This window comes from Vulpes vulpes, chromosome 2 (genome assembly GCF_048418805.1).
Source record: "Vulpes vulpes isolate BD-2025 chromosome 2, VulVul3, whole genome shotgun sequence".
NCBI classification, from domain to species: domain Eukaryota; kingdom Metazoa; phylum Chordata; class Mammalia; order Carnivora; family Canidae; genus Vulpes; species Vulpes vulpes.
This window is the reverse complement of record NC_132781.1, coordinates 3,157,604-3,366,956: the sequence shown is the minus strand read 5'-3', so window position 1 is coordinate 3,366,956 and position 209,353 is coordinate 3,157,604. Positions and strand designations below refer to the sequence as shown.

General features: G+C 54.4%; 4 protein-coding genes, 1 long non-coding RNA gene and 1 other non-coding gene across 16 annotated transcripts; 1 reads left to right on the top strand and 5 right to left on the bottom strand.

The window, feature by feature from the left end:
• Positions 1–20,945: 20,945 nt before the first annotated feature.
• CYTH1 (cytohesin 1) lies at positions 20,946–98,751 on the bottom strand. Of its 10 annotated transcripts, none has more exons than XM_072746497.1 (14): positions 98,609–98,743; positions 40,123–40,205; positions 38,972–39,037; positions 38,711–38,775; positions 37,063–37,129; positions 36,603–36,721; positions 36,247–36,327; positions 35,003–35,115; positions 33,692–33,840; positions 33,178–33,290; positions 28,037–28,115; positions 25,095–25,166; positions 24,320–24,474; positions 20,946–21,484 (listed from the first exon to the last, which is right to left on the bottom strand). In XM_072746497.1, exons 1-14 carry the CDS (start codon positions 98,628–98,630, stop codon positions 21,406–21,408), a joined length of 1,263 nt encoding a protein of 420 aa, XP_072602598.1. In that variant the 5' UTR covers positions 98,631–98,743; the 3' UTR covers positions 20,946–21,405. The 10 variants fall into 10 exon arrangements, with proteins under 10 accessions (XP_072602598.1, XP_025855650.1, XP_072602603.1 ...); XM_025999865.2 differs by lacking the exon at positions 98,609–98,743 and adding an exon at positions 61,446–61,590 and having other exon boundaries at positions 28,037–28,113; positions 33,179–33,290; XM_072746502.1 differs by lacking the exon at positions 98,609–98,743 and adding an exon at positions 50,371–50,513.
• LOC112920943 (U6 spliceosomal RNA) lies at positions 31,753–31,856 on the bottom strand. The gene has a single exon (XR_003235160.1). It is a non-coding gene; the product is annotated as a U6 spliceosomal RNA (small nuclear RNA).
• Positions 98,752–110,163: 11,412 nt separating the features above from the next.
• On the bottom strand, positions 110,164–149,206 carry USP36 (ubiquitin specific peptidase 36). Of its 2 annotated transcripts, none has more exons than XM_072746494.1 (22): positions 149,066–149,206; positions 145,893–146,052; positions 143,815–143,901; positions 142,751–143,012; positions 141,957–142,178; positions 134,133–134,243; positions 133,360–133,462; positions 127,901–127,968; positions 127,356–127,426; positions 126,871–126,953; positions 125,963–126,074; positions 123,551–123,691; positions 122,579–122,679; positions 121,693–121,831; positions 119,351–120,034; positions 118,593–118,720; positions 116,153–116,728; positions 115,504–115,715; positions 113,486–113,587; positions 112,923–113,038; positions 112,388–112,539; positions 110,164–112,125 (listed from the first exon to the last, which is right to left on the bottom strand). In XM_072746494.1, the coding sequence occupies exons 4-21, from the start codon at positions 143,001–143,003 to the stop codon at positions 112,408–112,410; spliced, it is 3,354 nt and encodes a 1,117-aa protein (XP_072602595.1). In that variant the 5' UTR covers positions 143,004–143,012; positions 143,815–143,901; positions 145,893–146,052; positions 149,066–149,206; the 3' UTR covers positions 110,164–112,125; positions 112,388–112,407. The 2 variants fall into 2 exon arrangements, with proteins under 2 accessions (XP_072602595.1, XP_072602597.1); XM_072746496.1 differs by having other exon boundaries at positions 116,153–116,707.
• Positions 149,207–149,417: 211 nt separating this feature from the next.
• Positions 149,418–152,908, top strand: LOC112920617 (uncharacterized). The gene is made up of 3 exons (XR_011999483.1): positions 149,418–149,486; positions 150,602–152,306; positions 152,409–152,908. It is a non-coding gene; the product is annotated as an uncharacterized lncRNA (long non-coding RNA).
• Positions 152,909–159,161: 6,253 nt separating this feature from the next.
• On the bottom strand, positions 159,162–207,509 carry TIMP2 (TIMP metallopeptidase inhibitor 2). The gene is made up of 5 exons (XM_072746531.1): positions 207,205–207,509; positions 173,770–173,870; positions 171,703–171,811; positions 163,528–163,652; positions 159,162–162,088 (listed from the first exon to the last, which is right to left on the bottom strand). Exons 1-5 carry the CDS (start codon positions 207,332–207,334, stop codon positions 161,891–161,893), a joined length of 663 nt encoding a protein of 220 aa, XP_072602632.1. The 5' UTR covers positions 207,335–207,509; the 3' UTR covers positions 159,162–161,890.
• Positions 185,508–187,394, bottom strand: CEP295NL (CEP295 N-terminal like). The gene has a single exon (XM_025999873.2). It carries the CDS (start codon positions 187,290–187,292, stop codon positions 185,574–185,576), a length of 1,719 nt encoding a protein of 572 aa, XP_025855658.2. The 5' UTR covers positions 187,293–187,394; the 3' UTR covers positions 185,508–185,573.
• Positions 207,510–209,353: the final 1,844 nt, after the last annotated feature.

Below are 209,353 nucleotides of genomic sequence, written 5' to 3'. Positions count from 1 at the left end.
GGCCTGCCCACACTCCTCCTCCAATGTCACCTGCCCCAAACACGTCCCTGCCTGTGTCAACACGGGTCTCGACTGTCATCCTGGCACCTGTTAGTTTGAGAATAAGAATGTCCCTGTGAGGGGCACCTGCGTGGCTCCCGTGGGTGAGGTGTCCAACTCGTGATTGGGCTCAGGTGCTGATCTCAGGGTCACGCCATCAAGCCCCGCGTCCGGCTCCACGGTGGGCGTGGAGTCTGCTTGGGATTCCCTCTCTCCCCCTCCCTCTCCCTCTGCACCTTTCTCCCTCTCTAAAAGTAAATAAATAAAAACAAAACCCACAAATGTATGAACTGATAAGGACAGCCGCGCGCATCCTTCTATGGATGGTTTATTTCATCGGTTTTCACCAGGACTCCCCTGTTTAAAACTGCGATCGCCCCCCCCCCCCCCCGGGGATACCCAGCGCACTCAGCTCTCCCACCCCCCGCCCTGCCTCAGCGTTCCCGCAGGACGCATCCCCTTCTAACACATCGCTGCACCTATTATGGTTATTTATTGCTTGTCTTCCAGCATTAAAAGTAAAGCTCCATAAGCAGAAACGGTGCCCGGTGAGTGGGACCGGGGACACTCACAGGGCTAACCGCTTAGCCGCCTGGCATGCACCGTCCACGCGCAGCGACGGGCTGAGCCCTGACTGTTCTGAGCCCACGCTGAGCCCGGGGCTGAGAGCCAGCGCTTGCAAACTCTGATAAGCTCGTGACCTTCCCAAGGAGCTAAGGGCACGGTCCTTTTTCTGACAGTTTACTCTTCTTGTATTTTATAAAAGACCTGTCTGCCCTGTGTGCTTTGGATTCTGGGGAAAAACAAAAAAATCCCAGTCCTTTAGGTTTGAGGGAACATGGGTGGGTTTTCTGTGGCCAATCGTCCAGAAAGACAGGCCACCCCGGAGGGAACGAGCCCGTGTCCAAGAGGTAAGGCCACACCCTTCCGTGGGTTTGATGGCCTGGGTCCCCGTCTGGGTCCTGGCTCACTGCTGGCCGCAGGCTCGCAGCCTGGGGTTCAAATGGAGTCTTTAGGGTCGGCATCCAAATTCCCGTCTGCCAACACGTCACAGCAGAATGGTGAAGTCTGTTGTTTTTGTGGCTCGACTCTGAGGGGACTAAGCAAACCCCAGTTTCAAGGACTGGCCCGTATAAAGGGGCTCATTCTGCAGGGCCAGTGTGCACGGAGGTCGGCCTTCTGCGTGTGCAGGGAAGCCACAGTCCCCACTGAACCCACGCAAACCCTGACCTAGGTGCTGCTGGGAAGGCTGTTGTAGCGGCGATAAAAGCCCATAACCAGCCGGCGCTGGGTGGGGAGATTATGCTGGGCCATCTGGGTGGGCCCCACCTAACCGGCTGAAAGTCTTGAGAGCACAGCTGAGGTTTTCCTGCAGAAGAAAGAATTCCACCTGTGGCCGGCAGCTTTGGCCAGTGCCCTACGGGGCCAGCCTGCCCCCCCTAGCAGCCATTCCTACCGCCTCAGACTTGCCTGGCCGGCCCCCGCGGTCACGGCAGCCTCTGCTTACAACAAATCGCAAGACACACGCACGTGCACGCCTGGTTCTGTTTCTCTGGTTGAACCCTGATGGACACAGAGTGTTAGGAACCAGGGCCAAGCTTTGGTGTGGTCAGAGGACCAGAACCTTCCCCCAAACCTCAAGCTTCCATTTATCCACAGGCACCTGCCAACAGAACTGCCGCCGTGAGGAGCAAGGGGCCGACTCCCTAGTTTCTCACTCCTTGGCCTCCCGGCACGGTCATGGGTTTGTACCCAGACCCTATCTTCCCACAGTGTGTAGCCCCTGGCATCACAGTCTCTCCCGGGCCCAGCAAAGCTGATGCCAGCAGCTCTACTGGGGCCCCCACGCGGGCCATGGACCCTGCAACGGGACACGAGGCCGTTTCTCAACAACCTGGTGAGAAGAGATTCCAAGACGCAAGAAAATCAGAAAGAGAATCTGTGACTTTTCTTTCCCTCTCAACACCCGCCCCCCGACGTGGGGGAGGAGATGCAGCAGACCCCGGCACCAGCCTGGCACGGCGGGACCAGCCCCGCACAGGTCCGCTCAGTGCCCTTGGGACAGGTGCCCCACTATTGGGTGCCTCGGTTTCCCCGTTTATAAAATAAACTAACTGGGTGGGTGACCTCTATGATGCCCCTACCTCTGGCATCTGTGGTTCAATCTGTGAGACACCAAACTGGCCAGGGCATCTCACGTGCATTTTGTGAGCCTCATTCTTGCTCTGGAATCACTGAACAATGTTTAAGAGCCTTGGTTTTTTTTTTTTTTTTTTTTGCTTTTTCTTTAAAAAGATTTTCTTTATTTATTCATGAGAGACACACAGAGAGAGGCAGAGACACAGGCAGAGGGAGAAGCAGGCTCCATGCAGGGAGCCTGACATGGGACTCCATCCCGGGTCTCCAGGATCAGGCCCTGGGCTGAAGACAGCGCTGAACCACTGAGCTGCTGAGCCACCCGGGCTGCCCAAGAGCCTTGAGTTTTAAAAGGCCTCGAGGAGGGATCCCTGGGTGGCTCAGCCGTTTAGCGCCTGCCTTTGGCCCAGGGCGCGATCCTGGAGTCCCGGTATCGAGTCCCGCGTCAGGTTCCTAGCATGGAGCCTGCTTCTCCCTCCTCCTGTGTCTCTGCTTCTCTCTATGTCTATCATAAATAAATACATTAATTAAAAAAAAAAAAAGAGGCCTCGAGGAAGCTTCAAGCCTCAGCCGAGAGCAGGGGTCTCGGCAGCCTGGGCACGATGCTGCAGCCCCAGCGTGTTCCCGGGCCTTCCAGGTGCCGGGGCGGCCCCGCCGCTGGGGCTGGCATCCGGGCTACTTCCTCACTGCTCCGTCTTAGCTCATCAGCGCTTACCCCGGGGTTGTCCGTCTTAGGCACGAAGGCACAAACGTTTGGCTCTGACCTCGGCATCTGGCACTTCACCTGTGTCTCTGTCAGGGACACGCTGGGAGACGTCTGCCCCGTCAGAAGGCTCATCAAGCTGCTCATCACCAGAAGGGCTTCTTTCACACAGAAATCGGAAATCGGATGCCTGCCTGGCTCGGGAGACAGCTCTGGAAAAGCCCCCACGTGCCCTCCCAGGACCCGAGTCCCCCCTCCCTGAACCTGGTCCACCTGCCGGGGGTGGAGGGTGCCCGGCGCTCCTGTCTCCACCAGCGTCTCTCAGGAGCCTGGGAAGGGGCCGCGGCTTCTCTCGAGTGACTTAGGGAAACAGCCACGACCCCCAAGAGCTTGGTAATTCAAGTCACGTCAAGGAATATGACAATCGTCCAAGCTGTCCGTTTGCTGTCAATGGGCTCAGATATTTGATATAAATCATGAAATGCAGAGGAAACCTCCGAGTTGCCAAACCTAAGGCATGACACTCAGCGAAGGGACACCAGCCCGGCCACGTGCGCTGTCTGCGGGGAGCTGGCTGGGGCGGGACTTGGGTTTCCAGACAGCGCGGGAATTCTCTGTGGGACCTGGAGATTTTCCCAGATTTGTGTTTATGTGTGCAAGCCGTTGTCACGGGAGGGAGAGCACGGGTGTCGGTAAAACTACAGGGGAGAGAACAGTGCAAACGCCAGACCAGCAGGGCCTCCAGGATGAAAATGGGTTTTCTACCCAGAACGTGGCCACACTTTAGGCAAGGAATCAGGGGAACCTTGAGTCCACGGAAGTGTGAATTCCGCCGTTGGGCTTCGCCTGGCCTGGTCTTTTTTTTTTTTTTATTAATTAATTAATTAACTAATTAATTAATTAAACTTGGAGTTCAATTTGCCAACATATAGCATAACACCCAGTGCTCATCCCGCCAAGTGCCCCCCTCAGGGCCCGTCACCCAGTCCCCCCGTCCCCTCGCCCACCTCCCCTTCCACTCTCCCTAGTTCATTTCCCAGAGTTAGGGGTCCCTCATGTTTTGTCACCCTCACTGATATTTTCACTCATTTTCTCTCCTTTCCCCTTCACTCCCTTTCACTAATTTTTACATTCCCCAAACGAATGAGACCATATAATGTTTGTCCTTTTCCCATGGACTCATTTCACTCAGCATAATACCCTCCAGGTCCCTCCACGTCGAAGCACATGGTGGGGATTTCTTTTGTAGTGACTGTGCTTTCAGGGTGGCTCCTGTGAGTCTCCCCAACCCCCCCACCCCATTGCGGAGGGAAGCGATTTTGGGGAGAGTGAAATAGGAAACACCTACATCTCTTCTTTCACAACCAGGGCGACAGGGGGCCTCTGGGCTCCAGAGCAGTAATTACAGCGGGTCAAACCCGGGCGTGAGGGCATCGTGGGAACCAGGACGTCAGAACCACCAATGAGACACCACTTTGCACAAGGAGGACCAGAAGCACGACAGATAACGGCAGATGCTAACGAGGATGCGGAGGAGCTGGAGCCCTGGTGCGCTCCGGGGGGGACATAAAACAGTGAGTCACCGTGGAAAATAGTTCGGTGGCTCCTCAAAAAGCTAAACATAATGTCACCATGTGACCCAGCAATTCCACTCCTAGGTACATGCCCCAGAAGATCTGAAAACAGACGCTGGAACAAATATACGTGCAAAGACGTTCACAGGAGCATCATTCCCAATGGCCCAAGGTGAGAAGGGACACCCAACTGCGGTCAAGGCAGACCACGGAGCAGTGTCCGGCCACAAGAAGGACGGACCCGTGAACCTTACGCTAAGGGAGAGAAGCCAGACACAAGGCACCATGTATGACTGGATTCCATTTCTGGCATAAAATACCCAAAAGAGGCCAATCCATAGACACAAAGCAGGTGGTCGTCAAAGGGGGAGGGCGGGGGGCAGAACAGGAAGCCGCTGCTTCCAGAGTCCCGGCTTTCCTTCCGGGTAATGGCAACGTTTGGAACCACGGAGAGGTCTGGTTGCACAACAGGTGAACCACGGATTGCCACGGAGTTGTTTAAAATGTTTGCTTTATGTGATCTGAATGTCACCTCAATATTTACAAAGAAAAGGATCTGTAAGTCCGCTTTCACCCCTTCAGGTTCTGCGTGCGTTAGCAGGGAAGCGTCATGTTCGAACCCGAGACGCCGCCTGCACACCCGTCTGACACGGCTAAAATCCGGAGGGATGGGGCGCCCGGGTGGCTCAGCGGTTGAGCGTCTGCCCTCGGCTCCGGGCGTGATCCTGGGGTCCCGGGATCGAGTCCTGCATCGGGCTCCTTGCAGGGAGCCTGCTTCTCCCTCTGCCTCTCTCTGTGTCTCTCATGAATAAGTAAATAAAATCTTTTTTTTTTTAATTTAAATAAATAAAATCAGGAGGGATGAGTGCACAGTCACCAAAGTCCTTCATGTCACTGGCACGGGGCACCGAGGGTCACAGGAGCCCTGCAGGCCCCGCACCACACAGGATGGGCCCCTTTCAGCGAGAGAAAGCCGACAGCGATTCCGTACCACCTCTCACATTCCCGTAGAAAAAGGATCTGGAGTGGGTGAGGGGCCCCTACAGGTTTTCCACTATAGACTGAGACCAGAAAGCACCAGACAGAGGGAGAAAGTTCTGGAAGTCTCTCCTAAGGGAGGATTAGCAGGATTAGCAAGGTCCTAAGACCACATCCTGGCCTGAGAAACACCCATAGCTGTGATGAGCTGCGGACATGACAGCTGCCCCCGGACCCAGCCTGTGTCAGCAGAGGCACCTACAGGTCCCGAGACAGTGACAGCTTCAGCACGCATGCCGATTCCCACCCCGGACTGGGCTACAGTGTCCTCCAAAGACATCCCCCCGGAACCTGCGAGGGAGACCTTGTTTGGAAACAGGGTCTCTGCAGGTGTGATTAGTGTGGATGAGATCCTTCTGGGTGGGGTGGGCCCTAGCCCAGAGAGTGGGCTTGTAAGAAAGCAGGGACACAGGGGAGAGGGCCACACGACACGGGGACAGGGATGGACAGATACAGCTGCACACCTGGGACACGGGGACCGGCCGGCACAGCCAAGAGCTGTGAGAGACCGGAAGGATCCTTCCCCAGAGCCTTCAGAGGGAGGGGGCCCTGCAACACCCTGATTTCAGACTTCCAGCCCCCAGACTGCACAAGAATTTTTTTATTTGTTTGCGTTAAGCTGTCACTTTGTGGTTCTTTGCTCATCAAAATGGGATTTCTGTGTTGAGCCAGTAGTCTCGAGGCCCAGGCTTTTCTGAAAGAACAAAAGTCGCACCTTGATCCCCCTCATCCTGGACAGCTGCCACTTCTGTTTCACACGGTCCCAGGCAACTGGTTGGCAGCGTGACTCCCCACCGAGGACCAGAAGGGAGGCGAGAAAAAGGCTTTGAGGCGAGAAGCTGCCCCATGACGCCCCTTCCTTTCCCTGAGCACGTGCCCTAGAGGGGATGCAGATGCCTGTGCTCCAGGGGAGACAGAAGCTGTGGGAGAGAAGAGCACACTCGCATTCCACAACGAAGGTCCCGGCAGGGACTGGTGACATAACGCCACTTCCTCTCCCTCCCAGGCCAGCCCCCTCCAGAGATGGTCAAGGGTGACGGGGGCAGCAAGGGAAACCGTGTGTGTATGTCAGGGGTGTGTGTGTAAGAAGTGCCCCCGGCCCCACCATTAGCTATGACATCATCCCCCCTGAAGTCTGGAGGACCCTGAGCTTCGGCAGAGGCACCTCCTCTGCGAGGTTAGCTGAGAAGCAGAACCTGCAGGAATGGGGTGAAGGGCAGCTTGGCAGGTGGGTTCACCTGGCCGAGGCAGCTCCCACCACCCCCGCCCTTCTCTGAGATGGGATGGGATTCCTCAGGTTCCTCTGGACCCAGAGAGGCCACAGAAGTTACTGGAAGACCAGCTACACCACTCTGCCACCAAGGGGGTGCCCAGTAGAAGGTGCGTTGGGCAGCGCATCTGTTTCACACATCCAGGTGTGTGGATGGGTCCCCAAACTGGGAGGATGGTCCCCAAAGACCATCAGATGCACCCCAGCCAGCTGTCTCTAGGGAACCTCAGAATCGGACAAGAAGCCTCCAGCGCCCCCCAACGTGCAGCCAGACGCTGGCACAGACATCTCTGGGCAATACCCCCACCCTGGCCGGCTCCCCAGGTGGGCGGCAGGGGTGCGTGCAGGGGCAGAGAGCGGCCACAGCCTCCCCCCTGCAGCTGGCCACCATGGTTTGGAGAGGAGCCTGGGCCAGGTGCAGGCTGCGGCGCCCACACCTGTGTTTACCTGAGAGACACGAAGCTCTAAACCAGGCGATGTTAGGGGAAACTGCCCAACAGAACTGTTTACCAGGTTAGGTTGAGTTAAATTTAGTTTTCTTGTCGCCAAGCAGGGATGGGCCTGTCAGAGGCACGTCTGGGCAGGGATGGAAATAGAACCGCACGTTTGCACTCGGTGGGTTGATAGCAGTCGGTTCACACCGAGACCAAAAAGCTGCACAACACACGAGCGGAGCAGTGAACCCGAACTACCGGGATGAAGGAGGAAGGGTTAATAGAGGTGCAAGCATCATCGCAGCAGCTCTTCCCGCCCCCTCACTCCAGACCTGATTGAGAAGATGGACAAGCCAAGCCACGGTCGGGCACGATTAATCCACACGGGGAATGGGAACGTAGTTACAACCACAAATAGGGAGATTAAAAGCCTCGATTTGCAGGTACCATTGGATGCCAATGACTTGAAATTCTAGAGTAACGTTTCTCGGAACATGGCCTCCTGACCACACTATGGTCCTGTGGCAAAGGAGAGCCCACGGCGGGCAGGAAGCCCACGGCGGTCCACAACAGGCGTGACCCACCCCCAGAGCTTCCACACGGGCGGGTGGCAGGGGCGCCGCGCCCCCTGGCTCCCGTGAGTTACCATCCTTCTCTGCAGTTCCTCACTCGGTCCCCCGCCTGACACCCCATTCCCTGCCCTTCCGAACAACACCTGATCCCATAGGGGCGCTGGCAGAGAGGTAGCGGGCACACAGACCGTGAGGTGTGGCCTCAGCCTGCCCCCCGGAGCCCCCTGCACACCCCTTCCCCACCACCCGCCTTCCCACCCCCCTGCTCCTTCTGGTCACAAGACTGCAGAGTCTGGAGGCTCCGAGGCCTTATTTCCCGAGTGCAAGTGTGCCTCCGACTGGCCCCTCAGCTCACTCACCTGACGTCCCCTGTGGCAGCTCACACGTTCTAGTACGATAGACCCTTCTGATCAACACTGGCCATTGGATGATGACTTTGTAATGCATATTTCAGAAAAGACCATTCTCTCCCAGATTCTTAAAATTAGATTCTTAATTAGAAAAGAACCCATGAAAAACAGGAGCTGAGCTTTGGGGTGGGAGGGGGATGCACGTGCATGTGTTATGGGGGAGGGGAGTTTAAAGAATAAAAAGGAGACAGAACGAGTTACCCACAATTTATCCAACGCCACTATGTGCCAGCTGGAGTCCTTGCTTTCTAAACGCACCTTCCTTCCTTCTGATCCAGACATTCTCTGTGTCAGAAATTCTGAGCCACCACAATGGTACGGTGACCACTCTGGTCTAAAGCGCAGGGACCATCCTCATTTCTGATGCCCGAGCAGGTGAGCTCAGGCGAGAGAGGCCGAGAGCTCTGGCCCCAGCGCCAGGGATCTGGAACACGCCCCGATGCACAGGCCGCGTGGGAAGAGCGCCACTCACCACGTCCTTCGCCAAGGCAGTCTCCTACCAGATGAGACCAAAAACCAAATATGGAGATGCACGGCTGAGTTCGGGGCCCAGCCAGGGCACTGGCTTCTCTCTCCCACTTGCCACTTGCTCTCGTTCCCAGGGAGTCACTCTCGAGGGACACTGGGTGTATGTCCAAGCTGGGACAGCTTGGGAGAGCCTCTTACTGTCCACTCGCTTCGGGGGGGGGCCGTAGTCAGGTAGTAAAAGGTGAAGGCACGGTCCCCCAGGGTGGGATGGCCAAGTTCTGTGCGGCAGCAGTAAGGGTCGAAGTGGCAATGTCGTCCAGGGACGTGAGGGCCACGGTCAGCCCTGCTGGAAGGCAGGAGGCCGGGAGAAGCCCCCAGCAGGAGAGCACGGCCCTATGGCTGGCACAGGCAAGGAGGCAGAGGTGAAGATTCACTCAGGTAAACCCTCTGGCAGGCACAGCTTATTCTTCTTGGAAAGTTTAGGAAAAGATGAGCTTTCTGGGCTTCGTGCAGTTGCCAGTTCTGGCCAGTAGTTGCCCCAGCCTCTGAGCACCCCTGCCCCACAGTTCACGGGCTGCCACCCTGGTTCTAGCAGGGGCGACCTGGAGGGGAGTCCAGTGTCCAGTCCTGCCTGGGGACAGCACCTGGCTCCCAGCTCTGTGGAACGAAGGAGTGAAGGAAGAGGTTTTGGGGGGAGTGCTCCGGACCACCAGGCTTCACACCCCCAGTTCTGCAGTTTCCTGAGAGGAATTTCCTGGGACACAGCAGGTGCTACAGAGGGGGTGCCGGAGGAGAGGCGGCCAGGCGCAGGCGGACCTATGTCCTCCACTTAGAACATTGTCCTGAATATAAGGATTCCATTTGCTAATGGAACGTTTCTGCTCTGTGGGAAATGGAAAGTCCTGGAGATTCAACCCCAGAACCCAAAACCTTTTTGTCTCTGACTCTTCACTACCCCGTCCCCCAGAAGAACTGGTTTCTGCAGATGCTAACCTGGCGGCCCTGTGCTAGGTGCTGTATGAAATGAACGGCGTGTAACCACAGCCCTCTGACGGGCCATGTTATTCTAAAACAGGCCCCATGCGTGTGAACAAATGCACACCAGGCCTGCTGACACCCCAGAAGAGCATCTGCCCAGAAGCAAAAGCCAATGGGAATCATGGCCAGAGAGCAAGCGCAGCCCTCATCAGGCCCAAAAAACCCAAAAAGTTTCTTGTATAGAAACAGAGCATTTGTACAGAAAGCACAAGTGCGTGACTCAGTGTGTTTCCAGGATTCACAGCACAGGAAGCTGGCATCACAGGTGTAGGGCCTGGCCTGGTCCCAGGGATATGATGGAAAATGCATTCCTTCGGGAGCTATTTCAACAACAAACAGGTGTTGCTGAGTTGAGACAAGGTGTGCTGGACACTGGAAGTGGCTCTGAAAACCATTCAGATCAAAACAGACAGGCGGCTTTGGGCGGGTACACCTGAGTCGGGCTGTGCTCCCAGACGGTGTCCCCCGGGCCGCCCATCTGTGGTGAGCTCTCCGTAAGCGTGGCTTTAAAAAAGTGTTCGTTGTCCGAATACCTTTGGGAAATGCCACAAAGCGCAGGCCTGGCCTGGAGACCCAAGGCCAACCCAGGCCTTTGCTCAACCCAGCCCTGCCGGGCTGCATGTGACAGCAGGACCCACCCGTCACGTAACACCTATTAACATCCTGCCCGCACAACTGCTTCCCGGACTGCAGCTGGGAAAGAATGGGAAAGATCAAGGGGAGACACAAGTTCAGAATGTCTGGGGACAATCCTAACCTCTCTATACATCCTGCCTCCTAAAAGCATAATATGGACCAGCAGTGAGAACGGGAATGTGCCTTCTGGATTATTGGGAGATGCAGGGAAAACCAAGCCTCAAAGTACCTACACATACAAAATGTCACCCTCTAATGGCGCTCTGGCTGTCACGCCCCTGGGATCGTCAAGAGTGTGGCTGGGGCGTGTTGCGGATTCGGGGTGAAGATGAAACACAGATGGAATCATCCCCAGATAAAGGAAAGTCCACCATGAAGTCCGGAGACACGTGAGGCTGGTCCCGCACCTGATCATTCTGAGCGCTGCCACGATACTGTGAATTATAAGAAATACACATATTTGGTCTTTGCCTGAAGTTCCTGGCTCACAGCTCCCAAAGCCCTTGGGATTTCCCGAGTGATAAGAGCAACGGCAGCATCTTTTGTCTTATTTGACCTATTTTCCTCAGTTACCAAAATGCTTCATTCAGATCCATGACGGTGAAGCAGATGTCTTGTTATTCATAACCAGCCCCTTTCTATCTACAACTGGGCTTATGTTAATGAGGTGACTTAGGGAGAACACCTAAGGATGGGGGCTGGTTGCCAGAGGAACCATGAACAGAGGGTTGAAACTTCAGCCCCACCCCCTGACCTCCAGGACAGGTGAGGTCTAGAGGTTTAATCAAGCCTGCCCCTGTAATGAAGCCTTCGTAAAACCCCAAAAGGACAGGGTTCAGAGAGCTTCTAGGCTGGTGGCATGTGCAGGTACTGGGAGAGTGGTGAACCTGGAGACAGCATGGAAGCTCTGCACCCTTTCCGCACACCTCGCCCTAAGTTTCACTGCATCTGGCTGTTGACTTGCAGTCCTTATCTTATCCTTTAATAAACCAGTAAACATATAAGTGTTTCCCTGAGTTCTGTGAGCTGCTCTTGCAAATTAATCAAACCTAAGGAGGGGGTCATTGGGACCTCCAATCTGTAGCCAATGTGCAGCTGTGTTTATGACTAGCATCTGAAGTGGGGGTGAAGGACAGTCTTGTAGGATCAGACTCATAACCTTGTGGAATCTGATGCTATCTTTGGGTAGAGAGTGTCAGAATTGGGTTGAACTAAATTGAATTGCTGGTGTGCAAGAATTGCATGTGTGGGAACACCTCCTTATTAGAACTGGATTCAGGAACATTAAAAGATCAGGGCACTCTTGAATTAGGAACCCCATCCAAAAAAAAAAAGGAACCCCATCCACTGAAAGATCTGGGAACAGAAAAACTCAAGAGAAACTCTATACAAAGCTACTCTAAGAAGAAAATAGAAAATTTGAAACAAAGCTTTTCTGTTGATGGAAATTCTCTCTCCCAAATGAACCATGAGGCAGAAGAAAGCTTTAATTTAGCCCTCCAGACTAAACAGCATCAAAGACTTAGAAATACACGAAAAAGAAACAGGTATAATGAGAAATCTAAAACCTAAGAACAGAAAAAAAACTAATGAAATGTATCAAAATATTTAAAAATTGGGAGATGGGGAAAGGTGTATGGGAATTCTCTGTACCATTCTAGCAACTTTCCTGCAAGTTTGAAAATATCTGGAAATAAAAAGTTTCAAGAGCGCTGAGGATGTTTTCATGGCTGTCTCAGTGGGCTGAGTGGGAAACCGCCCTGCTGACCTGTAATGGAGCTGCAGAGAGAGGGTAGTCGTGTGGGACCACAGAACACAAGTCATTGGAGTGCCCGGTGCAGGGTGACAATGGGAACTGGACCTTGAATGTGGTGTTAACTCTCGGGAGAAGGCCAATGCTAGAATCACAGTCTACAGCCTCAGGGTTTGGTTGCTCCAGGGAAGACTGGCATTGACCAGAGAAAGGGATGCAGAGCCTGGCTACACTGTGTGCTGACTGGAGGCCCTTGGCACTCAGCTCACCCCGGTGTCCTATGCTAATATCTGCCACCAAGGAGCATCAGAGGTTGACCTCAAGAAACAATCTACTTATTGTCATAGTAGGAAGTTAGTAGATAAAAATCCTGATCTCTTATAAGAAATGACAAACGAAAGGCCCTATACATAGCAGAGCGACATCCACGTGGTATTTACCCAATAAATGGCCCGTGATTATGATCATGGTGGTGGTATGGGCATGGACGTTGACTTTTACAGTCCCTCTGTAATCAGAGAAGAAGCTGCCCAGCCTTCAGTGTGTTTGGACAGTGTCCAAAGATGACGTAATCGTACCTGGATCCACCAAGTGTTTAAGGGAGAGTTTGCAGCTGTCTAGAGCAAGCGTAGGAAAGAGAGTTCAGTGGGCAGGTAGCCTGCTGTCAGGTGGAAGGAAATGGGTCAAGGATAAGAGGGGAGGGGTGGTACCCCCAGCAACAGGCTCCTTCTGCTCCTCCCTACGGTTCTTCTCCCTCCTACGGTTCGGAGCACCTCCATCCTCGCAAGTTCAGACTACCTTAAGAGTCAGAACAACTTTCCTGACACATTAACACAGCTGAATCACATTCTCCTGGCTGACAGGAAACAAGTTCTGATAAACTATTCACATGTTCCTGTCTGGCATAAGGCGACCTGCGGTTTGTTGTCATACATTTATTTATTCAACAGACATGTCCCAAGGGCCCTTCCTGCGCCAGGCACCGTCTAGGAGCTGGGAACCTGGAGATGACCTGAAGATATAGACTCACTGCTGTCACAGAGCTGTCAATCTGGTGTGATGGCTCAGATGATCACATCACCATATCCCTCGTGAATGCAGATGCAAAAAATCCTTAACAAAATCTTAGCAAATTGAGGGGGCACCCGGGTGGCTCAGTCAGTGAAGCATCTGCCTTCAGCTCAGGTCATGATCTCCAGATCCCGGGATCGAGGCCCGCACGGGGCTCCCTTCTCAGCACCGAGTCTGCTTCTCCCTCTGCTCCCCTTCCTCGTGGTCTCTCTCACTTTCTCAAATAAAAAAAATAAATAAGATACTAAAATATTAACAAATTTGATCCAGTAATATGTTTTTTTTTTTTTTTAAATTTATGATAGTCACAGAGAGAGAGAGAGAGAGGCAGAGACACAGGCAGAGGGAGAAGCAGGCTCCATGCACCGGGAGCCCGATGTGGGATTCGATCCCGGGTCTCCAGGATCGTGCCCTGGGCCAAAGGCAGGCGCCAAACCACTGCACCACCCAGGGATCCCTGGTAATATGTTTTTAAAAGCCCATGATCAGGTGGGTTTTACCCGAGGGATGCAAAGTTGACTCACCACTAGAAATGTTATTCAGCGTAATCACCAGATTAATGCACTAAAAGAGAAAACACACATGAGCGACTGTATGTGCAAAAAAGTCATTTGACAAAATTTAACACTCATTCATGGTTAAAACTCTCAGCAAACTAGGAAAACGTGTAAATACCTTCAATTCGATGAAGAACGTCCCTGAAAAATCCACAGCTATCAATCCACCTAAGGATGAAAAACAACAGTGCTCTTCTCCCAAGATCAGGAACAGGACAAAGCTGCTCACTTTAGCCCTTACCTCATCCCACATATAGAAATTAACTCGAAATGGATCAGACCTAAATGTAAGAGTTGAACCTTCTCTGGGATGGGGGCTGGTCACCAGAGACACCAAGCCATGACCACTCTTGGGACTTTCAGTCCACTCCCATCCTCCCGGGAGAGGAGAGGGGCTGGAAATGGATCAATGACCGATCATGCCCATGAGGAAGCCCCTCCATAAAATCCCCAAAACATGGGGTTCAGGAAGCTTCTGAGTTAGTGAACATATCCACGAGTACTGGGAGGGTAACCCACCCCAGCTCCATGGGGACAGAAGTTCCTGCACCTGAGACCCCCCACCCCAGACCTCGCCCTATGTATCTCTTCCTTTGGCTGTTCATCTGTGGCTTTTATCATATCGTCTAATAAACTGGTAAAAATAAGTGTTTCCCTGGGTTCTGTGAGCCCCTCTAGCAAATTAATCAAACCCAAGGAGGGGGATCATGGGAAACACCAACATGTTGCCAAATTGGACAGAAGCAGTGGGGGGGGGGGGGTTACCTGGGGACACTGTACTTGCATCTGAAGTGCAGGGTGGTCTCATGGAGCTGAGGCCTTGATCTGGGGTGGGGGGGGGGGGTCTGTCTCCAGGTAGATGGTGTAGAAATGAGTTAAAGGGCAGCCCGGGTGGCTCAGCAGTTTAGCGCCGCCTTCAGCCCAGGGCATGATCCTGGAGACCCGGGATCGAGTCCCACGTCGGGCTCCCTGCATGGAGCCTGCTTCTCCCTCTGCCTGTGTCTCTGCTCCCCGCCCTCCGTCTCTGTCTCTCATGAATAAATAAATAAACTCTTAAAAAAAAAAAAGAACTGAGTTAAAGTGTGGGGCACCCAGCTGGTGTCACTGAGAATCGCCTGGTGTGTGTGTGTGAGAAACCCGGAAGTGTCAGAAGTGAAGTGCTCTGTGTGAAGGTAAAGGGGAGACACACAGGAGGTAGAAAACCGCCTCCACCACAGCATCTACATACTACCCTTCTGTCTGTGGACATTTCCAGTCCCGACCTTTGAATCACAAGCTAAAGGTGAAGTCATAAGCACCGGGAAGTTTACCACAACACATGCACCAACAAATACCAATGTTTGCACGTAGGCAGATCCTTGTTTGCTCAGAATCTGCGCTTCCCTATGAACATGCAAAGGCTGTTTGTTTGCGGTTTGGGCTCTGCTCCCTGGGAACTGACTGCTTGCCTCCGAGAAATACGGAGTGACTTGCGCCAACTCCTCACTTGCCTCTCTTTTGACCCGGGGTCAACAAAATGTCACCTGGTCTCCTCGGCACACAACCCTAACTTCCAGGTCAATAGGCTCTCTGGAGTCTGCGTCCACGGCGCACCTGGAGTCCGGTGAGGTGGCTTCTTGAGTCTCCACTGACACCCTGTGGGGCCTGCACAGCACCCGGTTGGGCATGCTGTGCCATCACGGAGGATGCTCCGCGTGCACGGAGAGCTGACCGATGGCCCATCTTCCTGCAGCAACACCACAAGAGGGTGGCGTGCAGAGCTCAGAAACAGGTGTCGGTGGAGTCGGCACGGGGCAGTAGCATCAAGCAGCTGCCGGGGAGAGGGGATGCCGTCTGCGGGGCTCCCGAGAGCGCTCCAGGTTAACCCAGCGGGTGAAAGGAGCCACGGTCCAGCTCTGCTCCTACACATTTGTCAAGACTCATTCCGGCGCTGCCCCCTCAGGGTCACTCGCTTGTGATGTCTTTCTGCCGTCTGTTCGGGTCAGGGCTCTCCGGGGAAACACAGGGCAGGCCCGCGAGCCTGCTTCCTCCCACTCCCTCGGTCCACCCGTCCTGGAGGACACAGCCGGAGGCAGGAGGCCTCCCCGGGGACCTTGCTCTCAGACCTCCCGGCCCTCAGAAGCCAGAGGAACGCGCGCCTGTGGTGTAAGCCGCCCGCTGCGTGGCGATGTTGTGACACTAGGTCCTGGCAGCCTAAGGCCCACAGGGAGCAGCCCCAGAGCCAGCTGCGGTCTTCACGCGGGCGGGAACGCGGCGCCTCCCGGTCTCCCGTCCCGTCAGGGCCGCAGGAGTCACCTGGGGGCAGCCTGAAGAGGAGCTGGCCCGGCGGGGCCCCTGCGGCGCCTCCTGAGGAGGCCACCGGTCGCCGCGGGTACCGCGCGGGGCCTGCGGCCCACAGACAATTAGAACCGCTTCCCTGGAGGTCCCTGGGCGACGACCTCCCTGTGCCCCCGGCGGAGGGCCGGTTCCCAAGATCAGGGCTCTCGGCAGGGAGCGGGGCCTCTGCCCCACTCGGGGAATAAAGCGTTTCCGCTTGGTGCGTGGGAGACGCGGTGATTAGGCCGCCAGCCTGGCGCGAGCAGGGAAGAGAAAGAGGATGCAACGTCGCGGCTCTGAGGGGCTGGGGACGCTGTCGCTGGTGGCGCCACAGCCCCGACGAGCCCCGAGACGCTGTGGGGTCCACGCGGCCGGGAAGGCAGGGCCCCACTCCCGAGGCCCCACCGCGGGAGGCGGGGTGCACACCCCACTGGGCCTGCAGGCCACGCAGGCGGCCAGGCCCTCGCCAGCTGGAGGCCGCCCCGTGTCCGTGGCCCCGGGAGCAGCCCTGGCCCCGCGGGGCACGCCCGGGAGAGCAGGTCCCCAGCCCCAAGCCACGGCCCTGTCCGTGGATGGCTCTCGGCGCCCTCGGCCTTGGGTCCTCACTGTAAGGACGGCGAGGAAAACTGTCGTCCTCGCTCCACATCGTCCGTAACCATTCCAGACCACTCTGGCAGGTGCCCAGGGCCCCAGAGGATGCCCGCCCCAACCACGGGGTGGCCTGCACAATCTGAGAAGGCGGAGGGGACAGACACTGGCGTTGCCATGACCGCTCCCAGGGTACCGCGGACAAGGACAAGGATTATTCGGCCCCGTGGGGTCGTCTCAGGAAGCTACACCCACCAGGGGAGAGCTGGACGGTCAGGTCTAGGTCCCCAGGCTCCCGCTCTGGTCCTTGCGAGAGGCTGACGAGCTCCTCCGGCCGCCACACTCCACACCTCACCCCAGGACGCCGCCCTGCACCCCTCCAACCCCGGGGACTCTCACTACACTGTTCCTCTCCCCTTTCAGAAGAATCACGAAGAAAAAGATTACAGAACTCCTCAAAACACAAAAGCTAGCGTCGTCTGGTAGGCTCAGTACTGGACCAGTGATCTGGGCAGTGTCTTTGGGTTTTGTCTGAATTTTATTCATGAATTTCCTCTTTAAAAAAAAAAAAGGTAGGGATCCCTGGGTGGCGCAGCGGTTTGGCGCCTGCCTTTGGCCCAGGGCGCGATCCTGGAGACCCGGGATCGAATCCCACGTCAGGCTCCCGGTGTATGGAGCCTGCTTCTCCCTCTGCCTGTGTCTCTGCCTCTCTCTCTCTCTGTGACTATCATAAATAAATAAAAATTTAAAAAAAAAAAAATATTAAAAAAAAAAAAGGTGAAGAAGAGGGGCACCTGGGTGCCTCGGTAGTTGAGCATCTGCCTTTGGCTCAGGGCGTGACCCCGGGGTCCCAGGATCAAGTCCCGCATCGGGCTCCCTGCGTGGAGCCTGCTTCTCCCTCTGCCTGTGTCTCTGCCTCTCTCTCTCTCTCTCTCTCTCTCTCTCTGGGTGTCTCTCATGAATAAATAAAATCTTTAAAAAACTAAAAAATATAAATTTTCAAAAAGGCAAATGAGTTTATAAATTCAGATTTGTATTATGGTAATAACAAAATAGGATAAAGGGGGGCACCTGGGTGGCTCAGTCCGTTGAGTGTCCAATGCTTGATTGCGGGTCGGGTCATGATCTCGGGGTGGTGAGATCGAGCCCCACATAGGGCTTCATGCTGGATGTGGAGCCTGCTTAAGATTCTCCGTCTCCCTCTGCCCTCCCCCCGACTCCCAGGCACTCGTGTTCTCTCAAAAAAAAAAAAAAAAAAAAAAGGCCAAAATGCAATTAAAAGGGAAAGCACAGGCTACGTATGATTCCAACTGGGTGACGTTCTAGGGTAGGAAGAGGTGTGGAGACAATAGGAGATCGCAGCTGCTGGGGGCAGTGGGGAGGGGGGCATGGGGATGAACAGGTGCAGCATGAAGGGTGTTCGGGGCTGTGAAACTCTTCTGCAGGGCGCTGTGATGAGGGATACAAGTCATCCCATTTGTCTAAACCCACAGAACATACAACGCCAAGCGAACCCGAGTGCACGCTGTTGGGACTCTGGGTGACGCCGACGTGTCAGTGCGGGTGCATGAGTTGTAACACGTGGACCCTCTGGCAGGGAGGCTGCATAGATGCGGGGGCAGGAGGCAAATGGACAATCTCTGTACCTTCCCCCTCCATATTACTGCAATCCTAAAAGTGCTCTAAAAGATAAAAGTCTATTAATAAAAATAAAAGCAAAAAGCAGGACAAGTAAAAAAGCAGGATTGAGTCACGTGAGGAAGCGTGTCTGACTCTGAGCTTCCTGGCAGCCAAGATGAAGAGGACAACAGGCAACGGGTCCCAGAGGTTGTGGGTTCCCTCAGGCCCTCCCCTGAATCCCACAGGACAGGGGCAAGCGTGGCGAGCGGTCCTGGCGGCTTTTCAGAGCACAACACTCTGGCCTTGGTGGCCTCGGGATGTTTTCGCTCCCCTGGGAGGGTGCTGGGTCACGACTTGTGCTCCCTGGCCCTCGGTGCCCTGTCCTGCAGGCCTAGGGGATGGACGGCCCCAGGTAAGGCCAGTGTTGGAGAAACCCCCTCCACAGGGGCCCCGGTGCGGGGCTCTGAGCACACCTGGCTCCCTGGAGGCCCAAGCCCAAGCCCCTCCCCCCTCCCCCCTTCGGTTCACGAGCGTGAGAACCGCTCCTGTGGGCTTTGCCTGCGCTGAGACAAGCCACTGTAAAATTCAAATTTCCGTGTGATTTTGTGGGACTCGGCAGGCTGTACAGCAAAGAGTGTTACTTTCTAAAAAGAAGAGGAAACTCAGTGTGGTGGGGATGGTGACAGGGAGTCCGGGGGTGCTGGCAGGGAACGTGGGGTGAGGGTCAAGAAACCCCCCGGGGGTGGGATGTCTGCGCCGGGATCTCGGGGATGAGGAGGACAGCCAGGGACCGGGCGGGAGGCTCCCACGCGGAAGGGAAGGTGACCGAGGGGCGGCCGGGCCGGAGACAGATGGCCCACAGAAGGCCCTGGAGGAACCGAGGAAGGCGAGGGGGGCCGGGCTGTGAGCAAGCAGACGGACTGGACGGCAAAGGGCAGCGCTGGCCCCAAGTGCGCAAAGGAACGCGGGCTCGTCCGAGATGCTGCTCGCAGAGGACCGCGGCACGGCGGCTCCGGAGGGGCGACACGTTCCCGACACTTGCGCAAATCCAGAAGGACACACGGGCGAGCGACCCGGGCCCAAGCAGCCAGGACGGCAACAGGCCAGGGCTCGTCCCGCCCCTGTAGGGCTGCCTCACCGCGACCCTCACGACACGGCGCAGCCCCCTCTGGAGACCGAGGTCCTCGATCTTCACTCAAAGCTGGGGGTTTGTCAGCTGGACTCTTCTTCCCGCACAGGGGGCAACGGGCGAGCTTCTTCCTGCCTCGCTCTCCTGAGGAAGAGGACGGAAGCTCCTCCGGCTCCCCGTCCACACTGGCTCCCCGTCCACACTGGCTCCCCGTCCACACTCTTGCCGCCTGCAGAGACGGGAGCCACTGGGCCTCCCTGCTCCGAGGTCGCCTGGCGGGGGGGGGGGGGGTAAAGGAGGCCACAGACAGACAGCAGGGGTGCTTTGGGCAGATCTGGAGTTTATTTGCTGCAGTTCCTTGGCGCTAGTTTACAATGCAAAAAAAAAACAACAAACAAAAGAACAATTGGAATAATTATAATTTTTTTAAAACCCTGTCAACAACTTTCAGTCATTTCTTTATATTTTATATTTTGACAAAACTTTTTTTAAACAAATACAAAATAATCTAAAAGGAGAAAAACTATACATGGATTATTTACAGCTCTGATAAATAGACTAATACTGATCCAGGTGCCTCCGTGTAGGAGCGGCGAGAGCCAGCGCGGGGGACGCGGCTGGCGGGGGCCCGGGGCCCGGCCCTGCTCCCGACCCCCTCGCGAGCTGGGGCTCCGGCAGGAACACGCCCGTGGCCGCTCCAGGCAGGACCTTGTGTGAAGGGGGCCCCGGAGAGCACCCCGGCCGGCACCCCCAGTCACGCCCTTTCACGAAAGTCCTCTGCAGAGAGCCAGGCGGCCCTGAGGCGGCGGAGGGGCCGGGGTCACGGTGCCCGAGAGGACCGGCCGCCCTTCGCCTTCGCAGGCCCCGCCTGGCCCCGGGCGGCACGGGGGCGCCGGGATGGCCCGGGCCGGGCCCCCTCTGCCCGCACCGGCGCGCGGCCTGGACGGTGGCAGGAGCGGCCCCGAGAGTCCCTGAGAGAACGGCAGGAGGACGCCGCGTGTCGTGGCTCCCTTCACACCGCAAGGTAGGGGCGTGAGGGCAGCCCGCACACGGGCCTTGGCGGGAGGGAGGGACACGAGGCGGCCGTGCCCTTCCCGTCTGGCCCCCGGCCCAGCGCGCCCACAGCGGTCCAGGTCAGGGCCAGTTTTGAGGCAGAAAAAGCTGAAGACCTAAGGTGATAAGGCCTGCTCCTTCCTCTAAAACGAGGACTGTAGCTCTGGGGGGAGGAACCGAGCAGGAGACCGTCCCGCCGCGGCTGGGGCCGCCTGCCTCACAGTTTTGGTTACTGGGTATTTAAGCTCAAGGGGAAATGCTGACTTTGCGTCTTAAAGCCCGACAAGAAGGAACTCGGAAAGGAAAAGACAGTCGGGTGCCCAGCGCAGGGAGCGGGGAGCCGGAGCCGCCCGCCCGCCTGTGCCCGCCGTGCCCGCCCGTGCCCGCGCCTCTCCCGCGGCCCGGCCGGCCCTCCAGCTGCTGGGAAGCGGCTCCCGCCAGCGGCCCGGGGGCGGGGGGGACCCCAGCGGCTGCCCAGAGAGCCCCCACCCCGGACCAGGCAGGATGCCTCCGAACGGCTCTACTTTATCTTTTTCTCTCTTTAAAAAACAAAAATATATCTTTATAGTACGTGGCTTCTCTTCCATTCCACTTCTTTCTTAACATAGAGTAATAATATATTGATACACGTATTTATGGTGCAGGGTTGAAGGCTTCTTCACAGGGAAATAACCAAGAGGTAAACAGTCGGCTTCGGGCTCTGCTATCAGACCTGCTGAGCGAGAGACTTGCAGGAAGGAGGCTGATGTGCTGACAGGGCTCTGATCATTTTAGAGAGAGGCTCGCCTGACGGGCGTCAGAGCCCTCTCCCCGGCGCTAACTGCCTACCCTTCTCCCACTTAAAATGAAGAGCAAAGCTGAAGCCAGTCTCTAGGAATTCAGGGTGACGCCCAGCAGGTGACACCCCTGCTCGGCAGCCCGCCCCCCCATCCGTGGGGGGACAGGGAAGGAACCCAGGGCCTCTCACGCCTTGCACGCTGGCACCGCTCGCTGTGCAGACTCAGTGTCTTTTCGTGGAGGAGACCTTCTTCTTCCGCGCCGCTAGCATCTCGTAGAAAGGGTCCCTGCTGATGGCTGCTCTGGACACAGAGGAGAGAACAAACAGGCTGAGGAACAGGCCCGGAGGGCTTGCACCCCCACCCCCCGACTGTCACTGCAAAGGCCAAGTCAGTGGCGCCAACCGTCACCGTGTCCTCACAATGACTTAAGGGACAAGCTCTGGAAGAGACACATGGTCCGTGTGCCAAGACAGTTCTGTACTGTCTACTGCCTGTTTCTACCTAACCCCGGGGTGGGTTTATGAACAGAGTGTTACAGACTCTAGTATTCCGGGCCAGAAAGGCAAACGTGGGACCTCAGTTCTACGTGACTGCGAGCGCCACACGATCCGTGGCCCGTGGCGGTCTGGCGCGTGCTGCTCAACGGCCGCCCCACTCTGGACCACGCAGCTTCTGAGTCCCGCACACACCGACCGACTCGATAACCAAGACCACAGGTGGGCAGTCCGCAGTGTCACGGGCCCTTAGGGGGCAGCCGGCCAGGCCCGGCGGGGAGGGAGCCTGCGTGTGCCTGGGCACTGCCCCAGACACCCCAGCGCAGGACGGTGACAGCAAGGTCACCCCGGTGCACTCGTCAATCCCAACTGTCCAGCACGTTGTGCCGCGGGTGCTCAAGGGCTTTTCCAGAGCTGCTACACTCTAAGTGCCCACGAGTCTCCACGCTTGCCCACGAGCCCAGCTGCCCACTGGCTCTGCACCCGACCAGTTAGACAACAGGGGTCTGTTCACCAGAGATGACGCGTCCCCAAGTGCATCTGCACAGCTCCTTGGGGCGCAAAAATCAGCAGTCCCTGGCATGTGTCCCAAGGGGACCTTGTCACAAAGGTCTCAGTTGAAGTGTCAAGAGCCAAGGGCGCCGAAGCCGAGGGCTGCCTGGCGGTCAGGAGTGCGGCTTCTTGAGTCACAGGCTCAGGCCTGAAGACCAGCACCATCTCTGTGGCTCTGGACGATTTTATTCACTGTGTTGTGCCTCAGTGTCCTCACCTGTAGAATGGGGACAACCGTGCTTCCCCGGCTGCGGCAAAGAGTGAGGAGACGGTACCCGGAGGGCATTGCACAGTGTGCGAATCCTGCACCACCGGCCAGGTGGTGCTGGGGCCCAGCCAGGAACTGAGCTTCCCAGGGAGGGCCTGTGTGTGCCCTCCCACCCTCACTAAAGGACTGAACGATTCCAAATGTGTCTATAAAGGGGCTCAGCATTTCTGGCTGTAGGAGTACAGGCCACGGAACAGAGTAGGAGCGGCTGTGCACTGCCAGCGGGCCGCTCCAGTGATCACACGACGGGGCACACGGGGCACAGAGGGTAACCCATGCACACGCAAGCGCTTGGGACAACTGCAGAGTGTGCTTCAGGTTGGTCAAGCAGGTATCGGGGCAACAGTTACTTGCCCGACGAAGTTATATCCTTTACTTCAAACCATATACTAGGCATAAATTTCGTAAGGACTAAAGATTTAAATGTTTTTTAAAAAGCACATGGTAAAAACAGCACAGGATGCGTGGATGAGGATCACTCACTGGCCGGGACGCCCAGGGCACGGCCTCTCCTCCGCCCAGACCTCCGTGGGGGGCTTCAGTTTTTATTTAAATTCCAGTGAGTTACCACGCACTGTCATGTTACTTTCCGTGTATGACAGAGTAAGTCAGCACTTCCACGCATCACCTGGGGCCCGCCACACGGGGGGTGCTTTGGGGTCTCATTTACTGGTACAGACTCCAGGGAGCCTCGCCCACTGGATGGAGGAGAGGAGCCACCAGGGTCACATGACCAGTCCCACCCCAAAACGTCCCGGGAGTCCTCCCCATCACACCAGAGGGGCGGGAGGCGTGCCAGTCACCAGGCAGCCCGCCATTCACGTCTGTGCTCAGGAGGCCGAGGGCTGGCAGGAGGGCAGGCGGCGTGCCTGAGTCAGAGGGCCTGGCCCATCTCTTCCACCATAGGACTTCTGGGTGGGCTCCGGTGGAGTCCATCGTGGGTCTGTCTCGGGTCATCTGTTTGCTGTTTAACCCCGGCCAGATCCTGCACCAGCTTCAGCAGCGATACCAAAACACACCCCATACTAGCACGCTCCCCCTCAGGAGCAGGCTGTGGCCAGGACAGGAGAGCGCCCATCACAGCGGCAGTGTAGGGCCGCAGAGCCTCAGATTACCCGGTCAGGGCGGCCTCCCCGGCCTCCGGGGAACTCACAAGGCCCAGGAATGGGTCGACTGAGGGAACAGCTGGTAACGTCTGATGGGGAGAACCAGGACCCTCCCTCGGACACGCTGCCACCAAGACAAGCAGCCATGCCACACCCGTGGGGCGAGATGGCCATCTGGACAGGCTTCATGGAGGTCCTGGGGGGAATGGGGGCAGCCCTAACCCGCACTCCGCCTCGCACTGTGCAGCTAGCTCAGCAGGAGCCAAGCCCTGGGTCTGCCACTCTGTCCACACCCAGGCAAGCCTGAGAACCCTTGCCCCTGGTTCAGAGCCTCCGCCTCCCCGCAGCACAGGGGTGAATGGTGCGGGCCTAGCCTGTGACCCTGAAGCACGGCCACACGCCTGCAGGCAGTTTCTTCACCTGTAAGTGGGACAAGTCTCCCCGGAAATGATAAAACGTTACAATTACTATCTCCACTGCGCTGCCATCCTGACCACGAGGCCGAGGAGCCCTCTGGGAAGCCTAGACTCAAGCTGCTGTCTTGGTCAAGCACCCAGGGACCCACTGACAAACAGTCTGGGACTCCAGTCAGACTCTCCCCTGAAGATCTAACCCAGGAGCCCAGGCGAGGGGCGGGCGGCACGCTGGGCAGCAGACGTGTGCGAGGAGAGAGCCCTCGTCTGGTGAAAGCACCGCGACGCCTCAGGTCACCTACTTGATGCACTTAATCCACTCCTCCTTCTCTTCGGGCGTTGGGGCCGAGATCCGGTACACCGTGTGGTTTCCTTCCACCACCCGCCCGTCAGCCTCCGTCTTGCAGGCCTTGATGACTTGGTCTTTGTTGTCAGGGATGTAAAGCTCAAAGCAGTTCTGAGAATCAGAAAAGAGAGGGAGACAAAGACCTGAGAAAGCTACCGATCAAGACCAAAAAATATTTATTTCTCAATAGACCCTTCGTTCTGAGTCCCATGAAACACAGGCAACGTGTGCTTTCCTGCGGCGAAGAGGAGCCCAGCAGTGAACGCCGGAGAACGTCGGCTGCCTGCCCGTCAGCCCGGCTCGCGAAGACACAGGCACACACGTCCGCTGCGCTCCCAACAGACCAGCATCGCGGCGAACAGCGGTAGGTACGCAGGTGCCAAGAGCCCGGCCCGCAGCGCCGGCACATTCCAGGTACCGGGGGCGTCGGGAAGGCGCCCGAAGGTCCTGACACGGGCAGCCCGGTTGTGGGCGCTTCCTGCCACCTTTTAAGGAAGGACAATCCCACCGCTCGTGGACAGGCCACAGGGACGCAGAGGCAGGGGGGCAGAGGTCAGCCACAGCCTCGTCTCCGGCCTGAACGTGAGGTGACTTTGAGTTGGGCTGAATCAGAGGCACGACACTCCTTTTCAGTTTTAGGTAAATCTTTGCACTTTCAGCCTTGTTCTAAGAACTGTTACCTTCTCTTTTGGCCCCCCCACCCCTACCCCATCCCCCCAGGAGATACTCACTGGTTTTTTGGAGTCCTCCACCTCCCGGATACTCAGATTCTCTAAAGGGATAATTCCACGGGGCTCCTTATCCTGTGGAACAGTGGCAGACACAGAGACCTCACGCTGGGTCATGAGCTCGCGTCCCCCCACGTCCCTCACTCACAAGTTGCCGGGGCTCTGCTCTTTTTTTTTTTTTTTTTTCTGCTCTTCTCCCATAACCCTGAGCTCACAAATCAGCTCTGGGGCCCACACCCTATGTTCTAAAATCAGGAAGGGGCCAGGAAGCGTGTGGGTATAGGAGTCCCTGTGGCCGGCGGCCTCTGCGGGGTGAGTGCCCAGGGGAGGCTCAGCGCGTGTCCGGGAAGAGCCCACGGGAGGCTCTCCAGCAGGGAGCACGCCAGCCTCTCACCGAAACCACGTGGCTCCTCCGCCCGGCTCCCGCACACACGCCTTCAGCCTCTGTTCTAGTGTCGGCAACCCCAGAAAGCCCTGGTCTTGCTCTAGGTGCCCGGCTCGCTGCCTCGAACGCTGGGGACAGTGAAGTGCGTTTACGTACACTCACGACCCCCTGCCCTAGCTTTCCCCTCGCCAGACCGTAGGATCTTCAAAGAGAAACTGCCTCCCTGACGACTCCAGGTAGGTCTGCAAAGGCACCTCCAGGCCTGTCCAGAGCAGAGCCAGGACACCCCTGCCAGGCCCCTGCCCCCGGGGGCCCTCTCAACAAAGGCCACTATGCACATGCACTCTGCACCCGCCGGACGGCTAATGCCAACCTTCGCACTCCCTCTCCTGGGCATCCGGCCACCCCGCAGCCCACGACTTCACTCCAAGTTCACCACGTAGCTGGGCTAAGCCTTGGCATCAAGCTCCCTACGACAAATGCTCCTGAGACACTGTGCACTCCCCATTTGCAGATTCAGGTTCCTTTCCCTTTTGGAGGGATAATCTCGGAACAGATGGGATCTGTGTACGCGCGGGTGCCGACGCTCCAGCATTGGGGTCACCTTTCCTGTCCTCCGTAACTGCTTACCTCTTCCCTGTCTTCACACTCGTCTTTTCCAGACACAATCTGTGACTGTCTCCAATCTTTCTTCTGTAATGGTGATTTTATTCTCGGCTAGTCTGTTCCACTCCTTATAGTTTTTACTTCTTACTACCTAACTTCTAGATCTGTGATTACACAGATCACCTGTTCTTCAGGCTGCACCTTGCGGGGGGTGGGGGTGGTCAGCTTGTGTTCTGGCCCCTTCCACAGTCTCACGACAGAGCCGTGAGCAGAGGGCAGGCCCACCTGACACCCGCCGCGCTCCAGCTCTTCTCTGGGACCGCCGCTGTCCTGCTTGGGGGCGGCGACGCTGCTCACGGGCACACTCCCTGTGACAGAGCTCCCACTGAGCTCCCAGCCCAGGGCCCACACCAACGTTGCAGGAAGTGAGGCCCACCTTCTCACTTTCCTGTTTCACCCATTCCTACCCAGCTGCAGACTTTATTGCTTGCTGATCGGAAGAGGGAAGAAGCCCTACTCTTTGCTTCTCCTGGACTCAGGGCAAGGGGGAGGCAGCGGGGCTGTGTGGGGAAAGGTCCCTCCGCCCAGCCCCCAGGCCACTGCCTCTGCCCCTGCTCTTGGTCCCTGAGCTGTACTGAAGCAGCTGTCACTCCTTCCCCTAGATTCCCTGCACGGTGTTGGGCGATTCTGTGTGGAAGTTCTCCCTACCACCTTAACTCTGAGGGCCCCCACCCCCGTATCTGCAGAAACACACTCCCTGACGTCCTGTGGCCCCATGCAACGCCGGCACGCTGCTGGATGGAGTGTGGGATCAGGCGATGCCACCACAGTTGGCATCATGAGGAGCCACAGCATCCTGCAATCTCGCGGAGCCCGCTCCCGAACTCAGGGCATACTGCTTAGGTGTCTGTGTAGGTTTCATTTTAACCCAAAGAATAGCGGGGAAAAACCCAAACAAGACTTTAAAGATACCACTAGTCTAGGTATCTTTGAGAAAAAAGGCCAGCTCTGGGCCAGGCTGGGGGGTGTTGGGGGGGGGAGGGCAGAAAGGAATGTTCTGAGCTGTTCGCAGCGGTGCTCTGGGGGCGGGAACAACAGGAAACTAACTGGATGTCCCAACGTGCGGCCCTCGGCGGTGAGTGATGCCGCATCACAGGCTGATGCCCACTCCCCACTGAGCGTCACAGAGGACAGCCACCTCACCAGGCAGGTGCCAGGGTCCTGGCTCCTACTGAGGCTACATCCCTGACTTTCCTTCATCACTGAGGTCCTACCTTCTTCACTGTCTTGGCAGGATCCGTGACCTTTACTCAGTGAAAACCTGGTTGCAGAACCAGCACCAACTGCCCTGATTAATCTCAAGACACAAGTCCCACACTGCCAAGAACAGAGGCGTGAGAAGGGACCAAGAGGCAGGTGGGCAGCCAGTCCGAGCCCGGCCAGCCAGGCTTTCTGGGCGCCACAGCAGAGGGAGCTTCAAAAAAGGTTTTATTTTCTCATTTTTATTCTCACAGGTTCTTATGAAAGAGACTTGCGTGTAACACAAAGCTGTGCTGTGATTCTGTTCCCGCTGAAAACCAACAGAACCTCCACGGTTTGAGAAAACTTCAAACTCCAGTAACTCCCAACTTCCCTCATTTCATTTTGCTTCTCTTCTATTCTTTCAACCCCCGGGGCTGCTTCTCCTGCATCCAGAAAATCGGAATTCTCCACATTGTGATTTTCATGCACCTTTCAAGGGCCATAAACCCTTTCTTGGCAAGCGACCCAGGCTGGCTGTTCCCAGCCCGGCTCCAAACCCCGCCTCTAACGCCCTGTGCCATGCAGGGCTTCCACCTCCACCCACATCACCTGCAGGGCCCCCCGATTCTGGGACCTCCCCGCCCCTGACTGGAGTCAGACAGAAACACAGGCCTGGCCCACGCCTAGTCCCGCAGTAGACCCAGAGGCTCACCGTCGTATATTCAAAGTAGTAAAGGCAGTTGTCAGTGAGAATAAACCAGCGTCTTTTCCAAGTCTTGACCCTGCCACCTACGGAGCAAAAAGAGATACGGGTCGGACAGGAGCCAAGCAGCCCGGAGCAGGCTCCGTAACATGACCCCCCCCTCAAAGAGCTCGAGGGCGGGGGAAGCGAGGGGCAGGGGTACCAGAACATTGAGACCATGGCAAAGTTTACATCAGTAACAAGACACAGAGCCAAAACAGAAGCACCTTTCACAGAGTGAAAGTCTGTGGGTACAAGCAGAGCAAGCAAGTCAGGTGGCACCTGGAGATGAACTCAGGAGAGTGGGATGAGAGCATGGCTGGGGAGGGAACCCGGGCGATGAGGACACGCGATGTAAATCTGACTGGGCTGGAGATGCGCCCATGGAAGCCCATCGGTGTGGTGGAAATGGGCCAACAGAAGAAAGAGCAGGGAGAGGGGCCCGGGCCCGGCTACACTGCTGGGTACAGAAGGAGGGCTTCATCAGAAGGGGGCAGGAGTGAGGAAAGGGGAACTACGATGTGCCAACCCTTCACAATCACCTCTACGGCTTTCCTTTCCTGGGGAGTGGAACCCAAATTCCTACCCCAACCTTCCTGATTATAGTGAAATTCTATACTGGCTTTCAGGCCCCGGGCCGGTGTCCTGCAAATGAAATTTCCCCAGAGTCCTGGGTGAGACAAGGGGGAGTCCCTGCACCAGGAGGAGCCGACCGGTGCACAGGGGCAGTGCTCGGGAGCCTTTCCAAGCCTGGACTCCTCACGTGGAGCTCTGAACACAATGAGCGAGAGGAGGGGCCGCAGACCAGAGGGACGGTGGCGGCCGTGAGTGCCGAAGGGGCCCCTCTGTCATCCTCAGCGTCTCAGTGAGAGGACCACGCTGGGGCCGTGAAGCTCTGCTCAGGACAGCACTGGGGAGGGCGGCTTAGCTGCGGGCTGTCTTAGTGAGGCTGCATCCCGCACCTTCCACGGCCCTGAGCTGGACCTGGTCCTGCTCTGCTTACGCCGGGGCAAGGGGCAGCTTCCTGAACCATGTGAAGGCCTCCCCGTGTTATGACACGCATGCCATTCTGTCCGCACTTCTGCCCTGACAATATATGCTCTTCTGCCTAAAATGTGACCTCCAGAGGATATCACTTCTCTCACCTTCCCAAAAGACAAGGCCCGTGGGGTGCAAAGCTGGTATGACCCGAGTCATGCTTCCTCTCTTGTCCCTCACCACAGGGAGCTGAGCCAAGGGCAGGGTGCTTTTCAAGGGTGTGCTGCCAGGGGCCGGGCCGTGCCGGGCCGTGCCTACATGCTCACACCGGGCTTCCTGAGAGGACGTTACGGAGATGGCGGGGTGTAAAGTCTCGGGGAGGTTAAGTGATTGATCATGAATTGCCACGGTTCTAAACAGACCCAGGTTGTGGAGGGCTTTGCTATCAGCACACGCACAGTGTCCACCTGCCGGGGGGCCCTATGCTAGCATCAAGCCAGGACTGGCCCTCCAGCAGCAATTTGCCAGTTTATGGGAGCATGTGCCTCTGGTCCCTAAGGCCCTAGGGCATGAACCAAGAAAAAAAAAACCACAGATGGAAATATGACATGCATGTGGAAAACGGGAAAGGCTGGGCAGGATCAAAACAAACGAGGAAAAGAAAGAAGACAAGGAATATATTTAGAACTAGAGCCAATATGTTATAAAAAGGCACCCCCGCCCCCACTTCAGAGCCTGGGAAACCGGCTCTTCTACCTCTTGGGCCTTCATCTCCACACAGGGCTCGGTACACAGGACACCTCAACCCATGCTGACTCCCATGCGCTCCCCCCACGGGACCACCCAGGGGCCCTCGGGGCTTAGGAGGTCATGGAGGAGGGGTCAGATGCGAAAAGGAAGAAGGTGGAAGGAAATCTAGAAGGAAAAGCGAAGCTGGAAAGATCCCCTCCCTGATTACAAAACCTTGATGATTTCCCCTGACGACCTGCTGCGTCACAGAGACCTCTGCCGTGAGGGGCATCACGGCGGTCCCGGGGCGGGATTTCCATGTTGAAAGAAACAGACATGAAACAAGCAGACAGACCAATGCGCGCACCTAGGACAGTCCCTGTGGAACTCACAGGACACCTCCCACCCCCGGTGCAAAGGCCAGGCGCCGTCTTCCCTAGCGCTGACGGGTACCCAGAACGTGCTAACGACTGTGTTGAGCGTTGGGGCTGTTCTCTGCGTGCTGGAGCACACACCTGAGGAGCTGCTCCTCTAGGAAAAACCTAACCCCCAAATCAGCAAGTGGAGGGAGGTCCCAACGGCATAACTAAGAGGCCAATTTGGGGTTTTTAACAGTATTCATTGAAAAAGAGGAGGGAGAAAAACAAAACAGAACATGAAATACAGAGTCGAGGTCATTCGCCCTCCTCTAATACCCAGGACTTCCGGGGGGGAGGGGGCTCTGGGTGTCTTTTTTTTTTTTTTTTTTCCAAACTTGGCATCCTTTGAGTTTAGGAGATGCCATTTCCCTGTTTCATGCATAGGCAAATGTCCCAAGCTGTCTCATTTACTTCTCGTCCTGGCGTGCTCTCTGATCAGAGTGTATCAGGAGCACGTGTCGCTGAGAAGTCAAACCTCCCTTCTCCTCCTCCTCCTCCTCTGGAGAAATTACTGGAATTCACAGGTGTCAATTTGAATGTAACACAGATAGACTATGCCTGGCCAATCATTCCAAGAGAAAATTCAGTGAGTACTTTCTCTGCTTTTCTAAACCCACTCTTAGTATGTTTTCTCACATCACGGCAGTCGGTAATGTTTATCCCACGGCCTGGTACCTAGCTGTCTGATGCACTGTGTACTAGCCCTGAAAGGGAAACCATGAACCCCTGATCCTGACCAGTTCCCTAGGGACTGTACAGTAAGTTAGAAGCAGCATTAACACTACCACCAGCAATTAAAAAACAAAATAACCAAAAATAACAAAATAAGAAAAACGCTGCAGCAAGTACAGTGGCCTTGGCAGAGCGAGCGAGCAGGTTGGGGGGATTACATACCTCCTGGAGTTTGGGGCAAGGAAAAGGAGAGCCAAAATCATGGAAACATACAAATGAGGGAGAAAAGAAAATTAAAACAAAGAAATTAAACCAAACTCCTTAATCTCAAAGTGCACTGTATTAGTCATTCACATCTGTCCTGGGGGAGCCAAACATGAAATCACTAGCGGGGCGAATGCCACTGTCTGGCGTGTGAATGGGGGAGCTTGTTTCATCCGCCACGCACCACCTGGCGAAGGCGGGATCTGCAGCACTACCGAAAACCTGGCCCCAAATATGCCGCAGATCCATTCTCACAAAGTGAATGTTTATTAGTACATCCAGAATCCGGGGCTAAGAGGGGAAAATTTAGTGTCTCTCTGCAGACGGCTATCACTTTTTAAGGTGTGTGTAAGAATGCACACACATATCCCCATGAATACATACGTACACATGTGTGCACACAAGAATACACATTCTTACGGCCATATGCATACATGGACATACACACACAACTGCAGATGGCTGGGAGCCCCGCCTTCTGCAGCACGTAAGTACACGGGGGGTGATCCTAAGTGGCTACAATGAAAACACAATATGAAGACTTAGGGCTTTGGAGGAGCTTTAGAAAAGGTAATGCAATGACCTCAAAACAAATCCCACATTTCGTTAATTTTTTTTCCTTTTAAAACTATGGGATGCCTCATGAATTTACATGTCATCCTGGTACAAGAGCCAAGATAATCTCTGCACTGTTCTAATTTTAGCATCTGGGCTGTCAAAGCTAACACTCAGCATTAGCATTTAAACAAATTTCACTGGAGGGGAAGTAAATCCAAACTTGGATGTACTTTTTAGATTTCCAGTGGGTTTCCTTTTAGCTCGGTCCACTTGGCAGGAAAGGCGTGGAGCAGGACGGCTGTCTCTGGGGTTGGCCATTTTAGAACCTTCGCTTCAAAGATTCTACTGGCTTAGAGACGTGAGAAATGTCAGCCAACTCAAGAGATGGCCAAAACCCCGATTGGAGAAGTGGTGCTTTCAGGAGAATTTATGAAATAATTATATAGAAACCCAAGGTCTTGGGCTACGCTCTTTAAAGGAATTATGAATCCTACTGCTACCTGAACTGGTCAGAAATTTAAGATTCCATTTCAGCACTTCTCAGGGGTGTCAGTCACAGCCAAGAGAGTAACGACCAATTTCACCAGGACTAGTCGCTGAAATGGTAGAGGGGGAGCACCTCCTGGTAATTAGGGAACCCATGCATCAAAAGGCCAAGGCAGAAGAAAAGAGGAACGTATTCTCCCCCCAGGGCCAAAAAAGTGCCGATTATGTCCAGGGGCTCTCTGTGTTTTGGAATAATTAATGAAATAATCACACATGGGCACAAACGTTCCTTTTGGTTATTCTATCACCTCCATATAAGGCATGATTACAAATTTCAGCAACATAAGCTCACTTTTGGCCGAGGGAAGAGGAATATATATATATATATATATATGTTTTTTTTTTTTCTGAATGAACAAAATCATCAAAGTGGCTGATTCGGATTGGAAAGGAGGTTGGGGGTGGGGTGGGGAACCACTGCCCGAGAATGAGTAAGAGCGCTGTGGGTCGCATTGCAGCCAAGGGCTCAGGTTTGCCATGCATACTGCCTGTGGGGAGCCAGATGCAGAAGGAAGTGATGATGCACTGGGGTGGGGGGGCGGGAGCGCCAGATATAAATCTGTGTGATGGGAAGTAGAGAGATGGACACGGCTGGCCACCCTCCCAGGGACGAAGAGGGCAGAGAAAGGACCAGGACCAGGTTCTCGGGGAACCGCCTTGAAATGAAACCTGGCTAATCAACTGCAGAGTAAAAATGTGGAGTGTGAACCCATGGGAGCAGTGTTTATGCAGAGTGAGTCTGCACCCAGCAGTATCTGTATATGCCGCGGGGCACTAACTGTGGAGGTGGATCTCACCAGAACACTAGCAGTTCATCCCAGAGTCTCTCCATAGTGCCTCCTGTCACCAACCCCACTTTCCCACAGCGCATGGATGTGCGAGTGCACGCACGCATCCTTTCTTTCTGTTTCTGCATCAGGAGCCCTGACCAGAGTGCGTTACTTACCGAGTTTCAATAGCCAGCCTTCCCGGTCTGGATTGAAGAAAGTGTGAGTGAGGTCATTCCCATCATCTTCTGGGATTTTAAAGGGTTCGTTTTTTATGCTCTCATACAGATTCTGGGATAAAAGACGACATTGCATGTCTCTGGTTCTAGAAACATCTCTTCTCCCTCCCCTTTCTCTTCATTCATTCAGTAAGCACAGGTTATGTGCCATGATTTGTCAGGCACTGCGAACAGAAGAACAGGACCAGTTCTGCCTTCGGGCAGCTCGCAGAGACAAAATGAATAAGATGCCTAATGGATAATTAAGAAAGAAAAGAAAGCAGCCTGACTTCCTCTCACACTTTGTTTCAGACTTATAAACCACTTTCCCCTCCTGATTCCCTTGCTGGGCCTCATGACTACTTTCTTAATGGACTTTATATAATTAAAGAAATTTTATGAGCAGACCATGGGTGGGCCATATGTCTCACTCTTGTCCCATGTTCACCACCACCTGGGCTAGAGTGCGCTCACCCGGAGCAGCTCCTCGGGCAGGTCCCCCCCATCATTGATGCCACGATTCATGGCGATGAACCTTTCCACAGTGGGCTTATCCTTGACATTGGGGTTGTGCAGGCTGGTGTTCAACATGATGATGGCAAATGAGAGGACGTAACAAGTGTCTAAAGAGAAAAGCAAAAAGAGGATCAGAAACATCTGGCCAGAAGGACCAAGAAATGTCCCATGAAATCAAACTAAAAGCCATGCTCTCAAAAGGATGAGACAAATCCACGCATCGGGATGCCTTCTCAATGCACACTACTGACTGCTGCTGACTAAAGAGGTCCAGGCACAAATAAGTGCATCAAGTATTCAAGACTTAAAGGTGATTATTTTTCAGATTGCAAAAGGAGAACGCAGCAGGCAACCTGGAGAACGACACAATGTGTAAAAAAGAACATACCAAATACCTATGATCCCTCTACCTGCTAATGACTTATTTTGTTTCCTTACACAAATGTGCCCAGTGCAGCACATCACAAATGCATCTCACAGATGCACACTCTAACAAAACTGGAATCAAAGCAGAAACATAGTTTTGATCCTGCTTTTTTGCTAACCTTATCAGCATTTTCCTCATGTCAATAAAGCCTCCTCTTAAATACAAATTTTTTGTTTTATAAATTCTTTATTTTATTATTTTTTAAGATTTTATTTATTTATTCATGAGAGACAGAGAGATAGAGAGAGAGAGACAGAGACAGAGACACAGGCAGAGAGAGAAGCAGGCTCCATGCAGGGAGCCCGACGTGGGACTCGATCCCAGGTCCCCAGGATCAGGCCCTGGGCTGAAGGCGGCACCAAATCGCTGAGCCACCTGGGCTGCCCGAAATTCTTTTTTAAATTCAAGTATGGTAGACACACAACATGACGTTAGTTTCAGGTGTATACATGTTGCCTCAACCACCTCGTACATTACTCCGTGCTCACCACCATAAATGAGCCCACCACCCATCACCACTCGGCGTTACTACAGTATCACCGACTGTACCTCCTATGTTGTACTTTTCAGAATTCTAGTTGTAAAACGAGTAAGCCACAGAGATGAAGGACAGGATTTTTAATAGTTGCACATTGCCTAACAGCTACTACAACTTACATTCCCACCCCCTTATTCCTACTCCCTGGACTTCTGGATCATTCCCAACATTTTACTATTATAACTACCACTTAAATCACTGTTCTTGGCATGAACCCAGGCCCTGTTGTTCTGGAAACTATCTAGCGCCGAGAGAGACTTTCGTGGGAAATGCTGGCCATCAGTGGGGCACACGGCTGCCCTACCTGTGGACTGGAACACCCCATTATTACACTGGCAGTAGCGCTGTGCAAATGCCTCCATCATCCGGTCAATCTTCTGGGCCTCTCCCGGTAGCCGGAAGCTCCACAGGAACTGCCTGAGTGGTGAGGACAGGTATGTTACTGGGCTGGGGCTCAGGGACACCACTCCCTTCTCCAGGAATGGTTGTTACATTTCCCATGGATTTTAATACGCAAGTGCAAAAGGGGGACCCACTGGCATTGGGCTTCTGCTCCCGCAGCTCTTAGCGGGTGCAAACTACAGCTCTACATCACTGTTCTCTTAGTCGAAGGTAAAGTGCTTAAGGGAAAGTGAAAAATTAAGATTTTCCTGTATAACAGAATGATTCTCCTCTTCAGATTAATATACAAGACTGAAATAGAAATAATGCTCACGTTCATGAGCTCTCATCTCTGGAAAATAAGATGAGGTGGTGGAAAAAGAAGATTTTCTATCAAAGCATTCACAATTGATCCCTTTAAGTCAAAGAGGGACCATGGCCAATAGGTCTCATTGTGCATTATTTTCACCTACCCAAATAGCAACACAAAAGATGGTGCTGTTGACACCCCCCAGCAGCCAGGACACTGGAGGACAATGTCTCCAAAGATTTTGTAAAAATGGGGGCACATGGATGGCTCAGTTGGTTGGATCTGACTCTTGGTTTTGGCTGATGTGTCATGAGATCGAGCCCTGCCTATGGCTCCATGCTAAGTGTGGAGTCTGCTTGGGACTCTCATTTCCTCTGCCTCTGCCCCTCACCTGCCTTTGCATGTGTGTGTGCCTGCACTCTCAAATAAATAAATCTTAAAAAAAAAAGAAAAAAGATTTAGTAAAAAATGTAAATTTACTTTCCTAAAATGAAGTGAACAGCTACTGAATTCCTATTCTAGGGCAGAGGATTAAAGGGTTTTCTACACTGAAAACTAGAAAAAATTTCCAAATTTAAACATACACCAATTTCCCAATGAAATTTCCTATTAAAAGACATGAGGAAGAGTTTTGTGAAATTTGCCTTCAGGATGGGGGTTGTTATTCAGTTCTCGTTAACCATCCAGTCCTCTCGGGCACAGGCTCTTAGGCCACTTTCCTTCAACATACAACATACTTAAGGATGCTCAACACGGGCCCCCAGAGACATCCCTTCACCAAAACGCCACATAGGACAGACCTGGCACAGAGATGTGCCTCTCCCACCTCCCAGGGCACCATCCCCAAACACACTCACCGTAGTGCCTGGACAAGGTTAAGGTCAGTGAACTCATGTAACTCCACAAATGCATGAAGAACCTGGATATTAAACTCGTCTCTAGCAAGAAAAACAAAGATGGGGGTGGGGGTGGAAGTCAGAAACTGAGCCTGAGAATCCAAGCTTCCAGCCCCAGCCAGGCACTCTCCAAGCCGAGTCCCGCAGCCCCACACACTCCATACACGGCGAGGTCCCCACCAGGCACCGTTTGCCAGTACAGCCCCCCTCAGCACCAACTGAGGACAGAACCCAGCTGCCCGAGGACAGCGCTCTCTTTGGGGACTTGGAGCACACCGGAACTCCTGACAACCCGCTCCTTTCTCCTGAGGCCTTACCTCTCCCCAAGGTAGTCACCAATGGCGGTTTTGTTGAGGCCTTCCCCTTTGTACAAGAACTGGGCGATGTCTTCACAGGTATTCTTCAGCAGGTCATTCTCTATTAAGAATTGGATCCCCTAGAAGAGACATCAAGGTTGCCGATGACACTCACACCCTAGAAACCTCTAGAAAGGAGGGGAAAGGGCAGAGGAAGGACACACAGCAAGTATCTAATAAATACTCGGCAATGGACATGAAGGGTTAGGGGAGTCCCAGCTGAGGAGCCAGGGCAGAGGACGTGACACTGGGACGTGTGCTCCACAGAAGGGCAGGAAGCTGTGACGGGCACTACTGGGCTCCATCTGAGCGTTGCAGACGTCCCATCTTAAAGCCTGAATACTCTGGTTTCTCTTCAGATCGTATAAATCTTTCACCTTATTTAAAGCCCGAGGCCCCCAGTAGCACCCTCTCCACTCACCTTTTTAGGGTCCATGTTAAATTTTTTCCTGCCCATGGCTACCTGTTTGTTCCTCTGCATGTTTTTCCTGTAAAACAACCACCACAGCCATGTTAGTACTCCAGGCAGTCAGGAAGCTGTGAAAGCCTAGTATCATTCCCGCTTGCACCCACGGACTTGTAGAGATTTTTGAAAGTGCTATCAGGGAAGCACAGGTGTACTTAGGTCTAAGTGTGGAAGGTCAGCTGAAAGCCTGATCCCCTCCCCAGGTTTGTTTGTTCCTTTTACTCCGTGCTTCTCTTTTAACATGATTAAAAAAAAAAAAACTTTATTAAGGTATCACGTACATATCATAACAATATGCCCATCTTAATTGTATACTTGAACGATTTTAATAAGCTTATGGAGTTATGCAGCTATCACCACAACCAGATGCAGAACGTTTTTACCACCCAGCAAGGATGTGCTGTGTGAGTGACATGTGAGTGACCGGCCTGTGACCTCGACCAGCCCGGCCCGTGCCCACCGGCTGGCATTCCAGCCGCCTACAGCTGGGGCGGGGAGAAGTGAGAATGCCATAAGCACCACTGCACATTCTTTCCCTGGGCGTGCTTTCATCTCTCCCAAGTGAACACCTGGGCACAGAACTGCTGGCCATGGCACGGGCGCGTGTGTCACATGACAAGAAAGTGCCGCTCCCGAGCGCCGGCACTCACCGACACCAGGGACCCTGGGCCCACTCTCAGTCTGGGCCTTATCACTGAGTCACATGTGTTCTGGATGCAAGTCCTTTTTCAGACACACTATTGCAAATGTTTCTCCTTGTCTGTGGCTTACCTGTTTCTTTTCATAGTATCTTTAAGCACAGAAGCTTTAAAGTTTGATTAAACTCCAATGTTTTCACTGTTTTAAAGCTACAATTTTTAAAAATGTAAGGTAAAAAGGCTGTAATCCCAAACTGACAATACGGAGCCCGGCAGTGATGAGCTGGCCATTCTCCGCAGACCGCCTGGCTTCACTAAGCCCTAAAGGCACCGCCCATACCCGCTTAAAATAACAAACTCAAATGGTCTTAGGAAGCCAGACAGGGGACTTAGGCTTACAAAAATACAGACATGTAGTGAGTTAGAAACAGCCCAGTTAGTGCATTAAGTACTTAGAAAACGGTCTGGGAACCCCATTCAAAACTAAACTCTGGAGGTCACTGACGTTCATGCCATTAACCTGCAAGCACTTCTCGCAGTGTTGCACTAGAATGCCATGTCCAAGCTCTGCTCCCAAGCTCAGGGGAGGCACAGGCGAGCCCCCTATGGCATCCGCACCCAAAAACACTGGGCGCTCCGGCCTTCAGAAATGGTGCGAGCAGCATTAAGCTTTTGACATTAAGGACAAGCACAAACTCTAAAATGCAAACACAGTGGACAGCAAAGGGAAGAAACACCAGGTCACACAGTCGTTTAAGGGCTGTTCCAGGCTCTGGGGGCCTTCAGTTTTCTGCTTTGATGTCTGCAATGATATGAAAGAGGGGAGGACAGGAAACACAGAGCCATGCGTGCTTGCTAGGGACTGAGGGCAGAAAGCACACTTCCCTGGCCACATGCTGCAAGCACAGGCCAGGAGCTCGGGAGGCCCCAGCCACAATACGCAGCCGGCAGCTGGGTGAACTCACCTTTCTTCTGTGGACCCGAGGTTTTCAATTTCATTAGCTACCTCTGCTATCTCATCCTTGAGCCTCTACAAAACAGATAATCCAGAATTACCAGGGGGGCCGATGCAAGCGAGAGGAGCCCCTCTAACAGCTCACAGAACTCCCTCCAAGCAAAAACAAGATAAAGCAAAGCAAAACGAAACAAAATAAGGCAAACCAGAAAAAAAGTCTTTAACATTCCAGAAAATTCATCTGTTTAACAAATATTTGTTGAGGTCCTACCGGATAGTAAACATTCCGAGGAATACACAGGTGAGAAAGATAGCTCCTGACCTCAAGGATCACAGTCTAGGGAAGAAACTTATAATCATACACACCATGTAAAATACGTATTTTTTTACTGAGATGGCTGCGCTGCGACAGTGGATCGGAGCATCCCTGTAGCTCGCTAAGCCAGTGTGAGAAGGCTCAGGAGGAAGGACACACGCCCAGCCTGCCCGGCCGCGGTGCCTGGGCTGGGCCGGGCCAACAGTGCCGCCAAGCGGCTGGCAAGGGGAATGGTCAACCCGAGCTCCTGCCTCTCCTCAGCCCCTTTCGTGGGTAAGGCCGACCCTCAGAATGGAGGGTCACGGTCACGGCGGAGGGGGCCTGGGGTGAAGAACTGCTAAGATTTCCAAAGAGGAATCAAAGGATTAGGGCAAGTGATCAAATTATACTGAAGTCAACAGCACAGTAAGTCTTTCCTTTCCACTCTCTGCAGCTTTGGGGTCCCAGAGTAGGTCCCTGCCCTCCTCTCCCCAGCCCCGAGCTCCCAAATGTTTTACAAAGAATTCTACAAGAATAACATCGGCTGCCCTAAGGGCTAAAATAATCCAACCAATGGCTTCTATGACTTCTGTCCTACAAAGCTTCACAGCTCCACAAAGGATCTCAGAAACACTGATGAAACAGCGCCTGCTGCTTAAATATCTCACAGGGACGAGCAGAGACGCTAAGTCCTGTAGGAACAGGGCCTCATTTACCCCTGATGCCATCAACCCATCAACAGGTGCTTTCACTCGTCATCTTACAGCTGAAGGAACTGATGTTCAAAGGACCCGATTCCTTTTATCTGAGATCGCTCCTCCAGCAAGGGGCTGAGAGCCAGGACGGACGTGGGTCCAGCTTCACCCGAAGTCCGTGTTCCAAGCCCCTGAGCCCTCACCCACACCCCACTCGGTAGTGAGAACCCCGCCTGGGAGTCAGAGGGCCCGGGTCACCTAGTTGTGACAACTGACCAGCTAGGGGAGGGTTCACGACCACCCGACCTAGGATTCCATCTTCTCACCGGTGAGACCCGCATGACTCCACTGTCCTCAGAGCTGGGGCGGGGTCAGCTCAGAAGGCGCCTCTCTGTAAAGGACAGGGCGGGCGTCCCTGCTGTGACCTCCTACCTGAATGTCGGCCAGCAGCTCCTGCTTTCTCCGCCGGATATTCTCCAGTTCCTGACGCTCCTCTGCCGTCAGGTCACTGGGAACTGCAAGAAAGGAGGGAAATGTTACTAAGAAAGCTTTCTCTCACCAGAAATAAACAGACTCCGGAGACCACAAAAGGACAAGGACACCACGGAAGAAACTAGAAGCCCATTTTGGAAATGGGGACAGCTCTGGCTCCTGTTCTCCATCAGCTTCACCAAAGGAAGCAAGCGCCCTGCTCTCAGAGAAAAGCTCTGCTGAAGGCGCACTTGCCATGGAAACAAGAGAGAAAAGGCAGCCTGAGGTCAAATGAGGTTGGCCAGGGATAAAAGGGGACTGTCAGCCGAGCCTGGCCATCCTCAGCCCTTGCGGCGGGGACACTGGAGGCCCCCGCACTGGGCCCACCCCGATCCACAACCACGTCCACGATACCCGTAAGTGGGGAGGGGACAGACTACACACGCGCAGGGGGGCAAGTCCAGAAGGAGACGCCCCACCTGAGCGCTTAACTCTGAGGACTAACTCTGAGGACGGGTGACGGAGACATCCCCCAGGCTTTGCACGCCTCCCGCTGTGTTTTCCTGCACTCTCCTCCTCAGAGTCACTGAGTTCCCAGTTCTCCCCACGCAACACTTCCTCCCCCGACACGCACAGGGGCTTGGACAGAAGCCCCCTCGCAGGGCCCTTCCGAATGTGCTGGGGAAAGGCAGGGGGTCGGGAAAACCGGGGTTCGAATCCTGGCTCCAACCCACCAGGAGCAAGCAGGGGCGCCCTGCCCCAGGCAGCCCCTCGGCCCAAGGCTCCACGCGCTCCGCAGGCCGCCGTAAGGACAGAGTCCAGCGGGGAACGCGGGAGCCGCAGAGCCTTGGCTCCTGTTTCCTGCGGGGCAAGAGCAAAAGGCACCCACGTGGCCTGATGGAGGGGGCAACACAGGGATGCTTCTCCACCCGGGTGGCGCCTGGACAAGTTAGAACCGCACCTCACGGCACAGGCCACAGGTGGCTACTAAGCACCTGAGATGTGACTAGACCAGTTCGAGATGGACTATGTGTGTAAAATACCCGCCAGACTCTACATGAAAAGGTAACATAGCTCCTGAATATTTTATACTGATCACACATTAAACTCATTACTTGATAAATAAAATATCCTATCTCAGCTGATGTCACTTGGGCCATGGGAAGTAACGCTGCATTTTGTGACTCTTACTATATTTCTTTCTTTTTTTAAAAAAAAAAAACATATATTTATTCATGAGAGACACAGAGAGAGGCAGGGACACAGGCAGAGGGAGAAGCAGGCTCCCTGCAGGGAGCCCGATGCAGGACTCGATGCCAGGACCCCGGGATCACACCCTGGGCAGAAGGCAGAGGCTCAACCGCTGAGCCACCCGGCCCCCTCTTACTATATTTCTACTGGACAGCACGGAGCTGGAACAACAACAGCTCTGCCTACAAGCTTGGACCCGTGGCTCCCTTTCTCACTGAGACTTTATTGCACTTGGAGACTTTCCCCAAGTATTTCATAAAAATCATGGAAGACAATAAAAGAGGGTAGAAACAACTGACAACAGTGATGTCTACAGCACAGGTGAATTACCTCCCTTAGGTAACCTGGCTTTTTTTTTTTTTTTTTTAAGTAGGCTGCACACCCAGCATGGAGCTGGACGTGGGGCCTGAACCCACAACCCTGAGATCAAGATCTGAGCTGAGACCAAGAGTTGGACACTCAACTGACTGAGCCACCCAAGTGCCCCAATGTTCCCCCCCAATCTTCTCTCGAAAAGTGTCTTAAACTTCTCCAAGACACACTACAGAACGCATTTGCTACCTCGACCCGATCTTCTCCATACACAACAGTACCAGAAACGCACCTTCTTTGTGTGACATCCACTGACATTTTCAATCTTACCCTTCATGTTCTTCACAATGGCTGTGATGTCACAGCCTAACTAATTCACTGAGTCCTACAGTAAGGAAGCACCCATGTCAGAGGCTGGGGGATTCCAGTCCAGGTCACCTTCCAGGAGTGACCTCACCGCATCCCGGGGAACTCTGAGGGAACAGTCACCAGTGCTGGACTGGGGACAAATCAGCTCAGTTAGAGTGAACACCACCCTGAGAAACAACACAGACTCTCCCAATGCAGACTCCATTCTCAAGAAAAGCACACCTGAAGGAATTAATTCTGGTTTTTCTGGATTTCACAGAGAAGAATTTCTAGTCCATGAAGACTAGAAGATCTCTTTAAGAAATAATTTCCTGAGGTTCTAGAAGACAAATGTTCATTCTAATATAACACGGTGTTGAAAATTTGAGGCAATAGTTCATTTTTAATAGCTGTTCCATAGGGGAGAATAATCAGGCTTTGGTTTTGAAGCCACAGAGTCGGCTTAATCAGATCAACGGGTCCCTAATCGAGCAGAGGTAAGATTAAGGCCCTCGGAATGAGGCTGATGAAAAACAGACCCAGCATGTAGAAAATTTACATCTCTAGATTGCTGTGTGCCCCGGGAAGCCAATGTTTCTCATTCCAGATTGGAAAATCTCTGTGGTTGCTTTCTTGCGAGAACCTCAGCACCCAACCAGTCTGGGATCACAATCACACACGGCCATTTGTCTAGAGGGTCACAATCTATAGTTTCTGTGTTACAAACTCAGAATGTGCTGCCGATCCTCTACCTTCCAAGATACTATTGTAGAAACAGTAGAGGAATTTTTAAAAAAGCTATCAACCTACCATGTCAAGTACAGGAAGCAGGGCCGCTGGCAAAAATGATTTCAACAAACTTCTGGGGCAGAGAAGCAGAGTGCCAACTCCTCCTCCTGGAAGGCAAACTCCACGGCAGTGGGGGCCTCGTGCACCTATCACTGCCACGTCTGCAGTGCCCAGCACAGTGCCTGACACACCAAAGGCTCTGAATGTGTATTTACCTGAGGCCAAACAAAAGAACTGAGCAGAGCAGCTAGGCTGGGAGACCTGGGACTGCCCTACAGCGAAGCAGGTTCAGTCCAGCCAGGCTAAAGCACAGCCTCGCTGCACACACGCCCCCACCCCACCCCACCCCACGGAGCTCCCATTTAACCTGTCCACCGCGCCTTTCTTACACCCACAGAGATGGCCGAGCCTACAGACCAAATGAGAAGCAGCAAGGCAGGGAACAGAAAACCCGTGGAGCAGAACAAAGGAAAACTTCAAAAGAACAGAAAACTCTGGAAAAGGGACAATTAAACAATACACTCCTGGAAATTAAACATATTTTTGTCCTCCAGCCTCTGCGCCCCCCCCCCCCCCCGCCAAGTCAAAAACAGATGAAAAGATAAAGGTGAGGCACTCCTGCAGAATAAAGAGCAACAAGACTTAAGATAGAAGCAGAAGTGGACTCACTCAGAGGCACATTCACTGTAAAAATTCAGAAGTTGGAGGATTCCAGCTGATCCTACAACCTCCATGAGAGCAGGAAGAGAAAGGAGGTGGCAGGTGTAACAGCAGACACTGTGAGACGGGGGAGGGGCTTTCGAGGTCTAAATAAACATGATTTTGACCCTAGAATTCATTCTCAATGTGGAGGACAAGACGGAATCATTTCAGCCACAGGACTCAGTTTATCTCCCGTGCTCGTTCAGGAGGAGGAAGCCGTGCACACGGGGGCGAGGGTGGTGCAGCCCCGGGAGCCCACGGAGGACACGCGCTCTGCTCTCGTGCGTGGACAGAAAACCCAGATCAGAGCAGGAAGCCCACCGACAGGCTGCAAACAGTTCATCCCAGAGGAGGACTGGCAAGGCAGCTGAGAAGTATTTCCAGTGTGTGAAGGCACCACAGGGCTTCCTCTCAACAGAACAGAAAGCATCACTGGAAATAGAGAAACAAACACTAAAAGGAATCAGGAGCCAGCCGGGCGGGCAGCCCTCAGCGGAAGGCAAGAAAGCAGAGTCCCCTGGACCTTAGTGCTGGGAGCAGCTCCCGGGAGAGGCTCCCAGCTGAGCAGCAAGCACATCCTTGTAATGGTGCTGTGTAGTGGTCAACTTTTCCAGTCAATCTGTGAACAAAGCATGAAGGCTACTTTAAATCATGCGTCATCGATGGCGAAGGCCAGAGGGACGGGGGTCCCTACGGCACCCGCTTACAAAAAAGCAGGGACAGAGAGAACAGATCAATGAACACGAAAATGATGTTGTAAATATGTGTATGGAAGTTCCTAAAATGAAAACGAAGCAAAAACTGGTAAGCCATCAAAAGTGGACAGGGAGAGAGTGAAAAGGAGGAAAATGTGAAGTGGAAGTGGTCAAGAGACCATCTCTTTGATAAAATCATCAGTGGGATGAGAACATTAATATGCACTTGGCAGCACCTACCAGAAGATAAAAGCCAGAAAAAGTTAATTATTAGCGGCTGCTTCTGGGGAGTGGGTGGGGAACAGAGAGATGGGGCCTATGAACTCCTGAATACTTGCTTTAAAAAAAAATACATGAAGGTACTATTGCATTCTTTTTAAAGATTTTATTTATTTGAAAGACAGTGGAGGCACATGAGAGCATGAAGGGCGGGGAGCGGGGGGCAGAAGGAAAAGCAGACTCCCCACTAGGCAGGGATCCCAGGATCATGACCTGAGCCACCCAGATGCCCCCCATACTTCTGCACTTTTCTTAAGATTTTATTTATTCATGAGAGACACAGAGAGAGAGGCAGAGACACAGGCAGAGGGAGAAGCAGGCTCCTTGCGGGGACTCCATCCCAGGACCCCGGGATCCCGCCCCGAGCCGAAGGCAGACGCTCAACCACTAAACCACCCAGGTGTCCCATTACTGCACTTTTAAAATGAAAAACAAAGGGGCGCCTGGGTGACTCAGTTGGTTGAGCATCTGCCTTCAGCTTGAGTCATGATCCCAGGGTCCTGGGATCGAGACCCCATGTCAGGTTCCCTGCTCAGCGGGGAGCCTGCTTCTCCCTCTCTCTGCTGTTCCCCCTGCTTGTGTGCACATTCTCTGTCAAACAAATAAACAAAATCTTTTAAGAAATGAAAAATAAAAATGCTAATCCTAGAAAAGACGGGCCTTCTACATCCTGGTGGTCAGAAGGAAGCGGCGTGTGGGTAATTTGCAGCAGGAATAAACAAGACATTTATTCACATGTGCTTTGATGCTGCCTCCTGACATCACCCACAGGATCTCTAAACCTCTCTGTGTTCCACCTTAAATCACGGCGCTGTTTGACTTATGGTTCAGCAAATCATCTGAGAACTTCTCCTTTTAAAGAAGGGCAGGTTTACATCTCATCTGTCTAGTGGGATTCTTCCCTGAGTCCAGGAAAAATCTAGCACCCTAACACACGTACCTCTTGCACTTAGATGCATCAGGTAAGGTCACCTCCCCACTTCAAGCCCTCGCTCGCACACTGCCCAGGAGGAAAATAAATGCCGTGGAGAAAATGCTTCATTTCACTTAAGGGCAAAGAGAAATCAAAACCGTGGCTGGGGAGGGAGCGGGGTGAGCGACCCCCAGGATGGGGCAGGCCGCAGCCGGGGCAGGAAAGGAAGACACAATCGTGGGCACCTGGCACCCCGCGTGGCTGGATAAACAGCAGGGCCCCCAGGAAGGGCCCGGCCCAGGGCCGAGGCTTTCCCTCCTCTCCTCGAAGCCATGAGGGTTAAACTGTAAGAGATAGGCTGACGGGCCAGATGGCAGAGAAACAAACAGCTCCTCCCTCCCCCGACTGCCACGTGCTGCAGCCCCACGTCTGTGCCAGGAGGGCGGCTAAGCCCCCTTCTCCTGAAAAGAATGGCAACCAGGGCGGCAGCAGCCCGAGCACAAAGGGCCCAGAGGCCTCGGGAATTCACTCCTGCAAAGGTTAATTTACAAGGTGTCCCCCTGCCAGCCAGGCGGCCAGGCCGGGATGGGCCCCCCCACTCCCTCGCGGGGTTCCAATTCAGCGAAGGATTAAAGTGCGTGCAACAACAAGGGACCATTGTGTTCAGCTGTGAATAGAAAAGCCACACGAGGGAAGCTTCCATTTATTTCTTTATTTAAATGTTGCTCTGCAGATTTTACCAGTGCAGAGCCCCAGAGCTGAAATGTGCTCCATCCAGCACATACAAAGGAGGACTGTCTTAAAGGCGCAGCTCCCATAAACAAGCACATGGCGGCAAGGACGCTCCGCGCTCCCCCGCAGCCCGGAGCAGGTGCCCAGCGATCCGCCATGAAGTTCAATCGAGAAAGCAGTTCTGAGAGCAGTTTGTGCTCAGCGGGAGCACAGGCAGCCGCCTGCCACAACGCACACTCTGTCCTACATCCGCGGGAGCGTTAAAGATGTGCTTTAGGACCAAGACATCGCTCTCCGGGGTCACCCCCCTATACCAGGTCCTGCTGGTCCTGCTGCCTCGCTTTAAAACACACCCCTTGCCTTGTTTTTCCAACCATAATCATCAACCATCGCCCTTCTTTTTTTTTTAATTTTTATTTATTTATGATAATCACACAGAGATAGAGAAAGAGAGAGGCAGAGACATAGGCAGAGGGAGAAGCAGGCTCCATGCACCGGGAGCCCGACGTGGGATTCGATCCCGGGTCTCCAGGATCGCGCCCTGGGCCAAAGGCAGGCGCTGAACCGCTGCACCACCCAGGGATCCCCAACCATCGCCCTTCTTATATATAGCCTCTGCCTTTCAGTGGGTAAGAGGGGTCCAAATTTAAACCAACACAGCAGGGAAATGTTCTTAAGAAGTGAGGCCAAGAATCTAGAAAGGTCCTTCCTTTTCCCCACATGTGCAGAAGGTAAACAGACAGGAGAGAACATCCTGGGCCACGTTCCCACCCAGGCCAGGGGGTGCATCCGAGTGTCCGGATGTGCTCCTGGGCCTGCAGAGCACTGGTGCCAGAAGTACCCCTGCTAATAATAATAAGCAAGGCCAAACCCTTTACAGACCTGTAAGTTTTATGAAACTGAAAGCACACAACCTGCAAAAGCTAACTGCAAGCCCCAGCTAAAACAGGAGCAGCAGCGGCAAAGTGGAGGACCAAGCTTTCTCATGCCTCTCTAGAAACTGCTACCAGCTCTGGAGAGAATACAGCTATTTACAGCTTTGGGGTTCCAGAGTGCAAATCTGGGAAACTGTCCAAGGGAGTGAAGGCAGTTTCCTTCCCTTCCACGGACTTAAAAGGTCAAAGGGCCTGCATTTACCAACCTCATACCTGTGCAGATCCTACCGGTTAGATGTCTCATGCTGCCCCACCCTATGGGGGTGAGTCATCTGGTCTCCCAGGAAATCCCAGTGACTTACAATGTGAAAGATTCAGAACAGAAAGAACTCAGGTGTTGGAAACCAACATTTAGCAAACGTTCACAAAACTCAATTCCAAGCTGATAAGATCTGGGGTCAGATCTTTACAACAGGTATAAGGACGCAACCAACATCCACTGCATCTCTCAGGTAAAGGGCAATACAGAGAGAAGGAAAATAAACAGCTGTAATGACTCAGGAATTTCATTGAAAGCCTCAAATTTACAGACAGGCCAGGCCTCAGGACAGCTGGCATGACCAGAGGGCAAGAGAGGGTAGACGGTCGGAGCATGTGGATATGACCCAAGCCCGAAACTTGGTGGCATCCATGAGCCAACAGCGCATATGTTCATGTCATACCTTTACAGAAAGTCTGCCGACTTTAGAAAACCAGTTACTTTTCCTTCCAACTAAGTCAAACCATGGGCAATCCAGTATCAGTCATTCTACCTCAAAAAGGAAGGAAATCCTGATGCCTGCTACAACATGGATGAACCTTGAGGACACCGTGCTCGGTGAAATCAGCCACAGGCTATAGGATTCCACTTCTGTGAGGTGCCCAGAGCAGCCAAACCCAGAGACAGAGTAGGATGGAGGCTGCCAGGCGCTGGGGCTGGGGAGGTGGTGCTGACTGGGGACGGAGTTCCTGTTTCACAAGATGGAAACTTCTGAAGCACGGTTGTACAGCAATGTGAATATGCATAACGCTACTGGACCCGTACACTAAAAATGATAAATTTTATTTTGTGTGTACTTTACTATAATTAAAAGTAAACCAAACATACAAAAAAGCCAGCAGCAGTTATCTTGATTTCCTGATTTCTGCTTACTGTACTCCTCTTCCATGACTGACTTACGAAGTGTTTCACCACCAGTTTATGGCCTAGGAGATTTTGGTTCTTTTTTAAAGATTGATTGACTGATTGATGTTTAGAGAGTGAGGGAGCAAGGGGAGCAGCAGAGGGAGCGAGAATTGCAAGCACTCTGTGCTGAGCGCGGAGTCCAATGCGAGGCTCAATCTCATGACACTGAGGTCATGACCTGAGCCAAAACCAAGAGTCAGACGACGCTCAACCTACTGAGCCACCCAGGCAGCCCCGCCTAGATTTTAAAGGAATTTGTGTACACAGCGTGGACCAGAAAGAGTTAAATTAGCATGAGGCCAGCATAACTGATACTCAACACAGAGGCCAGAGGCTCCTTCTAGCAAACTGCCAACGCGAACATTTACTCTTCCAGTTTAAATTCTTTCCCCCACAAAAGTCACCCAGTCTCCTACCTAGGACGAAGGACAGATACATTAACTATTTTATTACCATTTTTTTGCATCTTTAAGACAAACTCTGTCCCCACCGCTGTCTTGCAGCTGGCTCATCTAACACCTGCCCGGATGACTCAAGCCTCCTCAGTCCAGAGGAGAGGCTAACTGGGGTTGGGGTGGGAGGGGACACCTGCTGGGGGCTTTCCCTGCCGAGGTAGTTCTGTGACCTTGGGCTAACCACCACCTCATCCAGCCCCAACCGGAATGGGTCTGTCATCATCACAGCCCTTCTCAAATGAAAGAACATGTATGAAACAGCCACAAAGACGCCTGGCTGGCTCAGTCGGTGGAGCGTGCAACTCATGATCTCAGGGTTGTGAGTTCAAGCCCCATATTTGGTACAGAGATTACTTAAAAATAAAAGCTTTATTTAAAAAAACCCCAAACAGTCCCATAAACTGTCTTAGAAAAAAACAAGGTATTTTATCTTCTTACCTTACACACAGAAGGGAACAGACACATTTTATCTAACAAATCCTAGAACTCCGGCACTAACCAGCCAACCAAAGGGAAATGAGGTCAAATTTAAAGGTAGTTAAAGGGATGAAGTCATAAAATTGTATCCTAAAAGTTTGGTTTAGAAAAACAAAGTTAACATCTGCTTTCAATAAAAGGTAAAAACTAGGAAATAATCATTTTAAAACCTCTCCACCTTTTCTAAAGCCTGGCAGTGGTAAGATCCGATCCAGCTGGAGTTTTGCAGCAGGATTCCTTCTGGCGTTCAGACTTCCAATCTGTGTCTGCAAAGCTGTTTTTGAAAGGATCACAGGAATGGAAAGCAGGGCTGGACCAGCCCAACAGGGAGAACCATTTTCTCGCGCTGGCCTCCTTGAGACAGAGGAGAGTGCTCAGCTCTCGGGGAAAGCCTGGGAATCCCCTCCCCAGCAGACAGACCCAGTCATCTGTGCTTGCCCCTCTCTCCCGAGGGAAGGGGCTCCAGAAACGCCCCGTGCCAGCTGCCGTCTCCCACTGCACAGCTGTGCCGCCACACCCCTTTCAGTCCAGAACTGGGGCTCAGTGGGGGCTTTAACAAGTCAGTTCTCACTTAACCTGTTCCTGAAACCAATCTATGCCAGCTCTTCGTAAAGCCCTTAATTTTTTGGCACACTGAAACGCTCTCGGTCGGCCTAATCGCTGGAATGGACCCCTAGGATCAAATGAAACGTGCGATTCCAACTCCTTTTCTGGACATATTGTTGGAAGGAGGGCTAACACCCCCCCCCCCCCAAGGAATGGTTCCAAAGTATTCAAAGAGTCCAACAGAAACTCATGGGGTGGGTCCAGAGGAGAGAGAATCACCCTGAACCTGTCCCCCTGCTTCCCGCTGTCCTATTCGTCACCTCACCGAAGCAGGGCCACCAAAATTGGCCATCGGCTTGTTCCTAAATCTCAGGCCTAGAAGAAAGCCCCCTGAACATCTGAACATCTACCCCGAGGAGCCAGTGGAAAAACCCTAGGAGGAGAGAGCAGAATGCAAAACCACAAGGCGGTCATGCAGAGACGCTGCCGCACGCATCACATCGGCCCTGCCGCGGGGTGGGAGAGGCTGGCAGCAAAGCATAATAGAGCGGGATCCGCATACTCTGCGTGGTACTGTACGACCAGCGCGCGCCATCCACCGGCCTCTTACCCAAGGCGAGTCCCCTCTCCTGCAGCCCCAGCGTCCCGGCAGCCCCCGTCAAAGCCTGGGCAGCTGGCAGCTCTCCGCTTCAGAGGCCATGGTGGGCCGCCGCCGCCGCCCCGCCGTCCCCGGCTCCCGGGTGCTCCCGCGGCCCCAGGGGGGCGGAGGGGCGCAGCCAGCACGGCATGTGGGCCGGCACAGCCGGGCACGGGAGGCAGCGAGGAAACAAAGGCCAAGTGGGAACCGAGGGTGGAGAGAGCGCCGGTCCTGGAGGGGAAGGCTGCCGGGCAGAGCCGGCGGAGCAGGAGCGGGCGGAGCGGAGCGGAGCGGCCGCCGGCTGACACTTGGCGAGCGAGCTGCCTGCCGTGCTCGGTGCTCGCCTGCTCCGTGCTCGCCGCCGTGCTCGCCCTGCGCTCCCGGCGCCGCAGGCAGGCGGATTTCCATGAATGCGATTCCAGCGGCCCCTCCTCCTGCCCCCACGCACGCGGCCTCCGGGGGAGGGCTGCACCGCTCCTGGCAGGCTGCGCTCGCTTTTCTTCCCCCCAGAAGCAGAGGCTGAGGGCTGCCTCGCCGGGCTGTTAACCCTTCCTTTAGCCGCCCTCTCCCCTTCCTTTAGACGCCCTCTCCCCTTCCTTTAGACGCCCTCTCGCCTTCCTTTAGACGCCCTCTCCCTACCGACCCAGAAACGACAGGGAGGCCCGCGGGGTCCCTGCAGCCCCTCCTCCTGCTCCCGCGGGGGGGGGGGGGGGGGGCAGGCAGCGACGCCGGCCAGGCTGCCCCGGGCCCCACACAGGTGTGCTCCGGCCTCTCTAGCAGAGGGCTTGCCTTCCACTCGGTCACCAGAGGTGGCAACGTCCCATTCCAGGGCACGCTGGTTAGGAGGAGTTCAAAGGCTGACCTCGCTGGGCTGGGGGACAATACTCTCAGTGGGCGGGTGACAAGGAACATCCCTGCAACCGGAGAGCAGCGGCTCTGAAACTTCAGGGGCATCATCAAACACCCAGGCTTGGAGCCTCGGACCCCAAGATGTGGCTCCCACGTGAGGGTGGACCAGAAGATGACTCGAGGCCGCTGTCTGCAGGCCACTCGGGGGAACACCGCCTTTGACTACTGAGGGAAGAGACGTAAGGTTTTAAAAACAAATGCCAAACAAGCAGGGAGGCAAAAGAGAAGCCATGACACCAGATCAGGGCTCTGTGACCTCGGTGCTGCTGACCTTCTGGTGGCTCAGTCTCCCTCAAGGGGGTGTCCTGGACAATGCAGGAGGTTGAGCTGCTGACGCCAGGGCGCCCCCATCACCTCACCTCCAGATGTACAACCACAGCGTCTCCAGACACTGCCAAATGTCCCCTGGAAGGCAAAACTGCCCAGCCTGGAAACCACTGCTCCACATAAACAACAAAGGGGAAAACAAAACCAAAACATCCCAGGCCCTCCCCTGCCTTCCAGTCTGCTGTCCTTAGGAAAGTGCCGAGAGGAGGCACCCCCGGCAGGCCTGTCCCCTCCGTGCCCCTCGCCACACTAATGTGGGCTCCATGCTCTGGGGATTCCTTGTCACCAGGACAGGGTCTCCAGACCCAACCCAAATAGCCCAACTCTGCAGCCCAGCCTACGTGTTTTAAGAAACAGCCATAATATGAACAACTTTATTTTTGTACCAAAATGGCAGTTCTCATCTATAAGAATCCTATCAAGTCTATGAGAAATAAGCCCTAAAATTATTTACGAATTCTTTGTCTTAGGCTGCAAATGGAAACCAGCTTTCAACAAAGGTGTAGACTGAGAACCGCACCCCACTCCTGCCATCTGCTAGGGCACCCACCTCTCGCCCGCGGTGGAAGATCCTCCTCCTCCTGGCTCCACCAGAGCTCTCACTCCCAGCATCTCTTCACCTCCTTCTTGTTTTTAGGGGCTCTTCCTCACCATTCCTCAAGAGTTGCTGCTCACAGGGAAAACTCTGGGGTCACGGTGGCCAGGCTCCCCTCTCAGTTTACACCTGCTGGTCATCACCTAACATCTCCCCCCACGCCACTTCTCTCTGTGTCTGTATCATGCAGTTTACCGCCTGCCAATGCAGTCCTGCTACCAGGGGTTTCATCTGCCCAGTAAGAGCTCATACTCTAAGTGTATAACCAGGGCTATACACTTAGCCCCTTTTTGAGGCAACATTCCTAGTTTTTTTTTTTTTTTAAGATTTTTAATTTATTAGAGAAAGACAGAGAGAGGCAGAGGGAGAAGTAGGCTTCATGCCGGGAGCCCGACGTGGGACTCGATCCCGGGTCTCCAGGATCACACCCTGGGCCAAAGGCAGCGCTAAACCGCTGAGCCAGGGCAGCCCCAGATGGCTCAGCGGTTTAGCACCGCCTTCGGCCCAGGAGGTGATCCTGGAGACCCGGGATTAAGTCCCACGTCGGGCTCCCTGCATGGAGCCTGCTTCTCCCTCTGCCTGTGTCTCTGCCTCTCTCTGTGTCTCTCATGAATAAATAAATAAAATCTTTTAAAAATAAATAAACAAACCGCTGAGCCACCGGGGCTGCCCACATTCCTAGTTTTTACACAAATACAGCAGAGATTTACAAATCCCAGCAGGTGACTGCTGACCTCTCACCTCCTGTGCCAGCCCAGGTCATAACACACCAGGCTCACATACCGCACCTGCTACAACAGAGTGACCAGAGGATCTGCAGCTGGGCCCGACCTGCAGCGTGTGACGCTGGGCAAAGGGTCAGCTGGAATCTGGGCCACAGGCAGCTGGGAGCAAAGCCCACAATAGTCAATTCTCAGCACGGACAGTACGACCCAAGATGTGAGCAGACAAGAAGCTCAAGGAAAAACTACCAACAGAAAGTCTGCAGCGTCCCTCCTCATGTATAAAGAAGACGGATGCGAAAACAAACAGCCCCATCATCAAGTTCATGAACTCACAGTGATCAAAGATAAAGACCATTCACAGGTGAGCTAGTCATCTCTGGAAATCCACAGAGAGAAAATAAAAGTTTTTCAAAATGATTTTGAGACTGTTAATTCAACAATCTTAAAAAAAAAAAAAAAGAAAAGAAAAGAAAGAAAAGAAAAGTGTACCACCCATGAATAAGGCACCCTGTTAGCTAGTGTAGAAGGTACAGAGATCGTTACTATTCCCTTTGAAAGAAGAGAGTCGGGCAGGTACGTGCAAAGGAACTGTGGCAACAGATGCTGGGGGTGGGACACCGTGACCACGGCGGCCACGCTGCCAGAAGGCTCCACGCAGGACCTGAGGCTGGAGCCTAGTCTGAAGGTTGGAGCCAGGAAGGAGGGGCCCCTCCAGACTGGGGAGAGTGACGGTCATAGGGTGGAAAGGGGAGAACGTGCTGGAAACGTGGGGGAAGCTGGGGTCACACTGGGTCCCCCTGACACGAAGCCTCTGGAGTCTATGCTGGGGTTGAGTGGCTGGAGAAGCACAGGAGCACCCCAGGAAGAGCAGGGAGTGGCTGCGAGGGGCCTGAGAAAGAACAAGGACTGGAGGCTTTTCGGGGGTCACCAAGGAACAGTGACGGGGACACTCGGCACCTGTCCAATGCAGCAGAACTGGGGTTCAGAAGTCGGGGCACAGACACGAGTGTCTTTTGCCTCTGCCAGCGCTCCCAGCCCAACCACAGCTCACATCCTGCCTCCCACCATGAGGCCTCAGCCCACGGGACCAGCCCCGGAGACCCTCCACCACGCACGCAGGGGCATCTGCACAACCTCGGAGGTGGAGCTGAATTCCAATCTTGCCATTCATCAAGGGCCCAAGCGTGAGGCCCTGCCAGACCCCGGCTAACCCAGGCAGAGAGCCTGACTCAATCTCCGCTCTGCGTCATGCGACAACCGAGAGACACGGAGCTTTAATAGCTGTAATCCATTCCTGATACTTAAAAAGTACTTAATTTTTCTTCAGTAAAAGCTAGACGCGTAAATACTTCTCACAAGAGGCAAAGACACCTGTTCCCACGGAGTAGGGCTGGAGATCTCGAGAGAGAGCCGTCGTTTCTACTCTAACCCCAAAGCAGAAAACCCCGGCTCCCAGAACCGGACACTGGCCCTTACCAGAGCCGCATGGGGTCCCGGGAAGGGTTTCTGAAGTCTGACAAAGGGCTGGAGGCACCAGCCTGGGCGCCCGCCTTCTGCATCACAGCAGGTCTCAGTGGCCACTCCCGGGCAGGGCAACACCAAGATGGGGCCTCCTCACGGCGCCTGGCAGGCCAGGGCCGTATGCATTCTGCTTGGAGAGGTTGCTCTCAGAGTCCTCTACCTCCGGCTCTTCGCAGAGGGCAAGGCTGAGCAGGGGGGCGGTGCAGCAGGGAGGACAGTCAGGAGGTGGTGGCAGGAAGCAGACAAAGCTTAGTTCCACGTTCCTTCAAGCCCTGGGGTGGCACTTCTCCCTCTGCAACATGAGCTCAGGAGGTGAGTGACCCACAAGAGGGTGGGGGCTTGGCTATAAATTCCTGACACCAGGAAGGTTTCCGGTGGCCTCCCTCCAGTACAAACTGATCCTCACCTCTCGGCTGTTATCCTGAAGAGCATGATGCGATTGGTTTCCCTGGACAAATTCCCTTCCACCCCAAGCCCCCAAAGCCAGCGTGGCCACTGTGACAGGGCCTCTTCGTTCGGGCAGGAGAGTCACCAGGAAAAGAAAAGGAGACGTGGGCAGAGGTTGGAAGACCCAAACTGGGCAAGGTCTCTCCTTGGTGTGTATGTCCCAGTTTCTAAAAATACTATGTACATCACCAACAAGATTTTTACAGAAATGATATAAGTAATATTAAAGCTCTTAGGAGGGACACCCAGGTGGCTCAGCAGCTGAGCATCTACCTTTGACTCAGGGCGTGATCCTGCAGTCCCAAGATCGAGTCCCACCCCAGGCTCCCTGCATGGAGCCTGCTTCTCCCTCTGCCTGTGTCTCTCTCTGTGTCTCTCATGAATAAATAAATAAAAATTTTTAAAAAGCTCTTAGGAAAAAAAAATGTATATATGGTTAGTCCAGAAAAGTATGAAGGAGGAAAAAGGTGACGTGAGGGAGTCACCCCTGGAGATGGACGTGTGTGAAGCTTGCTGATGGGGACACTTGAGAGATGCCAACACACCTGCTGGTACTTCAGGTCACAGGGTCTCAGGAAGAGAAGACACACAAATATAAAGAAAGGTGGGATTTCCAGCCCATGGTGGTGGTGCAAGAAAGCCAGTCAGCCGTCGGGGAGAAGACTAAGCGGAGTTGCCCACCTTATTTATATCAAGATAAATTCTAGCTGCATAACAGATTTTAATGTAGAGAAAGAAACCATAAACACTCCAGAATAAAGCATGGATTAACATGGTCGTGATCTTTGGAAAGTGTGTTTCCCGGATTAAAATGAAAAGCTGCTGAGGGGGAAATGAAGCCCTAGCAGCTAAAGGTAAGCAGCCAGGACAACAAATATGCAAAGCACGGGCCAAGGGTTAACTTCTTTAATTCACAAGGAGAGCAGCACGAAGCCCAGCAGGACAAAGACAAACACAACTGGCAAAGGACACGAAGGCAGATACAAGAGAAAAACACACGTGGCCAGACGTGGAAAGATGCTTGAACTCTCCAAAAACAAAAAAATCTAAAACATACCAATTAAAACACGAACACCATACAGCCCTCCCAACAGTCCAGCAGAAATTACGTGTCTGATGACGGAGGAGACCCCGACGAGGGCGTGGGGACACACAGGTGGCCGGGGGCGTGGAACCCCGCGCAGCCTCTCTGCCATACCAAGCCTAAAAGCCACGTTCCCTTCCATTCAGCACTCCCATTTAAGAATTTACCCAACCCACATCCTCCAGAAATTGCAGTTTTTGTTTTTGTTTTTTTTTTTTCAGAAATTGCAAAATTTAAAAACTACTTAAACACGATGTGGTCACAAGAAAGGAGGAGATGATTTGTGAGTGCTCATCTAGAAAATTCTCGAAGACCTGCTCTGTACAGTGGCAACCAAGGAACAGCAGGTGCGGGCGAGAGGGACGCGCGAGCGTCCTCAGAGGCCGGGGGCCTGGACAGCTCACGTCCGACCTCTCCGGTATCTGGATCCACAACTACAGCAACGTTCACGTCAACGTTTCTATACACACAAAATACAGAAACACCAGCAGTCGTTTACCCCAAAATATCTGCTCAGGTTGATGCCTAAATATTTCTTTTGCGGAAAATGCACACTTGGACTCCGCTCTCCTGCCTTCCCAGCGCCCGCCGTGCCCACAGCACCCTGCCGCCCTTTCCCACGTGGCCGCGGCTCGAGTCTATGCACCAGCGTCCCGAACGCTCAACGGAAGGTACGAGGGGAGAGAAACTTAGGACGCCGGAGAGAAAGGAGACGCAGAAGAGCCACGGACTCGGAAAAGAAATTCACCGACTCGTCCTCAGGTCAGCAGGTGACCTGGAGGGACTGCCCTGTGCAGGAAGGCCAAGGCTCCTTTCTTTCTTTTTTCTTTTTTTAAAGATTTTATTTATTGAGCAGCCCTGGTGGCTCGGTGGTTTGGCCCCACCTTCAGCCCAGGGCATGATCCTGGAGTCCCGGGATCGAGTCCCACATTGGGCTCCCTGCACGGGGCCTGCTTCTCCCTCTGCCTGTGTGTCTGCCTCTCTCTCTCTCTCTCTCTCTGTCTCTCATGAATAAATAAAATCTATAAAAAATATTTTTAAAAAAAGATATTTATTTACTAATGAGAGATACAGAGACAGAGAGGCAGAGACACAGGAGGCAGAGAGAGAGGCAGAGGGAGAAGCAGGCCCCGTGCAGGGAGCCCGACGTGGGACTTGATCCCGGATCTCCAGGATCACGCCCTGGGCCGAAGGCAGCACTAAACCGCTGAGCCACCCAGGTGTCCCCAGAGGTTCCTTTCTTAAGGAAGAGGGGGCGTTGGGGTGGGTGCCGACCCCCAGCAGAGCTGCCCTGCCGGTCTCCGCATCCCCCAGCGTGTCACCCGCAGCCACGGAGCCGGGCACAGCACGTCCTCGGGGGGCACATGCGGGTGGTCAGAGATCGCCAGGCCCCAGCATTGCTCTTGAACATGAGCTCCCAGCTGAGCCTGATGTCCCTCGACAATGATGCCTGGTGGCAGAGCCGACGGTGCTAGCCCGGTCCCTGCGGGGGCTGTCCGAGTCCGAGACCACACTGTGTTTAGCGACCATCCCAGCTGCGGCTCCTCGGAGGGCAAACAGGAGAGGCCGGCAGCTGCAAGAGTCTGTTTCCAACAAGGAAATCTCAGAAGAGCAGCAGGGGCGAGAAGGATGCGACATGAGTCACACTGCCCCGTGAGGGGAAAGTGAGAACCGGACACCTTAAAACATTTCCGGAAGGTCTAGCCCTCCATCCCTCAACCAGCAGCAAAGTGCATGCAGGTTCTACAGCCCCCTCCACAAACATACTCCGGTGAAGCTTCCAGAACCACAGAGAGGGCGAGAGGGCTGTGGACAACTGGAATGTCTCCTGTTTCCTAGGCCTTGCCCTCGCCTCCCCTGACCAGTCTGTATACTGACGAGGGCTCGTAAGGCCCAGACCTGGGCACACCAAGACCCATAATCTGTGCCTTTTCTTTCTACCAATGCTGGCTCCTGAGATGATCCCACCCGCCTGCTGGACCCGGGGCCTGACCGCTTCCGTACTCTGTAACGAGGGAACTCAGGAAGCTGCGGAAAGTCTCAGGCAACAGATAAAGGTCCTCTTTTTCAGAGGAGCAGAACCCACACCTTGTTTCTGCTCACCTTCTTTAAAAAAAAAAAAAAAAAAAAGGAAAGAGCAGTTCTGATCCTCTTATGACGACAGTGTGAGCATTTGTCGCTGGGGTGCTCACAGGGGGGCCTACGAAATTCAGACCAGAGCGAGTCCCCTTCAACACCTGTCCCGGCAGATGGTGGTGATGCAGGTCCAGGGGAAGCCCTCCTGCCTAAAATAACAACGTAACCATTTTGATTTTGCAAAACACAAACTCAATTCATGAGGAAGGGAGGGAGAAACATCTGTGGGAATATTAATTTCTAGTTATGGCACGTTAGCGTCGCCTCTGCCTGGGCGCCTCATGCTGAGCAGTCTTGGCCAACGCGAGGCTGGCACGGTCACAGGAAAGAGGAGGGGATCAGGGGTAGTGTTCTAGACGCCACCTGCGAACCCAACATCCTAGCGGAGGGGCACGCTACTTAATTCTATCCCACACATCTTCCTAGAAATAACAGAATTTTACACTCACATAGAATCTCACAGTTTAAAATGTTTCTTTTTCATTTCCCTTTTTTCTTGGACTAGACAACAAAATCCAGCTATGAACCCTGTGTGTTTCCTGACCATGAACCGGGCACTGTTACCTCCAGTTTTACAGACGACGTAGGACTCAGTATAAACCCTCTACCAACAGACCCCATTCAAACTCGCGGAGTCCTTGGCTCTTTATTTTTTCTTACTGGAATAACCAAATTCACTTCAGCTCAGCATGTATTGAGCATCTGCATGTGCCCATCCTGTGCTCGGAGCTCAGACTAAAATAGCTCCGGCCCTGCCCGGCACAGAACATGAAGGCCAGAGGGGGAGGTGCGGGGCCTGCGCTCAGCACCTGCAGCCACAGTGGCCATGCACACTCGGACGACACCCAGGGACACCAAGAGGCTCTGAGAGGCCAAGTGTCTGAACTAGGACTTGGGAAGGCAAATGGAGTCCCCAAGTGGAGAAGCCAAAACCCAGGTGGACGCACATACCAAGCAGGGCAAGAAGGCCGGGAACTGGCTGGGTGCCAGGGGCAGGGCGCACACCTGGGGTCGGGGCACCCGACAGGCCTGGGCTGGCACCGGGAGAGGGCCCGGCATTGGCTTGCAAGGGCCTCGTGTTCCACAGGCCACCAGGGCAAATCAAGGGGATCTAAGCATTGAAAAGGTCAGACGAAGTCGCTGGAAGCCAACCTCAGGCAGTGAAGACACTGCTGGCTTCTCACACTCGCCTCCAGACCGCTGAACGGAAACCGAGGAGCGCCGGCCCCACGTACGGACAGGGGCAAAACGCGTTTTTAATTTCCAGGTTTGGATTTGAGGAGTGCAGCAGGCAAAGATCTCACTTCTTAGAGGCATTTTCAAAACCCCCACAGACCCCTGAATAGGTGTGCTCTTTGGGTCCTAGGAGCCTAGTAAAGGCGGCTCTGTGAGGAGCACAGGCTGCCACTCACCTCTCCCCTCCCTCCGGGATCTTGGGGACCTGCCAGAGTCAAGTCCCCGTGCTCCCTTCACTTTTATGTCTGCCCGAACGCCACTTCTACATCTCATCCTGATCCCTACAGGACCTGTTCTAGCAGCAGTTAAAGGGCAATGCTGGCCTCCCTGGTCCCAAACAGACGACAGGACAAAGTGCTCCAGGGAGGGGTGAGGGAAACAAGCGCAGCAGTTCCTGATGGTGACTCATTCCAAGCAAAGGGCTCTCAGCACAGAGACTCCCAGCCCTAAATGATGCCCCACTCTCCCCGCACAGTGAGCGGTCCACGTTGGATGTTAGGGCCTCCAGGACAGCTGGAGGCCAATGGCAGGGGACCCTCTGAGTCAGCCTCTTGACAACTATTCAACGGGGCCTCCTCAGAGGTCTGAGGCCAGGCTCCCCAGGGAGGACCAGCAGCACGTGAGGATGAAAACACAGCACGGTGACTGGCAGTCACTGGCCAGGCCAGGCTCACAGCCACTGTCCCAAATCCTCACTAAAGTGTCCTCTTCCTCTTTCAAAACAAGAAACCTAGGCTACTGTGGACTCACCTTCCAGATACAACAGTTCCCCTGTGTGTGGGGGGTTCAACGCTAAGCTAGAACTTGCCTCTCTTTACCGTCCCCCCTCAAATGCAGAAGTGTTATTACCAACAGCTCTATGCCCCTCTCTCCCAAAGTCCTTCACCGTGTACAGCTTTCCAAGTCACCCCGTGGATACGGTCCAAGACCACCTGCACTTAGAGGTGGAACTCGAAAATGTATTTCATAGTGAATCGAAAAGGAAAAGCAGAGAAAGCCCCCCAAAACTTGTTTTAACTCTCCCAAAATCTACTTTGAAATATAGCATCATATTTATTTCAAAATTATTCCTATAATTCATTACTAACTACAAAGCGCATACATTTTCCTGCTTCGTCTTACGGCATAAAACCATGGCCATCTAGTGTGGGCATCACAAAAACTACGCATATCCACGCACAAAACTCCCGTGACTTCGGAGCGTCTGAAAGCCCTGGCTCACGGGGCTCTCATACAGCTTTTACAGGATCCTTAGGGATTCAAAAGCCACCAAGTTTCTTATCCCTTCCTTCGAGCTTCCCTGTTTACAGTGTGGGTGTGGAGAGGATGAAGGAAGTTTACAGACCCCGCAGGGCCTCCCCCGGTCTACCAACACCGAAAGAGGAAGATCAAATTAACTCTGTATATTCCCTTTGATTCTTTTCGCTTAATGAAGCCGGATGCCTCACTGGTACTGCCAACCTGGGCTCTAATGCCCACATATTCTCATGGTCACACTCATTCTGGGTACGTGCAGCCCCCACCCCCCACCCTGAGCTCCCGGCGGACTATTACTCAGAGTCAGGAAACACAGACAGTCCCTCTGCGGAGAAGAACCCAGGGTGGATCTTTACTGAGAAGGACAGACTGTGGCGAGGGGAGCGCGAGTCTTTGGTTGAAAAACGCACCGAGTTGGGACACCTGGGTGGCTCAGTGGTTGAGTGTCTGCCTTCGGCTCGGGTCCTGATCCTGGGGTCCTGGGATCGAGTCCCACATCGGGCTCCCCGCATGGAGCCTGCTTCTCCCTCTCCCTGTGTCTCTGCTTCTCTCTCTGTGTGTCTCATGAATAAATAAAATCTTTTATAAAAAATTTAAAAAATACACACGGAGTTACACGCGCGCCAAGCCTCAGCTCCCCGACCACTAACACTGGCCCTCTCCAGTTCTCCTGAAAACACGGGGAGAAGCCAGAGTGGGCGCTGCTGCTGCTCCTCCCCGAAAGGCGGTAAAACTGCCATCACGGGACGTCACCGAGCGAGCAAGGGCCGTAACGGCCCCCCTCGGGGCACCCAGGCGGGACTGGACTCACCAGGCTCCTCTGCGGTTTTAAGGACCATCTTCGCCCGACACAGCAGGCCCCTGACGTGGCTGGAGGTTGCTGGAGGTTGTTCTAGAAGAGCCAAGAACCGCCGGAGCAAAGTTTCCCCGGCAGGAGGGCTGGGTGGGGCCGGGAACCCCTGCGGCGGCTCAGCACCCCTCCCCTGGGCTCCCCAACCAATGAGCCTCCAGCCCCAGAGCGGCAGGGCCGCCACCCAGTTCACCCAGTTCCTGAAGTCAAGCCCGAGCAGCTCCCAGGGTTAACCGGCCCCTCCCTGGAAGCGCGCGGCCAGGCCCTCGGCTTCCAGGGCTTCCAGGGCTTCCACGGCGGAGCAGCAGAGCCAGCCGCCGCTCCTCCCCGCTCGGGGGCACTTGCTGAGAATAGAGTCGCGCGGAGCCCGGAGCTCTCCCGGCAGCGAACAGCACATTTCCGAAGAGAATGACTAAGAGATCACGATCGTCACCGAGTGCTGTGAGGTCACAGGCTAAAAGGGGAAGGCAGATTTCCGAGGGGAAAAAGAATTCCAAGGGCAACACTTCCAACAGAAGTTCAATTTTATCTCCGTTCTGTTTTCTACTGCGCCCTACCACACTGTTCGTTTCCGCATACTCTTATTACACGTGATTTTTTAAAAAAGATTTTATTTATTTATTCATGAGAGACACGGAGAGAGAGAGAGAGGCAGAGACACAGGCAGAGGGAGAAGCAGGCTCCATGCAGGGAGCCCGACGTGGGACCCGATCCCGGGACCCCAGGATCACGCCCTGGGGTGAAGGTGGCGCTAAACCGCTGAGCCACCCGGGGATCCCCCACATACTCTTATTACAGTCCCGAATCACATGTGTTGGTGACATCAGATTGACAGTAACCAGGGGGAGAGCCTTAATCCCATCACCCAGGGATAACCACTGAGGAAATTCTGGTATATTTTATATTCTTCCAGATTTTTGCTCTGGGCACTGCGCTATCCTTCGGCCTCGGCCCTCACCCCATCCCTGTGTGTACACCATATACAAGTATACCTTTGTCTCTCCGTGTATCTCACATATATTCAATACTTCTAACACTCATGTCGTGTAAAATATAAAAGTACTTATCTCTCTCAAGAGGCATTTATATTATCTCAAGAGGTAAATATATATAGAGAAATAACGAATATCTATAAAGAAATAATATACAGAGAAACAAAAATTAAATAGTTTACATGCTGTTTTATAACCAGCCATTTTTCACTTATAACAAACATTTCTCCATGACCGTAAATGGAGATTTATTACATTTTTTATTATCCATGATACAGAGTATTTAACCAATTGCCTCCTATAAGACTTTTAAGTGGTTTCAAATTCTCCCGCCAATCTCAACAGCCATATGCACACACTCTGGCACATCTTTGATCATCCCGTGAGCAAACATTCTCAGAGCAGAGCTGCCGGATCTAGATACAGGCTCCGTGTGTTCACAGGAGGGACTACAAGGTCCCTGCCTGTTATTTCTACTTACATGTGACCAATACAACAATGGGTGCCTAGGGCATCATCACTACAGGTACCATTTCCTGGGTGCTCACCTTGTGCCCATGGCTGACTCATCTAATCCCGAGAGCACCCTTGAGGGGTTCTCTTCAGCCCCAATTCGTGGAAGGGGACACGGAGGCCCAGAGGCGTCACACGGCTTGCCCAAAGTCTGAAACCTGACACTGCACCAAGGTGTCTGGCAGCAGGGCCCAGGCTCTGGCTGGCTCCAGCGCCAGACCCCCGAGCCCCTCCTCCCACTAGTCCTGGTGGTGAGGGCGCCAGCAGGTGCACAGGAGGCCTGGACCGGCTGTCCTGAGGCTGGGCTCGCACACGTCTACAGCAAGACACCAGAGTGCGGCTTCCGGTCACACTCTGGATGTGGCCACAGGTGCCTCATGGGCAGCGGCCTCGGCCCACAGTTTCCCTTCTTGCCTAATAAAAAATAAATATAGACACGTATATTTTTAAAAACCACCTTGTTTTGCAGAGGCAACTGACAGAAACCCAACTTCTTTAGTTCAGTATGTCAAATCAGAGTTCGTGCTTTCTCCTTTGTGTCCCCGTCGGCAACAGGTGCCAGGTCAAGTCCTGTCCAGGCCCATTTCAAAACCTCAGTTTAGGAATCCCTGGGTGGCTCAGAGGTTTGGCGCCTGCCTTCGGCCCAGGGAGTGATACTGGGGTCCTGGGATTGAGACCTGCGTCGGGCTCCCTGCATGGGGCCTGCTTCTCCCTCTGCCTGTGTCTGACTCTGCCTCTGCCTCTCTCTCTCTCTCTCTCTGCCTCTCATTAATGAATAAATAAAATCTTAAAAAAAAACCTTCAGTTTATTCCCAAATCTGCATGTCTACCCCCTGGTGCCAGGGCCGATCTCTGATGCCAATCCCAACTTTTAAGGGGACAGGTCACTTCTACTTTCCACCCACTGCCAAGCAGTGGAGCGCCTCTCCGGAACAGAGGGCGCTGGGCACAGGCACGTACTGCCTTCACAGGCCCTGCCCACATCTGCCTCTTCCCTGACAGGACAAACTCCATTTCTGCAAGTCTGAGCAGCGAGAAACAGCTTCTCAGTGACTGGAGCAGACACCGACCTGATGACTAGTGGTGGGGATGATCTTTTCAAATTTGCGGTATTTCTTCTTCTTTGAACTGCTTCTTCATATCTTTTACCCATTTTCCTATTGGTTATCCTTCCTTACTGGTTTGTAGATTACAAATTCTTTGTAGTAAATGTTGCAACCTTTTTTCACAACCCATCACTTGTTTTGCCAGCAGTTGCGGCATCTTTGCCTTCCAGAAGCTTCTACGTGTTACAAGCAGGTCTGTGATCTCTTCCTCCATCGGCTTCTCTCAGCATTCACCGAGCACCAGAGTGCTGGGCACCGCAGAGTGCCGGGTACCGGAGGTGCACCAGACGACCGCAGCACCTTCCCTCACGACGCTTACACTCCACTGGGAGCTGGGAAGGGCAGGGCATCAAGGAGCAAAATACACGTACATTGGAAGACACATGCTACGTGGGGCTGGTATATTTTACCGTGATGGGGTCACGGATGGCTGCTCCTGGCCGGGGCAGCTGGGGTAGAGCCAACGGCGCCGGGAGGGGAAGGCAAGGCAGGAGGGGTAGGGAGGTGGGGGAGGGCTGTCGAGGGCCTCGTGGGCTATTTTAAGGACTGGTTTCCACTGTGGATAAGACAAGGAGCCAATGCCAGGAGCTGGAACAAAGTGGAGGACCTGATTTCCTTCGTGATGATAGCACTCCGATAGCCCACCCAGGCAAGAGATGATCACGGCTTACACAGAAAGTGATAGGATTCCTGTTCTATTCACTTCTAAGGCAGAGCCAAGGACTCGCCAATGGATTCCACGTGGGTATGAAAGAAGTCCAGGATGGCCCGAGCCCTCTGGCCTGGGCAGGTAGAAGAAGGCAGATGCCACCTCCCAGGTGGCAGGCTGCCAACAGGGCCCCCGCCCCATGGCACAGGGCATGCCTCAGCCTCCCCACCCATCCTGCCCTGCTGCTCTGGACCTCATGATCTTCCGCTCTGCCTCACTCCCTGCTAGGCTGCCCAGTTCATGTCTCAAAAGAGGGATTCTAAATGGCTCACACAGTATCCACCATCCCCGTGTGGAGAGAGTGAGCCATCCAGGTCAGGTTCTTGTCCCAGTTCTGGAAGGCTGTCCATGGGGAGCATGGCCGGGCACACCCAGCAGGGCAGCACACCACCTTCTGTGTGATCATCCCTCCTCCAAAGCTAGTGCAACAAATAACACTGTTAAAAAAAAGGAAGCAGTGAATGAAGAGGCATGTCTCCTGTTCCTTAAAATAGAAGTTTAACTACTAAAGCACCAAATTATATGACTGACTCACTCATAAGGAAAGTGACTTCATAACGCATCATCCAGGTCTTGGGACATTTCTCACATTGCAAGTGGGTGCTACTTATCACGTCAGCCAATCGGCATAAAACCGGGCCTTCCTGGGCAAACAGAAACAAATTACCGCCCTACTCAACCAGGCACAGCTCCAGCACCAATCCCAAAGAGAATAAGATTGTAACAAAGCTCTTTAAACGGAAGCTGTGCCCAAGTTCAAAGGACACTGTGATACCCTAGAACAATGGCACACTACAAAAGCAGGACACTGACCCAGGCCTCGAGCCATCTGAGTGATGAGATGGGAGAAGGAGGAACTGGCCCAGGCCCCCCAATCAGCATTAAATCAACAAAGTGAACCACCAGCTACTCATATTAAAATCCTACATAAGGGCGGTTAGATTGCAAGTGTTTTGACTCAAGACATTTTATATTTCCAATTAATAAAATACCTTAGATTGCCTTAATCCTTCACCCCAGCCTCATCTTTGGTGACAGGTAAGAATGTGCAAACGTGTAATGGTTTAAAATGACCCAGGGGAAAATGTACATGAATATTCATGTAACATTCGGGGAGGTTTTTTCCTTAGCACGATACCCACACATCACCATAGTCCCGAGGAGACAGGGCACACTCAAAGGGGGAGTGTGGACAGTTACTGAGAGACTGTCCACAAAGGTAAGGGCGGAGTCCGGGGAGGCTCTCAAGCCTCAGTGAAGCACCCCAGGGTGACCAGGACTGAGCGCCCTACCCACCTGCGGTCTGCAGGAGGCAGCGGCCGGCTGCAGGGGCTACGGGATAGGCCCTGGGACAGGGCCCGGCTAACCCTCAGCCACCGTTCAGGGAGAAGACCCCCTGACCTCATTCTCCTTGGACTCTCCAGCCTCCTGGACAGATCCAGTGGAGGCCAGCAGGCAGGGCAGCCTCCACAACAGCAGGACGGAGAGGGCCGACGGCACCGGCGGGGGGCTGCACGCCAAGGCACGCGCTGCCAGGAGCCGCTCAGCAGGGTAAGGACATCTGCGATGGCCCCCTCCGCTGCCTCGAGGTCTCAGCTCCTCATCATAGTTCCAAGACCCTCCTGGATGCGACCCCGCTGCCCCCCAGGTTTTTCTTGCCCCTCATGTCTAGTGTTTCCTCTTTAACCAAAATAACGTGCACACATCACATAAAAAAACAAACAGTACCTATGGCTTAAAACAGCAACCCACAGTTTCCTGCCCAACTGCAGCCCCCACGCTCGCGTCCTGCTCCGTGGAGGTAGGCCCCTTAGCTCTCTCTTCTGCTGATGACCTCCCTGCTTCCACACATCACAGGCACACTATCTGCTCCCGAGTCTTCAATTCTGGGCAGCAACGCTGCCCGCCACGGAAGAGGAAGACTCAGCTCTGACCCCCACCCTCCCCGCCCTGACACACGCTCGATACAGTTACACGTGAAGTTTGGGTTAAATCAGTGTTTATTACTTCCATAAACACTGCTCTCAGCTTAGCTACACAACGTACTAGGATTGAAATTACCACGCAGTGGCGTCAAGTGTCTCCTTTGTGTCTGTGTGCTTAGCTCTCTGCCTTACAGATGGAAAGCCAAGCTCTCCACCAGGTATGACGCTGTCACCAGGAGCAACCCGGTTCTGGGTCGGCCCTCCAAAAACCTCCACGCTCCTCCCGGCCCAGCCTTGCTTTCAGAGCAGCACCCTGGCAATTCCCTCCGCCTCTTCCAAACGCCGCCTCCCGTTTCTCTCATTCCGTGTTTCCCTCCTGGATCCCTTCTTTTGCTAGAGCATATCCTCTAATAAGGACACGAGGGATGGGTTTCCATCGCCGCTGTGGATTTTGCATGTCCAGAAATACCCCTGTCCTCCTCCCACACTCGACTGGCACTCGGGCTGGATTCAGGGCTGCAAGTTAAAATCGCTCCCTCACGAAGGCGAAGGCATTCCCCCACCGCCTGCTGCTCCCACAGCGCTGTTAGTGACCGTGCCATTCCAACCCCGGAATTTGCTATGGGACCATCTTCCTGCTCTGAAGGCTTTCAGGGTCTTCACCCTCGGCGCTGTGTGGCTTTGTAACACAGTGTCCAGGTGTGGGTCCGTTTGCACACACCGTGCTAGCCCCTAGGCAGACCCCAACTCTCAAGTCTCATAATCTTTGATGATGTCCTACCCTTTTTCCTCAGCTCTCACCGTTTAGAGTTTCTGTTAGACGCTGGACCTCCACTGTGAATCCTTTAATGTTTACCTTTTCACTCCTACTTTTCATCTCCTTGTGGAACCACTTTCTAGGAAGTATTCTTGCAAGGCACTCAATGTTGGCGTTTACCCCCGATCTGCGTGCTGAAACCCTAACGTGATGGCATTTGGGAGGCGATCGGGCCGTGAGGAAGGAGCACACATGTGTGGGATTGGCGGCCGTCCAGGAAGAGGCCAGTGGGGCCAGCTGGCTCTCCTTGTACCTCATACCTCGAGAGCACACAGCAGGATGACAGGCCCCTGGGGGCCAGGAAGAGAGCGGGGAGCAAGAAGCACCGATGCAGGCCCTGCTCATACTCCCCGCCTTGCACCCACAGCACTCACACCCGAGAGTGCTGCAGACGCCATCCAGTGCGTGGTGCTGTCACAGCCTGCCCTGGGGCAGCTCTCTACTTCATCTCCCAGTCTCTGGATTGTTTTCTTTTGGCTGTTTTTAACTCGCATGAACCCACTCTTAATCTCCGAATATTCCTTTCGGATAGCATCCTATTCTTGTTTTATTAATACATCACATCTAAGACTCTTAGGTATGTGGCTTTTAAAATGCTCTGCTACGATCTGTTTCCTCAAACATCTTTTCAAATGCTGGCGCATTGGCGAGGACAGGCACACACTAGCAGATGTGAAGATGTGGGCTGTCCCTCCACATCTAAGGGCCAGCACCAGCAGCCTGGTGAGAAGGCGTGTGGTGGGTGCGGCCTGTGGAGCGCTGGGTCTGCCTTAAAGCAGGAAAGCGGTAACACACGGACCACAAGGGGCTCTGTGGGTTCTCTCTCCCATCAGCCTGAAGAGCCATCCTCCGACCTCCTTCCTGGGCTGTGTGGGCTACAAACCTGGGCAGAGCAGCCGGGCCGCCAGGTGGAGGGAGAAAGGGTGGGATGGCCACAACGAAGGACACACACCTTTGCTCACTCTCCCTGTGCCACCACAGCGCTCTCCAGAAATCAAACCTTTGTGTCCCACCAAAAGTGGAGGAGACATTGCCTTGCTGCAGGATGTGGGGAGGGGACCTGAGAGCCTTCGTGCCTGCCATGAACACCTTCCACCCTCATCCAATCCCTACCCTCACCCCTTGTCTCCACTCACAGAGGCCCACGGAGCCCTGCAGCCTTTCTGGGATGTGAGGGTAAGTGGTTTTGCTTCCTGATGGACCTCTCCTCTGCAGCTGAGATCTTTCCTGACAAGCAGCCAGGGCGAGAGTAGCATGGGGCATAGAACCATGCGAGTGTCCTAAGACTCCCAGAAGAGCAGCTGTGCGCTGGGCTGGAGGGTGACCAAGACAAAGACATCAATCCTCTGCAGAAGAAAATCCACAGGCACCTGGCAATACTGCAAACTCTTTGGGAAGTTACTTCTGCTTGGGTTACCTGAAAAATACAGATTTGTACTGTTTTTCCTCACAAACAGGAATGTAACTTGCCAAAAAAAAAATAATAATAATATAACTGAAAATTTTTTTAAAAGGCTGAGGACAAAGAAAATACATATGTGTTACAAAAAATTCAAATGAAGGGGTCACCCAGGTGGCTCAGCAGTTGAGCGTCTGCCTTGGGCTCAGGTCATGATCCCGGGCTCCTGGGATCGAGTCCTGCATCAGGCTCCCTGCTTGGCGGGGAGCCTGCTTCTCCCTCTCCCTCTGCTTCTCTCCCTGCTTGTTTTCTCTCCTATCAAATTAATAAATAAAATCTTACAAAAAAAAAGAAAAGAAAAAGACAAACTATACAGAAAGTAGTTGGCATGGTAGTTTTAGATGCCTTTTAAAATAAGTAAAAAATACAGGATGCGGTCAATGCCGTCTGTGCTGCCCTCTGCTGGCTACACGAGGAGGCTGTTTAAAGGTTTACAATTGGCCATTTTTGCCAGTAAATTCAATTACCTTTTGAACATATATGGGGAGAGAAGAGGGAAATTCATGATCTACACAGGGTGGGCCATGCTCTGCTGATACCTGCCAATACTTCTTTCTTATTTTCTGAGATGGTTTTCTTAATACTAGAACTGGTTTGACCTTTGTCCCTACGCCGGCGCATCGTGGGAACTGGCACGGGGCGGACGAGGACGGTTAAGGACGCAGCGGCTGGAAGGCAGCGTGGCGGGGTTAGGGCAGCACCATGCGAAGCATCAGGGTGGGGGTCCCCGCCGGCATCACCAAGGAGACAGAATGAGCCCCAGTGACAAGCCGCCCGGCACGAAGACCGGGGGCAGGCCGGTCCTTCCGCGGCTCTGGGACACGGAGGGCACTGGCGGTCCCCTCTGCAGTCCTCGCCGTGAACGCCGGTGAGAGGATTTGGTGCCCACGGCCGCTGCTCCGGGAAGAGACTGAACTCGGGGCCCCGGGTGGCCCCTCCCCGGGCCTCCTCACCCCGAAACCTGAGACAGCCCACCCGCCCCCCGTTTTCTAGCGACCGGTCACACACACCACCCCCCGCCCCCCCGCTCAGATGTCCTAATAAAGGTAGTGCTGAGTACGCTGCCTTCATCCAAAAGGCTGGAGTCCTCCCGGGGTGTTCAACTCAAGCTAACGCCTGCTGAACGTGCTGCGGGCTGGGGCCTGGAGGTGAGGACACCTGCCTCCCTGGTCACACCACGGCCCCGGGGTCCCAAGGGGCGGCAGGAGTCACACGTACGTCACCATGTGGCAAGCGGAGGACTGGAGCACGGAGGGAGCGTGGGCAGTCCAAAGAAGTGGTGTGGCCTTCCAGAAAATCCTAGTGGCGTTCTCTGGCGCTCAGGCCTGGGGAGGGCCCACCACCACCCTGGGCCTCACGTTGAAGGACAGGGACACTGGCCATCGGGTGAGGGGGCGCTCTCTGGGACAAGAAGGGCGCGTTCAGACGGAGGCCCTTGGATGCCTGGCGCTCCGGGCTCTCCCCCGACCGCGAGAAGACCATGTCCGGAGGCCGGCCTGCCTGCGTCTCTGCACTGGCACAACGCTGGCCCCCAGACAAACCCTCCTCCGCTGAACAGATCCTCAGTCCGGGTATACTTCAACTCTTTTTTGAAACTGATTTTATACCCAAAGTCACAGAACAGAGAGCTGGGGTGGCTGGGCTGCACCCGTTCCCTTCCCAGCCAGGAAGCCTACCTGGGAAAGAAGTTTACAGGAGAAAGAGACCCAGCAGACACAGGTTCAGGTTCAAAGTAAAAAGATGGGAAGGCCCAAAGAGCAAAGAGGCTCACGGAGCCAGCAGGGCCTGGGGAGGTCTGTCACCGTTAGCTAAAGGGATACAGGCCAATGCACAATCATCAATCAGGGCATTTTCAAAAGTATGCATCAGTTTACAGAGAAACACGGACACTTTCACAGAAATACTCTCTTTTAAGCACGAAAGTAACCCTGGAGCAGAGCGGGCGACCACTCCTACCACCAGCATCCCCATCATCCCCGGGTCATTATGAGGCAAGCTGAGGCCACAGGAAGGGTCAGGAGCCACGCGGACTCTGGCCACCACCAAGCCCCACGGGGGTCTTCCTATGACCGACGTGTCCTCCGTGTGCTCACCCACCCCGTGCGACGCCTGCTGTCCACAGCAACCAGACAGAATGTGCAGCCTGGAAGCCAAGCGTGATTCCCCTCAGCTCTCACATTGCCTAAATGACAGCACCGGTCCTGACACAACTGCAAGAACCACAAAGGTAAACCAATCGGCACATCTTCCCAAAGGCTAAGTTCCAGTCTCCTTGTTTTTATCAAAGCAAACTACTTGTGGAAGAAAGCAAGACATGAAACGACCATCCTGAGTATTTTTAACAAAAAGGATTCCCTCAATGAAGGCAGAATAACTTACATTTTTCTTGTCTTTATTTTTATTATCTTTTTAAGATTTTTATTTCTAAAGAAGCTCTACACCAATGTGGGGCTTGAACTCACAACCCTGAGATCAGGAGTCACATGCTCCACCGACTGAGCCAGCCGGATGCTCTTCTTCTTATTTTTAGGGACGAAATACATGATTACTGTGCTCCTGGTAGAGGCCTAGGGGACAGGATATAAAATATAAAATATGCAAGCCCTTGTTTATGGCCTACATAACACAAGTTAAATACATGTTTTTCTAGAAGTTACTTTTTACCATTAATAGGTCTTAGAAATTTTCCCATGCCAGAGCATACAGACCTGTCTCAATTTTTAAAAACTGGTACATCCCACAGTTAAGTTTGTACCACACTTTGATTCCCGCCTGGTGATGTTGAAATTGCTTCCAATACTCTGCTGTCACGAGCTGAGCTACAATCACCAATCTTCCACATCGGGCTTCCTGCACTTGGCCAAGTGTGTCTGAGGAAGATGCTCAAGAAAGCTGAATTAGAGTCGGCTGGTACTTAACTGGAACTTAACTTTGTATTTTGAATCATTTTAGACGTGCAGAGAAATAGCAACGACATGGAGTCCTGTGTCCCCTTCACCCACTTCCCCTAGAGTCACCACCTCCGTCTTGTGTAACCACAGCGGAGTTACTGCGACACGGAAGTCAACAGTGACATGGTGCTGACAGCAAGGCCAGCAATCCCAGGGACGCCACCGGGGCCTCTCGCTGCTGTCCTTTCTTCCAGCCCAGGATCCAATCCAAGAGTCCTACTGCTTGTCGTGTGTCCTCGATCCCCAATCTGTGACAGTTTCCTGGTCCTTGTGCATCATGGGCTTGACCCCTGGCAGAGAACTGGTCACTTATTTTGTAGAACGTTCACTGGTTTGGATTCGTTGAGGGTTTCTGCTGATTTCACGGAGGTTGTCACTTCTGGCAAGAATGGCATAAAGAGCAAGGTTGTGCTCTTCTCAGAACATCGTGTCAGACGCCCATGACACTGCTGAGTCTGTTTCCTGGTGATGCTAACCTGGACCATGTGGTGAAGGTGAGCAGCAAGTTTCTCTAAGTGATGTCCCTTGGTAACTGGTGAGTGTCGTGCGGGAGGATGAATTCGGTCATCACCAGATTCTCCAGGCAGGCTCACCTAGTATTTTCCCTGCCCCAGCCCTGGAATCGAGCACTCTCCCAACGATCCCTGGCTCCTTGTAATGGAGGGTGGTACTGGAAAACCAAGATCTCAGTACGGGTGGTACAACCACTGGCCAGACTACCCAACTGCCTCCTGAAGCTCCACGCCACACACAAGAATGCCTGCGTCCCCACAGCTTTGCAGGGCTCTCTTCCACTTGGCCAACCTGATGGCTGGTGTAATCTGCACCTCCCTACTTCATAGGAGCACTGAACACTTAGGTTTATCGGCGACCTACACTTCTATGAACTGTTCGTATCTTTTGTCCTATTTTCTACTGTCTTCTTACTAATTTGTAGGTACTCTCCCTAAGGTATGGATAGTAATCCTTCACTTGTAGGTGTTGCAGATATCTTCTCCAACTATAGTGGCTGTCTTAACTTTTTTTTTAAGACTTTGCTTATTCATGAGAGACACACAGAGAGGCAGAGACACAGGCAGAGGGAGAAGCAGGCTCCATACAGGGAGCCCGATGTGGGACTCGATCCCAGGACCCCAGGATCACGCACTGCGCCAAAGGTGGTGCTAAACCGCTGCGCCACCGGGGCTGCCCGCTAAGTTCATTTATATGAAGTCAAAGCTGTCAATTATTTTTTCTTTTATGATCTGGGCTTCTGTGACCTGTTTAGGAAGTGGTGTTCCTTCCCAATGAAATTGTAAAAAATGTTCACTTTAAAATTTATATCCAGGTGTTTATATAATGTATATTTTGTGTATATTTACATATTTGTCATTCTATACTTTGAAAAACAAACCTTCAAATCAATTACAGCATATATAATCCTGAGGCAACTGGGTGGCTCCATCAGCTCAGTGTCCAACTCTTGAATTCAGCTCAGGTCATGATCTCAGGGTCCTGGGATCAAGCCCTGTGTTGGGCTCTGCACTCAGAGGGGAGTCTGCTTGTTCCTCTCCCTCTGCTCCTCCGCTGCTCTCTCTCTCCCTCCCTCTCAAATAAAAATAAAAATGTTTGAAATATATATAATACATATGTACACATAGAAACATGTACATAAACCTTATATTAATGTATACATACTTTGATCTATAACCCATCTGGAGTTTTTGGTTTGTTCTTTTTTTTAAATCTTTATTTATTTATGATAGTCACACAGAGAGAGAGAGAGATGCAGAGACACAGGCAGAGGGAGAAGCAGGCTCCATGCACGGGGAGCCCGACGTGGGACTCGATCCCGGGTCTCCAGGATCGCGCCCTGGGCCAAAGGCAGGTGCTAAACCGCTGCGCCACCCAGGGATCCCTGTTCTTTTAAGTGTAGAATGACAAAGGGAATCTAAGTTTTTCCTGAACGGATGGTCAAGTGTCATCACCATTTACCGAAGAGCACATCCTTTCCCCACTGATGTGAGATGTTAGCATGGGCGGGACAGGTGGTGACTAAAAGCCCAAGAGCCAACTGCCTGGGGGGGCCCTCCTCACAGTTTCACCTGCGAGCCAGGTCAGCTACTTCCTCTTTCCATGTGAGTTTGCTTATCGAGGAAATGGAGAAAATCTCCCCACTTCACAGGGGACGTCTGTGCTTAGAACAGTGCAGACATCCAGGAAACACTCAATACCTGACAGCTGTTATTGTCACAAACCAAGTCTGCACACAAGCACTGGTCTATCTAGCCAGTGTTATACAAAGAAATATATAATTTGAGCCAAATATGTAATTTAAAATTTTCTAGTATCCACATCAAAACACTAAAAGAACACTGGGCCGCCTGGGTGGGTCAGTGGTTGAGCATCTTGCCTTTGGCTCAGGGCATGATCCTGGAATCCTGGGGCTGAGTGTCGCATCAGGCTCCTTCCATGGAGCGTGCTTCTCCTGTGTCTGCCTCTCTCTCTGCCTTTCTGTGTCTCTCATGAATAAGTAAAATCTTAAAAAAAAAAATTAAAAAACTAAAGAACAGGTAAAATTAACTTTAAATCATAAAATTTAATCCAATATATCTAATAACATCATTTCAGCATATAATCAATATAATAAATTATAAGACATTTTGCATTATTTTTTTCGAACTAAGGTTTCAGAATGTGGTGCATGTTTTACACTGGAGCACACTTCACGTTTTCAACTACGGCTGGTTAGCAAAGGGGTCAGGACAGGGCTGGGCTGGTCCTCTGATGTGATCATATATTCTTATAACAATATCACACACACGTGTGCAAAAGTACTGTAAGGACTAAACATCTACTTGACTGAAAAAGACTCTCTTGGCAAACTAGAAAAAGGAATCTTTTTTTTTAACATGATGAAAGTATCCACAAACAATTTATAGTACATGTTACACTTTGTAGGGAAAAGGTGAAAGTTTCTCCATGAAGACAAAAGAAATGAAGGATGTCCACTCTCTGCAACCCCCTTGGTACTGGGCTAGAGGATCTTCTAGCCTGATCTTTCTCAACCAAAGAGCACAGGAGAAATCAGGCCCTGATCCCCTGAACAGTTAAATAGGGAAGAAAAAAAGACATAAGGACTGGAAAGAGGGAAGAAAAGAAAAATGAAACCATTAATTTCACAGTAGGTTTAAGTGTCCACATAGAAAAGGTAAAAGAGGGGCACCTGGGCGGCTCAGGTCATGATCCCAGGGTCCTGGGATCGAGCCCTATGTCATTGGGCTCCCTGCTCAGGAGGGAATCTGCTTTTTTCTCTCCCCCTGATTTCGTTCATTCTCTCTCAAATACATAAATCAATTCTTTAAAAAAGAAAAGAAAAAGGTAAAAGAACCTAAGGGTAAACTGCTAAAATCATTACCAGGGTTTAACAAGGCTGCTGGTCACCACAAAATCGATACATAAAGCACAAAAGCACTTCAGTGTATTAGAGACAGACAGAAGTTGATACTTAGTAACAGATCTATCAACAACGGGCAAAAAAGAGTTTTGTGGAAAGAAATCCTAATATGCTATTGAAAAACTTAAATGAAGACCTAAATAAATGGAGTTTAGGGAAACTACTCAGGGCTCATATGCTAAAGATGTCAGGTTTTTTTCCAGATGATCTACCGATTCGATGCCACTACAAACTGCAACCCCAGCAGGTCTTAAACATCCCACAGAGCTGGCCACAGAGCTCAGGGGGGGAAAACCCCCCACACTGATTTTTCTATAAACACTGCTGGGGATATACCCGTCCCCCAAATACCAGGAAACGTGAGTAGGAAAGGTCAGAGCGGCGTTTGCAATAACGCAGAACTGGAAACTACCTAAGTATCCGTCAGAAGTGGAACGGATTTTTAACATTTGTATTATATTCAAATAATGAAATATTAAACATTGGTAAAAATGAAGAAACGAGCTCCATGAAACAAAGTGGTAAATCTCATGAACATAACGGTTAAGCAAAACAAGCCATCAAAATGACAAGAAAACTTTACTGAAAGAATTTTACAGCAAATCTAAAACCAAAAAGTGTGAAGGACACATCAAGACATTTTCTAATATGCAAACTCAGGATGCTACTCCCATGTAGCCCTTCTTAGGAATCTTCTAAAAAATATGCTTCTGCAGACTTAGGATAAATCACAAACTTAAGACAGGGGACCTAAGAAAAGGTGTTCCACAAGAGAGGGAACCCCAGGATGACTCGTAGCGAAGTCGAAACAGAGGCCACATGGTCCACCGAGAGCCCCTACTCTGGACGGGAGCAGAAGGCCGGGCTCGGGCCAGGCGGCGACCCTGACTGCCGTGCAAAGCAGACGGAAGGCATCGGGGAGCAGCTCAGGGCAGAGGCGCAGTATGGTAGAAAGGAACCGATAACTTCAGAGAAAACTAGGCGAAGGGCAAACTGGAGCAAAGAACAGCTCCGGGAAAAAGAGCCTCGCACAGGAAAGGCCGCGAGGCTGCCGGAGAGCGCAGGCTCGGCAGAGTCCACCGAGGTCTGGGCGGTCCGAGGGCACTGCTGGGGTCGGAGATAAATGGTGTGACAAACCGCCAAACAAAATGCAGGGTGGCTGCCCAGGGAAGCTCAAGGCGGGAGGGCAACCGCTGGTTGTCACCAGTCAGTCCTATGACCTGCTTTTCTCCAAGATGGCAAATGTTTGTGTTCGCTGAACAAGGAGGCCGAAATCAATGCAGAGCTTCCCCATCTGGAAGGTCAAACAGACCCTGTGTGGGTTACCTCGTGGGTTACCTCGTGGGTTACCTCGTGGGTTCCACTATTTATGTGAAGACTTAACAATACTTGAAAAGGATTACTTTAACCTGAAAATGGTATCTACACACTGAATTTCCTGAAGGTAGAATTTTTAGAAATTAAGACATAATTCACAAATCATAAAATTCACTTTTTCAAAGTGTACCAGTCAGTGGTCTTAGGGCATTCACAAAGCCCTGTGACTACTACCACTATCTAATTCTAGGGCATTTTTAGCAAACCCCCCCCAAAAAAATTCCATTCCCATTAGCAGTCCCTCACTCCCTGCTGCCCGCACCCCCCGTCCCTGGTAACCAGTAACCTCTCTGTGTCAGGTGTCTGCCCCTGAGTGTTTTCCAGACCCAGTCATGCCGTGGCATGGATCAGCATTCATCCCTTTTGGGGGCTGAATTCTATTCCACCTTACTTGGCTGCTCTCTTCTACAGCTGCGGAACAGAAGCAGACTGTTACTGACAATGCTCTTACAAGCATTCATGTAAACGTTTGTGTGGTCTGTGATCTTTTAAACCATGTATGTGTGTCACTGTGATAAAAATAAATTTTGTAATATTATCTAGTTTTCCATCCGAATCCTACCTGTTCTTCCAAGTACAGTCACACAGCCTCCTCCCAAGGCTCTCTCCCGTCACCCACCAGGCCCCATACAGGAAGGTGCTGACCTGGATTTATAAGTTTCACCTCTGAATATGTTTTTTAGATTTTATTTATTTATTCATGAGAGACACAGGCAGAGGGAGAAGCAGGCTCTATCCAGGGAGCCCGGTGTGAGACTCGATCCCGGAACCACGATCACACCCTGAGCCGAAGGCAGACGGCCAACCACTGAGCCACCCAGGCGTCCCACACCTCTGAATATTTAATGATTCTATGAACTAAGATTCCTATTCTCAAAGATGAAAAGTGTCTGCTGAACCAGCTTTACATGCTTTTAAGTAATCCCAAGGTAATCGTGTTAGGTATTCCATTAGCTCGGTATAAACACTCATCATCCCGCCACAGAAGGAATGGACGGTTCACACTGTCCTGCGTCAAAAGGAAAATGTGTAAAAATCAAACAAACCTAACAGTTTTGTACGAGGGCAATGTTGACCAGGCTACCTAGCAAGTTCATTCTCTAACTTGATTAAAGGATTGCATTACAAGCACCAACCATTTTTGATGAATTCATTTGATATTTCCAAAAGTGATCTTTCTGGCGTTCTTACTACTTGAGGGAATACAAAATTAATGTCAGGGAGCAGAGATGATCAAATTAATTCATCGGGTTTTCCGTGCACCTCTAAACCAAATTCAATTAGTGAACTTAGGAAAAAAAAATGCCCAGCCTTCCCAAAGTACGCAAACAATTAATTTCATGGTGTGAACTTCCAGCTGTTCTCTGAGAAGTCAGAGTGGTAGAGATGAAGGTGGGGACTGCGGGTGTTGCCCTGCTCGCTCTTTTCTGCTTTGGACCCCCACCCCACCGCGTGAGCACTATGCATCCCCTTCCTGTTTCCTCTGCTCCCATTCAGCCTTGCTAATTATACATCACCCCTTTCTCTGTAAAACCACAAGACCAATGTTACAAAATCCCTGCACTCCACCCATCCTCTCACTCAGCTGACAGAGAACAAACTGAACTGATGGAAACGAAGCCATCCCATGACAGAGGAGCTGGCTAGGCAGACAGTCCATGATTATGTCGTGGGGCAGAGCAATGAAGGCACAGGGTAGGACCATAAAAGTCAGCCAGTCCAAACAACTTAATATCCGTTACTGATTTTAAAACAAACTGAGCAGAAACCACTGTTTTGTCTAAAATCTAGTCTCCCCCGGGGTCGAGTCCCACATCAGGCTCCCTGCATGGAGCCTGCTCCTTCCTCTGCCTGTGTCTCTGCCCCTCTCTCTCTCTCTCTCTGTCTCTCAAGAATAAATAAATAAAATCTAAAAAAATAAAATAAAATCTAGTCTCCTTCAGAAGGTAGACGGCTTCAGGAAGGCACAAAACAAGAAAATTCTAACAATCTGTATTTTCAAGATTTCTTCAAGCTCTTACACAAACTATTGTTTAGATGTTTATTTTTCTCTTAAAAAATCCCTTAGTCTCAAAAATATTCTTACTAGGTTTAGAGGCAGTTCTCAGTTTGCAAAAACTACCATCACCCAAAGAAACACCAAGTATCGCTGCACAAAGTATCTCTCAGCCTGTTTCCTCTGGGTCTGAGCAGGGCCGCCAACCAAGTGCATGGCTCACGCGCGCAGAAAGGCGAGAGCACAACCTGAGCACACAGCGATGTCTATCACAGGAAGCCAAGGTCCCACCCCGGACAGCAGTGCCGGTGGCTTCCTCCTACTTGGCAACAGTAGAGATGAAGACAAGCAGATTGCTTTAGAACATATCGTAGAGGCAGAATGAACTGGAAAATGAGAGAAAGGAGGGGGTCAGGGCTGATTTCCGACATCTGACGCACACACCTATGTGGACAGACATGCTATTTCCTGGGGTGGGGAGAGCTATGTCACCCTGGGTGAGACCCCTTTGGACATCCCAGGGGGGATGACAACTGAGGCAGGGAGCCACCAGCGCCCGGAAGCTCAGAGGGAGGGGGAGAGCTGAGATAGAGCCGGTTGTGGTGATCTGGGTAGCTGCATCCTAGAAAGCTGTTGCTAAACCTGAACAGCCAGATGCTTAAACCAGAGTTCCCAGGGCAAGTACAGGGCTAGGTTCCTGCGAGCCCCTGATCACACAGTCTCACCAATACATAAGCTACCCCTAAGTGTGTTTCTCTTCAAGGACACCTTATCTAACCTGTTGTTGGTTCGCGGACACTGTACTCAGGCTTGAAGGAAGCTCACCTAACGCATCTTCGCATCTTCGTGGTGGGCACGTTACAGCCTTCTTCCACTTGCAGACACTGGACAGCACATCGGGACTGCGCTTGGGGCCACTTTCAGCAGTGAAATCACCAACAAAAAGGGCGTAGACGTGCCACTCAACAGGCTGCATAAGCACCTTGGTTCACAGCGTGAGAGCCGGGCCGGAAGGCAGAGCGTCCCCTTGTTCCCCGCACCGAGAAGCCTGCAGTGGGTGCCTGGCATCACCCACTTCCCTGCATATGTTCATGAACAACTGCTAGAGCTCCGTTTTCATACTGACTTGAAGTTGCAAATAAATTGTAGTGAGTGGACAGATTCCCAAATATGGAACCCACAAAGAATGAGGCTGGGCCTCATGAATGGAGGAGGCATCAGAAGGAAGAGGGGACCAGACAGGACCAGGACCTGGTCATGTCAAACGGTAACTCCAGAGGTTCAAGAGAGCCAACCACCGGGGAAGAAACAAGGAGAAAGGTGACCTACTTTACAAATTTGCCACCCTTTCCCAGGTGTTTCCAGTTAGGCGACTCCCCCAACCCTCTCACCAGTGACAGGTGGTCTGCACTTTCCCTATTCCCAGTAGTTCAGAACTTGGAAGGAAAAGCAAGGAATCTTACCTACTGCTGTCTCTCACTGTAAAGGAAAGAGCTTTATCATATGTATTTCATGGTGATTTTCATAGAAATTGCCTTTTTTAAAGTATCAAACTCAAGTACAATCTCTATCATCAATTACCTGGTTTCAGAGTCATCTGGATAGATGGTTATTAAGACGACAGCTGGCAACTTCATACGCACATTGATTAGTCTGTAATTTTGGTCAAGTCAATGCAAATGATGCCACAAACCTCACATCACAAAGTGACTACACAGATTAAATTTACTCCTGAAAATGTAAAATGCCTAATTAAATTCAAAGCTATAGGTAGTACAGAACATGAAACTTGTGTGTTTAGTCCAACACGGTCCTGCCAAAAAGTCACCTACCTACAGTACTGGTTGTGAAACAAGGCATCCAAGAACATAACAAGGAAAGAAAGATGCTCCCCAAGGTACCCAGCGTCCCCCAAAGATTTACCCTTCCTTTCCTAAAGTCTTCAGGCACGTGCTCAAGTGACCTAAGTGACTATGGAGTGGACACCCAGGAGCGGGAGGACACCGAGGCCCAGTTTCTCAACCCACCCAAGGGCTGACAGACAGTAAATAAAGGATCCAACGATTGCTGGCTCCCCCTTGTTAACCACACGGGTCTTATGCACTGTCCTTAGGGAGTCTTAGAGGAGATCACAAACATTTAATTAAACAGTACTAACAATTAGGATGGAAAACAGCACGTAATAAGGTACTAAGTAGACTAAATAGGTGATTTACCATACTGCAATTATGAAAAGATCTATCTCCCCAACTTTAAATTACTTTTAACTCCTGCCATCTAACCTGTGTAGGGACAGAAATCGCTGATTCTTTAGACTAACCTTCAATTAACACCTTAACTCCAAAGTAGATCACCTACCTGGTCGTTCAAACACCCCAAACCCCTAAACAACAGAACTATTCTACAAAGATTCTATATAAAAATCCCTTTTAAAGGAGACACTAACATACCGTCGTTCCCCTGCCTCCCCATTTTTAAAGATTTATCACTCTGAGTGGTGCTGGTGTCATGCCATGGGTGGAAAAGCCCTGGCTTGGCTGACGACACCAGGGGGGCCTCTCCCCTAGCTACAGTCAGTGGTCGTCAGAGGCTCTTCCATGTCGTTTGTCTCATAAATGTCATGGACAAAAGCCATGAAACGAACCACAGAGGAGAAGCTCACCCAGACACACAGGGAAACTCTGAAGAGGAAAAGCAGAAGAGAAGCAGATGATGCTGGCGGAACCTTCCAGAGGGCCTCTCCACTGCCTCCCTGACTTGCATAATGCTCTCAGGAAGATCTGCCCACCCACAACAATCTATATTCATAAATTTTGGTGAGGCTTTCTCCCCAATTTTAATTACAAAATTGTGATTTTTTTACTGCAAGAACGGAAAAAGAATGTTTTCATTTACTATCACTGTTTAAAGTTTCGCGTCACTTTTTTTTTTTTGTAAATCCAGATTTATTTGATGCAAAGTAACATGTTAAAACATTCTTTAATATATTAAAACAATGCTTTAACAATGTAAGCATTAAAAAAAAGCTTTTCTAATGCTTATTTCAAAACTAGTCACATACTGTTTGTACATACCATTCCTTATCATCTGTTACATTTTACATAAAATAAAACATCTTTAAGGGAAAAGAAAAGCACTGCCATATAATAACCCGGCCATTCCATTCACAGGTGTTGACCCAAGAGAAATAAAAACCTGTCTACACAAAGACTTGTACGTGAATGCTCACAGCAGCTTAATTCATTAGTGGCCCCAAACTGGAAATAATCCACATGTTCGTGACAGGTAAATGGATAAATAAAATGTGGTCTATGCAGATACTGGAAATAAAACAACTCAGCAATAAAAAGGAAAGGCTGACACTCCCAACAATGATCTCAAACACTTCATGCTGAGTGAGAGCCGGGCACAAGAGAATACACTGTATGATTCCATTAATATAAAATTCTGGGAAATGCAGGCTCATCTGTAGTGACAAAAGGCAGATCAGTGGGAGGGAGGGAGGGCAGGCTGGGCTGCAAACAGACCTGAAGAGTCTTCCCAGGGCAATGAAGTGTTCTGGGTTTTGGCTCTAATGGTGGCTTCACTGGTGTAAAAAAAAAAAAAAAAAGAAAATCTGTCATATACATCTCATCAAACTGTGCACTTTAAATGGATACAGTTTACCATATGCAAGCATACTTTAATAAAGTTAATTTTTTTAGGGGCACCTGGGTGGCTCAGTCCATTGAGCACCTGACTCTTGTTGGTTTCGGCTCAGGTCATGACCTCAGGGTACTGGGATGGAGCCCAACATTGGGCTCCAAGCTCAGCACGGACTGTTTGGGATTCTCTCCCTCTCCCTCTGTGCCTCTTCCCTGCTCGTACATACCTTTAAAAGAATAATTAAAAAAAAAAAAAACTACAAGAGGAGGAACCTAAAAAGTTTACTGAAACAGGTAAGTGGAAATTAATGCATTCATTACAACTAAAGATGTTTAAATGTCATCTTTGGCATGTTAGATTGCTGTGGAGGCCCCGCGAAGCCCCGGAGAGTGTCTGCTGGTGACAGCTATTGGTGCTGACACTCCCCAGGCACCTGCTGCATGCCACCCCCCAACCGACGTACATGGAGCACCTCACCAGATCCTTCGTCAGAGCCTACCAGAGAGGCAGGTATGATTGAGTCCCTACCCCAACTCAGTGGTCCTTGGAGAAGACAGATAATTTTCTCAAGGCACAAGATGGCCAGAGTTTTAAACGTTAAGGCTGACTGCTGAAGGATCTGTAAGAATGCATTCTGGAAAGAGTATTAAAGACAAAGTAATCAAGCAAAGTTCAAGTTCCTTTCAAACAAGGAGTCCCTGAATGGGGACTGTCTTCTCCCTCCTAACATAAAAGAATTTTAAAACCTCTGTTCACAACTGAATCATGGTTTGTGTGAACTCACTTTCAAAAGCCTTTAACACATTTTGGGAACACGTATGTCTGTAAAAGTAGCGATGAGCTGCAAGGGGACACTAAGTTTATCTACAGTCCCATGTCCAATAAACATGGAGAAGATGAAGACTGTGACAATCCACATAGTGGAACGCAGACGGGTTCCCCCCTTAACTTTATTCCTAAGCAGCCTGCATCTGACCTCAATGGAGAAATGGAACTGGATGAAACATGCACTCTCCACAGAAACCAGCTGCTTCTCCCCATGTGAGGTCCCTGAGGAGCCTCCTCATGCTTAAATCCCAAAGCCTATGGAACACCCAGAGCCTGGGACGCCTGGGTGGCTCAGCAACTGAGCGCCTGCCATTGACTCAGGGCGTGATCCTGGGGTCCTGGGATCGAGTCCCGCATCGGGCTCCCTGCGAGGAGCCTGCTTCTCCCTCTGCTTCTGTCTCTGCCTCTCTCTGTGTCTCTCATGAATAAATAAAACAAAAAGAACACCCAGCGCCTAGTAGGTGTTCAATAAATACCTGTTGAATGAATTAATTAAAAACGACATGGGGAAGAGGCTGCTACAATCCTCCCATTCTGATATAGACACTAGACAAGATCTTAGAACAAGTGAACCTCACTCCACCGACACTGAGAAGAGAGAGAAAAATATTTAAACGTTCTATCAAAAAGCCAGTGAGTAAAAAATTCAATGGGGACGCCTGGGTGGCTCAGCGGTTGAGCCTTTGGCTCAGGGCCTGATCCAGGGTCTGGGGATCGAGTCCCGCATCGGGTTCCCTACAAAGAGCCTGCTTCTCCCTCTTCCTGTGTCTCTCATGAAAAAATAAATAAAATCTTAAAAAAAAAATTCAGTGGGGGCACCCGGCTGGCACTGTTGGTGAAGCATGTGACTCTTGATCTTGGGGAGGCAAGTTCGAGCCCCACCTTGGATGTAGAGCCTACTTAAAAAACATACAAGAAACGAAAAAAAAAAGGGCAGGCCGGGTGGCTCAGCGGTTTAGCGCTGCCTTCAGCCCAGGGTGTGATCCTGGAGAACCAGGATCCAGTCCCACGTCGGGCTCCCTGCATGGAGCCTGCTTCTCCCTCTGCCTGTGTCTCTGCCTCTCTCTCTCTCTCTCATGAATGAATAAATTAAATCTTTAAAAAAAAATTCAATGTTGGGAAGAGTAAACAAATATAATCATACACTAGTGAGATGTCAATGTAAATGTGACAGTTTTCTGGAAAGCCATCTGACAGTACCTATCAGGACACAGTGATCTGACTCACTGGAATCTAGCCTAAGAAAATCATCAGAAACGTGGGTGAAGTTTTACCAGCAATGACGTTACAGACACATATTGTAAGGACAAAGCGGAAACTTCTACATAACCAACAAGAAAGGATAATTAATTAAAGGGTGGTACATCCACACATGCTGTGTTTGGCAGAGGCAGGTCACCATGGGGCCTGAGCAACCCTGCACGTCTTTCTATCACACTTGGTTGGTCAAGACCACAGCACAACTTGCTGGCTCCCAGGGGACGGGACCTGGCTTGTCTGCTGCTTGCTATAAAAGGTGCCTGGTCCTTGGCTCCTCAGCTGCAGACTGACCCAATGCAAGAGTGGCCATCAACTGGGCCCACCACGTCACCCCGTGGGACACGGGTCAGGGAGGCTGAGATCCTGCTGTCTACTGCGCTACGTGTAATCAACTGTCTCGCTACCTGCTTCCAGCCCCTGTGAGGCTGTGGCGAGCCAGCCAGTCTGTCTGTCTCTTCTTTGGAGTCTTGCTGTCCACTATGAGATTGGGACCCCGCCCTGACAGATGCCGCTAAAAAATGGTCCACATACAAATTTTAATGGCAGAGAAAAACACATGGTTTGTTTGTTTGTTTGTTTGTTTAGGAAGCTACAAAACATTCCATAGAACTGAACTAATGTTTAGACTGTTTTTTTTTTTAAAGATTTTATTTATTTATTCATGACAGACAGAGAGAGAGAGGAAGAGACACAGGCAGAGAGAGAAGCAGGCTCCATGCAGGGAGCCCGAAGTGGGACTCGATCCCAGGTCTCCAGGATCATACCCCCCGGGCTGAAGGCGGTGCCAAAATGCTGGGCCATCGGGGCTGCCCTAGGTTTATTTTTTAATCCTACATTTTCCCAAAAGGACTTAGGTGGGTCAACATGCAGGAATATACACTGAATAAAAAAAGACTGCAAGGAAATCATACCAAAATGCACACAGTAACGGGGTCCATGGGACTTCATTACACTCTTCCCTCTACTTTTACACATTGTTGAAATTATACATTAGCAATAATTTTTCAAAGTCTGCCCAAGTGGTGAATAAGGACATATACAATGATAGCCAACCCTAGCAGGCCACCTACAGTGGCTGAGTTTCAGACTATCCCCCCTCCCTGCCCCCCCACCCCCACCCCACCCAAGAGCCCCAAGGAGAGAGAAAGCTGCCAGAAGACACTTCTGGCAAGGTGACTGGGCCTCAGTTCTCCCGCAGGGCTCCTGGGCCTGGCAATCCAGGTCCCCAGGGGGAAAGGGAAGGATCTTTTTAGGTCACTTCCCCTGCTGGACAGATCGGAGCTCTAAGATGGCATCAGTCCAGGGGCTGCCTAGCAACAGAGCGACACAAAGGGAAGGTGTCTCTAAGAGGAACAGAACTAAAACCACACAGACACTTGGGGGACAGGTGGGGAGGTAACTAAACTTGGTAACTATAATAAAGGAGTAAACAAACCCAAGCTTGGTTGTGTGTTTATTTGGATTTTTCTTCTTCTTTGATCCACTGAGCCTCTTCTTAAAAAACCTCTGCTCAAAAGCTCAAAACCCTGTAAGGGGAATTCTAAGTGACCTAAAGCAAAACCACATCAATTAGACGGTTACAGCTGGAGATGCAGTTAACACCCAGCCAGCACTTCTTACAATCCTGGACACACGACACACAACTCCTCACATCGACACACAACTCCTCACATCGTCATTTCACATAACCTATGTGGGAGATCACGAGCTCCATCTCTGGCACACCAGCCCATGTCCACGGCCCTGGGGGAGAGCAGTGTGCAGTTCCTGAGGTCAAGGCTCTTCTACACATGAGCTCCTCAAATTTAATAACTTTGAAAATGTGTGTGTGTGTGTGTGTTCATTCATTCATTCCTGGATTCTGCAGGATCCTGATTCAGTAGGCGTGGCTAGGCTGGGGCCCCAGAAAAAACTACTTTCTTTAAAAAACTTTCTTTTGTGCAGATTATCCAGGTATGGGAACCACCATGCTACTCCCAATTTATTAGATTACAAACTTCAGATAGGTTAAACAAACCACTTCCTGTATATTTATTTTCCTAGGACACTTGACTACTCCAACTATAAAAGGTCTCCATCTGGGGGCACCTGGCTGCTCAGTCAGAGGAGCGTGCAACTCTTGGTCTCAGGGTAAGTTCGAGCCCCAAGTTGGATATGGAGATTACTTAAAAATAAATAAACTTGAAAAAAAAAATAAGTGTTCATCTGCAACATGGTTATTTTACAAGTTTGGATGTCTAAAAGCCAAAAATTCAGAAAATATTTAATTCCATTTTGTTTTTTTTGACCACTGATTTTTTAACCCTGGCCTTTCATCCAAATATTTAGTTTTTACACTTTAACAAAGAATGAAGTGACATTTTACTAGTTCAAATGCTTTCTCCCAAGGCAAACAAAAATCCCACTATCCCACAGACTGTAAGACTTTTAAACAGAACTAAAAAGTAATTCTACACACAAAGTACACATGCCTACCTTTTAAAAGTTATCCAGATAGACTAAGTCTGACGGCATCACTTCTCCAAAGCAAAATTCATCCCAATACAAGCACTATTCGGCCACCATCACTTTCCCAGACTGTCAAGGAGATCAGACGCTCTCCTCCTTTTCTCTGCACCTTCCATGCTCACCTGTAAAACTCAAGAAGCTGCCCCTGCCCATTCTCTCTCTCCCTGCCACCCTGGCTGCGATCCAGTTTTGTTCTGGTGGTGTGGTTTGACTCGGATCCTTATAAAGGTTCCTAAGCTTTCCTCTACACATACTGATGTGAACCAATAAAATACACATTTAATAAACAGGATACTTAACGAGCCACCTGGTTTTTCACTCAGCATCCTATGGCCATCCTCCACACCTGTACATACAGATCTCACACTTTTTAAAGAGGGACCCAATACCCTGTAGCACAAACATACAACACTGTATACTGAACCATCTCCTTTCTGATGGGGCAGGTAGCGAGTGCCAGGTTCCGAGTCTTAGAACAATGCTGTGGCACACATCCATATTCACCTGTCAAATCGTCCTGAGACACTTACTCCATGTGCCACTAAGTCTCATGGGGACTGTTTCCTCTGGTCCCGCTGCTCCAGGCTGCAATCAGGTGAGGTATAACCTATTTTTGTGTGGAAATCAACTGACCTTGGGGATAATACAGAGAACTAAAGTTGTGCAAATGTCCTAGAGCCTATAAAAATCCTTTTAAAAATAAAAATTGACTTCTAATTATGTACTTTTCTCTAGCAATTGAGTTTTTAATGTAAAGATGTGATATTTTTGTAACCTTTCAAAGTAGAAGTTTCAATTCCTCTTAGGAGAATGCTATGAATACATTTATGTGTTTAAGAAATGGGAGCTTAAGAAAGAACACTAATATTTAGCCAAAAATTCAGTTTTGTATCCCTGAAATCTACCGGGGGTGGAAATTAAACCAAATGAGCCCTTGCCATGAATCTGTGGAAGAGGAATAGCACCTAGCCTGCTTCCCCCACACGGTGAGACATCCATCGTGCAACTTAAGGAAAAGGCAGATGTCTGCGAAAATAATCACCAGATGATGTCAAGCCAACATCTCCAGCCAGACTAATAAACTCCTTCTTCCAATTGAGTACCATTGTTCAGGGATGTTTCCATTACCTGAAACCAGGAAAAATTCTCCTTACTCTCAAAAAATACAAAAACATTCCTAAGAATTGGCAGCAATGACACAGCCTTCCGACTGAACACGTTCTTTGTTCTGGTAATCTGATGACAAACAGGGCTGCTGAGGAGCAGAAACAGGATGGACGGGTCAAAGTTTGCTGCTGTTTTGCACACACTCTCGTCTACCCTTGAATTAGGAATGCTCTCCTAGGACCAGAAATGCTTAGCAAGACCAGACAAAGTCTATACCAGTACCTAATCCTTACTGTCCTCGTGGAACATTTCACCAGAAAGGACTAAACTGCCTATCCTCACAAGAAACATCCCAGGGACAAAGACACTAGGCTGGATGTGGCTGGCGGAACAACGGCCCCAAAGACATCCACATCCTCATGCCTGGAATGGGTAGATCTGCTGAATTACATGGCAAAGGGGAACTGATGCAGATGAAATGAAAATGGCTATTCAGCTGCCCTGGATGTGGGGAGATTTTCCTGATCATCTGGCAGGTCCCATAAAGAGGAGGAGGCAGGAGACTAGTGTCAGAGTGATGAGACAGGAGACAGGGTTTGGCAGCAATTGCCGGGCTTTGAAGATGGAGGAAGGGAACAGGAGCTAAGGGATGCAGGCAGCTCCCAGAAGGTGAGACGGGCAAAGAAAGAATCTCTCCAGGAGCCTCTGGAGAGATCCAGCCCTGCTGACTCCTTGGTTTTAGCCCAGTGGGACCCATTCCAGATTCGTGACCCCGGAACAACAACAAATTTGGTTTGTTGTTTAAAGCCAGTAAATCTGAGATCATTTGAACAGCAGCCACAGGAAGGGAATACAGTAACGCCACACCTTCTGCCTCTCTATGGTACGGAGGATGTATCTCGAGTCAGAGCAGCTTTCTACCGTGACGTCCAGTTGCTTCCCTGATGTTTTAATCATAAAAAGAAAATCAACAACCTATGTCCAATCCTTATCAAACATTTGTCAAACACCTGAACACTTCCTAGAAGTGAGCTCAGGCCACAAATCACCTCACTGTGGAATATAACAGCCCTGCTTAGACAATTTCTCTGCCACACTCATTTTTCTAGAATGATTCTACTTTTTGTCTAAACGTTCTTTTTTTAAGATCTGTACTGAAATCTCTGAATGCATGGAAAGCGTCTCCATAACCCTCCCAGCAACTCAGTAGCGAGGAGCGTCCCACCTGGTTATTGCCCCGACCAGCAGCAGCATGAATCGAGCCCCCAGGTAAAGCCCAGAACCACAAAAGTCTGAAATGGGACATTTTGCACATGAGGTCAAAGGGCTACATTCTAATTACAACTGCAACTCCTGGGCAGACACGGGCAACCTCAATGGCCTTCACCTCCCTGTTAAGTACAGATGGGGAAAGGGAGTACGGCCTGAGAGATTCCTTCAACAAACTCCTACAAAGGGCCGACAAAGTACCAGGCCCGGAGCTAGGCATCTGGATCGCGTCGGTAACAAAGCTGGAGAGAACCGGGCACGCACGGTAAACACAACTGGTAGCAGGCGACGAGTGCCATGGGGGCGAGCCTGGGGACGTGTGCAGGTGGTCTAATGAACTGGGCACGTCTCCAGGGAGGCTGGGAACTGGAGCCAAGGCTGGTGGGCAGGGCATTAACCCTGAGGACATTGGGCAGAAGGCACCCTGAGCCAGGGAACCGCCAAAGGCCCTAGTGGGGGCCAATGTCGGGTGCCTCCCAGCAAGTGGGCTGAGCAGGAAGCATGGAGATCTGTGAGGGGTCGGGTCTCGGGGGCGCTCTCTGAGGTCAGCAGACTCGGAGGAGCCTCCCCTGCGCACCACGGATGCAGCCGGAGGGTGTGTTTTCTGGAGTTAGACCACAGAACTTGGTCTTTTGTTGGGTTATTATAAATCCAGGAAATAATCTTCCAATTATAATCCTAAGAATCTTTTCAGAATTGCATTTCCTCCACGCTTTGTCTGGACACAAGAGGGAAATCACTAAGGTCTTTGTCAGTTACTGAACAGAGTGAAGGAGCCCCCCTTTCACATCAGGACAAGTTATGGGGAGAAGGGAGGAGAACCGCCTGGGGAGGAAGCGTGCTTGACAAGGCCACCAAGAGACCTAGAGGCTCGACTCCAAGGAGTCAGCCCAGGGTGCCCAGGCGGTGTGCCCGGACACGACAGTGAGGGGCCCCGGGTGGAAACAGGGGCCCTGCCCCAGGCCCCCTGGTGTCCTGAGCCACAGCCCCCCTGCAGGAGCTTCCACGGTGGGCCTGCAAGAGCCAAATGAGTCAAACCTGGTGTTTGAAAGTCCTTCACACACAGCAATATACCGGCATTCCCACTTCACAAAGCTTAGCAATCTAGGCCTCAAAGTCTGTTTCTGCACCTGCACAGCTCAAGTCCTGAATCCCAGTCCTCGGTGACCCACCGGTGTGGGCCTGATGAGGCCCAGTGCAAAACTGAGCCTCTCCTCTGACAGGAGACAAAGCTGCAAAGCCAGAGTCCTGGGTAAGAAGACGCTGGAAGATTCTCTGTCATTCCCCTGAAGAAATACTATTCTTCTGCAGCGCTCTCCCATTTCGCTGAATTTCATTTTCCAATAGGCTGTCGGGTGTCGCCACAGAGGGTGAAAGGTGAGGAAGTGGCACGACAAGGTCCCCGTCAGAGGCTGGGGCAAGCTCCAGTGCAGGTCTGCAAGGGGCAGGATTACTGACGTCAACCCTTACCTGCTTACCTGGACTTCCCGGGTTTCAGCTGCCCAAGCACCGTGCGTGTTCGGGCTCCGGGATCCTCGGAGGTCAGGCGGTGACACTCCCGGCCACCACAGCAGGCCCTGGGAGGGAGCCCCGGCCTCTGAACCCACAGTATCCAACAGCTGTAGGAGGCAGAACGGGCTCGCCCGTGCAATCCCACAAACTCCTCGACTTCCACCCGAAAGCCAACAGTGGGCTCTGTCAACCTGAGTCTGCGGAGGAACCCCCGAGCACGGGGTTGGATCACCACGACACTGATCCAACTGTCCCAAGACCAGACCTCTGTACCCCCAGGAGGGGGAGACCAGGTTTAGAGAGCTTACGCAAGGCACATAAGGCACAGAGAAGTGGAAAAGGGATCTGGAACGACGGGAAGCGAGGATGGGCAGAAGGCACAGCACAAGCGCCGCGCACGCCGACCTCCGACCGCCGACCTCCGACCTCCGACCTCCGCAGCCGGCCCGCGGGAGGCAGGCTCCAGGCTCCAGGCTGCAGGCTCCGTGCCCGCGAGGTGAGGCCCTGGGCTGCCCTGCGCCCCCACAGCCAGGCGCCCCCCAGCAGCTCGCGCCCGCGCGGAGGACGCGGCCACCCGGCTCCTGCTCCGCCCGTCACCTCCCCTGCTCCGAGCTCCCTGGAGCGGCCTCGTCCACAGCCCGGCCGGGAGATAAAGGGGCGGGTGGGCAGTGGGCGACGGGAAACCCACCCAGACATCGAGGGAGAGGACGGAATCGCTGTCTCCTCAGGTCCGAGCAACTGGAGGCCCAGTAATGGGAATAAACGTTGGAAAAACAGGAACCGCCCAAAGGCCAGTGTGGAGGGAGCCCGGCTCGGGAGGCCGAGGCTGAGATGGCGATGGAAGGTCACGGCACCGGCCCGGCAGCTGAAAGCGCAAAACCACGGCCAGGACCCAAAACGTCGTCTCTGTGTCGTCACCGGGGCTAGCGGAAGCCGCTTGGGGAGCACAGAACGTCCAGTAACCGGAGCCAATCGAGCCCGCGCCCGCGTGGCCCGGCAGCTGCAGCGACCAGAGCCCCCGACGGAGGGAGCACGAGCCCGGTCCTGCTCGGGCCGCTCCGCACCAAGACTGGCCCAGAGGAGCTTTCAAGAGTCTATCGAAGAGTCTCCAGGGGCGCTGGGGGCTGGGTCGGGGGAGCATGTGACTCGTAATCGTGGGTGCAAGTCCAAGCCCCACGCTGGGCGTAGCGCTTACTTACAAAAATAGTAAGAACCTGAAGGAGGTACAGTGTCCCCAACTTAGAGCAAGGCTCTGCCTCCCTCGTCGCCTGCTCGCTGCTGCCCCCCTGCCCACCGACAGTCCACTCCCCTGAAAGGGCAAGATGCACACTTGCCTGCAGGGCGTCCTTTTCACACCTGGCTCTGCCCAGCCCTTGAGTGGTGGGCAGGACGCTGTGCCCAGGACAACACCCTCGGCCCTCTTCTCAGTCACCATGAGATCTCCCTCACGTCCCTGGGCTCCGCTCCCACTCGTGTGTCGCTAAGTCCTTGGGTTCCAGCGACAAATCCAACCGTCTAAATGGACCTCTCTCAGTGGCTGGTCTCCCAACCCCCCGAGCTCCACTCAGAGCAAAACCGAGCACTTGCGTTCAACCGGAGACCCTCCCCAAGCGGTCATCTGAGGCAGCAAGCTGGCGTCCTCTGGAACCACAAAGCTATGTCTCTCCTCAACCCCAGTAAGCAAATCCCATGCTTTGAGGGCCTCGAAGTGTCTTGCAGTTACCGCCCGCATTGCCCACTACTACTGTCTCCACCCCAGGACGGTTGCAACGGCTCCCTAAGAGTCTCCCCACTGCCCATGGGAACCACACTGGGCAGTGGGATCTTCCTAAAACGCAAAATAATCATCACGAAATACCCCAGTTCAACACCCCAGGCTCCTCGTGGCTCAGGCACCAGTCCCTGGTAATGCAAGAAGCCCTCCATGACTCTGTCTTCCTCTCTAGAGCCTGTCTCTGGCCTCCTATTCTCCAGGCACAGAGAGCCACGCAGCCCCCCAGGAGGCCTGCTCCGCCAGCCTGCCGGCCCTGGCCCACTCCCTTTGCTCCCACCATCTTCACCTAGTTAGCAAAACTCAGCTTCCAACTGTGTCCCATCCAGTTCCACCCCAACTCCAGACAGGACTGCTCTCCCTGCTTACCTAGGGTTTTCAGGTACACACCTGCCACATCCACTCCGACCCTCGCCCTCACAGCCTGTCTCCACATCTGTCTTCTAGGCTCAAAGCATCCCTGACTGCACTGACACACTACGTGCCCACACCAAGCCTATGACGGTGCCGCTGACGAGGAATGGTTTTTTAATAGCCATCACACCAATTCCATCATTTATACCCAATGTTAGTAATTACAATATGGATTGCAACAATGCCAGGGAAAGGCACGCTGCTGAAAGAGAAACCTTGAGGACTCGGGGAAAAAAAAAAGTGAAAAACAGGAAAAGACTCAGATAAGGGAGGTCATGTCCTGACCCTTGTTACAGGAGCCAGGCAGCCAGAAAGCAGCTCATAGCCACCTCACCCTCACAAAAACAGAGACACATTGTCACACCATCCTAGATAACGAAGAGTAACAAAAATCCCCTACACAGCCTTCAACCCAGCTTACATTTTTTTAGCAATGCAAAGAAAGAGGCAAAACAACATTACCAGCAGTTTCAGAGGATGTGGGATTCACTTCTTGAACATTTCTAAATAATTTTCCACCTCCTCCATGCCTCTATTATTGCAACTGAAACTAAGCAACAATAATTAGACAATCAAGAAGCAGTGTGGCAACAAAGCAAACGGACAGGTTCAGACAAAGTACTCTTCTTTAGGAACCCAGTGTCCAAACCTTTCATGTGGGAGGGTGAGCAGGAAAGGGGCAGACAGGCCTTTGGGGGATGGACTCCGAGCTGAAGCTCCAACCTGTGCCTCACTGTCCAGCGCAACACACACAGGTACGTTTGCCTCCCCCCTGGTGGAGTGACCTATATATATGCTCTCAACCTTGAAACCAGAAGGCACTCTCCTTCCAGTTCTATACAACTACCTGGTCTTGAATGCATGAAACACATAAGAAATAATCTATTTGGCAGGACTGTTTTTGATTAATATGTGGGACATTTAGAAAGGAGCAAGTATGAGCCTTGAGATCCCACAGACTGACCCAATTATCATTATAACACAGACCAGTAAGAGATACCTAACTCACAATGTCTCCTCTAAAGGAAACGTTTGTATCTGACCAGAAGACAACATATGGGTTGAGAGATTATCAATCCTCAAGAGAAAAATTAAAGAAAGGTAAACTGGTGACTACGATTGGTCAAAATTTCACTTCAACCCCAGTCAGACTGAATATATGTTTCCCCATGCTGAAAATAGCAGAGTAAGAAAAAGTCATTTGATTTGTTCGAAGTCATTAAAAAAAAAAAAAAAAAAAGTTAATCTCAAGTAAATAAAGAAACCATCATCCCACGTGAACAGGCAGGTCATAACACAAAAATATTCAAAAGAAACTTTTCTCAACCTAGCTGGTGATCAATAGATTTAATGAGGTGCCATTCTGTAACCATTAGATTGGTTTAAAAAAAAAAAAAAAAGGCTTTCAAATGCAGATCCTCACCAGTGGCATATCTGCAGTGATACTCAAGTGTGTTCCCCCCATACATGGCTAGGAACAGGGTAAACTGGTACAGCCCTTTTGGAAAGCAAATTGGTACCATGCATCAAGAATTCTAAAAATGTTTATCCCTTCTGACATGTTAATATCACCCCTGGAAATCTACCTTAAAGACCACAAAACGTGTAATTATGGTAACCTTATGTTCCAGATTTTCTAAGAAAACCCTGACTTCATATAATTGTATTCTTTTCCATAAAAGCAATTCACTAAGTGTATAACTAAATTTGAGAACAACGAAAGATGGGATCCCTGGGTGGCGCAGCAGTTTGGCGCCTGCCTTTGGCCCAGGGCGGGATCCTGGAGACCCGGGATCGAATCCCACGTCGGGCTCCCGGTGCATGGAGCCTGCTTCTCCCTCTGCCTGTGTCTCTGCCTCTCTCTATCTCTCTGTGACTATCATAAATAAATAAAAATTAAAAAAAAAAAAAATAAATAAAGGCTCCCTTCCCCTCAAAAAAAAAAAAAAAAAAAAAAGAGAACAACGAAAGACATCAATATCATTGAAGAACAAGGAAAATTGGTTTGGCAGAGAGTCAAACATACACAGAAGAGTGTTCTTGTTTCTGTTTCGGATGGAGAGCTGAAGACAAAAACCCAATCACTGAATATTAACTTTTGCCACATGGAACCAGGTTCAGTCTATTATTCCCTCAACAGTTGCCGAGCCGCTTCTATTGGGTACCAGGCCCCACGCCTGTTCTGGAAGCACAAAGATGAAACAGCCCATCTCCCCTGCACACGGCAAGTTCCCACTCACCATCCCGCAGCAGCACCATTGCACGCCACACCTACACCTCATTTCATCTTCTGATGGCAAAAGTTGTGCCCTGGCTAAGGTCAACATCTCCACGCCTTCACAGAGACGCTTACTTCTTAAAGGCCAATTCTCTCTCATGTCCAGACTAGGGATAAGTCCAAAGCATATAAAAAGCAAGAGGAGAGCGCCTGGGTGGCTCAGTAGGTTAAGCGTCTGCCTTCGGCTCAGGTCATGATCCCAGGGTCCTCAGATCGAGCCCCACACCGCGCTCCCTGCTTGGTGGGAAGTCTGCTTCTCCCTTTCCCTCTTTGATCTCTCTAGCTCTCATTCGCTCTCAAATAAATAAATAAAATCTTAAAAAAAAAAAAAAGCGAGAGAAATAAAGGCCATAAACGGCATCGTAGATTCAGAGATCTTAAGAACCCGTGCTCAGAAATGTGATGACCTTGTCAGAGTTGTGATGCAGAATCATCACCACTAACACTCCCAGTGTCACTACGGATGACCCCATCTTTGTCTGCCTCACAACCCGTCCTAAGAGAGAAGTAGACGACACGTGTGTGACCACTGAAGCAGCGATTCTTGGGGTCAGATCCTTTTGGGAAGTGAGCTAAGGAGCCTCCAAATACGCATATTTGCAAAAACCTTCACATGCAACTTGAGGAGAGCCCCAGAGGCCCATGGCGAAGCAGTCTGAAGGTGAGAAATGCTCAAGTTCAGAAGACACCAAGGGGAATGGTCACAGGGTCCTTTCTTGGGCAGGGTATCCTATGAAGGCAAAAACACCTCTTCCTTCTGCAAAGAAAACTGTGCAGTCCAGGAAGAACAGTGACCTAGGAAGAAGATAATTTGAGCCTTCGAGAAAAAGTCCCAATTATTTCACAGTGTTTAGAAAGAAACCGGTAAGTCAAAGATCCACCAGCCACAATAGGAACATCTTTCTTCAAATGTCAAGCTTTGGGAAAACCACTAATTCCACATTTTTCAAAGAAAACTAAGCTTGAAAAGGACTTCTGTTTAACTGTCCCTCCACCCCACACACACGTCTGCACAGTCCCGTGTGCCACGCCGCATGTGCAGTGAGCTGGGTTCCTCACCTCTGAATTAACAATCTGGTATTACAGGTATGGGGAAGGGCTTCCCAATTCAGTGGTGCACTCACCGGACCTACAGAACACCAAAGAGTGTGCAGTCAAGAAGGGCTGTTCTGTTGGGTTTTTGAAATTCCCTGTAATGGAACAGGGAAGCTCTAAAACTCATTCTCTTCCTTCAGCATATTATAAAGGAGTTCTGTTCCAAAAGTTTTTTAGGCCCAAACGGCAGCTAGGAAATCATTATCATCTCTCCAAAGACACAGCGTTAAAAACAGCGGTAGCGTCCTAAGCCAACTCCCCACACAACAGAGGTGCTAGCTGCTAAGGGAGCGTCTGGGCAGACATTCCATGTGCTTCATGAGTCTGGGGCACACAGCTGCTTCCGAAATGTTATATGAATAGCTGTCTTATCCCTCAAGGTAAATCCACTGTAAAACCTACGAGGGAAATGGACAGCTCTGGAGACAAAGGGAAACCCTAAGGAGCTGAGAATCTTATTCTTTGTATGATCATCTTAAGCTGTTAGGTACTTTCTGTGTGGTGAACCTTATGAGTGGGAAGTCTTTGTTAATTCAACCTTTCTGGTTCCTCCAAAATACAAAGAAGATGACATTCTTAACCATATAAAGGGGAAGAACAAACTTCTTTCTCATCTTTAAGTGTGGTCAGCAGAATATCAGCCCCCAGAGATGTCCACGACCTGACCTCAGAACCCATGACTATGTTACCCTATGTGGCAAAAAGTGGGATTACCCTTCTACAGCTAAGGTCGTTCATTATGCTGGATCATCCTGGTGGGTCCAATGTCATCGCATGGGTCCTAATAAAAAGACGCAGAGGTCAGAGAGAAACGAGAAGGGGCTACCTGCTGGCTTTGAAAAGAGAAGGTGGCCCAGCCAAGGAATTAAGGTGGCCTCCAGAAGCTGAAAGAGGCAAAGAAATGGATACAGCCCTAGAGCCCCCTCTCCACCCCCCACCCCCCACCCCCCACTAAAAAGGGGAGCACAGCCCTGCAAACACCCTGACTTGAGCCCAGTGAGAGACCACATTTGGACTTCTGACCTTCAAAACCACACGATCCTAAGTTGATGCTGTTTGGAGCCACTGAGTCTGTGCTAATCTGCTACAGCTGCCCTAGGACACGAAGGCACCCACTGCCCTTACCCCTTCCAAGTACAAATTCGTGTCATGCCTGTTGGCAAAGCAGTCACCGTATTAAAAGCAACCGGACCAACAGCTTCCTGCCTCGCCTGGTGGGTAAGGTCGCCAGCTCGCACAGGGCACGAAGAGAGCCTGGCAGGTCTGCGGGGTCCCACAGGGATTAAATGGCAAGAGAAGGCAGAGGAAGCAGCAGCGGGCAGAGCTGGAGGAGGCTCCTCCTGTGCAGAGAGAGAGGTCTGGAGGGGATGAAAGTCCTTGGGGGTGGGGGTGGGGGTGGGGGTGGGGGTCGGGGGTGATCTATATATGCATTTGTTTCCATCACAGAAGGAAAGCACCTAAGGCTTTAACTTGGAAGGTAAGTAGGGGACGGGGACGGCTCTGCACGCCCGGAGGCCAGCGGGGCTCGCGGCAGCTGCACACTCCCTCGTGCGCGGCCCGCGGTCAAGTTGCAGGTCACAGCCGCCTCCTCCCCGCGCCCCCGGTCCCGCAAGGACTTGCTTGTGCATAAACGCGACACAGGACCTGCCCCGGCGGATCCGAGCGGCCGCGCCGGCACCTTCCACTCCGCAGCATCCCGGGCCGCGACGCGGCCACACAAGTTCGCCCCCGGGCCTCCCGCGGGCACCGTGCTAACGGGCGAGCCGGCAGGCAGCGCGGGGGGGGGGGGCTCGGGGCACGGTCAGCAGGCGGGGCTGGGGGCTGCGGGGCTGCGGGGCTGCGGGGCTGCGGGCTGCGGGGCTGTCAGGGGCGATCCGCACCCGCCCAGGCGCAACTTGGGCGTCCCCGCCGCGGGGCCCGGCCGCCGGGGGTCAGGCGGGGCGGGGGGGGGCGCCCCGGGGTGGCCCGCGTGGGTGCGCCCCGCTCGGAACAAAGACGCGGACCCGGCGCGCAACTTGCGGACCCACCGAGGCCCGCGCCCAGGGGGCGGTGTCGGGGCCCCGCGCGGCCTCCCCCCACGCCCCCGCCGCCCCCCGGAGGGACCCGCAGGAAGCGCACGAGGGGGCGGCCGCCGCGCCCGGGCTGCCCGTACTGACCGTAGCTGTCGTCCTCCTCCATGGTGCCGGCCCCGCCGCTCGCCCTCCGCGTCCCGCCGCGCCTGGCCCAGCGCTCCTCCGCCCGCTCAGAGCCCCGCCCCCGGCCCGCGCCGCCGCCGCCGCCGCCGCCGGCCCCTCGCCTCCCGCGGGGCGCCCCGCCCGCCGCCCGCGCGCGCCCCGGCACGCGGCCGCCGCCCGCACGCGCCTGCGCACGCGCGCCCGCCCGACCCCGCCCCCCGGCCCGAGGCCCCGCCCCCCGCCCACGCGCGCGCCCCTCCCGGGCTGCCGCCAACCCCCGGGCCCGCGCCTGCGCACGCGCGCCCCCGGCCACGCCCCCCTGACCGAGGCCCCGCCCACCGCCCACGCGCGCGTCCCCCTAGGCACGCCGCCAAGCCCCGGGCCCGCGCCTGCGCACACTCGGGCCCCGCCCCCTGGGCCCGAGGCCCCGCCCCACCGCCCACGCGCGCGCCCCTCCCAGCCTGCCGCCTACTCCTAGACCCGCGTCTGCGCACGCGCGCACGCCCGGGCCCCGCCCCTAGGCCCGAAGCCCCGCCCTCCGCCCACGCGCGCGCCCCTCCAGGCCTGCCGCTGACTCCTAGACCCGCGCCTGCGCACGCGCGCCCGCCCGGCCCCGCCCCCCGGCCCGGAGGCCACGCCCCTCCCGCCCCCGCGGGCCCCGCCCATCTCGGGTTTCGCCGGGGCGGCTCGGCGGGAGGCCGCCCACGGGCCCAAGGTCGCGCGTCCGGCCACTCAAGGGCAGGGTGGTCCTCGCTGACGTCACCCTGGAAGGTCACGCCGGCCCCAGCTCGCCCGGGAGGGCCCTGTCCTTGGACTCGTTTGCTTTTGTGATCCCAGCGCTAGCCCAGGAGTGTCCTGACTGCGCTGCTTATTTGTACATCCGTCCCTGTCCCTTTCGGGAGCTGCTCAGTCGTCCTGGATCAAGTTCCAAAGGGAGGCACCTCGTCTCCCAGCAGCATCCCGAAGCCACACGTTTCTGGACCGTGCCCTGCATGACATTCGCCGGCACCGGGCTTCCCCGTGCCCCCGCCCCTGGTGAGCGAGCTGCCCTTTCCTGGCCAGGGCAGGAGCTCTGCACCTGCAGGTTGGGGACCTCTGCTGTCCAGGTGCTGTCCTCCTTAGCAGGTATCGGCTTGCATTTAGCCAGTGAGGGGACCAAAGAGTGAACTGGAAATCCGTCCTGAGAGCTCTCAGACAAAGAGCCAGAGGCCAGGGCACACAGAGCAGAGGACCAGGCGGTGGGCTCTCTCCCCACGTCTGCCAACATCACCATGCTACACCCCACCTACCCTACCGCGTTCCTACCTCACCTTTTAAAGGAATTACTCAAAAGACAGAAAAAAAAAAAAATACAAGGGATCGAGTAAGACACCAGGAAAGTTGGAGGCTGTTTTCTCTGTGACCAGAGGGAAAATCCCAATGCTGCAGAATGAAAGCCCCAGAACGCACCAGCTCCCCTCCCGATGACTGGCGACTCCCCACCCAGACGCAGAGCAGGGCCTCAGGAACTCGGTGGAGATCCACACAGACCTCTGCAGGCTTAGAGCGCTCACAAAAGGGAGACGAAGGTGAAGCCCTCTTCCTGTGGGCCCTCCTGTCCCCAGTCCAGCCCTGTCTTGGCTGACTTCCCTGCTGGAACCGTTCCTTCCTGACAGTGCCAGCTCGTCTACAATGATAGCTCACAACTTTTATGGACAGTTTGAGTGTATTTTAATCCCCAGTGCACCACCTTACACTTGTCCACTTTGAAAGACTTCACTGGTAGATACAAATGCTGCATATGTGTGTTGCTTCGTGCAAAACAGTGTTTCTAGAAGGATACACTAAAGCCAGGAATAAACGGGGAGAAAAGGAAGTTGAGACCTACTTTCCGTTCTATACTTACTTGGTCACAGTCTTTCTGTGCTGCCTCGTTGTTTTAAAACATGTGAACATATTTCTGTTGTTGATTTAAAAAAGAAAGAAAAATGCCACTCGTCTAGCCGACTCCCAGATACACAGGCTCTTTCTTGGTTTGGTGCGAGCCGTAAAAATTACAAGAGCCTCCGCTGAATGGGACTTCAGGAACACTCGTCACACGGGATGGTCCCAGCCCCTCCTGGCGCGCAGACCTCCAGTCACCTACACCCGTCACAGTGTGCTGTCCCTCCGCTGCTGGAGGAGAGCTCAGCCCAGGCCTTGGCAAGGTCCCTGAAAGCTGACGGGACCTCTCTTGGAATATCTCCTTCAGGGGGAGGCGTAACCCCTCTCAGCAGCCTGTTTCATTACTGGCCAACCCTGATGTATGCCTCCCAGGACTTCCCGATTGTTCTAGGCAACAAAGAAGAGTAATTTCCTCTTGAGGAAGAAGAATAAATGAGGAAACTCTGTGCTTTTATTTCAGATCTGCTGTTTTTTTTTTTTTTTTTAAGATTCTATTTATGTATTTGAGACAGAGACAGAGAAAGCACAAGCTGGGGGGGGGCAGAGGGAGAGGGAGAAGTAGGCTCCCCACCGAGCAGGGAGTCCCTGCACACTAACAATGAGACAGAAGAAAGAGAAATTAAGGAATTGATCCCATTTACAAGTGCACCAAAAGCCATAAAATACCTAAGTTAAACCTAACCAAAGAGACAAAGAACTATACTCTGAAAACTACAGAACACTTAGGAAAGCAATTGAAGAAGAGGGGCCTCTGGGTGACTCCGTGGTTGAGCATCTGCCTTGGGATCAGGTCATGATCCTGGGGTCCTGGGATCGAGTCCCGCATTGGGATCCCCGCAGGGCACCTGCTTCTCCCTCTACCTGTGTCTCTGCCTCTCTCTGTGTCTCTTGTGAATAAATAAATAAAACCTTTAAAAGAAAAAGAAAGGAACTGAGGATACAAACAAGTGGAGAAATGTAGCCTGCTCCTAGATTGGAAGAACAAATATTGTTAAAATGTCCCTGGTACCCAGAGCAATCTATACATTCATTGCAAGACCTATCAAAGTACCATCAACATTTTTCACAGCGCTGGAACAAATAATCCCAAAATTTGTATTGAGCCAGGAAAGATCCCGAAAGATTGTTGGAAAAGAAAACCAAAGTTCATGGCACCCCAGTTCTGGACTTTGAGCTAAATCACAAAACTGTAATCATCAAGACAGTATGGTACTGACATAAAAACAGACATATAGAGTAATTTCCTCTTGAGGAAAAAGAATAAATGAGGAAACTGTGCTTTTTATTTCAGATCTTCTTTTTCTTTTTCTTCTTCTTCTATTTATGTATCTGAGAGAAAGCACGAGCTGGAGAGGGTGGGCAGAGGGAGAAGGAGGCTCCCCACAGAGCAGGGAGTCCCACTCGGATCCCTGGGATCAGATCTTCTTCTTTTTTTTTTTTAAGATTTTATTTATTTATTCAGGAGAGACACAGAGAGAGGGAGAAGCAGGCTCCATGCAGGGAGCTCAATGCAGGACTCGATCCCAGAACTCTGGGATCACGCCCTGAGCCACGGGCAGACGCTCAACCGCTGAGCCACCCAGGTGTCCCTCTGCTCCTGATTAGCTTTGTGAGCTGGGTAATGAGCTCAACCCTCTGGACCTTTTCCTACCCACAAAGTGCAGCCTCTGCCTGTAAAATCTAGGCTTCCGCCCAGAACTGATCTCTGAAGCGCTAGATCTGTCCCTGCTTCCCGCTCAACTTCTACGCAGCTGACGGTCATTTCTGTTGGACGAGGTGCATTTCAGCATTTCCGCCTGAAGAACCCGACTCTTTATACATCCTGGTGGGGGTACAGCTCGGGCCCGCTCTTCTAAGAAATTGGCTCATTCACAAACATCCCTCTTAATTTCACAAACTGACCAGCCCAGCCTTCGGTGGAAAACCTTGGAGTCTCCCTAAAAATCTAAGAAGATGGTCTCTATTTCCTTAGGTACATCCCCCATGTGCTTCTTCCAAATAATTCCAGAAATTAGATACCGGTGTAGATTATGTTCTTTCTCTTAAAAAGTTGATTCTGGTGGATTTTTGAGCTTAATCTTCACTGATGTCTCCAGATGGTCTAGTCTTACAGGGGGCATTGCAGCAGGGAGTCCTCTTTTGGCCCTAGCGTGTCCACGTCCTTCACGCACACACGTGTGTGTGTTCACTGATCCGGCTGCGTGTCGTTTGTATTGGCCTGGCCTTCGACGCTCTTAGAATCAACTGGCTTTAACGGGGTGATCACCCTTCACCCGAGTGGAGCCCCGAGACTCTCCCTGACATCTGGGTTTTTAATCCTGTCGCAAGCTCTCTAGGCCGGAGTCACCAGGAGATTCAACATGTTCTCCGGCTGGCTCCCTTCCCCCAACACCATGATACAGGTGTCTCCTGCCACCTGAGCTCGCTCAGTGACCAAAACTTGGGAAGAAAAGCTGTTCAGATGACAGGTTAATTCTCACTATCAACACCAAAACTGTTATCTGAACTCCCAAACCTAGCACAGTAGGATGGTGAGGGGCACTGGTGTGAGTGCTAATCGCTGCGATTAGCATACTGCTTGACTGGGTTTGTTTGTTTGTTTTTTAAGATTTTATTAATTTATTCATGAGAGACGTGAATTGTGTCTCTGCCTCTCTGTGTCTCTCATGAATAAATAAATAAAATCTTAAAAAAAAAAAAAAGAAACTGTTCAACAGGGTACGGGGTGCTGTGCTATGATAGTTTCATTACAAAGGACCACTCACAGGCTTTATTTTTTTAAAATTCTATTTATTTATTCATGAGAGACACAGAGAGAGAGGTAGAGACACAGGCAGAGGGAGGAGCAGGCTCCCTGCGGGGATCCCGATGTGGGACTTGATCGGGGACTCCAGGATCATGCCCTGGGCCCAAGGCAGGCGCTAAACTGCTGAGCCACCCGGGCTGCCCCCACTTGCAGGCTTTAAAGAGGTTGAGGCTGATTTCCGTATTTACCAATACGAGATGATTCCCAAGCTGTATGAGGTGAGAAAAGCAAGGACAGAACTGCAGGATTTCCATTTGTAATAAAAATATGTATACAGGTAATAGACATGTATGCCTGCGACATGGATTTGTTGGGGGAGCCTGTGCTGTGCCAAGCACCGCTCAAGGTACTGAGGACACAGCGATGAAGGGAGTGGGGCGAGAGCCCTGCCCTCGCGGGGCGTCCACGCTAGCAGGCGGTCACTAGCAGGGTGGCCATGCCCGCCTCTGGAGGAGAGCTGATTGGCAGAGAAACAGCACGGGGAGGGCCTCTTCCCGACGCACCCTCCCATATTGTCGGGGTTGGACCGTGTCCCCCCAAAAAGATCTTGAAACCCTCACCCTCAGCACCTTACACTGGGATCTTATCTGGAAATGGGTTCTTGGCAGATGTGATGAAATTAAAATGAGGTCAGGAGAGTGGCCCTAATCCAAGGACTGGTGACTTTGTAAGAAAAGAAGACTAGGACACAGGCACGCACAGGGGAGAAGGTCATGGGAAGGTGGTGGAGAGGTTAGAGGGATGCAGCCACCGGCCACGGGCTGCGGGGGCTGGAGGACGCAAGGGACGATTGTGCCCTAAAGGCTTCAGAAGGAGAGTGGGTCAGCCGACACCTTCTGCAGGGTTCAGACTTCCGGCCTCCAGAAGGGGGAGAGCATTAATTTCCGTTGTTTTAAGCCACCTAGTCGGTGGGGCTTTGTTGTGGCAGCCCTGGGGAACAGAGCTGTTAAATACCATACACCAAATAAATACCTACTTTATTTTTTTTAAAGTGAAATCAGGATTTTTTTTTTTTATTTATTCATGAGAGACACAGAGAGGCAGAGACACAGGCAGAGAGAGAAGCAGGCTCCATGCAGCGAGCCCAATGCAGGACTCGATCCCGGGTTTCCAGGGTCACGCCCTGGGCCGAAGGCAGGCGCCAAGCCGCTGAGCCACCCGGGCATCCCTAAAAGATAAATCTTCAAAAAAAATAAGTAGGGACACCCGGGTGGCTCAGCAGCTTGGCGCCTGCCTTCGGCCTGGGGTGTGATCCTGGGGTCCCGGAATCAAGTCCCATGTCGGGCTCCCTGCGTGGAGCCTGCTTCTCCCTCTGCCTGTGTCTTTGCCCCTCTCTCTGTCTCTCATGAATAAATAAATAAAATATTTTTTAAAAATGTATCTTTTATTTTACAGGTAGCGGGGGTTAGGGGGTTGCATAGGGGCAGAGGGCTGAGCATGGAGTCCAGTGCGGGGCTCTATCTCACAACGCTGAGATCGTGACCTGAGCCAAACCCAAGAGTGGGACACTTAACTGGCTGAGCCACCCAGGTGCCCCAATATATACCTATTTTATTTAAACATTTTTTTAAAAACATTTTTTTAAAGATTTTATTTATTTATTCATGAGAGACACACAGAGGGGCAGAGACACAGGCAGAGGGAGAAGCAGGCTCCCTGCGGGGAGCCCAAAGCGGGACTCGATCCCAGGACCCTGGGATCACTACTGACTCGAAGGCAGACGCTCAATCACTGAGGCTCCCAGGCGCCCTGTGTACCCATTTTATACCTATTTTAAATTAATTTTTAAGGGATCCCTGGGTGGCGCAGCAGTTTGGCGCCTGCCTTTGGCTCAGGGTGTGATCCTGGAGACCCAGAATCGAGTCCCACGTCGGGCTCCCGGTGCATGGAGCCTGCTTCTGTCTCTGCCTCTCTCTCTCTCTCTCTCTCTCTCTCTCTCTGTGACTATCATAAATAAATAAAAATTAAAAAAAACATTTAAATTAATTTTTAACACATGGTACCATGCTAAGGACTTTACCGTTGCCTTTCCATTCTTCCTCATGCCCGTATTTTCTCTGGTTCCTTTTTCTAAAACAGACATGGGAGGACTGAGAGCCCCCGGGACGCCTGCCCGACCCCAGCGTGAGCCCTCCGTCCTCCGAGGCCAAGCTGGAAGGCCGGGCAGCGGCTCTTGGGGAAGAGCCAGCCCGGGTGAGCGAGCGGAACAGGTGCAGACAGGTGTCCTCAGCAACACGAGCCCGGGGGCCACGCGGCAGGCCGGGGGGTGGGGGGGGAGCCCCAGGGTCGGGGCAGGCGGCGCACGGGGGCAGAAAGGGTGCTCCCGGTGCAGGAGAGGCCACAGGCCAGACCGCTCACGCAGGCCGAGATTGGGGCATTGTCTTACTTTGAAAACCCCCAGATTTTATTTTGCCAGAGCTTGCAATTTCTTCCGTGCGAACGGCACTTAAAATCTGTTTGTAATGGAACTTGATTGTATCCAGCTGTCGCCGCAGCTCCCGCGCCGCCCGAGACAGCTGGCCACGTGCCACGCGATCCGGGCTCTCACTTCAGATGGGGGCGGGGGGGGGGGGCGGCTGACGCTCCAGTTCCAGCCAGACTTTGCCCAAATGGCTTCACTGGGGGCCGGACGGGGCTGGGCTCGGCGAGGGTGACGGCAGAGAGCGGTGGAGCCCGAAGCGCTTCAGGCCAGGGACGCTGGTGGAGGGGAGGGGGCGCCCGCTTCCGAGCAGAGGCCACGTGCGCAGTCATAAGCGACGCTCCTGCAAGTGGCTTTTCCAGGGCGCTGGCCTGGGCCCTGCCGGAGACGGTGGCCGCGGTCCCTGCCGACCCGAAGCTCCTGAGCGTGGCCCGGTGGGACAGGAACGAGAGTAATACAGGTACAGGGGAGGAAGGAGTGCCAACACGATCGCCTGTAGGACCGTGAGAGCGGCGACCTCTCGAAGGCCACACTCCACCGTCGCGGCTGTTAGCGAGGAAGGCGATGCGTTCGCTTAACACCCGCCGCGGGAGAAGTCCGTCGCTCGAGGAAAAGCCCCTGGATTCCCTGCGCGCCGTCCACGAAGGCCCGGCCCAGCGGCCAAGGGGAGCCCTCAGTCCCGAGGACCCCGGGGTCGGCACCCCGGTGACACGAGGCAGAATAAAACGAGCGCAAAAAAAAAAGAAAAAAAAGAATAAAACCAGCGCAAAAAAAAAAAAAAAAGAAAAAAAAGAATAAAACCAGCGCGAGCACGCAGGTGAGGCACGCAGCGTGACCGTGACAACAGTCGTGATGGCTTCGACCAGTGACCCCGACTCACGCTGCTCACTGGTGGCAGAGGCCCGGTGGGAACGGGGGTCCTGATCCCGCGGCTCGCCTGCCTTCCATGGCGAGCCGGGAGGGGGTCTGGCCCACGCGGACCCTTCCCTGGGTGTCCGAGGCAGGACAGCGCGCCCCACCGGCGGTCCCTCACAGAGCCCCAGGCCCTGGGCTCCCCGGTACTTTCCAAGGCCGCGTCGGGGCAGGTGGCTCCAGGTGACTCCGTGTGGGGGCAGGTGTGGGGCACCCCTGTCGGCAGTGGTGATTGCCTAGGGCTTTCCGTCCTGGAAGGCTGTCCGGGGGGCCCAGGAGAGCAGAGCAGGAAGCAGGGCTTTGATTTTTGGGGTGCAGGGCAAAGTGGTGATGGCCCAAGTGGAGAGCCAGGCAGTGGCGATGGGAAACCAGGGGGAGGGGACTCTTGTCGCTGGCGTGTGTCGGGGACGATGGGAGGGAGGCGTGCCGGGTGGCGGCCACGCGCTGGCTTGGGCAGCGGGGTAGCGGTGGGCCACCAGCTGCGCAGGGGCCGCCAGGCCGGGACTCGCTAAGAGGAGGCACACAAATGAGGAGCCAAGAACTTGCCAGTAGGATCCCACGGATTGGGCGGTGAGACGTGTAGGCAGGAGCCGACGGTAACGGTGGAGTTGTCCTGAGAAAGGCACAGAGAGCAAGCCCAGGCTGGGGGAGACAGTGGCTGGGGGGGCGCGGGAGAGGCTGGCGCAGTACAGGTGGGGCACCGGCCCTACCGAGGGGGCCCCTGGGGTCTGCGGCCGTCCCCAGAGATCGGGGGTAGGTCCTCCGTCCATAGCCCTGACTTCTTCCTTCTCGCAGCCCCGCTGACTGCTCCACACGAGAGCCAGCAGATCAGGGCCAGCGCCCCCCAAACCCCCGCAATGTCAGAGATGCACACTCTCGTCCCCGCCCCCCCGGCAGAGTCAGACTGCTGGGGGTGGGGGGACGGGCTGCGACCCTGGGTGTCGCCGTGGCCCCCCGGAGATCCTGATGCTCGCTCACATTTGAGGCGCGGCACCAGAAGAGGACCTCCCCGCGCCGGCCGCCCAGTAGACTCCCCGGGAAGGCCCTGAATGCCGAGGCGAGCCTCTCCCCCGGATTCTAATTCCATTCATATCAGTCTTCAGTCACTCGCCCAGGCGACTCTGCCACGGGCCTGGCACCATCAGGCTGGGGGAGAAAGGAGCAGATGGAGACGGAGAGAAGGCGGTTGCCGCCTTCACGTTCACGGTGGGGCGGGAGGGGATTCCTGTAGGGGATTAGAAACGTTTGCTGAGAATAAGTGGCCCGCACGCAGGGTGGGGCAAAAGCGTTTGGAGGGGTCACCGCAGCGGCGGGGGCAGGGACAAATCTCAAGGGCAAGCGGAGCTGACAAGGGCCAGCCAGCTGCTCCAGACACAGGCCGGGGAGGGGGCGCAGGACGCACCGAGCGGCAGGGGCCCCTCCGAGCACGCGGGTGGCTGACGGGCCGGGGGGACCCCACTGCCAGGTGCCACCTGAGAGCTCGTTCTACCCGTGTCCTGTCTACACCGACGCCTTACTCTGGGCTGGAGGGCACGCTGGTGCGACAATGATCCCAGCTGTCTCCCCGGGGGCGGCCAAGCACCTGGACTTTTCAGAATCCCAAGACTCAGGGCTTATGGCTCACCTGCATCTCACACCTGGGATTGTCCCTCCGTCCCTGTTCCAATAACATGCGAATTCCTGAGGCCTGGCTGCGTGGGCCTGGGGCACCTGTCACCCACCTGCCTCTCTGGGACTGTCTGGTCCTGCCACTCGGCTGCCCACCCAAGCCAGCAGCTGTCTTATCCTCTCCCTGGACCTTCCGCTTCTGTTGCCTCTCCTCTCGATTCCGTCTCCAAATACCCGGGTGACCCCCACCTCTCAACTTCTGCGGCCATTGTCCCCTCGGGCCTGGAGCAACCGTCGGCCGGTTTGTGGACCGGTCATCCTCCCGTCTTCTCCCCGTGTCCTCGACCTCCTGGGCCCTCGCCCTGCCGTCAGCCTCCGGACTCCGACGTGCAAATCAGACCTTGTAAACCATCGCTGAAAATAGCGCGGGAGCTCGAGGGGACTCAACGTTCGCAGGCCGTGAATTGTGGTTCACCCCGGAATTATCAGCAAAACACACCCTGTGCTTTCGCTTTGTCACCACTCAAGCTTTGTCACCACTCAAGCGAGCCCCATCTGGCTGGTGGCCCTGGAGGAAAGGCTCGGCACACCCTCCCCGTGGTTCCCACCCAGGCCGCCCTCCAGGCCCGAGAGAGTTAGCCTTGCTCATCTGGACACACGGCTGCTGGCTGCTCCGGCTCCGGCTCGGGAAAGGACCAGGAGCGCCGGGGTCCCGCCTGTGTGACCACTCGCGTGACCCGCTCTGTGCACGTGGGCTTGGCTTGCCACCCCGAACTGCCCCGCCCCACCTGGTTTGGGTGCAGGCGTGGCCTCACCTCACCTGTTCCGACTTTGTTGTCCAATCAAGCGCCCACAGTGACGGGGTGCAGTCCCCAGGTTGAGGGGCACATCGGGGAGGGGGGGAGGCTCAGGGACGCTGCACGGAAGGAGTGGCAGGACTCAGGGGACAGGCCTGCCCAGGGGTGTCCCGGAGCATCCAGAGGTCTCTCCCTGCAAACCTGCTACCGCCTGGGCTGCTTCGGCCTCGTCTCCCACTCACGGGTGCTGCTCTGGTCAAATGTAACCTCCTGGTCACGGGTGTCCCCACTGGGACCTGCCATCCCTGTTGGCCTCCCCCAACTTCCAGGACATGTCATCAGCCAGACCCTGACCCTCCCTCGCTGGCCTCGGGCGTCGGGGGCGGGAGGGGCCGGAGACGTGCTAACCGCCAGGGGCTGCCCCGCGGGGATGCGAGCCCAGGCCCGTGTCGCTCTTGCCGACCGACCGCGAGGACAACGCGTGGTTTAGTGAAACCTATCATTTCCCTCATCTTTCCCTGCAGAAATCCAAATGTCGCTCAGTAAGAAAACTCAAAACAGGGCAGCCTGGGGGGGAGGGGAGCTCAGCGGTTTAGCGCCGCCTTCAGCCCAGGGCCTGATCCTGGAGACCCGGGATCTAGTCCCACGTTGGGCTCCCTGCATGGAGCCTGCTTCTCCCTCTGCCCGTCTCTCTGCCTCTCTCTGGGTCTCTCATGAATAAATACATAAAATCTTTAAAATTAAAAAAAAAAAAAACCCTCAAAACAGCAGCAAACCTCAGTGGAACATGGCCCCCAAGTTTCCGTTGAGAATCGCCCACGAGGCCTGGCGGGCCACTTCAAAGGCTTCCTCGGTCTTCTCGAATTCAAAAGAATGTGTTTCCTAATCCGTTTAAATCAATCTCTTTATTCTTCTTTATCCTTAATGAAGACCTGCTCCAAACTTTCCCACGCACCGACCGGTTACCTGGAAGCAGACCGTGGGGAACGGGTCCTCTGCACCTGGGGCTGGGGTGTTCCCTCTCCAAAATCAAAGGGAGGAAAAAAAAAACCCACAAAGACACAGGCAGGGCTCACAAAAACTCGTTTTATTGCACCAGGATCTTGGCAACATCGGGGCTACCCCACCCCTGGAGCGGAGGCGCGGTGCTCGGGGACGTGGACTGAGCCCACTGGGAGGAGGCAGGTGCGCAAGGCCGCCCGGGACCCCCGGAGAGAGGCGACCCCGCCCCCCCAACACAAAGTTAAATTAAACCCACATTCTGAGTCAACCAAGTGACTGCTACTATAAAAGCTTTAGTTGTTCATATATATTTACATATTTACACGTCCCCTAGAGTGTGGACTGATTTTCGGGGCCCACCCTTCCCCTTCCCAGGTCGCCGGGCCACCTTGGGTGGCCGGGAAGGGTTTGCCCCGACGGAACAGTGATAAACGCCGTCGGTGGGCCAGTGCTCAGCACTGCCCGAGACACGAGGGCACGTTTTCTCATAATCACACAGCGGACAGGGAAGAGCCCGGTGCGGAGAGGAGGGAGCACGAAAAGACAGACTCTGCTGCAGACAACGGCTTCCCTTTCCAACTACAGAACGTCACAGAAAAACAGGGCTGTCCAGGAACGAAGGTCAACACTGAAAGGGGGAAAAAATGAGCTGCCCCTAAAGGCAGCTGCCTTCCCTCTGGGGCAGCAGACGACGCCCCGCAGAGCACCGGGCGGGGGTGGGGCGGCTTTGAACAAGGTGCGGGTTCCCTGTCCTCGGAGAAGAGAGCAACGGCTCCCAGCCCGCACCCGGCCAGTGCCCCGCTCACTCCCCGCTGGGACCAGAGGCAGCCCCAGTTCTGGGCCCCCCCGCATCATGCTTCGCCCCCACCTTTTTCAAAGGGAAATATGAGAACAGGAAGAAAAACCAAAAAGAAAACCCCACGAGAAAACATGAACATACCTCCTCGACCCCGACCCCCTTAAAAGGTAACAGTCTTTTCCGAGGCCCCCGGGATCCCCCGAGGCCCCAGGGAAGCGGCAAAGCTCAGGTGGCACGGGGGTGCCAGACCAGGCCGTCGGGGGGCCTCGGGCCATGAAGAGCCGCCGCGGGGGACAGGCGGGTCCACGCCAGACGTCGTCTGTCTCCGCGCGTGGGGTTTTGGAGGAGAGGAAGTGGAGACGGGCAACCGGGGGGCCACTCTGGGGCTGACCTCTGTGCCTTCTGCTACTGGGTCACGTGTCTGTTCTCTGGGAAACGTCGCCTTGGCTGAGGGTTGCCCGTATTTATTAAACAACAAGTTCGCAGGCACAGCTTGAGCAAGATAAAAAAGTGATCTTCTTGAGTCTTACAATCATCTAAATTCAAAAGCACTCACAAAATTGAGCAAATAAAGCAAGTATTGCGTTTTAGGGAAAGGAAATATATTGCTAATGGAAGCCGCAGACCTGGTCAAAATGAACGTGTCTATTAAGTAGTAAAGTAAAAGGATTCTACCCCAAGACCACCACCTCGGTGAAGACCCGTGGGTCGCTGCAGCTGGGGGGGAGGGCAAAGCCGCCTCAGGGCCCACGGCGGCTGCAGAGGCAGGCGTGTTGGCACACCGCTGCGAGCCTTCCGCTCTCCAGGATGGCCTGGAGTCTCTCGCGCAAGGGAGGGCCGCGCGGGTGGGGGTGCGGCGTGGGGCGGCCGGCTCCGCTCTGAGGGGGACGCGTAAGGCATACAGACAGCCCCTGCCCCGCGGATCGGCGGGCGCGGGACCGGACGGCAGTGCCGGCCGCCAGCAGCAGCAGCAGCGGGGACCACGCTCCCCAGAGGAGCCCGCACTGGCGGGGGCGCGGCCGCCGTCCTCCCTGCTCTCGCCCACAGACCGCGCCGTCCAGGCTCCCAGCCGGGGTGCCGCTGCCCGCTCCGCAAGCCACCGTGGGGTCTGCGCTGTCAGAGGTCCCGGGGCGAAGGAGCCCAGATCTGCGGGCCGTCCTGCAGCGGGGCCCCGACAAGGCCGCTCTTCAGTTCAGACGGACAGGGCCCAGGGACGGATCCCTCGTCCAGAGGCTGTGGGGCACAGAACACGGCTCCTGACGACACGGAGGCCCTGGGGGTCCCCCCGACACCCTGCAGCGCGTGTCCACACGGGCGACACGCATTAGGTGGCGTCCTGGACAACGCACGGCCTGCCCCGCACGCTCCCCAGCACACACGCACACACAGACACTCACATCACGCTAGCGTACACCTCACCACGCACCCCACGCTGCATACACCTCCCCACACGCACGCACGTGTACCAGCCGCCCCCACAGCTCCCCGCACTAACCCATCTCGACAGCAGCAGGGTCAGCGGCGGTAGCTGAGGCTGGCAGCCTTAGCTGGATGAGTCACAGCCCAAAAGTTCCGTCTACTCTGAAGTTTCTGGAAGGCGTTGTAGGTTCTTTTCCTCTCTCTTTTGAACTTTTTCACTTTCTTTTCCTACACGGAGAAACCCCACGTGTCACGATTCCCCAACAGGGCCCTCCCGCCCCCGGTAGCCGGGGCCCCTAGTGAAGGCCCACTGGGTGGGGCCGTGGTTCTCGAATTGCTACGCAACAGGCTTACTCTTCCTAAGAGGGAGGAGTCCCCTCCCCCCCCCACCTCCTAAGGAACAGAGCAACGGAGACAAGCGCCTCGTCTGTGGCCACACAACAGTCACAGGGGCCAGGCCGGCCTCTGAGCCTGGCAGCCCGCCTCGTCCTCGACCCCTTTACAATGTCACTGCCACTTCAAACTGCCCCAAAGGGTCCCGTCCTCCCTGCCCGGCCTTCAGCGGGGCCACCGTGAGCGCCCTGCCACGCCAGCAGCAGGCGCACCCGTACCTTCCCTCGATCGAACTCCTCGTCCCAGTCGTCGATCACCGTGGCCGCGCGGGCCCATCTGCTGTCCTCAATGGCGTCCTGGCTGACAGCCGACACCTCGCCGCCCCACGTCAACACTGTAACAGACCCGGGCGTCAGCACGGTCATGTACTCACTGCCAGAACAGCATCTACGATCCCATGGGCCTACTCCTGACACGTTGAGCGTGTTCGAGCAGCACCCTCGGGTGAAGTGGGCACGCAGAGAAGGACGAGGGCGGGCAGAGAGGTCCGTGTGCAGGACACTCAGGGTCTGTCCCTTAAATTCAAATCTTGTTCACTCTGTGCCGCCAGCCCCCCGAGTTTAGCTGCTTTCAAACCCACGCCCTCCCCGGAGAGACAAGGGTCCCATGTTCTTTGAGTCTGACGAAGTACAGCCGGATGCTTCCCGTGCCCCCCCACCAGGAGGAGGCAGCGCTCGGGACCCCACACAGCACACCCACCCGGGGGGCTGCTTCTGGACTTCGTGCAATGGTGGCAGTCAGGGAGCCCTGGGATGCCCGCGCCCCATCCCGACACCAGTACCTTTCCTCCCGTAAGCTTTATCTGACGAATACTTGAGCAGTTCCTGGAGCACGTCGCACCCCCTCTCTCTGCTCCAGGGCCCAAGAGGAGCTGGAGCTGGCTCTGCAATCACAGACACGGACGGACGTTTGCCTCTAATGAGGTACTTGATTGCCTCCCGAAGAGCTACCATCCAATAACTCTTGAAAAGCCTAAGAACCCAAGCCCCCGAAAGAAGGCTAAAAAGCCACACCTGGCAGCATGCGCCCTTGGTGACACAGGAAGGGTGACAATGAGCCTCAGCAGGGACCGGAGGGTACGACAAAGCACTACAGCTCCCAGGGAGGCTGACTCCCAGCTCTGTCCTGGAAGAGCCTGGCCACCAATGACAGCCGGATGGTGGCAGCACGGACCACCCTGCTCAGGCTTCTAGAAACGGCCGCTGCCTGGTCCCCTCTAACCCCTCCAACTGCCACAACAGACTCCCCTCCCTCAACACAAGCCCAACCTTGCTCTCCTGGCCTCCAACTTATCAATGACCCCATGACCTCTGAGCTCGGCATCCGGAGTGCGATGCCCCATGGCCACTCCCTGCTGTCCACAGCACAGCCTGGCCCCGGGGCCACGCAGAGCCACCCGCAACACTCTGTCCCTCAGCCGTCAATGCCCTTCACTGCGGAGCCAACTCTTTAGATATTCAGGACAGAGAGCAAACAGAGGAGGGGCTGGGGCCCCGGGACCCTAGCACCCGCCCCAGGCAGCGGGCTCCGAGGCCCAGCGGCATCTCCCCGTGTCTGTGAGCTAACAGAGCGAACCCCACGGTCTCAGGACCACCTCCAGCTGCTCTGTTGCCACCTTTGTGCAGCCTTTCTTCTGACGTACTGGCCACCTTCCTCATTGCCCAGCCCTAGCGTTTGGTCTTTTTTTTTTTTTTTTTCTTTAAGATTTTATTTATTTCAGAAACAGAAAAAGAGCAAGAGAGTGAGCACACAGGCAGGAGGAGCAGAGAGAGAGAGAGAGAGAGAATCCCAAGTAGACTCCAAGCCGAGCATGGAGCCTGATGTGGGGCTTGATCCCAGGACCCCAAGATCATGGCCTGAGCTGAAAACAAGAGTCAGACACAGAGCCAACTGCACCACCTGGGCGACCAACACAAACCACACCCAGCGGCCCGCTCACCCCCAGAAGCACTATCACAAGCAGATCCCCAGCTGCAGAGCAGAGCTCAGAGTCTGCAGCCATGCTGGTCCCCTCCCAGGCAGGGTGCCCTCTACCCTCCCCTTAATGGACACACGGTATCAGGAGAGCCCAGCTGAGCCCGATGGAAACAAGGACACAGAACCAGGAAAAGTCGCTAAGCCATGGGCACCGAGGGCCTGAGGACCCCAATAGCAAGTGGCCACGTCTTCAGAAAGGCCCAACTAGGGCAGCCGAGTGGCTCAGGGGTTTAGTGTCGCCTTCAGCCCTGGGCATGATCCCAAGGTACCAGGATCGAGTCCCACATCCGGCTCCTTTCATGGAGCCTGCTTCTCCCTCTGCCTGTGTCTCTGCCTCTCTCTCTCTGTGTCTCTCATGAATGAATAAATAAAATCTTAAAAAAAAAAAAAAAGAAAGAAAGAAAGGCCCAACTATAGCAACAGGCAGAGGAAGGTTAAGTTCTGAACTTGATCCTTCAAGTTCATGAGTCTAGTCCTGGACAAAAACTTCAGGCTGGAGGGCCTGCGACTTCTCCCAAAAGGAAGAGCCTTGAATAAGAAGAAACTGTATATTCCAAGAACACGCACACGTTCACGTGTCCCTGTGCCTTCTCTCAGAGCAGCTTCAGCTGACTACACCCGGGGGGGGGGGGTGCCCATGGGGACAGACTTAGGGCCACAGTAAGAGGTCCGCATCCCTGCGCTTCCCCTGGCACTACCCCCACCTCTAGACGTATGGCAGTCCTGTGCCCAGCCCTGCTCCTCGGGGCCCCCATGCCAGGGCACACACCCACGCAGCGCCAGCCCCCCCCCCCCCCCGCCCCGCTCCCTGCAGACGCATACCTGCTCGGTCCCCAGGGCGCCGGCCGTTCACAGCCGGTGGGGGCGGGCTCCCAGGGATCGCAGAGCCCCTCTGCTTCTCGCTCGGGCAGGCGTCAGGGTGCTCGTCCTCTTCCACTTCCTGCCGTGACTCCCGTGGTCTGTTTTTCTTTTTCTTTTTCCTTGGAGATGCTACCGTGGCCTCCACCTCGACGATGTCCAAGGGAGAGCAGCTCCTGGGAGTCAGAGTCAACAGTGAGCTCTGGGCAAGTGGAGGGTGGGAGTGGGGGTTCAGGTCCAGATACCCCAGGCCTCCCAACTGCATGGGCCTCAGGCCTGCAGCAGAGCCAACCTGAGAAACAGCCCCAGACGCGAGCAGGACAAAGCATGCCAGTGGTCCAGGGCCACAGCCATGCCCGAGACGTCAGGGCCAACTAGGGCAGGCGAGTCCTACAGGCCAGATGATGGGGCCACAGCGCCTGCTGACCTGGGGGCACGTGACCACCCGCACGTGGGGCTGGCCATGCAAGGATGCCATCCACTCACCAGCCCATCCACTTAAAGACGGTCACGTCCCAGAAACCCGGCCAGTACACTGGGTTTCCAGATGACCCAGCTAGGACGGACCGTGGTGCTGGTGGAGGTGCCGGGCTGCCCGGCTCCCAGCTCTCACCTGTGCCAAGGTGGGTTCTGCTGGAGGCGGTCTTCTGCACTGAGGCCCTCTGCTCCCCTCCGTCTCCTCTTCCTATTGCTCACATGGTGGCTGTCGGTCACGCTCCCCACCTGCTGGCCATTCTCTTGCTGCCGTCCATCATTGTCCTCTAGTCTGTCAGCGGGCACCTCTGCCCGGGCCTCCTTGCTGCACTCGAGACTCCAGGGCTGCTGCTGCATCTGCCCCTCCTGCAGGGGGGACACGTCCACGGCCTCCGTGCGCTTCCTCTTCTTCCTTCTTCTCTTTGCCAGAGAGCCTGCCCCTGCTGTGCATGTCTCTGAGCCCTGCCCCTGGCTCTCTCCCCTGCGGTTCCTTTTTCTCTTCTTACAGAGGCTCTGGGGGGACTTGCTGGCCTCTGGCAGCTGGTGTGGAGGGGCCTGGAAGTCCCCATTGACCTGAGGCGGGGGAGCAGGGGCGGAGGAGCAGCTCTGTGGGTCTGACGTCCCGGGAGGTCGGGGGCTACTGGACAGTGATGCGGAGCGGGGACCAATGGGGAGCTTCAGGTGGCTGGATGGTCTGGGAGCAGGTGAAAGCGCCCTGTGGAGACATGCTGCTCTGAGGCATAGGCAGGCACCTCCTGTCCGCCCCTAGCCCCCTGCCCATCCAGGTAAGGGCTTCCCACCATCCTCCCCTCTGTGAATCTCAGATACATGTAAATTACATGGAGTTAGAAATGACACAAGTGATAAAATTCAAATTCACTGAAAATCAAAACCTCTCTCTTTGTTTTCTATCGCCAAGCAGTTCGAGGTATTTTTCCAAACTTGTATTATTGATCTTCTTTTTTGAAAGAGATTTGTTTTACAGAGAGCGAGCGAGAATGCACGTACACAAGTGAGAGGAGGAGCAGAGGGAGAGAGGGAATCTCAAGCAAACTCCCTGCTGACCACGGAGCCCGATGCAGGACTCGATCTCACAACCCTGAGGTCACAACCTGAGCCAAAAATCAAGAGTTGGCCGCCCAAGTGACTGCGCCACCCAGGTGCCCCAACTAATGCTACTAATTTTCAACATAAATGTGTTAGCAGAGAAGCCTCTCTAAAGTTGCCCACAAGCCTCAAGGTGTTGGCGCCAGGACGACAGCCTCTTAAGAAGGGTCAGTGCAGTTCTATACATCGTACGCAAGGATTCTCCTCTGATTCGGGGGCTCTGGAAAATCAGGGAAACGGACTTCGCAGCCGATCACGTAGCGAGACGAGGAAGGGGCCGGACCCGGAGCTCCATTAGGTTAGGCTCTCTGACCCACGTCTTGCCAGCGATGTGACCTTGTAAGAGTCAACCTTCTGCTCCGGGATTCCCTCTTCTCATTGTGACCGAGCTACAATAACGCTGCCCTCAAAGGGCTACGGAATCAAACAGGACTAGCATTACCTAAACCAGGACAGACGCCTGAATGGCCTGTACTACTTACTACACTACTTACTGTTTTCTAGGAAGTTTTAAAAAAGATTGTATGTCCAAAATGAAAACAAACAAACAAAGAGAGCAAATACCTTCCACATTTAGGGATCTACCACGTGCATAAATACTGTGCTGGGTCCAGCCCGAGCAGGACGGTGGGAGGGGCTGCACAACAGGGGGTGCAGCAGGCAGCACCCAAAGGAGTGGCCGGATGGTGAGGAGGACACATCGGGGCCTGGGGAAACCCCAAACCACCCAAACCACCTCCTGGCCTCGCCTAGCTTCCTTCCTCCCCCCTCCCCAGCTGATGAGGCCCCATCAGCCAGTGGGCAGCCAAGTGTCAGTAACTCAGCCATGTGCCACCCAACACCCTAAGGGATATAAGCACCCCATGTCACGGGATGGGAGGTGGGTGTGTTGGGGAGCCCGAACAGAGCTCCCAGAGAACCACACGTCCCTGCTCTGGATGCCTGCCCAAAGCTCCGTAAGCCAGTGTGAGGGTTCAGCCAGGAGAGCCCATGCGGGGAGTCCCTGGGTGGGGCTAAGGAGTCAAAGAGCTCGGGGAGCACTGGTGAGAGATACAGAATGATACCGGCAGCAAGAAGACGCCCCTCAACGGGGTCATAGGTTTCTGAGCTCAAGCAGGGTCCTTCTGGGACTCCTGCCTTTCTCTTCTCCCATGGAATCCTGTCACAAGGCTGGGGAGGGATCCGCGGGCACGTCAGCACCCCGACACAGACACGGTGGAGGCATGGACAACGAAGACAAAAGTGAAAAGATCAGGACGGCAGAGACCAGACTGCCTCTGCCCAGCTGAAGCTCCCCCGCCAGATGGAGAGGGAGAAAACAGGAAGTCGGTGCAGGATAGGCCCTGTACCTGTCCAGCCGCACACCACCGTCCATCCTGCAAGGCTGGAGACCGCACGCGTCTTCACCAGCCAAGCACACGCTAAGCACAGGGGAGGAGTGGCCGGCCCGGGGGCCTGCGCCCACGGCTCACCTGATTGCATGGACAGGCCAGGAGGCGGCGGCGACGGGGTGAGTGGTTTTCCTGGGGTAGGTGAGCTCGGACAGTGGTGAGAGGGGCGGACGGAGGTCATTGCCGGCTGCCCTCCGCAGGGTGCTGGCCTGCAGTTATTGACATAAATAAAAACTTGGTGGTCTAAAAGAGGTTGCCGTGAGTGAAGAGGGAAAATAAAAATAAAATAAAAAATAAGATAAAAAAAAATAAAAATGAAAGAGCCCAGAAAGAAGGATGAGGGGACAGAAGGAGAAAAAACGGGGGGAGGTGGGGAAGGGGGGAATGGTAGAAGAAGAATCAGAAGTGTTTTTGGTTAGAAACAAAAAGGAAAAAAGGAAGGAAATTTAAACAAAAATCTCAGCACAACAATTACATCATCGAGCTTCGTGCTACACACAGAGGTGCCAGCCAGCCCGTGTCCTGCCCGCCCCCTGCACCTGCCCCATCTTCCCCTGGAGGCTTCTTTAGGAAGCCTCTTCAGTCTACGGACAAATATGGGCACCTGCCACCTTGACCCGACCCCCAGCAGCCAGTGTTACCCCATCAGGGTCTCCCAAACGCCCGCCTTCGCCCCAGGACAGCCCTGTGTCATCCGCAAATGCCTGTGACGGCTTTGCTCCTCTGACCGGGGGAGCCCAAAGGCCCCAGCACAACTGCCCGCACCCCCAGACTAAAGCCAAACCTGCTCCTTGAGCCCTACAGACGTACTTCTGGCGGGAAGACTCCCACACACCCACCTTCTTGGCAGAAAGGGCCAGTTTTTTGGCTGGTGGAGGAGACATGATGCTTGCGGGCTCGGTGGCGGCATTGCTCAGGACAGGGGCCTTGGGCTTCACTGCCTTGGCGTCGTCTCCGTTCGGCAGCGCTCGGGAGTGGCCAGCAGCGGAAGAATGTGTTCCCTGAGAATCACCCAAATGGGCAGCTCCACTCTTGGGCGTCTGGGGGGCGTTGGCGGGGTCACTGCTGGCAGAGTGCTCTGGACTGGAGCTGCAGGAATCCCTCCCGTCGAGCTCGGGGCTCGCGCCACCCGCCTTGGGCCCGTGCCCGTTGGCAGTCACTCGGGCTGGGAGCCTGGGTGAGGTAGAGAGGGCGGTACCCCTGCCGTCCCAGGAGCCCTGCCGGTGGCCCTCGCTCCTGCTGCTGCTCCCGTTGCTGGTACCATGGAACCCCTGAGAAGCTTTGCGTGATGGGGAGAGGTGCTGCAGGGGAGACGATTTCTTGACTTTCTTTCCAGGCTCATCCAGAATGGTTGGGGTGTGAGGGGGTGTCTTGGAGAGTCGGGGGGAAGGGGACCCCACGGGTGGCTTTGGAGGAACGTATCCATTCTGAGACTTTGGACCCGACACAGAGCCGTTCCTGGAAACGGGCACGCCAAGCTCTTCAGTGGCGGGCAGCTTCTTCACCGTCACAGGGTCTAGCCGCTGGGGGAGAGCAGAGAAGAGGACATGGTCACACCCTGGAGGGAGCACAGGCCGGTTCTCACCCCGGGTCAGAGAACCTTCAGCCCAGGTGGGATTCAAGCCAGACTATCTAACGGACACACGGCCAAGACACTGCTGCTTCTTTGAGCCTTTTCAGTACTTCGTGAGTGGTGCGCATGCGAGTGTATCTTTGAGTTCACCTCTACTGAAATTGGATGCTTCCCGTCAGGAGTGAAGAAACACAGACAAGTATAAAGGAAAAAACAATGCACCAGAGTTCCACCCACTGGCCAAGAGAAGCACTGGAGAACTTGCTGGCACCCCGTCTGCTTGTCCCCGCTCTCCCCCCAGGTGTGCCCAGTTCCACCTGAAGCAGCTTCCTTATTCCTTTATTTCATATACAAAAATTCCCATCTTAGTTAATCCAATTTAAGATCTGTTTTCCTATGTTTTCTCTTTTATAAAGTCTCTCTTCAGGAGGTTTACTGAGAATTAATTCACTACTACTTTCCTCCAAGTTTTTTTTTTTTTTCCTCCTTTTCCCCCTACATTTAAAAATAATTTATTCTTTACTTACATTCTTTCTAAAGAGAATACTCTTCCGCTGTACTATAAGACAAGCATTTAAGTTTCTGGAACTTACACAATGTTATTTAAAGTAAAATGGCTTTTGTGCGACTGTAGGGTGTGTGGAATGTTATCTCTATGATGTAAATATGTGTGGCCAGTGGCGTGGCCCCGTGGTATCGACTTCTGGTCTGGGCCACAGTGACGACCCTCTTGGCAACCAGGCCGTGGCTCTTCCTTGTCATGTCAATCCCAAAGCCTCTATTCCTCACACGTTGGCAGGGAAATGCAGATTTGCATAAAGGACTAAAGCCCTGCAGACTGTGAAGGTCCCGGCAGCCCGTGTTCCGATCTGCAGTCGGCAGAGGGGACTGGTCTGTTTTTGAATTATAAACTGTGTTGTAGTAAGGAAATTGCTCACTACTTTGCTAGTAAAACTGACTTTTAGTAAAAAATCCAAATACACACAAAAACACCTTCCAACAAAAATGAGGGTATTTCCCAACTGTTAATGTTTTACCACATTAGCTTTCTTGCTTGCTGGCTCCAAGCACTTATGTGCAAATGTGTACGCGTGGACATGTGACGGTTCTTTTCCTATCTGAATATATTTTAGACGTGATGTCCCTTTACTCCTAAATATGCCCGTGTACATTCCTAAGAACAAGGACATTTTCTTAACCACAGCATAGCGATCAAAAGCAGGAAATTAGCATTGCTAGAAATTGCCTACGTTTTCGGTACTGAATTGCGAGGATACAAAAACACTCTCCTCAGATGTTTCAGGCTGAGTAAGCTCGGGCGAGCCTGTCACTACACTTGGGCAACGGCAGCTGGTCTAGGACAGGGGCAGGCTGATGTACAGTCTGAGTCACTTGCTGGGTCAGGTTTTCTCATCACTGCCTCTCCTCCTCCCCCAATGTCAGCTCGTGACCAATTTAACAGAGAACATGGAGTAAAACAGGACACACTGAGTTCTCCTTCCGTCCGGCTGAATTCCTGAGCATGAAGAGGTTGGGAGCTCCACGGTCACCAGAGAGGCACAGGCAGGAAGATCTGCTATATAAACACGGATTCTTTTAAATACGTACCTTTCCAATCAGTGGGGAGCAAACAGTTCCATTGCCAATGTTCTTCTTGAAGTGGTCTGGGACCAGCCCTGGACGGCCAGGAATAGAGGAGATGGTCCTGGAGAGGGAGCCATCAGGACTCCTCTTAGAGCTTGGGATGCTGTCGAAGGAAGAAAACCAGTCGGGGATCTCTCACTGAAGCCACAGAGGCATGACACAGAGAACCCCACCTGTCCTGGCGTGCTTCTCTGAACTCCCACCTTGCCCTTGCAACAACGTAGAGTGGTCATGTAGCCTCGGATACCTCCTCAGCGTAAACAGAGAACCAACCAGAGTCAGAGCTCTACCAAGACTAGATTCTCACTGGCCCAGAAAGCCAACGAGAACCCTCAGTTGCTGCATCCAAATTCAGCAAAACATCTGTGCAGGAAGGAGCAAAAATGTCTCCGGTCTCCACGTCCTCCAACCTCCTGCTCGGTGATAACCAGACCCAAGAGAAGGTGCCCTGCTGCGGCCTCCACCCTCTGACAAGTTCCTTCACTGCCTACTGGGAGGGTGTGTTGGCCAGCGGACATCCAGACACAACACATCTAACTCGGGGCAACAATATGAAATAGTAGGTAACTTTCCCATTTTTATTCAAAGTCACCGTAATGCGGAACAAGCAGATGGAATCCTGCTCTGACCTTCCCAGAGGCTCTGGCTGTTACTCAGCAGCCAGGCTGGCCTGGTCTAAAGGAGCCTTCCCTGTGGTCGCTCCCTCACGTGACCCGGAGGAGAGCTGCTCTGCTCCCCTCCTGCGGAGCTCCCCGTTGTGCCCAGATAGAAACAGGCCAGGGAAACCCCTCGGGGCAAGGGAAGGAAGGAGGGAAAGAGCTCACGGGGGCAGGGGGCAGAAGTTACTCACCGCAAATAGAAGAGCAGGTAGGCCTGCTGGTTCAGAACCACCTTGATGTTGCTAGAATGGACCAAGGAATCATTCATCTGGTACCACTGGCCGTTGCTTGCCTGAAGCAGCACAGGGTGTGGCAAAAAACAAAACAAAAAAAACCCGGAACAATCAAGGTGTATTCCATAATCTTTAGTATTTATTTATTAACTAAAGATTTTATTTATTTATTTGTGATTAAGGTGCCCTTTAATCTTTCTAATCTAATCTAAAAACAGCAGACAAGGGACGCCTGGGTGGCTCAGCGGTTTGGCACCTCCCTTCGGCTCAGGGTGTGATCCTGGGGTCCCAGGATCGAGTCCAACATTGGGCTCCTTGCATGGAGCCTGCTTCTCCCTCTGTCTGCGTCTCTGCCTCTGTCTCTTGTCTCTCATAAATAAATAAAGTCTTTAAAGAAATTTAAAAAAAAAAAAAACAAGAAATATAACCTGCTGTTAAAGGCCACATATACTCATATGCTCATTAACAATGATTTCATATTAACGCGTCTGATGCTTGTATGGCTATGAATGGGACTGCGAGGCGTGCTTTGAACCCATGTTTCTTCCTGGGGCCCCAGAGACCTGAGCTTTCCCCTCTGAAGGGTATTCCGGGCCTGCCCAGCGCAGCATCTCCCACACTATCCAGCCTTCCCCAGCCCCCGCCAGGATTCTAGGATAGAGCCCTGGAAGCAGGCCCCCTCCCATGTCCCGTCCAGGTACAAGGATGCTACAGCTCCCAGTGTGATGGGCTTTCACGTCCTCCCTGCCCTTCATTCCCTGAAGCAACAACAGGACCCGAACACAACTAGAAACAAGGCCACTCTCTGTGCGCAAACGTGCTGCAGAGGCCACTTTTGGAACTGTACCAACAGGCACTGCAAACCCGTGCCCACAGGGGGGAGAATGGCGCAGGAGGGGTGCAAACGCACCTGCACATGAAAGCACTGACCTTCACGTAGCAGTAGTAGTGCCCCGCGTGGCAGCTGTAGCCCGAGTGGACCAGGACGGCGTACAGCCCGTACATGACAGGCTCGCCGTTGCTCTGGGACATATACGGACGGATATTCAGGAACTCCGGATAGCCTACATCCTGGAGGAAGAGCCAAGGACAGGGCAATGAGAATCCATCAGTGAGAGGAAGGGTCAATCCATCCTCTCCAGCCACAACCACATAAAATGCACGATTCTTCAGCTGGTCTTTGACAATCTGGGGGCGACCGGGCGTGTGGCAACGCTGTGGCTAGAAGCCCCCTAGTCAAGGGTTAAACAGGAGGTAGAGAAGACCTTTTTCCAACTAACTGACGTGAAACCCTATTTTATCATCCTGTCAAGCGATTCACAGTCTACTCCTATCTCTGCCCTGCATCCACGGCCACTCTCGCCCTGTGTGGGCCCCAAGTGTAAGACGAGAGGAACAGCTCACGCCCGCCCTGCCACTGTAAGGAAACAGAGAGGCGACGCCTGGGTCCAGGTCCTTAGAGAAAAAGGTGCTCACTCCATGGAGCCAATGGTCACAGTACATCAAAACTGCAGCTGTGTGGGTCAGGACAAAGGTCAGGCCAGAATTTATTCCAAAATTTAACAATTTTTCATAGGGAAGGGAATTTTTTTTTTTTCCCAGACATCTCTGAATGGGAGGTTTATCTGCCTGTGTCTCTGCCTATATACACGGACTTAAAAAGAAAAAAAAAATAGATGGATTTATTTGAGAGAGAGCCGGTGTGTGCACAGGGAGGGAGAGAGCAAGAGGGAGAAACTTTAGCATGTTTCTCGCTGAGCCTGGAGCCCGATGCAGAGCTTGATGTCCAGACCCTGAGACCAAGATCTGAGCTGAAACCAAGAGTCAGACGCTTAACCGGCTGCGCCACCTAGGGGCCCCTACACACGCTGACTCTAAAAATGGTGTAACTGATGTAGAGTGAACCGCAGAGCTCTCAGGTGCACAGCGGGACGTGTCTAGCAAACGTTTACTGACGGTAACCATATTCCCATCAGGGCACAGACGTCAACCCAGAAAGTCCCTCATGCCCCGGGGAACGGCTCCCCCTCCAGTACCAATCAATCGGCTTTGCCTATTCCTGAGCTTCCTCCAACCAGAGACACGGGGTGCATACTTGGTTGTCTCTGGCTTCTTTAGGTCAACGTTGTCGTGGCCCTGACCCTACACACCTTCTTCCTTCCCCTGACTCGAAGTCTCAACAGCTAATACGAAGAACAAGCTCGTGACCCCCCAATCCAATCTTGCCAGATACGGGCAAGATCAAACAGACCAATGTTTCTCAAACTGTATTCCCAGGGAAACCAATTCCAGGAGATACTAAGGTGAACCATGAACCATGAGCTCTTCAGGGCAAAGCCACAATGATCTCATTTATCACTGACTGTGTCCCACCGACTTCCTGGTGCATTGCACGTGTGGTAAGATGTGAGTGCATTAAACATTAGTAAAATGAATGAATGGACCTCAAACAATTAACTTTAGAAAATTCTTCACAATAGAGCTCCGTCTTAGAGATTTAAAATGCAACACAGCTTATTCATAAAGGCTCTGACAAGGCCTGCAATTAAAAAGGACTGCTGAACTTCAGCTTAGCAGTTCTCAAACTCAGCTGAGCACAGAATGGTTTCAAAGTACAATACAGTTGTATGAAAAAAAAATAATAAGAAAAACAATACAATTGTATGTTCAAAATACAGCATCTTGTAAGCACACAGCACAAACCTTCTGCGGAACGCCAGTTTGGGAAGCGCTGATGTAAGCAAGCCCCCATCACTGCCTGTGAGGAAGGTGAGAGACAAGCGCCTTGCCCCAAACCACCTAAGTTGGCTCTAACCACTCTTACGCTAATGACAATTTCTGTTAAAAACCGCCACTGTGCAGGGCGCCTGGTGGGCTTGGTTTGAGGGAGCATGTGACTCTTGATCTTGGGGTCAGGAATTCAAGCCCCACGGGAGGGTACAGGTGACTTAAATAAGATGAAATAAAAGGCCATTATGCAAAAGCAAGTTTTTACTCTACCTTCCACAAAAGCCACAGCGCACAGCTGCACCATGTTAGCCACCAAACAGCACGGGGTGGATCAGAACCACTCAGAGCAGCGCTCCCCACGCTTGTTCTTAAAAAAACGCTTCTGTACCGGGAACAAGCCACGTACAGGCAGAGGGAGGCAAAGAGAACCCAGGAAGACCTTGATTCTTGAACCTGACTATGCGGGACAACCATTTAGGGATTCTGGAAAAACGCAGACTCCTGAGCCCTGTCTTCCGGAGACTTTCAGCTGCTGGCTCTGGGGTAGAGCTGGGAACCTGTCTTCCTAAGGGCGGCCGACCATGCAGTCTGGACACCATGGCGAAGGCTCACCTTCGTGATCTTCCCCCCACTGAAGTTGGCAAAGCGCTTGAGGGAGAGAGTTAAGACGTTGGACGTCCTGTGGATGGTGAAGCGCTTGCTGGCTGGAACCTTCTTCTTGCATCTGTGAGGACGGTGAGCAGAAAAGGTGTCAGCTGGTGCTCCGAGGAACACCGTGCTCAGGGGAGCTCACAAAACACTTGCTCTGTCACCACAGGGTCTCCTCTCCCCTCTCCTCCCGAGACACAGACCCCAGGACTTAAGTGAAAGGGCAGCTGGTCCAGGGAACCAGGGACCAGGGGAAAGCTGGAGACCGTAAAGCAACAAGGAAGCTCTTTCCCACAGAGGCCACTGAGTCAGATGCACGGAAAGCAGCCCTGGGAAACAGGAGCACCTGCGGGCGGGGGACATGCGGCAGGCGGGAGATCACGGTGAGCAAGCCCAGAAGACCAGTGAGAGGGGGGAAGATGAAGGAAAGAAGACAGCCCCCAGGGCATGGACAGACAAATTTACAGAGGGGCAAAGGCAGCGTTTGGGCACGGGATAATAAATCTGAAAAGCTTACGTAGGAAAAATATTCTTTAGTTGCTACAGCTTCTGAATGAATGACACAGGAGGTACCTCGCCCCACACCCCCGCTAAGTCTGACCCTCAGGAGACGGCGCCACGGATACATGCGCTAAGGCTGCTGGCGGCCACAGGAGGCGGGATGGCCCTGTGCAGTCACCTCCTCACCCCACGCCGCTACCTTGGGGGCCCACCTCCCAGGGGAGGAGCCATCAGGGCACCCGCCAGGTGTGATGTAAATAGACGTCAGCCATCCCAACCCCAGCGAGCACCCCAGCGAGGCTGGCTACAGTGGGGGTCTCCCCGACAGGGGCGGGGGGCGTGTCTCGCTGCTGGGACAAAATCAAACTTACTTGGCACACATATAGGCATTCTCTCCACTCAGGACATCTGGTTTCACGAACAGTTCCAGAGCACGCACGATATTAGCCGCTTGCTGAGGACAGAAGCGGAGAGGGGCGTCAACCGCAGAAGAACAAGGAGTGGAAAGGAGCGGGGGAGCAGGTGGCTAAGCCAGCTCTGCGGGGCCCCGCCTGCACCCTGGGGCGCCCATGACCCGGCCCCGGCTACAGCAACAGAGGGCTGCCCTCCCAGGCCTCGCATCTACACGCATCTACGTCTACGGTGTGCTCACCCCTCAGCCCCTCAGGACGCAAAGCTGCATTTCACCTTTTAAACAAAAGGAAGGGGCACAGGGAAAAATGGTGGCCCCTACTCTAAGGCAGGAGGATTCCCAGTACCTCGCTCCTTATCTACCTGGGTGACACGCCCCCACCGGGTTCCCCTCCAGCCTCCCCGTCCTAAGGCAAACACAACCCAGCGGAGCCATGTTCCCTACCCGGATCTCCAGCGCCACATCCAGGTAGGGGTCGTACGTGTCCGAGACGCTCTTGCACACCGAGCACTTCACTGCAACGGAACACAGAGGCGGTGGGGCGGGTGCAGGTGCCCCCAGAGCACCACCCCCAGGTCTCCAAGACCTAGCCAGCCCCGCGCAAACCCTGCCTCTGGAGAGAGCTCGCTGACACCAGAGTTCACAAGGGAATGTCCGTCGAGCTCAGCGCCAGGCCGCCCAGCCCAGTGACGAGCCTCTGTCCTTGCCCACGGCCTAGACAGCCCCAGCCCCCAGCTGAAGGGCAGAGGCCACAGGACTCAGAGGAAAGATAATGCCACCCTCCTCTACACGTGGACATTCTGCTCCAAACTTCCTCCTGGGAACAGTGTGCCCGTGGGCAATGGTGCGTTTCAAAGGAGGCTGGTGCCTCCATGGCTCGCCCAGGTCTGCTCGCCAGGAAGGGGCCCCAACCTGGGCTCGAACTCCTGATCTTTCCTGGTTCATTTTCTCATCCTTGACAAAGGGGTAGAGAAAACGTCTTCACTTACCACGGGATCTGAGATAGCCTCCAAAAATCTGATGGACCAAAGTCGTCGCCTGCGTTTGACGATCCAACCTGGAAAGGAGGCCACAGCCTTCAAGAGAGGGACAGAAGGCAGCCCCCGCTCCATCCTTCCCACCCCATTCTCCCCAGCCTAGCCCAGCCCAGCCCAGCATGCTCCTGGGACACCCCAGCACCCCAGCGCAGGTCTGACAGGCTCGGCCTGCCTCTCCGTGGGCCCAGCTGTGCCACTTGCTCTGATGGGCGGGGGCCACTACCCACAACAGCCGCCCCAGTCCTTCAAGACCGCATCCTCCCCGCAGGCACTTCACCCCCCACCTCACAGGAAACCAAGGCCAGAGAAATACTCCTAGTGCCCGTGCAGTCCCATTGGTGGGGCGCTCTGCCCTCACCCCCCAGCTCATTGTGCTTCAGTCCTGGACTGGATGTCCTCAGCCTATGCTTCTTATCTGAAGAGGGGGAGCAAGTGGGACAAACCCCCACTTCTGTATCTTTCAGCAGGATGGCAGTGGACTCCAGAGTTGGGAGGGGCTGTACTCAATCCCCCCACCCCGTTTACCCACCAGGATCTGAGGCTCCCCCCACCCCCCAGTGCTGCTCACTGCCCCACAGAGCAGGTAAGCAGAGCATCTGCACCCACAGCTGTTCATGTGACCAAGACTCTGGAAACAACACCCTGACTCTAGCCTCCGCTCCTGTATCTGCCTGCAACCCCCTGAATCTGGCTCCCACTCCCTGGAACTGCCCTCCTCAGAGTCACCAAGCCCCTGGGACACAAATCCACTCGACAGTGGTCTTTGTGCAGGAACACGACAGCCCTGGATGAGCAACTGCTCCTTCACGGGACCGTTCTCCCTCCACGGGCACGTCTCCTGCGCCCCAGCTCTGCAGACGCCTCCTCTGACCCCCTGAGTTCTGGGCTGGGCACTAGACGGTGCCACCTCGCAGCGCTCTCCTCCCTGCCCCCCTGCACATGCCCCATGGTGCCCTGCACTGGGCCTCCGGGCAGTGTGGACTGGCCACAGCAGCGCTGCCCAGACTCCAGGAGCTCACTGGGGAGCAGGACTCCATGTGGTGAGGACACCACCAGGGCACATTTTCATTTTGCAAAATTAGGAAATGAAAAGCTAACTGCCACCATGTACTCTCACCACCATTCGTCAAGAGGGGGGAGCTTTAAATTTCCCACACCATCGAGGATGTCCTCTCAGCACGAACTGGAAGCCTGTGGCCAGGCACACGTGACGGTGGCTGCTGAGGTCCAGGGGGCCCTGGCCCCGCACCGGGCCGTGAGAAGGAGGAGCAAATACCTGCACAGAACCCTCTCCCGGGGCGCCTGAGGCCAAGCAAGCTCAGACCTCAAACCAGCCCCAAGTGGGAGGTAGAGCCAGATTCCAACAAGTTGTCTTCCACGCTCCTGCCAGAGCCTTGCTGGAGATGAAGGCCAGTCTGGAGAATGCGAAGGGAGAGCCCGGGCAGCAGAGGCGGCCTGGCAGCAAGAGGAGCCCACAGGAAGCGAGGCTGGGAGGCGGGCGGGCTCCGCAGCAGACAGCGGTGGGAAGGGCACAGAAGCAGAGGGGAGAGCTCAGGGTCCTGAGACACACACGCCACACTGGGGCCTTCCAGCGCTCGGCTCTGGGGACAGAAGGTGCGGCTCAGGGCACCCCGGATGGGCAGCCACACGGAGCAGCAGGCCCAGGGCGGTGCCGAAGCAGCCTCAGTCCTGCACGGGTGCTGCCGGAGGAAAACCCTGAACGAGAATCACCTTGTCTGATGATGAGCCCCCAGAAAACGAGTACAAGGGAGATGAATAGAGCAATACGAAATTCCAGGCTGAACTAAAGATCCTCAAACAAGTGTCTGGGGAGAGGGAAGATCACTGTAAGAAGTTCTGCAACTAAAAATAAAAAAGAGCCAACAGAGACATTCAGCTGATGTGGAGGGAAGAAACAAAATCACATCGGGGATGAGGCGGGAATTGCAAGGGGAGGAGGTTCACTGAACAGGGGGCCGGGGCGCAACAAGGCGGGACAGCAGCCGGAGGGGAGATCAGGTAAAGAAAGAGCCACCGAGACCGACGAGGTGGTACAGCGGGAGACCTCCAGTGACTGGAGACCCTGACCGAGGAAAACATGAACCAACCCCCCTGCGTGCTCTGGAGGCAGCAGAGAGTCACCACGGCCAGCGGGCAGAGGCTCGGCGCACACCCCACGGGCACCTGGTGGCATGACACGCTGATGGGCAGCGTCTGCCTAGTTCATCACTGCAAATTCTCAAGCCAGGATATCCAAGCTGAGCTGATGCACAAGTGATGGTGCGTGGGCACTACGTGCCTGCTGCCTACGGCCGAGGCTCATGCCCGTAGAAACGGGTTTCCATGCAGATGAAGCCAGAGTCCACGCACGCCACAGGTTTACTCTCTCGGCATCACTGAGCATCTAGCAAGACTGACAACAATCAGTTCTAAAAGTGTTCCTCGTGAAACCATAGGACTTTTTTTCTTTTTAAAGATTTTACTTATTCGAGAGAGAAAGAGAGAAAATGCAAACACAAACAGGAGGAGAGGCAGTGGCAGAGAGAGAAGCAGACTCCCCACTGAGCAGGGAGCCCGATGCAGGGCTCGATCCCAGAACCCTGAGATCATGACCTGAGCTGCAGGCAGATGCTTCACCGACTGAACCACCCACGTGCCCCCAAATCATCAGACTTTAAAGAGCAGAAAAAGATCCTGAATCCTCTAGGGTAAGGTCCTTGCAAGGTCAAGAGGGAGGGACTAGCTTCAGGCTCCCAGAAACGCAGCGAAGCCCAGACGGGAGGACAGGCCGCTCTGGGCTTACTTAACAGGGAAAGACTGAACCAGAGGCGGGGATGAATGGGGAAGGAGATCACAGAAATCTTTATATCCCAACAAGGTAGGAAATAATGCACCTGCAAGTTGGGTGAGAGAAGAGGGAAGGAAGGAGAGGGACCGGGCGGCACTGAACGCTGCCGGACTGAACCGCGCTCCAGGAGAGCAGCAAGGCGTTTGCAAGGGCACGTGCAGCACCGTCACTGGACGGAGGTACAGGCCTTCCGAGCTACCAGACGAAAGCTCAGAAATTAATGAGCAAAGTTTGGAAAGTGAGGGAGAAACAGCCCACCAGCCGTGTGTGGTAACCCTAAATCTCAGGGTCACAGCTGGGTCCGCAGGTCAAGACCAAACCTCAGTCGTAACAATAAATGTGAAGGGGCTGAACTGGCCTGTGAAAGAATCGGGCTTTTGGCAAAGATACGATGGCCGTGGGCCCCGTAAGCGCAGCCACGTTTACAGGGTGAACGCTGCAGGAGGCACGGGGGGCCGGAGCTCACCAGTAACGGGAGACGAACCCCACGGTCCTGGTGCAGACCGAGGCGGGAGGAAGCGAGACAGCAGGTGTGCATATAGACGCACCCCGAGGCGCCCCAAGCCACCCCCGGGAAGTGCCACGAGGTAGAAATACTATAAATGCTCTCTGCTCACAAGCTTTTTAACAAAACCAAAGGGAAAAAGAAGTCACTTCCACCTGCATATCAAATTCAGTAACTGAGCTAATGCAACTCTTATTTTTTCTCATTTCACTAAGCAGCGACGTCTTTCCCACAGACGGCTCGGGGAAAGCATCCGACAACCCCCTGCGCTGATGCCAGCCATGCCTGGCACATCAGACGTCAGACACACTTGTCTTCCCAACGACACACGGCCACTTCTGGGCCCTGAACCGAGAGAGGCTCACCACCGCCCACCCTGCCGCCCAGACCACAAGCCTGGGCTCCTCCCGGCCCCCCAGCCCAAACCCTGAACTTCATCCATCCTACCTGCCAGCCCGTCCCTCCTGGACTCTCTCCCACCTCTGGAGAGTCCCGGTGATGAAGCTGACAGGGTGTCAGAGTCCACGGCTGTCCTAAAACCTCCCAGGTGATTCCGCCCTGTGATCAGGGCTGGGAAGCGTTGCGGGGCACGTGCCGTACCCACCTGCACGGCAGGGAGGCCACAGCCTCCACCACCTCTGCAGGCCTCCTCCCTCCCCTAACTGGAGCCTTGGGTGACCCCTCCTAGGAGGCCAGCTGAGGGAAAGGGCACAGCAGGATCCTCCTGGGAATGGGTCCCACGGGCTCCCTCCACAACAGCCCTTAATACATGACCTTGTAAAAAAAAAAAAAAAAAAAAAAAAAAAAAAAAAAACATGACCTTGTAGACACTGGCCAGTATCAGCCTTCCCCTCCCTCTGAGCTCCTCCAACTCGAGGAAGTACCCAGAGCTAACACAGTGCCTGGCACACAGGAGGCATCAGCAGAGAGCTCAGCTGTGGGACGGGGAGATGCACAGAGGGCAGAGCCAGCGTCTGCCTGCCTGCAGGGAGGGAAGGGGGAGAGCATGGGACCACACCACACATCTCTGCACAGCAAGGGACAAATGCCAGAGGGACACATGAAAAGTTTTCTCGGGGTTTAAAAAGAATCTCATCCGCTGATCAGAGGTTTCTTATAATCATTGCTACAACTGGACTTTGCCAAAGGATGCTCTGGGTGTTTCTTAAGCTGTTTAAGGGGGATTCCCAGAGTCCAGGACTTCGTTCTAACCTAAGCCCAGGCCACAGCCTCAGAACAGGGAGTGTTCTCGGTCTCTATCCTTTTTTTTTTTTTTTTAAAGATTTTATTTATTTATTCACGAGAGACACACATAGAGAGAGGCAGAGACCCAGGCAGAGGGAGAGGCAGGCCCTGTGCAGGGAGCCCGACGTGGGACTCGATCCCTGAACTCCAGGATCACGCCCTGAGCCGAAAGCAGAGCCCAACTGCTGAGCCACCCAGGCGTCCCTCGGCCTCTTCCCTTTTGTCTGAACCCAGGAGTCAGCAGTACAGAAACACCCCTGGCTGTTAACTGTTCCACAGAAGGGAAGACACGGCATAAAGTCAGCAATATGTCATGGGTTTGTCTCTGCTTTCAAATTTAAAATGAAGAAATCCTTAACTATGCAGAATAAAACCTCAAAAATTATAAAATGTCCCTGCATGCTTTCAAGTTCTTTCATAAAGATGTTGGAATTCCTACCACCCCATCCTCTGTATCAGAATAATGAGGTGATTTTTAAAAAACGGGGAGAGTCTAGGACAATAGCCAAAGGCCGTCAGAAAGATCTGCCAAAGCATCTTCCCTGCAGTGAGCTGCTAGGACAGGGCTCCCCCCACAACCGCCTGGCCCTGCCAAGCCTCCGGGGCGAGGAGGGTGCGCGGGGGAGGCCCCGCCCCAGGAAGCTGCGCAGCCCCGCATCTGACTTTCAGCAGGTCCAGGCCCGGACGCAAGTATCCACAGGGAACACCTGGGGGAACGGAGGTGGCTGCCTCTTCAGCGACAGGCTTCCGCACGGCTCGGCGGCCGCCTCCACGGTAGCCCCTCAGGGAAGGTGGGTGAAGGGAAGCACGTACTTGGCACAGCCGTTCAAACAGGCCTTTTGCATGGCGTCGATGGTGTACCGGAGAAACTCGTGCGCATCCTCTTGGTTCCCAAAGCGGAAATGCCGGGCAATCTCTAAAGAAAGAGCCAGGCGTCAGACTAGCAGGGAAGAGCTCGTGCCTTCTCCCCCATAACCCACCGCAGGACCCCACCCCTGCCGTCCCGAGGATAAGCGGCAAGTGAGGGAACCCTCAGCATACACCGCGTGTCCCAACCCCAAGGCTTCACGGCGAGCGTCTGCTCGACGGGACCTGAGGGCCTGTACTCTGCACACTTAACAGAAAAGCACAAATGCCACAGAATGTGAAACCCACTGATGACCAAGTTTTCCAGGAGCCAGCACAGAGCACAGGCTGGTCACAAGGATGCCACACAAGGTTTCAGAAACCAGCTGACCCATCTCTTCTACCAAGTGAAATCGGGGCTAACCTGTCCCGTGATGTTCAGAAGAGCCCCGACCTCACCTTCCTTCTGGAGACACAGCCCCTGCCCCCCAACTGGCCCGAGCCTCCCCATTCTTCAAAGTGGAGGTCAGCACACACACGCCACTCCACGAAGCCCTCCCCGCTGACGCTGACCCACACCAGCCTCCCTCAGTCTGCACCACTATGTGTCCCGAAGGGCTGTTACGTGGGGTCTCAGCACTCCTGTGGCCTCATTCCTGACTCCTCCCTGCGCCCCCGGCCCCCCAGCACCCACCGCAGACTAGGGTTCAGCTGCCATCCAGTCAGGAATTGACTCTTACTTTTCAGGTCTCGGATGAAGGAGACGGGTTTGATGGCGTTGCCACTGTTGGCGAAGGCCTGGACCATGTGGTTCTGCATGACGCACAGCATGCAGAAGCTGCCCTGGTGACCTGCACACGGGACGAAGCAGTAGTTTTGTACAGTGAGAGCTCCCCAGACATTCTCGACACCCCCACTCCCGCACAGCACAGGGACCTGCTGAGCCACTGAGGTCCCCCCCAACACTCGCCCCACTGCCCTGGGTTCACAGCTGTTCACCTAGGAGATCTTTCCATGTTCCTTTGGTGCTCTTTACTAGTAAGGAGAGTCGTTAAGTCTAATTTCCGTTACGAAGTTTAAAATAATGTTTTCTCGAACTCCTAAGCTGGATCACGCGGTCAATAAGCGGGAATGTTTTAGGGGTTCCTGACAATCCGAGTGTGCTCCTCAAACGTGGGACCCTTTGCTCTTGCTTCTAGGAAATGCCTCGCTGTCGTCTCTCAAGGCCTGGCAAGCTTCTTGCACACAGGCCCACGAGGTACATGCGGCCCTGGGAGCCGTCCAGTCTACGGCGACGCGGCTCTGCCTCCGGAGAACACAGGCAGCCCACACCACGCAGCCACGGACAATACAGAAATGGGTGGGCCGGGTTCCAGCAGAACTTGATCTACACAGCAGGCTGCGGTCTGCCAACCCTGCTCTGTATGAAACTCTTTGTTGCTCCTTGGGCAGCTGGATGGTGGTGCGTTTTAACCTTTATTGCAAATTATGAGATCTTTGACATGCAAAGAGAACTACAAAGCCTATACCACACGGCTCCAGCCCATCTGGGGTGTTTTAAAAGTAAAACGCTGCCGTGACAGTGAGGTCACCGCCGCTGCACTGCCCACGTACCCCCATTGGAGGAAGCATTCTCCTAACTAGGTCACGACTACTCCTGTTAGTTCCTGCACCAACCCACGTGTGTACCCACACACAGTAAGCGTGTTTAAGCTTATTTGACATAAATTATGCTACACGACTGATGCCTGGGTGGCTCAGAGGTTTAGCACCGCCTTCAGCCCAGGGTGTGATCTTGGAGACCCAGGATCGAGTCCCACGTTGGGCTCCCTGCATGGAGCCCGCTTCTCCCTCTGCCTGTCTCTGCCTCTCTCTCTGTGTCTCTCATGAATAAAATCTTTAAAAAAAAAAAATCATGCTACACAGTACATACTGTTCAGCAGTCAGTCCTGACGTCATGCTGGGTCCTTCCGGTAGACTATTTTGCCAAATGCAGAGACCACAGTTTCCCTATGTGCTCCTTCCATGCTTCTACTATCACAAACAATCCTGCACCTGCCTCCCTGCATCCCATCTCCTCTAAGGCACACACCCACCATAGACTCTTGGGGCCACGGGCAGGCACATCTTCAACTCCAGGCTACTGCTATTTCATATACACCACCTAACTTCTCACGTGTAACACAAGGTGCACCACATGCCAATGGTTCTCCCCTGCAATACCTCCACTCCCCCAGTCACTTAGACCTATCTCAAAATCAATAATGAAACAGCACGCAGTCTGTTTACCGCATACTGGGAAAGATGCTAGTATTTACAAACAAAAAAATAGCTGGTGCTAGCAAAGATGTGCGCTGCCGCCGCCAAGGATATACACTTGAGTAGTGGTCACAGGACATGGTATACGCTTCCTCAAAAAATTAGGATTCCCATACGGCCCAGCAACCCCACTTCTGGGTATCCCCCTAAAAGGAACGAGATCAGGGTATAACAGGTTATTTGTACACCGATGTTCCCAACATTATTCACAACAGCTGAAACACAGACACCAAGTGCCCGTCAACAAAGGAACGGGTAAGAAATGTGGTATGTACGGACAATGGGATATTACTCAGCCTTAAAAAGAAACACAAATTCTGACATCTGCCCCAGTGTGGAAGAACCTGGGGGACGTGATGCTGGGTGAAGTCAGCCAGGCACGAAAAGATTAATACCACTTACACACTGGAGTCGTCAAGTTCAGAGACAGGAAGTAGGGCAGTGGGCACCAGGGGGTGGGGAGGGGCCAGGGGGCTGGTATTCCTGTTTGGGGAGATGAAGGAGTTCTGGACATGGACAGACAGCTGCATGATAATGTGAAGCCAAGTAATGCCACTGAGCTCTACAATAAAAACCATGGTAAATTTGGGGGGCCCTGGCTCAGTCAGGTGGAGTGTGCGATTCTTGATCTTGGGGTTGTGAGTTCAAGCCCCATGTTGAACACAGAGATTAAAAACAATTTTTAAAAAAAAATCTTTAAAAATGGTAAATTAAAAAAACTACTATTTACACTATCCTTTTAGAGGACTATTGGAAAATGGTTTATGTGAATGTCTACATAAAAAGGAGGCTTTTTCTTTTCATTTTAGAGCTTTTTGGACTCTTTTATCCATATCCACTTATTACTTTTATTTTTAAAATGACAATAATGGTTGAGGGGGCTCAAATTTAGGCAAAAAACTAAAATACATTACTTAAAATAACTTAAACATAAGCAGTCACAAATGCGGAACAAAGCGCCCACCTTCCCAATTTAACTCAGGTAAAGACATTACGGTGACAGCTGTGTGGGAATCATGCCTCTAATTACCACGTACAGCACTGCAGACCGTTAGCCTGATAAATCATCAGTCCTAAATAGGGCAAGTAACAATTTTAACCAGAAATTCCTGAAACAAAGTTTCCCAATCCCTGGCAATATGCAAGACTGATGTAAGTGGCATGTGGATGAAGACTTCCTTCAGGTAATTAAGAAAAATAGGACATAAAAGTCAAATCCGTGACATTTGGGATCTTGCTACTTCAATTTGGAAAAGAATGTCCAAAAAGATAGGATTTAATCCTCCCGTATATTTTACATAAGGTGTTTCTTTTCGGGGCGCCTGGCTGGCTCAGTCGATAGAGCGTGTGACTCTTGATCTCGGGGTTGTGAGCTCCAGCGCCATGCTGGGTGCGGAGAGGACTTAAAAATAAAATCTTTAAAAAAATAAAGTGTTCTTTTTCTAGCTAGGAACAGAAGGGCAGGGCAGAAGTGGTCCAGCAGTTCAGGTGATACTTCTCAGGATCCTGGAGTCTTCAAATAGCTGTATTCCAGGAGGAAGAGAGGACAGCTCAAGCCCACTTGGGGTCACTCAGAGCCAGTAGGGTACAGGCAAAAAATATACTAGAGACTTCTCTTAATACTTTTACTTTAAAAAAAGCTAGGATGCTAAGATTAACATCCCACAGAGCAATGCAGAGCAACATTGGGATGCTCACAGGGAAGGTGTCTGGAGGGAGGGTGGGACGTCCCCCCAGGAAGAGGGGCTGATCCTGGCTGCTCCCACCACACCCCCTTACTCCTACATGCCACACAGTATGGGTGGCAGGTTCTCGGGGACTCGCAGGTGTTACAACTACTTTATCTACATCAACCCTAACCAAGGTGATGAAGGGTCCTGCAGAGGAAGCATAACCGGAGGCTGGCTGCCTAGGGAGGTATGGTGAACAAAAAGACGGCAGAGCTACCTACGTCTGGAGAGTAGGGTCTCATTACCAAAGCCATGAGAAAAAAAAAAAAAAAAACAGCTGAGGAGCCTGGAGGGCTGTCAGTTGAGCATCTGATTCTTGGTTTCAACTCTTGGTTTCAACGATCTCAGGGTGGTGGGATCAAGCCCTGCCTCGGGCTCTGCGCTCAGTCTGGAGTCTGCTGGGGATTCTGTTTCCCTCTCCCCCAACCCCTCCCCACCACATGTGCTCCCTCTCGTTCTCTCTAAAAAAGAATTGGGGGGAAAAAAGGCTTAGAAAACCAAAAAACTGGGCAGCCCTAGTGGCGCAGCGGTTTAGTGCCGCCTGCAGCCCAGGGCATGATGCTGGAGACCCAGGATAGAGTCCCACGTTGGGCTCCCTGCATGGAGCCTGCTTCTCCCTCGGCCTGTATCTCTGCCTCTCTCTCTGTCTCTGTGTGTTGCACATGAATAAGTAAAATCTTTAAAAACAAAAACAAAAACCCACAAAAATAGCCCAGTCAAGTCTTACTAAAAGTCCACCCAGACCCACCTTGACATCACCAAGGTCACTACTGGAAACAGATTTATAACCAACCTCACCAGCAGCGCGCAGTGCCCCAGTGTTTTAACGTCTGCTGCCATCATGATCACAAGATGTTTTAAAGACGCTATTTCCATTGCACAGTCATCTTTCCCTCATTAAAAAAGTAATATAAGGAATATCCCTGAACACATCACGCAATCTTTTATCCTCACCTAGCTCCTCTCTTGCTCCCATCTCCCTGCCTCTGCTTCTAATCCTGATTTCCTGACTTCATTGTTTACCCATTAGAAAAAAAACTTCTCAGGGCTTATCCTGTCTGTGTATACCTAAACGCTTTATGGCCTTGCTCTTCAACTCTTACAATAGCAATTCATGCTGTAGGCAGCCTTCTGGGACTTCTTCCTTCACTCTGCGTTATTCAGATTCCCACACGGCGCGGTCATTCATTCTGCCGCTCTGCTGCGTATTCCATCACGGGCCTAACACTGCGATTCGAGGATCCATTCTGCTGATGGGCGTTTTACACCAGTGTCCTGACACCCATGTATCAGAGCTTTTCTGCAGGCGGAGAACTGCTGGCTGGTAGGTTATGTGGAAGAGAATGCCAGTTCAGGCGAGCGTCAAACGTCCTCGCTCACCTTCATGGTGACATTCAGTACCACCAGGCTTCCGGACCTGCACCCATCACAAAGGTGTGTCGTGGTACCTGTCACGGTTTTGATGGCACTTTCCTGATTCCAAGCGAGGCTGAACATCTCTTCCTATACTCTTACCAAGAGTAAAATGCCATTCATAATTTAATTTTACTTTTTTATAGGTTGTCTTCCTCGTTGGTCTGTATTCTTGCCACATTCTTGGTAGCCATCCTTTGCTGATTTTGTCTCCAATTCATGGCTCCCCATTTGCCTTTTCAGTGTTTTTGGGGAACAAAAGTTGTTAACTTTAATGCAGCTGAATCTGTCATTTTTCTTTTAGAGTTGGTGCTTTCTGAGTCTTGTTCAAGAAATCTCCCATCCCGGGACACCTGGGTGGCTCAGTGGTTGAGCATCTGCCTTTGACTCAGGGCATGATCCTGGGGTTCGGGATCAAGTTCCACATTGGGCTCCTTGCAGGGAGCCTTCTTCTTCCTCTGCATACATCTCTGCCTTTCTCTCTGTGTCTCTCACAAACAAATAAAATCTTAAAGAAAAAAAAAATCTCCCATCGCAAGGTCAGAGAGAGATTTGCCAATGTTTGTTTGTTAAGAGCAAAATATTGCTCTTGATATTAAATTTTTAATGCATTTTTTTGTGCATGGCTATATTGTGCAATGGGGATCCTACTGCTTTTTCCATATGTAAGCCTGAGTTCAAAGTTCTATTTAACTCAAAGGGAGACACGTGAAAAACCCACGTGTCACACATTTGCAAGTGTACGCGGGTCTGTTTCTAGTTGGGAGACCCCTTCCCTTATTCAATACTATGACATTTTAATTTCTCTAACTTGACAAAGACTTCATAGTTTGTAGGGCATCTCTCTTCTCATACTCTCAGAAGTGTCTTGGTGATTTCGAGTCCTTTGCCCCGCTTTTTCATATAAATTTTAGAATCAGGTGGAGCGGGACGCCTGGGTGGCTCAGCAGTTGAGCATCTTGCCTTTGGCTCAGGGCATGAATCTGGGGTCCTGGGATCAAGTCCCACATCAGGGTCCCTGCAGGGACCCTGCTACTCCCTCTGCCTGTGTCTCTGCCTCTCTGTGTCTCTCATGAATGAAGACATAAAATCTTAGGAAAAAAAAAAAAAGAATCAAGCGGAGCTACATTAATCTGGGGAAAAACCATAATTTTGATAATACTGAGGCTTCCCTCCAAAGGCAGCTATTTTCATGTATATAGATTACTGTGTAATGTCCTTCAGTGAAGGATTTCTTAGTAAATTTAGGTCTAGATACTTTATTACTTTTGTTATTATAAATTTTGTATAGTAATAAATATTTTTGAAAGATTTTACTGTTTGACAGAGAGAGCGTGAGCACAAGCAGGGGGAGCTGCAGGCAGAGGGAGAGGGAGAAGCAGGCTCCCCACTGAGCAGGGAGCCCAATGTGGGGCTCAATCTCAGGACTGTGGGATCATGACCCAAGCTGAAGGCAGATGCTTAACCTAAGCCACCCAGGCACCCCTATGGTAGCAAAATTTAAAAAAACACTCCTTGTTGTTTGCTGTAGAGAAATTCAACTAACTTTTTGTACATTGATGTTGTATCTAGTCACATTGTCAAATTTCTAATTTATAGATTCTTTTGCTTTTCAATGCAGGAATGTCATTTTCAAGTTAACAATAGTGGGCTCCTTCCTTTTGTCTCCTAGATCACCCCTCTGGCTAGGACCGGCACATCTTCAACACGGAGAGAGACCCCATTTCACTCTGTATTTTAAAGGGTACGCTTCCAATATTTTCCCTTCTAGAATGTTTCTTTTGTAGTGTTTGGTAGGTACCCTTTATCAAGATAAGGGAACGCCTTCCTATCGCTCCTTTGCTAAAAATTTTTTATAAATTTCTTTTTTGGGCATTATTTTCAAGTGACCTTTCTCTTTTAATCTGTTGATATGGTAATTAAGGAAGCAAAATTAGTACTCTTACATAGTACTTACTGTGTGCCAAGCAGTATTTTAAGCACTTTACGTAACTCATTCAAGCTTCCCAACAGCACGACTGGGGAGATATTATTACCTTGCAGATGAGGAAGAGGAAGCTTTAAAGGGCCAGGTAACATTCTTGAGAATCACAGCTTTTTTTTTTTTTTTTTTTTTTTTAATTTTTTATTCATGATAGACATAGAGAGAGAGAGAGGCACAGACACAGGCAGAGGGAGAAGCCTGACACGGGACTCGATCCCGGGTCTCCAGGATCACGCCCTGGGCCAAAGGCAGGCGCCAAACCGCGGAGCCACCCAGGGATCCCAGGATCACAGCATTTAGGTGCAGAGCCAGAACACAACTCAGCGGGCCAAGCTCCAGAGAAGTACTGTTACCTGTTGTGCCGTGCTCTCTTTATAATCACACGTCAAGATTTTCTGGTATTAGAACGTCCCTGCCTTACTAGGATGAACATAAATTGCTCACGGTGTTAGAAGACTATTGCATTTGGTAGAAGCTTTGTAACTACAATTGTAAGACAGGACTGTCATTTTTCTTTCTCATACTGTACTAGTTTACTTTTGCTACTCAAGTTATAAGAACCTCATAAAATGAGCTGGGAGTTCTCTTTTCCTATTCTCTGGAAGAATTTGTGAAGCACTACATCTGTTTCTCAAAATTTTCATAAAGCTCATCCATAAATCATCTCAGCCTGGCATTTTCTTCATGGGAAGATTTTTAACCGCTGATTTAATTTCTTTAATAGTTAAAAGGCTTTCTACGTCTTCAGTTTTGGTAAGTTACATTTTATTTCATCTTTACCCATTCTGTATTTCTAGTCTAGGGCATGTTTTATGACATACATAAGACACTGACTGGGTGCAGAGTCGCCGAATACACACAATTTGGACATATTTTTTGAGAACACGTTTCTCTGCGTAGGTACTCATTTTCAGAACAGTTTGGGACCAACGCTCTACCTGAGTGACTGGCTTCCACGGCCCATCCTACAGCAGGCACATGTCAAATTTAGATTTTATCAATTACTACCTCTTGGACATCACTCCTAAGTCTGACCCAGGCCGAAGGGCTTGTCTAATCAGGGGACTGCCCAGTCCCCACAACTCCTGGCCCACCCCCTGCTGCCAGCTCACACTCACAGTTGCGCGTATGCTCCTTGGAGAGCAGGTAGTTGGCCAGAGGCGGGGTGTAGGTCAAGCACTGTATGGTCGAGTTCAGAAAGCAGGTGTTGCCCAGGTTGTGGAGCCCCGCTCCCACGCGGTAAACCCGCTCCCACTTCAGGGACAGCCGCTCCGTGGGGAAGAGCACTTTCTGTGGGGCAGGAACACCATCACCACCACTCTCATACACATGCTCGCTCCCTGCGGGAGAAAGGGACAGGGAAGAAAGGAGGGCTCAAGTCTATGCAGAGGCAGACCACAAAAAAGAAATCGCTGATACGCACGCTCGGCATGCACTTGCCAAGACACAGTGTCAAAGGGTAACTGGTGTCCCCACTGACTGGAAGTTACTAGAAAGCCCAGGAGAAAACCCAGTCATCCCATGACTCTTGCAGACTGCTTACGTCTGGAATCAAGAAGCCCTCCATGAGAAGAGGACACTCAAGACAATCAACAGCTGGAGCCAGGCCTCAGCACTCCGAAGCCCAGCCCATTTCTTTTGCTTGTTTCCTAGCCCCGCCCTGGATCCTATCAAAGGCACACAAGTTCCAAGGCCTAAGAACACAGATTTCTTTAAGACCAAACCTGTATCATTATTTCTTTAACTATAAGCCACTGACCCCATAGAAACTTTACAACTCTCTAACCACAATCTGTTTTGTTTTTATTTTTCCACAATCTGTTTTTGTTCCTCCTAATCAGTCAACACTTTGTCCACCCACTTGGTCAACACACAATGAGACCCCTTCTACCAGCCAACCACACGTCTGTACCCTGTCTCCTGGCCTGTGGCTCATCTCCACTCCTGTGGCGACCGGCTCCCTCCGTTTTAGGGTTTAGCAAGACATATTTGCTCTTCAGTGACTCCAGCTGATAGGAGAAACTCTTGCTGGCTGGCTCAAACTCGATCTTCTGTAAAAGGACCTTCTTAGCAGAGGAGGCCAGAAGTTTCCCCAGCTCTCCATCATCAGCCGAGTCCTTACGGCCGGGTTTCAGGGCTTCCTTCAATTTATCGACTATTGGCATGGTGCATCACTGTAGAGACAAGAAAGAACACAGAGCGATGAGTAACTAGGTCTCAAGAACCAAGCATCACTTCTCTGAAAACGTCTTCTGATCTTTACGGATGCTAGCTGCCATGGAAGCTTCTCTGGATTGATTACCAACTGTACAAATGAAGTGTGAAAAATGGAGACATATTACCAACCACTTGGACAGAGCAGAATCCACACTTCTCTCAAAAAGGTAAGGTGCTTTTCACAAACTGCACCAAAGAGACTAGCAGGGAGGCTGGCTGAGCCTGCGGAAGGCATCTCTTCAATAACGGACTATGGACACCGGCTTGGTGCAGTTTCCTTCAAAAGGTGACCATGTGGTCCTAATGTCCGCTCAAAAACAGGAAAATACTGATTCTCAGAAGATACTCTGCTTGCACACATAAACCCATATGATAAAAGAATCAGGGGATCCCTGGGTGGCTCAGCAGTTGGGTGCCTGCCTTTGGCTCAGGGCATGATCCTGGAGACCCGGGATCAAGTCCCACATCGGGCTCCCTACATGGAGCCTGCTTCTCCCTCTGCCTGTGTCTCTGCCTCTCTCTCTGTGTCTCTCATGAAGAAAGAAAGAAAGAAGAAAGAAAGAAAGGAAGAAAGGAAGAAAGAAAATAAAAGAAAAGAAAAGAAAGAAAAGAAAAAAAAAGAAAAAAAAAGAAAAGAAAAGAAAAGAAAAGAAAAGAAAGAAAAAAGAAAAGAAAAGAAAAGAAAAGAAAAGAAAAGAAAAGAAAAGAAAAGAAAAGAAAAGAGAAAAGAAATCAGCGCAGTGAGTTACGTAAGCACACCTTTCTGTTCAGGCTCCTACTCTCCGAGATGAAGGCCAAAGGTCACATGTGGGTCACTGAGATGATGCTAGTCCACACGGAGATACACTGTAAGTATAAAATATGCAACGGATTTCAAAGACTTAGCATATGAGTATAAAATATCTGAGGGCACCTGAGTGGCTCAGTCAGTTAAGCATCTACCTTCGGCTCAGGTCATGATCCTGGAATCCCAAGATGGATCCCGTTGAAGGGGGGGGGGGTTTCCCTGCTCAACAGGGGATCTGCTTCTCCCTCCCACTCCGCTCCTCCCCCCTGCTCATGCTCATCGCCACACATGCCCTCTTTCTCATTCACTTTCCCTCAAATAAATAAATAAATAAATAAAATCTTTAAAAAAGAAAAGAATGTGGGATGCCTGGGTGGCTCAGTGGTTGAGTGCCTTCAGCTCAGGTCACGATTCTGGGGTCCTGGGATCGAGTCCCACATTGGGCTCCCCACAGGAAGCCTGCTTCTCCCTCTGCCTGTGTCTCTGCCTCTCTCTCTCTCATGAATAAATAAAATCTTTAAAAAAATAAGAAGAATGTGAAACATTTCAATTTTTAGACTGGTTATATGCTAAAATGATAATTTGCATATATTGAGTTAAATATGTTGTGAAAATTAATTTCAGTTGCCTCTTATTTTTTAACATGGCTACTGTAAAAATTTAAATTATACTTATTAAATTGTAAAATTGTACTTTAAATTTTAAATTATTGGATGGTGCTTGTACAGATGATCTTTCTGAAAGTGAGGGAGGAGAGACAGGAGAGTGGCAGGACTAGAATAGTACATATAAGAAGCTCCAACTTTAAGAGGGAAGTGACAGTTCCAGGCTGGAGTGTGACAGGACTGGTTTCTTCCTTCACTTATCAGCTGTAAATTCCAGGAAGAACCACTGTTGACTTCCCAGCTCCTGTTCTGTGTTAATTAGGGCTTGAAAGCAGCACCCATGGTGGTTTTGAGGTGACCCCGGTGAGTGCTGGCTGCAGCTGCTAGAAACACTAAAAGACCAGGAATCCCCTCCATCACCTCTGATTGCTACACTTGTACCCACCACTGTTCTTTACTACTATCTCTCAACTCAACCATCTCAGCCAAAGCTCAAGGGCCATTTGAGTCACAATTAGAAAAATATGTTCCTTAAACTGTTCACTCTTATCAGAAAAATGACTCCTTTAGGCATCCAGCAGCCAGCCTGGCACAGGAGCACCAACTAAGTAAGCGTATCCCAGAACTCAGTGAAAGGATCGCTTATGAAACCATTCGAGTTTATCCTTATGGAGCATCTCGTGCCCCACTGGGGTCAAATTTCTTTATCTATGAAACTTTCTGCAGGTGTGCCTGGCTGGCTCAGTCAGTAGAGCATGCGACACTTGACCTTGGGGCTGTAAGTTCTAGCCCCATGTTGGGTGGAGAGATTAGTTAAAAATAAAATCTTAAAAAAAAAAAAAACTGCAAAAAATAGAAACGTAAGAAACTTTTTTTTTTAAATGTAAGCACTTGGGATCCCTGGGTGGCGCAGCGGTTTGGCGCCTGCCTTTCGCCCAGGGCACGATCCTGGAGACCCGGGATCAAATCCTACGTCAGGCTCCCTGCATGGAGCCTGCTTCTCCCTCTGCCTCTGTCTCTGCCTCTCTCTCTCTCTCTCTGTGACTATCATGAATAAATAAAATCTTTTAAAAATAAAAAATAAAAATAAATAAAATGTAAGCACTTATTCTTTGAAGAAATCAAAAGAACCTTTCCTAAGGGGAATTATCTTTTTTTTTTTTTTTAAAGATTTTATTTATTTATTCATGAGAGACACAGAGAGAGAGAGGCAGAGACACAGGCAGAGGCAGAGGCAGGCTCCATGTAGGGAGCCGGACGTGGGACTTGATCCAGGGGCTCCAGGATCAGGCCTTGGGCTGAAGGCGGCACTAAACCGCTGAGCCACCTGGGCTGCCCCTAAGGGGAATTATCTAAGTGTTCCCACCAACTGAACAATAGCTGCTGGGCTACAAACACGTAACTTGGAGAAATGAAAAAGTACTTCCAAACCTCTGCTGGCTTACCTGGGGTGTCTGAACTTGGGCGTGTTGCTGCTGCAGCATGGGGTCAGGTTCTGGGCCAGACTGGGCAGGTGCACCGCAGGACCCGATTCACCAGCTCCTCGGCTATGCCCCGTTAAATCACCAAAGCTGCAAGTCTGTCGTTCCGAACAGGCGTCAGAATCTGTGGGGTGAACAGAGCACCACGTGAGGCCACTTGCTTCCACTATCTCCTCAGCCCCATTGTGTGGACACAGAGCAGAAAGGCTATTTATCTGGAAGAGTCGGCAGGAAGGCTGAGGGAGTATGGATAGTGCTGGATTTAGGAAGAGTCTGGAGAAGAGCTGAACTGACTGGCTACAAATTATTACAATGTGCATGATATGAAAACGCTGCCCTTTGCTTTGTATCTTAACGTTCCCGCCAGTGATAAGCCCAATGAACAAAAGTCTTCAGTGAACTCCAGTCTAAATCGCTTTTCAAAGAGTAAGAGGTAATAATCCCTTCACCTCCAACTTCCAGATTTCACAAACCAGTAGAATTTCAAAAGCAAAACAAAGGAGCAGAAAGAATTGCCATGTTTTCACTTTGCTAAGTGCAGTTTTTTTTTTAAACTACCATCCACAATCACTATGATTACATAAAATTACTTAAAAGTTTTTTGCTGTGAAAACGTTCAGACACATACAATGTGTGGGAACAACACAGGGACCACCATGCTCTCCTTATGCAAGCCCAACCCTGATTCCTCTTCTGTCCCCACATTATCGACAACAGATTTCGGATACGTCGTGCCTCGTATCCATAAATAATAGCACACCGACGTCAAAATAAAGGGAGAACATAATAAATCTGATCTCAGGATAAAAGCCAACCTGTAAGGTGAAGATTCCGGTCGCACAAAGATCTCCCTACAACATCCCCGTCTTAACCAAAACTCATACCTCACTATGGACAGGTGAGGACACAGATGGACATGGGTCCAAGGTCATATGTTTGGGAACCAAACGGCAAGGGGATGTACAGAACTTGGAAGATACAACACAATTTCTTTCAAGAGAAGTAATTTAAAGAACATGTATCCCATAGCCTGCTCCTCAATGTGGGAATCAGATTTTGAACAATTTTTCCATTTCTGACAAATCTCTGTGTCACCAGTGGCACCCAAAACATCAACAACAGCCAAAAAATTATTTCTCTCCGAGGCATAGGAACCCAGAGAGAAATGTCCTTGTAGTCATCAGCAAGCCGTCTGAGGTGCATATCTGACAACATGCTCTTCAGGGCTCAGGAAGGATGCTCCCTCCGCTCCACCACCGTCCAGGAGCAGCTCAGGCTTCTCCGTATTTCTACCCCCAAGGGTAGGCAAACACAGCATCCGCAAAACACCCTTCAAGCATATTCTCTCTCCCTCCTCCCTGTAAATTCTCTTTTCCAGGATGAAATGCACTCAAGACTCACAGGGTCAACCACGTGCTGGTGGGGGAGGAGCCCCAGTGGACAGAGCCTGGGCCTCCCTGGGGCACTTTCACAGGGGCCTCCAGGCTCTTCTGCAGAGTCTGCAGAACACCAGGCTCCAGCCAGGAAAGCATAAGCAGAGCCTCCCTCTCCTTGGAGGCCTGATTCTAGGCATCTCCTCTGGAAAGCGAGCTGGCCACGACGCTTGCCTCCCTCCTCTGCTTTAGAATGCTGCTCTAGGGATCCCTGGGTGGCGCAGCGGTTTAGCGCCTGCCTTTGGCCCAGGGCGCGATCCTGGAGACCTGGGATCGAATCCCACGTCAGGCTCCCGGTGCATGGAGCCTGCTTCTCCCTCTGCCTGTGTCTCTGCCTCTCTCTCTCTCTCTCTCTCTCTCTGTGACTATCATAAATTAAAAAAAAAAAAAGAATGCTGCTCTATCTCGCTGCGAGAACCCATGGGAGGCTCAACACCACCAACCACAGGGGTATTTTAAAACCTCACATCTTGTCCCCACCCACTCACATTCTCCATGACCATGACCCTGAAGAAGGTTACCTTCTTTCCCACATTTCTTTAAAAGAGGGAAAAAAGAAATTTCAGCACTGCTGCCAAACAGAACGGGCTCCTCCACATTTTGACTAGTCTGGGTCCTGCGTTAATGATGCTTCTCTGGGTAATGACTGTGCTCAAGACCCACATGGGCCCTTGCCTCCTGGGACTCCCTAGGGCTCTGGGCTCCGCAGCTCTCTCCTCCGCCACCGGTCGGGGTTCCCTGGGAACTGCAAAGAGCACCCCTCCTGGACCCTCAAGACCCTCGGGGGACGTGCAACCGTGCGCCTCCCCTGCGCCCCCTGGACCTCCCGTGGGCCACCGTGAGCCCCTGACGTCCCCGGGACCCCGAGCACTCGCAGACTGAGCGCCCCAGACCCTTCCCTGTGGATTCCGGAGCTTTCGCCGGCTGAGCGCCCCAGACATCCCCGTGGACCCCTAACCCTCGTGGACCGCGCACCCCAGAGCCTCTCACAGCGTAGCCCCAACTCTGGGCTAACAGAGCATCCCTGGGCCCTCCCCACGGGCACCTGAGCCCTGCGCGGACCGCGCGCCCCTAACCTCCCCGGGACCCCAAAGCCCCCACGGACCGCGCGCCCCGGACCTCCCCGTGGGACCCCCGACCTCCCCGGGACCCCAGAGCCCTCGCAGACCGCGCGCCCCGGACCTCCCCGTGGGCCCCCCCGACCTCCCCGGGACCCCGAGCCCCCGCGGACCCCCCCGACCTCCCCGGGACCCCCCCGACCTCCCCGTGGACCCCGAGCCCCCGCAGACCGCGCGCCCTGGACCTCCCCGGGACCCCCCCGACCTCCCCGTGGACCCCGAGCCCCCGCAGACCGCGCGCCCTGGACCTCCCCGTGGACCCCCCGACCTCCCCGGGACCCCGGAGCCCTCGCAGACCGCGCGCCCCGGACCTCCCCGTGGACCCCCCGACCTCCCCGGGACCCCGGAGCCCCCGCGGACCGCGCGCCCTGGACCTCCCCGTGGACCCCCCGACCTCCCCGGGAACCCCCGACCTCCCCGAGGACCCCGAAACCCCGCGAACCCCCCCGACCTCCCCGGGACCCCGGGGCCTCTCCCAGACAGCGCGGCCCGGCTCGGGGCTAACGGAGCATCCCTGGGCCCTCCCCACGGCCCGAGCCCCGCGCGGACGCGCACGTCTCCCCGGGCGCCCCCCTGCAGGCCGCACCTTCCCGCGCCCCAGGCCCAGCGGACGCCCTCCACCCGGCCGGACGCGCAGCCTCCCCTCGGCCCGTGCGCCAGCCTCCCCGGCCTCGGCGGGCCCGGCTGCAGGCCCGCGGCGCTGGCGTCTCCTCGGCCCGGGCCCCGCACACGCACCATCCGGGCCTCGGGCGCCTCACACACGTGTCACGGCGACACTTAAAGGGGCCGCAGCAGGCGGCCCGCGCTGCCGGACTCGGGAGGTCTTGGCCGCTTTAAGAGGCGGGGCTAGCCGCGTCCCCGCTCCCTGGGCCCGCCCACAGCCGGTCTGCGCAGCCGATACGTCACCCTGCCGCCCGCGGCCGCACCGGGCTACGCGATGACGCAAGCACGCAGAGCCGGGGCGCCCCGCCCCCTTGGCCCGAGCCGAGCGAGTTCCCGGAGAGCACGTGAGGCTCCTGCTTCCGGGTCCCTAACGCGGGTCCCTAACGCGGGTCCCAGCCCGGGTCTCCGCGGCCCTTTAGTGACCGCGCGGCGGACGGGGCGCAGGGAGGGCAGCGGGCCCAGCAGGGCGGCGGGCGCGGAGGCCGAGCGGAGGCTGGGAGCGGGGGGAGCCGTGACGTCCGACCTTTGGGGGGGGGCGACCTGCCATCCCCGACCGCCCTCCTGACCCCCAAAAGCACCGGCCCGTGACGATTCCGTTAAGCTTCTGCTGGAATGCTTGCAAATGCGCATGGCTTCTGCAGTGTTTTTAAAAATCCTTTTCACCGAGTCCTTGCTTCCCCCCACCCCGCCCCGGGCAGGGGTGCGGGGGGCGGGGGTGCTGACCGGCCCGGGGCACGGAGGCGCGGGGCGGGCGGGGGGGGGGCGGTAAAAGACCTTACCCCAAACCGTAGCCCTGTGATGCTGGCCCTCCCGGGGGGCTGGGGGAGCTCCCCGGTGCAGGGCCTGCTGCGGCGGGTGCCGCTGCACCTGCAGATGGGACGGGGTGCAGGGCCTGCCTGCACCGGGTGCCGCTGCCCCTGCAGGCGGGGACGGGGTGCAGGGCCTGCCTGCACCGGGTGCCGCTGCCCCTGCAGGCGGGGACGGGGTGTAGGGCCTGCCTGCACCAGGTGCCGCTGCCCCTGCAGATGGGACGGGGTGCAGGGCCTGCCTGCACCGGGTGCCGCTGCCCCTGCAGGCGGGGACGGGGTGTAGGGCCTGCCTGCACCGGGTGCCGCTGCCCCTGCAGGCGGGATGGAGTGCAGAGCCGCAGGAGGTGTAAGGGGACTTTCACCCTCTGTGGGCTCCCTGGGTTCCAGTGTCCTGAAAAAGACAAGCAGGCAGAAACGATGCGGTAGGAGCCTGAGACGGAGCCTGGGAGAGTCCAGCCCCCAAGAGCTTCAGACTGAGATTTATTCCCGGTGCCAGCCCGTCCCGGGCGAAGACAAGGATTCCAACAAAACCAGCCCTCATGCCTGATAAGGCGTTTATCAGTGACAAAGTGTGGGGGCAGGTTGGAAGGGGTGGCCGCTGGCAGGGGAATGAGGAGACTTGGGTTTTATCCCAGTGCTGCCCTAATTAGCAGGTTGCTCTGGACAGTTAACGACCCTAGGCCTGGGTTTCCTGGACTGTGGAGGAAAGACGAGCTCCGGCCCATCTTCCCAAAACTGAAGACGTTTGTTTCCATTGCTGAGCTGACACTGTGTGTCAGGTACCTCCCCACCGCTTTGCCTACAGTATATGCTTTAATCCTCATGGCAAACCCACAAAAAGATACTGTTGCCACGTTACAGGTGGAAAAAAAAAATGAGTGTGCCTGATCCCTGCAGGCAAGCAGTGATGGGAGGGTTTCAGCCTGAGTTTGGCCTACCCCAGGTGCACACCTGTAACTCAGGCCCTCAGAGGAACCCCAACATTCTTCTGAGTTGACAAATGAATTGCCTGAAAGGCCCTCCATTCTGCTGGAGAATGTTATCATGAGACCTGGAAGTTGGGAGGAGCCGTTGGCCACCCACACGCCCCCCACCCTGACTCCCCCTGCAGATTCTCTCAAAGAAGCTGCAGAGTGGTGTCTCCTTGAGGTATGTGCAGGTGGACCTTTCCTAAAGTGCTTAATCCCAAAGGTTACCGGAGGAATGCAAATTAAAACCATACCAAGGGGGATCCCTGGGTGGCGCAGCGGTTTGGCGCCTGCCTTTGACCCAGGGCGCGATCCTGGAGACCCGGGATCGAATCCCACGTCAGGCTCCCGGTGCATGGAGCCTGTTTCTCCCTCTGCCTGTGTCTCTGCCTCTCTCTCTCTCTCTCTCTCTCTCTCTCTCTCTGTGACTATCATAAATAAATAAAAATTAAAAAAAAATAAATAAAACCATACCAAGGGACATTTCACACCCACTGGAACACCTGAAATTAAAAAGACTACGTGGGGATCCCTGGGTGGCGCAGCGGTTTGGCGCCTGCCTTTGGCCCAGGGCGCGATCCTGGAGACCCGGGATCGAATCCCACATCAGGCTCCCGGTGCATGGAGCCTGCTTCTCCCTCCGCCTGTGTCTCTGCCTCTCTCTCTCTCTCTGTGACTATCATAAATAAATAAAAAATTAAAAAAAAATTAAAAAGACTACGTGTTGGAGAGAATGTGAAGCAGGTGGACTCTAAACCTGCTGGGAGGGGCAGCCCCGGTGGCTCAGTGGTTTAGTGCTGCCTGCAGCCTGGGGTGTGATCCTGGAGGTCCCGGGATCGAGTCCCATGTCAGGCTTCCTGTATGGAGCCTGCTTCACCCTCTGCCTGTGTCTCTGGCCCTCTCTCTCTGTCTCTACGAATAAATTTAAAAAAAATCTTACAAAAAAAGTAAACCTGCTGGGAGTATAAATGATACAACATTTTGGGGGGAAAATGTTTCTTTTAAGTAACAAACACCTACCCCATGTGCAGGTCCATTGCTATGGCTCTCACCACTCTATGCCTGGAGTCCAGTAAATTACACATGTGCAGGGCAGCCTGGGTGGCTCAGAGGTTTAGTGCCACCTTCGGCCCAGGGTGTGATCCTGGAGTCCCGGGATCGAGGCCTGGATCGGGTTCCCTGCATGGAGCCTGCTTCTCTCTCTGCCTGTATCTCTGCTTCTCTCTGTGTCTCTCTCATGAATAAATCAATAAAATCTTAAAAAATTACGCATATGCAGATCTCTCTCCCCCTGGTCTTTGGAATGCTGGGTCCAGGAAGCGCCCGCCTGCTGGTCATCTCCCTGCAGGATCCACAGGCACTTCCAACTCACCATGCCGGGAAACAGGTGCATCACCCCCTCCCCTAAGCTGCCTCTCTCTGCCCTGTTGCCCACTTGGGTCGCTGTGCTGGAGCTTAGACCAAATCCTTGCCCTTTCCCACTTTCCAGGCACCCTGGTGTCCAGGAATGTCTGTCTGGCCACTGGGGGTCACTGGTGAGACTGGAGGGCAAAGGAAAGGAGAAGCAGGACCTTTCTCTCCCTCCTCTTCTGCTTGGAATGGAGTTTCTGGCTTCATCCAGAGAGGTGCCCTGTGCTCCCAGCCTCCTCCTCCCCCAACTGTCCCTCCCTGGGCTCTGGTAGGGCAGCCTCCTGCCCCTGCCCCTCCATCCTAGAAGTGCTAACAGCTGCCTGTTGTTTCCTAGTCAGCTTCCATCAGGATGCAACCAATCCCTGTATTATCCCCTCTGTTTTAAAGGCTGTACAGAGGGGTGCCTGGGTGGCTCAGCGATTGGGCATCTGCCTTCGGCCCAGGGCGTGATCCTGGAGCCTCAGGATCGAGTTCCGCGTCAGGCTCCCCGCATGGGGCCTGCTTCTCCCTCTGCCTGTGTCTCTGCCTCTCTCTCTCTCTGTATCTCTCATGAATAAATAAATAAAATCTTTAAAAAATAATAAAGGCTGTACAGAGTGGTTTCGGTGTTTCTGATTGGACCCAGGGTGCTAACAGACAGCAACCCAACATCCACCTTCCTGGCCAGCATCCTGGTCTCCTCTCTTTCCCTCTCCCCACATAAATCATCCATTAACAAATTTTGCTAATTTTACTTCTCAAATATTCCTCAAACCACTCTCTTCCCTCCATCTAATTGCCCAAATGGAGCCCCTCCCCATCTTCACCTGCATTACTGGAATGGCCAAATCCATTGCTCGAACCACCAAACAGAATAATATATTTAGGGACACCTGGGTGGCTCAGCAGTGGAGCATCTGCCTTCCACTTAGGGCATGATCCTGAGGTCCTCGGATCAAGTCCCCCATTGAACTCCCCACAAGGAGCCTGCTTCTCCCTCTGTCTCTCTCTCTCTCTCTCTCTCTCTTTGTGTGTGTGTGTGTGTATGTCTCTCATGAATAAATAGAATCTTAAAAAAAATAATGCATTTAAAAGGCCCACCTGAAAACACTGCACACCTGTCTGGACACTTCCCCACTCCCCGAAGCTAATGGGAAATCAAGGCTCTCCTTAGCATGGTCTCTAATGGCCCCTGGAGGCTGGCTCCTTGCCTGCTTTTTCTTCCTCATTCCCCCACCACTCCCTGCCCTGGATCCCCTCAAAGAGCTAAATCCAAATGACCCCTAGACCCTAATCAGGGTATCTTTGCTCCAGGCTCATGCTGCTCTTTGGCCTAAATTCCCTTTCCCCACTAGCCCGTCTACAAACTTCCCAGACACTACTTCCTCCAGGAAGTCTTCCTGGATTCCCTCCATCCCTGCCATTAGGTTGCTGTTGCCTTGGGCCAGCTGCACATTCCACTTACACATTCAATTGGAATGCTCTCTAGGCTGCCCCCTCCTCGGTGACCGCTGGTAAAGCTCTGAGGATATCTCACGCGTCTTAGTGTCCCTGAGCCTGGTGCATTGATGGTACACTATGCATGAATATCTCTGAAACCCAACCAAACAGAAAATAAAGTGCTCAAGATGAGACCATTGAATAATCTCTAAATCCTTGAAGGAAAAAAGTAGAGAAACATTGAAGATAAAATAATAGTAGTCTCAAAACCAAGGCAGAGGCACCTGGGTGACTCAGTGGTTGAGTGCCTTCAGCTCAGGCCATGATCCTGGGGTCCTGGGATCAAGTCCCGCAACTGGCCCCCTGCAGGGAGCCTGCTTCTCCCTCTGCCTGTGCCTGTGCCTTGCTCTGTGTCTCTCATGAATAAATAAATAAATCTTAAAAAAAAGAAATAAAAGAAATAATGTGCATTAACAGATTAACGGTACAGTTGCCCAGAAGTCACCTGTGGTTGGCCAAAGATTCGTGCTAATTTCTGGAGAGACCTAAATCGCATCTCTAACTGTAAATTATTTTTTTTAAGATTTTATTTATTTTGTTTATTCATGAGAGACAGAGAGAGAGAAAGAGAGAGGCAGAGACACAGGCAGAGGGAGAAGCAGGCTCCATGTAGGGAGCCCGATGCGGAACTCGATCCCAGGTCTCCAGGATCATGCCCTGAGCTGAAGGTGGCGCTAAACCGCTGGGCCCCCTGGCTGCCCTCTAACTGTAAATTAATAATTCTGATTTTTACATCGGTTGTTGTGAGTTTGGTTCCTATGAGTCGCTCCGGCTGGGCCTACACAACTCTAACAATTTCCCGTTTCTAGAAACTGCCAAACCCTCCTCTGGCTGCACTCACCAAGGAAAAGCCACATGACAGGTTCCCAGAGCCGTATTAGACCTTCTCTCCTTGGACTATGGATGGGCTGTGATGGAATTTGACCCACAAAACTTACTTTTTCATGAATGTGTTTGGTGGTTTGGCCAAAAAATAGCCGACAGGCCTTAAATTCCTGTGCTGGCCACTCGCTTGCTTCCTCCTCCCCTCCCAAGGCAGTTTTCTCTCTCTAAAAAAAAACTAAAAAAATTAAAAACAAAACAAAACAAAGGGATGCCTGGGTGGCTCCGTGGTTGAGCGTGTGCCTTCGGCTCAGGGTGTGATCCTGGGTCCAGGAATCGAGTCCCATATCGGGCTTCCTGCAGGGAGCCTACTTCTTCCTCTGCCTGTGTCTCTGCCTCTCTCTCTCTCTGTGTCTCTCATGAATAAATAAATAAAATCTCAAAAAAAAAGGTAATAAATAAATAAAAATAAAAACAAACAAAACCCCCCAAAACCCCAAAAAAACCCCCACGAAGCCAGCATAAATGCCCAGGTGTGTATTTTCTCTGTGTGCGTAGGGATAGTTCTCCCCAAATGCTGACACCGAAATCCAGCTGGAACCTTTATAGAGGCCGCTGGTACCCCACTGTCCTCATGACCCCTTCCCCGTCTTGCCACAAATTACCTCCCTCCCCCAAAAGTCACCCCCACTACCCCTCACTTCATTCTTTTGGGTTTCGTTCCCTTTCTTAGGTCCCACTGGTTGTTCTCTGGGACGCAGTGTTACTTTGCACAGCGCTGTAACTGTTCTTTTTGAAGCAAGGCACGTATCCCTGTCTGGCCTCAGGACTAGATTGCATACATTTTTCAAGAGAGTCCAAGACTTTCTCTTTAAAATCCCAGCACCGGGATTCCTGGGTGGTGCAGCGATTTGGCGCCTGCCTTTGGCCCAGGGCGCGATCCTGGAGACCCGGGATCGAATCGCACGTCGGGCTCCCAGTGCATGGAGCCTGCTTCTCCCTCTGCCTATGTCTCTGTCTCTGTCTCTGTCTCTCTCTCTCTGTGACTATCATAAATAAAAAAATAAAATAAAAAAGTAAAAAAATAAATCCCAGCACCACCTTGCATTGGAGCCTCCAAAGTCCGCAGGCGCCCAGGGAGGCACACAGAGCAGGCCCAAGTCGACTGTTCCTGCCATGTCAGGGCCGGCCTGGGGAGGAGGGGGTACAGACCCCAGTGGGGCCCAGGCCAGAGGCTGTCTGTCCTGCAAGACTCCCATGGCAGGCGGCAGCAGGCTCAGGACCGCTCTCTCCCGAGGGCCCAGGTCCGGAGTTAGTGTCTGGGAACTTGGATTTGGGGAGGGTTCCCCCATTCTCTGGTAAGAATGGATCCTGGGGCACCTGGCTGGCTCAGTAACTATGGAGCATATGATGCTTGATCTTGAGGTTGTGAATTCAAGCCCCATGTTGGTGTGGAGCCTATTTAAAACAACAAAAACAGGGATCCCTGGGTGGCGCAGCGGTTTAGCGCCTGCCTTTGGCCCAGGGCGCGATCCTGGAGACCCGGGATCGAATCCCACATCAGGCTCCGGGTGCATGGAGCCTGCTTCTCCCTCTGCCTGTGTCTCTGCCTCTCTCTCTCTCTGTGACTATCATAAAAAAAAAAAAAAAAAAACACACAACAACAACAAAAAAAAAAAGAATGGATCCTGTGCCTCAAATGTTTATGCTGAGCACCTGCTCTCCTGCTGGGAGGCTGGAATTTTGCTACACACTGGGGAGAGGGTGCCTGCATGACCAGCACCCAATAAAAACCACGGGGGCAAGGTCTCTGTTGAGCCTCCCTGGCAGGAGTCTTGCACCTGGTGCCCCACACCTCCCCACCAAGGTGGCTTGAAGGGGTAAAGCAAAACATGTTGGGTGGCCTAAAAATAAAAATTAAACCTTCCCCTTTATTTCCAGGTCGCGTATGCAGCATTGCCTCCGCACCCCGTCTTGGATCCCATCCTCAAACTCTCTTGAGCACTTGCTCTTTCTCTGCTATGGGCCCCCACCTGACACCCCACCATTTTGCAGACTCGGATTTGGACTTGCCTCACGTTTTTGTTTCATTTACCTGGGAAGGAATATTCCTTCTGGTTGTTAGGAAATGAAAAATGGACAGAACCGTGTTTCTGAGTCTTTTTTCTTTCACAGTTTGTTTCCTGAACAAGGAAATCTGCTGTTGGAGCCGATGGTGTCCCCAAATCAAAGCGCTGCCTTTCGCTGCAGAGGACTCACAGCAACCGGGCGCGACGAGGCGAGCTGCGGGTCAGCTCTGAGCTCGAACCCAAGGCTAAAGATAGAACCTGTTCATACGGGAGTTTCAAAGTCTTACTGTAAGATCTGTGCTAGCGGAAGGTTGTCCATAATAAAACCGACCCCAGAAAAATATCTGCGGCTCCCCTGTTTCGTTAAGTTAGATCAGTTGAACATACCCATTAACAATCAGGAGGGAAGGGGCGCCCGGGTGGCTCAGCGGTTTAGCGCCACCGTCAGCCCAGGGCGTGACCTTGGGGTCCCGGGATCGAGTCCCACATGGGGCTCCCCACAGGGAGCGTGTTTCTCCCTCTGCCTGTGTCTCTGCCTCTCTCTGTGTGTCTCTCATGAATAAATAAAATCTTAAAACAACAACAACAACAACAAAACAATTAACAGGGAAAAGCTAGTGCTACCCAAACTTCTCGATGTTTTAACCAGTCCTGGTGGCTGCCCCGGGCCTTTTCACATTGGATTCTGCAGTATCTGTTGCTGCAAACCCTCACGTGTCTGTTGGGGGTTCGGACCCCAGTCCCCCATTCACATTCCTTTCACAGAATGAGTGAGCCTGAGGATGGGAATAATGGTGTCTGGAGCATCTGCAACAGTCTGCTCACCCTGTACGTGGGTCCTCAAACCAATTCAAAATTGTTTGCAAAGACAGAGAAAATTCGGATAATAATGGGGTCATGGGTGCATGGAGTTTGTTAGCTCACTCTCTGCATTTCTTTATATATTTGAAAATTTCCATAATGAGGAGTGTTTTTCAGAAGTCACATTTGACCTCAATTACATAAAATAAATGACATCGGTAGCAGTCGTCTGAGCATTGTTTGCTAGGACCCCATGCGGCCTACAGGTCTGGAGGAGCACAAATGCCAGGCAAGGGCATTTGCACGGCACAGAGGGTTTTGGTAGCACTCTTCTAACACGTGGCTCAGCCGTTTCCCTCATTGAGCAGGTGGAAAAAACAGGCCAAACGTTTCTGCCATAGGTGATAGGAAATGCATGGCATTTAATGTTTAGTGATACAGGCATCAATGCAAACTTTGTCCCCTACTAGCCTCTCTGTGGCCTCACAAAGGCATCCAGAAGCTTGTTCTTGCTGACCGGGCAGCAGCTGCATAAAATGGGAAAACACCAACCTTCTGGTTTGTCCCTGATGTGACAAATCCACAAATGGCCCAGGGGGTGAGGAAGTATTCAAACAGACCTTTAAAGAGTTTTTTTTATGGTGACCTGAAGTGATGTGAGACTTGGTTCAAGTTTAGGTTATGACGGGGCCGTCTTTCCCAGCTTAAGAGGAGGAGAGGAGGGAAACCTGTAGAAAACAGAACCTCGAGAGCAAATGCAATGTACAGCCCTTATTAGGGTCCTGATTCAAGCCAGTGGACCATCATAAAGCATGGAAGAGATGTCAGCACTGACTAGACACCAGTGGATCCTAATGACATTTTTAAGGTGCGATAAAAGTATTTTGGAAATGTAGGTTTTTAAAAAAATTTTTTTTAGTAATCTTTGTACCCAAGATAGGGCTCGAACCCACAACCTCTGAGATCAAGAGTCCCATGCTCTACTGACTGAGCCAGCCAGGAGCCCTGGAAGTGTTTTTTTATTTTATTTTATTTTATTTTATTATTTTTTATTATTTATTTATTTACTTTTATTTTATTGTATTTAATTTTTTTTTAATTTTTACTTTTTGGAAGTTTTTTTTTTAAATAGCTATTATTTTTAAAAGATATGGACTGAAACATTTACCGATAGCAGTTTCATGTCTGGAATTCCCCTTTGCGGTAACCTTGGGCGGGCTGTGTGGGGCGAGGGTGTCAGCAAAGAAGGAAGACGAGGACCATGAATTGCATAGTGTTAGAGATGCACGATGGGCACAGGGCTCCGCTTTCCTAGGTTTGTGTGCTGGGAAAGCTCCAGGACAGAAAGTGAGATGCACGTGCCAAATGAACAAAGGGGCCCCTGTCACATGCGCTCTCCTCTTGGCCGATCTAAGAAAACCACGTTTCCGGTTGCCCGCCCCGTCTCTGCTGCACTTTCCCACGTTCTCCCCAAAGCACCCAGAGCCTCTCCTTCTCCGGGAGACACGTCGCCACCTCCACTGAGGTGGAGCTCCTCTGGAGGTGCTCAGTTCTTTTTATTTTTATTTATTTTTATTTTTTAATTTTTATTATTATTATTTTTTGAGGTGCTCAGTTCTTAAGCTAGGACGTCGGATATAGCCACCCAGACAGAGCCAGCGTTCTTGATATAATACTGTTTATTGTCCATTGACCGAGCGATCACTCAAGAATGATACAAAGCATCGGAGACATGCGCAGTCTGCTTGTCAACGTTCAACAGCTCTCACGTCTTCCCAGCACAGGAAGGTCTCAGACTTCATATTCCAGCAAAAACACATTGCCCAAAAGTTAAAACAAAACAAAACAAAACAAAACAAAACAAAAAAAAAAACAACCCAAGCAAAAACAAACACAATCAAACAAAGCTTTAAATTATGGCAGCAAGTCCGATATTTCTTAATACTTATCAAGCAAAGGTTTGAAAATAACTACAATGTAAACTTCATTTTAAATATTTTGAGTTGCTTGCATGAAGACAAGAATGGAGGGAGGAACGAGCAGTGCGTAGAACATAACATATAAATTAAACAATGCCGAATGGAGAGCCTTCTTCCACTACATGCACGTTGCAATGGTTTACTCTGACGGTATTTGAGTGGCTTTGTCTCTTGGCTGCCACTGGGCACTTCATCTTGGTTTTTCTGTTTCTGTTTTTGTTTTCTGCTCAGCATGGCTAGAAGACCAATGTGTGTGGATTGAGTATAAAGGCCAACTTTTGGAACCGACCAACTCAAAGACCCTTTCCTCTGTAATGATTTGAACCAGAGAACAAAAGGTAGCAGATGGAAAAAGCAACCATACTCAAAGAAGGAAAGAAAACATCTGAAGGAATCCACCATCATAGGCTAGCTACCATGCCCTGCTTTCCATTCTGGGTCAAATGCTTCCACGATGCAGAAACCTTAAAAAAAAAAAAAAAAAAGTGCAAGTCTAATGCCTACCAAGGGTAATAAAAAAACACAGCACAGGAATGATTACAACGGATGTCAGAAACAAACCGAAACATTAAAAAAAAAAAATCAGCAGAAACAGGAGTAAATGTTACATATGATAACACCATACAGGAAGCAAACGGGGGTGGGGTGTTATATTGATTGGAGGGGTCTGGTGATCTTGTATATACTGAAATCACATGGACTGGTCCATTATGACATCTTACAAACTTTCTATCACTGTACAGCATGAAAACACCCTGGAAGCGGGGGCTAATTCCTGGATTTTCTCCTAGTCTGCCCAAGAGAGGGAAGTCATCAAAATCTACGCTGACCAGGTCCCGGCAGGCATGGGGGCTCACACGCCACTTGGGGGTCAGGAGTCTTACGGTGCTTTGGGGTCACCGCTGAACAGAGCAACACTGAGAACACGGTGACTTTGGAAGCATTCTGCAGAAGGACCACTCACAGGCGGACAGACTTGGGTTGCAGCGTGTGCGTGCGCACGTGCTCGTGTACAGGTGTGTTTGCCCGACGTGCAAGAAAAACTCACAAGAGTTTATCTTTACAAGTAGGAAGAAAAAGATTTTCGTTACTGACAGATTTCTGCCTGCATCAACCTCCATTTTACTTGCAGCAGAAAACCACGTTTAGGATAAAACAACAGGTTCTCTAGTCCCCCTATGATGTTTTTTGACCAAGAGATCTTAATGTGACAAATATACACGGAGGTTGGTACACCTGGAGCTTGGGTTCATACAACAACTGAGAATTCATCTTTCGAACAACGGGATGTTGGCCACTGCATCCGGGAGGCCCAGAGAGAGATCCATCGAACTCGACTACCTCCCCAGTTTTTCCCTTCCTAGGTAAGACTTCACAACACGCCCAGCTAACTTCACTCACAGAAATCCATGCCCAGCACAGTGACCGTCCGTCTTGGAGGGAGGGGCTCTGAGGTGCGTTGGGGGGCACAGCAAGACCCAGTTTTCGATGGCCCCTGGATGTGCAAACAGGGCACAGCCAGCCCAGGCCGCTGGCCACACGCAACCCCTTGCAAAGCCAGCGTGTGCAACTCATCTGGAAGCCCGATGGCAGGAGGAGGAGGAGCAAGCCAAAATGACTTCAGAAGCCTGGGAGTAAACTGCAAGGGGAGCCAAGCGTCCCCCCCAAACGTCTGCCCTCAGGGCGGAATGCCATAGACTCCCCCAGTGTCGGGGCATGTGGTGGGGGCACTGGAAGGACTTGGCTGAAGCTGAAACATGTCACCCACTTCAGACGAGGCCCTGGAGCGTGGCTCCCACTGCGATTCTGCTGATTAACAGGATTAACCGCGGCTCCTCCGAGAGCCCGCCACTGGTCCAGGGCTGCTTCTGTATTTATGGGAGTCACAGGTACCGGGAGTCCACGAGGAGCACAGAGGAGACAGGGGCACTTGCAAGGGGCAGGGCCTGCCACCCTAGGGCCAGAGGTGTGGAAGCTGCAGGAAACGAGGGACTTGCCCCTCTCGAGATGAAAGGGACCTGGTAGGCCTGCTACACAGTCTTGCAACGACCCTCAAAATTTTCTGCAAAATGCACATTTCCAGGCTCTGCCCTGACCAGGCCTGGGGGACGCCCATGTGCGGCCTGCTCAGTGTTTGTGACAGTGTCAGGGCTGGGGCTGGGCCCGTGCGCCCCAGCCCTGCCTGCACCCAAGGATGGAAGCCTGCGACACACACTGCCCAGGCCGGCGGATGGGGTGAGGGCCCATGGCCATGTTTCAAAGGGAGGTGGGGGTAAGAGGAGAATCATACTAATTTAGACCCACTTGGATGACTGTTTTATTCATGCTGTTTCCGGGAAGGGATGTCAGAGCTGGACCAGTCTAAACTCTTGGAGGCTTTTCCGTTGGCCAAAGGGGTGCTGTTGGCCTGCTTACGGGTCCTCAATATCGAGAAACTCCTGCTTGGGGGGTGCCGCTCCGCGGTACCATGCACAGGAGCCGTCGCTTCTCTTGATGCAGGCGAAGAACTTGGCCTGATGCCCGTTGATGCTCTTCTCCGTGACCCAGTCCATCCAGAGGCACTCATCCGGAGACGAGATGTAGCACGGGATCATGGGGCAGCGCGTGATCTAGGAAGACGGACACGGAGGCGGATTCGGTCAGGGACCGAGGCCACTCAAGGGGGCATCTCCAGAACCTAGCCACACGCCCCACAAAGTTGTTCAAGGGCAGTTTGTTAAATGAATGACCACATGAGCACAGAGGCGGGGGGCAGGGGTGGCGGCGGGGAGTGGGGGCTCGAGTCAACTGCTCCATCCGCAGCCTTTCCTGAGTGCCCCCTCCTCTCTAAACAGCAGCAGGCAGCCTGCCTTGGAGGGGGCAGGGCCGGGGGGACCCCTGTGCAGTAGCCCCCGCACCCACACCCACTGTAGGTGCCCCTCTGCTCTGGGCTATCTGGTCTACCATCCCTGAGCCTGAGCAAAGGCTTCAGTGCTGCCCCCCTCCACCACCACCACAGAGGGTCGGAAATTCCCTGGAGCTGGGTTCCAAATGAAAAGGTTGGTATCTTGCCCTGAAGCATATGCACGGGCTTTGAGGGGATGGGCAAGTAGCATCTCTGCGGAGGAACCGAGTCCACAAGAGGGGCAGGGAGGAGCTCGTTTTGATTGCACGTTGGACACGGAGGACTCTGCTCCACGTCCGTGTGGCTGTAGGTCACAATTCTCACTTTGAATGAGCCAAGGGACTGGCTCGCGATGATGTGCCAGCGCTAGCACGAGGGCTGCGTGAGCAGCGCTCATCAGCAGAAGCCAGTCCCTGCAGCCTTCCGCCCCCAGAACCACTTCCAGGGGCAGAGGCGCCCTGGTGCCTGGCGGTGCTTCCTGCTGGGGCCCGAGGCTGGGGCGGCGGGAGAGAGAGGACCCAGGCCTGGGGCCCTGGAGGTCCCCCTGCCTACAGCTGCACTTAATGTTGGTGCTGCTCTAACTGCTTAGCACGACCTCTGGGACATTTTAATCTATTTATTTGAGGGGGGAACACGAGCAGGGGCACAGGGAGTGGGACAAGCAGACTCCCCACAGAGCAGGGAGCCCAACGTGGGGCTTGATCCCAGGACCCCGAGATCATGGCCTGAGACTGAGGCACCCAGGCACCCCTCCGGGCTGCTTGTAAGAAGGAGGTGGGGTGTCAGGGTTCGCCGTGGCCCCAGGGCATGGATATGGCTGGAACACTGGCCCTCGGGCTGGGATGTTCTTTCCCAAGGCACTCAAGTCTTTGCACTTGTGCATCTGTAAAGAGTACTCACAGCACCCGGTCCTCTCCAAAAAATTCCTCCCCCGGGAAGGTCTCCTTCCTAGGAGCTGCCAGCCATAAGGCCAGATGCCCCTGACCTCCCAAATATCCGTCTACAGGGGCATGCCTCCTCAGGGCTCCTCGCTGTGGAGAGGCCGTCCCTCCCCAGAGCCCTGTCCTGAGGACCCTGGGGCCTGAGAGGCCCCGGAAAGCCCGGCAGTCCCCCTGGAGAAGGAGGTGATGAGGTAAAGCCCAGAGGCAGGTGGCGCCGGCTTACCTTGCACTCACAGCCCATCTGGTACCTATGGTTCAGACTCTTCTTCTGGGTGCTGCTCAGGGTGTCCCAGGGCACGATGAAGTCACAAAGGGTGATGTGCATCTTGCCGTTCCCCTCGGCCTTTCCTGAGGAGACAGGGATCACCCAGCTCAGCACAAGATATGGGTCCTCCTCCTGCCGACCTCCGGCACCCAAGTGCAGCTTGGGTGCGTGGAGGTTCATTGCCCACGACACCGTGTGTTGTGGGCTGAGCAGCAGCCCCTCCAAGATTCCCATGTGAAGCCCTGACCCTCAGCACCTCAGGATGCACCTGCATCTGGAGATGAGATTAATTGAGATCACTGGTGGGGGGGGGGGGGCACATGCAATAAGAAAGGCGTCCTTATAGGAAGAGATCAGGACACAGACGCGGACAGAGGGACAGGCACTGAGGCCTCGAGGAGGAGACGGCCATCTGCGAGCCCGGGAGAACCAGCCCTGCCCACGCCTGGATGCCGGACTCCCAGCCCCCAGGACGGGGAGGGAGTCAATGCTGTCCCAGCAGCCCGCACTGACGGGCACACCATGGACTGTCCGCTCGGAGCACAGACAGGACACGTGCTCACCGCAGAGCCCTCGGCAGACAGGGAAGGGACACGAAAGAAACCTCCCGCTTTCCTACAGCTAGCCCTCAGACGCGTTTCCTTCCAATATTCTTTCACACGTGTGTGTTTGCACAAAACAGATCGTGTGTGTACATCACGTTTTCCCTGTTTTATCGTTCACAAACATGTTGTCCGTTTGACGTTGAACTTCTCTGGGTTTTTCCACCGCGAGCAGCAAAAACATGGATCTGCATCAAGCTGGAAATCAGCTCCGATGTCCCTTCACCGCCGAGGCGGCGGCACTGTTTGTCTTTCCTACCTCGGGCCTCCCAGTCGACTCCTCCCTTCCTCTCCCGAAGCGCTTGTGCTGGTGGCAGCCCTGGCACGAGCCAAGTGCATTCCGGTGAAGGCCTGAGAGGTCACCTCAAATCTCGGCCTTCCAGCGAGTGGTGAGCCGTGGAGCCTGGTGGCGGGGGGCTCCCCGAGGGGCAGGTGGGAGCCGGGGGTGCACCCTGGGCTCTCCGCTTGACAAAGCTCTGGGATGGCCAACGTAGTGATCTTAGGCACAGCGCCGGCCGCGGAGGATCCACGAATAGAAATGCACTTCGGGGCATAATGCAGCTTGGCGACTGCCCCCCAGTCTCGAATACATCAAACCGGGACCCCTGGCCGGGTAGAAACGCGGGTTGGCTGGCCTGAGGCTGTGCACAGGGACGTCCTGTGTGCCGGGCAGGTGGCGGACACACTCCCTGGATGGGGACTGGGATGCTCTCACTTCCGTGCTAGCGGCCCGCTTACCTCCCGGAGCTCTACTTTCCCTCGCACCTGTTCAGACTTGAACGACGTGCCAGGTGCAGAAAAGGATCAAGGAGCAGGATTGCTGCCGGAGCGTTTGTTCTGAATCCTAACCACTAACGGAAGAGAAGCGTTGGGTGGCTCTAAGTACTTCCAAAATAGGCATTTGCCTTTTTCTTCCCCCTTCTAGAACTATATAGGCACTTCTAGGAGTTCAGAGTAGCCGAAGGGGGGGCAGGCAAGGGACAGATGGCAAATAGCTCCCTGTCTGTCCTGTCTCCCGGCCGGTCCCCCCCACCCTGCAGCCCCTCCAGCCCAGCCTGGTGGTGCCTGATGGTCGGGGTGGGACTCATGCTGGCTCCACCCTCCGAGTTCGCCAGCGCTGTCTGCTGCCTGACTCGCGATGGCCCACTCTGTGCTGTTCTTTGCCCCCCCCCTTTTTTTTTTTAAGATTTTATTTATTTGTTTGAAAGAGAGAGAGAGAGACAAGGAGCAGGGGGGAGGGGCAGTGGGAGAGGGAGGAGCAGACTCCCCGCTGAGCAGTGAGCCTGATGGAAGCTCCATCCCAGGGCCCCGGGATCTGACCTGAGCCAAAGGCAAAGCTTCACCGACTGAGCCACCCCGGCGCCCCTTTCCTTGCCTTTCTTAGGCGTCTTGCTCCTTAACCAGATCATAGCCATGAAGGTTTTCTTAATCCACGGTTCTTCACACATTGTAAACTGCACAATAAAAGTTTACTGACAACACCGTGGGTATTTGTTCTAACAGTTTGCTTCATCATCTGCCTGTTTTTTGCTACCTTCCCTGTTGACCTTTTCGCCACCAATTCATGCTCCGGCCAAGAGTAGCACAGGGAAGGACGCGGAGATGCAGTGCGCACAGTGTACCTTCCACGGCCCTGGCCACGGGGCTCCTGTTCACCTTGGAGGTCACATATAAACGAAACAGCATCTCAGAAAGTTCAAAGGACACCCCTTCGGTACAGGTACAGTCATTAAGGCTTGGTTGGGCCCGCACGATGGGAACATCTGTTACAACACCCTCCTACATCTGCCTTGGAAAAACGCACAGTCTTCCTTGGAGAGAAAAACAGGAATTAATTAAAATTTGTAACTGAGGACTGTAGGCTTCTTTTTCCTCTTGGAGGAGAGGACTGCAGAAGAAAATTATAGGGCCAATTCTGTAACAGTTCCTGAACATGAATGTCTCATGGTGCCCAGCTCAACATGTGAACTTGAGTCATCAGCCCAAGAGGAGGTGGGCTGCCTCGGGCCGTGCGGTCACTCCTGGGGCCACTGCCAGCGCTGGCTGAGTGGTTTACTGTGCCCCGTGATTTCTGGGTGGCCCATCCTGCCTCCAGGAGAACAAGATGGAGAGTCTGTGCTCAGAAAGTAAACACCAGATTTGACCCAGAGCCATCTCGCCCGGCTGGGGGAAGAAGTCAGGTCTCTCCGTAACGAGTGTGCCAGCCTCTGTTGGAAGTGCCTTTTGTTGATCATAGGCTCCAGGGCCAGCTAGAAACTAAAATGTGCCCCATGTCCCTTGCTTGCTTCCAGTATTACACATGAAATAGCCGTAGATGACAAGCACGGTTACAAGCAGATGGATCTTCAAAAATGTATCTTCTTAAAAAAAAAAAAGTATCTTCTTTGGTTTAACTTGGTTTAACTACAGGCGGAGCTACGATTTGGAGATTTGGATGGTTTTGGTTGTAGCCAGCCCTTAAGATGTGCCCTACTGTTACTTGGAGAATTGTCTTCTGGTTCAGACGGGGACAGTGTAATGACCCCGGGTGTAGGAACAGCACAGGACACACACGTGTTACATGATAAATAGCAAAGACGAACGAGTGAGCTTCTGCATGAGAATATCAATGTTTGCAAAGTAACCAAGACGGTCAGGCTTTCTACCTTTGACTCACAACGCTTCCTTTGTTTTGTTTTTTTTTTAAAGATTTATTTATTTATTCATGAGAGACACACAGAGAGGCAGAGACACAGGCAGAGGGGATAAGCAGGCTCCATGCAGGGAGCCCGATGTGGGACTTGATCCCGGGACTCCAGGATCATGCCCTGGGCTGAAGGCGGCGCTAAGGCCCTGAGCCACCCGGGCTGCCCACAACATTTCCTTTGGATGCAGAAGCCTCTTCCTTCCAGAAGAGGAGCTGAGCAAAATAGATAAAGAGATTCTCCTACCACGTCCCCTGAAATAACACAAGGCAACCACTAGCGAAGTAATCCCCGCAAAGCGGCTGTGTGCAGCCTCTTCCCTCAGCTCTTGTTCTGCACCCACACTTTCTAAGCAGCCACGTGGCTTCCTCGCACGCTTCATGGTCTGTGGGACAGGGAGAGAGGACTTGAGCCACATACTCGGCAGACACGACATGCCGGGGCTCCTGACTGCTGGACACAATCCATCTTCTGGGCTGTCATCCTTACAGTCTGGCCTGTCCATCTCATGGAATAGAAGGCAGCGCCAGGGTCCTCAGGATCTCTGGACAAGAGGCAGGACTGAGTGACCACAAAGAGCCCCAGGAGATGAAAATAACGTCCGGAGGCACCTCTGTAAAGGGGGTGACGGACCTCGGTTGCTCGGGCTCAGCCCTCTGCAATGAAAGCTTTTTTGCCTCTGACCCAGGGCAGGGAAGGTTCTGGTTAGATGCCAGCTCTCACCACCAGCTATACACTGGTCTCTCCTGGGGAGCTTCAGAAATGCTGATGCCCAGGCCACATCCCTGGAGATCCTGCTTGGAACTGGTCTACAGTGCCACCTGGGATCCAGGACATCTAACAAACACCCCAAGGGAGTCCAACAGGCTGTGCAGGTGGAGGGCTGCTGGCTTAGATGCTGGAGCCGCGAGATTTCTAAAACCTGGACCACAGCAGAGCATCAGAGGCCTGGGGACCAGGAAGATCCTCCTGGCAGCGTGGCCCAGGCGCAGACGTGCTGGGAAATGCCTAACAACCGGCTCCCACTCCACCCCCAGGAGAGAGAGCCCCAGCACTTGGCACCTGCCAAATCCGCGCCATGAACACTCGCACCCTGGTTTCCTTCAAGGCACCAAGCAGAATTTAACAATCGGTGTGTGAAAGCGGGTTCGGGCACACACCACGGGACCGGGCGCACACTGCTCACCTCTCTACTCCTCTGATTCCCTCATCTGTAAAACGGGGACCAGAACAGCACCTTCACCGTAAGGAGCTGTGAGGACTGAACAGAACCCATGCGAGGAGCGTTTAGAGACTGGCAGGGCCAGGAAAGGGGCATTTTCCTATTTTCATGAACAGGGCGACGTGAAGCCTGGTGTGTGAACCCAGACCTAGGTCACCTTCCCACCCAGGAGCCCAGGGGGTGGGACCCGGGGTCCTCTGTCCCTCCGAGAGCAGCTCTGCAGTCCGGCCGGCTGCCCCTAGAGGGCGGTGCGAGGAGCCCGACCCCAGGGCCAGGTGCTCCTGAAGGGTTAGTCCTCAGGGACCCGCACAAAACCAGGTGCTGAAACCTGGAGGCCGCTGATTCCTTAGGGCAGCAAGTTCTCTGCACCATGGGAGGTCTCGTCTCTTTCCCCTTCTCTCCAGGGCTTATTTTTCTGACCATAAAAGCAATAGATGTCATTTGTAAAATGTCACCAATACGGGGACGTATCAAAAGGAGACAAAACTGACACTGATGGTCCCGTGCACACATGGACCCGGGTCCCCTGAACGGCCTTCCCTGTGGGCCCGCACCCCACGCGCCACGTGTTCTGGGCACCTGCCTGCCTTGCCGTCCCCCGTATCACGGGGATGGCACCGTCAGGAAGGTCCCTGCTTCGTGATTCTGTCCCCATCCCTCTCTTTCTCTCTCCCTCTCTGGTTGACTTTGTTTTTCTTACTGTAAAAATAGTAGATACTGCAAATGTAAAATGGTGCAGCTGCTTTGGAAAACAGTCTGGCAGTTCCTCAAACGATTAAACATAGTCACCATATGCCCTGAAATTCTACTCCTACGCAGTGGCCCGAGAGGGATGAAAACACAGCCACGCAAACACTTGATGGGAGCTGAGAGCAGCGTCGTGCACACGAGCCCAAAGGTGGAAACAGCCCCGATGTCCACCAGGTGACACGTGGGGAGACACACTGTGGTCTATCCAGTCAATGAAATAGCATTCAGCCAGAAAAAGGAGTCGAGTTCTGACTCACACCACAACGTGGATGAACTTTTAAAATGCCGCACTGAACACTGTGCCCAGTGACGGACGCCAGACACGAGGGACCAGAGTCTACAGTTCCATTCACAGGACTGAGAAATAGGGAAACTCACAGAGTCAAAAAAAAAAAAAAAGAAGAAGAAAGAAAAAGAAAACAGACTGGTGGTTGCTGGAGCTGGGGTGAGAGGCGTGGGGGCCGGGGGGGGTGTGTGGGTAAAACGGCTGAAGGGTACAGGGTTCTCCAACCGTGGCCGTGGCTGTGCACACCTTGATGAATCACCCAAACTGCTGAATGACGCCCTTTAAATGGGTGAATGGTATGTTGTGCGAGTTATAGCTCAATAAAACTTAAGAAATCGTAGGAGCTCCTAAGAAAACCTTTAGAAAGGTCAGAAGTGCCCATAAAAGAAGCAAAAAAAATCTCCCATCATCCCCAAGGAAAGGGACAGAAGTCTTGATGGAACCAGTCACATGGATGCTGAGCATGAGCGTTGTAAGGGAGGGAGGTGTTACCCAAGGAGAGGTGAGCCCCGTGTCCTCTGTCCCACTCGCTCCCCGCTGCATCCTCTCCGTCCCCCCACCCCCGGCAGGGACCCCCAGGTGCCCGAGGCACAGCCTATGCTTGCACCTGCCACCCGAGATGGTCTCTTCCTTCCGAGCACTTGCTTGATGCTCACAGTCCCCACCCCACCCCACGCCCCCAAAAAACACCTGTTTTATTCTCTAGTTTCTTCTCCTGCCCCCACAGTGGGAACATGTGTGCACTTCCCTCCGGGAGGAGCTCTCCTGTTGAACTCCCGTCACACCAGGCGCAGTGCAAGGCACCTAGTGGGCAACCACTAAGCATGTATTGGTTTGGTTTTTTTTTTAATATTCTCCATGGGCAGCCCAGGTGGGCTCAGTGGTTTAGCGCCACCGCCAGCCCAGGGCCTGATCCTGGAGACCCTAGATCGAGCCGCACGTCAGGCTCCCTGCATGGAGCCTGCTTCTCCCTCTGCTTGTGTCTCTGCCTCTCTCTCTGTGTCTCTCATGAATAAAGAAAATCTTTTAAAAAATAAATAAAATATTCCCCATGAAAAAAAGAATTCTCCATGAATGGGGGGAAAAGTACAAAGAATCCAAACAGAAGGAAATCCCCCGAATCACAGAGATTTTGGGTTCAGAATGTACTTCTATGATTACACTTGGCTTGTATCACAAAACATAATGTCAGACTAAGGGAGCTGTCCCCTCCACCCTGTCTCTTCCCAAGTTTGCGACCAGACTCCTATTTCCTCGGAAAGAGGGCAGTGATGTTCCGGCCTGACTGAGACAGCACTGGCCAGTCCCGCGGCCGCCAGCTGCACATTGCCGCTTACACGTATACATAAACCAACTGAAATGAAGTTAAATTAGAGCCCTGGTTTCTGAGCACCCAGGAGCCACACCGTGGGGAGCAGCTGACAGCTAGACAGCAGCACATGCAGCATTTCCATCATCCCTATTAGACCAGTGGGTCTTGACTTGGGGACTGAGGGGACCGTCAGGGGCATTTGGGGATGTCTGGAGACACCACAACTTGGGGAAGGATTTTGGGGCAACCAGCGAGTACAGGCCAGGGATGTTGCACAGGACAGCCCCACGGTGAAGAATGACCCGGTCCCGAATCTCGGCCGTGGTCTCTCCCCAGAACAGACTGTTGCTCAGCCTCAGAAGGAAGGACGCCCTGACCCCTGCTACGTCGTGGAGGAACCTGGAGGACGTGATGCTCAGTGAAGTCAGCGTCACAAAGGACAAACACCGTCTGATTCCAGTTCCATGGGAGTCCCCAGAGGAGCCAAATCCCAAGACAGACAGTAGGACGGTGGGCGCCAGGGGCCGGGGGAAGCGACTGGGCAGCTGGTGTTTCATGCGGACAGAGTTTCGGTTTTACAAAATGAAAGGAGGGAGGGATGGTGGTATTGCCGTGCGACAGTCGGAATGTGCTTAACGCCACTGAACGGGACAGTTAAAAATAGTTAAAACGGCAGACTTTACGTATATTTTACTGTGATGAAAGAAAGAAAGAAAAGAAAGAAAGAAAGAAAGAAAGAAAGAAAGAAAGAAAGAAAGAAAGAAAAAAGGAAGGAAGGAAGGAAGAAAAAGAAAAAGAAAGAAAGAAAGAAAGAAAGAAAGAAAGAAAGAAAGAAAGAAAGAAAGAAAGAAAAAGAAAAGGAGGCGATGAACAAAGTTGCTGCACAGGTAGAGGACATCCTGATACCAGCAAATTTAACACTTTTTTTTTTTTTTAACTCTTCCTCGCCTCCCACCCAGTGGTGAGCATTTCCAGCATCTGGCAGGTGCCTCCCTTTCAGGAGCAAAAGGCAAAAATGCTCACCTCTTGGTGTCTGCCCCGACCTCGCGTCACCTGTGGATACCGGTTTACGTGTTTCCCCATCAAGGCACCCTGGTTCCCCCATTGTGGGGGGCAGGCGAGAATCCACCAGGAATTCTCAGATGGGAAGAGGCAGGGAAGCTCGGAGGCTTCGGGACAGCCCCGCGGTGCCTCGGGCTCCCCGCAGCCCTGGGGGCCTGGACACAACAGCCCCGACGGCCTGTAAGAACGTGCCACGTGCACATCCATCTACGTACCCGCAATGAGATACTCCTTCTTTCCTCCGATGTCCAGGGAGACCCCGCATACGGCGGAGGACGGAGCCGTGTAGATAAACTCTATGTCCTTGTCTGGTCCTTTGAACATCTGGAAAGACGAAGGTGAGACGTGAGCAGAGCCGGCCCACACGGCCAACAGAGTCCGCGTCCCCCGCCCCCCGCCCCGCAGAGAGGCCCGTGTATGTCCAGGTGACTCCGACCCTCGGGGAGGACCACTTCCTTAGGGTATTGGCAGGAACTTTGATCAAGCGTTGGCTACTTGATGGGGGAGGCACCATGGCTATGACCCCAGGGGCCAGTGGGGTTTGACTTCTCAACTGCTCCTCTATACTGACGGTGCTTTGGGGACGAGCCTGCCGCCCAGATGGAGGGTTCCCGCCACGGCCGGGGGTCCCTGCTGCCCCACTGGGTGGGGATAGTGACAGCTGGGGACGTGAGTGTGCGCTGAGGACGGCCCTCCATCCCTCCATCCGGGCCGTGGGGTGCATGCAGCCCAGCAGAAGCTGGGGGCGCGGGGGAGGGAGAAGGTGGAAGCGGCAAAGCACACAGGCTCAGGGACCACACGACAGAGGACGCACACCCTCGGGCTGTGCGATTCCACGGAGCTTCATGAGGATTTCTGCTGCGCCTACCCCAAGGTGACTAGCGCGGGGTTTGGGGGGAGGGCGGAGTTTCAACAAGCAAACCCCAATAAAACGGGGCCATCCCAGTATCCTGAGATGCAAGAGCTCGGCTCATCCCACCCAGGGAAGGTGAGGCCGACAGTGACAACAACGTGCCGTCACCGAGACCTCGCCATCTTCCACGGACACCAAACATGCTTCTCGGTGTTAACACCTGCCTCTTCAGGACGCCCCGACGAGGTCGCAAGAACAGAGACGTTCTCTCTCCCTCGCGTAGCGACTTAGACCCCGAGAGAGCAGGTCGCCCCTCGAATGACACGGATGCAATGAGTAAGCATTTCGTGGACCTCCTGATAACACGTGTTCCCTGCTTCTTTGTATTTTTGTAACACAATTAAACACAGACAGCGGGCGGCCCGGGGGCTCGGCGGTTTAGCGCCCGCCTTCAGCCCGGGGTGTGATCCCGGGGTCCCGGGATCGAGTCCCACGTCGGGCTCCCTGCATGGGGCCTGCTTCTCCCTCTGCCTGTGTCTCTGCCTCTCTCTCTGTGTCGCTCATGAATAAATAAAATCTTTGAAAAAAAAAAAAACCACAGACAGCGACAACTCCTGCCTTTATGAAGCCGTCTCTCCAGGGACAGCACCCAGGACGTCCTCCTCCCCTGGGGACGGAGTTAGTGACTGCGACAAGATCGCCTTCCTCCACGGCCGGTCCTGTCCTTCCAACCTCGTCTCCCACCCCGTCTCCTCTCCAACACGGGCTCCTCGCCCTTGAACATGGACAACGTTCTGAAACAACTGACCTTCCCCCCTTCCACCTCCCCTTCAGTCCTCGGTCCCCACGCCTGCCCGTCCCGCTCCCACCTGGCGGATCCCCTCTGCCACTGGCCAGGCCGTGGGCTCCACGTCCTCCTCGGGGAAGCCGGTCCCCACCACACCTGCCCACGGGACCCCTCCTTCCTCTTAGACTCGAAGGCTGACCAGGTGAGGGAGACCCCACGGCACAGTTTGTGGGAGTGAGGGCTCCCAGATGCAACGACCAAGCTCTCGGGCCTTCAAACCTCGCACTGGCTCAGCTGAGGACGGGCACCCTCGGAATGTTCCACAGAAGCTCTGGCCACCGTTGTAACCGTGCTGAGGCTCTGCCACAAATTTACTACCCACCAAAATGAAGAGGACACATTTCTGCAATGACCTGGTCGACGGGAACGTGGCAGGTCCACACAACTTTCCAGGCAGTCACAGATTAAGGAAAATCAGATTGACCTGTGGCTTGGAGCCCTCGAGTCTGCTCGAGGGATGGCTGTACCGAGTTCCTCAAGAAGGCAGGATACCTCCTCGGGGGGCGGGGGGGGGGGCCCAACCTTGCTCCCGGCCCTCCCGAGGCTCTGCCCAGGCAGCAACCTGGCGGTGGTGCCCGGTACCTTTATCTGCTTGATCTCATACTGAATCCGCTTGATGGGGTTGCCGTAGATGTCATTCCCAGAGTCCACCTCCTTCACACTGACCGCTTTGGCCCTAATCACTGCAAGACAAAGACAGGGAGGTGAGCGGAGCTGCCACAGTGCCGTCCTGGCTCCGGGGCGGGGTGGGGGGGGGCACGATGAAGCCAGCCCCTTGCAGGGCGTCGGACCCCACCCACGGCGAGGGGCGGGGGCGAGGGGTGAAGCTCTGAGACCCCCTTCCAGGCCCAGGATTCTTCAGCAAGAATGTTGACAGGTGGGACACCTGGGTGGCTCAGCGGTGGAGCGTCTGCCTTCAGCCCAGGGCGTGATCCTGGGGTCCCGGGATCGAGTCCCACATCGGGCTCCCTGCGTGGAGCCTGCTTCTCCCTCTGCCTGTGTCTACCTCTCTCTCTCTGTGTCTCCCATGAATAAATAAAGAAAATCTTTGGGAAAAAAAAAGAATGTTGACAGGGACCCAAAGCAGAAGGCTGGTGTCTCACCGGTGGCGAGGTTACTGGGTAGTCACTGATAAAGCTCTTTGTTGATGTCACGCCTAAGTGCTTTGGGGCTTTTTAAAATTCTCTCCAAGGAACGGGTAGGCTGCAGCTGGGCAAGCAGATAAGCAAATTAACTGGGCCGCAATCATCATATAATTAAGGATGGTGGCTTCCTACCACCCAGCCTCCATCCACAGCCTACTGCAAACAGGCTTTTCCAGGCTGCAAGCAGAGGGATAACCGCCTTCCAAAGAGGCCCCATCATAGTTAGGTTTGGGGGTCTTATATTGGAAAGGTCTATCCTACTACTCCTAATCTGTCCTAAAGGCATCCCGGATAAATGTCCTGCGGACGATGCTTTATAATAATAACACGTTCTGGGCAGCCTGGGTGGCTCAGCGGTTTAGCGCTGCCTTCAGCCCAGGGAGGGATCCTGGGGTCCTCGGATGGAGTCCCATGTCATGCTCCCTGCATGGAGCCTGCTTCTCCCTCTGCCTGTGTCTCTGCCTCTGTCTCTCAAAATAAATAAAATTTATTTAAAAAAATAATAATAACACGTTCTATCAGAGGCATGACAGGCAAAGGGTCAGAGTGCTCGGCCCCCCAGAGGGCATCGAGCTGGGTGAGGAAATGCTCACAGGCCCCACTGGACAGAGGCCCAGGAAGGAGGCCAAACGGAAAGAAAACGGTCCCAGACCATGACACAAGGATGAAGGAGACGGGAAGAGGTCAGGCTGGGAAGGTTCTGGAACGTCTGCTCATGGGCCATGCACCACAGGGTTTCCTTCTTACCAGCAATTAAGCCAGGACCCGGACCCAGCCTGCGGCCTGACCAGGTGAGGGTCAGCGGGACCCGGGTCCAGCCTGCGGCCTGACCAGGTGACAGTCAGCAGGGCCCGGTCACTGGGGCAGAGCCCTCCCTTAATTCATTTTGAGGCTTATATCAGCAGGCACGGCCCATTTTAATGGCTTTAAAAGCTTTGCCCTCCACAGCTTGGCCAGCCGTGCGGGGTCCCCTGGGCGAGGGTTATGTGAATGCGGATGCAAGCAAAACAGAGCAATAAGGAACAGACGGAGCCAGGCACAGAGGCGCCTCCCTCCTCCGCCCCGGGTGGGGGGGCAGCTCACATCTTGGAGCCCCCCCCTCCACCCCCTATCCCGGCCAGGGCCGTCTTCCCCACAGCATGCAAACGGATCCCATGTGCACCCACCATGCCCCCCTGGCCCCAACCTGGCCCCAGAGGCCACCCCCACCCCCACCCCACCCCGCCCAGCCCAAACCCCATTCTTAGGTCTCCTTCTGTTGGAGCTGAGTCATGATGGGCAGAGGCCGCAGGTTCCTGCCTCCCAGGCTGAGCCCGGCCCAAACCTGCAGAGCCACATCTAGGCAGTGCCACCCAGGGGCCCAGGACAGAGGGCTCTCCCCTCGCTGGCAGGTCAGCCTGCTTGCAGTGACTCCTCAGGCTCCCACCCTTCTCCACCCCCAGGACCAGCAGACTTTTCATAGCCTCATCCCTCCGGGCTCAAACGTCTTCCTCGGCCACCCACTGCCCTCCTCTAAAATAAGGACACCCCTGTGCAACCTGGTGCCAGCCGGCAGCTATCTCCGCTGCCCCAGCCGCCCCCATCCTGCTGTTCTACAGTCCGGATAGTCCCTGGAATCCGAACCTGCCCAGGGGTGTCCCCACCTCTGGACTTACAAGTCTCTTCTGCCCCAAATACCATCTAACCTTCCCTGCCTGGAAAACTTCTATGCATCCCTCAAGACCCAGGCAAAATAGCCCTTTCCTGTCTTGCTCTGGGAAATCCCGTCCTCCGCAGCAGCACCCGGCACACTCCACATCGCTCCCCAACCCTGTTACGTACGCCTGTCTGCTCAGGGCGCTTCGACAGGCAGGGGCTGCGTCCTGACCACAGTCAGCGCCCATTGGGCCTTTGCCGGATGGAACTGGGCTGTCCCCGCGGCATCCGGGCAGCCCGGGGGAGTCTGTCCGCGGTCTCTCTCACTACCTGCCTCACCCGAACCCTACTGCCCAGGCCACAGTGAGGAGGGTTGATGCAAATCACGAACCGTCTCAGATGCACGCCCCGGGCATCTCTGGGGGTGGAGCCCTGTCCCTGGCTGCTGAGCTCAAATAATCCAGGAACATCCGAGGGAGACAGGAGTTCTGGGAGCCCCGCTGCTGGATTTTACTACGATACACCCGATTCCACCTGTTTTTCACGTCTGCTACCCCCCACAAGGCTTCACCCCAAACAGGTCCTGTGGCCATCGGAGGAAAAGCACGCACTGCTCTCAGCGCACAGGTTCCAGTCCATTCCATGCATTCAGACTCATGCATTTTTCTCCTAGAGAAGCCCCCGAGGCTCCCGGGCGGTCCAAATCCTTATTGGGAAGAGGCAGCAGCAGCCCTGCTTGGCCCCCTCCCCACACTGTGGTCTCAGGGAAGCTTCCTGACCTCACGGAGGCACAGCGCTCCCAGCAGAGGCCGAGCTGTGGCCAGCTGTCCCTCACCCCCCACCCAGGCCATGGGGAGGACCAGGGGACGCGGTGCACGTGACGTGCAGCGCCTGGCACACGGAATTTGTGCCGTGGCGAAGAATGGCACAAAGTCTCCCCCTCCTGCGGTGAGAGGCTCGGAGAGCCCGGGGCCAGACGGCACCTCCGGGCCAGCACCAGTCCCAGGCTCTGGGTTTGCCACAGGTTCCCGACACGCTTGCCTGGCTTTGGGGCTACAGACCACACACTTCCAACCCCCCCCCCACCCCCGCCCTTTGCTTTTTAAATTATCAGAAAAAAGGGACTTGTTGAATCCAGGGCCCAGGGGTAGACTCGTGGGTTGAGACTAGAATGTTAACTGGCTCCCCGGCTGCCAGCTGCTTGCAGGGAAGTGGGGGCGGGGGCCGGAGGAGCTCCAGCTGGGCTTGTCCCCCGCAAAACAAGAACGCCAGAGCCTTCAGGGTCCTCAGTTCTGGGTGGGAACCTCCTCTCCACTTTGCAAAGCGAGAGGTAATGTGAAGGAAAGAAAGAGAATGGAGGGAAGCCAAAGAAGACCCGTTCTATGGAAACCTTCCGAAAGCATCAACACTGTGGGGCGTGAGGCAGAGATGCCGGGCATGCACCTGTCCGCGCAGATGTGAGGCCGATGCTGCCGAGCCGCTCAGGGCAGCGGGGACCGTGGGGGTTCAGCACTCTACGTGGGGAAGGGCGTGTGCAAAGCTTTGGCAAATAAATTCATCAAAACCGGAGGATCTGGGACGTCTGGGTGGCTCAGGGGTTGAGCGTCTGCCTTCAGCTCAGGTCGTGATCCCGGGGTCCTGGGATCGAGTCCCACGTCGGGCTCCCTGCATGGAGCCTGCTTCTCCCTCTGCCTGTGTCTCTGCCTACCTCTCTCTCTCTCTCTGTGTGTGTCTCTCGTGAATTAATAAATAAGATCTTAAAAAACAAAACCCAAAAAACAAAGGATCCCACAGGCAAGCTGAAGGCGAGACCTGGGGGAAACAGGACAGAGGGGCCCCACAAGGAGGGAGGGCTGGGGCAGCATCCCGGTGGAGCCCAGCCAACTCTGGCTGCAGACATTCTGACCCTCAGCCTTCGGCCCCCAGCGTGAGGCCAGAGTGGGGACTCCTTACCAGCCAGACTCAGAGCTCGGGGATGAGCTGCGTTTCAAGTGAAATCCCAAAAGCGTGAGCTTCCTCCTGCTGCCCACGGAGGAAAGGGGTAAGGTGTGGGAGGGTCTCTGGTAACAGAGATGGCCTTCGAGGAGCATCCAGCACAGGCAAGGAGTCAGACAGTGGACAGGGACACGGGGAAGCACATGGTTTCCAGCCCAAGCAGCAGACAGGGAAGAGGCAGAGAGGTCTCCAGAAAGGCATTTCCAGCACCGCAACACCCCAGGCGCTGGCATCGCCAGAGCTCTGGGAGGGCGACCACTCCTAGTACAGATGGGCCCCTCTCATCCCAGGCTGTTTCAAGACCAGGGCTGGGAAAAAGCCAGGGAGACCCAAAGAACCCGAGAGGAAATGAAAATCCAGGCACGGATACACATTTGCTGAACACCTACTATGTGCAGGGCCCGGTGTCTGGCCCTGGGGGTGGGCGACCAGCCCACATCCTGTCCACCCCGACCCCCCACACCAGGGTGAGCCCCTAAGCTCCACCGGCCTGCTCCTTGGCCGTAGGAACCAGAGGCAGCAGCAGGAGGCTTTGTAAAGATCCTTGTTTTAACTGCTTTGTGCTCAAAGACGATGGCCTCTCCCTGAGATGCTCAGATTTTGTTTTTCCTTCTTTCCCTTCCTCCGTTAACACAACATCTGGGTTTGAGATCAAGGGTGATACACTGGCTGATGAATTCACCGCCAGATGTTGGCTACTGGAATGCACAACCGTCGACTTAATTCAAAGCACACGCAACCGCAGAGCCCCTGCCCCCACCCCTTGGGCCGCGGACACATGATGTCACTTCCCCCCGCTAGCAGCCTGCAAAAACAATCCCTAGTACACCCGGCCAGATTTGGGATGGAAAAGAGCTGGGTGGGTGGAGAGTCGAGGTCGGCGACGATGATCCAAAGAACACAGGCTATGTTCAGACTGTGAGAGAGGATGACTGCCCAGGGGAGACCCGGGGAGGCCAGACTGTCCCACTGCGGCGCAGGGTGGGGCGGTGACGGTGGGGGTAATAGAAGGGGGCTTTCGGGACACCCAGGGTGTCCTCAGCACACAACGCGGCCTGGGCTGGCCTGGGGACGCCGGGGGTGCAGCACACTTGACCAAACCCAAGCAGAGAATCAAATCATCCCCGGCCCCCGCTCCCCACCAACATCTTTTGAGTCCTACGGTGTCCGTGGACCTTCCTGGGGAAGCAATGGAGAAGAGCAAGCCGTTCCCCTAACCTGTGGGGGAGCCAGACCCAGAAAGAGAACCGCCTCTAAGGAGATCATTTATTTCACACCCACTGAGCCGTCTTTACTATCTTGCTGTGAGCCTGGCCGCTCTCCGGAGGAATCCCATCTGCTGCACATACAGATGCATCCCAATAGGACACTTCCCAATGGGGCCACTGTGCCTGGGCACCGGCTCCCAATTCCAGAGCCAGGTAAAGCTGTGGATGTTCAAACGTGACTTTGAGCCCTTCGTGGCCGTGGTTCCATGCACTCAACACACGCTAGGTCCCCCCGGGGCCCCGGTGCTGGCTGAGGCCCGAGCTTCGGGCTTAGGGAAAAATCACGCATCTGCCCAGAAGAGCTGTGGGAAATCTCTGGGTTTGGAAAAAATACTCAGTCTAAATACGAGGTCAAAATCCAGCCCCGGGTCATCTGAGCCTCACCAGTGCACTGACTCAGAGCAGCAGGGCTGGCGGGGTGTCAGCAGAGGCCTCGTCCCCTCGCAGCCCAGCCCACTCTCCGCCGCTCGGGGGAACCCGCTGCCCTCCCGTCTGCTCCCAGCCCCGTGGTCCCTCCGTGAGGGGCGCGCGCCCAGTGCCCCTCGTGTACGGGGAGGGAAGGATGGGGCCCGACCTGCCAGCACATCTGCCGACACCCCGGGTCCGGTCCCCGGCCGAGAGGGGGTGGGGCCGCTCCACCCGGTGACTGGACCGCAGTTGAGCCAAGCCTGTCGTGGACACCGGGTTTTGAGGCCCCAGCAGCGGCGTGCAGTTACAGGGGTGAGCGTGGCAGAGGGCACCTCTTAGGGGAGATGGGGCCACTGCGTCGCCCGAGCTGCAAATGCCCTTCGTGGGTCACGGGGCCACTTCCTTGTCTCCACGCAGAATTATGTGCCAACCTCTTCCGGGGAAACACAACTGCCACTTACTCCAGGTGGGCTCCACTCTGTGCAGGGGCGGGGGGGGGGGGTTGGGGACAGTGGCAGAGCTCCCCGCTTTCATCTACGCTCCCCAGAGATGGGGGGCTCCCGATGGCAGAGCTACCAAAGTCCCCACTAATGCCTGTGACAACATCCTGCAGCTGCCATTTGGGACAAGTGTTTCTTATCCCTTTTGGGTGCACAGGTGACATTGTGGTCCACCTGGCTGAGATCCCCCTGAGTTCTGATGAGCTTGCCCAAAGCCCGGTCAAGGGCAGCCCTGGGAAAGCCAGGGGGTGCCCCACGGCCTCCGTCTACACCCAGACACGCCTGGCCGTGACAGCTCCAACAGGATGAGCACGTTGGCAGGGCCCCGGCCCTCGTTATCACAGGAGCCCTAATGGAAGTGCCTCAGTGGACTTTGGGGACAGAGTAAAGACGGTCCTGTACCCCTCTTATGGGACTGCATTTACATCCTGAGCAGGGTGGACGACCTCCGTAGCTGGAGGGCAGGGAACGGGGTGGACCGTGATCTAGAAGGATCTAGATCTAGAAGAAGGTCTAGAAGACCGTGATCTAGAAGAAGGAGGATCGGGCTCATGTGGACCGCAGGTCTGCTCAGACCCCCTGGGTCTCGAGGCCCCCACCCACCCCACAGACCTGCACATGGAAATGGGGTGTGGTCACAAGGCACGTGTGGCATCAGCGCTGGCTCTGCACCCACCCGTCCATGGGAGCGTCCAGCCTGCCTGCCCACGCCCCACCTCCTTGGGTGTCCCTCCGTGGACACAGTGGGGAGGGCCTTCTCTAGTGTCAGGACCTGGCCACCTGCAGCGAGCAGTGGGGCCGACTTCCTCCAATGCACTTCCTTTAGGGAACTGAAAAAAAGTGTGTGTGTGTGCAGGAAGCATCATTTCATAATTAGAGACCTCCTGGTGGTGGTAAGAGGCAACCAGGGGCTCCCTCTGTCCGAGCAGCAACCCTGACAGACCAGATGCCACCTTTGGGTCCTTGCAAACCTCCTCGTCCCCGGGGAGCTCTGGGGCAGGGCTGTGCCCATCCAGGGCGAGGGCAAGGGTGGCTGGCGTGACTCAGGCCAGGGTGGGAAATGCCTGCACTCACAACCACCCGGAGCAGACACGTCTATGGGAGCTGAAGGTGGAGCAGGGAGGGTGACAGGGTGCCCGAGAGAGGACACAGCAGCACTGTGGCCCTGGTCCGGGCCTTTGGTCATTCTAGCACATTCACATAAGCTGCTGTCCACTGGATGCCCTGTCTCCATGGAGACCAGCGTTCCCACCTCCACTTCCTGTCCGTTGGCTCCGGCCCCCTTGGGAGCACGCGGGAACCATCTAGGAGCTCATCAGCTGTGCACAGAAAAGCTGGGGCACCGGCTGCTCGCCCCAGCCCCCCAGGACCCTGGCAGGCCCCCGACTCACGCCCCGCCAGCCTTCCTTCTCCCCGTGAGCCCAGCGGGACCTCATGCCAGAGGCTTTGGTCACGGTTCCCGAAGCCTTGGGCTCAGGCCCTTCCCATTCACGTGCTGCTGAATCACTTGAAAAAAATGCATCCCGATCCTGGGAGGATTTGCCGAGAACAGTGCGGCTTTGTAGAAAGAACTGCTGCTCTGCACTTTCTCCGCCAAGACTGCGACCAGCGGCCAAGCTCAGCCCTGCAAACCCCAAGCCTGGAGCCCACAGCGGGGGCAGCGGCTGGAGGGGGCAGGAGGCAGAGGGAGCCTGCTGAGGGCACACCCGGCCACCCCCCTGCAATCCCTCGCCATCCACGGGCTGAGGATGGGGCCCAAAGAGCCGGGGTGGCCCTGTCCTCACCCTGCCATTGGCTGGCCATGACCCGGGGCAAGTCTCTGCTCCTCTCTGGGCCGCCCCACTTGCAGGGATGAAAGCACGAGAGCCGGGCCCACAGCTCAGGCCCATCAGCGTGGACGGTGGGGCAGCCCCGCCCCTGGCGTAGGACTGAGTCATGCGGTCCGTGGGCTGACCCCAACCCACTGCATTCTCGGGCAGAAATGGGGCTGTAAAGGCTGGGATCCCAGGGCCTACAGTCCCAGCTTCCGGCGTGGGGCGAGCCCGGGAGGCACGTGTACCCGCTGCTTCGCCGCCACCGCCTCATAGCTCAGCCTGGCAAACGGGGCTGCCTCCTGGAGCTCTCGGTATACAGGGATGTGCTGTCAACCTGGCACCCCCTGTCCGGCCTGGGTCCCCGCCTGGGCTGTGACAAGAACCGCGGAGGCAGGCTGCACGTCCACATCAACCCCTCATCATGCTACGGGGGCGGAGGTGGGGGCAGGATACTGTCCACATCTCGGGGCCATCTTCCACTCACTGGAAGAACCACAGCAAGTCAGAGAGGGGCCCCTGTGTCCCAATTTTTAAGAAATGGCATTTTTCCCATTATAATTCTGAGGTTCTGGATGTTATTACACATCTGATGGCCATGCACCTGCTGTGTGGGGGAGGGGACAGGGGTGGGGCCCTGCAGACGTAGAAGGCAGTCACGGTCCAAACCCACGATGCCTGCTGGCGCAGCTAGCGTAGGAGCAGGCCATGCCATCACGGGTGCCATTCCTGGGTCTCTCGTCCTGGCACCTGGGAGGCACTGCTGGTCTGCACCTGCTCTAGACGGTGCTGCTGTTTCCCCTCCAAAGCCCTTGGGCAAATGGGGGCGCCTGGCTACCATTGGACAGCCATGGAGGCCTTCCCAGCCTGGGGAGGACTCAGGCGGGGCTGCCAAGAAGTGACCAGACAGTCAAGGTTCTAGTAAATTCACACTGAAATGGAAACAGGGAAGCTAAGCTGCCCACCAAATCTGTGAGCAGAAGCATGAAACCCACGGCAAGTTCTAGAAGGTAACAGTGTTCAGAGAGGGAGGACCCGTAGGGGAGGACCCGAGAAGAGCTTCAGGAGAGTGAAGGTGCACACAGCCATCACGCCAGGAGTCCTCAGTGCTCCGTGGGAACCTGCCAGGTGGCACTGTCCCAGGCCCTTGGGCACCACAGTCCACGTGCGTCAGAGTCATCAGCAGGGAGCAAAGACAGGGTCAGCCAGGACCCCAGCCTGCTCTCTGGACACTGCGGAGATGGAAGATACCCAGGACATCTCCAGAGGGAATTGGGGGCCGGCTGGAGGGAATCGGGGGCCGGCTGGAGGGCACCTTCATCGTCTGCACCACTGGCCCTGGGCAAAGAGGGCCCCTCCACCCCCAGCCTCCTGCAGCACAGGTGGAGGAGGGCAGGGTGCTCGTCCCACTGCCGGGGGACAGTGTAGGTGTGATCCTCCGGCAACAATGACTCACCCTCCACCCAGTCTCGCTGCCCATCTCCCACACCCACTTTCGGCTCAAGTGTGCCTGAGAAGGGGCACCTCCTTCCCTAGAACACTCGGGCCACGAATACCTCGTCTGAAAGTCAAAGGCGGGCGTCCTCCATTCACCAGACCGTGGCTTCCAAAGCCCTCATTACTCAGTGTTTGGGTCCCATCATGACCACGTGATCCCACTGCACCCCCCACCCCAGGGACCAGGGCGATGTGTGGGCAGCACGCAGAGCCCCGGGCGACCCTGTAACGTGCAACACCGAGCCACTAGGAGCTGGCACGCCTCCCTCAGGTAACCTTCACTTGGCTTGGGAGGCTCAGAGCCCTCCCGGCCCCAGGGCTTTGTCCTCACTCACGTTGGGCTTAGATCACATTGTCCAGTTGGCTTTGCAGCCCCGTCCCGTGACATTCCCGCAGCAGAGGACAGAATGACAACGTGCCGGGATCAAATGTTTTCTCTACGGAACGTGGAAAAGCCGGATGGACAAGGGAGCTCGAGGAGATAAAAACACGAGACCACAAAAGCTCCCTCACCCCAGCTCCTGGGGACCAGAAAACCACCCCCAAGAAACTCATGGGGTGTAGTTACTGCCCCGAGTAGCACGTGTGGGGGTTCTGTGAGCCCGATGCTCCCCGGGGGAGCCCAGCAGAGGCATCTCACTGGACTGGGTCACCCCGCACCTCCCTGTGCACCCCACGCAATGGAGGGATGGGCACGTAGCTAGGGAGGATCAGCATGCAGGAAAGGGAAGCCGCACGGAGATAAGAAGCTGGTTTGGACAAGTATTCGAGATCTTTGGACAGTGGGCTCATAATTGTTCATTATGTTTCCAGAAAATTTACATTAAGAGAGAGACGGGACCATTCACGGGCCAATGATACCAACGCATCATCAGGGCCGAAGACGGATGACCCAACTCAATGTATCTGAGGTCCTGGGTCGCGGTGGGGGAGGGAGGCAACGTGTCCTCCAATGTCGGTCCAGGGTCACCTAACTATGGCTTGAGGTCTGAACCCAGACACCTCCCCGCCCCGATTTTTGTAAATCGAGTCTTATTGGAACCTGGCCATGCCCACTCACTTGTGTGTCGTCTACGGCTGCTTCCAAGCTGCGGTGGCAGGGGAGGGCCGTTGCCATAGAGAGTGGCGGGCTGGCAAAGCCTCGCGTACTTGCTATCTGGTTCCCTGCAGAAAAAGTTTATTCACCCCTGTTCTGGCCTCTAAGTATCTGCAACCGGCAGACAAACCGCCCCCCACCTCCCCTACCCCGGGGCAGGGTTTCCATGGCTGCTGGGTCAGGGGTGCAGCTAGGGGTGGGACACTGACCAGCCAGCCAGGCGCCTTGCCACTGCCAGCCCCAGACGGAGGCACCTGGCAGCCGCGTTGCTGGGGACCACTCCCCTTCTCCTCTGCCTGTCTCTCCCCTTCGTCTTGCTCCCTAATATTAGAGTTACAAGAACATACTAAGCCAGGTCCCGTTAAATGACGTTGAGGGACGGCTGGGTGGCTCAGGGCGTGACCCCGGGGTCCTGGGATCGAATCCCACATCAGGCTCCCGGCATGGAGGCTGCTTCTCCCTCTGCCTGTGTCTATGCCTCTCTCTCTCTCTCTGTGTCTCTCATGAATAAATAGTTAAAGAAAAAAAATGTTGGTTTTGCTGGTCTGAAAGACTAAAGAGGCTTTACTGCAATCTCCCCATTGGCGTCTCAGCCAATAGCTAAGCAACAAATGATGTATCATTTGAAACTGTGCCTGCTTGACCTTGGACGCCCCTGAAAGCCCAGTGTTTATTTGGCTAGAACATCTGGACCCCTTGCTTCACCTGAGTGTCTCGCTGTGCGAGCGGCACGTGCGTGGCCTCGGCCCCGGGGACCGCCTCCGCGCTCCGCCAGCCAGGCCCGAGGACTGCGCCCCACGCGGGGTTCCCATGCTTGTGCTGGGGAACCTTCTGGAACAGGACCCCATAATAAGGCAGGCCTAGGGGCCCAGGGTGGGAGGGGGTGGGGGGGACAGGTGGCCGGCTGTGGAGGGGCCCACCGGTTTCTGAGCAGGTGCCACAGACACAGACCACACAGGCTCGGGGACCCGTTGGGGCATCACGCCCGTAATCAGCGATTGTATTTATCATGGGTGGGACGCGCGCTCTTATCATATCGTCTGAAACTCTTGCAAGCGTTTCCTGGCTTCTTCAAGAAATTGCTTGTGCAATTTGTTTTGCTCTTCAATTTGCTGCTGAAGGTCATGGATCATCTGACTGTGCTGGTCATCGTCGAAGAAGCCAGAGGCCAAGGGGGAAGTGGTGTCGCGCTCGCACTCCCCTTCCTTCTGGTCTTGGGAGGAGTAGGACGTGAGGCGAGCCAGGCACGCCCTTCTCTGTTCTGTCTGCCCTTCCGGCTCCGGCTCTGGCTCGGGCTCCGGCTCCGGCTCGGGCTCGGGCTCTGGCTCTGGCTCCGGCTCCGGCAGGGCGCGGGCCTCCCAGCTCAGCCCTGGGGAGCCCGTGGGGTGCACCAGTTCCTGCACCCGGCCGGGCCTCTGCCACCACGCCATTGGGCCGCCTCCGTCCACCGGCTCCGCGGGGCAGGGGCGACGGGGACCCTCCGCCAGCGGGTCCGGTCTGGCCGGCGCTGGTCCCGAGCCCGGGCTGCAAAGGAGCCGGCTCTCTCCTCCAATAAACGATCCCGCCTTGGGAGACCTCGGTTTACTCTCGCTGCTGGACGCGAGCCTGGCCACCCGATGGTATCTGTGGCTCTCGAGCCGGCTCCGGAACCTGTCCGCGCTGGCGTGGGATGCGGTCTGGCGGGCCTCAGCCGGCGCGGGCCACGCACACTCCCCACGCGGCCCCACGTCCACCTCGGTGCCCACCGCGCTCCTGTCTCTCGGGGTGTCGCCTCTGCATTGGGGCGCCTGCGAGAGGCCGTGCTCTGCACTGGAGCTCTGATCCACCCGGGGCCCCGGGGCCAGGTGCAAGCTCAGGTGCCTCTTTAGCTCTTGGTTCGTGTTAAACAACTCCTGGAAGGCAAACTCGAGCTCCCTCTGCCACCTGCTCCTGTCGCCGCACCTGCACGGAGACGCCCCTCTGCAGGTCCAGCCCCCCAGCCACAGCTCTTCCAGGTCCCTTGCCCTGCCCTCAGGACTTGGGTCCAGACCGCTGCTCTTGGGGCCCTGACCGGGGGCCGCCGGCCTCTGCCCCGGCTGCCTCCTCCCGTCCCGGCCTCCTTCCTTCTCCCTTTTCTGCAGACGCTCCAGCTCCCCGGCAGTGGCCCCGAGCTCTTCCACGTCCATCCCCCTGCTCCCCCGGGGGTCAGCGGGACGGCGGCAGCCGCTGGTCTTGGTCGAAGGCACTCGCTTCCCTTTAATCTTCTCGGGGGCGCAGCGGGGGCGGTGAGTGAGGCCCGCGGCTCTGGGGGCCCCCGGCTTCTCCGTGCCCACCGCTTTCCTCTGGGGCTTGGTGCGCCAGGGCTGCGGTCTGGGTCTGACTAGGTCTTCTCTGCGACTCCTCGCTTCTCTGGTGGCCGCTCTGTGCCTCTCCCCGGCCCTCTGCGGCCGGGCTGCTCCTCGCTGGGCCGGCCCCTCCGAGTCCGGTTGGTGCTCCCTGGCCTGTCCTCCCCCGACGCCTAACAGATGTGCTAAATACGGCCGCTCCAGGCCTCGGACCTGCTGCGGGGGGGCCTCCTGCCACCCCGCCTTCAGCTCCTCGACCAGGCACTGCGGCTGCTGGCTCTTCCACGGCTGGAGGTCTGGTCTCCTCTGCAGAGCGAGGGCTCCTTTTTCACGGACTTGTAGTAATCTCTGCTTCTGCCTCAAAAGCGGGGCCTCGTGGTCAGGGCTGGGACTCAGCCGAGCGGCTCTGTCCGCATTCCTTTTCATGTCGGTGACCTGTGCAGACACGGCTCCCGGGGGGAAGGTGGTGGGAAGCAAGAGCGGGAGTCAAGGTGCCAGGGGCCGAGGAGCCACGGTTGCCACGGCTGTCCCACGCCAAGCCCACGAGGACAGGACACACGCTGCTGCCTGGAGCGTGCTGAGGAGAGCGAGGCCCTGGAGACAAGGCACACGATGCTGTGAATGCAGGACAAGCTCTAGAACATGTCCCTCCAGGTCACTCTGGCCAAGACCCGCCCTTGAGGGCCCAGGCTCTGTTCCCAGGTTGTCTTGCACACTTTTAATGAGCCCCTGTAGGGCAGCTGTTTTCAACGGGGTGTGGTTTTGCTCTCTGGGGCACATGTGGCAACATCTGGGAACCTTTTTTTGTCGTCACAACTGGAGCTGGGGGGCGGGGGTGTGCTACTGGCACCCAGGGCATGCTCAACATCCTGCATTACCCAGGACGGTCCCCACAATGAACAGTGGCTCATGTCCACAGTGCCAAGGCTGAGACCCCCGCCTGGGGAGATGCATTAGGACTCAAGCAGGGGTGGGAGGGTGCATGTGTCTGGTCGCTGCAGGAGGAGCTGCTTATAAATGGGCAGAGGGGAGGGCGGAGGAGGAGTCTGTGCACGTGTGCAGGGGTGTGTGTGCGTGTGCAGGTGTGTGAGCAGACACGTGTGCATGCACCTTCGGTAGGAGAATCCACTCCAAGCCAATCGCTGGGTTGGGGGAGGGGTGCGGGTGTTAAGCTTCTTTTTCCAGGATTCACAGCTCTTCTCTTGTGGGATTAGAGGAGGGGGATGCTTCGGCGTCAGGAAGGGATCCGTGGTCTGCAGGCCCCCCCTCTAGAAAAGGAGGTGCATTTACACCAAAAAAAAGTGTGGATTCACACGTCTACGGCCCCCTGCAGCTGATGTCAAAACCAGCCAGACTGGGGGGCTAGAGGAGCGCCTTCCTGGATGGCTACAGGCTGCGCCGAGTGCCCCTCAACCCCCCACCCCGCTTTCATCTTAGCCTACGTGCAGCCGGGTGCCAAGGCCGACCCAGAGGCGTGGCGGGAGTCAGAAAACGCCACCACGCCCATGGAACAGCAGCCCGTTACGGGCGTCTGCTCACCTTTCCTAGATAACCCTGTGAGCTAAGGAGCTACCAGCACCCCTAGTTTACAGGTGGGGAAACTGAGGCAGGAACCAGTTAAGAAACTTAACCCAGGTCACACAGTTGGCGAGCGGCAGAGACGGGTTGGTGCCTTTGACCACCCGAGGCTGCTCAGGCCACCGCCGGCTTTTGGTCAACTCGGTCATGTGGTCATACGCTCAGAACAGCGGCTAGAGTTCCACCCGCCACTCTGCCAACCACCACGATGAGCAAGAGGAGGGGGAGAGGGGGAGAGAGACAGAGCGCTGGGGCATGGATCGCGAGTGGCGGGGATTCCACAAAGGTGCCACCGCAATGCAACGGGGGGAGGACCAGTCCGGGTGTTTTCCCAACAGCTCACGCCGGGGCGGCTGGATGGCCACCGGCAAATCCGTACACCACGTACAACAACCAGCTCAAGACGAGCACAGCCCTCAGTGCAAGGTCTAACGCGACGGCCGCAGCGGGAGTCGCAAGTGTATCTTCATGACCTTGGCTCAGGCAGAGACTTCTTGGATCCAACCCCAAAAGCACAACCAGCTGAAGAAACGGATAAGGTGGCGTTATCGATACCAAAAACCTTTGCACGCCAAGAGCCATCATCGTCCGTGAGAACAAAAGGCACAGCCTGGCAGGAAGTACCTGTGAATCACAGACGCAACAGAAGGCTTGAATCCAGATTCTGTAAACCACCCCGAATTCAATAAGACAAATCCAATTTTTAAACGGGGGGGGAAAAAAAGGCAAGCAAAACAGACACTGGACTAACGGGGAGGCACGCGGCTAAGGAAGCCTGAGACGTTAGCACCAGCAGGCATCGGCGGCGAGCGTGTGGGAGCTGCGGGGAGGGACCGTCCGCGCCCGCCGGGGTGGCCGTCGCGGAACAGATGGACCACTTCCGCAGCTCGCGGGGAGGATGGGCGTGCGGGTCTGAGCCCCAGATGCCAAAGCCGGAGCTTCCTCCACCCTGGGAATGGCCACCGTGGTGTCCAAAGAGGCGGGGAGAGGTCCGGAGAGCTGTGAACGTCCCCTCGGCTCCCCTGGAAGGCACCGGAGAGAAGGGGAACCGCACCCCTAGATCCAGCGGTCCTCCGGGCCACCTTCTGTCACCTGGAGACGGTCAGTAAAACCTGGACGCGCCCCAACCCTCTTGATCGCCTTGAGCCAGGCCCACAGAGGTGGGCACCCCAAGATCGCCAAGTTGAGTTTCCTAAAGACACGTAAATGGACAAAACCATAAAACATCTGGACAGACATCTTGGGGACAAAGTCCAGAAACTACAGTCAGCTCCCAGTTTAGGAACTGGCAACCCTGTGACACCCAGCACAGGCCTCCTGGCCCTCCCTCGGCTCACATCCCGCTCCCCTGAGCTCCTCCCTCCACGCCCGTCCTGTTTGCTAACTTGAGACCAGAGTACCCTGAGCATCCGGGGTTCTCTCTCTCTGGTCTGGGAATCGTGCTCCCCCCGAGCTGGACGGCTGCCCGCCCCACGTCGGCTGCCTTCGTCCCCTCAGGGAAACCACAGGCCCTGTCCCGACACAAGCCCCACTCAGAGCAGCAGACGGGAGGCGAGGTGGACACTGTCTGGCCTCCCGCGCCAAGTGGACACTGGGCCCATTCTCCTGCACCCTCTGTGGCCCCAGTGCGGCGGCCACCCCCGGGCGGTCGCTCAAACAGCCTCCCAGTAGAGGCGGGCCCCTGCCAGGCTGCTGGGGAGACCCGCTGGCAGGCGGCGGGGAGGCGCCGGGCCCCAGGCCCACCGCAGACTCCAGGGCACCTCACGCCTGTGAGCAGGACCGGCCACAGTGAGAGGCCGCGAGGCTCCCCGACCTGCCCCCGCGGCCCCCTCCCACATACAAGGGGCACACGCTGCCCACGCAGGGCCACTAGGGGGTGACACTCTGGAAGCTGCCCACGTGCCTCACGGGGGGTCTCAGAGCCTGCAGGTGCACTGGCCACGGCTAAGCGGTGGCAGTTGGTCAGGACAGAGCCCCCGACCCTCCAACGGTTGGCATCCGTTGTGACGATCCTGCAGGGCACTCGTGGGGCCCCAGACCCCCTAGAGTGACGCCCACGGTGGCGGAGTCAGGATGACCCGCAGGGACACCACACCCCTCAGAGAACATGGGGCATCCACCCACCTCGCACGTGCCCTAGTCACACCACTATATGATCCGAGAGCTTCTCTGTGCCCATTTCACAGACGAGGTAACGTGCAGGCAAAACGGAGCTTGCTGCATGGACAGGACACGGATCACCACGAAGACCTCAGGGACGCAGGCCCTCGTGGCACAGGCCGTCCCTCTCGCCTGGTCTCACCCCGGCAGGGGAGCTCTACTCCCATCCCCACTTTCTGATGGGAAAACTGAGACTCAGAGAGGTTAAGTGACTTGCCGAAGGGCACACAGGTCATAAGCAGTACGGCAAGGGTTCAAACCCAAGCGGGCCGGCCCCTGATCTGAGTCCCCCACCTGCAGCCGAGGGAGGTCAGAGCTGGGAGCCAGGACTCTGTCCTGGGGTGACCTTATCACCTGACCTCCCACCACCGTGAGAGGCGCTCAGCTCAGCCTCTGGGCTCTGGGGGTGGGGGATGCTCTTACTGGAGTTCATCGAATGAACCACCCTCCCCTTTCTCATTCACGTATTTCACTTGCACATCGAAAGCCAAGATGCAGCATCTGGATCTTGATAAAAGTCCTGTTTTGATGCAGCGGGTCCGGCTCTGGCCCCAGGACCACACTTTTGAGTCCCGCAGTCCTGGCAGACGGCTTGACCTGGTATCCGCGTCTCCACCCACCTCCTCCCCACCTGAGCCCTCCCCCCCGAAAAGACTCCCCATCAGGCTCTCTGCCAGCCCCCCTGCCCCCAACCCAAGCCTTCCGCCTCCGCACACATGGCTACAGCCACAGCCACCAAACCAATTCAGTCAGTGGCGTCTGCACTGGTGCTGTGCTGCCCACGCTGGTGGGCATCCGAGCACCATCCATAGGCCACGGGCCTCACAGTCAGCTCAGCTGCCATGTAAAATGTAGGTTCCCAGGGCACCTAGGGGGCTCGGCCGGTGAAGCAGCTGCCTTTAGCTCAGGTCGGGATCTCGGGGTCCTGGGATCGAGTCCCGTGTTGGGCTCCCAGCTCAGCAGGGGAATCTGCTTCTCCCTCTGCCCCTTCCTCTCTCCCTGCTCGTGCTCTGTCAAACACATAAATCTTTTTTAAAAATCCAGATTCCAGGGGATCCCGGGGTGGCTCAGTGGTTTGCACCTGCCTTTGGCCTGGGGCATGATCCTGGAGTCCCGGGATCAGGTCCCACGTCAGGCTCCCGGCATGGGGCCTGTTTCTCCCTCTGCCTGTGTCTCTGCTTCTTTCTCTCTTTCTCTATCGTGGATAAATAAATAAAATCTTAAAAAAATCCAGATTCCCAGGCCCTGCCCCACATGGACCCCATACTAGCCTCTGTAGGTCGGAGCCCAGAGCCTGGTTAGCACACCAGCTCCCAGGGGCAATTCCCAACAAGGTCAACAATCCCTGGCCCATGGGCCTGTGCACATGCCGGCAGCCCACGATCTGGGCCTCCTCCCCAGCACGGCTCCTTGCGGGTCCCAGAGGCCACCCCCGTCCCCACACCCAGGTCCAGGCCAGCAATGTGCTCATGTGGGTTCTTCTCCCACAAACAGAAACCTCCTCAACCCTGCCCGCAGCTCCCCAAGCCAGGTCCGGTCCCTCCCCTCCTCCAAGGCTGCCCCCCGACCCCTGCAGCAACCAGAGAAACGCTCCTGCTTCTCTCCAAAGGCCGACAGACTCGGCAAAGCCCTGCCTCTTTGAAACATATAAAAATAGACACAGAAAGGTGCCCATCAGCTGGCACAGCCGGGGAACGTCTCCCCATAACTAAAGCTCACTCTTTCATGTGTCAGGTTAACCATCTCTGTCTTCCGAGAGTTCACAGAACAGATGGAGTGAGAACTTTTTCGGAACACTCCAGATCACCTTTGGGACTAAGGACATAAGGAATCCCTCTAGAGCTTTTAAAACGCGTGGGACCAAAAGAAAAAGAAAAAAAGGAAAGAAAGGAAACGGGCTATGTAGGACAGAGTAGCCCCCGCACTAGATGACCCCAGGATACAACCCGGGTTCTACAGGCCGACGCTTCATAGCGTCCAGTGTCCTCCTCCCCAGCTGTGAGACACAGACACAAGCGACAGTGCCCGAGCCTCCTTTTTCCCCAACGGCTCCTACCTACTGTGGTCTGGCGTCCACACAGGGCGCGCGTTAAAAACGGGGTCTAGGGGGATCCCTGGGTGGCTCAGCGGTTTGGCACCTGCCTTTGGCCCAGGGTGCGATCCTGGAGTCCCGGGACCGAGTCCAACATCGGGCTCCCGGCATGGAGCCTGCTTCTCCCTCCTCCTGTGTCTCTGCCTCTCTCTCTCTCTCTATGTCTATCATAAATAAATAAATAAATAAATAAATAAATAAATATTTAAAAAAAATAAAAAATAAAAAAACGGGGTCTAAAGAAACGGGAGTCTGCGGCCCGGGGCACGGACAGGCTCTTCTGTGAGTCGCGTACACGAGGGTGTGACTCTAAATGTACCAAGTCCTGCTGCGGACATCCAGCACTCAAGTGCCCACGGGCCCGGAGAGCCAGCGGCGCTGCTGGAGGTGCCCGGCCCACCCCCCACGGCTCAGAAGATTTGTTCTTTAAGATTTTATTTATTTATTTAGAGGAAGCAAGAGAGCAAGGGGAGGGGCATGGGGGGGTAGGTGGGGAGAGAGAGAGAGAGAGAGAATCTCAAGCAGACTCCACTCAGAACACAGAGCCCGACACGGGGCTCAATCTCAGGACCCTGAGATCACGACCTGAGCCAAAATCAAGAGTCGGATGCTCGGGGCTCCTGGGTGGCTCAGTGGTTGAGCATGTGCCTTCAGCTCAGGGCGTGATCCCGGGGTCCTGGGATCGAGTCCCACATCGGGCTCCCTGTGTGGAGCCTGCTTCTCCCTCTGCCTGTGTCTCTGCGTCTCTCTCTGTGTCTCATGAATAAGTAAATAAAATCGTTAAAAAAAATTTAAAAAGACAAGTGAGGGACACCTGAGTGGCTCAATGGTTGGGTGTTTGCCTTTGGCTCAGGGCGTGACCCTGGGGTCCCAGGATCGAGTCCCACGTTGGGCTTCCTGCATGGAGCCTGCTTCTCCCTCTGCCTGTGTCTCTGCCTCTCTGTGTCTCTCATGAATAAATAAAATGTTTTTTTAAAAAAAGGGATCCCTGGGTGGCGCAGCGGTTTGGCGCCTGCCTTTGGCCCAGAGTGCGATCCTAGAGACCCGGGATCGAGTCCCACGTCGGGCTCCCGGTGCATGGAGCCTGCTTCTCCCTCTGCCTGTGTCTCTGCCTCTCTCTCTCTCTCTCTGTGTGTGACTATCATAAATAAATAAAAATTTAAAAAATAAAAAAAATAAAAAAAAGACAAGTGATGGGGCCCAGGCCCACGCAGCTGACATACGTGCATCTAAATAAACCCAAAGAGGTGAGGGCGTGGCCAGCTAGCAATGTCTACTTAGACAACGTCGCGGGGTGGGGGGGGGGATGTTTGTAACCACTGGAATGTTTGGGAATCAACCTAATTGAGAAACAGACAGTAACTGACGACTACGTGACGAGAAAACCTGAACCGTGGGGAGGTCGGACTTCCCAGAAAGAATTCAGAAAAACCAGAGCGTGTTCAACGAGGGTGGGGGAAGAGGCCGTGGCCCAAGTTCAGGAGGAGAATGAAAAACCCGTCCCAGGAAGAAGTCCTCAGGAGCCTCTAAGAATGTTTGGGGTGGAGCCTGCAGGTGATAGAAAAGTCTAGAAAAGCTCAATGCGGTGGTTCAGAGTATTAACCGTGCGACCTGGTGCAAGTTTCCTAACTCCGGCTGCTTCAGCTTGCTCCTCTGCGGAGTGGTAGTAACAAGGGCACCCATCGGTCTAGCCGCTAGCACGCATCATCGTTAGAAACGCCCAAGTGCTCGGCACGCCGCTTGCGGAAAGAGGATGGTACTTACTGCGTGTGTCTCCGGGTGACGGAGCTAGACCAAGAACACATTACAGGGAGGCAGAAACCGGCCAGGTGGAAAGAAGCACGTCCTACCGGGTTGTCTTGATATCATTGGGCTGACTTGGTAGGTAGTGAGACACCCATCACTGGAGGCATCCAAGCCAAGCCCGGATAAAACAAACATCAGAAACATTTTTAACTCCGTTTCTCCGAGTTCTCGCTTCTAAACATACACTCTGTGACACCCACTGTGCCGCCCAGGGCCTGGCGAGGTTCGCCCACTGCCTGACTCTAAGTTCCAGAGTGGTGGATCCTAACGCCAGCTGGGTTTTGGACTGGCTGCGTGAGAATCACAGGGGGCCGGGCGGGGGGGGTTGGTGTTGGTAGAACAGAAGTCCTGGTCAGGCCCCACGGCAGATTTTGCACCCGAATCCTGGGGCGGGGGCTTATAAATGTGTAGGTTTAACCATCAATCACCCCCATGGACAGCCTGACGGGCCCACTCCCCAAGGCCCTTGGAGGAGCCTCCCCCAACGGCCGGGCACCCCACAGCAGGTAAGGGGTGGGCACCGCAGGAACCTCGGACGGCCTGCACGGGGGTCTCCGGGGCCCACTGACCAGAGCAGGCTGGACTCGCAGCTCCCCACGTCCACCAGCAGCCCGGTGTCTGCCCCAGCTGGTGGGCCACGGGCAGGCTGCCGCCGCGGCAACCGCACAGCTGCTGGCCTGTGACATCAGAGCAGGGGTGAAGTCAGGGACAGTGACGAGCCAGCCAGAGGGCGAGCGCCTGGCAGGACACCTGCTGCGGGCCCGCCAACCACACAGACTTGGCTCAGGACCGCCGTGGCCGTGCACGGGGCGGGGGGCGAGCGGGATGGGGGACGGCCCACGTGCAGGGGTGATGCAGGGTCCCAGAGTGTGCACCCCGGGGGTGCTCAGGGAGGGGGCTCCCCGGTGAAAACATCCCTCCCGCCCCAGCCCAGCGGCATGTGCCCCCCCAGCAGGGGTCTGCTCCCTGCTCAGGCTGGGGTCACACGCTCCTCCAGGATGCCACTGCTGAGCGGAACCGACCGGAGGCAGGAGAGAAGGGCCCCAGGCCCCCTTGCGCCACGCACCCACCCAAAATAAGAAATCAGACGTGCCTGCCCTCGTTTCTCAGGTGAGGGGCACCCTCCAAGAATCTCACAATTAAGAAATTTCGGGGACACCTGGGCGGCTCAGCGCTTGAGCATCTGCCTTCAGCTCAGGGCGTGATCCTGGGGCCCTGGGATCGAGTCCCACATCGGGCTCCTTGCAGGGAGCCTGCCTCTCCCTCTGCCTGTGTCTCCACCTCTCTCTGTGTCTCTCATGAATAAATAAATAAAATCTTAAAAAAAAAAAAATTTTGTTTGAGGAGCAGGACTTGGACCCTAGGAAGTCAAAGTGACCTATCCCGGGGTTTGGTTCCTTGAGAGGAGAACGTTAATTACAGGACCTTGGCCGAAGCGTGGGAATCTTGGAGACAAAAGTCTCCGTGTGGGGCTGGGACGGCCCCGGGACGCGTTCTTCCCACGGGAAGCTCCCAACCACAGCCCCCCACCTCCACCCACTTTTGTCAGGGCCCCTCTTCCTGGTCCTGTGGGTGCAGAGTCTTCTCACTCTGCAGCGAACACCCCCCAACAGCTGGGCCTCTGCAGCGTGGTCTTGGGTCCCCGCCCCCCAGCGAGGGACAAGGTCAGGGGTTGGGGGGCGTCGGGCGTGCTGGATGAACACGGCATCCAAGTGGCACGGGGCACCCGATGACCTCCCGGAACGCCCCAGCACGGCCACCAGGGCCGTCCTCTCCGCGCCGCCTCTGGAGCAAGGACGTTTCTCCTCGCCCGGTTGGTGCTCCCACCAGCACCTCGCCCCATTCCCGGACGGCAGCTCCCATCCTCGCCTCTGCCGACGGTCCCTCCTCCCCGGCCCCCAGCTCTGGAAAGCCCGGGCCCTGCTACCGCGCCGCGACCAGCGGGCTGCAACTTTCAAGATTACACGGATCGTTCACGCGCATCGTAGGAGAATTAAGGAAACACATGCTTGTGAAAGTCTAAGTGCCCCCTCAAACCTTCTATCTCAATGTGTGAGGTCAAAAAAAAAAGAACTTGTACACCATTTGGTCCCGCGGGGCGTCCGAGGCTGCGATTTATTTAACTGTCCCCCTGCTGCTGCGCATGTAGGTGTCTCCACGGTTTCCCTAAGACAAACGACCCGGGGATGGATATCCCCCTGACCAGAGGCGAGCACGCGTCCTCAGTTATTTCCTACACACAGGGCTGCTTGATCAGAGGGGGGACTGATGGTTAAAGCCTCGAGGGGGCAGCGTGCCCTTCCAAGCCTCTGCGCTGCGCCGCGTAACACAGGATATGCCCGCAGTCGAGCCCTTCCAAGGACAACAAGCCCCGGGGCCAGATGAACCGAGCAATGGGAAGTCCAGAGCTGTGACATCCAGTCCCGTTTCCAGAGACTCGTGCCAGGACCGGGCTCCTTGGATTCCTGGCAAGGGCCCTCGGCGGCATGACCTTGGGTGAGTCCTCCCTCCACGCCCAGCCACAGGACGGGACACGGGTCTCACCTGCCCGAGTCCTCGTGAGTCAGAATCGATGGGAGGTCCTTCTGTGCTGGAAACGCCTAGACCGGTGATGTTCTCATCCCCCTACCCCCACCCCGTACGACTGGGATTGACGTGCCTTGTGTTTTCAATCTCCACCTTCCAGAAATGATGCACAAACAGCAAAGACCCTGCCATAGAGCGGCTCCTTCGTGCTCTGTCCTGGGCCCACCTGGGGTAAGGGGACGAGATGTCGCAACGGAGACCCCGGGATGGGCGGCACACAAGCCTGGCTCCGTGTTGGCACCACCCCCGCCCCCCACCCTCACCCTACCCCACCCCACCTCACCCCGGAAATGCCAGGCTGGTCCTTTTCTCTCCCAGAGACCATGAGGGATGGAAGGGGAGATGCTAGGAGGGCTGCACACTGTACAGAAAAGCCCCCAGGAGCGAACCGGGCTCACATGTCCAATAAACAACCCTTTGCTGAAAAAGAAGGCACCTGCGTGCTGCCCCCCCAAGCCACAGGGTCATTATGCTCCCCCTGAAATGGGTTCTCTCCTCTGAGCAGAACAATCCACCGTGGACCCGCAGCCCACAGGGGACCCCGAGTCCTCTCTCCCCCAGCTGGTGACCGGGGAGGGCCATCACTTGGAAGCACCCTGGACTCTAGCCTCCAGCCAGGGTTACTCCGGGACACCCAGGAGCCTCGTGACCATGGACAAAGGCTCAGGTCATCCTCAGTGTTGGAGGCCCTTGGTGCTGACGTGAGCGCAGGTGCCCCTGAGTACGTGCAAGCACGCTAGACTCGCAGGCCTGCGGCATCACCGCCCCACATCTCTGCCTGCAACACATTCCTGGCTTTCCACTCTCGGGCACGTCACAGCCCCGGGGAGGGTCAGCCGACTGAGCCCAGCGAGTCCGCACCCACCGGGAGTGACCACAGCAAAGGCGAGCCGCAGAGCGCCCGAGGTGCGATCGCCTCTGGGGCTGTGATCCCTCCCGTCACGGGCCTGCCCCGGAGCCGTCTGTCCGTCCGCGTGCCCTGAACTCCCTGCTGGATGGAGGCCGGAGAGAGCAAGAAGGAGCCGGCCGGGAACGGACGGGGGAGGTGGACGTCCCTGCTCCACCCGCGGCCTCCCTGCAAGGAGCTCCAGGACGGATCGGCGAGTGAGCCGGGTCACGGAGTTCCGGGGGCACTGGGGTGCGGGGTGGGGGTGGGGCGCTGACGGCCCTCGGGGCTCCCTGGCTTCCACACCAAGCTCACTGCTCACTCGTCAGAGATGTACGAGCATCACAAGTGTGATCCCGCCCACACGAAGAGGGAGCCGAGACACAATCAGGATTCAGAACCAGTCCTGGCCGGCTCTTCTCCCAATACCTTCTTCTACTTTTTTTTCCTCTAAGACGTCGGTCCATTGCCTCATTCTGCCCTCAGTAAAGAATCAGCTGTGGATTCCTAACCAGGGCCCTCGGGTAGAAGCAGAGGGGCGTCGGCAAAGCCTGATGCGGGCACCCCCCGCCCCCGCCCCTGTGCTCAGCCGGGTCTGTGAAGGGGCTGCCAGGAAGGCCCAACCAGGCCCCCCACGCTACAGATGGGAGAGACCGGCAGAGCCCCGAGCCCAGCCAGGTCCTGCTCCGGGGCCAGGCCGAGGAGCTCTCAGGGTCTCTCCACCCACGGAACGTTCCCCAGCAGGAAGCCTCAGAGCTCATCCCGGTCTCATCACGGGCCACTGTGCTCCGGGCTCCAGGGCCCAGAACAGGGGGCTGGGCTCACTCGCTGTGTCGGGGTCAGTCGGCACCCCTGCTCCTCAAGCGGGCGAAGGGCGAGGGGGCAGCGCCAGGCAGCCGGCCCTCCCGACTGGGGACAGGGACAGGGACAGACGGGCCCACCCGGGTTCAGCGCCCTCACCCACCACGTGGGGGCCGCTCTGCCGCCCGCCCCCACCCTCACCCCTGCACACCCCTCCATTTCTGTCCTCCGTGCCTTTCACCGGTGACATAATCACCCACCTGCCACATGCTAATCCAACAACATTTAGACAACGTAGATAAACAAAAAGAGAAAGAAACATTGCCCTTGATCTCACCCACTGCTGAGAATTGTGACGGACACGCTTCCAGACCTGTCCCTACATGTGCATTTAAATGTGTACACGCTTCTCCGTGAAATAACGAATGTTACACAGACAAGCAATAAAACCATATAAAGGAAAGCCGGTGGGACACCCGGGTGGCTCAGCCATTGAGCGTCTGCCTTCGGCTCAGGGAGTGACCCCAAGGTCCTGGGATCGAGTCCTGCATCGGGCTCCTGCTGGGCGCCTGCTTCTCCCTCTGCCTGTGTCTCTGCCTCTGTCTCTCTCATGAATAAATAAAATCTTCAAAAAAATAATAATAGGGATCCCTGGGTGGCGCAGCGGTTTGGCGCCTGCCTTTGGCCCAGGGCGCGATCCTGGAGACCCGGGATCGAATCCCACATCGGGCTCCTGGTGCATGGAGCCTGCTTCTCCCTCTGCCTGTGTCTCTGCCTCTCTCTCTCTCTGTGACTATCATAAATAAATAAAAATTAAATAAATAAATAAATAAATAAATAAAATCTTAAAAAAAAAAAGAAAAGCCAGTAAATTGCCACACAGAAGCTGGACAGTGGTGACCCCAAGGCAAAGGGGAATTTAGGGCCAGGAGGGATAAGCAGAGGGCTTGGGGGAAGGGGGGGGGAGCAATGTTCTGTTTCTTGACCTGGATGCTCACCGGGAACTTAAGAAACGGACAACGCGTGGGCAAAGGTTTTATCAAAACGTACGTCAGCCCCAGACTCAGCCTCAGTTGGAGAGAAGGACAACGTCCGCGACAGGAAAGCGCTCGAGCTGCAAGGGGGGGGGGGGGGGGGCTTCCAAAACAAATACCCTCCGAGCGTCCTTCCAGGTGGGAAATGTGAGTCCGCTTCATTTCTGGGGCTCATCCCTAAGGGCTTGCTCGCCTGCCACCCCCGGGGGGGCCACGGCCACCCTGTCAAGCCCCCGCGGCCCGGGGCCCCCAAGATCAGCCTCATCCACTAACACCTCCCCGTCCGCACTCGGGCTGCTCACGAGCTGCATGACCCCGAGCAAGAGCTTCATCGTCTGTGCCTCAGTTTGATCTTCTGTGAAACGGGGACAACGTGCGGCAGCCACTTGCAAGCACTCAGCGCTTATTAACGACGGAGTTCCCAGCTTCCCACCCCCCCTTCACGAGAAACAAAGGAGCTTTCCCGCCCAGCTCCCCGCTGCCTCCAGAACCCCCCCCCCCATGTCTCCCCCGACCTGTGCCATCCATCACCCAGCCGGGCCTCGGGTTGGGTGGGGAAGGCGCGCACCGTGCAGGGTCCCCCACGGAGATCCCCACGCACCCACCCTCCACACATGCACACCCCAGAGCCTCCTGGGGGCACCGTCCCAAGTGTTCCACGCCCACCCTTCCTTGTGACCTCCAGCCGCGACCCTAGGAAGCAGGTAAATCATGTCCTATTCGGGCTGGGGAACCCGAGGCCGAGGGCATCTGCGCGGATCTCTCCCCTGAAGCCGTGGTGGGCTGTAGAGTGGCCTAACGGGCCTGTCCTAGGAAGTCAAGCGTCCTGGCTTCCTGCTGACTCTTCTAACCGCTCCGCGTTCCACTTCCCCTTCCCTCCGGGTCCCCTCACACATTTTCCACTGTCTGGGGAGCCACAGCCACAGACTCTCCCATCCAGACCCTGGGCTCACCGTATCCCAGCACAAATACACAGGGAATGGAGGCCTGGGCGCCGAGGTCAAACCCCAGGGGCGACCCCTAACCACGAGCCCACCCCCCACTCGGCTGCAAGATCTGCCTTCTGACCCCAGTCCTCTCCCCTCCCCACCCCATGCGTGCACCTGCTCCTGGGCGACCAGAACCCCTTAACACCCTCCCCCCACACACACCTCACAACCCTCGGGTGGGTCCTGCTGCTGGGACTCAAGCTCCACTCTGCACCCAGGCTCAGGGCCACCCAGGCTTTGGTTCCAGACCCTTCTCACCGTCTTCCACTCTCCCCTACAGGCCGTATGAAGACTTTGTACGTGGCAACAACTGAGCTCTTAGAGGTCACATACCCCTTGGAGAATTCAGTGGAAGTCCCGGCCACTGCCTTGGAAAACCCAGGCATGCACACGTGCGTGTGTATGTGGTGCACACACAGAGCTCTGCTTAGAGTTTCAGGGCTCAAGACTCATGTCACCCCTGCCACCATCCTCTGATCTATCTTTGGATGGATGCCCATATACCCCGGGATAGGATCCTTCCATACAAAGACTACACCTCAATTATTTTTTTTAAAGATTTTTGTTTTTATTTATTCACGAGACACAGAGAGAGAGGCAGAGACACAGGCAGAGGGAGAAGCAGGCTCCATGCAGGGAGCCTGACGTGGGACTCAATCCCGAGACCCCAGGATCACACCCTGAGCCTACGGCTGATGCTTAACCGCTGAGCCACCGGGGCTGCCCTCAATTTGGTTTGTAGAATAAACACTTGTCTAGTCTGCCGTGCTGGGGTCTCCAGAAGCCGACCCGGGACACTGCTCAGACACAGGGAGCGGTACAATTTTGTCAGCTGCAAAATGGGATCCCTCTGGGTCTCTGCGTTTTCCCACCACCACCCGCCCGGAGCCGCACATCCACGCAATGATGGAGGCACCGAAGGATCTCCGCGTTCCAGCCAGGTCAGGCCCCAGGGGTCCAACGAGCGGGTCCCGGGAGCTCCGAGCTCTGGATGGGGGAGCCAGCTTCACCCTGCCTGCCCTCTGAGACACGGGTGCTCCTGACCATCCCTGGAAGACTTCCTCCACCACTTCCCTCAGCCACCTCTCCTTCCCGATTCTGGGGCATCTCGTTGACCCTCTTAGCCCTGGTCCTCGCTCTCCATACTCGCTCATACCCTCCAGCACCAAGGCAGAGGCCTGGCCAAGCAATCTCCATGCCTACCTGTCCATTTACCATTACATACAGATGGAACTATCAACGTCTGTGCTAAATACCTAGAACATTCTCGTCTCAAACCACAAGTGTCTGGGGTGTAGCCTGCGTTGGAGACAACTGCTCTGTGCAAACTTTGGCGGGCGTCAGAATCACCTGGACCGTCTTAGAAATACCAATTTGCCCGCCCACGTGGGCCCTGAGGCTCTAATTCTGGATGCCAGTTCAGACTCTGCCTTTTAGCCAGTGCCCTGGGCCACCTGGCTGTCACCCACAGGTGCATGCCCTCAATGGCTCACCAGGGGCCCTTGGGAGGGGATGCAGACTGCATGTGATAAACCAGAGCGGTGTCCTTTGGCCCCTCGCCCTCCTCTCTGGCCTGGTTTGCACCCAGAACTCTCTCTCACTCTTGCCTGCGCAGGTGGTCCCCTTGCCCAGTGCATCCCCACGCTGCCACCACTGATGATGTGCCTGGGTATGTGTTTCCCCCAACTCTGTCCTCCGAGTTAGGGTTCTCCAACCTTGACTTCCCTCCCAGCTCTGCTCTTCTCTTCCCAGGAAGACCATCCTCACTATGAGGCCACTTGCCCTTGGCCCCTGTGTGTGTGTGTGTGTGGATGTGGATGCACACGTGCGGAGGAGAGAGGGAGCATCCCGGGCAGGGGAGAAGCATGGACCCCACCCACCACGCTGCTCTTCCTTCTCCTGTCTCCTCCAGGCCTTTTTTTCTCCTGCTGTGTTTTGCATCCTCCAGGCTGCCAGGGCCCTCCAGCCACATCTCTTAGCCAATCTGGAACCCAAGGGGAACCTGCAGCAGTCGGGTATCACATCAGTGGTTCTGCACTGGGACTAGGGTGGCTCAACCCTGGAAACCTGGGAGTTGTCTACATCTTTATTCTCAATGCCCAAGTGCTGCCATCGGATCTGGACCACGCAGCCTGCATGGACATCTGCCTGGCAACCCAGCTGAGACAGCCGGGAGGACAGGCAGGTGCCCACGCCCACGCCTACAGCTCACGGACCACAGGCCATGACCGCAAATTCCCGAGGACCAAGCGGGTCCTGGCTGGAGGCTGGCAGCATGTCCTCAGATCACAGGCAGGGACCACGGCGTGGGGAGAGCTCCCTGCAGCCACAGGCCACACCCCAGCACGGCCTCCACGCCTGTGTCCAGGGCGCATCTCTTCCCAACCCCAGCAGCTCAGGTTCTAGGCACTCCCCTGGGAGAGCGCATCCCCAGCTGACCAAAACTGGGCCCAGGGGCTCCAATCCGCCCACAGTCCCCTCCCCTCAACACCCTCTACACCTCTGATCCCAAAACCGCATTCCCCCTTTCACACAGCTACTTTGTTTATCATTGGCCTGACACACCTTGAGTCTCTCTGACTTTAGACCACACCCTGGCCGTCGGGCTTGGGGTCTGCAGGTCTGTGCCCACCCTGCGCACCTCCACGCTGCCTGGCCCTGGCGTCTGGTGCTCCCCCTCCCGAGGACAGGCTAATGTCCTGCTTCTTCCTTATGTCCCATGGAGCCGAGCCGACCACTCCATAAGGGCTTGTCGAAACACAGCCCGATAGGAAAGCAAGGATGTTGGGAACACAGATCAATGAGGCCTCTCCAGAAGCCCTGCCCCCCTCCCGGCCCCCCTGCACGGAAGGCCCGACTCAACTCACAGGCGTCTCATCTGCCTCGCTCTTCCCGAGCAAGTGTGTCTGGTGAAGACACAGCCGCTTCTGAATGCGTGGTGCGTGCTTTCCGCAGGTGGCCACGGTGTGGCCTCCAACAGTGCACGCACGAGGCTGGCCTGCTCGCCCTGGCGACCAGCGAACGGCCTTGGCTGTGGGCCCTTCTCCACCTGGGGCTGGAGATCACCAGCGGGATTGCAGAGCAGTGTCTGGAGATGGGAACACACTGAGAAAGATGCCATCATGGGCATTCTGGGGGAGTAGCATGGCCATGGGCACCGCCACCCAGGCCAGAAGTGAGATCTTACTCTGTTGGCCCAGGGACCTCCTGGATTTACCCGTGACTCCAGAAACTGGCTCACACGGCCCAGATCTGCCAAGCCGCTGGGCTGGCTAAGTGACTCCAGGCTCCCTCCATGGTGGCCGCCCAAAGAGCAAGCCCAACACTGGTCTCTGGCCAGGGTGTGGGATCTGGGCAGGAGATGGCCTTGGGCTCCACAAGGAGGTAGGAGTCAGGCCAGCAGCGCACGTGAGCCCTGCTCAGAGACAGCAAACACTTCCTGCTCGTCCTCGCTTTCCCGGAAAGGACGGGGAATGAGGTTTTCCAGGAAGGACCCAGATCACCTCTTACCTACCGCTCTTCACCCAAATTTCACGACTTCATAATGAATCTCTTCGCCGACCACAGTTCCGGTCCTACCAGCTCCCAGAAATGCTCACACAGGCAGACAGAAATCCGACGGTGTCTTAAGCCAACTGCCTCTTGTAGACACCAAGCCTGCACCCCGCCAACACTTAAAGGAGCCAGCACACCACGTGAGCAGTCAACTCTCAGTATCCCCAATGTGCGCAAGGCCATCACCCTTCACGGGCCCCTGGGCCACAGCCCTCGTGGCACAAGGTCCACCTGTGAGGCTTTTAAAACCTCAGCGAGAGCTGGGCCCAGGCCAGACTCTCTATATTTACAAAGGGACCCAGACGTGAGCCATCTTTCAAAGGGCCCCAGGCCATTTGGTTCTCAGAGTGGGGGATCGTCAGGAGAAAGTCATGGACTAGCGGCCTCAAAGGAGAAGCAGATACAGAAAGACCACCGCCTTCACGGCGACCTGAACTCCACAGCCACCCAGGGCTTCCGCTGGGTGTTTCGGCGTCACATGTCCCAAGCTGACCGAGCACAGAAGGGCCAACTGCGGCAGCTCGGCCAGAAGAGCTTCCCCTGAAAACTCCTGTCCGCCCCGAATCTGCTCAGGTGACCTTATTCGGAACGAGGGTCTTTGCAGATGTGATGGAGTTAAGAGGAGGTCATGCTGGATTCGGGTGGGCCCTATGCCCAGGGACTGGGGTCCTTCTAACGAGAGAGGGATTGGGACAGACACATGCAGACAAACCCACGTAAAGACAGAGGGCAAAGGCTGGAGTGACGTGTCCACAAGCCAAGGAAAGCCAAGGATGGTGGCAGCCAGCAGGAGCGGGGAGAGACACACCCGGAGCAGACTCTGCCTTGGGGTTTCCGGGAGGAGCCCACCCCGCCGACACCTTGACTTTGGACTTCGGGCTGCCTCAGCTGTGACAGAGACAACCGCTGTTGTTTTGAGGCTCCCCCATTAGCGGATTCAGTGCAGGGCACAGGGATCTCACAGCCGGGGCTCTGCTGTGCAAGTCTGGTGTCGGCAGCCCGACTGGGCCTCTGAGCTGGGACGGGGTCAAAGTTTAGGCTCCTTAGTGATTTGGATGCGAAGAAGTGGGACACACGTGCCAGGAGATCCAGGCGGAGGTGAGAGGAACGCACACAGCAAGAAGGAACCTGAAGGCTCGCTGAAGCTCCTCGACCCTGACCCTTTGCTGCCCCGGCTTACTGGGCAGGCCAGGAAGCGGCTGGAAATTCTTCCAGCAGCCGAAGAGCGTGAAGTGGACCCGAGGCCCAGCCCCTTCCTGCAGGCTCCTGCGAACCAAGCCCAAGCGCCTCGCGAGGTTCCTTCTGGGCCTTGGGACCATCCCGCCCTACAGCTTCATGGGCAGGAGCCTGGCCATGTCTCAGCAAAGGGGCCCGGTCAGGCCCGGATGCCCAGCGGACACCCCAGCGGACACCCCAGGGGAAGGCCAATGTGCATCGCCCTCAAACCTGCTGGGCAAGCCAAGTTGGGGACCCAGCCTTACTTAGGTCCCCCGCCTCGGGGTTTATGGAAAACTCCTCTGCAAGCACACAGGCCCCTCGTTCCACGCCAAGATGGCCAGAGCCATGTGATGCCCACAGGTAAGAACATCTGAGGTCTTCCTGGGCCAAGTGGCAGGTCAATGGGGCCAAGTGGGGTGTGGCCAGGGGCCGTGGGGAGCTCAGGAGGGCATGGCGGACAACAGGAGGAACCCAGGGACCCCGGCTCTGAGTCTGCACAGGTGAGGGCAGCCAGCCTCACCGCATCTGGCCTGGCACCCGGATGCTCCTCTGGCTGAGGCTTAGAAGCACAACATAAACCTGTTGAGAAGCCAATTGTGCGGGGCAGTGACCCCCCTGCTGTGCATCTGTCCTTGTGGCTAGACTCGCCCCGGGAAATCCCGGCTGACCCTCGCCAGGGCAGCTGGAGGCCCAGACGGAAACCTCTGGGGTCCTGGGGTCCAGCTGGTTCCTCCCATTTCTGCCACCTTCTCCCCACTTGTCTCCGGCCCCTGCAAGGATCCAGGATCGGAACAAATAACGGGCTCCTCCTCCCTCCGGGGCTCACCCCCACCTTTGAGGGGCGAGGGGTGCAGAGGATGAGAGACATTTTCTGAGGGTTCTACGCGGCCACGCAGCCCCACTTGGCCCCAAGTCTCCAGTGTGCAGGGATGTCCTGAGAAAGGGGTCCACACAGTGAGCCTCTTGGGACCCTCCTCCCGCCGGGCCTGGCCGCAGGGCCCCCCTCCGGGCCAGGGGCTCCGGCTGCCCTTCCGGGCTGCCCCTGCGCGCCCGGGGAGCCTGGGCAGAGCCTGGGCAGAGCCTGGGCAGAGCCGGGAGGCTCCCCTCTCCGCCCCAGCCGAAGCCAAGGTGAGCCCCGAGCCGGGCTGGGGGGAGAGGCCCGGGCTGAGCGGCCAGCCCCGGGCCCGGAGCCCAGCTCCCGCTCGGCCGTGAAAGTTTCTCGGGGGTCCCCGTGCTCCCGCGCCCGGGCCAGGCCTGCCCCAGCGCGCCGCGTCCCCGCTCTCCCCGCCCCCCGCGCTGGCATCCCCGGGCCCTCCGCCTGCCAAGCCCGGTCCGCTCCCTGGCTCCCTTCTTGGGCTGGGGCTGGGGCTGGGGCTGGGGCTGGGGCTGCGGAGGAATTTCGGTGGAATTTTGAGGTTGAGAAGCATCTCGGCGGAGACGCAAAGAAAGGGAGCCGCGAGGGGGAGAAAGAAAGTGCGACCCTGGCGTCCACTTGCAGGATTCCGGGAGGCGAGGCCGCGGGCGGGCGTGGGCGCCGGCGGGCGGGGGCGCGGGCGGGGGCGCGGGGGGCGGGGGCGCGGGGGGCGCGGGAGGGGGCGGGGCGGGGCCGGGGGGCCGGGGGCGCCGTGCTCACCTACGTCCGCGTTGCAGAACGCCTGTTGCGGGTGCACCGGGGAGCAGCTGCAGGCGTCGGCCGGGCGCGGCAGCGTCGCCAGCAGCAGGAGGCCGAGCGCCAGGCGCAGGCTGCGGGCCGCGGCGCCCATGGCGGGGGCGGGGGCGCGGGCGCGGGGCTCGGCCGCCGCGGGTGTGCGGGCGCTGGCCTCGGGGCGCTCCGGGGCCGCCCTCCGCACCGGGCCCGCGCTCGCCCGCGCTAACTTTCCCGGGTCGCTGGGGCGCGGGGCGCGGGGCGCGGCGGCGGGGGCGGCGGGGGCGGCGGGCACCGGGGCCTGCGCTCCCTCCACGGATGCGTGCGCTGCGGGCGCGGGCCGGGCCGGCCTTTTATCGCGCTCCGGGGCGGGGCGGCTCCGCCCCCCGGTGGCCGCCGGCCAATGCGGCTCCGGGAGCTCCCGGCCGCCCCCGCCCCGCGCCCCCGCCCTCCCCCGGACGCCGCTTTGTTGTGCGCGGACCCGCGACCGTCCGGGCCCTGCGCCGCGCACCTGGCCCCGCAGCGCCCCGGCCCCGCCCCGCCCCCGCCCCCGCCCCCGCCCCTCCCCCTCCCCCTCCCCTCGCAGGTCCCCGGGGGCGGGCGGGGCGGCGCCCAGGGGGCCCTCACCCAGCGCCCGGGACTCGCAGCCCACCCCCCCACCCCCGGGGCCCCTTTTCCTCCCCCCTTCCCTTCCCCTAACGCTTCCCTCCCCCTCCCCTCCCCCTTCCTCTCCCCCTCCCCTCCCCCTTCCTCTGCCCCTCCCTTCCCCCTCCCCCTCCCGTTCCCTCCCCCTCCCCTGACCCTTCCTTCCCTCTCTTCCCCTCCCCCTTCCCTCTCCCCTTCCCCCTCCCCTCCCCTTCCCCCTTCCCCTTCCCTCTCCCCCTTCCTCTCCCCTTCCCTTCCCCCTCCCCCTCCCCTAACCCTTACTTCCCTCTTTTCCCCTACTCCTCCCCTCCCCCTTCCCCTTCCCCCTTCCCTCCCCCTTCTTCTCCCCTTCCCTTCCTCCTCCCCCTCCTGTTCCCGTTCCCTCCCCCTCCCCTAACCCTTCCTTCCCTCTCTTCCCCTCCCCCTCCCCCTTCCCTCTCCCCTTCCCCTTCCCCTCCCCTTCCCCCTTCATTTCCCCTTTCCCCTCCCCCTTCATTTCCCCTTTCCCCTCCCCCTTCATTTCCCCTTCCCCCTCCCCCTTCATTTCCCCTTTCCCCCTCCCCCTTCATTTCCCCTTCCCCCTCCCCCTCCCCTTCCCTCCCCTCTTCCCTTCCCTTCCCCCTTCCCTCCCCCTTCCCTCCCCCTTCCCTCCCCCTTCCCTCCCCCCTTCCCTCCCCTCTTCCCTTCTGCCTTCCCCTTCCCCTTCCCCTTCCCTTTCCCCTTCCCCTTCCCCTCCAGCTTGGCACAGGAGCCAGACACTTCCCACCCCTGGGGGTCCCTGAACTGGGGCCTGGTGCACTTCAAGGAGGGACCCCTGCCCACCAGTGCCCCTGAGGTGGGGGTGGGGGGGCTAGGTGGCCTGGGGAAGCTTCCTGAAGATTCCTTTTATAAATGGAGGTCTTAGAATTTTAAGTGCGCTTGGCCAGTTCAGACAGAGGGGGAGGGGGAGTGGTTACTATGAACAAAACAGGATTTTATATAAACTGGCCATATTTTTGACCAGCCAACAAGAGCCGGGGGGGTGGGCCTAGGAGTCCAGCAGGCGGTGCGATTGGAGGGAAGCATTTGCTGGGCTCTGCTCACACAGTTCTGCTTTAACCCACGAATGTGGGACTGAGGACTTCCACCCCCCAAAACAGTTCTGTGTTCCCAGAAAGGCCGGATCTCCCAGGTGCAGAAAAGCCTGTGAAGTGTGGCCACCGTGCGCCTGTCACCGAGGCTGCCCTGGGCCCCTTGTGGTCGGTGCTCTTATACACAGGACCCTGCTCTTGCCCACAGGACGTCTGTAATCTAGCTGGACGGCTGACAACCGAGAATGACACCATTGCGAGTAATTGGCCACTAAGCTGTGTGGTGCCGACTCGCCATAGGAAACTGTAAAACACTGGAAGGCTGGGGGAAAAAAACCCCAAAAAACCAAAACGGTTTCTCTCTGTTTACGTGTGCTTTGCAGCACACAACTGGGAGCAAAGTTAGATAGGCAGAGTGGTTA

Bases quoted from the DNA above. Each gene is read 5' to 3' on its own strand.
- CYTH1 (XM_025999865.2), bottom strand. From the start codon at position 61,473: ATGGTCCTTAAAACCGCAGAGGAGCCTG. The intron at 33,841-35,002 runs GTAGGGCAGCCG...TTTTCTCTTTAG, and splicing joins TGGGGTGTTCCAGTCCACAG to ACACTTGTTACGTCCTCTCA. The intron at 24,475-25,094 runs GTGAGTATCTCC...TCTGATTCTCAG, and splicing joins TGGAGGACTCCAAAAAACCA to AACTGCTTTGAGCTTTACAT.
- USP36 (XM_072746494.1), bottom strand. From the start codon at position 143,003: ATGCCAATAGTCGATAAATTGAAGGAAGCCCTGAAACCCGGCCGTAAG. The intron at 142,179-142,750 runs GTACAGACGTGT...TTTCTCCCGCAG, and splicing joins GCCACAGGCCAGGAGACAGG to GGAGCGAGCATGTGTATGAG. The intron at 121,832-122,578 runs GTGAGTAACTTC...TTCCTTCGACAG, and splicing joins TACCTGCTCTTCTATTTGCG to CATCCCAAGCTCTAAGAGGA.
- CEP295NL (XM_025999873.2), bottom strand. From the start codon at position 187,292: ATGAAAAGGAATGCGGACAGAGCCGCTCGGCTGAGTCCCAGCCCTGAC.
- TIMP2 (XM_072746531.1), bottom strand. From the start codon at position 207,334: ATGGGCGCCGCGGCCCGCAGCCTGCGCCTGGCGCTCGGCCTCCTGCTG. The intron at 163,653-171,702 runs GTACGTAGATGG...CTGTCTCCTCAG, and splicing joins GAAGGAGTATCTCATTGCGG to GAAAGGCCGAGGGGAACGGC. The intron at 162,089-163,527 runs GTAAGCCGGCGC...CCGTCTTCCTAG, and splicing joins AGATGGGCTGTGAGTGCAAG to ATCACGCGCTGCCCCATGAT.